Source organism: Ursus arctos, unplaced genomic scaffold (genome assembly GCF_023065955.2).
Source record: "Ursus arctos isolate Adak ecotype North America unplaced genomic scaffold, UrsArc2.0 scaffold_14, whole genome shotgun sequence".
NCBI classification, from domain to species: Eukaryota; Metazoa; Chordata; class Mammalia; order Carnivora; family Ursidae; genus Ursus; species Ursus arctos.
This window is the reverse complement of record NW_026622808.1, coordinates 29632181-29920538: the sequence shown is the minus strand read 5'-3', so window position 1 is coordinate 29920538 and position 288358 is coordinate 29632181. Positions and strand designations below refer to the sequence as shown.

Sequence of the window (288358 nt, the reverse complement as noted above, 5' to 3'; positions counted from 1 at the left end):
CAAATCAAAAGTACGATGACACACCACTCCGTGCCCAGAAAGACGGCTATAATCAAAAAACAAAACGAATCCTGAAAATAACAAGTGCTGACAAGGATGTGGAGAAAGTGGAGCCCTGGCGCACTGCAGCAGGAACGTAAAATGTAGCCACTGTGAACAACAGTAGTGGTTCCTTCTAAAAAGTTAAACCTAGAATCACCATATGATCCAGCAAGTCAACTTCTAGGTATAGCCCTAAGAGAACTGAAAGCAGGGACTCAAATGGATACCTGCACAGCAGTGTTCAGAGCAGCATTATTCACAATAACTAAAATGTAGACAACCCCAGGTCCATCGACAGATAAACGGATAAATAAAATCTGGTACGTACAATGTGATGTCATTCAGTCTTCAAAATGAATGAAATTTTGATACATGCTGTACTGTGGACGGGCCTTAAAAACATTAAGTTTGGTGAAATAAGCAAGACCCAAGAGAATCAGTAATATACGATCCCCTCATGTGGGGAACCTAGAATAGTAACATTTATATAGATAGAAAGTAGCATGGTTACCAGGGGCTGAGGGGAGAAGGATAAGAGGAAGTTACGTTTAGTGGACACCGAGTTTCTGTTTGGTATGATGAAAAGTTCCAGAAATGGTCAAGGGTGACAGTCGCCTGACACTGTAAAGTACATTAATGCCACTGAACTGCACACTGCAAAACAGTTACAACGGTAAATGTTGTATTTTTCCAAATGTTAAGCTTTTTGTTTTGTTCCCCCCAAGAAACATGTAAGAAACATACCAGATTGATTATTACTTGTTTTCCATAAATAATTACTTGTGAATCAAAATGCCTTTGGAAACCATCCATCTAGAAAGAGAAAAGAGTTATACACTTTACCAAATTACACTATATTCACAGAACTTTTTAAAGTATCCCCTTAAGTGTCCTGTTTGTATATTCAAGAGAATGACACTAGGACTGGGACCAGATCTTCGGATGTTCTAAATACCCTGCAGTAAGCAGCAATTACAAGCCATTCTATTCTGAGCAGCAGTACCAGACTTTAACTCTGAGCACGACCTCAAACAGAACACACCGAAGACTCCAGAACAGCACGAAGCTGCAAATCTTCCACGATCTCTAAAATCTGAATTTGCCACGCTGTCCCATCATCCGCACGTCTTCCACATTTCCAACATGCCAGCTCTACAGCCTCTGGGCCAGAGGTGCACTGGGTGCCAGAACCAAAGAGAACGGCTGCAGAGATGCTGGGTTCTGACTCGTGAGGAATAACGACGTGCTCCACATGCAAACTCGAAGGCCACTAAGCTGCTATTTTTAGTCAATGAGAAAAGCACAGAAGATACTCACATGATTTGCTACTTTGTTGATTAGTGGTCGTGGTTTGTACTTGAGGTTTGGTCTTTGAGACCAGAAAACAGGTATTGATCCTCGAGTCTGAAAGAAAAGAGAGAAATATGAAAAGAAACATACACATGAATTTGTTTTTCTCAGCTTATTTACTGTCGTGTGTGTGTGTGTCACTGACTACAAAGGAAAAAACATAAATACAACCTACCAACTATGAAAGGAGTCTGAGTGCGCCCACTCCTAAAGCTCCTATTCTGTGGGGATACATTTGGAAAGGACTTCTTCTCCTGATTTTATATACATGTTTACAAGTAGTAAACATGCTGTGTTTCCCCTAAACTCCAAAATAAACCAATTTATCTACAAGCCATTAATAAGTTATGTCTGTTATATAATCCGACATGATGATGAAACCAGAAGACTGCTTTATTCGTTCTCAAATGTGTATGGTTATGAACTTATAAATATGTTGAGTCACCACGGCTCTGAGCAGCGAGTGACCCACAACAAGGAGGCAACAAGAGACAGATTGTCCCCCAGAGAAGTGCAAGGCGGGGTAAAGCCTTCACAAGCTGGCTTCTGTCCCATCATCACTGCCTTGAAGAAGTCGAGAGGGTGAAGCGGAGCAGTGGTTCCACCTCTGTAACCCTTGGACCTCCTCGCCTCCCCTCTCCTTAGGGACTTAATTAATTCAAGGGCAGGAAATGTGGGCAGGTGAGTGCCAGGTTCATGCAGTAGCTTTGCTCTGAGGGAACTTTTCCCACATCGTAGACAACGGTATTCCTTTAAAAAACAGGGGAGCGGAGGGAAATTTCAACAACGGGGCAGAAACTTATGATGGAAGCAGAGGAGGCGAGCTGGCCGGCCACCTCACAGACACGTCCACTTGCCTGCACAAATGAGGCCCTGCTCCCGTTGTAGTGCACGATTTGTTCTGTTTCTACAAAGTTAGCGGCATGGCCTTCAGAATCAATTCCTAAATCGAAAAAAAGTCAAAGTTAACTAGATTTATTACATGAGAAACACAGCAGAAACTCACTAATTCAGTTTAACTTGGAAAGAATTAAGTCAGTTCAAATTAGTGGAAAAGTACTTGTAAAAATAAATTTCAGACAAACGCATGGTACACCATCCGAGAGCTAAGAGAAGCTCACTCATTCCAACAGGCTGAAGGTGGGGTATTAAGGACCTGTTATTAATAAACAGATGAAGTTGGTTGCTGTTTAATATATCAATTGTTTATACATACACGATTCCTCTAAAACAGTGCTTCTCAAACTTGAAAAATATTTTCAAGAAAAATCAAATTCTCAAGGAGTATGCCCATTGATGCCCAGTTTGGAAAATACTATTTTGAAAGTTAAAACCATTAAACACAATAGTAAACAAAAATGTGCATCATCATGTGAACAGTATTTTGTTGTAATAAGGCAAACGGTCCAACAGATGTTTATAATGATTCCAAATATCAAAATAAAAGCATAAAAACTGTATGATCCGAGAATTCTTGTAACTCTATGAACACACCCACAAAGCCCAATTTGAAAAGCACTACTCTAAAGCGTTTAGTCTTCATGTTGGTTAGTTCTTTCAATTATTTGAAGAATCCTCTACAATCCTGTTCACATAATCTACTTTTACTACGAAAAGCTTGCAGAGGCAACTTTCAAGCTAGTCCCTGACTCAAATTACCAAATTATCATTAAGAAATCAACAGATTTTTTAACCACCTCAAATATTTCTTAACATCCTTTCTAGCTGATCTATTTCTCAAACATGACATTTGGAGGTGAAGCAGGGGGTTTTGTTAGTACTGACAGGGACAAAATTACTGAGTCAAATCAGCAACGAAGTGCTTTCTCAAAACCTTCTAAAATTACTTGTCAGAAGCATTCTATACTTGGGTTCTTTCCGTAATTCTCATTAAGGAATATTTTTAGAAGTTAAAGTGAGACTGGTGTGCACGGGCGGGGGTGCAGGGAGGGAGGGAAGGAGAGAAGGGGGGTGGGGGCCAGGTGGGGAGGCAGACCTTTATGAAATGATTTCTAAGATATATGAAATTTAAAAAACAGAAAAAACCAAGCTGCAAGAAAATATGCTCAGGACACAACCACTGTCACAAAAGGGGGAGGAGAACAAACAACTGTAACAGCATAAAGAAATGATCTGGAAGGATCAGAAGCTAACAACTGAGTAACATGCAGATGATGGGCCCAAAGCTAAGAAATATTTTTTTATTGCACATCTGTTTATATTTATTGATACCCGAACCATGTGAATGCATTACCTATTAAAAAATTTTAATTAAAAATATGTCTCCATCCAAGAAAACCTAGTTATGAAGGAGTCGCTAATTCCAATTCTGATTCTGTGATCTTGGCTAGGTCACTCACTAAATGCCTTTCTTCTGCTATATCACCTGTAATAAGGGAATAACCTTTACAACTTCGTGGCCTAAAAGTTCTACAATTTATCTAATGGCCCGTAGGATTTTATTCTGCTACGCCCTTCCAGCTTACAAAAAAGAAGGAAAGGAGAAAAGAAAGGGAGGGAGGGAAAGAAAGAGGAAAGAAAAGAAAAGAAAAAAGAAAAGAAAAAAAGAAAATAGGAAAAGTTAGAGAAACTCCTTTTCATAATACAAGCAATTTTTAATGCAGATTTTAAAAGCTTGGTTTAAGTAAATTAGCATGTTGCTAGTACAAATCCTAAGGAATAAATGCTCCAAATGTAAATCCTTAAAGTTGAAGGCATAAAGTCAAATGTCTAGCTTTCTGCAAGCAAAGAAACCAAAAGCAATGAAAGACAAGACTTTCTGATATGAGTTCAGGCTACTGAAGACACACTGAGCTCGGATGGTTTTCAGACATCCAGCAAACAACACGAACAATCCCTCTGAAGGCAGCAAGCAGCCTACAGGGTCTCATTACCATCTGCCACATGACTACAGTAGCTGCAGTAAGCACAGGAAACCTACCTAATTATTACAGTGAAGCAGGAGATAAATATTTAGTGAGGCTATCAAATGATAAAGAGAACAAATACAATACAAAAGGTTACATTCACGTCACCATATGACAAAACATTAGTGATAGATAAAACCCAGTACTGAATCACGCTGACAAAATTAATCTTACCTCTTACATAATAGCGCACACCGGCTCTGAAACAACTCCTCCTCGAGATGAGAATCCAATCGAAGTATTTTCCATTAATAGAACACGAGTGCATAGTAATAACTTAGCTATGTTAAGAAAAATATAACATTTATAGAAATCCTAGGTATGATTTTCAGATTACATTTGAACCTATTTACCCTAGCAAGAATGACTCCATCTTTAAGAGAAAAATGAACCAAAAATATACAATCTCTTTGGGTTCTTCATGAATGTTCACAAGCTTTTAGTACTGTAATATTCAACTGTGAAGTTTGGTCAGGTCAGTAATCCTATAATGACATACAGACAGTATGTTTAAGTGATTCATTATGTTGTTTCTATTTTTAAAATATGATTTCCTTTCCCTGCTATCCTTAACCACTTTCTAGAAGTAAAATATTACCTATATCATCAAAAAACCCTGCTTAGAATGAAAAAGAAAAATGTAATGTAGTTTTGCCTTCAAATAAGAAATGGAAAAGGGGGGGTACTAGGCTACTGCAATTTAAAAAAACAAAAACAGGGGCGCCTGGGTGGCACAGCGGTTAAGCGTCTGCCTTCGGCTCAGGGCGTGATCCCGGCGTTATGGGATCGAGCCCCACATCAGGCTCCTCCACTGGGAGCCTCCTTCTTCCTCTCCCACTCCCCTGCTGTGTTCCCTCTCTCGCTGGCTGTCTCTATCTCTGTCAAATAAATAAATAAAATCTTTTAAAAAAAAAATAAAAAAAATAATAAAAAAAATAAAAAAACAAAACATACGTATAATGACAACTACAAATCCGCGGTAACAGTTGGTAAGCATATGAAGATTTACAGATCAAACTAAGGGTTATCCAGAAACAAATTCTGACTCTACTTTTTCCTTGAAACAGGAAAAGTGAAACTTGAATATGAAAAAAAAAAGTATCTCCCCCCAAAACTTTTCTTAATCTAAAACTATCTCCCTAACGACTGGTAACGGTATGCACTCTCCGCCTGCTCACTACCACTCAGCAACGCAAAGAGCTCTGTCCCTGGGAACCCCAGGGCGCGGGCCTCTCCACCTCATCGCCAGGATGAAGGGTTGCAGAAGCCTCTGGAGATGGCGAATCTGTTACATTAAAACAATGTTATTAGGAAACATAACAAATAGAAAAGAATACACAATGTATCTAAATATTTACAAAAAGACCCATGTCTGGGAGCTACTGCTTATCCATTAAGATCCAGAATTTCCGACTGGGGAGAGAGAGATGGCTTCATGCTCTTTGTACATTACAAAGGCGATGCCGTTTACTAAACAGTATACTCAGAATTGGTTAAAATGGCCAATTGGTTAAAATGGCCAATTTCAGTTAAATATTGTCTAATCCTAACAAAAATCATAAATCTGCTCACACATCACCCCCACGCGCACCCCCAGCACTTTGAAGCACCCAGAGCGGTCGTCCCCCCACATCTAGCTTCCCTGCTGCCCTCCACGTGCAGACCGCTAGCCACGCAGTTCACCACTCCCTTGCTGGTCTTTTCTAGTTCTGCCACTGAGCAATCTGTTGGTTAGACTGAAGAGTGTACCTTTTTCACCTACAAGGAAATATACTGTGTCTGTCTTTTGGCTTGCTCTCTTTGTTCAGCAGTATGTGCCTGGGGTTCCCTCGCTGCTGGGGCTGGATTCTATTCCACCGCACGGATACTGGCTACACTGGTCTGTCCAGCCGACTGTCCAGCTTGTTTCCAGTTTTTGCTAGCAGAAAAGTGCCACAAACAAACATTTTGGGGAAGTGGCTCTAAGCAGCGAGGACTGTTGGGTCAAGGAGTATACTCATCATCTGATTTTATTAGGAAATGCCAACCTCCTAAGAATTACTTTGACTTTTCATCTTGGCTGCTTGATATTGTAACAGAAAGGTTTCTTTCACTGTCTCGACGGCCTTATCTTTCTTCCTTCCTCATTTGTTTGGGTTTGTCCTATGCTTATCTTTTATATATAACATATTTTTCTTAACACAACTTGAATCATCCAGTATAGAGCATAACAGCACGATAAATTAAGTATCTCTGAACCTCTCATCCAACTTTAGTACAGTATCAAAACCCTGAATCTAATTATGTCACTTCCCTGTCCCGTCCAAGTGTCTTCTTGTCCAGAAGCAACAACTATTCTCAGGAAACCACACTCCTGCCTTTTTAATTTCACCACAGGCAACCACGACTTAAAAACATGTGGCCTGCTTATGTTTGAGTTTTATAAACAGCACCACATTCTTGACAAACATCAGCCCTTGTTTATTTCCACCAGTAAGTTCCTAAGATGCACGCTTGGCCTGCACGAGCCAGTAGGCCACTCCTTCTCAGGGCTGTGTGCCACCTGTGAGGACCACACCATGAGAGCCCTGACTCTTCTCTGATGGACCTCGTGGTGTCGGTTCCATCCAACGGTGGTGCTATGAACACTCTTGCAAACACCCGCTGGTATAAACATATTGGGCATGCACAGGGGAAGTTCTGGTAAATTCACAAGAGAATGCCAAATCATTTTCAAAATGATGGTACTGAGGGACACTAGCAATGTGAATTTCTAATGATTCATCCTTCTCTTTGACCTGGGATCATCACACTTAACAATGACTCATCCTGAACTCCCAATTCACTTTTCTCTAAAACCCACAGCACTAGAGAAAGAATCCAAAACAGTATTTATTCATTCGCCCATTACCTATTTTGGGCGAGGGCACAAAGATGAGTAAGATATGAGCCTGCCCTTAGAGAACTACGTATAGCACAGAAGACGAGTGACTGCTTTATGAATCATTTCCTCGGATTACAAGAGAAATACATACACACTTTAAAAAATCCAGAAAGCATGGAAGGAACAAGAAGAAAATAAAAATCATACAGCAGCCCATCACTGTCACTTTTATCATGTGAACCGATGTACTTCCGGTCTATCAATGAGTTACGCCCAGGACCACGTGCTCCCACTTGGATGCCTGTACCGCGCTTCTCAGCCTCCAACACTCCTCCCTCATCCCACTCACCCAGCTGACATGGTTTCCTGGTCCTCTGTGGACGTAAAAGCCATCCCCGTGTGCTCTGCCACAGCTATCAACTGGCGTCCGCACATCCGGGTGTCTGCTTCCCTTCCCGGCGGCGGAGGACCTGGGCACTAGACTCCACCTGTCACACACTCCAGGACATCACTCCAGCATGGATTGTGCTCTCCCCTTCTGTGAAACCTCATCAGTCATATGCCCCATTTGGGGAGGAGAGTCAGGGGAGCGCATGCATAACCTCCCTCGCGAATGTTCACATTTCACCACCCAGCAGCGTGTCAGCTGACTACCCCGGGGCCTGCAAGCAGGCTCTTCATGTGCTGGCGGGACGCCACACTCACTTGGGTGGTTCCCCGCTTCCTCCCTGCCTTTTGCTGGTTCACCTGCATTTCTCCCATCCTTTCAGTTCACTCGCGCTGGTTCCCCCACTCTGTTCTCACTGAGGCCTACAATCTGTGGCTCCAGCCTCTGTTCACCATCTAGAACTCCCTTCAGACCACCTTCTTTCTCCAGGCCTTTTCTCGTCTCTAGATGCATTCCCTCCTTTGATGAGCTCATCGGCCTCGTGGCTCTAAATGCCATCTGTGCCCAGACGACTCTCAAGTTTATGTCTGCAACATGACCTTCCCTTGTAAACTCCCGCCCCATTACTCCATCTTTTTCGTGACATCTCGACTTGGAAGCTAGAGAAATCTCAAGCTTAGCGTGTCCCAGTGGAACTCTGGATACTGTGGCCTCACTCCCACCTCCAGACTCATCCGTGCGTCGATGGATGGCTTCCTTCCGCTTACTCTGCCCAAAAACCTTAGATTCGTACTTAAACCCCCTTCTTTCATACCCCATGTGCAATTTCTCACAAAGTTCTGTAAGCTCTACCTTCAAGACGCATCTGGAACCTGACCATTTCCGCCACCATCACTGCTGCCATCCTGGCCTCTCGCACCTGAACTGCTGCGATGGCCTCTAATTGGTCCTTGCATCGTCCCATGCTCGCCTCTGGCGTGTTCTCCACACCGCTGTCAGAGTGAGCCTGTCTCATCATGCCCATCCTCCACTCGAATCCCAAGTTTCTCATCACAGTTACGGTACAGAGCCTATAAGGCCCTGCAGAACCCAGACCGGCCCCTTCCCCGAGGTGGCTCCCGCCTCTCCCATCCGCACACGAAGCCCGGGCAGGCTCCTGCCTCGAGGCCTCTGTTCCTGCTCACCTCTCTGTACATACATCAAACACTGAAACTCTGTTAACCGGAGGCTTACTTAAAGCTTTAGATTTAAAGCTAAATGAATGGATAAGCTGTTTCTAAAACCGCCTAAAAAAAGTGTTCTCATCTGCTATCATTGCTATTACTGTTCGTTCACAATCTCATTTTGGGAACAGACACACACACTCAAGCACACACAGCTGGCCCAAACCCCGTAAAGCACTACCTAAATTCACTGCTTATTTTAGTCTTAGGAGAACTTGGAAATATTCCAGGGTGGGGAGGGAGAGACAGAATAAACCAGAGCTTTTATCCCCATCGTTTCTTGTTTTTATTCTCCCACAGCCGTGAAAAATGTTTCCTCTGTACTTTTTTGCTTTTAACAAGAATAATTTAAAGAAATCATATTAACATAATGAACAAACAGATCACAGACTGTTTCTGTAACAAGCTTCTTGGGGGTACTTGATACAAAGACTGCCTCGGTTTCTGCACGGAGAGCATAGTGCTGGTTACAGGCGCTCACCGGCTACCTGTCCTTTATCGGCCGGCTCACTCTGCTTCCCTGTTTTCATTGTGATGCCTACGGTAAGTTTTTAAAATGAACTTACAATTAGACGGTGACTATTTATTCTGCATCTGTATAGACTTTTCCCCCCTTAAGCATTCCTCTTTGTGTACCATCTATTCCCATTTTTTTGTGGTTATTTCAAATGACAAATACGATTTTTAATTATAATTCTCCTCTCTACATTGCTTTTCGCCCTAGTTCCTGAATCTAACTATTTTAAGGGGAAGGGGAAGTTTTCATTTCACTAGTCAGGTTCAAACTACTCTTTGTTTAATGGTACAAAGTCTAACAAAGACAAAACACAGCCTGATGTTCCTTCTTTAAACCACCAGCCCCAGAACTCTTGAACAGAGAGAATAATTCAGTCTCAAGAATTCATTTAGGAAAAAAAAAAAAAAGGGAGGAGGTCATTTATAACAAGTATTCTAAGATTTTATATTAATGGGTTTGATTTTGTTATCAAGAACAATTTCTATTAATTCTAAAACACTCTCCTCATACGATCGAGACTGTCCCTACATCTGCCTCATACTCATACCGGACTAAAGACTGGCAGACAACGGGATTGTGATACTGTGAAAGGATACAGCCGTGTAATACAGGAAGCGCAAACCGATGGACCTGAAACGAAGACAGACAGGACGCTGAGGAATACATATGCTCTTCAAATAAAAAGGAGAGCGCATAAAACATGCTTGTACTATATAAAAATGTTTGTGTGTTATGGAAGTAACATACAAATACTACAAGGTATCAGGCTTGTGGGTAACTTATTTTTTTAAAATGTCTCTCACAGCCCCTTGTCTTTCCAATTAAGACCCAAGTTAAGCAATTTGGGCTGAAACGTTCGGGTTTTGGAACACTAATAAGGCTGCGAGAAGCTGCCGACCATCTGCCTCCCTCCCTGTCAGTCTCTGCCTACAGCAACCTCACTGCTCCAGGGAAAGGAGACACCCCTGCGAACTGCGTGCAGCTCAAACCACTCTTCCAAAAGCAGCGGAGCAAACGACGAGGAATAAAAACACTAGGCCAATCTACGTACCTAGATCCGAGACACTACGCTTCCCGGCTGGGCCTCCCTGTTCACCCCTCATTTGTACAAACTAAGGACAGAGAAGCCGACATCCGTGCGTGTCTCTCTTGGGTGACTAAAGACAAATAGAGAACTCTGCATTTGCCCGGGGACCTCCTGGGGCCCCTCATTTCTCCACTACTGACCCACCAAGACCCCCTTCTCTCCTACTCACAGAAAGCAATGTATTTTTATGTAAGTATTTCTTCTTTTTTAAGGCTTCCATGCGAGAGCACAGTAAAATAACTGGGCTTCTTCAAATCAGAACAACGTGAGGGGGCAGACCTATCACAGCTTATAAGTTATAAACTGAGTTAAATGAGAAGTAATCACCAAAATCCCTGGTGATTAGGCAGCCATTTTATATATGTATTCAATTCAAACTTGGACTGCAACAAATAAGGTTTTATTTAGTGTCCATTACCTCTGGCTGGGCAGAAAGTTCTCTTAGAAGATGACCATTCCATACAAACCGCTGATCTGCCTGAGAGAGAAGATTTAAAATTAATCAGGTATCTCCCACCAACCTGAGTTTCCACAAAACAAAAACTCGCAACAATCAATGTCTCCACCTGGTGGCTACACGCAGGTCTTCCCCTCAAATCCGACCCTCCTCCAGGTGTCCCATCCCACCGCTCAGGCCACGGCTGCAGGCCCAGGCAGAAACCTCGGAGTCCTCTGGGGTCTGTCTTTCCATTATCTGTAGTCAACTGCCAAATCCTAAATCTCCTTCCAAATCCGCCCCCTCTCCTACATCCCTGCTCCCACCGCCACGACCAGCACTCGACTCCAGCCTAAGTACTAAGGCAGCTTTTCCTGCCTCAAGTCTTGGCCTTGCCCCTCCAGCCCACCCCTCCACACGCTGCCAGCGGGAGCTCTCCAGCGTGACCTGTCTCCTGTCCGCTGGGAATTCTTCACTGGCTCGCTGCCGCCGGAAACACCTCTGCGTGGCCTAACCCGTGCTGGCATCCGGCAGCCCCTACAGTAGCTGCCTGATGGCATCTCTGGCCGCTCTGACTTTCAAACTACAGCTACAGGAGAAGTGCCCTCAACAACACGGGAGATGAACCGACTCTCTCCGTTCTCTTTACAGTAAACACACCGACTGCCACTCCCCATTCTTGGCCCCAGCTGAGAGTCCCGGAGCGGCCACAACCAGCCTTGAGGCACACCTCCAGCTCAGGTGTGGGCTCCCCATCGCCCGGAGCCAGCTGCACGGGTTGGTGGGCATTAGGTAACCAAACTCAATGTCCTACACGTCAAGGAGACAGGACTGAAAAACAAACTACTTTTTTTTTTTAATAAAGCTGAACGATAACAGAATTTAAAGCGATTAAAGGTAAGCTGCTAGAACAACACTGCTGTTGGATCTGGAGGAGGAGAGGCAGTTCTAGAAGGTTAGAGAAACACAGTCAAAATCGACAGGATTCTGCCAACAGATCGCTCTGTGGGTGTCCAAACCTTTACAGACTCAAACTGGAAAGTGACGTGGATGTATTTAGGCAGGAATAAAGGTACCCAAAACAAAGAAAAGCTTATAGTTAGTCCTCTATCAAATCATCAACCAGTCAGTGTAGAATTTTATGTTTTAAGTCAGATAAAATGTCTAAGATATGTATAGTTCATTGGTCACCTTCACGATTTCCTATGTTACCTGACTCCTGATTAGCTGACAAATTCCCTTCCCAACGTGTGAGATCGCTGGCTCAGTTTCGCATTACACTGCCACCCTCTCTGCCCAGAACCCTCACTCTCCCACTGTCCCCTGGCCAAGACGGCCTATTCAGAATAGCATCCAGTCTCCACTCAAAAGCCCCTTCCTCTGTAAAGTCATCCCCAGCTCCCCCAGACCGAGTGAGACCCAAGTTTCCCTCGGGATCCCACCCCATTTTGGTACATAGCCCCCTGACAGCAACTGTCCCCTATTTTGTGACTGCCCAGACTTCTGCTTCCCCAGGAGACTGCAGGCTCCCACAAGGGGCCATTCTTTGCAGTCTGTGTCCCCGCTGGCTAGTACAGCGCCTGGTACACAGCAGGCATCTGAGAGACACCTGATAAACAAATGGGAGAATGCAGCATAGCAACTGCTTTTAAAAGCAACTGTCTCTGTAGTTAAAAGCCAAATTGCTTGATTGCTTAGCTTACATCTAAATTTACGTCCAAGCCTACATATAATTTTACTAGATTAGAGCATAAAATCTTAAAACAGCCAGTCAACTAAAATATTGATTTAGGTTGAACCATATGAAATTATCCTTTTTACTGGTCAAAAATGGTCAATTACTGGCATTTCATAGGGTCTTGCCTAACAAGTAACAGACAGCAACCTTTAAAACTCTGTCTGCCCCCTAAATACATCTAAGGTTTGTTACTGAAATATCCAGGCAGCAATTATCCAGGTTCCTGAACAGCAGGAATTTTAGGATGATATCATCTGAGTCCTAGTTTTAAAGATACACTCATATGGGGGGAAGGTAAAATAACAAAAAAAACCCACCTTAAACAAATCAGTATTTGTCAAGTTCTTACATCAGTAAGTTCTTACTTTTCCAGTTGCAGAAACTATAACACCAGTGCAGAAAGAATACCGCCTGCTGGCACATACATTCATTTTATAAGGATAATTATGTTGTTAATGTTAATAACTGTCATACAACAGAACACCGAGAGCCAGGAAACTACCAGCATGTCTGTTCAGACTGGATTTCCGAATTCTCACACCACTGGTTCTCAATCCTGTCTGGGTCACACGTACACATTCTGGGATCCTGAACTCGCAATTGTGACGGAACTGAGATCATGGTGTGGTGTCAACCCCACACGTGTGTCTGACGTAGCCAGGACTGCTAAAAATCCATAAGTATTTTTATGGATGACACAGAGATAAGGCCCTTAAAAAAAAAAAAAGAGTAAAAATCACTGAAGATGAAGCTTACCCTTTCCAAGAGACTCATTTCTTGGAATTCTGGACTAGTGTTGGACAGCCGCTGCAAAGTATGGGTCAAATCATATGTCGTTGAGAAGTAAAATCCATCCACATTCAGGACATGGTTTATCATCGCTAGGAAAGTTTTATTATCTTGTAACTGTAAACAGAGGGGACGAAAACATCAGTCTGTTTCCTACTTGAAACGGAATCTGTCCAGATCTGTAAGTCGGCTGGCCCTGTTAAATACCACTGGCATAGGACTGACGGAGAGGAGATGCTCACCATTTCCCCAGGACCTAGGCCAGCTCCTGACCCATGGAGGAGGTTCAATCCACAGTGTGGGGTATTGTTACATTAACTGATGGGGCAGAACTCCTGCCCTTTGGTATCCCTCAGTTTTTGCTCTAATGGGCAGAAGTTATTTTAACAAAACATCACCACGTTAGGTGATGACCTCCCACATACCAGACCTTTTAGAGACTCTCTTTCATCCTCACAACAAACCCTGCAGTTTAGTGTAATTGCTCTCATTTGACAAGTGAAAAACATAAAGTCACGAGAGGCCCAATAACACAGCGAGTAAATAACAAGGGAATAATACCATCCTCATTCCTATGAAACTTTACTGGGCTGGATGGGGATTAAATTCTTCTTTTACAATGCAAGATTAAAAAGAAAAGCCCAGTAAAATAATACTTATCTTTATTTTCTGATAATAATTTTAGCTGGCCTTCCCAAGGAATACTGGGACATTTATTTTTATCCTTGCTTTAAGAAACAATGGATAATGTTTGGTAATGCTTAGTGATTATCAAATGATTAACATGTTAATCCATCTATTATAAATCCAAATTTTTAATTTGGGCTCAGATATATATAGATATATAAATAGATAGATATAGACATATCTATCTATATATATTTTTTAAGGACAAAAGGTACAAAGCAAAGCATATGCAGTGGGCAATGTTAAAATTAGTTGCATGGCCTGACAACCAAGTATAGTAATCAAGAAAAAACTGTTCAAGTAAATTTTACTGGGCTAGTAAATAAATACAACCATTTTTATTGCCTTAAATACCATGTCTTATAGTGGTGAATATATTGATCTATGGAGTATCTTTTCTACACCCTGGCCAAATGTCATATACCATTCTTTTCTTTTTTCCTTTTTTTAAAAGATATATTTATTTATTTAAGAGAGAAAGAGAGAGAGAGCACGAGCAAACTCCCTGCTGAGTGTGAGCCCAAGGCGGGGCTCGATCCCAGGACCCTGAGACTGTGACCTGAACCAAAGCCAAGAGTCAGATGCTCAACTGAGCCACCTGGGTGCCCCTAATTGTCCTATCATCCTTAGGCCTTATCCTTGGCACTCTCAAGGTCGTGGAATACCCCAGAGAGCTCCTTTCCTGTGAAGTCTGTCGCTGACATTACTTCCTCTGGGACATCTTCAACCTTCTCATCACAACCACTGCGTCATGAACGTCGAGAAGTTCACCTTCACAAAGAGCCCTGGCTGCGCACCCAAAGCCCCGTGAAGGGCGAGGGCCGGCAATCCCAGGGTCAGCCAGCACGCCTCTACCCCACTCCTGTACGATCCGCATTTCCCTTCTAGAGCTGCTGCTTTTGTTCCTTTGTGCTTCCAGCTCGCTGCACTAAGGCCTGACTTCATGTACCACGGTAACTGAGATTTAAACCACATTCCCTAATACCTGAAGCAGGGTAACTAAAAGCCGTGCGTACAGCAATCGTGCTAAAGGGGGGCTGCTGGGACATAAACATACAGGCTGCTGTTCACACATGGTAAACTCAAAGAAAGCTTCTTCTCCGGACAAAGAGGGAATGAACGGATTCCGTGGAACTTCAAACATATTTCGTATTTGACTTCTTTAGAAAAAGGATATGAAGTTAATTCTGGTTGTCGGACACAGGGGCTTTTTCTGTTTGTCCTTTTCTCTGCATACGAAATTTCAATACTTAAGAACTTGAGTCAGTTTTTATAAAAACAAACCAAGAACAATAAACTATATAAAGGACTTTTAGAAAGCATGTTTTCTGGTATACAGGTGTGCAGAGGAACCCTGCTCGCTGGGCTGTTGAAAGCATTAGGCTTAAAAGAAATCCGTCCAACGTTCTTTGTCCCACTGCCCCCACCGCGGCCCCCACGGGACTACATCAGCTTCTGCGATGAGTAAATGATTCCAGTTCTTACCTGAATATCAGTTAAGTGCAACATCGTTTTCTTATAAGAAAGGATGTCAAAATCTGTTGCTTTCCAGATTACGTGATTGAAAAATTCTCCTATTTTTGTCTTTTTGGTAATAACGAGCAGATAATTACCTGCAAAAAACAAAGCCACACACAACATAAATATAAAAGAGGCAACTCTACGGCCAACAGCAGCACTCCGTTATTGTTTAAGCCCCACAGGCCAGCAGCGTGAGACCGCACGTGCCGTACGGATAAAAGGCCCAGGACTTTTTTTTAAAGGAAATCTTAGGATTTATGAATAGAAAGAACAGCACATTATTTAGAAAAGTTCCTACTGAAAGGTCAAACCTTTTCTTAAAAAAAAAAAAAGCAAAAGCAGTGATCTTAGCAGATGAAGAGTAAAGCCCAGAAAACGCTTCTTTCTCTCTCCTGCCATCCCCAAGGCACACAGGCCTCTGCTAATGCATTTCCCAGCGTGTAGCTTAAACACCATGTGTCATGAGATCTGACCACTGCGGGAGAGGTAATGTCCCGTCTACACCATCCCTAGGGCCTCCATGTCCTGGTAAATGGTAGAGAAATGTGCTGGGGCAATATAACTGGTCACTGCAACGTCACAAAGATGAACAGTCCAAAATTAAGAAGGCATCACAGCACCATGAATAACACCCCAACCGTGATCCTGACCGCCGCCTCCTCCCAAATAAAACAGGGTAAGCCTTTAGCACTAAATTAATTCTTCAGCTCCACTCAAGGCTCTCCCCACAAGTGCCCTTCCTGGAAGTTGTCCTGTGTACCCCTCTCTCCCAGAACTTGTCACACCGCACTACAGTGATTTACTACTTAAATGCATCTCTCACTAGACTGTCAACTGCAGGAAAAAATGGGGGGGGGGGGGCTGGCATCTTCTCTAACTCAGCATCTAACATGCTGCCTGATGACACAGGAATGTTTTTTAAGTTTAGTGAAATGAAATTTAGATAAACAAAATCACTTTCCTAACAACTCAGAAGCAGGTAACATTCTCTAACACGCACTAGGTCACATTCAACCTCAATACGGGGCTGACGGTACAGAGTGCTCTGGTCCATCAGTGCATTAAAATGTTCATTTAAATACTCTTCGAATGTATGAAGAAATGTCTAGTTGACTAGGGATTTCAACTCCAGTTGAAATGAAAGCAAGAACAAAACTTTATTCAACAGAACTTCAGGCTGATCGATTTAACCGCTTGTCATTTGGAGTATGTCACTTCTAGAAATTTAGTGACAAATATCTAACCTACAGATTTACTGCCTCAAGCACGACAGGAAGTATGCCTTCATCTTATACTGTGCCAATTTAATTAACTTCTTTGCCCATCTTCTTTTTTAGGAATTTATTTATTTGTCAGAGAGAGCGAGCCCACAAGCAGGGGGAGCGGCAGGCAGAGGGAGAAGCAGGCTCCCTGCTAAGCAAGGAGCCTGATGCGGGGCTCGATCCCAGGACCCAGGGACCATGACCTGAGCAGAAGGCAGACGTTTAACCGACTGACCACCCAGGCGTCCCATGCCCATCTTATTTTTCTTACCTGCCACCAGATGGATTGTGCCCAGTATACCAAATATTGGTCTTGTAACAGCTGAAGGAGGAATATCTTTCTTGACTTTAAAAGAAAAAAAAAAAAGAAAAAGAAAAATCACATAGAAAAAAGCTCACCAATATAAAAGCAGAGTTAGTTTGACTTCTGTAATTACTCCAAAATCAATATGCATGATTTGTTCTAAGAAAGCAATAGTCCTTCATTAGTGTTAGACCTGCATTTTGGCAAAATACAAAATAAAGATGTCCATGCGACATATCAAGACCTCTGCCTGTCTAGATAAGGTGCCCAAAGTAACGTGCTTCAGCATCCTCATCAAGTAAATCGTGGGATACTTCCATGGTCATTTTTCAACCAAATTTATTCAACCCCTTGCCAGAAGCTAAGTCCATGTCCATTTAAGAAAATTAGAAAGTTAATGGGGAGGAGGGCATAAATTTAATACCAACATGGAACTAATGGAATGCAAACAGAGACCTGCCCATCCACCTCTACAAATGTGGGAAGTAGAGGCAAGACCCAAGGGGCGAGGGAGAAAGGAAACGCAGGTGTGCAGGGAGGCACCACCATTAACCATGACTTTACCAAAAACACCCTTAATAATAAAAAAGTATCTTTGATTATAGGGTTCATTTCATAATTGTTAAACTTTAAGTCAACGTGTTTCACAAAACACATCTGTAGAACTCTAGGGATAATGCCCCAAAGTGGGGAAGGTAGGAGTCCCCATCAAATGAGCTGATTTTGCTACAGACATCGACATCACCTCTCTTCCCTCGCATGGGCCCGAGGAGGCCCCCAGGGGAACAAAGCTGCTCCACGGTTTCACTCACAGCTCCCAGATTTATGCGGCTCTACAAGTCTTCTTTCACAGTTTAATTACCATCCTAGAACTCATTTTGAAACAAGTCCTGTTTCTTAAAGGCAGTCCTGTTATTCTGAATAAAGTAATTTCGAATAAGGTCTGAAATTCACTTCTGTTTCTCTCAGTGATTCAATCTGCTCAGCAATGCTGTGCCCCAACTAACGAACATGACGAATGGAAAGGCAGTGCGAGGAAAAGCTTAGAGAAAATCCTGAAGACACTGAGATCATCTGATAAACTTATATGTACTATTTATTGATGGAGCTCTAAGTTACATTAATTAGAGTATAATAACAATAAAACTGATAATTCCTAAGAACACATTAATTTTTCATGGAAGGAAAAAAAAATCCCTCTTTCCCTGGCAATGGTCTGCATTTCCAATGGCAAAAAAAAAAAAAAAAAAAACCTAGCAGAGCAACTGTGAGTGAGTCAGCCTCTTATCACCACTGCCTTTGGGTCAAAGTATCTCTTCATGTGTCTACTAATGACTACTTGGTATCCTTTTTACATCCAAACTATTGGTGACCTTAGCACTGTCACCTCTAATGGGTCTGCAATCTCTACTTACAAATAAATGTCACTGAAATTTCAAAAATAATTGAAAACACACCCATGCTAAAGCTTTTACAAGACACTAGGTTGTACCAACACGGTCTAAAGAAGTAGTGTTACTAGACTTCAGAAGTGCCCTAACATTGGTTAAAACCAATTGGCTATTTTGAGAGAGCAGCCACCAACCAACAGAAACAGGAAATGCCAAATTATCAAACTAAAACAGACCTCTAATTCCATTTGGGCAAAGGAAAACTATATACGGTACTTGCCAGAATAACCAGATAACTAAGAAAATAGAAATGTATAGCCATCCCCTTCTTATACTTTACTATCCTATTCAAAATATTTTCATATTTCGCTTTATCTATTCAAAGGATATTTACATTTACTGAATTTCTACTCTGTGGTTACTCAAACACGATACTTAAAAATACAGAGAACTCTGTCTAGAGGTGAATATTTAAACACATGAAATATGAAATTCTAAATGTGATATCATGTGGTACATTAATTTATCACTAAAATTATTTCACATTTAATGAGAAATCAGTGTTCCATATGATTGGGGAAAAAAATTGTTTTTCACACCCCAGCGAAGCAAAACCAAAATATAACTGGAGAGACAGACAAGATATTGATAGACAAAGCTTAGGAACATTATTTGCCTACAACACAAGTTTTAGTCAGTGATACGTATGTGTGTGTGTGTGTGTGTGTGTGTATACATGTAATTTTCATTTATTAAATTATCCTCAGAGTCATGAATATTTTCAAAAACAAAAGCAGCCATTAAAATTCCATACACTTAATGCTCAAACAACTCTCTCATCCTCAAATACCTTAAGTCTTACAGCTAGAAAGGAACTGACCTCAACAAAACCAATCCTGTTAAAGTACAGATAAAGGAAGAAATAAAGAAATAACTATGTTTTTAAGTCCTGACAAATAGCAAAAATTTCAAGATCATTCCTCCTTTTCAGAAAAAAGGAGGAAGCATAAAATGAACGCATAAGAATCAAATGAGGTGGCAGGAATTCAAATTTTGTAGGACGATACTCAGCCGCACACGGTTATACCCCCGATCCGTTTATTTTAATTACGGCAACTGCGGGAGAGTCTCTCGTGGCCGCTTCTCCGCCCGCCCCCCGCTGAGAAATACCTGACAGGGTAACTTCTGTGGACACGCGGTCGATGACAAGCACGTCATCCGCTCCATCATCGCAAGCTTCCACATAAAATTTTTCAGGTGTGACGTGCCTAAGAAGAAATGAAAAACTATAAATAACCAAGCAGATGAAACGCAGGTTTCTAAAAAAAGAAAGAAAGAAAGAAAAACCTATTTATTGTACCAGCCTCAGCAGTGCTTAAATCTGACATCAAATTGATTTCCCAACTACTATGAATAGATGTTTTTGCTGTCCTGACGCCTTCACGGCAACTGTTTTCACTATTTTATGCTCACAAGGTTTGCTGTTAAAACCAGTGTGACTTACACAAGAAAATCATAATAAATTAACTAATTACGTTCGACGAGGTGCAGAATGTAGCAAGCCCACTAGTCAGGAACCCCGCCTATAGGACCAGGCTACCTGTGCTGCGGGAACTTATTAGGCAAGTTACCCATCCTCTCTGTTCTTCAGTTCCCTTATTCGTAAAATAGGGGACAGATCAGACATGAAACAGCACTGTCCTGAGGATAAAATGAGCTCATCTTTGATAGGCACTCAGAATAACATCTGAGTAAGCAAGATATACTAGCTAAAAATACTAAAAAATACATTTTAAATCAAACGCTTTCAGGAAATTGTTTAAAATAAACTACTTTAGGGGCGCCTGGGTGGCTCAGTTGTTAAGCCTCTGCCCTCAGCTCAGGGCATGATCCCAGAATCCTGGGATCGAGCCCTGCATCGGGCTCCTCTGCTGGGAGCCTGCTTCTTCCTCTCCCACTCCCCCTGCTTGTGTTCCCTCTCTTGCTGGCTGTCAAACAAATAAATAAAATGTTTTAAAAAAATAAAATAAAATACACTATTTTAACATTTGGGCATTTTTGTTTATGTTGTTAGAATGCCATAGAAAAAATGAGGATAAAAAAAACCTTCTCATTCTGCAAAATAAGAAATAAAGGGGGTAAAATCAGGGTTGGAGCTGCTTCCAGCTAGAGACAGTATGAATAAAGGTCCTGTGCACATTCTTGTACAAGTCTCGGGCGGACATACCCCTTCATTTCTCCTGGGTGACTACCTGGAGGTGGAATGGCCGGATCGCATGGGAGTTGAACGTTTAACTTGTACAGAGCGGGGAGAGGGCGGGGTTGCTGGCACAAGGAAACTTTCCAGGGTGACGGAAGCGTTCAATATCTTGAGACTGGTGATGGTTTTGTGGGTATAAAAATACGTCAAGATGTGTAAAACTACTACACTTGAAATATGTGGCGTTTACTGTCTGCCCAAATATACCTCCAATAAAGCTATTTTTTTTTTAAAGTGAGAGGTCCTGAAACCAACTAATAAAGCAAATTTGCAGACAACCTACTCATTAGGGTAGTTATCTCTAGTCTTAGATCATGAAAACAAAACAAAACCAAACCAACATGTCAGTCCTTGTCTGCAGATGTTGTGTGCAAGCATAAATTGCTAAGAGTGAGTCAATAAATTTACTGGAAGCTAACCATGTGTGAAGCATTACACAAGCATTAGGGACTGGGACGTAGGGGAGAGATGAAAAATAACAAAGAGGAAAAAAATTTCAATAAAAAACAGACCTCAAAAACAAGACTTCTTTATAAACTATAAAAGCTTTCAAAGAAAAGTGCTATCTCCAAAGCGGAAGCCATTCTGCGCAGACGCAGCCCAGATGCCCCAGGGCATTCTTCTAGGCTTGAACAGGCTCAGCACCTGAAAGAGTACCCGTGGCTGGTGCTCTATCAGAACATCCTGTCCCACCTCTGATGTCTGAAGAAACTCCAGGAGTTCTTTTCAAAAGGTTCAAATGAATAACAAAGAATCTCTCCTCTGTTCTCTTGCTTCTAAAATCATGATTACAGCATTGCTAAGGAGCAGTCCATTACCCACGGGGCTTCAGTGTTAAGTCAACTCCCAAAGACTTGTTCTAGGCCCAGTAGCGCCAAAGAAACCACTCAGAATCACGGTCAATCAACAAACACATGGAGGCCTTGCTTAGATGGAAAATTACAACTGATGGTTAGGGTTTGAAGCCGACGGCCAAGAAAGAATTCTTGAGATGTCTTTGGTGCAAAAAGGTGGTTTTATTAAAGCACGGAGACAGGACCCCTGGGCAGAAAGAGGGGCACTGGGGTTGTGAGGAGTGGCCCATGATACACTTTCAAGTTGGGAGGGGGTTAGGGAGAGTGTAAGTCTCCCAGGTATTTTGGCAACAGGTTCCAGGATCCCAAGGGGGCTAGCTATTGCTGGGAAAGGTATGAGACCTCAGGCATGAGACCCTTCAGATGTGTATTGGTGGGTCATATGCTTGGAGGATGATTGCCAACATGTATCTTGGGGGGGGAAGGGTAGAGATAAAGGGCCACATTCAGGCAAGAGGCTTGGAACCTGAGCAAGGCAAAGGGGCTCACATCGACCACCAAGCTGAAAGCAGAGGCAATGCAACAGGTTTATTAAACGACCCACCGTGAAATAGCCATCGGGCCTTACTAACCAGCGAGCTACTTACAACCAGGCAGTGATGTCCCCATGGTCCCTCACTCCACCCTCACCCCTGCCTTGTGGCAAACAGCCTCTCCTCTGCTGTCCTGTCCGCAGCTTCCCTGAGGTGTATTCAGTAAACTTCTATCTCTTTTGTTCCGCCTTGTGTGAATTCTTCCACTGTCCCCCACTGCCAGCCCCCACCTGATGGGTATACCCCACAATCTCAGCCCTTTATTAAGCCTGGGGATGAAAATGCTTAACCCTAACTACTTCACAGACAACGGGTATTAAATGAGCATTTATGAAGGACTTTTGCAAAGAATAACAGGTCTGCCTCATAGGTGTGGTAACTCTTTCTCATTGACAAAAACATTCTTTAACAGAGAAGAAGGGAGAAAAGTTGCAAATTTTCAAGACAGGACGAGAAAAGTTATTTAATTTAATTCATGCTTTAAAGAAATAATACAATGGAAGGTTCTGATATCTTTGCCACATGGACCACCTCTGAACAATGTGGTGTTGATAGGAAGATACTGGAATCAAACTATATATATCTTCTAAATATATATCCCCAAAGATCAAGACCACATAAAACAGAGCTCTGATTTATCAAAACAAATATTCCAGAATAATACAGAATGTGAATAAAAATTATGAATGAATGTCTTTCTTGATTTATTTGTAAATATGACTCTGTAACAAGAAAAAAATTTTTGGTACAAAAGACAATGTTAGTTTTAAGAAACCAGGATGAAATACTGGTCATACCTTGCTACTTCTTCCAGCACTCATTTTTACTTTGCATAGTTAAAAGTTTGAACAATTAGGGGCACCTGAGTGGCTCAGGCGGTTAAGCGTCTGCCTTCGGTTCAGGTCATGATCCCAGGGTTCTGGGACTGAGCCCCGCATCGGGCTCCCTGCTCAGCTCAGTGTCTGCTTCTCCCTCTCTCTGCTCACGCTGTCTCTCTCTAATAAACAAATATTTTTTTAAATATTTAAAAATAAGAGTTTGAACAATTAAACCACAGAGAGAATATGCTAGAAATTAAAGTGTATCATAGAAGTAACTGTGGTAGACCGCATTCTAAAGATGTCTCCCCAAGACTCCCATCTCCTGATTACTCATTCAACCCAGGCACTGCCCTGCGGATGGAATTAAGGTTACGAATGAACTGACCTTAAAACAGGAATAGTTTGGGTAGTCGGGCTGGGCCCAATGGAATCACAGGAGCCCATAAAAGCAGAAAGAGGAAAGAAGAGCCAGTCAGAGGTACAGCAGAAGGGGAATGAGAAATTTCAGGCATAAGACGGATTTGATAAGCTGCTGACGGCTCCTGAGATGTTGGGGCCACATGCAAGGACAGGAGAGAGGTTTCTAGAATCTAAGAGTGGCCCCATGGCTGACAGCCAGCAAGGAAACAGGGACCTCAGTCCCACAACCACAGGAACTGTATTTGGCCAACACCCTGAATGAGCTTGTAAGAGGACTCTTCCCCCAGCCTCCCGTGGAGAAGGCAGCCCTGCTGATACCCTGATTTCAGCCCACTGAGACCCGTGTTGGACTTCTGACCTGCAGAAGCGCTACGATAATACAGCTGTCTTGTTCTAAGCCCCTCAGTTTATGGTCATCTGGTACAGAAGCAACAGAAAACTACCTGTGATCAAATCCCCTGAGAATGAACTACCTTCACACTAATCCCTCGCCAAAACCCAATCCACAGTTACAGTATCTTCCCGACACTAAGCGATGAGATGCTTCCCTCAATGGAATTTTTTGATACCTGGTGTTTGGGGCTCTAAGTGATAAAACTTTTTTAAACCACTTTTAATGGAAAAGTCTGTAATTTAAATGTTATTAAACCAATGCCTCTCCTCATTAATCTCGATATAAGGAACCATGTTTTCTTGACTGACTAGGGTCTATCCTGAACACACCAGTCTCTGTGCCATCCCATGAAAAGATGATGGTGTCTTCAAATTCTAGTAATAGAGCATGCTGGAGAGGTTATAGCTTTTTAAACTCTTACAGTGCTGGTTTGAAGCTCAGCCCCATGAGTCCCGGAACAAACCAACGAACTTCTGGGCTCAGCTCTCTCCATGAGAGATGGGTGGGAGAACACATGCGACATGTCCAGCATCAAGAAGAGACTCTGAGAAATGGCGGCATTATTACTTTACTGAATGACCTCAGACCACTGTGGGTTCTATTTTTTAACTCCTGTGCTGTTTTCAGTCTCTTGAGTCTCTCCTACTCAAGTGTTTCAGTTTTACATCTCAAACAAGGCCTGAGGAGGGCGACACAATTGTGACCACCGTGTGAAGTCCCTGGGTGTTACTGTATCTATGTTCTTATCTTGCTCAGGGGCCTATGCTCCTCTCCGTCCATAGCTGTATTTGGGGGGACAGAGTTGGCACAATTCTCCACATGAATGGTGTTCACTTCTTTAATAACCCATGTTACTTTTCATACCAAAAGATGACTAATCAACATACAATCTCAGAAATCAAATTCCTCCACTTTTTAATACAATGCACAAAACACAGAGCTTGCAGCTCAACAAAGAGCCGACAGAAAAAAGCACACTGTTTTCCCTCAGTGGCTCACCCTCTTACACTTTATCGCTTTTTTTTTTTTTTGAAGATTTTATTTATTTGAGAGAGAGCGAGCGAGCACATAAGCACGGGGAGGGGCAGAGGGAGAGGGAGAGGGAGAGGGAGAAGCAGACTCCCTGCCGACCAGGGAGCCCCACATGGGGCTTGATCCTAGGACCCTGGGACCTGAACCAAAAGGAGACACCCAACCGACTGAGCCTCCCAGGAGCCCCAACTACCTTTATCTATACAAATGCATTTAAGCTTCTCACTTGCAAAACTTCTATAATGAAAATAAATTATGTGAATGAAATCAATCAACTGAAAAGTCACACTTGCTTCCATACACAAGTTGTGGTGTGTATCCTAACAGATAGCTTTCAGGTACTGATAAAGTATTCATTGTAAAATCCAGTGTTTATAAGAGTAGAAAAGTCTGATATTAATATTTACATATATATAACTTTATATAAAGTTATATAAGACGTGCACATATATATCCTTTCGAAAATATATATGGAACGGGGGTGCCTGGCTGGCTCAGTTGGTAGAGCATGCAACTCTTGATCTCAGGGTCATGAGTTTGAGCCCCATATTGGGTATAGAGATTACTTTAAAAAATAAAAGGTTAGGGGCACCTGGGTGGCTCAGTCATTTAAGCTTCTGACTCTTGATTTCAGCTCAGGTCATGATCTCTCAAGGTTGTGAGATCGAACCCCACGTCAGGCTAGGCGCTGAGCATGGACCCTGCTTAAGATTCTCCCTCCCTTTCTCTCTCCCTCTTCCACTGCCCCTAACCGCCTCTCTACCCCTACCTACTCTCTCTCTAAACATAAAATAAAATAAACAAAAGTTTTAAAATACCTATGAAATAAAAAGTATCCTTATTATAAGCAATTAAAGTTTTTCCCTATTTGGCATTTAAACTTAAAACTGATGTGGAAAGGTGTGGGAACACTGATAAAATACATACATCTTGGATTAAGACTTTTAATCATATACAAAAAAAGTAGAGAGCTATAAAACTAAGCCTTTACTAATTGTCACATTCCTGAGATCACAAAACTAGTGACTTCACTAAGTCCTTAGAGTCTTGAAAATTATGAAGTTAGAAACTGAAATTTCTTTTATAAGAAGATGAAAAATACCATCTATAACACTTCTAGTATAGACAGACACATTTGACATGAGAAGATCAACAAATTAAAATTTTAACTGAAGTAGAATGAAATGAATTTCCAAGAGTGAACACCATCCATTAAAAAAAGCCCTGATACTCTTTCGGAACATGGAATCTGGGGTACCGGTACCAACAGGTGGGTGCAGCGCATGGGGCAGCCACTGGCCATTCTAATGCAGGCTTAGACGAGGGACAGTACTTGGAAATGGGCTAACTCACTAAGTCACCACAGAGACTCATCGCCAGTAGGGTGAGAGGGTAGGGTGAGAGCCAACAAAGCAAGCAGATTCCAGCAGCAGAATGCTGAAAAGCCTCCAGAACCAGAAGGAAAAGGTAATAAGGACTGGGGTACAAGTGAGGTGGCTCACAGTCTGTGTAAGCTGCTCAGATCCCCACCCAAACCTACGCAGGCACCTGTCCTACTGACCCTGGGATTTAATGCTTAGAACAGTTCAACAGAAGATGCTCTCTGGCCTCCAGACATCAGGCACAGCTGAGGACCGGGGTGAGAGAGCCAAGTGAAGCCGGGAGACAAAGGTCTACTTAGAGACTGGAAAACTCATTCAACCCTCTTCCTCTGCCAGATTCCCAGAATGCTGGCAGCCCAGCTCACATATCCCTCTCCCTGAGCCTCACAGGAGTTTCAAATAGTGTCTCTGAAGAAACTTGTTGTCCTGAAAGCGACTGCTGACCTTTAGCACCCCTCCCCAACACGAAAGAGTTGAGTTCCTGTGCAATCACTCTACAGCGAAGGCCACCAACTGGTAAGTCCTGACCCACAAGCAGACCCTCCAATCAATTTTTAGTGCCTCCTTCTTCAACATGAAATGACAAGCAAGGATCACCAGATACTAGGAAAGGTTCCATCACATAAAAAAGAGTCCAAAACAAACAGAAAAATAACTCTGGATAAACAAACTATGCCGAGAACGGACTACAACCTCAAAACACATTTATAATTGATGGCCTCAGAGACAAGACATTGCATTCACGAAATAAGAACAAGAAAAGCACACTCAGAAAGCAAGAATATATTCTCGGACTGAGAGCAGAAATAGTTACTTGGCCATTCAACAGGAATAACCCTCCATAAGAACAGAATAAAAAGATAAGAGCTGTAAAACAGGAAAGCACAGGAAGGAAGTGGGGGGAGTAGGGGAAAGGGGGAAGGAGCAGGGGAGGGAGGGGGAAAGAGAGAGGAGACTGATCCAGGATATTCAACATAAATTTAGCAGGAATTCCAAAAGAGCACAAAAGAAAAAAGGAAAGAAACAGTTCAAAGAAACAGTGAAAAAAAAGAACAAGAACAGAAAACACACACACACACACACACACACACACAGAGGCGCATCAAGCATTAAACTTCAAAACACCATACAAAGACAATCCTAAAGTTTCCAGAAAAAAATAAAAATAAGAGAGAAAGAAGCCTTGAAATGTCCAACAGTCACACTACTGGATTGCCCAGCAACAACACACTGCACGATTCAACAGCAGGTCTTTAAAATTCTACGGATAATAATTTCTAACTGAGAATTCTATACTTAACCACACTATCAAACAAGTGTGAGGACAGAATGAAAACACCTTCAGATGTACGACATCTCAAAAGATACCTTTCTTAGAAAGAAGGAAAAGTCTGTTTCACCAAAATGGAATAAATCAAGAGGTAGACTGAGAATCCAAAACAGAACAGAGGTGAAAGAAATTTTCCTGACGAAGATATTGTCCGGGGCCCCAGCTATGCGACAGGCCTAAAGAAAACCCAGTACGGATTAAAGCAGGGGGTACGGGGCTCCCAGAAGTAAATCTCAGAGAAGAAAATAAATTCATAGTTACCCAACATGTTTGAGAGGAATTTTCCTGCTATCACAGAGACTGAAGATTCATTTAGCAACAGGCACATTTTTTTTTAAGTCATGCAAATAAAAAGAAACAAGGCACTTTTCAGTTCCAGGAAAAGCAAAACATTTTATGAGGAAATATACACTGATTCACTTGAACCATATCTACGTGAGCACAGCCACGTGAACACTGACTATCTTACTATAAATATAATGAGAGGAGAAGGGAGGAAAAGAGGGAGATGTATAAAAACCAAATTCTCATCCTCAGAAGTAGGAAGTCATCAGATAACTAAAACAAAAAAATTCAGGAAACAGCAGTACAAGCATGCTGTTCAGAAATGTGGAGTTAACGGGGCATCTGGCTGGCTCAGTGGTTGGGAGCCTATGACTCTAGATCTCAGGTTGTAAGTTCAAGCCCCACGCCGGGTACAGAGATGACTTAAAAAATAAAATCTTTAAAACAAAAAGAAAGGAAAAAAAGAAAGAAATGTGGAGTAAAATACCAGAAGAAGTTGCTTAAAAAGTTGAAAGTCGATGTCCCTAGACAGTGGGAATCAGGAGTGCAGAACCGTACTCTCTTTTATTATAAGCTCTGTGTACTGCTGACTTTTAAACCATATACGGGTATTATATTAAAATAAAAATAAGTTTTAAAAATGTGCTAAGGGGCGCCTGGGTGGTTCAGTCAGTTAAGCGTCTTCTTTCAGCTCAGGTCAAGATTTCAGGGTCCAGGGATCGGCCTGGCTCAGTGGGGAGTCTACTTCTCTTTCCCCCTAACCCCGTGCTCTCTCACTCACTCTCTCTAATAAACAAACAAAAACTTTTATAAATAAATAATGTGTTAAAATAACAGAAACAAAAATAAGCGTAATCGTGGAATCGGAGTTCTAGCCCAACAAAGGCTCTAGGACAGGTGTTGGATCTTGCCTCTCAGAGAGATGCTGCTAGAATCAGAGTTGCCGGTGCTGCCACCAGCCCATTCTGATAACACTATTGAAAACAGCTTAAGAACCGGAGCAGTGAAGACACAAGAGTGACTGCCAGCTAATCAACATTTCTAAGAAGAGTCTTGCTAAGCGATGACTCAGAATCCCACTAAGGATCACAGCAGGTGTCATCTCAACTCAGAGACAGCTACACATCCCTTTGCTGTCTTCCTCTCCCCACCACTCTTTAATCGCCCGTAATACTGACCTGAAGTATATACACTTTATCCAGTAAATTGTATTCTGTAAGTTTTACGCTCCCCAGGTTTCCTTTCAAAAGCTAGTGAAATTAACGTCAGCTCTCTAGCACTTACCATCAGAAACACTAGAGTAAACCACCCAGCGGTGTAACTGTTGCTGGGGTGCATGGTCTTACTGTTACTTTTGTTTGGGGAGCTTCACCAAATAGCCTACCAGGTCTCTGTAGACAAGGACTCTGCTTATCCATTCTCCTTGGTCTTTCTCACCCAAGAAGACAGAGGAAGCTCAGTCACTATTCTTAGAAAATATAACATAGTCAGCAAATATCTACATTAAGTTGGGTTTTTCTATGGCCCTTAACTAATGTTTTCTTTGGCTCAGAGACAGAGTAAAAAGGATTTAAAAACTGTTTTCCTTTCTCCTAGCTAATGAAAGATCTTGGTGGGTCAAATGTTAACTGGATTGGAAGGTATGGTGTAACTAAACAGAGGACAAGGAGGGAACAGCAGTGGTTCTCTGATTAGAAAGCCTACAGAGTGTCACTGGTGCCAATTTCCGCCTGGAGCTTTTCAAAATTAACCAGTCAACAGGCTGTACTGAATTCTCAACATAAGAAATACATGGAAACCAAGACAGAAGCCTCAACGATAATCAAAAATCGGGGAGAAAATCCTTTCTCTATAGCCAATGAATGGCCCTTAATTGCTATAAAGTCTCTCATTTTATTAAACTCTCTCACATTACTTTCTTTATGAAATAGATTTTAGAGGTTAAGACAAGGAGATTCCATCCAAGAAGATTATCTGGTCATTAACTATGCTGTTGATATCAATCTCTGAAGTTCAAAGTAATACTGGACAGTAAAAAGAGCTCTGGTCCTGTGTAAGCTATCTGGAGAGGCTGTCTGAATCCAACAGGCATGAACCATGAACTCCAACGGACAAGACTACTGCCCCATTTCTCTCAACCCTGGATTCTGCTTTCTGTTAAGAGGACACATATTCTGGAATAGCAGAATACTTAAATAACAATTACTTCCTACTCTGACTGCTTTCATTTGGTTGACTATTTCGCTTTTACAGACTGCTGACCAAGTATGAGATAAAAAAGAAAATTCAGAGGACTAGGAGTTAAACTCAATGCAGGAAATTCTATTACACTTAATAGAAATGCATTTAATCTTATAGCCACCTGGGATTCACTAGCTCTTAAGAGTGCTTTTTAAAAAGTACCCTTGTCAAATTTTAAGAAAAGCAATATATTTAATTACATCATAAACATAAAATATTCTTTTTCGGGCTTGGCAATATGATTTTCTAGCGTCTAAAAACATCCCTTTTTTCCCTCATGTAACATTTACATCTCTAGGCAACAACTAACCTCTTCAAAATCCTGTCCCATCCCAAGAGCAAATTTAACCCACTCCAAAAATATTACTATTTGCTGACCTCACACCCATTACAAGGGCTATTATGAAAAACAAACAGAGAATAATGAGTGTTGGTGAGGATGTAGAGAAACTGGAACGCTGGGCACTGTTGGTGGGGTTACAAAATGGTGTAGCCGCTGCAAGAAAACAGCGTGGTGGTTCCTCAATAAAATTAAAAATAGAATGACCGTATGATCCAGAAATTCCACCTCCGGGTACGTGGTCAAAAGAATTGAAAGTGAGGTCTCAAAGAGAGATTTATGCATCCATGCTCACGGTAGTATCATTCACAACAGCCAAAAAGGTGGAAGTGACCTAAGCGCCCATCGACGGGTGAACGGGTGAGCAAAATGCAGTATATACATAAAATGGAGCATTATTCAGCCTTAAAAAGGAAATTCTGACATATACTATAACATGCATGAATTCTGAGTACATTATGCTAAGTGGAAATAAGCCAGTCCCAAAGGGACAAATACTGGATGATTCAACTTCTATGACGTACTTAGAGAAGTCAAATTCACAGAGATAGAAAGTACAATGGTGGCTGCTGGGGACTAGGGGGAGGAGGAATAGAGTTTTTGCTAGAGTCACAAAACTCTAGCAAAAACATATATCCTCAAAAATCTTACATAAGAATTAAATCGAAGTCTTAATAATCAAACCTCTCCTATCTCTGGTTCAAAACATACAGGAATAACATTTTACTAGACCTGGCTAGCAAAAAGTAAAAACCCCGACAGTAAAGGCTCCTCTGAGCCCCCTACGCCTATACCCAGAAGGTGCTCCCACCACCCCTCATCCATCCACCCTCTGAGTCCCAGGGGTTCCCGCCTCATGGAGCCATTGCTAGGGTACATTTCTTACAGCCCACGTTCATCCCGGACAACCCTGGAGCGCAACCCAATCCCAAACAGTTGATGTTTTCAGGAAGCTAATGCGCTTTAACTCCATCTTCTTCCTCAAAACCCTGAGGTCCCACCTACTTCCTATTCTCTGCACATCCTAAAACCCATTACCTCCAAAACTCAGACTCTTTCGCAGCACCAAGTCTGACTGCCACCTCATCTGAAGCTCTAATGCACAGCAAAACCTTCCAGGGTCCCCAAGCGCTCCAAAGAATGCTGTCCTACCATCCCAGCATGCTTTGGTTCTCACTCAGGCTGTAGAGTGCTAAGAACCACAGGGACTCCTAGTTAAACATGGAGATTCCCAGGCCCCACCTTGAGAGATTTTTCACTCACTAGGCCTCATGTGAGGCTCTGGAATATGCATTTAAGACAAGCGCAGCAAACGATCTGATGCAGCCCGGCACTAACCTAGACTCTCCAGCCAGCAAACACCTTGGATATAAACACTGCGTGTGCGTGCCCGCATTTATACCCTTCCCTTCCCTCCGTGAGTGAATAAGCTGACTGCTGCTTGTACTGGACAGACCACGTAGGTCTTCATCCCCGCGTGACTCAGTTTACATCTGGTCAGGGCTGCATCACAGCTGTCCCACTGACCTCACAGCTATGGCCACCTTTTACAAAGACAAGGGACTTCCTAACAGAGGGAACAATGCTTCTTTGGAGGCAAGCTGCAGCCTAATTCACTTTCTAACGGATTTCCTGTCTTACACCTATTTCAGTGGACCTTTTAAAGGCAGGGGTCCTTTAAATGTTTCCAACAATGATTTCTGTTGTAACTGTTTCATGATTTCAAATTTATCATTGTCTGACATTATCGACGCTTTACACAACTAACTTAAAAAGGAAAAAGGAGTCACAAAATAGATTATTTAGAACTGTCTGGATGTTTTAAAAGCATTTTAAATTCTGAACATCTCAATACTGTTTTCCATATTAAAAATCCATATGGACATGTCAACTATTTTCAAATGTAAGTGACTCACTCCTATACCAGGCACATCCAAGGACTAAGGTGAAAGCAATCTGATAAGAAAAAAAGGCAATTTGAATAATGCAGTGTAATGGAAAGATCTCTGGACTCTGGGCCTGCTGTGTTCCAAGGCCAGTCCTGCCATGGCTTGGCTGTGTGACCTGACTGTGGGGCCAAGGGCAATTATTTCCATCTTCAACAATGATGGAGGACATACATCAACCTATGACTTCACTGAGGCATTGGAAAGACAATCATATACACAGAGTGACCTAAGCTGCTGCTACTTCAAAAGAATACATTCCAAAGTAGCCCTGAGTGTTTCATTTCGAAATGCTGGGGTATCTCTACACTGGAAAGTTCATTTACTTAGGTGATTCACTGAGGATCTCTCTGCACAAGGCTTTATGCGAGGTACTGAGGAGGAGTAGAGAAGAAATCAGCGCTAAGGTGTTTTGAATATGTTCGACATATTTGCAATCTAGTAAGAGAACCAAAGCATATGCACTATAATGATTTCATCATTTCTAGGTGGCAAAGTCAGTTCAAACAGTGCTATGGAGGGACGCCTGGGCGGCTCAGCGGCTTAAGCGTCCGACTCTTGATCTCAGCTCAGCTCTCGATCTCAAGGTTCTGAGTTCAAGTACCACACTGGGCTCCCCGCGAAGCCCACTTAAAAAGGGAGGGGGGACACCCAGGTGGTGCAGTCAGTTAGCGTCTGACTCTTGGTTTCAGCTCAGGTCCTGATTTCACAGTCAGGAGACTGAGCCCCACATCGGGCTCTATGCTCAGCACAGACTGCTGAAGTTTCTCTCTCCATCTGCTCTGACCCTCCCCTGCACTCCCCTGCATATGCGCATGTGCCGCTTTCTCGTAATCTCTCAAATAAATAACATTGGGGAAAAAAAGGCAAACAGTGCTATTGATTGATCTTTCTACTTTCAGTCTTCTTGTCTATGAGGTAATAAATACACTGCACATCAATTCTAAGAGAAAGAATGTGCAAGCCAGACAGACGTCTGGTGTCCAGTTCCTGTGACAGTAGACTCTTCTGGGAGCTCAGTGAAGGGAAAGATGTGGGGAAAAGTCTTCTCAGAGAAAGTGAGTCTCTGTAAATTACACTGGGTATCTCATTTACACTCTCTTTCAATCGTTATAATAATCCTGTGAAGTAGGACCGTTTTCATTTGATTCAGAGATTAAGTATCATGGCCGTGACACAAAGCAAGTAACAAGGTCAGGATCTGAATCCAAGGCTCTTCTGATCAAAAACGTCTGCATCTCTCAGCTCTACCATGGGTCCATGACTGTGATTAGCATGTAAAGACGGGAGAGAAGAAGGCATTTTGGTAGAAGGATCAAAATAAAAGAAGCCCAAGCTTGAGGCTAAAAGAGGGTGGCCCAGTCGGTGAAAAGAGGAAAAAATGCACTGAGCAGTTAGGCGAAATAAGGTTAAGGGTTAGCTTAGGAAGAGGCTGGAATCCAGATGACTAAGAAACGTGGGCTCAGTCCTATCAGCAAGATAGAACCAGAGACTGTTAGCAGGAGAGCAGCTGATAAAATCTTGGCAATAATGAGGAAGGTGAACTTCACAGCAGGACAGAAACGGACTGCACATGGGTGACACAAGGTAGAACATATTATGATTTAACATCCCAAGCACTTCAATATTGTGACAAACTCAGTAGTAGCAGCAGTTTTGTAATAAATGATCAAACTATCTCTTGTATGCCTCTCTCTTAAAACATCTCTAGGCACGTTTTAAAAAATGGCTGTTTTGTCCTACTAATTCTTACATGGGTCAGAAACTACTGCCATGTCCAAATGCATCTAAAAAAGAACACCCCTTAGGTCAGAGGCCACTTCAAGAACCTTGAACAGCACGCCTCAGAGCAGGAACAGCCAAAGAGAGATTACAACTCACAAAATTCTTGGTAAGTAAAACAACATTATAGAAAAGTCAGATCTTCAATACACACTGGGACTCAAAACTTCTCTCGGTGGAATGAAGTTAAGGGCTGCAAATCTGAGACTGACTTTCACATGACCCCAGATTTACTTTCTCAAATTCATAGTCTCCACTTCTACAAAAATCAATAGAAAACCATCATCCCCACCACTTAAGGGCCAAATTTCTTTTCTCTTGTATGGATACAGAGCTTTTTTTCTTTTCTTTTCTTTTTTCTTTTCTTTTCTTCTTTTAAGGTTTGGACTGATGAATTTAGTGAGTCCTTAGCAACATAAAAGAAATCATCAGAATTCTCAAGTTCTCCATCCCATTCAATCTTTGCCACAGGAAAATTCAACTGCATTCCATAACCTAACACTGAGCTGCATCGAGCCAAGGCTCCATATTGCTTAAACACATTTGAGACCTGGTGTAGGATCATATTAAACCCTTCAGTGACTATCAGATAGTCAACAATAACCTAATTAGCCAGCAGAGCACACGTGACACTGGCCCAGCCAGTACCCTCGTCAAAGACATTTTGCAGGATTCATTCACCAACAAGGTGATCACCTTGCAGAGGGGAACAGGGAGAGAAAAAGGAAAGCTGGCAAGGGTGGAGGGAATGTGGAGGGAAGTGCGCAGCTGGGGCTACAGAAAAGTGGCAAAGGAGTGGGCTAAGGAAAAAATAATAATCTTTTCTGCAACACATTTCATTTCAAGTAGATGACCTCACTCCCAATTTTGCACCCGAACTTTAAATTGAACCTTCCAGAAAGTTAAGTGAGTTTGAGGTTCCAGAGAGCACAGGAAGTGCCCAAACCACATTTTGATGTCCTCATATCCCTACAAAGGAAATATGATACCTCTGCCTAAATCCCAAGGTATATTATAGCTCATTTAGGGATAGGTAAGCTTCCCCAAAAATTACATTTGCTTCTGAGGCCAAGGACATCCTCAGACTAGGGCAACTGGCCTTTCAGTCTAGAGGTAAAGTATCAAACCCAAAGTAGAACAAAGTTATTCAGAGACAAGAAAACCAAGGGGCTGATGGTAATTTTAAAAGAAACACACGTTTTTATTTATTCAGGACAAGCCAAAAAAGCCTACAAATACTTAATTTACAACCCTAACAACCAGAGCCTATTTCTCAAAGTCTCAAGAACTTGGCTTTAAGGAAAAGTCAATCTGCAGTGCCAAAATTCTCGAGAATGGCCTCTGGCTGTCAACAGGAACTTAACCTGTTTTGTGCTTGAGCTGTATAATACTTAAAACCAAGTAAATCCTTGAGAATCTCAAGAGTATTGACTGTTCTTCTTTTCTGCATCCTAAAGGCTGGTCAGGCAGGCTTTGGTGCCCAGATAAGGTATGTCGATTTGTGTGTGGACTCTAATGTGTTGTTATGGGTTCATTTCACAAGAAAAAAAAAACCCCACAACAACAAACTTCTCTTTTCCTCTGCTAAGCAATAAAGATAAATTTAGCCGCCACCTCTCAAACAAAGTGGGTGGGGAGGAGCGCGCCCCAAGCTTGCCACATCGCAACGCCGACCCCTTCTCGCTGGAAGCCGGTCTGCAGCTTCGCTCTCCCGCCGTGGGCGCCGAGGCCGGGCAGGGCGAAGAAAGGCCGGCGACGCTGTCATTCCCGGGCTCCCGGGCCTGTGGCGACTCCGGCGGGGCCTTCGGGTGGCCGCAACCGACAAGCTCCCGGACGGGCCGCGGCGGGAGAGGAGGGCGGGGACTGCCAGGGGCTCCCACACCCGGCCCGCAGCCCTGGGATCAGGAGCCCTGCCCGAGACCGGCTGCCCGCACCTGCCGCCCCGCCCGCCGCCCCTCAGACCCCTTCGCTCAACGGCCTCCGGCCCGCGGGACTCACAGCTTCAGCCGCTCGTAGGTCGTCGCCGCCATCGTGCACCACTAGCTCCTTCTTCCTCTTTCCGCCCGCCCCGCCCCGCGCCGCCACCTCGGCCACCGCGGTACCGTTCACCCAGCTCCGCGGCCGCAGCGCCCGGGTCGTCCCACCCCTCTCTCCACCCCACCCGACCCCAAGCGGACGGAAGGCGTCCGGGGACAACCTTAGCGCGCGCGCTAGAGAGCGCGAAAGAAGCGGTCCGGCGCGCGGATTGGAGCGCGCCGAAGAGCGCCGTGACGTAGACTCTGCGGATTGGCGGAGAGCGTTTGCTTGAGAACGGTGGAGCGTGGGAGCCGTGGGCGGGAGCCGCGGCGCGGGGCGGAAACGCGACACTAATGTAGGGAAACCTGTTGAAGCTGCGTAATGGGTGATCTGTATCACTGAGAAAACCCGGCTAGCACGGGGCCAGTGGCGCAATGGATAACGCGTCTGACTACGGATCAGAAGATTCTAGGTTCGACTCCTGGCTGGCTCGGGGTGTACTTTTTGCCCCATCTGGTTTGATGTTACAGGGTCTCCCTGGGAAGGACTCTGGCTAGAGTGTGAAGGTTAAATATCTTGAATTTTACCGACACTTTGCCCGAAATGTCATCTTTTCAGCTGTGTTTGGCACCCGGAGTTGTGTGAGGTGTAAATTGAGGTGTAAATTGCAGAGCTCCTTCTTGATGATGCAGGAGTCCCTGTAAATGGGGTACATATAGGAAGACACCCCTAAAAAGGTGGCCGTTTGGAGTGGGGGGGCGCTCTGTGGCCGGAGGTTGGCCACCTGATGACACCGAAGCGCCTTCCAGGCAGAGGTTCTGACCTCCTTCCCTGGGGCAGGGAGCCCCGTAGGGACGTGAAAAGCGGCGCAGCACATTTCCCGAGAGGGCGTGGGCTCCCCCGCATCAGAGACAGAGCACGGCAGTGCGTACAGACCCCTTAGTCTTGTCCTCGGAGGGCTCCGCGTGCAAAGGCCACCTGGCCCTCAGGTTTCCCCGCGATGCCCTAAAACACGCGTGTTTTTGCGGTGAGATCAACCCCAGGTTTTCTGGCCTATTAGATAATGCCTGGCTCGAAGACCTCAGAAGTCACGAAACCTCTGCGGAGGAAAGCGGACTCGAACCCGTGGACTGCCAAGACATGCGACATCGATTAATCTTTCCCATATGACATTCTTTTTCCTCCTTTTTATAGAAAATTTGTGAAATGCAGAAAACTATTTGGAATAAAAATAATGTGAGTTCCCATCCCAAGATCATTGCTATTAATAAAATTTTTTCCCTTTCAGAGATTTTTGCTTCCACGCTTTTTAATATGGATATACCTGCACGCGTATCTTTCCAAATCTGGGGTTGTACTAGAAATGTCTTTGTGTTCCCGTTTTGTTCCCTTACCTTTCTGTCTGAGATTTAAGGTCATTAAATACACTTTGAAGCTACCCCATCCAAGAACTAGATAATTTTAAGCATTACCCTCTTGTTGGGAATTTGGGTTGTTGTCAGCTTAACACTTTTAAAGATAATGCTGTGCTGGATTATTTCTGATGTGTCTTATAAATTTCTAGATGTGGAATGATCAGGTGGACGTCTTTTAAGGCCCATTTCATGGACATTTTTGAGACTTGGAACATATTTACAAATTGCCCTCCAAAAAAATAAAACCAACACACTTCCATTAACAGCATCTGTTTTCTTGTTTGCTAACCAACAGAGTATTATAGGTTGCATTATGATTTCTTTGCAGTTCTCGTAATAGAAAAACAGAACTTCTTTTTACCTATATTACTTGATGTATCTATTCTCTTGATGTATGCGTGTATGTATTCAGTTTTTTCTTAGATCTGTTAGGTTTTTTAATATATAAAGAATATTAATTCTTTGGCTATCAAACACAATGCAGTCTTCTTCCAGTTTATCAATTACCTTTTCCTTATAATATTTTTGAAAATGTAATTTTCACTACTATATATTCCAATTTACCAATATTTTACTTTATGGTATCTTCTATGGCATATGTGGTCTATTCAAAAATTTTTTGTGTGTTTGTATTGTTTTTCCCATTGAAGCTGTTTGTAATTCATTTTTTTGGTCTTCCCAATGGAAAGATCAATTAAGTCTTAAAGTCTATTACTCTTCTTGAGCAATTAAGAGCTCTAAACTCTTTGCTTGGACTGATTCAATCAATCCCACAATAATCCTATAAAGCAAGTTCAGTTATCCCCATTTTTACATGTGCAGGAGCTAACTTTGCTTAAGGTTATTGAGCAATTAGGTGGCAGAGCCTGAGTTAGAACTTGAGTCTGGGCTCTTGATCCCAAAGCTATCCTGGCCTTGAGCTTACTGTGTGCCAGAGGGTGACCACATGAGTGGACTCAGGGTCATTCCGTATCTGGCATGAATGACGATCATATGTGCACCTCAGCCTTCAATCAGAAGATCTCATCTCTAGGGGCGCCTGGGTGGCTCAGTCATTAAGCGTCTGCCTTCTGCTCAGGGCGTGATCCCTGTGTTCTGGGATCGAGGCCCGCATCAGGCTCCTCCGCTGGGAGCCTGCTTCTTCGTCTCCCACTTCCCCCTGCTTGTGTTCCCTCTCTCGCTGGCCGTCTCTCTCTCTGTCTCTCTCTCTCTCTCAAATAAATGAATAAAATCCTTTAAAAACAAAAAGAAGAAGAAGAAGAAGATCTCATCTCTAGTCCTGATGATCATTCCACATCTAGATCATTCCACTCACCAGCTGTGGGCTCTTGGACATTTCCTCTCCTTTAATAAAATGGGGATATAAGTTGCAGGCTTTCTCTTAAGGCTTTAAGAAAAGAATGCTTCTAGCCAAACAGTCACCGCCCTGCAGAGAACTCCTGCCGGGACTCTAAACATGTCACCATGTAGAAGTTCTATTCACAGCAGAATAAAGAGACAGAAAGGCTGAACTTTCTTTGCCAGTTGTGTAATACAAGCCAAGGCCTTTATGAACACTCGTGAGAATGGAAAATGGAAACTAATCCAGGCAGAAACAGACATTCTTCTGGGGCTTTTAAATGCCTAACAAGCCAAAATCCGATCTAAGGAGAACAATGTTCAGGATAAGAAATCAGGCAAGGATACATAATATGAATGGACACCTTTAGCCAAGTCTTTCCTACAGTTAAATTATGTTACCTATGTAAATACAAATATAAATTTTTACAAAATCCGCCAAGGGGCTTCCCATGGAAGCGATCCTAGCTGCAGACGAGGTTTGTTGACATGATACAAATGATCTCTGCTGCCGGCTTTTACGTCCATGCTTCTATAACGGAGTATGGCTCCCAAATGTAGCTCTTACATACTTTTGCTCCATTATGCCTGTTGTGGGGTCTGCCTTCCTGCCAAGTCTCCAAATTGGGTGCATTTCCTCACTTCCCCTCTGTCACCAGCCTGCTGTGGGCCAGATCCCATGAGCAACTCAGGGCCACAGCCACCTGTCTTGGGGGCTTGGGTCAGTTGGAGGGACGTGTATAACTAAGTGGCAGGAGTGCCTTAGGTAACCAGGGCTTCTCCTACAAGTGTTACATCTGCCGCTGTCACATACCTGGAACCTTCTGGACCAGACCACTGGCTTATGTTTCGCCCGCATAGTATGGTCTATTCTGATTTGTTTTGACACCCAGAATCCGAGGTCCAAATCACTTTCATATATGAAGCAGTTCTGTTTTCAAACCAGAGAAAATGTGAACCCCACTTTCAGCGATGCTTGAAGAAAATGCATCTAATAACCCCAGGATATTCTTTCATTCCACCTAAAAAGTTTGTTGGACCCTGTAATAAGCCGAGCAGTACTCCCCCACCGAGATGTCCCTGGCCTAATCCCCAGAAGCTGTGACTAGTAACCCACAAAGTAAAAGAGATTTTGCAGATGTGATTGGTTAAGGGGTCTTGAGACGAGACGGGGATTATCCTAGACCACATGGGCACGCCCAGTATAATCACAGGGGTCCTTACAAGAAAGAAGCAGGAGGAGAGGGAGAGAGGAGGTGTGATAACAGACTTCAGTGATGGTGCCACAAGCCAAGGAGTGTGGGGGGCCTCTCAAAGCTGAAAAAGGGCAAGGGACAGATTCTCCCCTTGCGCCTCCAGAAGGAACTGGGCTCTGCTGACACCTTGATTAGAGCTCTAGAAGACCATTTCTCCAGAACCATCGGATGTGTGTGGTTTCAAGCCACTAAATTTGGTTCTTTGTCCAGGAAGCAATAAGAACCAAGGGGCACCTGGGTGGCTCAGTCGGTTAAGCGTCTGCCTTCGGCTTGGGTCATGATCCCAGGGTCCTGGGATCAAGCCCTGCATCAGGCTCCCTGCTCTTCAGAGAGCCTGCTTCTCCCTCTCCCTGCCCCCAGCTTGTGCTCTCTCAAATAAATAAAATAAAAAGAAACAGTACAGACTCCAGCAGAGAGCAGTGACAGGCCCCTCCTCCCCCTCACAATGAGTGTCTCAGGATAAGTGGCTCTAACGAAGGAATCCACTGAAAGTTACTGCCCTGGCAGCCAGAGCAGTGTGACAGCTCCCTCTGGGTGAGACTGTCCGGGCTGGGATCTTGGCTTGGTTTACTGGGCACTCAGTGTTCAGAGAGTTACTTCACCTTCCTGTGACTCCGTTGCCTTGTCCATAAACTAAAAGATTATAAAGAATGTGGTCCTCAGAATAGTACCTAGCACATGGTGAGTACACAATAAACCAGCCACTGCTGTCACTGCTTTAATCACAGAACTTAAGACCAAACCAGATGTCCCCCCTGCTTCAGCCCCAAATGGCCCAAAGGCCTGAGCTGGCTAGCATCTGTTCCTGACTGTGCCATCTCGTCCCAGGACCAGGTTCAGGGATGTGGCGTGATCGCCTGAAATTGGCCAAGATGGGAAGATTTACATCACAGAAACCAGCAAACACTGCAAATCAGGGCCTCGTCCCCACCTTCCACCCCAAAGCTGGGGCACCAGCACACCTCGGCCCAGGCCACCCTTTCCCCTATGGTTTCATCCCTTGTGGATCAGGGTCATAAGAAAACTGATCTGTGAAAACAGTGTGTGCTCTCTCATCACTTAAAAAGAGGTTTTATTTTCCAGAAACGGCACCACCCCTGCCAGTATCTTCATGCTCCGCTTTCCCGGGTCCCTGGCGGCCACAAGAACTAACCTGGCCTGAAGTGGCCCATGGACTGAGCAGTGAAAGGCGAGTCCCTGGACGCCCTCTCCCACCCCATGGACTCCAAGCACACACTCAGCCCCTCCCTCTGCAAGCCCTCACCTCTGGGATACTTTGATCAGAAACTCTTTAGAAAAAAGACAACATACACAAAAGGAGACGGAACGACCCCCCCACCCCCTGCAGCAGGACCTCATGTCTCAATATTAAGGACCCAGGGCAAGGAACTTTCGAACCTTGGAAGATGATTCTCCAAGGGTCGCTCACGTTCCTGCACACCCATGAGCCAGACGGCCTTAGTTCCAGACTCTTTTCTGGGGTGCTGGTGTAGTGAACAGTCTTGGGTGGCAGACACAGTGTGTCTCTCTGGAGCAAGTCAGGCAGGCTCACCCGTCATCGTAAGACTGAGGTTCCCTAAGCTCAGGTGTCCTCTTGTAATGCGGGCACAATGTGACCCTCTTCATGGGGCCCTAGGACGACGACTCAGGGAGTCAGTGTAAATGCTGATAAAATACTGATAAAATGCTCCTAGCGGGGGCTGCATTCACCTGTCCTTTGTCTCTGACCTAGGAGTCTGGTAACTTCCACCATGATCCATGAAACCATGGCATGCTGGTTATTAGCTGGCAAGGAGGGTAAAATCTGGGACCTTGTGTAATTTTGACACCCACGTGTTCCCTGAAGAACCCAGAGCTCTAAGAGAAGACCGACTCCAGTTAGCAAAAAGCACTGTCTGCTTACTTCCACACACATGAAAGAAAACCCAAGAAGCATCATCGTGTTGGGAGAGCACTTTAATCGTCTACAAATCGATGCAGTTTATTGGCAATGATATTTTGAATAATTTTATAGCAACAGTACAATTCTGAATAATTTTGTAGTAACAATATTTGGAAGAATTTTACAGTAACAGTACAATTCTGAATAATTTTTATAGGAAAAGAAGAGCTACAGAGGAAAATAATTTCCCTGCACGGTGAAATTTTCGCACACTATATGCAAATTTCCCACATCTGTCCAGTTCCGGCTCAGAACGATAGATAATGTATTTTACTCATTGTATTCTATTCCTTTTAAGTCTGACTTCAAATAACCTGGAAATGAGAACTGATTCCTGACACGGAGGAGACTACAAAGAACTTGGGTTTCCTGGCAGACAGCGTTGGAACAAGTGCGTTCCGCAACAAGGCTGCTGTGCGGTCAAGTCCCACACACGTACGTGGTTGGCAGCCCCACCTCAGTGGACTGGGCCGAAAGAGGTTCTCACTCGAGCATTGACCATGGGGAAGTGGGAAGTCCTGCTGCCACGTATGGGCAGTGACCCAGGCAGAACGTAATGCCTTCCATGGTGAGAGGTGAACACGTACTCTTCCCCCAGCGGCACGTGGGAGAACATCAGAGAGAAGAGCAGCCCAAACCAGACCCCCCTGGCAGCTTCTGAATGGCCCTCGCTGGGGTGGGGGGGGGGAGGCGGAGAAAAAGACTATGGCCCAAATGCGGCCGGGGAGAAGGCTGGAGGCTGGCCTTGGGGGTCTGTCATAAGACCTTATTTCTTGTTTATCTAAAGTCCAAGAGCTATCTAGGGAACTCAGGAAGGGCTCTCTGCTCTACCTTTTAAAATAAACAAATTCCTCCTACTGGGTCCTTGTGCCTCCTTTCTAGGTGCCTATAAATACAATCCTGTGACAATTCTGTTTGGCTAACAGCTTACAGAATGTCTAAGATACCACGCAGGTGAACATCTCCTGGTGGCTTTAGTGCCAGAACCTGAGAAACAGAGCGGGCGCAAGATTTCTGCAACTCGCTGCTCCGATTTCTCGGGCTTCTGGAAAGTCTCTTATTGTTCTTTCCTCAACAGTAGAAAACACCATATTTGCAGATATCTGAATCACCTCCATCAAGGCCACTTAAAACATTTCATTTAAAACATGAATCACAGATTTTTTTTCAACTAATTAGTCACCCAATTTGCAAACAAGTCCCTGCTTCTGACAGTTGCTCTCAGGCAATTTTCTGCACTTTTGCTGGACTTGCAAGTGGAGCAAAGGCGTGTCAGCAAGGACAGAAACGCTCCTAGGTTGGCAAGGCCAAGTTAAGACGTATCAGCTGGCTTCGCGTGCCCCCCAGCCTTGCCAGAGCCGAGCTGGGGAATCTGGGAAGAGAGGGGTTCAGCCCCAGGGTTCACTCCCCTGGCCCCATGCATCCACGGGCGTCTGGAGGCTCGGCCCGGGCCACATGGAATCGATGGAAGCCCACAGCCTGGGCTGAAGCGACATCTGGCTGTCTAACAGAATGAATTTAACAAAAACAGGAGTGTCTTAGGGCAGCTGGTAGAAATGAAGCCCCCTGAAAAGTCTGCGAGTCCCACATGCCTTGGGCTCCGGCGCCCGCCCTCCGTGGCCCCTGCTGCCCTGGGGGTGAGGTGAGGAGGCGGAGAGCAGACCCCAGCGGGATACTCCCAGACCGGCTGGCGGCAGTGAGCCGGCCCCTGCCCTCCCGCGGGCCTCCCCATGGGCTGAGAGGGCAAATGCCAGCCAGCCTTCTTTTTAATTTTTTTTAACACCATCTTTGCATTGAACTAGCAGGGATACGGACGTCTGGTCTCAGGAGTGTGTCACACACAGGGCTTCCTGAGTGCACAGGTGGCCTTGAACCCTTGCCGGTGCGTGGCCCTCCCCCACCCCCCAGGGGAACCGGCCTGATGAACGGCATCAGGGCAGTAACACCCATGTTCGAGCCGACCCACTGCCAGCCGACCTTTAGTTAAGATGACAATGTCCCGAGCCGCTGGCGTCTGGCCCGTGTGGAGGCCGAGACTCCGCACACACCACGAGGCATGTGAGGTCAGGGAGAGGGCCGAATGCCTCCTTATCTGCAGTCTGGTGAAGCTCTTATCTGTGAGGTATTCTGTGTGTGTGGGAGACTGAGAGTGGGGGGAGACGATCAAAAACAAGAAGAAAAACGAGACAAGAGCAGTGTACCTTATACGGGTCTCCTCACACCCGTGCCAAGAACTAGGTGAGGGAGGGACGTGCTCGGTGAACACAGTCATCAGTCCTGGGCCACCCCCTCCCGTGCTGCTTAGAGGTCTCGCACAGACACCAACTCTCCCCGTGGAGAAGGGGAGCTCTCGGCAGGTGGGCAGGGCGGCCCGAACCCCGTGGTTAGAGAAGCGAAAACAGGCCCAGAGATGTCCCCATGTGCAATCCTGAGACTTGCCTTTGTGGGAGCGACTCCAGAGTCACAGACTCTCGAGAGCTCCAGAGAGAAACAGTGCAAACAGGTGGGCAAAGGGGGCCGGGTGCCTGCACCAAGCCCTTGTCCCAAAGCACACTTTGCTAGAATGGGGCAAATCTCCATTGGGCTCCCCGCTGCCTTGAAGGGAGCGAAGATTTGCAGAACCACATAAAGCGCAGCCAGTGTACCAGGAGGGAAGCCCGCCTGGCTCACTCATTTCAAAACTTGGCTCTGGTTTAGCAACGAAATTCTTCCTACGATACAGAGCCCATGCGAGAGCTTCCCTCTTGCCATAATGCAATGAAAACGTGCAGCCCTTCGACAGAAGAACTGAGTCTCTGGGCTGGAAGGAAGTCTTAAATAACGCTGTGTGTGTGTGTGTGTGTGTGTGTGTGTGTGTGTGTGCACGTGCACGTCTGGGCGCAGTCTCAGATCACGTTGTGTACGTGTATGTGTGTGGTGCGGTAGTGTCTGGGTGTGGGTTTGTCCCCAGGGGACACGAGAGGGCTGAACGTATAGGCAGCGAGGTCTCTCTTCAGAGGATATTGTGACACACGCTCCGTGTAACCCTTTCCCTCTGCAGCCTGAACTGCTCCCAGAGGGGCTAGAGGGTGCCTTCGGTTGCACGGATGCAATCTCCTGTCACATGCCACGCGCGGCTGGAGTGTCTTCCTGAGTAATGTGACGAGGGCGCGGCGGTGCAGAAAGGCACTTGGAAAATACACATGCCAGACGGGTAGGGCTCAGCTCCCCGGTTCAAGGAAAGGCACCCCAGGCGTACAGGCAGAAACTTGCCTGCCTAACCCCTCTCCCCCCACCCCGACTCCCCCCCCACCCCGGGGGCCACTGGAAGTAACGGGCAGATGTCTCGTCTGCTACCCTGGCTTCTCATCTCCCACGGGAGGTGAGGCTCCGGCTAGAAGCGGTGCTGGTGAAGAGCGGTGGACGAGGGGCTTTGCTCCAGTCTCTTGACGTGGCAGGAGTGACAGAACAGGTGGTCCTCCAGGGGGTAGCAGCGGTGACCGTCTTCGTCATTGAGCTCCAGACCGCAGTCCTGGGGGGAGGCAAAAACGTCCAGGGGTAGCAGAACAGAACAGAAAGGGGTGCAAGACTGACCCAAAAGCTGACGTCCCGGGGAGCAGCAGAGGGGGCTGTGGGCACAGCGAATGCCAGCGCAGAACTGGGCAGTCCTGCCGAGTGAAAGTGTGACGGGCCCCCAACGCGCACTTGAAACGGGGCTGGTCAGAACGGAAATGGGACGTGGATACATACGGGGTACTCCAAGACTTAGGGCAAAAAAATGAATGTAAGACAGCTCATGAGAAATCCCTCATACTGGGTATACGTTGAAATAACACTGGAGGGGCGCCTGGGTGGCTCAGTCGGTGAAGCGTCTGCCTTTGGCTCAGGTCATCATCCCAGGGCCCTGGGATCGAGCCCCACGTCGGGCTCCCTATTCAGCAGGGAGTCTGCTTTTTTCTCTCCCTCTGCCTCCTCCCTTCTGCTCATGCTCTGTCTCTCTCTCTCTCTCAAATAAATAAAATAAAATAAAAATCTTAAAGAAAGAAAGAACACTGGATATACAGGTTGAATAAAATATTATACGAATGAATCCCCCCTGTTTCTTTTTACTTTTTTAATGTGGCTACTAGAAGACAAAATGACACCATGACTTGGACCTGTGGCTCGGGTTTCTACGGGACAGCACTGCCCTGATTGCAGAGAGAGGGCTGTGGTGAACAAATGGCCCCGTCCCCTTCCTCCAGTGCCTGGGGTACCACTGGCAAGGACCCCCACCTAGTTCTTCAGTGCTGGCAGTGAGGTCAAGCCTCCCACCCTCACCCCTACCCCTCTCCCACTCACCCTACCCACAGTGTCACAAAATCAATCTACTCTCCTTCCACGAGTGAATCCACTTAATTCTGGCTGAAACCCCACGGGCACTTAAACTGTGGGCACCTTCAAAAGGGCCAGGGAGGGGTGACCCCGGGGCCTGTCTGACAGTCACGGGGTGCCCGGGGCTCCTTTGGCCTGGGCGCGACCCAAAGTAAGGAGGGGGGCAGAGGGGCCCCCACCCATCTTCACCCCACCCAGCGGCATGCCTGTTTCCAAGGAGGGACAGGTTTCTTCGTGATTTCTAGGGCTCAGCTCAGAAAGGGGCTCCTGGCAGACAGAACGACCTACAAGCTGGAGGGGAGGGTGTCTGTTCTCCAGATCACACAGCTGTCTGACAATGTGGCCCGTGAAACCCCTGGTCCCCACGAGCCTCCCACCCTATAGTCTCAGGGAGGCAGCTGCCATGGTGTCAGGACTTGGCAGTTAACCAACGTGGAGGGAACAGAAACAATCTTACATCCCAAACATGTGCATGTCCTCCGACCTCCCCCACAAGGCCCTTGACCACACTTGCTGACCATCTCAGGCCCCAGTCAACCCCGGGGATGCTCGTGTCTTATACTCTCAGGCGTCCGGGTGGGGAGGGGCCTACCTCGCAGTGGTAGCACTCTACGTGGTAGTCTCTGTCCATGGACACAACACGGATGGTCTCATCTGAGCCCTGGAAGGAATGAAAGGAAGAACGAGAGGCCAGTTGGGGGACCCATCAGGCTCCGCATGCTGGGGAGGGGGGTTCTGGGGTAGCAGGTAGATGGCCTCAGAAAAGCTTAAATCTGTCGTGACATCCCACAGCGGTTGGAAAAAGGACACCTTTAACTGATGAGAGAGGAAGTAGGAGTGACAGCCGTCCTTCTGGAATGTCAGAGTCAACACTGAAAAGAACCACCTATGCGCAGAGTGATTTTGTAAAAAATGAATGAAAGGCAAGCTTTCTGCTCATCTTCTAATCTGGGAGTCACTATCAAGTCAGGGAGTCTGACCCGATTATAGGGACAAATAGGGCACACGAAGGGCACTGGGCTGGGGAAGCCAGCCAAGAAGAAAGGGGCTTCTCAGTGAGGACACTATTAAAGTCAGAGGTGAGATTTTAGAAGGATTTTTTTCAAAGGCGTAAGGACAGGACACAGACCTTGTAGATGACCCCAGGGAGATATTCATGTCATGGAAGATGCCAGAAACAGGTCTGAAAAAGCATCTTACCTCAGGTGGAAGGATGGGAAGCCCACAGGCTGCACACTTGGGGGCCAGCACCCTGCCGGGAGAAGCAAAGAGGCAGTAGAATGCATATTGTGCTGTTTCTGGGAGGCAGGTCCTGGAGCCCACACCGAGCCTTCCTCACGGCCGGCCTCCTGCCTGCTGCTCTTCAAGCGAACCCCCCGCCCCAGCCCTCAAATCAAGACAGCCTGGCTCAGGGCACCCGGGTGGCTCAGTCGGTGAAGCGTCTGCCTTCAGCTCAGGTCGTGATCCTGGGTCCTGGGATCCAGCCCCGCATCAGGCTCCCTGCTCAGCGGGGAGTCTGCTTCTCCCTCTCCCTCTCCCCACCCCGCTTGTGCTCTCTCTCAAATAAATAAATAAATAAATAAAATATTTATTAAAAAAGAAAAAGAGAAATACGGTCCGCCTCATTCTCTGGGAGGTGTTTTAATAGCACTTCAAGATTATTCCCCAGAGGTCACAAGCCCAGCCGGACAGTCTCACGTTACTAGGGGTAGAGACTAACCTGTTTGCTCCCCTCACAGCGCCCAGCACAGGCCCAAGCAGACCGAGGGTGGTGGCGAGCAGCCCTGAGTTGTTGCCTTGGGAACTTAGGTCAAGCTGGAGCCGCTGGGCTCGGCAGAGGCCTCCCAAGGCCTGGCCGGGAATCTGATTATAGGGATCTGGGTTCTAATTTTTCAGGAAACACGATCCTGTTCCCAGTTCCTGTCGGCACTGGCGTCCGCTGACCTCCCGAGGCCCCTGCTCCCCACTTAAAACCACGAAGCCTTTGCCGGACTGTGGACTTGGGGTTCAAGGAGAGCCCACGGGGGTCCCTCCTTCACTGGGCGAGATGAAGGTGGCTCGCGCCTGTGGCCCCCGTGCGCCCCGTCCCCCCTTACTTGTGGTAATCTCGGACGCAGTAGATCTTGTTCTCGGAGTCCACGGTGAAGGGCACCCCGTCCAAACACTCGTTACAGATGACACAGCGGAAGCAGCCGGGGTGGTAGGACTTCCCGAGCGCCTGCAGGATCTGGGGGGCAGAAGGGAAGAGGCCGGGGCTCAGCGGGGATGACGGGGGATGGGCTGGACAACACACCAAGCCGAGGGACCCTACGCGTGACCACACCGCATGGCGCACGCTCACCCGAGTTCCACTTGGACCGCGGTCAAGAGAAGACAGGCCGGGAAAGGCAAATCTAGGTAACTGTATCAATAGGAGGGAGCCAAACAGGATCTTCTCCTGGACATAACCCTCCAGGGGAAATCTAGAAGGCTCTTTTGCAGTTCTTTGCAGGAAATGATGTGAAGCAGGCGGGGACTACACCAGGCTCTGTCCCAGATTTAGGAAGTGGCCGGTCCATGGCAGGATTCAAGTTAATTCCACATGGAAATGTCAGAGCTCAGAAACCCTCTTCGGTTCTGCCTCGAGGTGCCCTCCCCCTAAGCAGTTTCTCTCCACAGCGTGATAATCCAGAAGCTGTGACTCAACCGCTGATTATTTCAGATCCAAGCTAAAGGAAAGCTTCTCTGTTGCTGTTGTTGTTTTTAAGATTTATTTATTTGAGAGAGAGAGAGGGAGAGAGAGCGCGCATGCAGCCGCACACCCGTGCACAGGGGGAGAGGGAGAGAATCCTCAAGCAGACTCCCTGCTGAACATGGAGCCCGATGCGGGGCTCGATCTCAGGACCCCGAGATCATGACCTGAGCAGAAATCAGGAGTCAGACGTTTAACCACCTGAGCCACCCTGGCAACCCTGTTGCTGTTTTTAAACACTAAGTAGAGAAAGTCCCACAAACCTCCTTCCTCTTAGTGTCATTTGATCTGGTTGTGACACCAGAGAGGGAACAGGCCTTCCTGGAACGAGGACAGAGCCCGGACACGCAGGGTAGGAGAGAGAAGACATGCAAAAAAAGTCCTTGGTGACGTCAGCGAGTGACCAAGTTACCTCCCTGTGGAACTGCCTACCTCCAACCCCCTTGTTAGGGGACATCCAACCGTTTTCCTATTAAGTCAGTGCATCTCAAGGGTGTGGTCCCTGGACCCGCAGCATCAGCATCACCTGGGAGCTTGCTAAAAAATGTACATTCCCAGGGCCTGTCCCGGATCTCTAGAATCGGAAGCGCTAGGGTCAAGCCCAGCAGTTGGTGTTTTCAAAAAATGATTCCAGTACATGCTAGAATCGAAGAACCACTGTCTGCGTTTGTGCCGGTGTGTGTGACAGCTGCAGGAAGGGTGCGGCCTGCCAGTGCCCCAGGCTTGCTTCTCCCCGTGGTCAAGGCCACACGTCACAGCTGCAGCCACGGAGGCAAGCTGGCGGCTTCATGTGCTCTCCCAGCTTCCTCCAAAGGCTCAGCTCCGCAGCTCCTCGTTCCCTCTGGTGCGTCACTAACCTTCGAGGGCCCTCTAACCTTCGAAGCCCCTCTCCATTTGCAGGAAGCTGCCAAAAGAGGACAAACAACCAGCTGGGCTTCCAAAGTCCACTTGGCAATGGGGGCCTCAGAATGCATTTTGCTCCCCAGCTAACGCTGTCTTGGCAGAAGAGGGTTCTGTCTTTAAAAGTGGGTGTCACCAGCAGGCAGACACTTGCTACAAGTTTTCAAGTCCTGGAGAAAGACCTGCAAGGACCCAGGTTCGACTTTGCATTATCCTCGTGGGGTAGAGATGGTCTCCAAAGCTTCATTCCTTCCCTTCCTGCACGCAAGGCTGGTCCTCGCTTCAAGAAGTGGAGGACAGTCGCCCCCTCGCTGCCCCGCTGGGTATTGAGAGTGGCCTTGTGATGTTCTGTGATCAACAGAAGGAGGAAGGAATGATGTGGGGAGATTTCGGAGTCAAGGACTTCAGAAAGCCTGGCAGCTTCCCTTCATCTTTGCTGTAGGAAGTCCAAGCGAGGCAACTGAATGAGCCCAGTGGCCACAGGTAGAAAGGCCGGGAGGGGAGAGGCCATGTTGGGCACTCGACTGGGACACCCGCTGAATACCGCTGCATAAGTGACCCCAGCCAATGCCACGTGGAGCAGAAGAATCATCCCGCTGAGCCCTGACTGACAGAGTTCCATGAATCACGATAAAGAAGTCACTGCTGTTTTAAACTACTGCATCTTGGGGGTGGTGTATCAGGCAGCAACAGTGACTGAAATACCCTGAGGCCCAAAGGCTTAGGATACCTGGAAATAAATAATAGCCTATAATCATGTTCATACATATGGACACCACCGACCTCATACGTGGTGGGTTTGTCAGAAGGCCTCCAAAATCGAGGACCGATTCCGCCAAAGAAACGGATCCCTGTGAAGTCTGGCCAGCGTCTGCGGAAGGTAGGGGTGAGGGTGTGTGGCTCCTGCCTGCCTCCCCTGGGGGAGTGGGAGAAGGGTCCTGCTCCCAGGGAGGCCTTGGCTACTAATGAGGACTCGGCCGTCCCAGGGCTGAGCTCCGCGGTGGTGTGTCGGAGCCCAGACGACAGCAGGTTCTCCTGTGGGACAGGGCGGGCTCCGGTTCGCTGCTGGTTTATACGTGTTAGCAAGAAACCAGCAGAAATGAGTGTTTATGTCCAGCGACATGCCGAAGATATTCAAGGCAGCTTTGCTCCTGGATAGCCTCAAACTGGAAACCGCCCAAATCCCCATCAGCAGAGCGACAGATACACAAACTGCTCCGTCCATACAGTGGGATTCCACCCAGCAATGAAAATAAATGAACGACGGACACGGGCAACAACACGGATGAACTTCAGGAACATTTTCTAGGGGCTCCTGGGTGGCTCAGATGGTTAAGCGTCCGACTCTTGATTTTGGCTCAGGTCATGATCTCAGGGTCGTGAGATCGAGCCCCGCATTGGGTTCCACACTGGGCATGGAGCCTGCTTAAGATTTTCTCTCTTCCTCTCCCGCTGCCCCTGCCCACCCCACCCCCGCCCCCCGGCCAAAAAACAACAAAGGGGCTTCTGGGTGGCTCAGTCGGTGAAGCGTCTGCCTTTGGCTCAAGTCATGATTTCAGGGTCCTGGGATCAAGCCTCGTATTGGGCTCCCTTCTCAGTGGGGAGCCTGCTTCTCCCTCTCCCTCTGCCACTCCCCCTGCTTGTGCTCTCTCTCTCTCTCTCTGGCAAATAAATATTAAACAACATTGACAAAAAACATTTTCTAAGTGAGAAAAGGCAGACCCAAAGGACTCTGGACTGTATAATTCCATTTATATGAAGTTCCAGGACCAGGAAAATGAATCTGGGGCAACAGAGCTCAGAACAGAGGGTACCTTTGGAGGAGGGGTTCTGGACTGGGAGGAAGACAAGGAGGAAGTGTCTGGGGTGTGGGATGTGGGAAACACCCACACTTTGACCTGGGTGGGGCTATATGGGTATGTGCATCTGCAAAACCTCATTCACCTGCACACTGGCGATGGACACCCTTTACTCTGGGAGATGTTCCTCAATAAAAAAAGGTAAAAGAAAAAAAAAAAAAGCAATGATCAGCAATTCTGTTCCCCAGAATGGAGTTAATGGGTCACCTTAGAGAGGGATTTACCTCTTTCCAACTAAAAGAACACTGTATAATAATTTCCTTTGACCAGTTTATTAAAGAAATTCTTTTTTTTTAAGATTTTATTTATTTATCTGATAGAGCGCAAGCAAGAGGAGCAGCAGGCAGAGGGAGAGGGAGAAGCAGGCTCCGTACTGAGCAGGGAGCCTGACGCGGGGCTCGATCCCAGGGTCCTCGGATCATGACCTGAGCTGAAGGCAGACGCCCAACCGACTGAGCCACCCAGGCGCCCCTATTAAAGAAATAATTCTTAAGGCCTGAGCTCCAGTGTGAACAGTTTGATCCCCGAGACAGACTAAGTATTCTGCATTTGTTACCCTCACAACCTTACCCTTTAAGGAGGCCAGGAAAGAAAAACTGTCCCCACTGAAGAGATAAAGGTACGGAGGCCCAAGACAAGCTCAGAGAGCCAGTGGCTGAGTGAGCCACAGAATGTATAAAACTTGCTTCTTGTTCTGCTGTCTCAGAACTAATAACCGGCCCCCAAAACTCATCTTAGGAAGAGATGGAGGCAGGCAGAACATGGGGCACGAACAACTGTGTTTATCCAACTTTCTGTACCCAACTCCAAGGGGGATGAAGTTCGGCATCTGGCATCTCACCTGGGACACCACAAGGACCACAGAAAATCAGAGGGAGGCCGACGTGACCCAAACAGCCCAGAGAAAAGAGCATCATCAGAAACACAACACTGTGTGGACTACATGATTAAGGACGCTAATCCCAGTAAAAGCCAACAACATGGCTTCTTGTAGAGCAAGCAGCGGCCTTACACAGGTCTTCTCTTAATAAAACCAGATGCAAACACAAATCAAGGTGGGAAACACAGTTTTCAACTGTTAGTTTCCATTTCTGTGAATGCTTCCCCCCTCCCACCATGCCATCATCTTGTTCTGCTGACCCTACTCACCATGTCCATGATCAGATGTCCACAAAGAAAACACCTGTCAGCAGATTGCTGGAACCCAGAGTACTGCAGAGGAGAAAGAAAAGAAAGTTAAAGCCAGGTAGGGCAGATGACCCAGCAGCCACTTGCCCACCAGTCACGAGGGTGACAGGAACTTCTCAGAAAGATGTTCCACTCTATACAGGAATCTGTCGTGTCCCAGAGGACAACACAGTCGTGTGATGAATCATGGAATATCTTCTGCCACAAAGCCGTTACCTGTACCAATACCACTCACTCTAGCAACAGCTGCGTCTGGGTACCCACAACACGTCAGGCTCTGTGTAAGAGGCTGTGCGCAGAAAGACTTTAATCTCTAAGCCAGTGGTTCTCAAAGAGGAGCTCCCTGACATCACCTGGGAACTTGTAAGAAATACAAATTCTTGGGCTCCACCCAAGACCTACTGAATTAGAAACTCTGGGAGGGGACCTGGAAATACGTGTGTCTTCACAAGCCCCTCAGAGTCTGATGCAGGCTCTAATCCTTAAAATCTTAAAAAAAAAAAGGGAATTGTTTTATTTATTTATTTATTTATTTATTGAAAGAAAGAGCACGACTGGAGGAGAGGGGCAGAGGGAGAAGGAGAAACAGACACCTCTCTGAGCAGAGAGCCCGACACGGGGCTCAATCCCAGGACCCTGGGATCATGACCTGAGCCAAAGGCAGATGCTTAACAGACTGAGCCACCTAGGTGTCCCTCTAATCCTTAAAACAATTCTTAAAACAAGGTACGTATCATACCATTTCTCAGATGAAAACGGGAAGCTCAGAGAGGTTAAAATGACCTTCACAAGGTCACACAGCCTATAAGGCGTAAGGACAGGATTCAAATTCAAGTCTGATTCTGCTTAAAAAGCCAATGGCTTTAGTTTCAAAGAAACTTGGTAAATATTCTCTATCTTACCTTACCACACACACACACACACACACACACACACACACACAGCTGGAGTCTTGAAAGATATGAAGGACGCTTTTCAGAAAAGCACACACAGGAAAGATACCGCATGCTGGAAGATACTAGAAGTTTAGATACTACAAACACACATGGAGGGGGATGTGATGGAAAGGAAGGTGGGAAAACAGAAAAAGGGAACTTTCTGCAACCCCAAGGGTGACAGTTCATTTTCAGGGTGAGCCAGCCAAACTCCCACCGCCTGCGAAGAACCAAGCTGGGGCACGGGCCCGGACCTGGCCAATCAGAGCCCCGCATTCCTCCAGCACCAGTGATTTTGCCCACAGGTGGCCATGTGACCCGACAGAGCCAATGAGACTAGAGGAGCAGGACAGGCGCTGTGCCTCATGGGCACTGAAAGCAAGAGGACACAAACCCCAGAGCGCCCCCGCCCTGTGGCCATCAGTCAGTGCCTGCGGCAGAGGCAGGGCCCCAAACTGAAGACAAGACGACCCTGAGGCCACTGCTGAATGCATTTCCTTTTCGCTTCTGCCAGTTTGGGTCTGCTTGCCTGTTACTGGCAAGCCCGGGTCACAGGGCATCAACCCTAAGCCATCTCCAGGTTCCCTCCTGCCCCGGGGCGACACAGGCTCAGGTCATCTGCCATTTACGGTGCCACTCCATGCTTGGCACTGGGTTAGCGTCTGACGGGGTCAAGGCCAAGAAGCATGTTCTCTCCTCCCTAGGAGCTTACAGTCAGGTGAGGGAGAAAGGCTTGTGGATGGCCACCCTGCCCTGCGCTCCCTGCTCGGCCAGGGAAGCCCAGGTGTGGCCACGGTGCAGAGGAGGGGCGCTCGCTGTCGGGGACAGGAACAAGGCCGTCAGTTATCCGGGCAAAGAAAGGGTGAAGACACTCCAGGCAGGGGAACTGGCCCAAGCTGAGGCACAAAGGCTTGAGGCCGTGCAGGGCTGTAAGCAAGGAGCAGAGCGGCAGAAGCACAAGGCAGGCCCTGACCACAGCTTCTGCACATGCTTTGAACCCTGGAGACGTGGCGCCTGGGTGGGCTGGGTTGACACACAGGGAGTGTGGCTGAGCTACACTGCCACGGAGAGCTAAGCAGGCCCGGGGAGGCCATGGTGGCGCAAGGATCAATGCTTAGCCACGTTCTGGGAGAAGTGGGGAGGAAGCGGAGGGGTCGAGGGTGAACCCAGGACCCAAGGCAACATGAGGCTTCTGCTTCAGACAAGCGGACTATGAAGGACTGGAGAACAGCCCGGGGCACCGTCCAACGGCCAGTGAGATGTCAGCAGCTGGCCTGAGAGCTCAGTCTGGGAGTCACTGGCATGCGGATGGACTTTGGAGGCATGACGGAGGCTGGATGCCCGCAGAGAGCAGCCAGGATTCGAAGGAACGAAGGCCGGAACCCCAGTCCGGAGGTTTAAGAGAGGGGTGGGGTAGGCAGAATGCAGCAGAACACAAGAGGACAGGCCAAGGGGCCCTCGAGTCCCTTCCAAGCACAAAGCTCTGCGGTTTGTCATTTGCTTCGGGAACAAGGGCCACCCGGTGTCTCTACAGAAGGAAAGCCAGGACCCCCTTCTCCGGCCGCACTCAGCTCCCCGCCGGCACTGGGGATCACGGAGAGAAACCCCACTCTTCTGCCTGGCCCGGGTCTCCCCCCAGGACCCCTGACTCTGGTCAGGACTGCGGGCCGGGGAGGTTTGGGTCACAAACTCACCAAGAAGTCTTCCTCGCAAAACACTTTGCCGTTGACAAAATAAAAGGCTTTTCCTCTCAGCTTCCGGCCTAAGGAAAAAACACAAAGGCAGGGTGAAAAGATGATGTATGCAGTGAAAAAGGAGGAAAGAAAGGCAAAGTGTGTTTAAACAGGAACAAACATGCAAAAAATGCCAACGGTCAGGAACAGGCGTGTGACGTCAGAAAGCTGCTGGTGGGGGCGCCTGGGTGGCACAGCGGTTAAGCGTCTGCCTTCGGCTCAGGGAGTGATCCTGGCGTTATGGGATCGAGCCCCACATCAGGCTCCTCCGCTATGAGCCTGCTTCTTCCTCTCCCACTCCCCCTGCTTGTGTTCCCTCTCTCGCTGGCTGTCTCTCTCTCTGTCGAATAAATAAATAAAATCTTAATAAAAAAATAAAAAAGAAAGCTGCTGGTGGCCCCTGGTGATGGACAGGCGGAGGCCGGAAGGCCGGGCCCCTGGTGGCTGCTGTGTGGCCGGGGACAGCAGCGCTGCCTTGGGAATCATCCTACGCCCCCTTCTCCCACTTCCTCTCCGCTGAGGGAGAAGCCAGCGAGACGTCTGGGGAGGGGACGGCAGAGGCACCCTCAGTGGGGGCACAACATTCTGTTGTGAAGCGGTTTCCCACAGGTGTTTGGGATGTTACCTCACACGTGTTCTCCAGGGGACACGGGTGACAGCCTATCAGGAAAGTCCTATAAATTGGTCAACTTTATTTTCCTTATTTTCGTGTCTCTTTTCATCTCCACTGCAGAAACTACACACTGTTGGGCGGATAATGATTTTTCTTGTTTTCTCCTGATCTAAACGGGGTGCAGAAGGGTAGGAAAAATTCAAAGCACCCCAGCTCGTAGGTGTAACTTTCGTTTCCATAAAGCTAGGACACTGACAAGAATAGCATACTTTGTCAATGCCCTTGATCCCTTATGAAAAAATATAGAGGGTCGCATGTTCAAGGTTAAGCAGGAGTATCTCTGTGGGAGACCCTGGGTTCATGATTCCACAGCGTTCCCAGATCAGAGAACACTTCCAGCACCAGGCACAACACATATGCAACAGACCACGGGAGTTTCCAAAACAGAATGAATTCTGAACTCTAGTGGAATCGTGCCCCTTGGAGCCGGGGTCCACAACATGAAACCACATTCACCAATGTCACAAACACTAACGGTGCTCGAGACAGAGAAACCCCCCTGATAAACACCAAGTACCCTCGCCCGGGACCCCCCCAGAGCAAGCAAAGAGCACAAGTCGACAAGAGAAAAAAAGCCAGGTGACATAGACCTATTGGAGCTTAGAGAGGGCCTGGAAAGCATTGATGCGGAGGAAAAGCCACAAAAAAAGGAAAGGAGTTTAACTACAAAAGCAAGAAGCTTCCAGATGGATGAAAGACCTCAGTGTGAAAAACAAAAGTTATCGTAAGACATTTCGAGCACCTGTCTTTGACTTGGACGTGGCAAAGGATTTCTCGGTGAGATATAAAAGGCACACCTTATAAAGGAAAGGCTGATGAATAGGACATCAAAAATCCAAACTTCTGTTCAACATAAAACAACAAAGTTCAAAAGACAAATCTGTTGAGGGGCGCCTGGGTGGCACAGCGGTTAAGCGTCTTTTCGGCTCAGGGCGTGATCCCGGCGTTATGGGATCGAGCCCCACATCAGGCTCCTCTGCTATGAGCCTGCTTCTTCCTCTCCCACTCCCCCTGCTTGTGTTCCCTCTCTCGCTGGCTGTCTCTCTCTCTGTCAAATAAATAAATAAAATCTTTTTTTAAAAAAAAAAAAGACAAATCTGTTGAAAAGCCAAACTGCTCTGAGAAGGGAGGCAGAAGGAGGGGGTCAGGGGCCGGAGGACTGGAGGCCGTGTGGAGAGAACAAGGAGAAAGAAGAGGCAGAAGCATGGAAAGACGAAGGCTCTGGGGCTGACCATTCGCGGTCCTGCCTCTGTACCCCCCTCCCCAGGAAGGCCCCGCCCTTCTCCTGGCTAGCCCAGACCCTTCTTGGTGTCCTGCTTGTTGCTGTGAGACCCACTGCTGTCTTCCTGTCTCCCCAACCCTCTGATCGGTTCCTACAGAACTTTTTAATACTCTGAATACATGCTTCACTCCTTGAGGATTTAACCTAACTTCAGCTCGGCCTCATAGGAGGAGGGCTTGTCAGGGGTCTAACTGAAGGCAGTAAGTTCTGAGTTGAAGAAATAAAAGGAAAGGCAGGCCAGAGATCAGAAACTGGCTACAATATGTATAACGAGGCACGAGTATCTAAAACATAAAGAACACCAACCACCCATCCGACAAAGATAACCCAATGGCAAAAGCGAGCAAAGGATAAGAAGTGAAAATGCAAAAAGAGGAAATCTGTTAAACTCTAGGCAGTAACCATTTTAAAAGATGTTCAATCCTACCAGCAATCAGGATGCGCAAATTAAAACCACAAGGAGGTGCTATCTCATTCCCGGGTGGGCTAAAATCACTAAGCCTGAAAGTACTGTGTCTTGGTGAAGATGTGGGACAAGAGGAAGCCTCTCCTGCTGCTGGTGGGAGTGTCGATGGGCATGAGCACCCTGGGAAGAATCTGGCAAGAGCCCAGAGAGCTGAACCACATACTCCTAGGGATGCCCTTTCAAAAGATCTTCCAATGTGCAGAAGGAGAAGCACGTAAGCTGTTCACTGTGGCACCGCAAAGAAAACCTAGATACCCAGCTGCCTCTTCAACGCTCACCATTGTAGAAAAATGGATAAATACACTGAGGAAGAATTTGCGGTCCTAGTCAATGGATGCAATACTACACAGCAGTCAAAATGCACGAACTAGATTCGTATATATCATCATGAACTGAACCGAACACACTGCTGTGCAAACAAGGAAAATTACGCAATGATCTCTATGTCACATGATAGTATCTATATACGTTAAAGCATGAACAAACACATATGCACACACAAACTAGTACTGTATGTTGTTTACGATAGTAGCATATGTGATAACAGAAGAAAAACTGGGACGGGAAGGATCCATACGCTCAATTCATGACAGCAGCTGTCCTGGGAAGGGGAATATGGGAAGGGGAACCAGGACGATTCCACTTTATCTGTAATACTCTACTTCTTTTATCAGAAACAAGCTAAAAGGACAACAGACAAAAATGTCCATGCATTCTGGGTGGTAGGTAAACAAAAGTTATTTCCTACTGTACTTTGCTGTAGTTTGAAACTATACATAAACACACACACACACACACACACACACACACACACACCCCTTCTTTAGGTGAGATACTATAAACCAAAGGCAAATGACAAACCAGAGAAAACATCTGCACTTGAGGACAAAAAACAACTTAACCTACCGTAATATGCAAATAGCTCAATTAACAGTCCATTTAGAAAAATAGGCAAAGCGGGGTGCCTGGGGGACTCAGTCAGTTAAGTGCCTCCAGCTCAGGTCCTGGGATTGAGCCCCGCATCGAGCTCCATGTCATATCCATAGTATGGGTAGTCTGCTTGTCCCTCTCCTTTTGTCCCCCCCTCCCCTCGTGCTCACTGTCTCTTTCAAATAAATAAATAAAATCTTTAAAAAAAAAAAAGGCAAAGAATGGGGAAAAGATGAATAAGTATGAATGAGCAACAAATATAAAAGAAAAAATTCAACTTCTCTCATGATTAAAAAAAATTGCAAATTACAATAACATACCCTGCTCTGTCAGACTGGCAGAGGTTAAAAATACCACTGAGCATTGGTAATGACACTGAAAACGCTCTTCACTCTGTGAGGGATAGCAGAAGTTGGAACAAGCTTATAAGAGAAAATTTGGCATCAAATATCAATGGGATTTAGAAAGTTCAGATTATTTTGACTCAGAAATTCTACTGCAGGAATTTATTCTAAGGAAATAATCAGAGTTGGACTGTTTCAAGGCTCTTCATCTCAACATTATTTAAAACAGCTTAGGGGAGCCTGGGTGGCTCAGTTGGTTAAGTGTCAGACTCTTGAATTCGGCCCAGGTCATGATCTCAGGGTCATGAGATTTAGCCCTGCGTCAGGCTCCACATTCACCGGGGAGTCTGGTTGAGGTTCTCTGTCTCCCTCTCTCTCTGCCCCTCCCTCTGCTTGTGCGTGCACACTTTCCTCCTAAATAAAATCTTCAAAAAACATTTAGAAGATGAAAAAATAAAATAGCTTTAAAAATGAGCATTAAGCAAATATCTAATTCCTGTTAAATAGCATTATATAGCTATATATGTACATATATATATATAAAACACTTACACTATTATGCAGCCATAACAAAAGATTATCTTCAACAACAGACTTGACAACACGGAGAGATATTTAAAATACCTTAAAAGGTGGTATAAAAGCATGTCTGTGTGTGTGTACAGACATGGAAACACATGCTCACACACCTATATGACCACAAAATTATGTGTATGTTCATACACACCAGATGTACACCAAATGTTAATAGTCATCATCTCTGAGTATAGAAAATGGGTGATTTTCAGTTTTTTTCCTGCAATGAGTATATATTATTTTCATAGCCTGAAACAAATTAGACTAGGGTGAGGGAGTGTGGAAAGAGCCATGGGGCATATGCTAGAAGTCTACAATGCAGGTCTGTAGCTCTTCTCTCCTGTCCTTCCCTCAAAGTTAGTTACACTCACTTCTGGAAGGTTCTAGAACCCTCGAAAGCATGTCCTGACTCTGCAAAACTAGGGTAACAAGAAAGAGTGCTTATAACTAAATGATTTCAGGGTTCACTAACAGAACCCCCCTTTACAGCCATGGAAGTTCATTTATAATTATTTCACTTACTTGGAACTTGCCCCTCTACAAAAATATTCCAGAGACTCAAAGTTTTACAAAGGAAAATGAGAACTAACTACAGTATCCTCTCTCCACTTTTTGTCCCCATCAGGCACCTGGGTGAGAGTCTCCAGGCCCTCCCCGGGCAGCCAAGGCGACAGGAAGGACACAAATAGCCCACCACGAAGGAAAACGACGCCCACACTGTCTGACCGCAAGGAAAACCTAAGCCCAGCCTGGGAGTGGGGCTGGCTTGTTTTGCTGCGTTCCAGGAGGAAAGGAGGCGAGGCTGCAGGTCCCGCAGTGGCCACTGGCGAGAGCGAGGGGGCCATCTGGAAACAGCACAGGACTTCCTAGACAGAGATGAGGTTTCTGTTCCAATGCAGAGAACATCGAGCTCTGGTTCCAGGAATGGGGTCCGGGAAGTTCCAAGGAATCTAAGCTGGGAATTAACTTTGTTTTAATAGAGGGCATATTACCTCTGTTCCAGAAATCATAGAGGGCGATTATTAAACATGCCGGAGCGCCGAGCGCTCTAGTGTTCTAAAGAACACAAATCAAACAAGAGCTTTTTCACTTATAACATCAACGAAGATTTTTTTAAAGGATCACAGTCATTTATGACCGCCATCCTGGCATATTTCTGTAAGCTACTGATGAGAGTGTAAAATGAGAAACTCTCCCTGGAGAGGAAACTTTAAAAATGTTTATCTCTGGGGGCGCCTGGGTGGTGCAGTCGTTAAGCGCCTGCCTTCGGCTTAGGGCGTGATCCCGGGGTCCTGGGATCGAGCCCCACATCAGGCTCCTCTGCTGGGAAGCCTGCTTCTTCCCCTCCCACTCCCCCTGCTTGTGTTCCCTCTCTCACTGGCTGTCTCTCTCTCTGTCAAATAAATAAATAAAATCTTTAAAAAATAAAAAAAAATGTTTATCTCTGACTGGGTGCAGCTCTCTGGGACTTAGCTTAAGGAAAGAATCGGAAATGTGAATACATATAGGTCCACATTGGAAGCCTCAGGAGAAATGATCACGGAAAACAGAGTACATCTAAAGGACCAAATATTATGTGGCCGTTTAAAAGACCGTTCAAATAAGTGTCTTAGTGAGACTGGCGAATGCTTATACTATAGACAGTGACTCAAAATACATTAGCAAATGAAAAATGCGAGCTGGACAACTGTGCAATTCCATCTCAGTTACTTACACACACACACACACACACACACTGATACACAAAGGAGAGAAAACCCTGGAATGCTGCATGCCGAACCTGACAGTGCTTGGCACTGGTAGATGGTATTACTGGGACACTGCATTGCCAACAGGGCTATTTCACCGTATCTAGTACTGTGTAGCCCTGGTAGGTTGTATTAAAGGGAATGCCTCTTACTACGTGATGCATTTCGATATGTAACATTTTTTTCCTACCATTAGGGACACTTGTAGACGGTATTAGAATTTCACTCTCTGCTTTCATACACGTATATTAAATTTTTCTAGAATTATAGATTTAATCATTTGAAAAACAATGCTTTTGTTCTTTGAAAGATTTTTAGTCATTTACTTATTCTGAGAGAGAGGGTGCGCCTGAGGGCGGGGAGGGGCCGAGCAGGAGGGAGAGGGAGGAAGGGAAAGAATCTCAAGAAGACTCCGCACTGAGCCTGGAGCTGCATGCAGGGCTCTACCTGGGGCTCGAGCCCACGACCCTGGAGACCAAGATCTGAATGGAAACCAAGAGTCAGAGGCTCAACCGACTGAGCCATTCAGGTGCCCCTCGTTTGTTCTTTTTTTAAATAGGCTCCACGCCCAACATGGGGCTTGAACTCCCGACCCTGAGATTAAGAGTTGCATGCTCTACCCACTGAGCCAGCCAAGAGCCACCAATACTTTAAATTTTAAAAGAAAACCCTTATGTAATAATATGAAAATAATAAAGCAAGATCTAAAAACTCTGTATTTCAACTATGTAAAGAAGAAATTCAAAGGAAACAAAATGACTGGGAAAAAGAAATCTGCCCAAGAGTGACAGTGCCCCTGGTGGACATATCTGGTATCTGCATGATTGTGGAGAGGGGGACCTTGTCGGCTAATCGTGTGCTCCTTGATTCTTTCCTACACTTCCCCAAACTTTTACTAATGAGCAGGTAGGACGTTAATCGTCCCCTAAAAAACTGCCCAGCTGGCTAGACAAATCCTGTTAGTCCCCAGAGCTGAGACATCCCATGTCCAGACCCCAGAGGCCAAAGGAAGGGCTTAAAGGCTGCATCTGCTTTTCCTTTATTCCAAAATAATAATAATAATAATAATAATAATAATAATAATATATTATATATAATATCATATTATAACATATCATATATAATATATGATATATATCATTATATATATGATATATCATATATTATATGATGTAAATTATATATTGTATATATTATATATAATAATATTATGATATTATATTATTATTATTATTATTATTATTAAGGACTCCCCCATAGGGAAAGGGTGGGGCCGTAAGTGTGCTCTGAAGGACTAAACTCCACTTTTTTACCTCAGTTTTAAAAGACCATCTAAGTTGAGAAACTAGATGCCACACCAAATTAGTTTGTATTTTATCAGTAGGAGAAAAAAACTAAACCCTAACATCAGTTGATTGCCTTCCAGATCTCGGTACTGTGCTTACGACTTTCATATATTAACAAGCCTAAAAATGCTTAGTGTTGTCACACGTTACGGCACCATCAGGCCTCCTTTCTGGCTTTGTCCCACCCCACGCCTTTTACAGGCAAGTCCACGGATCACTCCCTGTCACTCACTGGAGGTTTTTGGTTTCAGCAGTTGTGGAAACGGTTCACCCAAGAATGAGGCAGAACTAAACCGCATCACATGACAAATATCACGGAGCAGTGCACAGACGTGGGAATTAACGATCCTTGGGAATTGCTGGAAAGGACACCCCAGGATTGCTCCCACTTTCTGGGTTTCCTTTTCTCTTCATAAAACCATGACACCGATGGGATGAATGTCACCTCCATTTCGCACATTCAGAGGCTCGGAGTAGTAAGTGGGCAGGGCGGGAACCCGGGTTTGTGTGACCCTGAAGCACATGCCTGTCCCACTGCGCCACGAGACCGCCCACACGATTAAATGCCTGGGAGTGCACGCCTACACGTGGAATCCACTTACTCTCTTCCTCCCAGAGAACGGAGAAAGGAGTTTTCATTTTTTTAACGTTTATTTATTCAAGCAATCTCGACACCCAATGTGGGACTCGAACTCACAACCCTGAGATCAAGAGCTGCACACTCTACAGACTGAACCAGCCAGGGACCCTGAGTCTTCTCGTCTTCGAAAGCAGGAAGGCAGAGGGCAAGTATTCTTGAGATGGAATCACTCCAGTTCTGGCCAATGACACAGACCCCAACTAACCCAGAAATTCCTAGAATCCCGGCCACCGTCCATGCAGGTGCAGGATCCAGAAACCGGAACAGTCCTCACGGACACATACGCTAGAGCAGCCAACCACCACTAGGTGGCACCAAACCATAGCCCAGACCAGGACAGGTTGGAGCCACACAAGCCACTGAGCAGGTCAGGCTGGCTGATGGAGGCGGCTGGCTCGGGTCATATCACTCGCTAACCCTGCAACAAGGTGACCTCGCACCTAAGGCACTTTAATGCCCACCTACCGCGTTATGCAAAACCTAAATCCGTCCGGCCCAACTGCCCATGGTGGCTAGAAGAGTTGGGATTTGAACCCAGCTCTCTGGCACGAAGTCAGCACTCTTCCCCCCACGCTATACCCTCTTTGTCCCCCCCAAGGAGTAGCTTTCAGACTAGGGGTGGGGGGATGGATTTCCTGGCCCTCCCCATCAAACCTCCTCCCCACTCTGCAGAACCACCTGGTGGGTTTGTTAAAGTCCAGGCTGCTGGGCCCCATCCCCGAGACTCTGATCACTAGTAGGTCTGGGGGGGGCCTGAGACCCTGCCCTTTCCAGGCAATGCTCAAGGGGCTGGTCCAGGGACCACGCTAAGATAGGCGATGCGTCAGGCCAGTCTCTGAACCAGCATTTCCACTTGCCCAGACTGGTCTTGGTCAAACAACAGTGCAAAGATCCAGACCATCCCTGAGCAATGAGCAACCAAAAGAAGGGTGAGGGGGAAGAGAGGGCAGTGCCCGATCCTTATAATTCAGTCTCAGGATCCTCCTGCTTCCGGCAGAGGAATTCCTCACACCAGGAAACACCCAGCGATGTGCACACCGAAAGTATGTCAAAGACACAGTTTTCCCCGAGCTTGAGGGTAGTCAAAGGTGCTTCTTATTTTCCAATTGCAGCAACAGCTTACAAAATATTGACTAATAAATGCACAGACTCATCAAAAGGCCACTTCCCAGTGATAGTGAACGGATATTTTATATTTGCCTTTGGGGGCCCTTTCAAGTTGAAAAGAAAATTCTGGATGAAGCCAGTGTAGCTCGATGAAGGAAAAGTGTGGCCACAGTCACAGATGTCACCAAGAGAGGTCAGCCGCGTACCCTGACAAATGAAACTAAGTATGCCATGCTCGCCATTCTCCCTTCCCTCCAGAAATAGGAACGACTTGTCTATTCTGGAAAAGTAATTGGCCCGAGCTGTAAGACTTCATCACAAATTTCAGTGTCCAAAAGACCTCCCTGAAAAGTAAAGAGGGAAGGTTTTCCTGGCCACAAGAAGAGTTCCTGAAAAAGGAAGTAAAAATGAGCAACTGTTTATAGATTTTGGTCCACAGGTTACCAGCCATTTGTGACAAGTCGTATGTAAATCTAAGTTAATAAAAATTTTTAAAAACCTGGGGCACCTGGGTGGCTCCGTGGGTTAAGCGACTGCCTTTGGCTCAGGTCATGATCCCAGGGTCCTGGGACTGAGCCCTCGCATTGGGCTCCGTAGTCAGCAGGGAGCCTGCTTCTCCCCCTCCCACTCCCCCTGGTTGGGCTCGTTCTCACTCTGTCAAATAAATAAATAAAATCTTAAAAAAATTTAAAACACGGTTACAATTCAGTTCAAGTACTTGAAAAGAACATTTCAAGTATCCCGTGGCCACTTGGGACCAAGGCAGCTAGGCACCGTTTGCTTTATCGCCCAGAATTCTACCTGATCCCCTTCTTCAAACAGCTTCTTGCAGAAGAGGCAAACTCTTAAAGTGAAACTAATACAAATCAACAGAAACACCAACCAAATTGGTTCGGTGCAAATGAAACCATCAACCTGGATTTCCTAGGCTGGTGTAGCCTCAGTGGGCGGAGGAACGAGGCAGAAGGTGAAAGTAGAAAAGCAACAGTCAGGTCCTGGGCTTTGCTGCTTCCCAGAAAGGAGAGGTTGGCCGGTCACCTGACCCTGTGGGTTCCTTGGTAGAGGGTGTTGTGGAGAGGCCAAAACTGGGGGTCCCAGCGGGGAGCCCACTGTGGTGCTGTCTCATAGTAAGTGTTAGCGTAAGTCACTGTTGCCAGGATCCTGTCAATGACCTTTAGTTTCCGCAGCGTTAACCTACGTGAGCTAAAAATCTCTTCCGCCCCCACCTCCCTCTGCCCAAACCCTCCAGGTCACTCCTTCCTTCTCAGTTTACCGGCGGTAAGGGGCTGGGTTTTTGTTTTTGTTTTTCATTTCCATCGTTCAGAATTATTTTCTTGGAAAATACAATAATGTGGAAAAATGAAACATAAAATCCAAGCTGCGATCTACTCTGTCAAATTGTTGGGAACGTTCCTCAACGGTCTCAATTTCCTTTCTCCTGACTGACCAGCCCCGTCGGGGACCACACCGCCAGTAGCCCCACTCCACACTCCAGGTCTCTTCTCACTGGCCGCTCCTAAGTCTTTTTTTTTTTTTTTAAGATTTTATTTATTTATTTGACAGAGAGAGAGACAGCCAGCAAGAGAGGGGACACAAGCAGGGGGAGTGGGAGAGGAAGAAGCAGGCTCCCAGTGGAGCAGGGAGCCCGATGCGGGACTCGATCCCAGCACCCTGGGATCATGACCTGAGCCGAAGGCAGACGCTTAACGACTGAGCCACCCAGGTGCCGCCCCAAGTCTTTTTATTTACTTACAGTTTTACAAAAACATTCTCTTTTTGTTTTCCATTCCTACTACTCCCGATCATTATCACCTGGACAGAGAAGAGAACGCTGCACAGAGAAAAGATCCTGGAGACCCGCAGAGGGTCTCGTCTGAGCATTCAGCAGGGCTCGGATCAGCACGTGCCCGAGAAGAGACTCATGAAGCCCAGGAGAAAAAGGCATCCACGAGGGCTGAAAAGAGCGCCTATCTCCAGCAGCCAGAGTGGGAAAACTCATAGTCTGTGGGGTACTGAATAAAATGCTCATAAAGATTTTACCCTGGAGTGAAGAATAATCGACCCTAGACTGAGTGCTGCTCTGAAAAGACCATTGTCTCCAAGTAACCTACCTGCAATGTGGGACAAAGCTCCAGAAGGTTTAAAGGAATACAAAAATATCCACGACTCAACGAGGTGAAATCACAATGTCTGGCATCTAATCAAAGATTACCAGGCTTGGGGGCGCCTGGTTGGCACAGCGGTTAAGCGTCTGCCTTCGGCTCAGGGCGTGATCCCGGCATTCTGGGATCGAGCCCCACATCAGGCTCTTCTGCTATGAGCCTGCTTCTTCCTCTCCCGCTCCCCCTGCTTGTGTTCCCTCTCTTGCTGGCTGTCTCTCTCTCTGTGTCAAATAAATAAATAAAATCCTTATAAAAAAAAAAAAAGATTACCAGGCTTGCAAAAAGGGGGCAAAAGGGGACCCATAATGATGAAAATAGTCAATCCATGGAAATCAAGCCAGATGTGACATAAATCTTAGCATCAGTGGAAAAAGAGATACAAGTTACTGATACTGTAGTCCATATGTCCCAAAAAGTGAAAGGAAGATCTTTAAAAATGCCGAGATTAGATGGCTAGAGACCAAAACTAGAGGATCAGAGATGAAAAATACATTGGATGGGATTAAGAGACTGTACATTGCAGAGGAAAGATTAGTGGATGTAAAGGCATAATAATAAAAATTGGTCACTCAAAAGCCAAAATGAAACAGAGAGGAAAAGAATTTGAAGCATAAGGAGAACATAAGGGAGTTGTGAGATAACTTCAGTTAGTTAAGATTTAATTTAAGGGGCGCCTGGGTGGCTCAGTTGGTTAAGCGTCTGCCTTTGGCTCAGGTCATGATCTTAGGGTCCTGGGATCGAGCCCCACATCAGGCTCCCTGCTCAGCAGAGAGCCTGCTTCTCCCTCTCCCTTTGACCCTCGCCCCCACTCGTGCTCTCTCTCAAATAAATACATAAAATCTTTTTAAAAAAGGATTTAAGGGGTAATTTGTTAAATGGAACAAAGAGGCAAGAATGGGGGTTAGTAACAAAGCCCCTGAGGAAGGGGGGGGAGGATGCAGCAAAAAAAAATGTGAAGAAATAGTGGCCAGAAATGTTCTGAATGTGACAAAGACTACGAACCCACACATCCAAAAATCTGAACAAACCCTAAGCACAGGAAACATAAAAAGGACTTCAAGGATATCATAATCAAATTTCTCAAAATCAATGAGAGAAAACTTAAAAGCAATCCAAGAAAAAGGAACACATACCTACAGAGAAACAGAGATAAAGAGGGCGTTAGATTTCTGATGGAAAACAATGGAACTACGTCTTTAAAGAAGTGAAAGAAAAAACTATCCATCTAGAATTCTCTAGCTCCACAAAAATATCTTTTTTTTTTTTAAGATTTATTTATTTATTTGCGAGAGAGAGAGAGAGAGAGCGAGCATGCGGGGTGGGGTGAAGTGGGGAGGGGCAGAGGGAGAAGAAGGGAGAATCTCAAACAGACTCTGCACTGAGCACGGAGCCCGATGTGGGGCTCAGTCCCAGGACCCGTGAGATCATGACCTGAGCCAAAACCAAGGGTCGGGAGCTTAATCGATCGCGCCACCCAGGCACCCCCACAAAAATATCCTTTAAACCCAAGAGTGAAATAAAGATGAATTCAGACACACAAAAGCTGAAAGGATTCATCACCAGCAGATCTGCACTATAAAAAAAAAGTTGAGGAAGGCCTTTAAGCAGAAGGAAAATGGTACCAGATGAAAATCTGGATCTAAACAAAGAAATGAAGAGGACCAAAAATAGCAACTGCATGGATAAATGAGATTTTTTTCTTATTAGTTAAATCTCTTTAAAAGATAATTGACTAGAGCAGTGGAGAAAAATTGAGAGACCAGAAACAAATCCTAACGTTTAGGGTCCATTAATTTTCAACACATTTGCCGAGACAATCCAATGGAGAAAGAACAGTCTTTCCCACAAATGGTGCTGGGAAAACTTCATATCCGTGTGCAAAAGAAAGAAGTTGGACCCCTATCTCAAACTATATAAAAATCCACTCAAAATGGATCAAAGACCTCAACTGAAGAGCTAAGACTACAGGGATGCCTGGGTGGCTCAGTCGTTAGGTATCTCACTTCAGCTCAGGTCATGATCCTAGGGTCCTGGGATCGAGTCCCGCATCAGGTTCCTTGCTCAGTGGGGAACCTGCTTCTCCCTCTGCCTGCTGCTCCCCCTGCTTGTGCTCTCTCTCTCTCCTCTCTCTCTCTGTCAAATAAATAAATAAAATTAAAAAAAAAAGAGCTAAGACTATAACATTCAGAAAAAAGTATGGGCATGAGTCTTTGTGACCTTGGGTTGCCAATGTTTTCTTAACAAAGCACCAAAACCACAAGAAATAAAAAAAAAATAGATAAATTAAACCGCATCAAAATTTAATAATAGTAACATCAGAAAAGTGAAATGACCGTCCATCAGAGAAAAAATTTTTGCAAATCATATATCAGAGACTCATACGTAAAACATATAAAAAATCTATTAAAACTCAATAACAAAAAGATTTTAAAAACCCAATAAAAATGGGTAAAGGATCTGAATACACATTTCTCCAACTAAGACGTGCAAATAAGCCCATGAAAAGTCGTTCAACATCATTAGTCATCAGGGAAATGCAAACCAAAACCACATTGAGATTCAACTTCACACCCATTAGGATGGTCAGAATCAAAAGGTCAGATAATCACGAGTGTTGGCAAGGATGTGGGATCCTGACAGCCTCACACACTGCTGGTAGGAATGTAAAACGCTGCAGCCACTTTGCAAAACAGTTTCTCAAAAAGTTAAACATAGAGCTACCATGTAACCCAGCAATTCTACCCTTAGATATACACACAAAGAGATGAAAACATGGGTCCGCACAAAAACATATCCAGTTGACCCTTGAACGACATGGGGGTTAGGGGTGCTGACCTCCCCATGCAGTCAGAAATCCACATAACTTTTGACTCCCCCAAAACTTAACTACTGGCAGCCTACTGTTGACCTTCTGAAAGTCTTACCGATAACGTAAACAGTCGATGAACACGTATTTTGTATGTTATATGTATTATGTACTGTATTCTAACAACAAAGTAAGCAACAGGAAAGAGTATTACGAAAACCCTAAGGAAGACACATTTACAACACCGTGCTGTAAAAAATCCACATATAAGTAGCCCTTGTAGTTCAAACCCGCATTGCTCAGGGATAGACCGTACAAGAATGTTCATAGCAGCATTATTTATAATAGCCCCAAATCAGAAATAAGTGTCTATCAACCAACAGATGGATAGATAAAATGTGGTATATCCAGACAATGGAATATTATTCAGCCATAAAAAAAGGTCGAAGTTCTTTTTTCATCCACTGCAACATGGATGAACCTGGAGTGCCTTACGCTAAGTGAAAGGAGCCAGTTGGAATAGACCACATATTATAGGATTCCATTTCTACGAAACCCCCAGGATAGGCGAATCTATGGGAGTAGAAGGTAGATTAGTGGTTGCTTAGGGCTGGGGGAAGAGGGACAGAATGGGGAGTGATGGCTAAAGAGTACATATGGGAAATTCCCAGCACTACCCACAAAGTTTTGAAGGGAGGCAGGGTAAGGCAAGATCAGTTGAACACTCTCCCGGTTCTCCCAAAACTGACCCTCTAGGGGGAGACACAGACCCCCGCAACCGGCTTCAATCTAACCATTAACTTCAAACACCACAAGATGGGTAAGCGAACAAGGAATACGTGAGACCAGAGAGCAGAGGAGCCGCCAGAGAGACCTCGAGGGAGAACAGCACCTCAGAGTGGGGTATTCGTCTGGGTGGACATGAAGCATGAGCGGGACACGCACGGGAAGGGGCAGGTGGTGTCCGTAGGGCCAGGGAGCTCTGGGGGATGGCGGGTGGAGGAGACGGCGGCAGGACAGGAGACAGGCAAGGAGCTGGAACTGGTTTAAGGAATGTTTGCAATGCTAAGTGAAGGACTGGGACCGGATGTTACAGCAAGAGGCGGCCTCTGAGGCCTCTGAGCCGGGGTGCAGTCCCCCCAAAGGTGTGCTCACAGGCCGGCCGTGTGGATGGCGGCTGGCGGGACAGCGACCAGGACCCAAGATGGTTGGGAGGCGTCAGCAGTGATCCTCGGAAGGAACAGAGAGGGTCTTCCCAGCACGGGGCATCCCGGGACCCAGCCCCAGTGGCCACTGCGGGGGCGGCTGCTGGTGTGGACGGGCACAGCTGTCCCCACAGCCCTGGTCACGGGGAAGCCTGCGCTCTCTGCCCCGGCGCTGGACTGGCCGGATTCCCGGCCAGAGGTGCGTCTAGTCCTTGAAAACCCGGCCACGGGATCGCCGCCCGGCCTCAGTGCTTTCTCAGAGCAGAGTCTGGGAGCCCACGCGATCAGGGTCCGCTTCCCCTTTCAACTCAACTGGCAGGAAGGCTGTGCTCACGTGGAGTCATCCAAGGATCTCACGCAGCATCTGCTTCTGAGGACGGTGGAGGCACGAGGAAGAAGGTGTAGGATGCGCTTCCGAAGGGAACGAGCAGGGCAGCCCGGTGAGCACACAACGACAGGGACAGAGGCACAGAGACACCTCTTGGTCTCGTTTTGGCATTGGGTCACAGGGAATTTCCTTCTCCCGGATGTGTTCTTTTTACAGTGTGACTATTGCCTTTGTGACGTATAAAGTGCGACGACAGTCAACTTCACTGAGCATTTCTTATTAATAAGCGAACTTTGGTGTACGAACTAGAGGCTTTCCCTGCAGCGTGCGAGCCACCAGCCACGTGTGGCCATCGGCTGCCACACCGGGCGCTTCAAGCCTGGCGTTGAGGAAACAGGGAGCTGGAGGCCCAAGGAAGGCGGGGGGGTGGGGGGGAGGCAAACCTCAGGGGCTGCATCAGATCCCCTGGGACACTCATTGCGCATGTGCACGCAGGTCTCTGAGCCACAGATTTCAGGAGTCGGGGTCCGTGCAGGGGCAGCCAGGGGGCTGCGTGCGTCACAGGGGGCTCCTCGCAACTGTGACTGATCGACGGTAAAGGGTGAGAACCACCAGCGTGGTGGCAAAAACACACGCGGTGGGGCCACCCGGACCCCGGGCCCCCACGCGCCAGCTGTCACCTGCTCTGAAACTCCACTTCCTCTTCTATGAATGAGTGTGGTGGGTTGGGAGGCAAATGAGAGGCCTCGAGGAGACCGAGCAAATACTCCACAAACAGTGGCTCCTGTTCCAGCCTGTGTCAGGGGCATAGAAGCACCACGGGTTCCATGATGGAAACCATGGATGCGAAAGAAATCATCAGTGAGGGGACACGAGGGAGAGAGAAGTAGGGAGGAAAGGAAAAGTAGTGCAGGAGGAGGACGAAAGGGCCCGTATGAGCCAGGGTTCTGCAGAGAAACAGACTGGGAGGGTGTGTGTGTGCATGTGCAAAAATGTGTGCGTGTTGCGCGTGTGTGTGCATGAGTGCACACGTGTGTGTGCATGACTGTGTGTGTGTGCAGACGGGAATAGATTTATCAGAAGGAATCAGCTCGTGTGATTACGGAAGCTGACAAGTGCCAGGATCGGCAGAAGGCAAGCTGGAGGCCCAGGAAGAGCCGATGGTGTCGTTTCGGTCCAAGGTGGGGAGAAAATCGATGTCCCTGCTCAAGGCAGTCATGCAGGGGGAAAGTCCCTTACTGGTGGGAGGGTCAGCTTTTTTGTTCTATTCGGGCCTTCAACTGATTGGACAAGGACCACCCACGTTAGGGAGAAAAATCTGCTTTACTCGGTCTACCAATTGTTACTCTCATCCGGAAACATCCTCACAGACACAATCAGAACAATGTCTGACCAATGCAGGGGCCCCTCTGGCCCAGTCAAGCCGACACACTAATTCCGCTACCACAGGGCCAGAGCTGGGGACAGAGATTGAAGAGAACATCTGAGAGACAGAACACTTAAGAGAGAAAAGAAGAGATACTCTTAGCACGAGAGCCAAAGAGACCCAAGTAGCATCTGTGATGCCAGGGTGAAGTTCAGACCTTCATAAGAGATGTTACTCCCTAGACCTGGGATTCCGGCTTGGAGATGGGGCACGTGGTACAGTGTCTTCATGCTGATTACAGTGCAGTGCCCCCTACATCCCAGAGCGCCCTCTGTCCTCAGCGTGGGGTGACAGGGGACACATTGGGTATCACCAGGTTACACCGGGGTCTGGGATTCCTGAAGGAATGCAGATTTCCACCCCAAACCATGCATGTGTACTATCGGGCACCTGGACTGTCGATGTGGGAAGCAGGTACAGGCCACACTGGAGTTGCCCTCGACCGTACAGCACTCCAATATCCCAGACCCTGCCAATGTCCCAGGCACGAAGGATCTAATGCCATCCCATGGTCCCGACAGTCTCGGCCTCTGACCGGACCAATAGAGTCTGAGCTGGGAAACCCAGTCCGGCCCCAGTGTGGGTGCCCCCAGCAGAACTGGGTCTGCCAGCGACGAACACAAGAGACCCTCTGACCCCACGCCAGGTCAAGGTCACCCCCCCTGCCCTCTCCCGACCGACACGGCCCTTGGCCCTGGCTCGCCTGTTTCTGTTGCTTCCTGTTCTCTTCCTTGCCCAGTGGCTTCCTTTACGACGTGCCCACTCTTCCTTTCTCACATTCTCGATCCCCGGCTTTTTCCTTAGACCCAGCTGACTCATTCAGCTTACCCATAACTGCTGAAAGTGACAAGAAACATCGGCATGACTCAACGGCTCAGAAATGCAGGCATCGAAGCCTGTAATCCCCGTCTGTCTGTGGTGTGGGTGCATCCCGCTACGGACGGGGTCCTCTCTCCCCTCCTCTCAGTCCCCGGCTGCTCTCCTGCACTCGCGACCAGAAAGTCTCCGAAAACCCAGCCTTTGCCATCACACAGCGCCGGGCCTAGATGCCAGGGGCAGAGCCAGCTTTGGCACGCATGCCCTCCGAGCGCAGATAATCTAACACGGGGGCGGGAGCAAACTACACTCCCAGACCTCTGTCTGTTCCTCTGCAAAAGGAAGCTGATGATAATGCCGAGCTCATGGACCGTCCCCAGATCTAGCGAGCTCCCGTGGGGGGGACAGCCGACAGGAAGCTCGGGAGCGCACCTACAAACTACTCATAAGTACTGTGACGACTGGTGTAAGGATGCAGGGTGGCCGTGAGTTAAAGGAAGACCTCCCCAGTGCCAGCACCGCTATTTCAGAGTCTGTGAGCATTTTCAAACGTTGGGGGACAAAGTGGTATACAAAGTCAAAAAAACAAAAAAACACAAAAAAACACAAAAAGGTAAACACGATCTCAGGGGCAGTAGTTAGACTTCGTAAGAAAAACAAAATAGCAGGGTGCCCGGGTGGCTCAGTGGGTTAAGCGTCTGCCTTCAGCTCAGGTCATGATCTCGGGGTCCTGGGTTCGAGTCCCGCATCAGGCTCCCTGCTCAGTGGGGAGCCTGCTTCTCCCTCTCTCTCTGCCCCTTCCTCCTGTTCATGCACTCTCTCGCACTCTCTCGCAAATGAATCAATAAAATCTTAAAAAAAAATAATAGCTGACAAGAACTCCCCCCTCCCCCACTTCAGAACCTATTGGATGACGGGCTGTCAGTCACCAACCATCAGCTTATTCAAGCACTTCTGTTCCACAGTGCTAGGCTTAATTCTGGTCATTTCCTTTCCCTGAAGTAATGAAATGGTACTTTTTCAGAGTTCTAGACGCAGGCTTTTCGGTAATTCAGATAGACTTTCACCTGCCGGGGTCTAAAGGGGTGAGATTTCACTATGAAATCCATTCATGATCTTTCACTGCCACCAGTGTGTGGTTTTGGGAAGGTGGGATGGGCAACAGCATATATTCCTCATCTTACGGTGTGTTTTCCCGGAGGCATGACAGGCACGTCACAGCACACCCCCCCCCCCCGCCCCCCCCCCCGCCCCGGAAGTCAAAGCACCGGCTACAACACTGAAAGTCACCTGCTCTGGCCATGACTGGCACATCCCAGCACTGTCCCCTGAGTGGACCCCTCCGGCCCTCTGTGGCCTCTCTCTGAGCTCAGGCCCGTATTAGCACAATTTCCATCGGCCCAGACCTGCCTGTGCCCCATCCCCCACCCAAGCCCTGGCCCTTGTGTTCTGTGGGCTTCGGGGCAGGAGGGCACGTGGACTCGCCTATCTGATCCATCATTTCCAGCTCATACAGACCAAAAAAATCACAGCCACCATGAACACGGACAAGGCAAATAGGTTTCACCTGGACTCCGGGATGGAAGTTGCTGGGTCTTTGCAAAATGAACAAAATCTGACGTTTTGGACTCCAAACCACTGAAAGCAAGGACATGGGGCCTTGCCTTCCCTCTCCCTCACGGTCTGTTCTGGAAGGTGCTGAGGAAGAACCCCCCCTTGACCCACATGTCCAGACCCACACCTCTTCTTCCTCCTCCTTCCACCTCTCTCAGCCACAGGTGGGCGCCAGCGTCTCCTTAAGGCCACGTGGCACACGGTGGCGTCAGACACGGAGTGTGGCCGCTGGCCAAGGCCGAGCCTGCCCTCTGCACTGACCCTCCTTCTGCTCCACGCGGTGCCAACGGCTTCCTGAGGGCCCCAGTTGAGGGCACTGCCCCTCGGGGTGGGCAGGAGCAGCAGGCGGAGAAGGGAGACCCCCCCACCCCAGCACACATCTCCATGGCAACCACACACATTGGCCGCGGGAGGAGCAGTGAAGAAAGGAGGGACTTTAACCACACGAACGCCCCCCGCCGCACCCCACGTGCGCACTTCTGGGAGGAACACCAAGGAGACAATTCAGCAGAGGGAAAAAGGACGCAGGCACAAAGACGTTCGGGCAGGGAGGTGGGCTCTGTGTAACAACCGGCAAACCCCACGTGAGCCATGTGCCACAAAACCGTGGCACAAGGCAGCCGATCCCTCTGTGCCTGCTGAGACCGTGATTCTGGGAGGCTGCAGAGGTGTGGATGAGTTCGTGGCAGGTTTCATCAGAAAGGACGTAACATCATTTATACACGATGATCCCAGCTCTAAAAACTGTGTGTACATTTGGACAAAACCTGGAAGGGAGCACGTAGGAGTAAAAACGCCTGTGCTAGAAATCACATAGTAGGGGGCTCCTGGGTAGCACAGTTGTTAAGCGTCTGCCTTCGGCTCAGGGCGTGATCCCAGCGTTCCGAGATCGAGTCCCACATGGGGCTCCTCTGCTGGGAGCCTGCTTCTTCCTCTCCCACTCCCCTGCTGTGTTCCCTCTCTTGCTGGCTGTCTCTCTGTCACATAAATAAATAAAATCTTTAAAAAAAAAAAAAAGAAAGAAATCACATAGTAGGTCTCTGCCCCTAAGCATCTCTCTGTGGTCTGTCCTGTTGCTTCCTGTCAGGGAGCAGGGAAACACACAAGGCCGTGTCGGGGAGCCCTCCGCAGCGCCCTAAGGACCTGGCACTGTCCACTGAGGCATGGGTTTGTCTGAGGAGCGGAATACCTCGCAGGCCTCCCAGGACACAGGGGGTGGGAGGCTGCAGGGAGCCGCCCAAAGAGCATCTCCGCCCCCCACCCCGGCCCCCGCAGCTCCCCTGGGAGCTGTCCCAGGCCAGACAGTCTCTCATCGGATGACAGTGGGCTCTGCCTCCCCCCAGCACAGCACTGCGCCTCGGACTAGCCGCTGGCACCCCATGACTCCCACCGCAGCCTTCTGGACCTTTTTGTTTCAGTGTCCTCCTCTCGGTGTGTAAGACGAGGACCCAGGGCAGCTGGGAGCCCCTGCGGCATGTCCTTGACAGGACCCCAACGTTGTCTTTCCGCAAAGCATCAGTAACATCCGGGGAGTGGGTGCATAGGTACAGAAATCTGTTTCTACAGTGGCGTAAGCTAGATCACTTTCATAACGAAATGGGAAAACAGAAAACACACACACCTATACGCTCCCTCACAGACACTCTCACCGACCAGAAAAACGGGGCTATGCAAAGCTAATTAGATCCAGGATTCTGGATTCTGGCCCCATTGCTAGGTCTTTCATCTTAAGAAATTCTGTTTCCCTCTCTGGGCCCCCATGTTTTTTCTTCTACCAACAAAGGAGGGAACGGGCCCAGCCCCAGCTGTGCCGTCTCCACGGCGCCAGTGTTCACGGAGACACACTTGAGGACCTGCGGGCCTGGGACGGGGAGGGCCCAGGTGTCTCCTTCTGCTGGAGGAAGAAGTCAACGGAACGAAGGCGGATCACTTCTTGTGCCCAGCAGAAGCTGCTCAGACACCTGGCGCATCTCCAACTGCGCCCCACAACTGCGGGGGAAGCTGTGTGTTTACCCACAACAGGAGTGGTGCAGGCCCCTCGGGGAACAGGAATGTGCAGCACGCACTTTCAGCCGGAGTCTCTGTCCCCATTCCTACAGCAGCTCTGTTCTAGGGTCTGGCCTGCTGGCACTGAAGTCCCAGGGGGTGTGGCTCACGGTCTACGTGACAGCACCGGGGCAGGCCGAATTCGAGACAAAGCCGTTTCTTCCTGCTAGGAGAACAGGGAAGGCTTCCTGGAAGAGGCAGCCTTTGAGCTGGGCCCTAATGGCTGGACAGAACTGAAATGTATGAAGTGAGTGGGGAGAGCAGATTCTAGGGGGCAGTGTAATCGGAGATAAGGAGCAGAAAAGAGAGCTCAGTTTGTGACAAATGACAGGAAGCATTTACGACAGAAACCAGAACACAAGGGCCTTAGAAGCTAGACCAAGAAAATCCCCAACCAGCTGTGTTTTCCTTAAGTGTCTGTGTTTGTCATCATTTGAAGATAAATTCAACCCATTATGGAACTGATAGTTTAGTCATGCACAGACGGACTCAGTACCCCCCCACCCCGAAAAACTTTCTTAGTTCAAGTGGCAATTGCTTGAGATGAAAACCAGCTTCTCCTTAGTATTTTCTTTTTCCCTGGAAAACAGCAAATATTGAGAAACAGCTGCAGGAGCCAAAACGGAAAGATAATTTTCTAGAAAGAGGAAGGATCGCCACTCTTGTACAGTGAAGACTCAGGCAAGACGGTTGAAGATTTCACGTCACTCATCAAGCTAAGGTGGGAACCAGTAAGACGTTACGACTGGGACAGTGCACAGAACCACAGCTCTGCAGCCGTCGGAAGTGCTGAGATAAACCTGCTTTTAGCTGAAGCAGAAGCCGTCTCCCCAGGGCCACGGTCAGGGCATCTCCAGCAGGCAGGGTCCGCACTATTAGGGACAAGCATTGTGTGTGTAGACGGTCATCAGGATGCCATGAACTACACGGACGGCATGGCTCAAAGACAAGGAGAAGCCAGGGACCCAGAGAAACCCATCCCCAGACAACGCCAACATGCGCCCAAAACGTCAACTCTCAGGCATGTGTTTATGGGAACTCGCGGTGAGGACTGAAGGAGAAGGTTGTGAACCCAGGCTAGGAGGCAGCTGCGTGCCCACCTCGTTACCTTTACCCTGGGAACCGGGAGGCTCCCAGCTGTGCCACAAAACAGCTGAGAGCAAATCGCTCCCCCTCCTTTCTCCAGAGGCGTCTACAATGAAGAGCTGGCACTGATCCGGGTGCTTAGGCCTGACCACATCCCAGAGTCCCCTGAGGAGATATGAACAGTACTCTTGCCCACTCTAGAAATTCCACCCCTAGAGCTTCCGATTCTGCTGCTCGGGGCATCGCTGGCTCTTAAAATCTCCGAGGGGATTCCAATGAACGGCCAGGACTGAGAACCACGGGGCCAGATAAGAAGACGCCTTTGTGGGGCGCCTGGGTGGCACAGCGGTTAAGCATCTGCCTTCAGCTCAGGGCGTGATCCCGGCGTTATGGGATCGAGCCCCACATCAGGCTCTTCTGCTGGGAGCCTGCTTCTTCCTCTCCCACTCCCCCTGCTTGTGTTCCCTCTCTCGCTGGCTGTCTCTATCTCTGTCGAATGAATAAATAAAATCTTTAAAAAAAAAAAAAAAAAAAAAAAAAGAAGACGCCTTTGTGCCTGACACTCTGGCTCTGCTGTAACGTTTCCCTTGAACTGAGAGCCGCGCGCCTCAATCTAGAACTGGAGAACAGCGGCGGGACGCCCTCTAAACAAAGCTCCTCGACATTAATCTTTGCTGGAGATCGTAAGACAAGCTCCGTTCCTGCCTGGGTCCCACTCAGCACGCATCCTGCTACGTGTCCGAATCTTCCACCATGGTGGCCATCAATCCAACACGCAGTTTGCAGGGCTGAGCGCAGGCTCCTTATTTGCTGCTTTAGTCCCTGTGCGTGTACGGGGTAGAGATGCCTGCCGCTGTGCGTGCTCACGCCTCCCTGGTGTGCACACACGGGCATTCAGGCACACACTCGCCTTCATACGCACGGCGCGGCTTCCAAACCAGAGTGGGGTCAGAGTTGTCACAGGGCCCCGCCTCGCACTGGAGTAACTGATGGACGTGGGGCTGGCGGGTCCCGCGGTGGGGGAGGTAACTGACCACGGGGCCGATGATGGTGAATCCCCACGCTTCCCCCCTACGACCCTCCTCCTGAGCCCTCTGATAGGCATTACAAACCTGATGTTATTACTGCTTGCTTTGAACCCACTCAACTCATCACCAAGGTCGGCCCCAGGCAATCGCTGGGACTCTGGTCCGTCTCCTTTCTCTGAAGGGCCCCGTGCTGGGGCTCTAAAGGACACGGACCTGCCCTGCTGGGGGACTGTGGAAGGCCTGAGTCATGTGTCTCCGGGAAGGATGCCCTTCCCCGTCCTCCCTTTCTCGGTCCCCACGTTCCAAGTCCCCGCGACCCTCCACACACACTTACTGCAGGCCGCGCAGGTGAAGCAAGCGTCGTGGTAGAGGTTCCCCATGGCCTGGCAGGCCTGGCCGGCCCCAAACACGCCTTTGCTGCACTTCACGCAGGCTCCTGAAAGGCAAGAACACGTCAGTGAGTCAGGGGGGAGACGGCGTAAACCGAGTCATAAAAAGGCCAATGAACGAAGTGAGAGGCCTATCCCTCCCCGTAACCAGCCCATCACCAAATCCCGTGGATAACTCCTTTGAGATCTCTCTCTCTCTCTCTCTCTCTCTCTCCATCAGCTTCTCAACCGCAGGAAACAGTCACCGGGCTGCCCTTCAGCTCCCCCCGCCCGCCCCGCTGTCCCTCACACTGGCATGATATTCAGAAAATCTCCGCCTTGTCAGCCTGCTTCTCAGCCCAAAGCTTTCAAAGGCTCCCACTGCGTATCAGACGACGTCCGAAACACTGCACCGTGATTCTAATACGCCAAGCCCGCAGGGCGGGCAATTTCAACATTATTTCCTTCAGTTCTCCATGGGAACCAATTGGATCGACTATCCTCGCTTTTTGCAAAAGTTATCAGGCCCCCAGCCCCAGGTCTGTCAGACCACAAAGCCAGTGCTCTTCTCTGCCCCTCCCCTCCAAACAAGCCCCCGGGGACCCCTGTGCTTAGCCTTTGCTCACAGGTTCCCCGGCCGGGCACCCTACACCCTCCCTTTGTCCGTTCAAGTCCCCAGGCCTCCCTCCCGCTCCACTCTCCAGCTCTGAAGATACCATGATGAAACAGACGCCCATACAACTCACTTTCCACATGGCGTGAGTTAGCCTGGTAACTTCTCTGAGCATCAGTTCTCAATTCAGAAAAAGAGGTTCGTTCCACCTGCCCTGCGTGTTCCCAGGAGCGGCTGTAAAGCGTGCCCTGCAAACCACCAAGTTTAGCCTCCGCTACAAACGGCCGATCGGAGGGCTTGCTCTTGAATAGAACGCCACGGTCTACTGGCTATGTGACTAGAGCAGATCGTCGGACTCCCTGCTGTCCGGCGTTTCATCTGGGAGATGGGATGATGGCAGCCCCTCGCAGGGTTACGGGGACAGAGCCCGCCCGGAGTGCTCAGTACAGCACCCTTCACTCGGTGAGCATCCCCATGAGCGGACATACACATTACACGGATGCAATGATGCCGTTGCACTGGGCGAGAAGGTGCTTCCGCATCGGACGGGCTCCCTAGGAAGCTCCAGCCCTCCCAGGATCGGACCCTGTAAGCCGGGAGACCCTCTATCTAGACCGACCCAGAATCTCCGTGGCAGTAAACCAGGCTCTGGGCCAGCCCACAGAAAGAAGGCCTTGGGGCCTCCCTTCCAAAGAACTCCTTCATTAGTCTCAAATGAAAAACATCACAGTTATATAAATGATGCATGAGATTTAAAAAAAATTCAGGGAGTAAATACACCAAAATAGAAAGAGTGGTTTCTTGAGGTTATAAAATTATGGTTGGTGTTGCTTCTTTGCATTTTCTCTATTAAAAAAAAAATTCTTCCAAGACCAGGCGTTACTTTATAGCTGAAAAAAGTCTGGTGTCAAAAAAGTGTCTGAATATGTTTAAATATGTAATGTTAAGATTTTTGAACACACACACACACACAGCTCCCCCAGTGTCCAGCAGGTAACCAGGTTCTTGGTCCGCAGGCGCTCAGGGACCCTCTTCTACCTCGGGTTCCCTGGCATCAGGCTGCTCTCAGGCTGCGAATCCCCAGCCTTCTGCCTGCAGGGTCGGAAGCCCTGTGTTTCAGAGTTCTATCGATTCCAGGTGATGACGGACTGCATCACCGTCAAAGAGGTCCAAGCTAACACCCGGTTCGTGAAATGCACCCACACCAACCGCACCAGGCTCGCAGAGAGCGCACTGAGCCAAGGGCCCCCAATTCACTTTGCCAACACTCCCTGGGGAAGCAGGGGAGCCCGTCTGTAGGAAGAGCAGAGTGTCAGCCAGGAAACCTAGCTGTCGTGGGAAATCGTTTATGGAAAGTTCTAGAGAACACAAGTAGTAGTTATTTGCAGTTCTTCTATTTTGGCATTTTGTTATGAAGTGTTCAAACACGCAGAGAGGTCGAAAGAATCATATAGGAGAAACGCCCATGTGCCCCCCACCCCCATTGTACAATCGTGAACCTTCTGCTTCAATGAATCCAACAACCCATCTTCGTTTTGAGGCATTTTTAAAGCAAGGCGCAGGCAGCATGATCCCTAAGCACGGCGGCCTCTGAATCATTAAGAGTTCATTATTTGCTTACAATTATTTTTTTATTTTTTAAAGATTTTATTTATTCATTGAGAGAGACAGAAATAGTGAGAGAGAGCACGAGTGGGGAGGAGAGGGAGAAGCACGCCCACCACCGAGCAGGGAGCCCCACACGCGGCTCCATCCCAGGACCCTGGGACCAAGACCTGAGCCAGAGGCAGGCACTTTTTTTTTTTTATATTTTAAAGATTTTATTTATTTGACAGAGAGAAAGACAGCCAGTGAGAGAGGGAACACAAGCAGGGCAAGTGGGAGAGGGAGAAGCAGGCTCCCAGCGGAGGAGCCCGATGCAGGGCTCGATCCCAGGACTCTGGGATCACGCCCTGAGCTGAAGGCAGACGCTTAACGACTGAGCCACCCAGGCTTCCCTACAATTATTTTTTCAAGATAAAATCCACAAACAGTGAAATGAACAACCGATAAGTCCACCACCCGAAGAGTTTTGACAGATGACCTACGTCATGCAAACCCCGAGCAAGATACAGAGTATTTCCAGCACCTTAGCAAATTCCCCAGTGCCCCTCCTTCCCATCTTCAGCACCTGTGAGAATGAAGAAAAATGCTCTCTCCAAAAACATCAACTCTCGGGCCCTGGCAAGGTATTAATTATACTATTCTGAGATGCACTTCCAGACCACCCATCCCAAGCCCCCTGATTGACCCGACTCTAGATCCCTACGACAAGCAACAAAGGCTGGTTTCTTTAGGCAGCAACTAAAGGACAAAGGAGACCATCCCCAGCCTGGATGGGATGTGAACTCAGGTCCCGAGCAGGGAACGCGGAACCACGCCCAAGGCCACATCACCGCTTCCCTGTTGATCATGGTGGCCTCTTGGCTTAACCTACAGTAGCAATGTTAGCGGCAGAGAGCAGAGGAGCCGGGAGACTCCGCGGTGGGGGCAGCCCTTCCACCTGTCCACAGGGCAGGTGTGGGAAGAGGGCCAGCCTCCCAGACGGGGCACCTAAGAGGAAAGGCGAGATACATCTCTTGAGTCTGTGGGATGCTGCCGACTCATGATGAAGACATGGACTCCTCTTGTTTGGGTCTGGGGAATAAAGTCAGACCCCTCTCCTGCTTCTGCTCGGAGAGCCCATGGCAGGACAAGAGCGTCACCAAGCGGACAAGGACAAGTGCACGGGCCTCTGGGGCTCCCTGCGACTTTATCGCTGCATGCCAGGCCTTCCTCGCCCCCTGCGGCCGGCACAGCAATGCTGTCCTCTGGTTTCCTCTCCACCTGGGGGCTCTGACCTACTGACTTCTGCCTCCGCCTGCCCTGACTCTGACTGCTGCAGCCACGTCCTCCAGGCTGCTGACCTCCTTTCCCGCCACTCCGACCGTGCAACTCAGGCACAAAGCGAGGAAGGAAGCCGCTTGTGCTCTAAGCCGTCGGTCACGGAGCGAGGAAGAGCCCGTGAGAAGCCAAGTAGGTGGGAAAGTATTTCATCCTTGGGCCTCGTGGTGCATGGATAGAAAAGTACTTCACGGGCAGGAAACAGGTCTAGGCTTCCTCTGGCAGGAAAAAAGGGGAAAAAGGACATTTCATATTCTAGGGCATGATGTCCCTACCCGGCCCCGCACTGGGAGTTTCCATCCAGCGAAGGAGCTGCTGCCACCCCTGTCTCAGGCCCGAGTTCTAGAAAGGCGCTGTAATTCACCGAAGGGCACACGGCTGGTAGGTCTGAGAGATGGAATTCGAGCCCAGGTTCTAACTCAAAGGTCCCGTTATCCCTGTCGGGTTGGCAGCCATGGCGGTTCCTGCCACACTCAGAGGGGGGCCTTCCTCACGTTCAACACACCCCCTGCTTGGGGATTCGGACCCAAGCCCAGCCCTGCCCCAGAGCTCCCACTGACCGCCCCGGCCCACCTCCCATTCTGCCCTATCCCCACCTGGGACCCCAACCGCGGGGCCTCCCCCACACAGACCCTCACTCAGCCCCCCCTATCCTCCTGGAGGGACACCCACCCTACAGACGCTTCTCGGTCCCTCACTCAGAACCAGGCTCCGTCTAGATGCTGGCCGTGGGATGGTGAGCAAGGCGACTGCCCTCGGGGAACGGTCACCCAAGGACATGGGAAACCAGAATCTGCCACCACCGAGAGGAGAGCTGACCGATCTCACCTGCGGTCCTGCACTGTGAGCTCACGGAGTGCCCAGGGCTTATGAAAGAGTAGGAAACATAGACATGGGTCTCTGTCCCCAGTTCCTTCTAATATTTGGTCTTTGACCCCAGTTCCTGACACAGGGCTCCTAAACCCTTGGAATTTCCTGGTGACAGGAGCGTCCCAGATGGGGGCTGGTCACTAGGAAGACCAAGCCATGATTCGAAGTTTGGAACTTTCTCCCCACCCCCATTCCTTCAGAGAGGACAGAATGGCTGGAAAAGAAGTTAACGATCCATCATGCCTACAGGAAGCTGCCATAAAAGTCCCCCAACACGGGGTTCAGGGAGCTCCTGGGCTGGCACACGCACCCACGTGCCAGGAGGGTGGCGTCCCCGCGACTCCAAAGGCCAGAAGCTCCTGCACTCGGGACCCTCCCAGACCTCGCCCTACGCAGCCCTTCATCCAGCTTTAGCACGTGGTTTAGTATAAAATAAACTGATAGACGTGCGTCCCTGAGTTCCGTGAGTGGTCCTCGCGAATGATCGAGCCCGAGGAGGGCACCGTGGGGACTCTGACTTATAGGCGGTCGGTCAGAAGTGCAGCTGAGCACCTGCACTCGTGATGGCAGCGGACGGGAGGGCCCTTGCAAGGTCTGCGGGGGCTGGGCCACCTGCAGGTGCAGACTGGCAGAACTGAATGGGCTCTGGGGACAGCCCGCTGGGGTCAGAGAGGTGGTGCGTGTGGGAAAGCCCCCACGTCGGGTGTCGGCGCGCTGGGAGTGTGAGCAGGAGCCAGTACAGAGAAGAGACGGACCTGAGTCCTCGCGAGGCAGGACTCGGCAAGGAGAAAAGGCTACTCGAGCCCTCTGTTTCACGTGGCCCCTTAGCTATAGGATTTTAGAGAAATGTCCAGCAGGGGAAAAGAAGACGTCATCACATGTCACCCTAATCATCTGAGCTCGTAAACCAGGAAGAACGTAAGGGAAAGAAGGAATTACATGTTTAGAAGAGAAGGCTATGCGTTTCTTCCCGCTGCAGCCAGACCCTGGAATCCAACCTCCAAGCCGTAGCCAGCGTGATCTCTCAGAAATAGCTTTAAGGAGCTGAAAGTTACATACGTGCACGTCACATATTGAAAGTGTACGATGTGATAAGCTCCAATGGCTGTAGGCACCTGTGAAGTCATTGCCACAATCAGGACACTGAACACACCCACCACCCCCAAAGATCCCCCACCCCTGCATGCCTTTTGCACGCCCACCTCCTCCCATCCCCCCCGGCAACCACTGATCTGCTTTCTGGGATCGCAGATGAGTCTGTATTTTCCGGAGGCCACATACACATGTACTCTCTTTTGTCTTGCTTCTTTGTCTCAGCACAATTATTTTCAGGACTTCCATGTTGTTCCACATACAAAGCGTTCATTCCTTTTCACGGCCGAGTAGCGTCCCGCGTAGGGGTATTATCACAACTCGGTTATCTGGGGCCGGATGCGTGTCCGAGATGTTTCCAGTGTGGGGCCATGAACAATACAGCTGCTTATGGACAAGTGTGTGCACAGAAATGTGCTTCCTTTCTTCTTGGGGAAAGGCCTAGGGGTTGAATGGCTGGGTCTTAAAACCAGCGGACGTTTAACTTTTTAAGAATTTGCCAGACTGTTTTCCAGAGCACTTCTAACATCGTACAGCCCACCAGAAGTTTCTCAGACCTCTCATGTCTCCACATCCTTGCCAACACTTGGAATGGCAGTCTGTTTAATATTATCCATGCTATTGGGTCCACAGTGGTATCTCCTTGTGATTTTCATTTTCTTTTTTCTAGTGACGAACGATGCTGTGTCCGAGCAAGCATGTGTCGATTTACCGTCTGTATCCTCTCTAGTGAAAGGTCTGTTCCAATCTTTTGCCCGTTTTCTTCTTTTTGCTGAGCTATGAGAATTACTCTTATTTTTTTGAAGATTATTTATTTTAAAGGGGGGAGGGGCAGAGGGAGAGGAAGAGAGAGCATCTCAAGCAGACCCCACACTGAGCACAAAGCCCGACGCGGGGTTCGATCCCATGACCCCGAGATCACGACCTGAGCTGAAATCAAGAATCAATGCTCAGCCGACTGCGCCACCCAGGCGCCCCGAGAATTACTTTTCTAATAGGGATACAAGTCCTTTATCAGATACATGCTTTGTAAAGATTTTCCTAGTCCTATTAACTCCGGCTCGTTCATCTCCCAGACCGTCAGCTGCGTCTGAACACACAGAGTCCCCCGGGCTCTGCCTCAACTTCTCCCTCCCTGTGTCACAGCCTGGACGCTCTCTCAAGGCAGCACGCAGCAGCGAACCACAGGGCTCACCTCATTTGCTTCATGTCTCTCAAGAATCACCATCTTTTGTTGCCTGCTGTCCAGTGTCTTGAAAACCTTTGGTTCGTACACTTGGTCTGGTTTTTGTTTATTGGTGGTTTTTCTGGTTGTCTCAGGAGGGAGGTTAATCCAGGCCTGTGACTCTATCTTTAGAATATGGGACACAATTTATATGTGCTTCTTCCTTTAATAACAGTCCCAAAGAACATCATTATCATTTTACAGGCAAAGAAACAGACGTTCAAAGATTAAACAGAATGCCCAACGTCGGGCTGATGGGACACCAGGTCCTCTCCAGTCTACATGCTGCATTTATTTATTTTTCTGAAGATTTTATTTATTTATTTGACAGAGAGAGAGCGAGAGGGAGAGAGAGAACAAGCAGGGGGAGTGGGAGAGGGAGAAGCAGACTCCCTGCTGAGGAGGAAACCCAACGTGGGGCTCGATCCCAGGACTCTGGGATCATGACCTGAGCCAAAGGCAGACCCTTAACCCTCTGAGCCACCCAGGCGCCCCCCCCCCAACACACTGCATTTACAAGAGGGACTAAGAGAGTAAAGAGAAAAGAAAAGGTCCAAGGGCTAAAAACTTCATGTTTTCACATTTTGGGGCACCAGCAAATCCACAAATAAAGCTCACTGAGGGGAGCAGAGCCCTTTCTTTCTTGGCTACAGCTCTACGGTGGAGACTAAACCCACCCCTCCCTGACCAGAGATGCAGCCTGGGGTCCTGGGAGTGAAGAGACCCCAGCGGCAAGTGTGCCTGTGCCCAGGGCCTCTGCTTCCTGGCATTCCTGCAGGAGCTCGGGGACCAGGATTGGGTGTTTGAAAGATCATTAATAATCAATAGATCGGGTGGAGATTTTTTTTTTTAACATGACATTTATCATTTTGGTTGATTTCTTTCTGGCACTTTTGTTCACAGAAATTATTTGTTAGAACCGTTTTAGGGTCGCATTAAAATTGAGCAGAAAGTACAGAGATTTCCCGTATATTCCTGCCCCCCCCATGCACTGCCTCCCCCCACTATCAGCATCCCCCACCAGAGGGCTGCATTTGTTCCAACTGCTCCACCTACAGTGACACATCAGCATCACCCAGAGCCCGTAATTTACATGAGCTGTTGGCCATCCACTGGGTCTGGACAAATGTATGATGACACGTCTCCATCAGTACAGTGTCACACATAACAGTTTCACTGCCCTAAAAATCCTCTCTGCTCTCCCTGTTCACCCCGTCCTCCCCCACCCCTGGCAACCGCTAATCTTCCTGTCCCCATAGTTTGGCCTTTTCCAGAAGGTCATGGAAGCGGAATCGGCATCTCTTGCTTGGTAACATGCATTTAAGGTTCCTCCATGACTTTTCAGGGCTTGATCGCGCATTTCTTTGTAGCCCCGCTGAATACTCTTCCACGGTCTGTACGGACCACTGTTTATCTATCCATTCACCTCCGGAAGGACATCTTGGGTGCTTTCAAGCTTGGGCAATTATGCATAAAGCTGCTATAAATATCCACGTAGTAGACGTCGGTGTAGACGTGTCTTCAGTTCATCTGGATAAACGCCGTGCAGCAACACTGCTGGGATGTATGCTAGGAGTGTGTCCAGTTTTGTAAACAAAACAAAACAAAATAAAACAACAACAAACAACAAAACTGTCCCACTGCCTTCCAAAGTGGCCACCTGGGATTCTTTTAAAAATCATAATATTCCCACAGGAAAGGGCAAGGACTAGGGACAGTTTCCTGTTTTAAATGATGTACGACAGGGGGCCGAGAGCCACCGAGGATTATCCAAGTGCTTTGTCCACCTGTCTTTCGTGGCTTGTGGCCCAGGTAGGGCTACCCGGTTAGGTCTCCTCTTATCTAACAAAAAAATCAGCTTGCTGCGGGCGGAGAGGGGGCTTGCTGCGCCGGTGGCCCCGCAGACAGAAGAAACGCCGAGGAGGTACCGGCCAGCCCTGGATGCACCCAAAAGGCAGACTCGGGGGAGGGGAGGGCGACACGGGTTCAGGAAAAGGTAAGAAAGCCGGAGGCATGTGCACAGCGGGGATGAAGAATGTGACAGCAAGGAGCCAGCTGGGCTGGAAACAGGGAAACTCCCAAGGGGCCCCCTGGGACACGGGAGGCGACAGGAAGAGCAGTTCTGAAGCAAGAGGTGTGTGTGGTGCTGGAGAGGGAGGACAGGGGAACACAGACAGACAGACGGCCGTCTGGCACCTAAGGCAGCAGGCCGGATTCACAAGGGCCACAGCGTTTGCAGGAGGGGCCAGGTTTCCTGCTGGGAGGGGCTCCAAGACAGTCGAGGACCCCTGAGGCTCACGCCTCCTGGAGCGGCTTCCAGGCAGAACGTCCAGGAAGACAGAGTCCCTACCTTAACCCTTGATAGGCCTCCCCCCAGGTTGACCTGCTGTCATCTGGGAGGCCTGGGCGGGGGGGGGCAGACACGGCCTTGGGCACTGGTCCAGAGCTTTCCATACAGTCTTCCAGGTGCTAAGAAGAAAGACTGGGTACCAAGGAGGAACACCACTAACCGTGATGCATGGTCATGTCCTGAAGAAGCCTAAAGCAGTAAGGCGGGCCTTACCAAAGGAGCTTTTCAATCCCCCGGAAGTGAACAAAAGTGTTACTATCCCGGAAGGCGACATGTGATGACTACTGCTCTCACCATGGCACTGCCTTGGCTCCATGTTAAGGGCCCCGGTGACAGACAGCTCAGCCCCCCTCCGTGCACAACAGTGGTTTGCAAAGCGCTTAAAGCGGGAGAAATTCTTCTCAAAAAAAAAAAAATCAGTGGAACCTGAAATCCTGGGTGGGGACAGGGCCGGCTCTCACCCCCTCCCCCACTGCAGTTCCAGGAAAACATTCGAGAACCAATAACACAGCATAACTGACCGAATGCAGACACCACCCAGGCTGGGCAGCGCGTTCCACATGAAATAAGTTACCCCAAATTGGGATTACACGGTCTCCCGTGCACCCAAAGCCAAAAAATGACTCTGGGTGAGGGCCACAGCCCCTTCCCAATGACAAACAGGGAGGCCAGGAAAGCAGCCTCACCGTGAGGTTTGGCAACAGGGTTCCTGCCTCCTTCCCTCCTTCCCGCAGCCGGCTGGGCAGCGGACCCTGCAGCCCTCCTTCAGCTGAACGCACTGCCAACCTGGGTGACGACCAAGGGGGACCTTACGTTGGTACGATAAGGTTTGAAATAAGGCTCCTTCAGGCTAGCCCGTGGGGCCCTGCCACCGCGCCCCCCGCTCCTGCCTGGGCCTCGCCCCGTCGCGGTGACTGCTCCTCTGTCAGCGAGGGAGGGGGGTGCTGGGGGCCCACAGTGGCCACACTAGGCCATCCCCTGTCCTCTGCCCCGATGTCTCATATCATGCGGGATCGCACAGCCAGGACCCACCTGCTGTGCTGAGAGGGACTGAGGCCGGGGTCCAGGCATCCAGTCCAGGCTTGGGGGTTGGCAGGGAGGGGGTAGGACTCCCTGGGCCACACGTGAACCAGTTATACTGGACACAGCTGAACAAGGCTTTTCCTCGGCCTGTGGACTTGGGTGGCTCTGGGAGTCAACAGGTTCTGGAAAAGGGGCCAAGCAGCGTTTGGGGGCAGCACTGGACCAATGAATGGCAAGAGTCTTCCTCCTGGCCCCACGGAAGCTCACAACCTCCCCCCCACCCGGAGGCAGTGGGTGCTGGGCCCCTGACCCCCATGCCGATGGCCATTCTCCACCACGACGTCCAGAGACTCTGGTTCCAGTCTGGGGGAGCGGCCAGTGCACCTCAGATGGTTCTAAGGGGGGGGGGGGCAGCCAAGGTCGAGCACCGTGGACGTAGGTAACACAACCAACGTCCTCCTGCCTGGCACCCCGGGGCCTTCCCTGCCTCTGCCCTCTCTCCCATGCACCTGAAGTTCCAGGGTCAAGGCGGAGAAACTCTCCCCAAGCCACAAAGGAAGTATTTAAGGCTAATCTGGACTACGGGGTGTTTGCGCCAGCCTGCTTTCTTCACTCTGAACGCCGCTCAAAACCAACAATGGCTTTGCTTCATCGGGTGGGGAAGGAAGCTTCCATCACAATTTCCTAATCCCTGCAGGCTAGAGCTTGCCTCGCCTCGCCTCGCCCAGGGTTCGAGCCGGCCCCAGGGCACTCCCATTGTCAGGCCTCAATCCTTCCCTGCCCTCCACTCCCCACAGGAACACAAAGTTCAAGGTGCCCCCCAAGCAGGCCCTGTACCCGCAGCCCAGCTCCGACAGCTGCTGGGGCACCCTGCCCTGCGCCTCTAGGCTCACCCTCCTCCGCCCTTCCCCCACTGCTGGCCTCCACCCCCCACTGCCTGCACCTTTCCCAGATCTGATCAGCCCAGGAAACAGTGCTCCCCCTTGCCAGGAGCCAAATGTAACATGGGATGCCACGTGTCACTGGCCCACCAGCAAAGACAGGAAACAATGACAGCGTCACTGAGTGTAAGCCTAAACGTGGACAAGCCTTCCGGATGGCAGTGTGCCATCATGTAGCAAAAGCCTTAAAAAAAACCTTCACACCGTCTGACCCAGTCATTTAATGGGATTTTTCCTAAGCAAAAAAAAATCAAAGATGCGGCCCAAAATGGGTGTGCACTGAGGCGCTGAGTAAATTAGCAGCTGCCTAGGACTGGGGGAAGGGAACAGGGAGCGTCTGCCAATGGGGGAGCCCTCGCTCTTGGGGGGTGATAAAGGTGTTCTAACATCAGGGGCGCCCGGGTGGCTCAGTGGGTGAAGCGTCTGCCTTTGGCTCAGGCCCCGACCTCAGGGTCCTGGGATCGAGCCCCGCAATCGGGCTCCCTGCTCAGCAGCAAATCTGCTTCTCCCTCAGCCTCTGTACTCTCTCTTGCTCTCTCAAATGAATAAATAAAATCTTTAAATAAATTAATTAATGAAATAAAATCAGACACGGGGGATGGCTATGGCTGCAGAGCTCTGACGCTACCAAAACCCGCCAAATTGTATACTTTGAAAGGGTGGGCTATGGTGTGTGAATTATATCTCAACAGAGCTGGCATAAAAAAGAACGCTCACGAAAATATTAAAACACTGAAGTCCGCAAAACAGAAAGCAAGATAGACACCCACACGCAGAGGGAAAGCTAAATAAATACTATACAGCTTCAAAAAAATCATATGCTGGGGCGCCTGGGTGGCTCACTCGTTAAGCGACTGCCTTCGGCTCAGGGCGTGATCCCAGCGTTCTGGGATCGAGCCCCACATCAGGCTCCTCTGCTAGGAGCCTGCTTCTTCCTCTCCCACTCCCCCTGCTTGTGTTCCCGCTCTTGCTGGCTGTCTCTCTGTGTCAAATAAATAAATAAAATCTTAAAAAAAGAAAAAAATCATACGCTCGAGCCGCAATGTCCCATAGATGTCTGCAGGGATGGAAATGTTCTGCCCTGTGCCGTCCAGTATGAGAGCTCGAGCCGCTGCCGAGCACTGGCGGAGTGACCAGCACGCAGAAGGAACTGAATGTGCCATTTCACTTCATTGTAATTCGTTTAAATTTAATTTTAGATAGTCCCATGTATGGGACAACACAGTTCTACAGAATTCTCTTAAGACATGAAAAATGCTGCGAATAGAATGTTAAATGAAAAAAGGAAAAGGAGGGGCGCCTGGGTGGCGCAGTCGTTAAGCGTCTGCCTTGGGCTCAGGGCGTGATCCCAGAGTTCTGGGATCGAGCCCCATGTCAGGCTCTTCCGCTGGAAGCCTGCTTCTTCCTCTCCCACTCCCCCTGCTTGTGTTCCCTCTCTCGCTGGCTGTCTCTGTCAAATAAATAAAATCTTTTAAAAAAAAAAAAAAAAGAAAAAAGGAAAAGAAGACGGCTACGAAGTATGTGACACACTTCTCTGTTCTTCTTTTAAAAATATATTTATACGTGAAGATACGCTGAGAAGGAGGACTTTATGGGTGATTTTTATTTTATCTCTTAAACTTTCCTGCATTTTTCCAAATATTCTACGACGAAGGGGCATTACCTGCATATTCAGAAAGAGTGGTAGGTTGTTTGGGTTTTTTTTTAAGATTTAAAGAATATTTAAAATTTAATGTATATTCACCACATCGTGCGCCGGCTCCGAAATTCTCGGTCTCTGAGGCCTCCAGGAGAAGTTCAAAGTCCTCGGAGCACCCCGTGGTCTCAGCACCAGCAGCACCCTACGCGCGAGCTGCTGACCCCACACGCACCCAGCCGCCTCCAGGCTCATGCACTATTTGGGGTCTTCTTGTGTGATTTCAGACATATAAAAAAGCTATAAAAGTAGTACAAAGACTTCCTATTTACCCTTTAACCAGATCTCCCAAATGTTAACGTCTTATATGATTACAGTACGATTACCAAAATTCAGAAACTTAACACTGGTCTTACACATAGATGTGTGGGTACGTACATATATGGATATACGTATACACACTAATCTACGGACTTTATTCAAATTCTACGAATTTTACCAAGCGTCCCACTAATGTCCTTTTATCTGGACCGGGATCCCATCCCACACCCCAACCGTGGACAACAGAGCAGGCTGAGCTCAGGACACACAGTGTTCAGAAGGGATGTTGAGGCACAGAGGGGTTCTGACCTGAGTGATTCCAGAGCAGCGAGACGCCCCCACCTCGGACCACAGCCCAAAGCCACAGCCACCGCTAACCATGTGGAACCAGAAAGGAACCAGAAAGAAAATCCTTTTTTTTTTTTTAAGGAAACAATAAAATCCTGAACTTTTCTCAAACTCGAACAAGGCTGATTTTAGAGATGCTTTAAACATGCTTTCACGAAGGAGGGGACAAAGGGCGTGACGGAGAAGGAAAAGAAGACCAGGCTGATGGAACCTTCCAGCTCGGGGAGGGGGGATGCCTGTGTTCTCCGGTTTCTAAACGGAGTCCGCGCTCCCTCTCTTCTGCCCACCGCCCCAGGGAGTCAGGAGCAGGAGACTCTGGGCTGGGGAGAGCCTCCCCTTTCCTTTCCGAGCCAGCTCCGAGGGTCACCACCACCCGCAGTCTCCCCCTTGGAACAAACACAGAGTCTGGAAGCGCGCTCTGCTCAGTTCTGCGGCGAACCCGGTGAGCGGCCTTGGACAAGGGACTTCGTCGCTCTGCGCCCTACTTTCTCCATCTCCGAACCAGGAAGGAATCATGGGCTTTCTGCAAGCTGCCAGAAGCATGAGATGGTGTTGGAACAGCACTCCCTCTATAACCGGCCCTAAGCCTCACATGCGGTCAATGTGCCCCAAGTGACCAGGTGGGAGTTCCGTCACAAAGCAGGGGCTTTTCCCATCAGTGGGCTGCTTGCCCGAGAGGCTAACACAGGGCAAATCATGAATCCCTCTTTCTGAGAAAAGACAAAAGCACTGCTTTTGAAGACTGTCTCATTTTGAACCTATGGAGTAGGCCGGCCTTCTGCAGTGTAGACACAGACATGATATCCCTGTGAGTGAGGAGTGGGAAGAAGGGCATGGAAGGTTCCTTCTGGGCCCAGGAGTGACAGGACCTGGTTTGGTTTTCACGGGACTGACCAGGCGACTGACTGGGTCAGATCGGAAGGAAGCCTGCTTGCTGGCCAGACAGAAGACAGACGTGCTCACCACCAGGAGCGACCTACACTCTGGCTGCCCCGGAGAGGGAGCTCCTGCCCACCCTCCCACCGCTGGTTCCCCCGAGGAATGAAGAGGGGTTTGTCAGGAGGGTCTGGAGGAGAGCTTCCTGGGGCCCCCAGCTCTCTGTTCTGATTCTATAAGGACCGCCTAAAATCAGGCTCTGATCAAGCTGGTGGGATGACACGAAGCCTCCCGGCGAGGACCAGAAACCAGATGGAAGCAGCATTTCCAACAAACAACCGAAGGGGAAAGGGCTGCACTGGCTGGCTTCTGAGCTCCGGTTCTGTGCCATCCCGAGAACAGTACAGTTCTCGCCAAAGACTTGATTCTCCCACAAAGTTCACATTCGTTCACTCAGATGCTTAAAAATGATCTAGGGCGCCTGGGTGGCTCAGTCGGTTTAGCGTCTGCCTTCGGCTCAGGTCATGATTCTGGGGTCCTGGGATCGAGTCCTGCATTGGGCTCCCTGCTTGGCAGGGAGCCTGCTTCTCCCTTTCCCTCTCCCGGCTCGTTTTCTCTCTCTCTCTCAAATAAATAAATAAATAATAATCTTTTAAAAAATGAAATATCTATGTGCAAGAACAAAACCCTATCTTAACAGTGACTATCCCTAGTCGGAATGATGGGCCCCTTTTATCATTATTTTGTTCGTTCAGCGTTTCTGACTTTCCCACAGTTAGTTGCACTGAAGTTTTTAGAAATGGCAAAAACCACAGAAGTGTTTTGTGCTCGTGAAAGCCGGTGGGGGGAAAAAATCAAACCCTTGTGAGAGTACAGTGACTCCCAAAAAAAGGGATGAAAATCGCCTGTGAAGACACTATTTCTACAGAAGAAACTGGAAGGGTGTCAGCCAAGTGACAGCAGCGCAGAGAGGAGCTGGTTTAGAAAGTCACCCGCGGAGCAGAGCCCAGAGAAACCGGTGACACGGCTGGTCAAGAACCACGCGAGGGCTCTCTCACAGGGCCTGGGGGTGTTACAGGGCACAGCCCCTTCGGAAAGCTTATTGGCCCCTGCCCAAATGCTAAACACACTCCTACCATGTGACCCAGCAATTCCACTCCTGGGTATTTACCCGGGAGAAGTGGGGAAAGCATATCTCCACACAAGTCACCACAGCGGACTTACTATGCAGCCCCCGAGTGAAAGAACCCACACATTCCTCCGCAGGGAAATGGGAAAACAAACTACACACTCACGGAATGGAACACTACGTGGCAATAAAAAAAGGACAAACCTGTAACACACACAACAGAAATGAATGTCACGGACAATCTCCGAATGAACTACGCCAGACAAAGGAGTACGACCATCGATTCTCGATATTCACGGTACAAGTTCCACGAAGTCACCGCAAATACGGAATTAGCGAATAGTGAACGTTGCTGCCAGAGGAAATACAGGGTTAGGTTCCCGCCAGCCTCTGGGCACAACATTTTCATCAGCTGATCGATACATAACCTTGCTTTATCTGTGCTTCTGTTGAAAAACACCTTGTGTAATACATACTGGTGATTTCACTAACGTTGAACTCTGGGCCCACACCCCAAGACTCACGCCTGAAGGAAGCTTATCTCATGCAGGTTAGATCAGCATGTCCCCAGACGGCACATCGCAGCCTCCTCGAGCTCAGGAATACCAGGCAGCACATGAGCACTGCACTTGGGGAGCACTTCAAACATAGAACTCACCAACAAAGAGCACAAGAAGGCAAAAACCATGGCACTAGAGAGACCACACGATGACGCCCGTTCACAGGATGAGGGCCAAAACAAGCAGGCAGAGCCTCGCCCCCCTCACCCTCAGCTGGGATTGTGTGTGGGGCCGCACCTCTGCCCATGTCCCCAGATGATCACCAGAGTGCCACGAGTGGATCTGGGGGTTACAAAAAAAATTTTGGCGAGTAGGCAAACTCGCAAATACAGAATCCGTGAATAATGAGGATCGGCTACCTGTGAATGCGTATGAATCCGCGTATATTATGTTTTAGGACAGGTAAAACTAATAAACGAAGAAAACATCAGAATAGTGGTTGCCTGGGGGTGGACACTGACTGGAAGGGGCACGAGGGAACTTCCTGGGGTTGGAACTCTTCTAGATCTTGACAGGAGCACAGGTCACATGGGTGCGAGCATTTGTTAAAACCCATCCAACGACACACTTCGGGGTATGTAAATGCAACCTTTTAAAAAACATGGCCACAGATTCCTTGACACACCTTCCATCCAGAGGTGGGGGGGGGGGAGTCCACCACCCCTCCCCCTGAACGGGGGAGGGCTCGTGACTGCTTTGACCAATGGAGAACAGCAGAAGTGACACTAAGCCACTTCCACGGCTGGGTCAGAAAAGGCCACACAGCAGAAGGGCCCTGGGCCTGCCCCCGAATATCCAGTGCAGAGATTGAAACCCCACAAACAAAGTGCACAGCTGGGCTGAGGCCCTGCTGGTTTACCCAGCATGGGTTCCTTTCTTCCTGCTGCCCGCCCCCCTCGCTTCCTTTGCTCTCTGGCTGTAAACTCGGGCAGGGCTGCCGCTCCCCACACCCACACACCCACCGCAGGCACGGGGGCCATGAGCAGAGGAGGGATGACGGCTCTAAAAGTGACCTGACCTCCGAGGCCAGCCACCAAAGGGCCTCTGTCTAAGCCCCACCACCAGAGAGGAAGGCGTCAGCCATGCCAGGACAGGCTGCAGACAATCAGGCCTTTGGAGGCTGCCTGGAAGGCCACCCAACTTAGCCACTCTCCCCACACCCAGGCAAGGCCTCCAGAGCCCAGCCAGGGGTGCAGGGTGTGGGCCCTTGTCGGCCGGGGCCCAGCGGAGCCCAATCCCAAAGGGGCCTCTCCCTCCTCTCTTGCAGGAAACACTGTCTTTCATTTCTCTAAGGACAGCAAGGGGACGGGCAGTCCCCTGGATGCTCCGTCTGTCATCGCTAGACTCAGTGTGTGTGTTACGAAGGTCCCGGAAAACTGGCTCAGCTACAACGACCACCTGCTCAGACCCCAGAGTACCTTCTTCCTCCATCAGAAAAGACCCACTTCAAGGGCTGTGAGAGCCGTCTTGCCCCCATTTGCAGTGGGCTATGGCCACAGTGGACTCGTTTGGCGGGGGGGGCGGGTGGCAATTGGACATATTATAATCTTTTTATTTATGCATTTGTGGCTCTGGACAAACACACTGGGCGTGGCTTTCAGAGGGTACAAGGTAAAGACGCTTTGATATTTGGGGGCAAACAATAATTCCAAGTGTCCGTACAGCACGCAGTCAGCACAGGCCATACTCTAAGTGCTTCAGGAAATGCGGCCCCGACCGACAGAAAAACAGCGCAGGCCACCTGCGAGTTTACATTTTCAAGCGGCCACACTTACAAAGTAAAAATGGGTGAAACTGGGGCGCCTGGGTGGCTCAGTCAGTTGAGCGTCTGCCTTCGGCTCAGGTCATGATCCCAGGGTCCTGGGATGGAGCCATGCATCGGGCTCCCTGCTCAGTGGGGAGCCTGCTTCTCCCTCTGCCTGCTGCTCCCCCTGCTTGTGCTCTCTTTCTATCAAATAAATAAATAAAATCTTAAAAAAAAATGGGTGAAACTAATTTTAAAGATATATTTCACTTAGCCCAATATATCAAAGTATTCTTGGTTAAACACAGATTCAACGTAAAAATATTAATGAGCTATTTTACATTCTTTTCCCACACCAAGTCTTCGAATCCGCAGACTGTGTTTCACACTTGGAGCACATCTCATTTGGACCAGCCACGTGTTCAAGCGCTTGGCCGTGGCCGTGGCTCGTGGCCCCCAAAGTGAACAGTACAGATCTAGGCTAACTAATTTAGCCTTCGCAAAGGCCACGTCCACATTTCACTGATGGGGAAACTGAGGCACAAGGCTGTCGAGGCATCTGCCCAGGGCACATCCAGAGCCCACACAGCTCCTCAGGTTCTGACTTTAGCATAACATGAACATCTTCTTGGCTAGGGACACGCATGTCGGCCAGCACGTCTCCCTGCTTCTGTCCAAACCTCCCCAGGACTTTGGTCCCCCGAGCTCTGCAAAGCCTCCACCCAGACAAACCCCGGCATCCCAACCTCCTCCAGGCCCTCCAGCCTCCAGAAGGCTACCTGAAGCACCTTCCACCCAGGTGGGAGAGCTCATCCGAGTCCCTCGTGGTCAGGGTGAGGTTATGCCGGCTAGCCTGGTGCTCCCGTCTGCCTAGCATCCTCTAGCATGTGCATGTAGGGGGGTTGTGGACTGGCTCCAAAGTGTGTGCCCACCCCAATGGTAACATCCCCACTCAACGCCCCGGCACTCGGGAGGGAGTTGGGCACCGTCCCCGTCCCTCCGCTGCCCAGGGGGTTCACTCACTCATTCGACGAGTGCTGCGTGCTGGGCACTGCCCTGGGCCCTAGGATACAGTGGTGAACAGAACAGACACCCCATTCTCGTGGAGCCCACATTCCAGCAGAGGAAGGAAGCCTCCCGAATCCTAATTCCATCTCCTGTATACAGTAGGCGTTCCATAATGACTGCCGAGGGAGTATGTGATCTGGACTTGGAACTGGATGTGGTGATGGACAGAGGTGGGGGAAGGGTCTGGGGTAGGGCGGGGGTGAGGGGCAGGTGGGGGCAGGTGACCCACGCAGGAGTCACACCCACAATCCCAGCTTCAGGACTCCAGAGCTCCACGTGGCCAAGCAAGACAGGAACCATCCAGAGATCCACCCAGGTTACGTGCCGTCGGACTGAAATGCCCTTCTGGTCATGATGGGGCCAAGCCTCAAGTCTGCCCCAAGGAACAGGACGTCTCCACGGTTAGAGACGCTGGAGGTTCAGCTGTCTGGCCCACCTGCCACTAGTCATGTCACCCAAGTCCTGGCCCAAGCAGCTCAGCCCTCCGCTCCGCTGGGCTGTCCGGGCGTCACAGCCGCCACCGTGCACGGGGGACAGAGAAACGACGTCTGTGGCATCCACAGCTTCTCAGCCCACCATCGCTGAGCAAACAGGGGCCCTGTAACTGGGACATTTCACCTTTCTCTGCAGACCAGGCCCTGCGTTTTGTATTTTGAAACTTACCACTGAACTCAGTATTTGGTTTTGTTTCCTCATTTTCCTCATTTAAGTGCCACTTTTTATATAGCTTAAGGGCTTTTGTTTTCCCCAAAAACGCAGTTTTGGTTTCGAGAGTGAGACTGAGGGTGTCAAGCATTATTAGTGGGAGACGGGCATTTCAGAGTCGCCCTGGTTGGGGACAGTGATCCCACGGACGGACCCGGCCGGCCAACTCAAAGAGGCGTCTGCCATCACCAACCACTCGCCTGCCGCCCAGGCTGTGTCCACGGACACACTCGTTTTGCATGCTTGCCCCATCCCGGCTTCTCCCCTTTGCACCCGCGTCTCTGCCAACAGCCCTGACCCCATCCCTGGCTCCGGGGGCTCGCGGCCCCGGGGAAGTAACAGAATTATAACGAGCTCAGGACATCCAGTCGCCACGAGGTGAGGAATCCAAGGGCAAAAAAGCGAAGCAAGATGCCCAGGCTGGCACAGCCCCCAGGTGGCCCGGCAGGCCTGCCTCCTGCTCTCCTGCCGTCAGCATGTTTAGGGTGGTGGGACCTCTGTCAGCAAACGCCCCGGGGGCCCAGCACGGCCAGCTGCCAGCTGGGCTGCCCCCACTCCAGTCCATCTTTCTAAATTCAGTACCTCCCAGCCTCATCAGGAAGCAATGCAAACCACCGTGGGGGAGAGAGGAACAGGACAGGCGACATTTCAGCAGATGCAAAAGCTCCACCCAGATGCCCTGGGCGAGCCCTGACCATCATGTGAGCAAATGCGGCCACAGCTCGGTTCCGCCTGCTGGAAGAGAGGCTCCGGAGAACGGGGAGGCTGCTATGACGGTCACAGGGGCTTCGGTCAGCAAAAGGCAAGCGTGCTACTATGTCAGCACGCCGAAATGACCGTCCCGTGCTGTCCGGCCCAGAGCCTGCTGTGATGTGTGTTCACCCCCAGACTCAGGGCCTGCATTGTAAGGGGGTGCCCTGTCCATTCGTCCTCAAGTTACCTAGGTCTCTGCGCTTCCCAGGATCAGCTGAAGGGCAGATACACACTGAACTCAAGGCCCCTCCTCTCCAGAGAGGGCATCAGAGCAGGCTTCCAGAACTTTCTATATACTGCAAGTACACGTGTGGGGGAGAAAAGATAGAGGTCCCTGATATGCTCCCAACAGACTTCCAGTAACCGGGAGTAACCAGTCCTTGCTCTCCTGGGACACGCAGAGTTGAGTCACAGACCGAGAAAGATGAGGAAGGAACTTGGCCAAGTCTAAACTCATGGCTCTCAAAACTTAAAAATAGCCTGGCCACGGACCCTAAAGTATTCCCTTTGAAACACTCAGGCAGAAAGTCTCCAGCCTTCCAACGTGACCCTGACATTCCGTGTCCAGCTGGTTTCCCTGGGAGGGGACAAATGAAAAACAAAACCTGGAGCAGATATAAATATTTCCTGGCAAGGACTACCCTGCCATTGATGCGCCCTGGGAATTGTGGAGGCCTGTTTTGTTGTCGGGTAAGGTTTCTGTTCACTTCGCCAGATGGACTCGAAGCGTCGTTTCATCCCATGCTCGGTTCTAAGCACCCCTGCACAGTCCTGGGGTTGACGCGGATCCTCAGGCCGAGGCAGCCCGACACACCCCTACCCCTGCCCGCAACACTTGAGGGTTTCCCAAGCTCTCTGAGAGCACGGCCTGCTGGTCCTCACCCACACCCCTCAGAGAAACACAAGAAGTTAGAGGCCCCAAAGGCTGTGGGCAGTCAAGGTCCCCGCGTGGCCTCTGGGTGTCCTTCAGAACCTCGTGGTTCCATCTCGGGCCTGCGGGGAGGGGCTGGTGCGGGGCACGGGCTCCTGGCCTGGAAAGGAACCTGAGTGCCGAGCGGGATCGGGCTCCTCCGGCCAGCTCGGGAGCCCCTCTGTGCCCTGCCTCCCTCACTGCTCCACCACAGAAGGGGCAGACCTCAGCCCTGACCAACGCAGGGCCACATTGCCCTGGAAAGTTCCTTTGTCAGAAAGCCATTGTGCTCCCAGGAGCTGACAGGCAGCGCGGCAGCGTGGTCAAGATCTCGGGCTCAGCCAGCCTCCTCGATAAATGTATTCAGCAGGTTACTTAACCTCTGTGTACCTCAGTTGGCCTGCCTATAGAACGGGGCTAGCGACACAGGCTGATTGGAAGGACGGAACAAGCCAGTGCCTGTGCAATGATTAGAAAAGCGGCTAGCACAGAGCGACACATCTTAGCATCACTGTCTCAGCCCATAACCCCAGCCAACAAATCCCTCCCCCGTTCACACCCCCAACTGAAGCCCCTCCGTTCCTCCCATAAACATCCTCTGAGCACCTGCTACGGGGGCCCCTGATGGAGCCAGGCCCTGAGGCCACTGTCCAGCGTCCACTGACCCAGCACCACCAAGGCCATCGTAGGAGTCCACCGAGGAAGCCTGGGGCTCGCCAGGGAAAACAAGGTCGGCACACCCCACAGCCAGTGCTACTCGCTGTCCCCTGAACTGAGGACCCCACGTTTTATTAAAAGGAGAGCCTCGGATGGGGCGCCTGGGTGGCACAGCGGTTAAGCATCTGCCCTCGGCTCAGGGCGTGATCCCAGCGTTATGGGATCGAGCCCCACATCAGGCTCCTCCGCTGGGAGCCTGCTTCTTCCTCTCCCACTCCCCCTGCTTGTGTTCCCTCTCTCGCTGGCGGTCTCTATCTCTGTCGAAAAAATAAAATCTTTAAAAAAAAAAAAAAAAAAGGAGAGCCTTGGAAAGGCCCCCGGGGTGGGTGACCAGCATTAACACCAGGGGCTCCTTGTGTCTGATGCTTTCCTAGAGATCTCTCCTTTCCTAAGCCGACTTTCCTCAGACACACCCTGCAGAGCCCAGTGAGTGACCTCGGGCTGAGTAAATGCTTCTACATGGGGCCAGAGCGCCAAAAACAGCAACGCCTGACACATCCTGAGTCATAGCGGGCTCCGGCCGCGGCTCTGCACTGGAAACTTTCTGCACAAAATCTTCACACGGATTATTCAAAGGGTGGCAGGCACGTCAGTGAGTCATGGCTCTTGGTTCAATTGTATGTATTTTCCAGATACCTAATGTAAAAATGATGACCATTTGCAACAGACAGCGTAACCGTAACTAAAATACAGCATCGTGCTTCGCTTCCGCAGGGGTCTGGGAGGGGGAGGGGAGGCTGGGCCGTCCAGCCCCCACCTTTCCAGGCTCCCACCGCTGCTGACAGTGATGCCACCCCGTCCCCGGGTTACTCAGTCAGCTGAAAGCCAAGGCATCCGATGGGACCCAGAGCCACAGACACAGTGCTCTGGGTCAGGACGAGCCCTCAGAGATCAGCGTGGCTCCGCACGGAGGAAGGGCGGGTTGCCCACTGTCATGCCTAGGCCTACTAGAAGGACCAGGCTCAGAATACCCGGTTTCCCCACTCCCCGAATCAGGCCTTTTCTTCCACAGTTCCACATCCTGTGTGGGAGTCGGAAGTCAAAAGATGTAAAGAAGGGCCGCCTGGGGTGACTCAGTCGGTTAAGCATCCAACTCTTGGTTTCAGCTTAGGTCACGATCTCAGGGATGTGGGATCGAGCCCCACGTAGGGCTCCGCACTCAGTGCAGAGTCGGCTTGAGATTCTCTCTCCCTTTCCCTCTGTCCCTCCCACTCATGTTCCCTCTCTTGCTCTTTCTCTCTCTTGCTCTCTCTAAAATAAATACATAAATCTTTTTTTAAAACAAGATGTAAAGAAATACAACTTTGTTTTGAAACCTCTGGCAAGAACTGCCACATCAGAAGGTCAGCTTCATAGCTTCATGCTGTGGATTATTAATGGAAAAAACAAGACATTCTTTCCTGGTCACAGAGGAATAGAGCAGAAACACACCGTCCCAAGGAGGGAGGACGGCAGAGAGACGGCGGGACGGGACCTGGCCAGCGCCGTGGGAACCCGACGTCGGGGCTCCAGCTCGAGACCCCCCTTCCCGGTGTGGGGTCGCAGGGGCAGGCACCTCTGTGCCGGCCAGAAGGACGCTGGCTGGGGAAGGGCAAGGACAAGGACCCTGTGCAGGAGGGAGGAATTCCAGGAGCTCAGGGCCCCGCAGTGAGGCTGGTGTGTTGGAGTTCGTGAGCTCAGCGCGGTGGGGAAGGCCCGCCCGTGGCTTGGAGGCCACGGCAAGGGAAGCGCGTGGTCACTGCCAGTCACGTTCTGTGCCTCCATCTGGTTACATGGGTGTGTTCCCTTCGAGAGCCTACGAAATGCTACACTATCCATCAATAGAAAGCTAAACACGATATGCCTTCCTGATTTGGAGAAGGAGATTACCTGGTCTACGGAAAACAACGCGCACAGGCTACCCGATTTCGAAAGGACTGGGTGTCCATCCTGGGGCGCGCTCTGCGGGGCTAGACAGGCAGAACCGGAGCCTCAAGTGGCATTTACAAGAGTTCCCCGGAGAGTCTGAAATTTACTTCCATGGCAACGAAAGCCGGGCTTCAGTTAGGTCCACACTGTGGCCCAGGGTCTCCGAAAGGAATCTGGGTATAAGCTCCCAGGGAACCACGCTCGGTCCTGCCAGCTACGCAGAGCCAGATGGTGAACGAGCTTCCAGCACCTTCTCTTCTACTTCAGCACCTGGTTTGGCTTTACTGAAATGCCTGATATTTGAGGGGATTATGGGGGTCTTTGGGGTACATGTAGGCCTCTGTCCTGGAATTCTGGGGGGGGTGGCTACCCAATATGGGATTGTCCCATGTTATTTCCTTTTGCCAGGAAAAGTGCTCTGGAAACACCCTCCATTTTTCATTCGGACTAGACGCAGGCCCCACATTTCAAGCGTCTGCTGCTCAGAGTGGGATAGGGAGTGCGTCAATGGGCACTAAGACAATCCGTGGGCTGCTCCAGCTTTGCGAGACTGTGCGCTGGGAAGGAGCAGACAGGACATTCACACGGTCCGCGTCTGGACGGTGTACTTAACCTCGTGCACCGCTGGTCCAATGAAATCAAGTGTGACCGGCTCCCTGGCCCCTGGCGGGGGTGGGGCCATTCCGGGAGTAGTCACACCTGTTTACAGGCTCCCAGGCAAAGGCGGGTCAGCCGCTGCATGAGGAAGGTCCACGAGAAACAGGAAAACTAAGGACAGAGCCAGCCTCTTCTCTCTCAGGCCAGGGTGGGGAGGAGCCCGTCCTTCCATTCGCGGGGTGAGGGAGATCCGCGCCACCAACCTCTTCTGGCCTCTCCGCCCCCTGGTGCCTGACCGAGTCTGGCAGAGCCTCCTCTACTCCAGGGCGGAGCGTGGTGCTCTCCCGGTGGCCTTAGCAGTGACGGATCCCCAGACCCACAGCCCAGAGGGAAGGCACCGGTCCTCCAGGCTCAGCACCCACCGACGCCCCCACAGCAGCTGGGTGCAGAGTGAATCTGGTGAATCTGGAGGGACAAAGAGAGCCACAGGCCACCAGGTCCCCCCCCATGAGAGCGGTCAGAGCCCACCTGGTATGTGTCACCACTCAGCCTGTGTGGTCTTGAGCAAGTCATGGGCCTCAGTTTCTCCACCGGGAACAGAGACTACTGGTGTGTGATTGCGAAGGGTAACGCAGAGCACGTCCCCAAAGCCTACAGCGTCACAGGCCCTACACAGACGGTCACTAGGATCAGAATCATGGAGCCCAAAGGTCACCGTCCAAGGGGGGCCGTGGTGGCCACTTTGAGGTGGTGGCCTCGCCCATCAGCCCCTCGGCTGCACAGGACCGCCTCCCCCGAGGTCAGGCCCTTCCCAGGGCGGCCCACACCTGATGACCGATCTAGGGGGCAGCGTAAAGGTCCAGGTAGCTCACCCCAACTCGGGACGTTTCTGAAGGGTTTCTCCAGCTCGGCGCTCCCTGCAGGGTGGGCCCAGGCCTGTCAGGCCCGCGCTGCGGCTGGAGCCCTCCTCTGCCCGCTCCTCCTAAGGGCTCCCCCTCGGAAGCCCCCCGAACGCCCAACGGTCTGAGTCAGCTTCCCGGGAAACCCAGGCCGTGACAGGTGGCTTCTTTGTATCCTTTTTCCTTGGGAAGGGAGGAGGGAACCCGTGTGAGGAAGATAGTGGATGCCGCGGAGGAAAAGGCCAGGAAAGAGCCAACAAAAGGCACGTGACCTCTTCCCTTCCTCTGCAGCGTACACGGTGGTGTTAGAGCAGAAGAAGCCCGCACAGGGCAAAGCAACGGCACTCAGCAAGCGGCTTCCAGAATCTGTCCTTGCCTCTGTCCTCATGGACGGAAAGACACAAAGAGGCCACAGAAGAAGAGTGGAAGAGAAAGAGAGGGAGAAGCAGCCCCTGGGACCACAACGTACCGACCCCACAAAGACGGCCAAGGAAAGTACCAGAAGCGTCCTTGGAGACGAGCGGCTCAGTTACTGGAAACTGGGGTGTCTTCGGACCTAAGGGTCCTCAAAGGCAAGAGCAGGGATTCAGGAGCTCTTCCCACAGTGTCAAAACCCCCAGGGACGCCTCTGCCCGCCCCAGAAAGGGGCCTAAGTAACCAACGCAAACATCTCCTTGGCTTGGCTTCTGGCTGGACCTATCTCAGCTCTGACGGTCTGGGTTACGTTACCCTGCCTCTCGCGGCCAAGGGCCCTGTAGCGATAGATACTCTCCTGTTTGGAAGTAAAATTTCATCATAATTCACGACATGCAGGTCTTTCAAAGGACACCAGATCTAGGGAAGGGAAGGCGTCCGTGTGGGGAGTCCCTCAGCGGGGCCGGATGCCTCGCACCACAGATGGAGGGGGGCAGGCCTAGAGGACAGGAGGGTTGGTTCAAGGTCCCCCAGCAGGCCGAGGCCAAGAACTGACCCGCCAGAGGCTCTGATGAGAGACTTCCTCCTCGGGCCACGGGAGAGCGCATAGTAGCTCGGCTGCCAAACAGGTGCGGGGCAGGCCCTCTTCTGTGCGGTGGGCAGCGCGGGCCCCCGCACGACTGTGCAGACAGCAACCAGAAAGGGCACAAGGTCCAGCCCCACAATCCCACCCCTGGGGGTTCATCCCACAGCTGGGCTGGCACCCTGCGGATGGGCCCTCCTCAAGGTCCATCGTGACAGCTGCTTCCGTGCCCCGGGCACGTCCACACAGTGGTCACACTGAGTCAACTTAACACACATGGACACGCAACAGCCACCCAGACACCCCGCCCCGTGGCAAAGGCAAAGAGCAGGTGGACGGCACGGAGCAGGGGGACTGACGCACGCACGCGTATTCATTACACCCGGGGCGCTCGACCAGGAGCCCAGGTGGGAAGGACACTCACTGTTCACTGTGCGGTTTTGCGTGTCTTTCGAGTTTTCTATACACAAATGTCATGTTTAGGCAAAAAATACGAGTCCATTTACACGAACTATCCAGAATAGATAAATCCACAGAGACAGAGCACATACAGGTAGTTTCCAGAGGCTGGGAGGGAAGGGAGAATGGGGAGCAGCTGCTTGTTAGGGTACAGGGTTTCCTTTCGGGGTGATAATGTTCTGAAACTATTAGAGTTGGTGTTTGTAAAACACTGTACTAAATGCCACTGAACGGTTTACTTAAAAATGGCTAATTTTGTGCTGTGTGATGGTCACCTCAATTAAAAACAAAAAACAAAGCCATAAAAATAAATAAACACAGACACAAAACAGTTTTCCGCATCTGTGCTTCGGAGGCAGCTGGGCAATGCTGGTTAGCGGCAATGCGCGTAGCGTCTGAACGGTGGGGCTCAACGCGGCAGCTACGCCCAGCCCCACCACCTGGGAGGCCTCCGCCAAGTGATCTGACTTCCCCAGGCTTTGTCGTCCTAGTCGGTGAAACAGCTCTAATGACAGAACCCGCTTCCCAGAGTTGTTGCAACTAGTAAATTAAACGGTAATAGGTAAGTGCCCAGCGTGGGACCTGGCGCAGACCGGCCCCAGGGCCTTTGCCCCTGCTGTCTGCCCACCCAGAACGCCCTCCCTCAGGACAGATCCTGCCTCCTTCAGGCCCTTCCTCAAATGCCACCTTCCTGATGGGGTGTTCCCTGGTCCCCTGACTTAAAACCGGAAACCTCCCTGCCAACACGTGCCCGGGGGGCTCCATCCCCTCCTCGACCTGTATCCTCCCCAGAACTTGATTATTTATTTGGTCCATCTCCTGTCTCCTTCCCCTGCACTGTCTGTCCTGCTCACTGGGTACACCGAGGCCTTGAACAGGGCACAGCCCAAGGCAGGTGCTCGAGAATGCCTGGTGTCAGAGAACGCCTCTGCCCCGATCCAGTGATGTAAGCCTGCCTGCCTGACAAAATAAAACTGCTGTTTTGTCATTTCATGAGCTCAGAATTAAAAATTAAGCACCAGTTTGCAGTTTAAAGTCACAGTACTTCCAGCTAAATGTTATTCCCCAGGAGGGGAATCTGCAAAGGGAAAGAGGGAGCAGTAAGATGGTGCTATGTGCTCGGAAAGATAAACCCACGAAGGCACCCCATACTCCCAGTGCCCTTTGTCCCATGAGGCTCCAGGAGGATCTGGACCACCGTGCGCCCAGGACCCCGTCCCTCCAAGCACCTCAAGCCAGAGCCTGTCATTCACAGAGACCTGACGGCAGGAAGGCCTTCCCCAACCAGGCCCTGCTCCGGGGGCCCAGCAGGCTCCCTCCCGGGACACAGCTTCCCGAGGCTCTCAGGCCTCAGAGGGGGAAATCGTGACCCCAATTCTCCCGAGCTCAAAAATGGGGAGGGGGGGACAAAAACCCTCAGACTCTTCTAAAAACAGGCCTTCTCAGTTCTCCTAAGAGACCACGACACCGTGACTCCACCGAACAAGAGAGCTGCTTTCTCTCGGCCTCCAAACCCTGTGCAGAGCGAAAGAAAAAGCTGAAGCCAGCAGTCACCCAGAGTTCGAGGTCTGAAAAAGAGACTAAAACAAAATCCCAAAACTGTGAGTAAAAGCAGCAAGGAAGCCTCTTCCATCCCGCCGGGCGCCGGGGCTGTGGGTGTCACCTGGCTGCGGGCTGGAACCGAGGGTGGGGGCTGAGTTCAGTTCCGAGACACCTAGCCCACAGGTCTCAAATTTCCACGAGAGGCAACACTGCCTGCCCCCACCACGGACTGCCGCCTCCCCCCTCCCACCCGAGTTTCTGATACAGGTCTGGGGGAGGGGACCCGACACCATCGGCTTTCTAACCAGTTCCCAGGCCAAGGGATGCTGCTGGTCCCGAGACTACACTTTGAGAACCACTATTGCTCGAGAGCAAAGCCTTCCACGTCAGTCTTGCAACTGCACACAGGACCTGCACGCACACACACACACACACACACACACACACACACACGGCCAGAGAGCGCGCCCCTGCCCAACCACGGGTCCTCAAATAGCCAGACCAGCCTGGCCCAGCCACCGGCGGGGTGGAACGCACAGGGGTACCTGGACCCCAGAAGCTGCTCCCATTCAAGTCCTGCAAGAGGCTCTGGGGCACACCCAGAACCCCTGAAACCCCAAGTCACAGCATTTCCCTTTTTCGAGAACAGCCACGAGCCGTCCCGCCCCGCTTCCCCCATGCACGTGGGTAATCCCCAGCTGCAAGATCCGCTTTTCTGCTCAGGGATGCTTTCAAGTTTCTGAATCAGAAGACGCAGCAGCCGAAAGATGAAACCACACATTAAAAAAAAAAAAAAAAAGGGCGTGGCCCTCAAGGGGAGCTACAAGCATCCCCGATGGGGAGCACCTCCCCCAAACAGGGACCTTGTCACCCACGGTGGGCAACACCAGCAATCTTTCACTCACCAAAGTAATCGGCTTTCGGGTGCGCATCCATTTCACGCTCCAGACGTTGGGTGAGGGCTTCTAACTTCAATTCGGCGGCTGAGGGCCCAAGCTCAGGGCCTGGGATGAGGGTCTGGCAGGGCAGCCTCACCCTGGGGGGGCTGGGGCTCTCCAGGAGCCCAGGCCCCAGGCTGCCATCCGACGACCAGCCGGGGGGGCCTTCTTTACAAGAGGACTCAGGCGGGGTGGACATCGCTGGGTGGACGGGGCTGGTGGGGCCGAGCTTGGGACCAACGCCAGGGTCTGTGCAGACGGGCTTGGGACCCAGGCCAGGGGCTGCGCCCGCCTGCAAACTGTCCGTGCTGGTTGGTAAGGATGATAAAGCAGGGCTAGAAAGGTATGATTTGGGTCCGTCTTGGAACCAGGCTTGAGGGTCCGCCATGGGTTTGGACATCGTGCCTGAAACCTCACTCCCCACCCCCGAGTTTGTTCTTGGAAGAGCTCCTTGGCTGGGGCAGCTCTGGGCCAAGGGTGCTAAGAAAGAGGGGGTCCTGGGCTGAGTGCGCCCCAAGAGGGCCCCGTTCTCCGGGCCTGGGGAAGAAAGGCCAGGGCTCACCCGCTGGGAGGAGGCAGTCGTCCAAAGCCCAACTGGCTTCTCATCACCGCGCCCACCAACACCACCATCCTGGCTGCTCTCAAATGACTTGCTAGAGCTTGGGGAGAGCTGAGGCTGGTACAGGGGATGGTCCCGGGAGGGCCTGGGCAGTGGCGCATCAGTCCCTGCGGTGCCAGGCCACCCACTCCCTGCACCCGGCCTGACGCTGGGGGACACTTCTGGTTCATCGGCCCACTTTGGACTTGCCAAGGAGAGGTTGTCATAATAGTCTCCGTGGGTGAGGCAGGAAGGATCCTCACAAGGGCCCAGCTGGCGGAAGGCAGACATCTCCCAGCTTGCCAGGCTCTCCTTGGAGCCACAGTCCTGGCTGCCATGGCTTGCACTGCGGGCATACGGCCTGGCCCTCTGCTCCTGGGGTGGGTACAAGGGCTGCCCGGGGGCGATGGAGGTGGCCGTCCCAGGACCCACTGTCGAGGCAGCGAGAGGGGGCTTGGCAGCACCATCCATGGTCAGCTTGCTGCCCACGCCAGCTTCCCGGCGGGCCCCACCATTGACCGGGCCTCGGCCCCCCCTGGCCAGGGTCTCCTCCTGCAAGAGCTGTTGCTGCTGCTGGAGGTGGATTTTGGCCATTTTGGTGGCAAACACCCTGCGTGTTTCCTCAAACTCGGGGTTGTTGCCTGCCCCCTTGTCCACTCGGAACAGTCCATCCTTGGAGGCCTCGTACATGTTCAGGTCCTCAATGAATTTACTGGCCTCCAGGCCCAGGTCGCCGTACTTATCCATGTCGCAAACGGGTGGCAGAGCCTAGCGCAGATGTCCGGGGTGGGGGGGTGGGGGGGTTGTTGGTTGCTGAAGACAGGCAGGGGCTCAAGTCCAGCCCAGGACAGGTAAAGCCTTCCACCTGCGCGGCGTGAGAGTCATGACCCCGGGCCTCAGAGTCCGGCAGAAGTTGAGGCCTCAAGGCCAGCTGGACCAAGTTTGCTTCCAATTCCCTTTCCCCTCCGAGGTGTCCACGTGGGGGCAGCTGGTGGCGCTTCACCGTCCCAGCCTGCTGCGCGTTCTTTCCTCTTTTTCAAATCGTAAAAGGAAAAAGAAATGGAAAAAACCAATCTCCGTAAGCAATCAAACTCGGAAACCGACGACGCCGAGAGCAGCCGCTGGACGGGGTCGGGGTGCAGCCGGCTCGGCGGAGAAGGCGGAGGCCGCCGGAGCGGCCACAGCAGAGGCGCAGCGGCCGGAGGCGCAGGCACGTCCCGGGCGCCGACTGCTCGCGGCTCCGGGGCCGGCGCGGAGAAGGGCGCGGAGAGGGGCGCACGGGCCGGCCGGGCCGGGCAGGAAGTCCGCGGCAGCCGCGGCGGGCGGCCTATTGTCCGATGGCGGCGGCGGCCGGGCGCGCGCGGGCCGGAGGGCGGCGGGACGCGGAAGTGAGCGCGCCGGACGCAGTCCCCGCCGCTCGGTGGCCGGCCGGGCACGTCCCGGGCCGCGAGGAGGCGGAGGCGGGGGAGGCGGCCGAGGGGCGGGGTCGGCGGCGGGCGGGCGCCCCGGGGCGGGCCTGCGCCTCGCCGCGTGGCCCCAACGCCCGCACTCCTGGCCGGGCTGGGGGACGCGGGGCCTGTGTCAGAGCCGGCGAGTGGGCATCGCGCGGGGGCTGGTCCTGCCACCGCGGCCCCCGGCGATCCGGGCCCCGCTCCCGTGCTCCGATCCGGCCTCGCCTCTGGCCGCGTTGGCCGGGGGAGGGGCGGGGGGGCTCCGCGCGGAGACCGCCCGGGGCCCACTACGTGCCGCTTGGAGTTTGCGGGAGTCTCGAGGGCCCGCCCTCGTCGCCCCTCCGTGCCTCAGTTTCCCGGGGGGGCAGTCAACCCGGTGTGCCGCCCGAGGCCGCCTCCGCCCGGGCCGTGCCAGCCTCCCGGCTTGCCCGAGGTGCGCGATGGGAGGCCCGGGATATCACCCGAGGCTGGCCCGAAGCTCTCTTTAACAGGTGGGCAGACCAAGGCACAGAAGCGGTAGTGTCCGAGATGCCAGCGTGGGAGTCCAGGTCCTCTGAAAGGGAGATAAAGAAAAAAGTCACGTTGTTCCCCGGAGCGCGCGCTTTCAAAGTGCTCAGTGCAGCAGTAAAAACACGCGCCCTGGTGACTCCTTATTCCTATGGGGATTTCTGACCCCCAGGTCCGCGCGACCGCGGGGGCGCGGGGCCTGACTCCAGGGCGCCCCCGCATGGCCCGGCGCTCCCTGCACCACCTCCGAGGTGACCCTGGAGAGGTGTCATGTCGCACACCGCAGCCAGAGTGATCCTTCCCGGCTTAAACCCTCAGTGCTTTCCCGGGGCTTAGATTGAAATCAGCCCCCTACCAGAGCCTTCCCCAGCCTGATCGTGCTGCTGCAGGAGCTTCCCGGTGCCGGCCCAGAGCCTGACCGTGAACTTCCGTGGCTCATCCTTCCCATTCTGCAGAAATCACCTCCTCCTAGAGGCCTTCTTTTTAGGCACCCTCTTTATTTTCCGATCAGTCCTGATCACTGTTTGTGATTCTTTCTCTGTTTACCAGTGTGTTTGGTGGGCGGTTGCACCTGGTGGTTGAAAAAGTGAATCGGTGACTCTGTCTGCCAGGACTGTGGCAAGCAACAAGTAAGATAACATTCCAAAAAAAAGTGCTTTGTGTATAATCACCACGAAGCTTGTTGCAAAGGGAGAAATTCACGACTCCCCTCTCCATCCAGCCTACTAAACGAGGCTCTTCATTTTAACACGATTCCCGAGTGCTCTGTTTGCACAATGGTGTGAGAAGCACCGCAGTAGAGACCAATACAGAATGAGGTATTTTTACCTTTACAAAGTCTTTTAATATTTTTATCTCCAAAAGTAATACCTGTTTATGATAACGACTTGGAACAAGATATGTAAACTTTTAAGAAGCTGTCCACAATCCCCCTGTTCAGAGACCATCATCATTTAACAGTTCTTATGTATTCAGTAATACTCATTTATTCATAACTGGGCTACCTCACGAAGTGAGTGACAGGCTTACGAACTTTCTAGAACAGTGGTTCTCAGAGTATGGTCCCGGAGCCGGCAGCATCAGCATCACCTGGAGCTGATCTACACCTGTGGTTCCCGAACTTGAAAGCGTGCATCCGAATTCCTTAGGGAGCCTGTTAAACACTGGTTGCTGGGATCTACCACCGGTTTCCGATTCAGTGGGTCTAGGGTGAGGTCTGAGAATTTGCATCTCTAACTTGACAACCACTGATCTAGAGTCCCAAGTCCCGTGCTTCCTCTCGGTGCACAGACAGGTGAGGGCATCTATCAGAGTAGAAAGCTGTGGCCCACTTTCCCTGACGCCCAAGTGTTAGGGATGTCACTGACAAAGTGCTGGGAGCACGTGGCTGGGAGCATGTGGTCTGGGTGAAGACCAACAAGCCCAGAGCCAGCTTCCTGGGTGTTCGGTTCTAAGAGCTGGAACCCTGGTAGTAAGAGCCACAAACACCTGCCAGGGTCCCTTGTAAACCAGTTTTCTCTTTTCATGCTAACTGGGCAGCAGTGCCCAGGCCCATAATCCTTGGGCCCTCCCTGCTCCCCACCCCGACCCTCATTTTGCCTTGCCTGGAGGGCTCAGAAGCCATGAGTTTTACACCCCATCCCCAGTGCAGTTCTGGAAGCTACTGCACTCTCTCCACACACTAAACACAGACACCTGAACCCACCATCTGCATATTTCCCTACCGGACTGGCTTGTCCCCTCTCGGTCCGTGGAGTACCTTACACCTTTACAAAGCGGCTTGTAAAGATGGCTTCCCATGAGCCTCAAACCACGTAATATACTCCTGGGAAGGGGAACTCAGACATGGCCGGCCGCCCACTGCAGATTTTACCGCTGCTGTTTACTATTTTAAAGACAGACACGTTTTCCAATTCTGTGCCCAACATTTAGAATCCCAGCCGTGATTATCTAATGTAGGCCAGTGTCGTCTGTTCTCTGTGTGCTTGGAAACATCTGTTGATTAGAATGTCAAAATATGTGTCAGTCCTTGCGCATCAGCTGCTTAAAAAGCAAAAAACGGACGAGCTCGATATTTGTATCAATGAGTAGGCAGAGCATGGATGGTTTTGTTTTCACGTTTACTGATAATGTTTTGTGTTGTTGGCTGAGAAATGTTCCACATTCTATGTTACCAGGAAAGCCATTCCAAGGCGGTGATCAGTCCCCATGGCCCTGCCTGGGGAACCGAAGCCATTGTCCACACGCAGCTTTCCTTTAGTGTCAAAGCTTATTTTCATGAGCACACGGATGTAAAAAGTACCCGCCCTCAGGGTGCCGGGGTGGCTCCGTCAGGGAAGTGTCCCACTCTTGATTTCAGCTCAGGTCACAATCGCAAGGTGGTGGGATGGAGCCCCGTGTCGGGCTCTGTGCTGGGCAAGGAACCTACTTAAGATTCTCGCTCTCCCCCTGCCCCTTCCCCAACCCCTCTCTCCCTCTTAAAAAAAGAAGAAGAAGAAGAAGAAGAAGAAGAAGAAGAAGAAGAAGAAGGAGGGGAGGAGGAAGAGAAGGAGGAAGAGGAGGAGGAGGAGGAGGAGGAGGAGGGAGAAGAAGAAGAAGAGGAGGAGGAAGTGCCTGTCCATGAGCACACTTGTGAGATGTGGAATTTTCCCCCTGACCTGCCCAGAATCTCAGTAACACCCATCAGATCACGCAGCTCCCCAGCCCCAGACCGTCCAGCAGCACCCCAAACTACCCTGAGAGCAAGATCCTCCCCATGACCCTACGTGATCCGGCCTCTTGCCACCTGTGCCCACCTCCTAATTTCCCTCTATCCCCCCTGCTTCCTCCACTCCAGCCACACTGACTTCCTCACCGTCCCTGGCTCGTAGGCTCACCTTGCTTTCATTCACTCACTGAACAAACTTCTCTGAGCCCCTAGGATGCCCTGGACCCTTTCCCCAGGTGCTGCGGATACAGAACAAAATAGCCAGACGTGCCTGTCCTGTCTGAACTTACATCCCAGTGGGGCAGGGGGAACAATAAACAAAGCAGATACATGCCTCGTGGAGGACATGAGAAAGTGAGGAGAGAGGCGGTGAAAGATGAAACCAGGAAGAGGATGAGGAAGGGACGCCATTTTGAATACACTGGTCAGGGACGGTCTCACTGAGCACAGACTTGAAGGAGAGCAAATGGAAGGAGCCATGTTGGAGACAGACATCTAAACAGCTCTTCTCAGGAGTTTTGTTGGGTAAAGTAGACTAGAGGGGGAAATGCCAACAACAGAGGTTTCTTCAGTTTTTTTTTTTTTTAATGTGAGAAATGGTACACGTTTCTATGTCGATGGGAATGGCCGACTGAGCTAGGTGGGAGTTGGGGGAGGAGAATTGCTCTCGGAGGAGAGAGAGAAGGGAACGTTTGGAGTGACATGCCCGAGTGGCAGAGAGGACCAGGCCCCAGTGCATATTTCCTCCATGATAATAGAAAGGATGTGGGCAAAAATCAGGTAGGTAGGTACCTAAGGGGTTGGAATCTTGGAGTGGTATGTAGCTCTCCCCCTTACTTTAGCTTTTTCAGTGAAAGAGGCAGTAAGGAGAGTTAGCTGAGAGGGAGGCCAGGGGAATTGCTGTGGGTAACCAGCCATCTAGGGCAGTGGGAGAGTGAGTGGCCTGGAGAAACACGGAAACTTCCCCTTCGCTCCCTGAGACCCGGGGCATGGATTTCAATGAGGCCAGCCAGCACGGTGACATGTTTCTTTCTAGCCAAGGTTCAGTTGCACAGACGTGGGCGTGAGGTAGGTGGAGAGCCGGATCTAACCAGGACGGGCTCCTGCCAAGTGAGTGCAATGTAAGTAGCGTGAGCAAGACAGTTGCCATTTCTCCTGCCTACACCCTGTTCCCCTCCTCTGATGTCCCATAACCCTGTGACTCCCTGGCTTACAACCCTCAGACTTATAACCCTCAGGCCAGCCCTCAGTGGTCTCTTCTCCAGAAAGTCCTTCTTGACTCCCTGTCTCCAGCCCCATCCGTACGGGACACAGCAGTGAAAGCCTGTCTTCTCACGGGGATGCAAACCTTGCCAGGCTAGGGATCATTGGTCATTCTGCTCGCTGCTACATCCCAGGAGCCTAGAACGATGCTGGGCACGTGGTAGGGCCCCCCAAAATGCTTGGGAATACATCAGAAAAGGGAGTACAGGCATTATCATCTACAGGTGGACAAAATTCACTGGACTTAACCGTGACGCCGATTTGGAGAGAAAGGAGGCGGCTATCTCATTACCCCGGTAGCTTTGTATGTCCCCGCAAACCTTCTGTAGAGCTTGGCGATTACCCTGTACAAATATTTGATCTACATCCGGGATCCTCCATCTTGCTGGTCAAGAGTGTGACGATAAATAAATACGTGTGTGTGTGTATTTGGATGTATAAAGGATATTTGACTTACGAATGTGTTTGCCTGCAGACCTATTTTGTACGTAGGCGAGGTGTGGACGGAAGGGCTTTCGCAAACCCCTAACCCAAGCGACTGCGGAAAGTCAGCGGCGCCCAGCGGGCCTGCGGGTTACCAAGGGGCCCCCGTCTCTAGACAGAGCCCTGCTTATGCTGCAGATAACTGAAAGGGCCTTTCTGTCGCTTTCGCTTGGCTACAGGGAACGTCCCTGCGCACAATGTTGCGTGTGTCCTAAAGCCGGAGGGCTGCTTCAGGGAGAGCTCTGAAAAGGATCTTTATGTTTCGGCCAAACAGATGGACGAAGCATTAAGAACCCAGGTTCCTCTGGGCTCTTTCCATCCCCTGATGCCCAGAGCTGGCCAGGAGACCTTGGCCCCCGCAAATCTCTTTCCGGAACTCGGGCCGCCCTGGCCTCGGGTTTCACTGTGGAATTGCCCCGTGCGTGGAGAGAAACAGACGTGGTGAAGGCCTTTTCCTGGGCCTTTGTGTTGTGACCGTCTGCCCTGGAAAGCTGCCCAGGCCAGACCCAGATATTCGGACCATGACCTGGCTGCGTGTGGCGGCTGGAGCCCACTCTCCGCCGGTCTCAGGCCCCCATCCTGGTCCTTGCACCACACGGGGAAGGCCCAGCTGCAGGCACGTGCCTGGCCACAGGGCCCCACGTGGCTCCCACACACCCACAGGGGAAGCCCCCCCCCCCACCGGCCCTGGCCCAACCCCGCCCAGCACCGTCTGCTCTGAGCAACGCCAAAGATGTTCCACAGGACGCCGGGACCCGGGGTGCTCCTTTACGAACCAGCTCCAAGGTCTGCTTCTGCTTCGTGACTTTTTAACAAGTGATACATGCCCACAGTCTCAAATGCAAGAGGTGTCAATGAGCACCAAGCGAACAGTCCGTGTCCTCCCCCGCCACGGAGCCCCAGCCCACCAGTCCCCCCCCCCCCGCCACCCCGAGACAGCCACCATCATATGACCAAAGTACACAGGCATGACGTCCATGTCTTCCCGTATTCCTTTTCTGTGACACAGAAGGTACCACGGCACTGCCCCTTGCCTTGTTCTTTGTTTTATAATTTGACCTTTTCTTTTTCTTTCTTTCTTTTTCTTTCTTTCTTTCTTTCTTAAGATTTTATGTATTTATTTGACAGAGAGAGACACAGTGAGAGAGGGAACATAAGCAGGGGGAGCTGCAGAGGGAGAGAGAGAAGCAGGCTCCAGCTGAGCAGGGAGCCTGATGCGGGGCTCGATCCCAGGACCGTGGGATCATGACCTGAGCTGAAGGCAGACGCTTAATGACTGAGCCCCCCAGGCGCCCCTGCCCCTTGCCTTGTGCCCTGGACAAGACTCTCGAAAATCTTTTCACATCACTTTATACGCAGTTGCCTTGCTCTTCGTGCGGGCTGATGCTTCTCTCTCTGGCTGACTCATGGACTTCTTAACCCGTCCCCGATTTACAGACCTCCAGGCTCTTTCCAGGCTCCCACCAGCCCACACACAGCAGCAACGACTGACTCACACACGCCGTGTCACACCTGCGCTGGCCTGTCTGCGGGATAAGCCCATGCGGCAGGTGTATCCCCGAAAACTCCACCGTGCTGTGGAAGAGACGGGTTGCCTGGGTCTCTTCGCTAACCCCGAGGAAGTCTGCACCTCCCAGGCACCACTCTCTACATCCACGGATGTGACGGTGTTGAATCCCCTCACCGGCTCAGCAGAGAGGTCTTGGGATCCTCTCCTCTGTATTGAAGAGGAAACCGAGGCACAGAGGAACTAAGCTAAGATCCGGGATGGGCACCAGGCAGCCCAGCCGTGTGCCACACCACCTATCACGACACGATCGCCGGAGTGCTCCCTCGGCTACCGAAGGCCCTGCAGCTGCTTCCAAGGTGTGCGTTATCAGCGGATGCCTGCCTCCCAAGTCCGCAGGGGAACCACGTCTTCTGTTCCCAGCACCGCCGTGTGCCCGGGGCGGGGGGAGGCTGTGTGCTCCCTGAGGGCGGGGATCGGGTCTGCCGGCTCTGCCTGGGGTCCCGCACGCTGCTCAATGAACGGTTGCTGGATGGCTGGATATGGTCCTGGTTAACGGTGATGCTGATCGCAGCGGCGTTCACGGGGCTCCAAGAGCGCGTACAAATTACCTCTTCTAACTTTCACAACAGCTCAGAGATAAATCCCCTTATTATTTCCACTTTACAGATGGAGAAACAGAGGCTCACAAGGGCACACACCATTCCGAGAGAGGAATGAGCCAGAAAATGAGGCTGAGGTGAGCGGCCAGGGAGGCAGGAAGAGAAGAGAAGAAAGAGCATCTGGGAAATTGAGAGAGGAAGGTGGAAACGTGTCCACGCGCCGTGCCGCACGGAGCTCACTGGCGGGGCCAGCTTCTGTGCCGAGCGGCACGACTTCCCCCGGGGCTCGCGGCCTGGGCCTGCACCTGTTTTATGTGGGTAATAAGAAGTGGGTAATTCCAGAAGGGCAGAGGACGCGGGGAGGTCCGTGCTACCTTCGTAAGGCAACATCGAAAAGGGAAACGTGCTCGTGCTGTTTTCATTGATCGGCGTGGTTAAGGCACGTCTCAGCAGGAGGGCTGCCCGGGGAGGAGCCTAGAAGCCACCAGAGGAGCCGGACTCGAGGGTCTGGGTGTGAAGCAGCCCCCCCACCTGCGATCTGGGGGATCTGGGAGACGTGACCGCCGCTTGGAGAATGTGAGCCCTGGAGACAGGAGGGAAGAATGCCCTGTTTATTTTCACCTGCCTCATTTCACGCCGGCTGACGTCTTCGTGCCCACTCTGTCCCCTCCGTTTAGCCTCAGCCAAGCATGCGGCCCTACGGCCAAGGCCGTGCCTCATGCTCGGTCAGTTCGGCACAACCAGGCTAGGGGGGGCTCAAAAGGGGAAATACTGGGAACTGTAAAATGCTCACAATTCTCAAAGTCTGTTTTTAAAAAAGAAAACACCCCAAAACATGAAAAAGATTTGCTCCGTGCCCTCTGAGAGCTGTGGACGGACCATAAGGCATAGCGGGTGTCCGCAGGGCACTCACCACATCTGAGGGCTGGTCAGAGCCACTATTTTTTTTTTCTTGTCAAAATAAATGGGCCTTTTGTGTTGAAAAAGATTTCATGGTTTGATTGCCTCTGAGGACGGCCAAGCCTCACTGACGTGAAAGCACCTCACTGAGACTCCCACTGCCATGGGCTGGCCGGCCTGGGTGACCTTCACTCCAGGGTGGGGACGGCTGCCTCCCTCCCGCCCCTGCTCTAGGGGGGAACCCCGGCCCTCCCTCCAGGCCCCAGGATAGAGGCCAAGCTGACAACAGAGCTGGGAGAGCACTGGGCCCCTTGGGCCTCTGGCAGGCCCTCCCCACTCCTACTGTGGGGGGCACGATCGCCTGATGCCCCGGAGGCCGCACTCTGGACACAGGTGCACGGAGGCTAGCCCTCCCAGGCTGCCCCCAGGCCCGTTCCTGCGAGCTTCCCCCCATCCCACAGGTGTCTTTGACCTGAGGACTCCTTCGGACAGCACTCTCAAGCTTCCTTTCCTTCTCTCCCTCATAGGGGTCAGTCTGGGGCTTCTCTCGCCCTCCTCCTTCTCCCTCCCTGTTCTCTCACACGGATGTTTTCCCCCAGTAAGTCTCTTGCACGTCCCATCTTGGTATTGGCTCCTCCCAGGATCCAAATGAACACACCTGGGGCTTCTAGAAGTTGATGGGAGCGCAGCAAAGAGCCCCAGGGCTCACTACCTAGAAGGCGAGATCGGTCTGAAAGAGTCTCATGCCAATGCCTGGCTGTGATTGCGGGTGATCACTCTGCCCCTCTGAGGACACACGGACTCCGTCACGAGAGGGGCACCCTGCACCCCAGGCCTTCCTGGCGCCTGCTGCAGAGTGAGCACGAGCCTCAGCCCGTGTCGATCCCATCCACTTGAGTAACTGTGTCTCTGCCACGGGCGCCTCGGCGGGCCGGTGATTCCACGTTCAAGGGGGAGGTGACATGCTGTGTCACGTTGAGAAACAGAGGCACTGGGGCAGTGGGCAGCGCCTCCTCTCCTTGGTCAGGGGATGTGACACTGCTGACCTTAACCAGGGGCTCTGGGTGTCATGAGGTCAGAAGGCAGGGAAGGGGAGAGGAAGGAGGGCACAGCGGTGGGGGGGAGGCAGCAGGGTCATTTTACCATTTACCCGGAAATCGGTGCTGCCTTTTCCTAAATGGGTCGTAAAGTCCCACTGCCACTGCCCTCGGCAGGGCTGGTCTACCAGATGTCTCCTCAAGGAGACGCATGCGCACCCAAGAAGCAGCCCACAGGCAGGAGGTCAGAGAAAGCAGCCGGGAGAGAACAGCGGGAAGCCCATGCTGGGTTGAACAGTGTTCCCCCAAAAGTCATGCCCTCCCTGGACCCTTGCAACGTGACCGTGTTTGGAAACAGGGGTGTTTGCAAATGTAACTAGTTAAGGAGGTCATGTGGGACGAGGGCGGGTCCTAGGTCCACTACGTTCCTTGTCTTGACTCGAAGAGACACAGAGACACAGGAGGAGAAGGCCCTGTGACAAGGGGCACAGCTTTATGTGACGCAGCCGCAAAGCTAAGCATAGCAAAGGACACTGGAGGCCCCAGAAGCGGGAGGAAGGCAAGGAAGGACTCCCCCTAGAGCCTTCGGAGGGACCAGGACCCTGCCCATGTCCTTCCTTTTGGACTTCTGGTCTCCAGAATGGGGGGAGAACAGATTTCTGTTGTTTAAACCACTCAGGGTGTGGCACTCTGTTGTGGAATTTTCCCAGCCCCATAGTGGCCCGTGGCAGCCCTTGGCTCCCCTTCAACCAGACCCCTAGTGCAGATTCAGAACCCCCCAGTGAGGCAGAGCTGGAAAATGCATTACCTCATGTCATTCATTCATTCAATGCATAGTTATTGAGTACCTGCTCAGCGCCGGCCCTGTGCTCAGTGCTGCGGATGCTGTGGGAGACCAAGGAGATGGGCCGGCTGCCCCGCGCAGGGTCCAGGCTAGCGGGAGACAGGTGCACACGGAGCAGTCGCACACGTGGATGGGGAATTCCCAGTGGTGGAAAGTGCTGGAAAAGGGGAGAACAAGTTCCCGGGAGAGCAGTAGGGCAGGAGGGACAATGCTTGGCTGAGGAGTGGGGTAGTCGGCGAGTAACTCTGTGAGGAGAGTGGTGTGAGGGCAGGGCAGGGCTCCCTGGGCCAGGGTCTGAAAGAGGGGGTGGCCGCTCAGGCTCAGGCAGGACAGGAGGAGCTGGGAGCAGGAGATGGCCCCTCAGGGCTGGTCAGGGTTCCGTATACAGTCTCAATTCAGTAAGAAACACTCCCGTTAAACCTTCATCCCAGGTGGTTATTCTCACAAATGGATTTCTCAAAAAATTTATTATAAAGTAATTTCTACACCCAATGTGGGGCTCGAACTTACAGCCCTGAGATCAAGAGTCACCCACTCCAGTGCCTGGGTGGCTCAGTCGGTGAAGCGTCTGCCTTCGGCTCAGGTCATGATCCCGGGGTCCTGGGATCGAGCCCCGAGTCGGGCTCTCTGTGTCTCTCTCTCAAATAAAAACAAAAAAATTAATTAATTAATTTTAAAAAAAGAGTCACATGTTCCACTGACTGAGCCAGCCAGGTGTCCCTCTCACAGATGGATTTTAAGGTGGGGAGGCGGAAGGGCCTGGAAGAGGCCATGATGAGACGCTGTCATCTCCTGGGAAACAGTGGGTCACTGGCTGGAAATGCGCCCTCTCACCCCCCCTTTCAAATGTGTATGTACAGACCTCACACTAAGCCTATATTGAAAAACAGGCTCACATCTGGATTCCAAATTGAGAGGAAAATGAAGGAAAGCAGAGGTGGGGGGTGGCCCTTCTGCATTTCACAGCTCATCCCAACCTAAGAAGTCAGCCGTCGGGCGGGGCGAGGCGGCTCCGTAATTGTGGAGGCCCACACACCCTGAATGGCCTTACTTGGGGGGGGGGGGCAGTTTTTAAAGAAAAACATTCTGTGGGTCTCGTCTTTCTCTCAGGGCTGCCCTGGATCCCGGAGGCCCTGCTGCTCTTGTGTCTGTGGGTGTCTCTTCTCTGTCCAGACAGTGGGAACCCGGAAGGAAGATGGGGGGGGCAAGAAGGGGCACGTGTGGTGAGGGGAGGGCAAGGGCAGGAAGAGTCAAAGCCCAGGTCATCCCAGCACAGACCCGTGAGTCTCATGAACCCCAAGCAGGGTATATACAAAGAAAACCACATCGAGGCACGTCCAACTCAAACGGCTGAAACACAGAGTTAAAGAGACAGTCTTAAAAGTGGACAAAGGAAAAAGGACATCTTCAATAGCACAACAAATTCACGGTCATCAGAAACAGACAGTCAGAAGGAATGGAATGGCATCTAAAATGTTGAAAGAAAAGCGTGTCCACCAAGAAGTCTCTAGTGAAAGTACAGGGAAAACCTGTGGGGGGAGGGGAAGAGGGAGAAGCAGACTCCCTGTGGAGCAGGAAGCCCGACTTGGGACTCGATTCCCAGACCCTGGGCTCATGATCTGAGCTGAAGGCAGATGCTTAACCGACTGAGCCACCCAGGCGCCCTAAAAAAATGTCTTTAAAGACTGCTGGCTGTTTAAAAGCAAAAATAATAAGCAATTTACGTGGGCTTTATAGCATATAGAGAAAAAGTATTTGGTAGGAGCTCCAAGAACAGGAAGAAACAGCTCAATTTGTATGCTGTGAAGTTTACAGTATAAACTCCAGGAAGACTATTATCAGTTACATTTGCACGCTGCAATGTCTCAACAACCATTGAAAGACTACAAAGAAATGTAATAAATATATTATCTATTTGATACTCATGACAACTGGGTAGACCATTCTGGGCAGACCATTACCATCCAATTTAAGAAAGATAAAGAAACTCAGGCTTGGAGAGGCTAAAGCTTTGCCCAAGGTTGTCAGATAGGAAATAGGTACCCCAGAACTCAACCCAAGTTTTTGGACCCTCCAAGCCTCTTCCATCATTCCAAGAGTCAAGAAACTTTGTCTGTACGGGGCCAGATGATAAATATTTCAGGATCTGGGAGCCACAGAGTTTCTGTCACAGCTTCTCAACTCTGTGCAAAAGCAGCCACAGACAAATATATACACAATTCGGCATGGCAGTGTCCAATAAAACTTTATTTATAAAAACAGGTGGTGGGCCAGATTTGGCCAGTGGGCCACAGCTGGCCAATCTCTGCATTATTGCACCACTCAGTGGTTTTTAGTTCCGGCCCACAAAGGATCACCCTGACCCACCACCAGGGTCCGGAACCACGGACATTGCCAACGGGTTGTATTTGAGCCCATGTGGCTGTCCCCACCCTTCTCCCCTTCCTGGCTCCCTTGGGCTCTGGCCGCAACATGATGGTAAATAGAACACTCAGTTCCTTTTCACTCCTGCCTCAGGGGAAATATCCAAGTAAAGGCCAGCGACTTCTGGGCCCTGATTACTGCATCACATTGTGCTCCCTCCACTTTCCTTCTTTTCTAGGCTTCAAATGAATGACTAGTGCTTCCCCCCGCAGCTCCCACTCCCTTCTCACAGCTGTCTCCACATGGCCTTTTTTTGAAGCTCCCTCCGCAGCAGGCTCCCGGCCCTTGGGGTCAACCCGGTTCTTGACAATCAAGACTTCACACACACACCAGATTTGTGAGAGGCTGTTGGCTCCGGGAGTGCCCCATGACGAACCCTCCACCCCAAGCGTGTGGCAGCCCAGGCAAGAGGGGCCAGGAGCGAAGCCTTAGCCTTAGCCGAGAGGCTGCAGGAAATCATCCAATTTATGCTTTTGTTCCCTGCCAAGAAATCTGCAGACTGTCATTTAGGGCTGCGCCCGGAGTTTTCAGTTTACGAAATATCCCCGGACTATTTTCAGCAGTCTTCCCTCCCAGGACGCTCATCTCACCTACCAGCGGGCATCGCTGGCTCAGTTTTGTAATTAAGGAAATAAAAGTTTTGGTGGTCCTTGACAACTTGCGCAAGGTCATGGAGTCCACTTGGGGCCAGAATCAGAATTCAAAGTTGTCCTGCGCCACCAAGCCTCACCCAAAAGTCCGTAACCACTTCTTGACCCTTGGAATCACATCAAGACTTTGGACCCCTGTCAATGTCAGTCTTTCGGCTCATTCTGACCAGATGCTTAGGACTTCTAAGCTAAGAGGCACTGCAGGAAAGATTTTGCTTAGGGGCTGAGGGGTAAAGCCACTGATCACCTCTAGAACATATTTATATGAACGAGAAAAACTGCCTGCTCTGGGCAGTCGTAGTCCTATGGGCGTATGGCTTGGCCACTTAACCCCTGACTAGCTACCTTTGTGCAGTGTACAACCTACACAACCGTACCTGTAACCTTACAGAAGAAGCAGCCTGGGCATTTTGAACTCTTTCCACTCTCCTGGAAAAAAAATAGGCGGGCACCTCTGTGGCTGGTCTATGGGAGCATGCCACCACTCAAATGCACGGATCGTTAGGACATTCCCAAAACACCCCACAGAAGCCTCGCCATGGGCCATTCAGGGGGTGAGACACGCTCTCGAAACCCACTTTAGCGATCATACCCCAATGGAATGGACCTGTTCCCAGGGGCGTGGGGAGGGGCGAGGAGGAGGGAGCTAGTGTGTGCTAAGCACTTACTGTGCACCGGAGCTCACTGGTCACCTCCCCCCGCCTGGTGGTCGCCCCGTGGAAGGCGGGAAATCAGGAGGAGGGAGATGCTGCCCAGGGCCAGGCTGGGTGGGTCACGACTGGCTTCTTTGTTTTTAGTATTTGGCGTTACACTCTTTCAAAAAGTAAACATGTGAGGAAACCGATTCAGAAAAGGCACACGTACTGAGTGCACACCATTAATTCTCCTAAATTCTGCAATCGGCACCCAGATCGTGAAACAGAACTCAACAGCACCCACCTCCGGACACTTACCTGACACCTCCAAGCCTCAGTCTGCTCATCTGTAAAGTGGGGTCCTGCTCGTTACACCCCCAACAGTGTGAGGACTAAACGGGATAAAGTGTGTGATTGTGAGATTATTGGCCAGTTCTAAGCCCTTTTACCTGCCTTAGACTCCTCCCAACAAGGTCAAGGCCGGAACTGTTGTTATCCGAGTCCCACAGGTGAGGAAATGAGCTTCAGGAAGGGCAGGTCACCTGCCAAGCTCTCAGGATCCGGAGCTGGGCCTCCAGCCAGAGGCCTCTGCCTCACCCGCCAGCACGTTGTCCGGTTCGCTGGCTGGCACAAACTTACCGGAAGATACACCGCGGCCAATTACTATTACCCGCCTTTCTGAACATTTAGGGGGCTTCCACCCCAGGTGGGCGCTGTCGGAGGAGGGAAGCCCCCGTGATTTGATGCCTCGGGTGATGGTGGCCCACCTGAGCACCAGGGAGGATGGGCGACCTTCGTGTGTCATGGTCCACTGTGCCCCCCCCCCCCGGCACTTCCTTGACTGACGGCCATGACTTGGGGCCCTTGTCATGACTAAACTGCCCTCCCCGCGGCCCCCTCATCACGGGGCTGTGAGGCTCGTCCTCGATCAGGCAAAATCAAGGAGCAGGCGCCCTCCCCCAGGGCAGGCCCCTGGCAGTGTGGTGTGTGTGGTGAATGTACGTGTGTGTAAGTGGTGTGTGGGTTGTGTGTGGGGGGGACATATGTTTATGTGTGTATAGTACGTGTATGGATATATGGTATGCATGTGTGTGGTGTGTGGTATGTGGGGGTGTATGTGGGACGTGGGTATATGTGTATATGGGGTGTGTGTGTGTGTGGGACGTGGGTATATGTGTATATGGGGTGTGTGTGTGTGTGTGTATGTGGGACGTGTGTTTACGTGTATATGGTCTGTGCGTGTGTGTGTGGGACGTGGGTATATGTGTATATGGGGTGTGTGTGTGGGGGGGGACGTGGGTATATGTGTATATGGGGGTGTGTGTGTGTGTGTGTGTGGAACGTGGGTATATGTGTATATGGGGTGTGTGTGTGTGTGTGGAACGTGGGTATATGTGTATATGGGGGGGGTGTGTGTGTGTGTGGGACGTGGGTATATGTGTATATGGGGTGTGTGTGTGGGGGGACGTGGGTATATGTGTATATGGGGTGTGTGTGGGGGGGGGACGTGGGTATATGTGTATATGGGGGGTGTGTGTGTGTGTGTGGAACGTGGGTATATGTGTATATGGGGTGTGTGTGTGTGTGTGGGACGTGGGTATATGTGTATATGGGGTGTGTGTGTGGGGGGGACGTGGGTATATGTGTATATGGGGTGTGTGTGGGGGGGGGGACGTGGGTATATGTGTATATGGTGTGTGTGTGTGGGACGTGGGTATATGTGTATATGGGGTGTGTGTGTGTGGGGGGGACGTGGGTATATGTGTATATGGGGTGTGTGTGGGGGGGGGACGTGGGTATATGTGTATATGGGGTGTGTGTGTGGGGGGGACGTGGGTATATGTGTATATGGGGTGTGTGTGGGGGGGGGGACGTGGGTATATGTGTATATGGGGGGTGTGTGTGTGTGTGTGGAACGTGGGTATATGTGTATATGGGGGGTGTGTGTGTGTGTGGGACGTGGGTATATGTGTATATGGGGTGTGTGTGTGTGTATGTGGGACGTGTGTTTACGTGTATATGGTCTGTGTGTGTGTGTGCGTATATGCGGGTGTGTGTGTGTATGTGTGTGGTGTGTTTATGCGTGTGTGTGGAGGCGGGGCGGGGCTGGGGTGTGTATCTCCAGCACCAGACACACTCGCACGCTCAGGGACTGCCACATTCCCAGGCTGAACAAACGCCGTGACCCTTCCGACACAGGAATGTGAAGAATTTCCCAGGTTCACCGCGGGGCATCTGAGGAGCCTGCCTTGCTCTACCTGTCCAAATGTCCCACATCCTCCAAACCAACAGAACCTTCCAGATGGCCCCCACACACCGACGCGTGAGTCTCAGGGGGGAACTTGGGGACCAAGCAGCCAAGCTCTGCGGTGGAAGCCGGCCGTGCGTAGGACGACCCACTGGGTCCGCGATTTCACGCCCTTCTGCGGAGCGAGGCCCGGGCAGGGGCAGAGCGAACATCGGCAGGGCAGGGGAGGAACGGGTCTGTGACGGCAAGCACACAGCGAGCAGCTTCCCTCTGAGGGCAAACCGTTGTCGCTCCAGAGAGGTCTGGAAGCCCAGGGCTTAGTGGATACGGAAGATCAGGAAGACGCACACTGAGGAGCAAGAGTCTGGAGGCGAAGACTGCTCGGGTGGCAGGAGCTAGCCGCCCACCACATACTTGGGTGTCCCCCCCCCCCCCCATGCAGGGTGGCGGCCAGGAAGCGGCTGCAGCCGGGACCACGCTTCCCCACTCCCCGGAGGCCAGGAGAGTGGACGGAAGAGACGCATGCCCCTTCCAGACCTGGCACATGAAGACCTCCCTGGGAAACGCCACCCCTCTCTCCCCTTCCCTGCAGATGTCAAAGTCCTGGGGGGTCAATGTCCGGGGCGCCCTTGGAAGCCAGGAGTTGAAGGTGATGGAGGCTGCATCAACCCGGGTCCCTGCAAGAAGCTGGGGCAGGACGGAACAGGGCTCCTCCCCTGCCCCTCCTCCCCAGGATTAGATTACGGGACCGATAAACGCGGTTTGTTGCGAGACCGCGGAGGTGTAGCGGTGTCGATGTTACCGCCGAGCTGAAGGTGAAGGGCAGGCCAGCAAGGGCACGAGCAGGCAGGCCAGGTGTCCGCGCACGATGCAGGTGGTGCAGGTAATACTGGGGTAGCTGGTAACGAAGAGCTCTAGTTCCTTCCCCCAGGCGGGACCGGAGAGGTCTACGGTGTTCGCTAGGGTGCTTGCTGAGAACTCCGCTTGTTCACTGAGGATGAGGATGGTAATGGCCATCTCTGTGCGGGCTGCCGAAACAAGGCCCCACGGACTGGGGGGCTTATAAGCAACAGAAATTTATTCCTCACGGGTCTGGAAACAGAAGTCGGAGATCGGGGTGCCATTATGGCCAAGGGCTCTGGTGAACGCTCCCTTCCCCGGGTTGTAGACTGCTGACTTCTCCTTGTGTGTCCCCCAACAACGCCCCCCCGCCACCAGCCGCTGGAGGGATGGGAGGCCAGTGGCGAGTTCTCTGAGACTCCTCCGAGGGCTCTGATGCCACTCATGGGGGCCCTACCCTCATGACCCCACCCGACCCATCACCTCCCAGAGGCCCCACCTCCTAGCACCATTACTTGGTGGGGGGGTAGGCTTTCAACATACAAATTTGGGGGGGGCGCCTGGGTGGCACAGCGGTTAAGCGTCTGCCTTCGGCTCAGGGCGTGATCCCGGCGTTATGGGATCGAGCCCCACATCAGGCTCCTCTGCTAGGAGCCTGCTTCTTCCTCTCCCACTCCCCTTGCTTGTGTTCCCTCTCTTGCTGGCCGTCTCTATCTCTGTCAAATAAATAAATAAAATCTTTAAAAAAAAAACAAATTTGGGGGGACATAACTTCCATTTATAATAGTAGCCAAACTATTAATAGAAAACGAAGACGTGGGGCGCCTGGGTGGCTCAGTAGGTTAAGCGTCCGCCTTCGGCTCAGGTCATAATCTCAAGGTCCTGGGATCGAGCCCTGAGTCGGGCTCCCTGCTGGGGGGCGAGGGGAGTCTGCTTCTCCCTCTTCTTCTCCCCTACCCCTCCACTCGTGCTTGCTTGCTCTCTCTCTCAAATAAAAATAAATTCTTTATTATAAAATAAAGAAAACCAAGACGTTAACTGACACCTAAGAAGTTAATTGATAACTAATACTGGAAATATTTGGTGACACTTGGCTCAGGCTCCCGCTTCTCAGCCACTTCCTTCAGCCTGTTTCTGCACAGTGGCTGCTCACTGACAGCGAGGCCCCTCTGGCCCACCCGGGCTCTGTTTCCAGTGGAAGGGGGGAGCCTGCCTTTTCCTGATGAGTGACACGCCAGATGCAGTGAATGACATCACTCTTTGGGTGGCCCTGCCTCCCCGATCGACCCCGCAGTGTGCAGTACACCCTCTCCACGCTCTCCGTCACCTCCCCGTCCGAGGAAGGGGGATCCCTCTCCAGGGCATGGTTCTCTCCTGGTCCTGCAGACAGCCCATGGGAGTGCCGCTGCTGTGGTGTGGCGGGGGGGCATGGGTGGTTCTCCTCTGGAAGGAGCCCGGGCCGGCCAAGCTCAGTAATCCCAGATGAGGTCCTTCTGCTGTGCGTGGAAAGGATGACCCGGGGACGGTGGTGATCTCAGCTGCCTGAGGCCTGCCCAGGCCGGGTGTCCCCAACCTCCTTCCATGGGATTTTCCTAGCAGTGTGTGGGGTTGAGCCAAGTGGACTCCCTGACTTCTAGGTCCCAACGATGGGGCCCAAGGGAGGCTCCGTCTGTCTGCCGGAGGTGATGGCCCCTTGGAGGGGTCCGTCCCAGGCTCAGAGAGAACCAGACCTCTTGGTGGGCACTGGCTAAGTTGGGTGCCTCGGGACACTGGGGACGTGCTCACCTGGCTGTGCACTCACAGTGGGCCGACCTTCCCGGCCACGGATCAGGAAGTGTGGGCTGGGTAGTTTCTAGAGGACCCTGGGGACCATTGGAGAGAAAACCAGAACTGTCTTGGAAAGTTCGGGAGGTGCATGGGCTGGTTTGCGTGAAGGCCTTCGGGAAGCGGTGCAGTGAGCAGGGTCAGAATCCGGCTCTGCTGTCTGCTCGTGTGTACGATGCGCAAGCCCCCCCCCCCCCCCCCCCCCCGGTTGAAGCACTTAGAACGGGGTCTGCCATATAATCGGTTGGCAATAAACAGTAAATGGTATCACTGCTGATACTGGGGGATCCCAGACCGTGGCTCCTACATACTGGGCGTCTGGGACAGGCAACGCTCTTGCAGAGGCCCACCAAGAACAGGAATTCAAGTTCAGGCCTTGAGGCTGTGGGAGGTGAGTCATCCGTGTTGGGTCCCGGTCCAGCTGGGTGACTTCAGCGGGCCTGGCCACCACCTCCCCCGCAGGGCCTCACGATCCCTCCCCAACACGGGCGGGCCCAGAGATACGATGCAAGCCTGGAGGGGCCCCACCCCTGGATCTGGGGCCTGGGCCTCCAGGACCTGCCTTGCCCTGGGTGTTCCAGGCTCCCCCGCCCACCCACCCACCCACCCTCGGGGGATGCCCCCCTCGCTCACTGTTGGTCATCCCAGATTCCAATCTCCAAACTCAAGAGCCTTTGGCTGCCCACCCCTGGAGTGTCGGACAGGGACCCAGCCCATGAAGCAGATGTTTTCTGCTCCCTCGTCTCCCACGGAAGAAGGGGAGAGCAAACTCTTCTCATTTTGCCTACCCTGGGCCTTCCCTTGACCTCTAGGGTGCGGTGGGCCTCGTCCATTGGGATGATGTTGCTGCCGGGAGCACAGGCTTGCCCTCCAAAGCAGGGGAGAGGTGCTGCGAGTGGAATGGGCACAGATCGGAGTCGAGATGCTTCATCACTTACCGCCGTGGTCCCAAGCAAGTGTCAGCCCGTTCGAGCCCCGGTTTTGCCATCAGCAGAAGGGGGATGGAGGGTAAGGCCCCCTGGTGGGTCTCTTCCACCGCCCCGAGGCCAGCGGCAACGCCCTGCGCCGCACGGCCTATTGGCAGGAGGCGGGCCAGGGGTGGCTGGACTTGTCCAGACTCTGTCCCGCATTCCACATCTCTTGTGAGTCTGGCTGCTGTTCCAGAGCCTTTCCTCACCTGCAGGCGTGCTCCCTCCCAGGCTCCGACTGTCGCCTTTTCTCCCCAAAGGTGCTCCACCAGGATCAGTCCCCTTCACGGGCCCGTGGCTGAGGGCTCCGCTGTGCCCCTTCTCCGGAGACTCTCCCTGGGCCGAGGGGAGTCCCTTCATCCCCAGATGCCCAAGAAGTTATCACCCCCACCCCCCAGAAGAGACCCACAGCCAACGATGCACAGATTAAAAAAATTCACAAAATCCCAGCCCCTCCTGCAAGGAGGGACACGTAGGCAGGGCCACACGCATGCCAGAGCTCCTGTTCAGAATTCTCTGGATAGAAACAGCAAGGACGAGCTGCACTTCCTCCCAAGACATGCCACTTCTTGCGTCCCAGGTCGGCAGGTGCGTGCCGCGGAGGAAGCAGGAGCCGGGGACTGATCCTGGCTCTAGCGGTTCCTAGTGCTATGACTTACGGAGTTCACTGTACGTTTCCAGGCTTCTTTCCTTCTTTATAGGAAGTGAGTCATAATTCCCACTTTGTTGCTTCGATGTGGTAATGCCAGGGCAGCGGCAAAGCCCCTGCAGTGGCGTGTGGTGCACAAAATGACCCTGTAAGCGGGGCTGCCCCTTCCCTTCTCTCCCAGGAGGAGGAAGGCCGAGCGGGGCAGCTGGTGGGGAGGCCGCTGGTGCAGGAACCACGCCCTCTTTGGCCTGTGGTCCGTGGTGGCCAACCCCGGCCCAGCAGGAGTGCTGTGGCATGTCCGTGGGCACTAGTGGCCTTATAACCCCTCCTCTGCGGCTCAGTTCAGGGGCCAAACCACCTGTCAAAGAAAACTTCTGATGCCCCACTTTTGGTTTGGAGGCCATCTTGTCTGAGCACCGGCCTGCCAAGAGGCCCCTGGGCCACGAAAGGCCTGCGAGGGTCTCTGGTGGACTTTTCCACGTGGCCCCCAACCTCCCCCAGCTCATACCACTGGGCCATCGCTCCCAGCAGCCTCAGGCCACCAATCAGGAAACCCCAAGCCAAGGCAGGTAACACCATAAGAACGATGGCTGCTCCACTCAGTCAAGAGGCCCCCCCAGCACATCACAGGCTCTCCTTCCAGTAACTGCTGTGGAGGAACCTTCTACTCTGGGCGCCACAGGCAGGCCACCCCACCCGAACCAGACCTGATCTAAGGGCTACAGCTAGGCTCACATGTATGGTTTCCAGCTCTTGGCTTTTTGTCCCTTGCTGCATTCTTTCCCATGTCCCAATTCCGTGGGTTCTGGGGCAAAAGTGGATGGCCAGCGTGGGGCCGGAAGGAGGTCGGGAGCTTCCCGGACCCTTGTCAGACTGTGGCCTGGGCGACCACTTGAGGAAAAGAGGGTCTCCAGCACCCAGGAAAGATCGCTGTCACCCAGATGAAGCTTCCAAGAAACTAACCAGCAGGTATGGAATCATGGAAGCAGGTAACACAAAGGTTTCAGGACATGAAGTGAAAATACCAAATAATAGGGCTGACTGGACCCAACGGGATTAAAATTCCTCCAAGTTTACTGCTTAAATCTTTTACCTCAGCAGGCTGGGATGCATATTTTTCTAAATGTTCTCTTCTTTCTGACCAAAGATAATGCCATGCTAGACCCTTAGCCTATTTTTACTCAGGCAAGATTACTCAGAAGGAGCTATTCTCTTTTACTGAGAACTTATTATGTGCCGTGAGCTTTACACACATTCTCTCACTTTATCCTCACGCCCTAAGGCATGGTTTTTACTTCTGTTTTCTCAAGAAAACAAAGGTTCAGAGACATTCCAAGGCTTGCCTAGGTCACTGAGGTTTCAAGGGACATAGTCACGTGGTCGCGTATCATAGAACCTGGGTCTGGCTGACTCCGGAGCTCACGCTCTTGGCTGCCATATTGGTTTATCCGCCCAGGACAGGAGAGTTCCATGAGGGGATGTTACCTCCTGTTCCTCTGTCCTCGGGCTGCAGATCCTGAGGCTGAGAGAAGCTCGGGAGGGTCGCACACCTGCCCACACTGAGTGGCTGCAAACACCAGCTTCCTGGGGCTGCTTTTTGCTTCTTTAGATTCCACTGTATACAACAAAGAGACTATATTTTCCCAGTTGGGGCATGTCCCACCTGGCCACTGGCTACTGTGGGAGAAAAAAAAAAAAAAAGAAAAATCAAGGGGGACAGGCCTTTAGCTCATTTGAATCTTCCTAACATTGTCCATTTTAATATCTTCCCCCCATTACTGAAATACCACATGGCCAATGCAAGTTGGAATACATAAAAAAAGGTAAACAGAAGGAAAAAATTACTCGTAGGACTCTCAACCAATGATTTGTGAGCAAATTTCCTTCTCTCTCTGTGAGGGTTGGAATTTTTAAAAATTACGGTCAGGATCACACTATGTAAATACACTGATTTATTCATGAGAAAAAGGTCATATTCCTTTTTTTTTTTTTTTTTTTTTTAATAAACCATCTTTGGCGGGCTGCTTCATCTTGCATGGACTGGCTGCACCCTGTTTTCCTTAACCAGCTCCCCAGGGGTGTGCAGTTAGGTTGGGATAAAGCACATCTAAGCCTTTGCTCAGCTCATTCACTGTTTTAGGGTCTCAGAGATCAATTTCATTTTCCTTGGCAGACAGTAGGCGCCTACTGTAGGGGCGTCTGCCTGCCGTGGGGCTTCCCAGGTGTCTCTTTTCCTATGGGTAAACTCTCTTCACTCCTCACCCTGCCATCGCCCGTGAACCCAGGTGTTCCACGGATCTGGCAATAACCTTTGCCTCCAGCCCTCTGGAACCCACACCGCGCTCTCGGACCGGCACCCACCACCTGTACCAGCATGGGGGCCAGCGCCGTGACTTCCTGGCTTTACCGGAGGACAGGCCAGGCCAGCCTCTGCTCAGAATGCCGATGTTCAGCCAATGTCTCAATTTCCTGACTGTGGCACTTAGGGCAAAGATGGGCAATTACAGGGGGGCAGGCAAACATGGCAGGGTGGCATCAGGGGATTCAGAGGCCAGAAGATGTGGGTTTGGATCTCGGTTCTACTTTCCTGCTGTGGAAACGGAGCATATCGTTGAACCTCAGAGCCTGGGTTTCTTTGTATTTCCGAGGCTAATTCCTTCCCTGTAGGGTTATTGTGGGAGTTACAGGACATAATGCAAGCGAACTTGCTGAGTCCGGTTTTCGACCTAATCAAGGCAGTTAAAAAAGGACTGAGATCATTCCCCACCCCACCTCCCTACCCCCGGGGATTAGCGTTCTGTTCCATTGTTCTTTATACCCAGCATCTCGAGTAGTACGAGCTCTTGTTTTCAAAAGCCTTATTCTCTTGCAGAGAAAGTTCTCCAAAGCCATGGCCGGTTAGTCTAGTAGCCTTGAGGTTTTAATGGCCCATTGCTCTGGCCAGATTATGTGCAGATAAAGGGCTCCCTGCCCTTGTCCTGTTGATGGGTTCAAGACCACTCAGCTTACTTTGGAAGAAACAGGACAATCAAGCAAGAACACTCGTGGCTCTCTCCCCACATCAAATATCCGCATCTACTTGCTTATATTGACTCCACACGTGCTGGTACACGGAATGGGGCTGTGTCCACCCAAGTGGGTTCCGGGAGCATGTTAAGCACCTGCTGGAGACTTCTGGCCCCTGCCTCCCATTCTGGGCCTGGTCTTTCCCCGGTCTCCTCCTTCATGCTTGGGTCCCACACCAGACTCATTCCAGGGAAGCGGAAGACAGAGGAAGGACTAGTTCGACGTTTTATGGTTCAAATCCATCGATCAACCCAGTGGTTCTCAAACTTCGCTGCCCGTTAGACTCCCCCATGCAGCTTTTAAGGTTCCCTGAGGCCCAAACACACCTGTGGTCACTTACATCAGAATTTCGGGGCACAGGGACCAGGCATGGTATCAAAGCTGAGCCACATTTGAGAACCGGTAACTTAACCGCTGTGGCTAGCGAGCCTGAACCAGGGTTGGCTACCACGTTCCGTAAGTCCCCCCACGCACCTCACTTTATGACTTTCCGTGTGGATTCAGGCACACGGCCGATGCTTCTGATGAGGATGGAACACCTTGATCTGGTCCTGATTAACTCCCAGAACAGGAACTATGGCGGCTATTCCGAGATCGCACATCTGTCCCAACGTCATACGTGACACACATTTTATTACGTTAAAAAAAGGCATCTCTTAGCCGCTCAACTGTAGCCACAGCTGAGGCTGCTTTAGAAAAACGGCATCAGAAAACAAATACAGCTTTTCAGTAGCACAGAACGGCTGGGTTCTCCTCCACTTCCCCAGTAAGTATCATCAGTGGCTCAGGCTGGTTCTGGTAAGAGCACCTAACTGCTGACTTCACAGAACCCCGGATTGCCCTAAGGCACCGACAACGGGGGTCCGCTTCCGGCCCCCTCCCGGCAGCCAGGCGGCGGGGGGCCCGAACCCGGAGGCAGCGGCCGGTGGCACCAGCCCCCTCAGCCCCGGTGAGCTCGCTCATGCTAACGCCCGGCCCTGGGGGCCACCCCGACATCTGGGGCCCACATGGGCAGACTCCCAGCGGGGCTGCGGTACGCCCTGGGATGGGTTCCAGCTGAGCCAGCCTGGTTCTGCTTCACTACCAGCACATGTGACACCCGGAGGGAGTGGTCAGGAAGTGGTGCTCTGCCCACAAGCCCGTGTGTCGGCATCAGAGAGGGCCCGGCAGTGGGGACGCCTGCGGAGGAACCAGCCACATACTGGATATTTGGTCATAAACCCTCATGGCTCCTCCGTCAGCCTGAAAGCAAGGAGACCCTCTGCCACGATGCCCAGGCTGTCACCCGTCCAACACTGGCTGTCCATGCTTCTCTGTGCGCCATGTGTGGGTCCTCGGTTTACCCTCATGCTCCTGGGCTGTGCAATTTCTAGGAGTCAGGGCTCCCAGGCTGCTCAAGAGGGACCACGTTCATTCTCACTTGCTTCTCTTCTCGCCTTCCTGCAGACACCCAGGGGACACCCAGCAGTTCCTCTGGTGGCTTCACACGCGACAGCTGGCTTCCTCCACCTGCGGCGGCTGCCCGAGCCCTCCGCCTCCGCTCCTCCTCGTCCTCCTCTGCCCACACCCACCCTCACCCCTGCACCAGGCCCTACCACCCAGGCTCATGCCCCAGCCCGTCCAGCAGAGCACGAAGGTAAACATTCAAGACGTTGGTCGCTTCCCCGCCCCGGGCCAGCACACTCGTCCTTCCTCGGGGGCCACCCCTGCGGTCAGTCCTGCACCAGGAAGTTGATGAGGGCCGTTCTGGGGGACAGGAAAGCCTTCTTGATGCTTCGCCCCTGCAGGAGCCTGACACCCAGCTCGCTCTGGAGGACGAGCTCATGGACTTTGTCCTGGTCCCCCGCGACTCCCTGGGGCACGGGGATCTTGCCGCAGGCTTTGTTGTTGATCTGAGGAGAAAAGCGAGACGAACGATGAGGAGCATCCTGAGGATGACAAGGGGCCCCAAACCAATGCCCACGGGAAGCGGGAAGATGTGGCACCGGCTTCCCCAGACGACAGAGAGCAGCGAGGACAGGATTAATGCCTGAAAACACAGGCTGGGGGAGAGAGGATAGGGGCGCCCCGTCCCAGGTGTGCTGGAAGTTAGGTCAGAACCCTCAGCAGCTTCCGGGGGGAGAGGGACGGTTGTCACTGGGGATGAGTCTAGGTTCTGCTCACAGCGAGTGTCACCGAGGATTTTACCCAGGTCTTGGGGGAGGGGGGTTCCGGCTCCTGGGGAAGGCAGGCAGCCTCCCTGCTGGGGGCCTGATACCAGAGCGGGGTGCCCAAGTATAGAGACTAGGAAACTGGACTCAGCTTTGCCGAGAATGGGCCCATCCAGTTCCAGACGTCAGTGCCTATTCACTGAGGACCGTTCAGAAAGGACACACTTCACAGCAAATATGAAGTGATATCGGCAAGGAGGAAGGTGCTGTCACAGCCCACATGGCTTCTGAACAGCTGTGCTTCAAATCCTCGATCCCACCTCTCCTGTGAGAACGCTTTCACTAACGTTCCTGGTTTTTTTACTGGGAAAATACAGTCACCATATTGTGAAAAGTTACCAGGAATAATTTCTCAGATTTCAACCAAAGCCTATCAGGGGTCCCTCATCACCCATTTCATTTTTTCAGATGTATGTAGAACTTAGGGGCATTTTTCTTGGTTGCATCAACATACATCACTGGGTGGGAGCCAAAGATGATAACACATCATGTCCTGAAATATTCTAGAATACGGTTCTTCTAAAAAAGTGTGAGTCTCCTGGATGCAGGGTTTGGTGTCCTAAAGCTGTGGGACTAGGGCTGTTGTTCAAAGGACTGCCCCCCCCCATCTTGTTTCTAAGCCATTAGAAGCCACCATCTTTCACGACCACATGCTTGCTTTGACCAAGACCTCAGAAAAGACCTCCATCCTGTCACACCAAAGCCGCGCCCTTTGTGAAGTCCCGGGGGCCCCAAACACGGCGTTCTCAGAAACTGCTTGTTCCTGAGTCACGGCCCCAGCTCTGGCTCTCAGTTCTCACCCAGGGAAGAGTGGCCCAGGGCAAGGGCTCCCCCAGCCACTTGCCGCGATGGGGCGTCGGGGGAGAGAGCACGCACTCTTGTGCAGACTCCCGGGCCTGGACTTCAGTTTTCTCTTCTTTAAGGATGGAATCGCCTGCATTGTTGAGGGAGATAACCTGTCGGAAGGGACCAGCTCACTAGGCCTTACACCCCCTTACCCCTCGGCCTTTGTCGGGTCTCCCAGCCACCAGGGAAGGAGCCAGTGTGGGATGTCCTCTTCAACACATGGCCTCGGCACCATGACCCTACCTCTAGACCCAGTGCTTCTGTGGAGCCTGGGGACCGGGAGCCTGACTGGCCCTCAGTGGTCCCTGCGAGGCCTGTCCAGGGAGCTGAGTCATTCCTGACCCCAACTGGGGGGGGGGGGCTCGTGACCTCTGGATGTGGCCAGGGAGCCCAGCGGGCCTTCCCACGGGGTCCCAGGCACCGTCTTGTGGCTCCCGGGGACTCCCCTGAGTTGCCTTACCCAGGGCGGTCCTTTCAGAGGGAGTGGGTCTCCATCACGCTCCACTCCCGGCATGAGGGACCAGTAAAATGGACACCAGGAGCCAAAGTGGGATTCCACACTGGACTTGGCCTTCAGGGGCCTACAGGGGAAGAAGCTCTTTCAAATCACGTCAAATAGTGGCCATCTGACTTGAGAAAAGTCTTCCAGTCCCCATTTGGGGGCCCTGCAAGCTTCCATCTCTGCCGCCTCCCCTCATTACTTGAAGCCTCGGTCCAGGGCCTCGGCATTGTTCTCCCGGACTTCTCCAACTGCTGCCTGACAGGCCCCTGGCCATGAGCACTGCCCCCACCCCAGCCATGGCCACCCAGCGACACAAGGGCAGCCCTATGATAGCGACGAACGATGAAAGCTGCGCTAAGTTCTCGCTCCTCCGTGCCAGGTGCTGAGCTATGCAATCCCCCGAGCCAACCTGCATCTCCTCCCACAACCCCGTGAGGGCCATGCATGACCACTCTGTGCCCATTTTACAGACGGGGAAGCCGAGGCACACGAGGTGAAGCCACTTCACCCAGCAAGTGGTGGAGACGGGATGACTCCTGGATCCTCCCCTTCCCCTGATCAGATGCCCTGCCAGCCCCCAACCCTCTCAGAGTGGAGCCTGGCCTTCTCCCCAGAAGCGCCATACCTGTGCCTATGCTCTAGTCCCTCCACGGCTCGCAGTCCCAACGTCACCGAGGGCCTTCCCTGCCTTTGCTTCGGCCCATCAGGCATCCTCTTCACCAGGGAAACACTGCTCCTCTTTTGAGCCCAGGCCCCACAGCCCCTTGCGGCAATGCCCCGACTGCCAGAAGCAGCGATGTCCACACCAGCAGCTAGCGGCACCTGCCATCTCCCCCGGGGATTAGGTCCCCTTCTGCCGCTGCTCCCTCACCTACAGAATGGACTTGGTCACACAGCTGCCTCGTCTGTGACAGGGGTAAACCAGGGCCCGCTCCCAGGGCTGCTGTGCGGGGTACATGAGTCAGTATCTGGAAAGTTCTTAGGGCAGTGCCTGGCCGTCAGTCGGCACTCACTGCTTGTTAGTGGGTTTTGTCATCAGTGCACCCAGAAGCAGGCTAGGCACCTGCTGGCATCGTCCAATCAAATTCTTTCCACAACGGGCAAAGCCAGGCACCATGTCTGCCTCCTTTCGTCGAAACAGAGGCCTGCAGAAGTATTTTGTGGAACGGAGACTTTCACGCAGGACAGTCTCACTCCCCAGCTCTACGCCTTAACCTGGCTACAGAAACTCCCTGTGTGTGTGGCAGTCGTGGGTCCCTTAGATGGTCCCTCCTGGGCGCCGAGCGGCAAGGAGCTAATCCCCGGTGTTGGGCCCTACCCTGCATACCAAGCGCACAGAGGACAGGGGCACGGTGGGCCCGAACCATGCTGAATGACACGTACTGTCACCGCAGCTGCTATTTCTCGCCGGGGCACCAACCTGCGATCACACGGACACAGAACTCGGGCCTCCAAAGAAGTTCCGCCACGTGGCACGGTGCCCTGAGCCAGGGGGTCTCCAGTTGGGTGAACCCACAGGGAGGCCTACTCACATCTTAAACTTTGGGTTTTCATTTCCACGATAATCTAAAACTATTTTACCAAAGACTAGAACTCAATGTCTTTTCTGCGGTGATTAAAGTGGAATGGAATTTTACAGACTCAAACTTCAGTTTCTCAAGCTGGCACTCCTCACACAGAGGATGAGTTCTCAGGGGCACACGAGTTTATGTCTTAGAAACGTGACTTCAGGTAAAGAAACTTCTCTGTGCCACAGGGCTATTTTTGGTTTTGAGGCTTTTGGGAAGAAGCCCACCAGGGCAGGCCCACGTCCTTCCCTCCGTGGGGGAAGCAAAGTGGGATTGCAGGGGAACGAGGTGCCAGGGGAGGTAGTGTGGAGACAAAGCGGCTGGGAAGGGGCCAGTTCTCCTGCTTGGAGCCGTCTTTCCAAACACCGACCCACCGGCTGGGCCCAGGATTTGCATAGACGCAGAAGAACAGGGGCCTGGCCAACTGGGCCCCTGTGAGGCTGGGCTCTCTCTCAGCTCCTGGGTGGTGTGTTCGTGGCCCTTTTCACCATTTGCAGTGATTTTATTTATTTTTCTGTCCTTTTCCTTTTCCCGATCTCTGCCACTCGGCTTTCGGCTCCATCAGGGCAGGGACCCTGACTGACCTGTTCGATTTTGTACCCCCAGAGCCTAGCCCTGTGCCTGACCCACGGCAGGTAACTTGACCATTACTGACCAATAAGCAAATAAACATGGGCAAGGCGACCAACTTCTCCGAGCCCGATTTCTCAACTGAAATCAGTAAGAATGGAAATGCCTACCTTACGGAATGGTAAGAGTTTAATGAAATCTTGGATGTGAATGACCTGGCCCCACGTGCGAACCAGAGACACGCTAAGAGGGGCCCCTGTTCCTCTTTCCCTCTACAGCCACATCAGCATTAAACAGTCCTTATAATGGGTTCCAGAGTGCACACATTAAATATGTTAAAATTCCATAAAGGATGAACTATTCAAGTTATTTGCTCTATAAAAGGTTGAAATAAAAAACAACTTTTATGTATTTACAATGATGTAATTTACCCAAAAAAGAAAAGAAGAAAGAAAGAAAGAAAAGACAAGAAAGAAAGAAAAGACAAGAAAGAAAGAAAGAAAGAAAGAAAGAAAGAAAGAAAGAAAGAAAGAGAAAGAAAGGTTACGTAGCCTTTCTGAAACAGTGTTCTCGGCAAGGTGCTCCTGCTTGGCCAACCTGCTCACCGTCACCCCCCTCCCTAAGCGAAGCAGGAGTGGCCAAGGAGACGGGAACACCGCGGAGGGCAAGGCGATCAGAACCTATAACACAGGACAGGGTTCTGCCGCCCACCGTCTAATCCCCCGAGGGCCTTGGGAGCTTTATGCTCACGAGCTCGTGATGTGTGTTGACCTCAAAGCTCAAGTGTACGAAGGTAGTAAGACAGGCAGGGCGGTGAGGCCGAGTCAGGCCCGACGACCCGCCCCGGTCAGTTCACCTCCCGCTCTGGGGCCGCGGGACACACTCACCAGCACGGCCATCTGCACCACGTCGGGCTGCTGGAGGAACTGCGGGTCCACGGCCGGCCACGGCTGAAGCAGCACGCTGGCGTCCCAGGCGTAGTGGGCACACAGCTTCCCGGGCACCTGTGCCAGGCCTGCAACGTCAAGGCACAGAGGGTCACGGGGCACTCGCGAGGCTCATGGGAGCAGGGTATACAGCTTCTGTCCCAACACAGCCTGGCTTGGAGCTGCCTGAGGCCACACCTCGGCTTTACACAGCCTACCGGGGGCCCCCTACTTACTTTGGCCTGGCTTATCGTCCCGGGCTTATAGGTAGCCTCCCCCCTCTTAAATAATACCCAGAGCTGTAAAGATGGATGGACATGTTGTTCTAAGGTGTGTGTTTAGAGGGGCGCCTGGGGGGCTCAGTCAGTTAAGCTCCGCCTTCGGCTCAGGTGATGATCTTGGGGTCCTGGGATCGAGTCCCGCGTTGGGGCGGGGAGCCTGCTTCTCCCGCTCACTCTCCCTCTGTGCTTTGCCACTTTCTCTCTCTCTCTCTCTCAAAAAAATAAATCTTTAAAAAAAAATAAAGTGTGCATTTGGAAAAACAAGGCTGCTGATTTTCCTTGGTCTCTGCACTTCTGTTGATGAAGGAACGCCTTTGTGCTCCTGAGAGCAGATCCCAAAATAATGAGCCGTGCTCACTTCCTTTCTGGCCTGTGAATACTTGCGGTCTGCGAGGGCCTCCTACCCGGTCCTTTCACTCATGATCGCTGGAGCCAACATGCCGAGAACAGCAGGGTGCTCCTTCTCCGCCTTCACAGAGGGATCTCAGCCTTCACACTACACTTCTTCTGGAGAGGGGCTCCTGCCAATGACTGAATTGGAAAGAACTGGCCTTGGCTCAGGATGGGTCAGACGCGAGGAAGGAAAGCCCCGCACGTCCTGCATCCTAGATCGCTTCACGCTGCAGCCCCCAAGCAGAGGCGGCCGTGCTCAGCACCCACAGGGCCGTACGGGGACTTCAGCCAAGGCAGGGCTACTCGCGGGAAAAGCTTTGACCGCAAAGCCCCTGCCGATCTCATGAGTACAAGAGATGCCCCCGAACGCGCATGAAACACACACATCACAAAATGGAGCCCGGGGCGCTCCCAGCGTGGCCATGTCCCCCCTGCTCATCGTCCCGGAGGAGGGCCCTGGGCAGGGGCTTGGCAGTGAACGTGGCAGCATGCCCATGCTGGGGCACAGCTGTGGCCGCTGCACGGCCCCGCTATGAATGGCTTTTCCAGAGGTGGCGGGGTGGGGGGTGGCCCTTGCACACCTCACTATTAGCCCTGAGCCCAGGAGATGCATTTGAGGGACAGGCCCATCCCTCAGGGGTGGTCTGAGGCCAACTGTGGGGCAGAGGGAGCCAATCCCTCCAAAGCCAGTGCCTGGAGCACTGGCCTGGGACTGACAATGTTTTACTTTCCTTGAGGGCAAAAGTAATGCATGCTCTTTGCAGAAAATTTGTAAAAGGTCAAACGAGAGAGAAGAAAATCATGTTGACCTGCATAATAGCATTTTTTAAACTTCTGATTTTTTTTAAAAGATTTTATTTATTTTGAGAGAAAGAGAGTGAGCAGAGGGAGGGGCAGAGGCAGAGAATCTCAAGCGGATTCCACGCAGGGCTCGATCCCACAACCTTGAGATCACGACCTGAGCTGAAATCAAGAGTCAGACGCTTAACCGACTGAGCCACCCAGGTGCCCCTCAACTTCTGATTTTGAGGAATCGTCATGTATTTCATGACTGGTATATAAACCAACCCCACCAAACCAAACCACTACCAAGATCAGGCTGTGTATGCGGTTTTGTATTCCTTTCGTTTCATTACTTTAAAATAATAATTAATTTCACGGAAAAGGATGATATGCAATAGTATATATCGCATGATCCTAGTTTTATTAAATATTTCCACGAACAGATAAAAGGTCAGAGAGAATAAAGCTAAGAGCAGCAGCGATTCTATCTGGGAGCTGGAAGCATGGGTGATTTTATTTTCACGCTTTATGGATTCTCTACAAAAAGCATTGATCACTTGGGTAATTTGAAAGGATATTTCGAAATCAAGCTTGCCCACACTGTGAGATGGGTTCGAGATTTTTCTTCTGGTTTCTTCTTAAGGTTACAGCTTGTTCCTCGTTTCATTTTTTTTTTTTTTTGAAGATTTTATTTATTTATTTGACAGAGACAGAGACAGCCAGCGAGAGAGGGAACACAAGCAGGGGGAGTGGGAGAGGAAGAAGCAGGCTCATAGCGGAGGAGCCTGATGTGGGGCTCGATCCCATAACGCTGGGATCATGCCCTGAGCCGAAGGCAGACGCCCAACCGCTATGCCACCCAGGCGCCCCCCCCCCCCCCCGTTTCACTTTTGAATCCAGCTCTACTTCATTTTGTGTGTAAAGTGAAGGAGCATCGGGGCACCTGGGGGGCTCCGTCGGTGAAGCGTCTGCACTTGGCTCAGGTCGTGATCCCAGGGTCCTGGGATGGAGCCCGCATCAGGCTCCCTGCTCAGCGGGGAGCCTGCTTCTCCCCCTCCTCCTTCCTCTCCCCCTGCTCGCTCTCTCTCCAATAAATAAATAAAATCTTAAAGTGCAGAGGAGCATTACATGGTTAATTTTCCAAACCTAATTCGGAGCATAAACCTCTTCCCTATCCGTTTGTGAGGTTTCTTTTATATTGTACCAGGGACGGTTTCAGGACAACCCAAAGCTACCACGTGAAGCTACTCCATGTGGCCGTCTGCAATGCGCGGGAGCACAGGCCGGGACATGGACGGACACACCGCTTCCTTGGGAGAGTCTTGCTGCCGAACACACGGGGCAGCCTCACTCGGATGTGTGCTCCGTGACACAGCTGATCTGCGTTCTAAGCTCAGGCCGTTTATATCATTGGTGGACTGTGACAGCCAGTTCCCAGACCGGCCTCCGGTCCGTGGCCCACTCTGAGGAGCAGCAACCCCCTCTGCTCTGTCGACGTCTGTCTTGATTCCGGGATGAGGCTCCCAGACGTACGTGCTGAACGTCCAAGTCCCGCTCTCTGGTGCTCTCGCTGAAAGCCTGGGCTGCTAGCCGGTCTGAGGGGAGGGAAGGCCCAACAGAGTCTGAGGATCAAGTGGTGTCAAAGACGTACGTATTCCTGGGCCCCGCTGGCCCCTGTGCCCTGGGCTTCCAGCACTTACCAATGAACCTCCTCCATCGCTAACAGATGGGCTGCCTGGCAGGAGCCGAAAGGGCTTCCTGCCCGTTCCTCAGAAGGGGTGCTATGGAGGCCCGTGTCTAAACACAGACAGAGGTCACAGAAGGGAGATAACCATTTCTTTCTTTGAGGAGGCTGGCCCCGTGTGGCTCACCCTGTGACCCAGCTGCAGTGGGAAGGATTCCAGAATGTCCGCATGGCGGTCGAACAGGATGCCTGGGAGATGAAAGGGCCTTGGACACAAATGTTCTGGGCAGAAGATGTTGCAAATTCCACTTAGACAAAAAAAAAAAAAATGAGGAAGGCCGGCCTTCCTGGAGCAGCCAGGATGCTTATTTATAGCAGGCTGGGTCCCCGCCAGAGTTTCCATATAGATGGGAGTGGGGCCGGCCTGCTCTGTGGGGCGGAACAGAAACTCACGGCTGTGGATTCTCCGCAGTGCTTCTGCCTCCTGCTCTTTAGGGAAGTAGAAACATCTAACGTTTGCATAGCAAATATGATGCTTTCTTTATGTGACACATGCCAGTCCAGAGCTGGCCTTTGGGCAGCACCTGGAGAAAAGTCTGAACACGGGCTGGGATGCGTCAAGGCCCTGGCACGCAAGGCCACCGCGCTGGGCCGGCTGTCGCCCGTGGCCCACCCCCTTCCTGCCCCTCCTCTGGGAGAGCTGTTGTCGCTGACCTTCCTTCGAAATGACTGACACAACTGACGCAAGCGCCTCTCATACTCTGAGAGCTGGCGAGGTCACCACAGCGCCACGGCGCCCGGCAACGGGCGCTGGGGCGGGCACGGCGTCTGGGGACGGCAGCCGCTCTTGCTGGCCACCGTCAGACCTGCTTCCACCCCCCACCTCTGCGCTCACACACACACCAGGGTGGACGTGCGGACGCCACGGCCTCTGGGGCCCACTGAGCCTCATCCAGCCCCGGCGATTCCAAGGACATGGACAGGACAGGATGCCACTTCCTTTTAGCCTTCACCCACGGAAGGAATTCCACTGGTGTTGTTTTGAGATAACACCACGGACGCGGCACACATTCGTACGTAAAATGCCATCAGAACGTCGGTGAGAACTTATTCTCCTTACAGTGATCACGCATACACCCCTATGTGATCTGTAGGTCTGTAGCTGTGCTGAAATTAAGGCATACGGCACATATGTGTAGCAAAACGCTAAGCTACACTATTCTGCAGCCGTTTTACAAAGAAAAATGGATTTGTGGCACAGCCTGATGCTTCCCAGTTTTATGAGTCAATTCCGAATGCCTAAGGTGGGGGGCACGGGGTGCCCCTGGCTGTGACCTCACAATTACGGTGCTGATGGGAGACCTGGAGCCTGCACGAGGTATGGCCTGAGGCAGGAATCCAGACAGAAAGAAAAAACTGCTGCGCAGCCGTAAGCGTGTCAGAAAAACAGAAACAGAGATCTTACCTCCACATTGTAAAGAACTTGTATTTTGGACAAGAGGCTAAACTCAAAGCAGCACAAAAAGCAGCAGCAGAAGGACAAGCACCCAAATGCCCACGAGCAGAAGACGGCTCGATGACTCGTGGCACACTCATGGGGTGGCACACTCCGTGGCTGGTGAGAAAGCAAGGGTCCGCCGGAAGTACGGACGCATGACGGCTCTCAAACACACACAGAGAGAAAGCTGTTTGTGCAGCACGCCAACATCTGCCTACGAACAGGTGCACATTTCACGTACCGCGTGCGTGGGGTCTAGTGTCACACTGAACAGCAAACGGGGAGCAGGGGGTCTCAGAGCAACAGAGGGACGGGGCAAGGGCGCGACGGGACTGAGGACACACCCTTCTTCGACAGTTTCATGTTTTACAGTATGTGTTAGAGACAAAACTTTTCTTTCTTTTTTTAAAAGATTTTATTTATTTGTTTGACAGAGACAGCACAAGCAGGGGGAGCTGCAGAGGGAGAGGGAGAAGCAGGCTCCCGTTGAGCAGGGAGCCCGATGCGGGGCTCGATCCCAGGACCCTGAGATCATGACCTGAGCCGAAGGCAGATGCTTCACCGACGGAGCCACCCAGGCGCCCCGAGATGTAGTTTTTCAATTAAAAATCAAGGTTTTGCTTGGCTTGAAGAAGCCCCGAGAGCTACACTGGAGGGGGAGTTCCTTTCTGCAGTTGGCTCTGGGCCTTTTCTCCCGAAGTGGGGCTTACACAGGAGCAAGGGGGACCTGGAGGGCAGGCCGATCCTGGGACTGCATCCTGGGCCACTTCGTGCTGCTCTGCTGTGCCGGGCGCACACCTCAGACACCAGCAGGACAAGTGGCTGCATCTGGTCAGCTGTGTGTGTGTGTGTGTGTGCGTGTGTTAAAACTTTCTTCAACTCACAACAAACTCCTTCTTCCCTTCCTTCCTCTCTCATGGTCTCCTATGTTCCAGAGCCAGAATCTCAGCACTCAGGACGGGTAGGTTAGAAAGACATTTGAAAACAAAATGTACTTTGAAATAACGAAACATTCAGAGGAGATTGTAAAGAAATGTGACGCCTCGGGGTGCCTGGGTGGCTCAGTCGGTGAGGCATCTGCCTTGGGCTCAGGTCATGATCCTGGGGTCCTGGGATTGAGTCCCACATTGGGCTCCTTGCTCAGCGGGGAGCCTGCTTCTCCCTCTTCTTTTGCCCATCCCCCTGCTTGTGCCTCTCTCTTGCTCTCTTGCTTTGTCAAATAAATAAATAAAATCTTTAAAAAATTTAAAAAAAAAAGAAAAGAAAAGAAAAGAAAAGAAAAGGAAATGTGACCCCTCCTCCTGCCTCCCCCCGTGGTCACGTGTAAAGCAGGACACTGAGAAGGGCACAGTCCACAGAGCTTACCCAGATCTCCTCATTTACGAGCATCTATGAACACCACCACGAGCGTGCAGCTTCACATAACTCGCGCCACAGTCAAGACCCAGAGCTGCTCGGCCACCACGAGACGCCTCGTGGTCCCTCTGTATGGCCACCAGCCCCTCTGCCCAGTCCCTAAGCCCTGGCAACCACTAATGTGTTTTCTATCCCTGTAATTTGGTTACTTCGAGAACGTTATATAAATGGAATCACAGAGTATACAACCTTCGGAGACGGACTTTTTTTTCACTCAGCACAATCCCCCTCGGATCCATCCACGCTGTTGTCTAGTAGAAAGGTCATTTTTGATGATGATGAAATTATGCCTCCACCAGAGTACCTCCGAGAAGCTCCCTGCCGGTGATTTTCTGCTCTTTTACTGTCCACCCACAAAGCAAACCTTGCGTCCTTTGTCTGGAAACAGTATCAGGGACTCCACATACACAAAATTTCCCTAAGCAAGCAGCTACCACCCTCAGCCGGGAGCACGACACTCTATCGGGGTTCACACAAGGTAACCGTGTGAATGCAGATGTGGTGTCTTGAGCGCCCCAGATCCAAAACGTCAGGAAGGAAAAAAGATCTCCTCATCCTGCTACAGTTTGCCAACTGCCAAGACGTTGGTTCTGTTTCTTACTGAAGGTCTCCGCCGACACGTTAAGGGATGGGTAGGGGACTCTTGGAGCCTCTCTGAAATGTTTCCTTTCTATCCATGGCAGTGATGGCCATTTTGCCCACAGGACCCCTAATCGCCCCTAGAAGACAGATCCCAATTCTGTGAAAACCTGCTTCCCTAGGGAACTCTAGAAAAATGGCAATATGTGAACATTCCTCCCTCACCATCTTCCCTTTACAGCCCTTCTGAGTTATCTGTCGAAGATGCGGGAATGAAACTAGAAGCCACGTGAAAGCGAAGTTTTCTAGAACAAATGAAATGTGTGTAGAAACTGTCCAAAGCCTTGGATCGAGAAGGACCAACACTGCGGGATGACAATAATGACGCTCCTCACGATACAGTGCTTCTGTCCGCGAAGGTCTCCCCACCCCTTGAGACACTGGCCCTCTTCGGCTCTGGGAGAGGCAGGAAGGAGTCACGTCTCCATTCTCTCCCGAGGGCACCTGCCCACACTGTGACTTTGTGACCAGAGTGCCACGCCAGGTGCGTGGGACTCCTCACTCGACTCTGTCATGGACCCTGCGGCTCATTCAGAGGGTGTCACACGTACACATGTGGAGAGCCAGGAGACAAAGGCTTCCCCCACTGCTTCCTCGAATTAAAAAAAAAAATTAGCTGCTATGAATTTGTAAAGCTTGAGGGCAGACCTTCACTAGACCGCCCTCCCCAGTTCTCCCACAAATGCCCAGAACACAGCCTGGCACCTAATACGCGCTCAAAAAAACTAAGTAAAACTTAGTAAAACTAAGATTCAATCTCTACCGATTCACTATGCTACGGCTCACAAAAGCTGCGTGCGGCGTGTAGGAAAAATCACGGCGCAAGGTTTGGAATGGGCTAGTTTCTATCACGATGCTTTAGCGTGTGTCCTGTGGGGAGCCTGTCATACACGTGAAGGACAGACTGGCGGGGCCATGCCATGGTGTGTACTTGTACCCTAAGGCCCGCCAGGGAGGGACAGGGTCCTGGGGAGAGGAGATCCTCTCTGCCCACCCACAACACAACTGAAGGGGGACGCAAGGTGGTGGGGGGTGTTCCTGCAAATCCCACTGACATCAGTCCTGCGTGGGAGAAAGGAAATGAGGGCGGAAGGCAGATAATGCGGGACAAAAAAGGAAGATAAAAGGAAGTGACGCGTATATTCCGGGATAAGAGTACGTTTATTACAAATTAGATTGGTTTGTTTTAGCGCCCAGGGAGACGAGGAGAGGATGAACAACAGCAAGCCACTGAAAAGACTTAACGCGGTTGCCCACGCTAAATGAAGGAGTCATGTTTCCTTCCCACGGACAGAACAGAAGGCTGGGTGATAGAAGACGGCATTAGCGTGGCAGGGCCTGATACCAACCCTCTTTAGGGCACCCTGTCTCTTCAACGAAGAATGGGTAAATGTCTCATCCTCCCGTGTCTGTTCTAAAGCACCACAAAAGACCAAGAAACCCGATGCAATTCACTCGGCGGCATGAGCGACACCCTCCTTTCCAAGCCTGACCACGCACACTGAGAAAAACAGGTCTTCCTTAGGAAAATAATGGCCAAATTCTAAATAAAACACTAGCAGATAGAATTTGACAGTATATGGGGCGCCTGGGTGGCACAGTCGTTAAGCGTCTGCCTTCGGCTCAGGGCGTGATCCCAGCGTTGTGGGATCGAGTCCCACATCAGGCTCCTCCGCTAGGAGCCTGCTTCTTCCTCTCCCACTCCCCCTGCTTGTGTTCCCTCTCACGCTGGCTGTCTCTATCTCTGTCAAATAAATAAATAAAATCTTTAAAAAAAAAAAAAAAAAGAATTTGACAGTATACTCAAAGTCCGCTACACCATGGTCAAGATGAATCTGTGCCGGGAGAGACATTAGGCGGTCAATTAACTGGGCAAGAGTGATACCAACAGGGCAAAGGGGGAAGTTAAAAGCAGATGATACAAACACCTCGACAACTGAAGAATGGATGTTAAATAAAATATAGCTCCCATTCCTAATATGAGTTCTGGAAAACAAGGACAGAGCTGCCTCCTTAACATTATAGGGAATATCTGGGTGCCTGGGAGGCTCAGTCACTTAAGGATCTGATTCTTGATTTCAGCTCAGGGCATGATCTCAGGGTCGTGAGATCAAGCCCTGCATCAGGTTCTATGCTCAGTGGGGAGTCTGCTTGAGATTCTCTCTCCCTCTCCCTCTGTCCTTCTCCTACCCTGCTCACGCTCTCTAAAAAATTCTTAAAAAAACAAAACAGAAACATTATAGGGAATATCTATCCTAAACCAAGAGCCAACATCAAACCCAACAGGGACGTATTAGTTCCCCTTCAATCCGGAAGTGAGACAGCACAGCCTGGACCAGCCCCTCGAACATTCCATAGGGTTTTCTGAGAAGTTTAATACACGGGACATACATAGACGCCAAACCATAGCCGTTAGAAAGGAAACACTTATCCTTAGGTACTGATCACAGAATCCTAGCGCATCTAAGAGGATTTTACCTCTTACCCAAAGTAGGAGAGATTTGTAGGGAATCTGGGTAAGAGAATAAGTATACAAATAAACTATAAAAAAAAAATACTTGGGAATAATCTTAAGAAATGCATAGGACTTCCATGAAGAAAACGACAAAACTTGACTCAGCATAAGGGAAGTCTTGAAGAGAGAGAGAGAGAGATGGGGTGTCTGGATGGGTCAGTTGGTGGAGTGTGCAACTCTTGGTCTCGGGGTTGTGAGTTCCAGCCCCACACTGGATGTAGACATTACTTAAAAATAAAATCTTTTTTTAAAAAAAGTATTTATTTATTTATTTTAGAGGGTGGGGACAGGAGCACAAGCAGGAGTGGCAGAGGGAGGGGGAGAGAGAATCTCAAGCAGACTCCGTGCTGAATGAGGAGCCTGACACGGGGCTCAATCTCATGACCCTGAGATCACGACCTGGGCTGAAATCAAGTCCGATGCTTAACCAACTGCACTACCCAGGCACCCCCAAAACAAAACCTTAAAAACAAAAAGGGAGAGACAGACCCCAAGGAGGTCTGGAAGGGGTAAAGATGTAAGGCCTTCCCAAAGTAATTCTAGGTTTACCCACATTTCCATCAAAATCTCAAGAATTTTAATAATAAAATTACACCAGAGTTCTACTGAGGAGAATAAGCAGGTGAGAAGCACCCACATAGTTATGAAAAAAAAAAAAAAAGAAGGGAGGCAGCCCTCCAGATGTTAAAACTATGTTGACAAATCCGATAATTAAATCAGCAAAACACAACACACACTTCAAAAAACAGACCCTGGAGTGGAAACAGGGATAACTTTTCAGGAAAATCGTTGGGCAACATGGATCGAGAGTCTTAAAATCATTCCTATCTTTTCCACTTCCAGGGCATCATCTGAAGTGGAAACTCGGATCTCTGCCCAGAACTGTCCCTGGCGGATTACGGAAGCAAATGCTAGACACGTCACTGGAACAGTTACCGAACTCGTGCCTGGGGGCAGTTGATGTAGTGATTAAAAACTGTACAAGTTAAAAAAAAAATCAAAACGTTTACACGTGTATCTTGTTTTTAAACTGGAAACACTCACGGATGAATTTTTTTTTTTTGCAAACCCTTAAGAAACTAATGGGAGCCCCACGTAAAGCAAAGATGGCCAAACTGTTGCTCTGCATTCTGACCGTCTTGACTTGGTCCCGACAGGCCACACTGGGCTTCTGACACTGAGGCCAAGGCCGGGGGGCCTGAGCTCCTCTGAGACGTAACCACTTGCTCTGGCCCATAAGGTGCGTGGCCGTTCATCCTCACAGCAGCGGAGGCGTGAGCGTATGGCTCAGGATTTCAGAGAGAGGGAGTGGGCCCAGGTTGGGTTATTCCGGCACGTGGGGTGGGATTATCACCAAGGGATTCCAAAGTCCTTGCAAGACCCCTGGAATCATGATGGATGCTCGTTTGTGCATATTTACCAACGAGCCAGAGAATTTTTGGAAGTGGACTTGGGGATGGGCATCACAAGCCTTCATAGCTCGTATCTCTTCTGAGCAAGCATTACGCATTCAGGTATGTGCTCTGAGGAGTTCGTGTGTGAACAAAAAATTGGCTATTCGACTTTTTTTTAAGATTTTATTTATTTATTTGACACAGAGAGAGAGACAGCCAGCGAGAGAGGGAACACAAGCAGGGGGAGTGGGAGAGGAAGAAGCAGGCTCCCAGCGGAGGAGCCTGATGTGGGGCTCGATCCCATAACGCCGGGATCACGCCCTGAGCCGAAGGCAGACGCTCAACCGCTGTGCCACCCGGGCGCCCCTCAACTTTTAAAACAACGATGTAGCGTTAGAAATAGTCTACGTGTCCAAAAAGAGGAAATGGGAAGACACGATAAACCTCACGCCAACTGAAAAAGTAGTTCCACGTTAAAATTAACAAAATAGAGAGATGACAAGAAGGAAAAGAAAGAATTAACTACTGAAGACAGCTTAGGGTAAGGGAAGTTCAAATTATTTCTTAAAAGGAGAGGATGTAGGTACTTCTAGTGATGGCCTTTTAGAACGACCAAAGGGCCCTGAAAATGCTCTCACGAGGCTGCCCTCTGAGAGAAAAAGCACATGAAGTCTTGCCTTAGGCTTTCCTCTGACAGCCAGGTCTTAACAGTGGAGGGACACAGCCCCCCGCCTGCCTGGGCAGCAGAATCACCCAGAAGCTGGTTAAAAACTCTCCAGTTGCGGGCGCCTGGGTGGCTCAGTCGGTGAAGCGGCTGCCTTCAGCTCAGGTCACGATCCCCGGGTCCTGGGATCGAGCTCCACATCGGGCTCCCTGCTCAGCAGGGACCTTGCTTTTCCCTCTCCCTCTGCCCCTTCCCCCTGCTCAGGCTCACGCTCTCTTTCAAATAAATAAAATCTTAAAAAAAAAAAAAAAAAAAAGGACAAAAACACGCTCTAGTCACTCCCCCAGCTCCAGAACTGGGACCTCCAAGGGGCAGGTGGGGTGGAAGCTTCCACATTTAGCCCACGTGAGCCTCAGGCAGTGGGACTCGCTTCGGTGCCCAGTTTAGAAGAGACCGAATCCCAGTTTAAGTGAGTTTTAGATCTGCAACGTGATGCCAGGCGCCCTTTTCTCCATCTGTAAAGTAGGACTAAACCTGAGTGTCCACCTTGGAAAGAGAATGTGGGGTCATGGCACACGGAGAGCAGGAGGCTGGGTTAGGAGAAAGAACGGCCTGCAGTGCTGTCCATATTCCCAGCGGTGCGGGCACGGCGCGCCAAAGCGGAGAAGGGTCTTCCCCTTCGGCAGGGGTGACCACACAGAAGTACCACCGTCCCGACTACGGACAGGGAGGTCCCCGGTACAGATGCCAAACGCCGGACCCCACGCCTGAGGACATCTGAGCCCCACGTCATGCTCGAGCCCCAGCAGGCTCGGGTGCATGCTGGTTAGCGGTCACGGGTCCGACGAGGATGCCCCCACCTACCTGCCCAGAGCTCCGAGGTGATGTGAGGGGCCATCGGGGCTGCCATCACCATCAGGGCACACAGCGCGTCCTCAAACTCGGGGCTGTGGAGAACCACTCTCTGTGAAGCTTGCTGAGGAACCGAAAAGAACAGTGGAAGAATACTGAGACGATCGAAGGGCGAGGAAGGCCACTCATGTCTCTGGAGTCCAGAGACACACGCAGCCAGGCAGAAACCCTCCTTCCCATCCACGGTTGCTCTGGACACAGACCTCGCCCCGTTTAACCACAGTATGAAAAGCACCGCAGCAGCAGTCACGACACGCACACCGCCCTTCACGGACCACGTGCCCTGCCCTCGGTCTGAGGCCGACTCACGTGGTCCCCCAAGTGCCCTCGGACGCTGGAGTTCTTACCCCACCCGACGGATGGAGCCGCTAAGGGCCATGAAAGGGGAGTCATGTGCCCCCAGAGACGTGGTTGACCAAGTGACGTGGCCCCCACGAGAATCCAGCTTTGTCTTAAACCAGAGTTAAATTCCTGGCCGCTCTGCGAGGTTTCCCGTGAGCTGCGGGCCCAGTGAGACATGCAGAGACTTGCTCACAGGCTTTGCAATGTGGAGCGCCCAGTGCAGGGGTCCTCCTGCCCCCTCGGGGACCTCAGGGGTCCTCCTTCTATTACACAGCTGTGCAGGTTACAGTAAACACCCAGTTTCTTCCTGCGGTGCAGCTAGTCTCATAATGCAGCCACACCCATTTAATTTATGGGGTACCTACTTGTGGCTAGACTTTGGGGATAAATGTCCAGAAGAGCACGGTTTCTGCTCTCAGGGAGTTGACAGCCAAGGGGGGAGAAAAGTGACAAATGAGTTGAGGGTGTCACAGGATTCCACGGGGTGCGGGTGGGGAGGGAGGGTGGTCAGCAAAGCAGGGAGTGAGCTGGCGAGTGTAGACCAAGGACAGCCCGGCGGGAGGTGGGCTGTGGGAAGAACAACGGAACCGAGTTTCCCAGAGGCTGGTGGTTCTCAGGGCAGGCACCCTGGGGAAGTCATGATAAAAACCAGCCTAATGTGATGGTGGCATTCAGTCTGTTTTTAACACTCAGACAAAAATAATTTTGGCTTAATTTTATGGTATATTTGTTAAAATTAAAAGTAGGAAGCCCACACAAGTTATTTTGCTAGGTCAAGAGAGGCCAAAATTATTATCCATTTTTTAAAAAGCATGCAAAACTTTGCAAAACTGCCTAAGAGATTTGAATATAACTCCACGGGAGAGGATACGGAGAGAATCTACCAGAAGGGCTGCAGACAGAACTAGCTATCGGGGAGAAGAAATTTTATTTTCAATTTCATTTTTCTACAACATTTGCCATTTTTTTTTTTTCCCGATTAAAAAAACACACACATGGGGCACCTGGGTGGCTCAGTCAGTTAAGCATCTGCCTTCAACTCAGGTCATGATCCCAGGGTCCTGGATCAAGCCCTGCCTTGGGCTTCCCGCTCAGCGGAGTCTGCTTCTCCCTCTGCCTCTGCCTGTCCCTCCCCCTGCTTGTGCACTCTCTCTCTCTCTCTAACAAATAAATAAAATCTTAAAAAAGAAAAAAAAAAAAAAACACCCACACACACTCAGCAAAGAAAATCTGGGAAACATAAAATCACTCACAATTGTACCACCCAGAAAAAAAAAACTGATATATTTTATTCCAGTCTCCAAAAATGCAACAATATGTGACTATACACATCAGTCCACATACCCTTTTGCTCGACTGGAATTTTTATCCTGTGAGCACTTCGGTATTGTGCGTTTATCTGACGTTATGTCATGAACGGTTTCCGATACTGAGGATTCCTAGAAGACACGATGTGAAGGCTGGTGGCACATTTCCTCCCTATTGATATGACAGAAGTCATTTCACGATCCCCACTGGGGACAGCTGGAGTTCTGTGTCTCTGTGATTGTAAGTCACCTGCTGATGGCTGGCCCTGAGTCAAAGTACCTAAACAATCACAGGGCTACCGACTTCAAAGCCAAAGTTCTTCCTGGCTCCCTGGTTACATCAACCAGGGCCACTGCTGGGGTGTGACACTGTCTGTCTTTGCCATAGGATGGACTTTATGTCAAAAAGCCTCTACAAATCTGATAGGTTACAAAAAATAGCATCATGCTTTTAATTCGTGTTTCACGATAATTAGTAAGGCAAATACTTTTTCCTGCCAAGTTTACAGATTATTTCCATCCCATTTTCTGTGGGTGATTTTCTTTTCACATCCTTTGACCACTTTTAGGCGAGGCATTTCCATATTCATATGTAAAGAGCTCTTCACATATCAAGGATGTTAAGCCTCGTATCGGACTTATTTGTTATAAAATATTTTCCCCGGTTTTTACCTGCTCTGTAACATGGCATGTTTTAATAGACTAAAAATGGCAAGTTTTATGTAGTCAAACCTGTAAATTTCTTCCACTGTTCTTGAAGTTTGGGGAGAGCTTCATTATAAAAGGTGGTAATAGCTTTAATGTACTTGTTGTTGTTGTCTGTTGACCAAACAGCTAACCTCTTGCCTAAACTCCATTTGTTGACACATCTTTCCCCTGGCAAGAAAAATTCTAGTCACATGTAGCAAGAAGAGGAGTCTATGCGAAAAGGCTGACTTTGGTTTTTCGTGAGCACGAGTCCGATCTGTCCAGGTTAGAGGAGTGTAACGTGGTAGCAATGCCAAGGGGGTATCAGATCAATCAGGAAAGCAGGCAGAGGAAGCAGGAAGAAAAGAGCAGAGCCGGAAGAGAAGGGGGCTTGAGTCTGGTGCTGGTTTGTCACTAATCAACCAGACATGCCATCGAACCTCCCTGGGTGTCTATGGCCACATCTGCAACATATGGGGGTGGGGGAGGGGAGGGAGGGGGTGGGGTTTGGACCAGACAATCTTTAAGAACCTTCCAGCTATAAAACTAGGTTGTGACTATGGAAAAAATGCTTCTTTAAGGTAACAGAGCCACACCAAGGAGGTGACACCACAGTCCTGCTCTCTGTCCACGACCCAGGACCCTGCAGGCCACCTCACAATGTGGCCGGAAGCCACCCACCCTCCTCGGCTACTGGCAAAGGAGGACAGGAGGGCCACTTACCAGGAGGGCACTGCTGAGTCCCATCAGCTGAGAAATCACAGCATTCAGTGAGAAGTCCTCTGTGAAATGGGAGGTCACCTATTGATAAAGGTTGAATTATTCTCTTTCTTCCAAAGCCCTTTAAGCTTTCCACAAAAAAAAAAAAAAAAAAAAAAAAAAACAACGCAATGCAACAACAAAGCATATGAATTATCCAAAAAAAAAAAAAAAAGTGAATTAAATGAATGTAATCAAAGATATTTATACATGCATTCACTATCTCGAATAATCACGGTAACATTTCATTTGCACAAAGATTTTCAAAATCAGGGTCAACGGTGTTTCCACTATTCAACGCTTCCTGCTTCCCCGCATCTGGGACAGTGTTGGTTCTCCCAGTGGGGACACCAAACGCTGCTCACTGCCCGGACAGGAGGCAGGACCCGTGGACGAGCAAACATCAAAACAAGCCAACAGGAGATGGGGCGCAGGATGTCGCTTCTCTGTGGCTCCGTGACTTATTCACAACGAAGGCTATTTGTATGTGGGATAAGGTGAGTTTTGCATTTTCAAGTATGGTATCGACAAAATACAAAAGACAAATATGACTTGTCAGCGTCTTCCTGTTTGTGTGCTTTTCAAATTCGACCATGGCCAAGAATACAGAAAAACAACACATCGAAAGAAGTCAAGAGTTTCCAGCTTGTTGAAATACCCCAATTCTATGATCTGACAGAAGAGAAGAATGTGCCAAGTGCAGAGAGGAAGCACGTGGCATGAAAACAATCATTCAGGCATCACTCACATCACAGAATTCAACTTCGTGAGCTCGGTGTTTCTACACTAGAGAACAGGGGATGGGAATGTTCCCTGAAGACATGTCACTGAACGAGGCCCTGCTGGCTGGACCCAGGGCCTCATGAAAACTCTGTTTCTTCGATGTCATCAGTTACCAGAATCCAGAAAAGTGACCTTGGCTGACTTTATAAGTTTAAATCAGCAATTCTAAAAAATAAAAATTAAATTAAAAAATTCAGCCTAAGGAGTATGGGGGGTTCTGGTACCCACTAAAAATGGCTTTCGATCTCCTAAATGCCTTCTTTCAAAGACCTATGATATTTTTTTCACAAGGTGCTTAAAAAGGCAAATGTCGGGGCGCCTGGGTGGCACAGCAGTTAAGCGTCTGCCTTCGGCTCAGGGCGTGATCCCGGCATTGTGGGATCGAGCCCCACATCAGGCTCCTCTGCTATGAGCCTGCTTCTTCCTCTCCCACTCCCCCTGCTTGTGTTCCCTCTCTCACTGGCTGTCTCTATCTCTGTCAAATGAATAAATAAATAAAATCTTAAAAAAAAAAAAAGGCAAATGTTATGGTACAATGTCAGACTTCTAGAGAAGAAATTTATCGGGATTTGTTATCAATGACGAATCTTTTAAAATGAGTTGGGGGCACCTGGCTGGCTCAGCCGGTGGAGCTTGCGACTCTTGATCTCAGGGGCATGAGTTCGAGCCCCACGTTGGGTGTGGAGATTACTTAAAAATAAAATCTTTAAAAAAAGAAAAAAAATGATTGAGACAATAAAACCTGCTCTATGAAAGTAACACAAACACATCATTTATTTGCAAAAGTTAACCCACAATAACCCACACAGATACTGCGTAACATCGTAACTGGGTGGGGAAGTCCTCGCTATGTTGGGTATCCAGAACTTGGATTCTAGGCTCTGGACTTCATCTCTTTCCCATCTGTAAAGTGAGGAGACCAAAGAGCAGTCTCTTCATGCCCCTTTCAACTCGCCACTTCTGTTTCCGTTCATCTCCTATGTGGACTGTCGGCAGTGTGGTCCTGCATTTGGCTCTCTGCCTGTGTGTGAAGTGTGGAGCTGTGGGAAGGGAGTGGCCTCCCGAGATCTGGGAGGGACCCGTGGTGGACACAGTTGGAGGAAGCCCTTTCCTGAAAGCATGTCTTTCCATTAGAGCATGTGGACTGTTGCCCCAGCTCGGTGAGATACTCGACACGGTGAGAGCAACCCGTCAAGACCAAGGGGGCAGTCATAGCGAGGAAGGAAGAAGGCCCACAGTGGGGTGGCCCCCAGGCAGGGTGGCCCACCCGGACCAGCATGCTCTGTCACAGAATTAACCAGAATCCCCAGAAAGCTCCTGACCTCAGAGATGACCGAGTTCTTGTACTCCCAGAGCTTTCTGCTCTCGGCTCTCTCGTTGTCACTCAGCACCTGGGGCTGGGGAGCCATCCCAGAAGCCCTGGCCTCGATAAAGCGGGTCACCAGGGCCCACAGCCGCTGTTGCCACCGCAGCACCCCGGGGAGGGCGTCAGCTGGGTTTCATGTCAGGAGACGAGACAGAGAAAGAGAGACACGTGAACGACTGATGGGGTTCTCCCCAAGCCCCGAGAGGCACGTGTGTGTTGAGACATGCGTCACTGTGCCCCGATGGGAGCTATGGGGGCCACCCTGGCTTCCAGCGTCCAGGAGCTCAGCGCAGCACGGACTCCGTCTCATCCCAGAGCCCCGGGTATTCGGAGCACGGGACCGCAGGGCTGCTCAGAGTGCCGCCCACCAACCACCCCGGCCCACAATGAGCTCAGAAGCCTGGGGAGGAAGGGCCTCCGTGCCCGGCTGCCCTGAGGAAGAAAGCCTGCTGCCGCAAAGGCATCCCTCAAAGACCCCTATGCCCACTCGTGGGCCCTCTGTACGTCCCCAGGGATTCCAACGCAGCCGGTTCTGGGACCGGCCCCTGGGACATACTTATCACGGGCAAGGGCACGCTGCGTGAGCGGTGATCCCAGGCATCTGGCTGCTCCTGCCCAAAGCGACCCCGGGGGTACACGGCAGGGAGGAAAACCGAACGACCACGGGACCGTGTATTCTAGGGCAGCCAGCTACCCAACAAGGTTTCACATCACGCCTTTTCAGATCTAACCAACTCTGCAGAGACCAATCTCCCGAGGGGGCTCCAGAGGCTGCTGTGGGTGATGGAGGGGGTCACAGGGAACATCAGGAGAAGGCCCCAGGCAGGGTTTTCTGGGCAGGGAAGGGGTGACGACCCTGCCCTCGAACAAACCTCTCAGGGCAGATCAAGAGGGGACTGGCCTCTGTGGACCACAGAGGGGCCCCAGGGTGACAGGGATGGCAGTCTGGCTCCCCGGGGAATGTTCTCAGGCGGGTCTTTGTAGAACCGGCATCAGCACACCACACGCTTGCCAAAGGCAGGTGCCTGGGGCCCCCCGGACGCTGCGTCAGCAGGTCTGGGGTGAGGACTGGGAATCCACCACGGTCCCCAGCTCCCCCCTTCCATCTGGGAACCCCAGGCTGAGAATGGCATAGGACATTGGACAAACCGCTACTCCCTTCATGGACCTGATTCCTAGAACCCTTACTACTGTCTTCAGCCCGGACGTTTCCCTCCCCGAACCCCTCCGGCGTCCGAGGCAGATCACAGAGGCGGCGGGCCGGGGAGAGGAAGGGGCCTTACTCTTCACGTCCCACAGGATGTCCTTCTCAGGGGGGGCGGCGAAAAGGATGTAGAGCCGGATGGTGTCGATGCCGTACTGCTCGACGACCTCCTCGGGGTCCACCCCGTTGTGTTTGGACTTGCTCATCTTCTCCCACGTCACCTCCAACTTCTCCTTCGTCTCCGCATGAACGGGAACAGCACCTGTGCACAGAAGTAACACACGGGGACGGACGGTGTGGCTCGGGGCCGGTTCTCTAAAAGCTCGTTCAATAAGCAAGAGCAATTCAGAGTGTCCATGTGAAGGACCCACGAATTTGCTCAACACGCCTTTCTCTGCTGTATACCACAGGAAATGGTTTCGTTTTGAAACGAGTGAGGCCCGCCCCCCACCACAAATCTTCCCTTCGGGCATATACGGCCCGTGCCAGCTTGCCTCCACCACAAAGTAGGACAAAGCTATTCCCTGTTTTATAAAGTAAATGCCATTTATACAAAAGAGAGAGTAAGAACGGTGTGACAAAGCTTTGCACATTTTGCTGTTTTCTTAATGGATTCGCGGTCTCCTCTGGAAGCCGGCAGCTGACCAGTCAGGGTCTCAGAGCAGCAAAGCCCCCTGAGAGGTCACTCCAGTCACCACAACGTGGTCACAATGGCCTGTTCTTTGGAAGTGGCTCCTCCCCACCTCCACACCACCGGTCCCGAGGGTGCTGACAGAGAAGGCCTTCCATGGCTTGGTTGGGATGAGGTGACCTTGTGGCCGAGCCCCAGTGGCTGGGACAAGGAAGGACATCTGGCAAGGCGAAGGTCCTTCTCAGGCCCCAGAACTAAGAGACAGAAGCTCTTGCTGCAATGTCGCCGGGCACTGGAACCATAAAGTCCTAAGGAGATGGGGCCAGACACGGCATCGTGGCTCCCCAAGGTCACCTTGTAACCAGAAGTTAGGGGAGAGCAGAAGCCAAGCCTGGCAGAGGAAGGAGAACAGGGCAGAAGAACAGAGGGGAGGAGGAAGAGGAACCAGAGGCTACTGAAGGAGAGGGAGAAAGTTCTAGGACTGGCATCTGTGTGGCGCCCGGTGGCTGTGGGTGTGCTGTGAGGCCTGGCCCAAGCGCCGGCAGCCGGCTTGGGGTGACATCTCTATAGCCAGTGGTCAATGTGCCTTTGGGTGCATTCTCTTCCTTCCAGCCACACAGTCCCGGACTCCAGCGGCAACCAAGCTCCCAAGGGACTGGTGTGTGTACCTAAGAGCTAATTCCATACTTCAGCAGAAGCACACCCATGAAGGAGATGGAAGTCTGCCCTTGCTGATCCAAGTATTCTCTCCCAAGGGGCATTTCTGCGTGGGAAGGGAAAAGATGTTCACAACACGTCTGGCCCCATGACATCGGAGCAAAGGGAGACTGAAGTTGCTTTATCTAGGCTGGGGCTCAGAGAACCATTGTTCTGTTTATCCTGCATATCTCCTTCGGGCTGTAGCTACTCTTTCTAGCACTGTTGTGCAAATTAGGAAAAAGTCAACTACCTGGGCAGAGCAGTTGAGAAGTTAGGAAAAGGTGTCCCTCTCTTGGCACCTGAGGTGCATGGTTTGGCAAGTGGCTGGACTTCAGGCCCTGCTCACCCCCCTTGGCTGGGTGCTTTTGTGCAGTGCACATGCTGCACAGCTGTACATGGCAGCCCTGCCCTTAACACAGAGAGCACTTCACAAACAACTGAATTTATATGTCCTTTGGATTTGGCTCCTTTCCCCTCTGGTCCGTGTTGGTGAAACACTGCCAATTTCTGCTTTTCCAGCTTCTTTTTCTCCCTTGCACCATTCCAAACCCTGATTTATTACTGCATTAATTAGGTAATTCCACTGATGTCTTCCACCTAAATCTTTTCTCTAGTGTTTGGCTTGGGAGGCTGCCTACCATTAGGGGGTTGTTGGGTTTACATGATTTCCTCCGTTGTGCCCTGGGTTTTCCAAACTGAATGGCCAGAATTCTGGGCGTTTCTCACCGGTGCCCCTATGTACCCCCCCACTCCCATTTTCTACTGATATCATCAGTTGGCTGGGAGCACATGACATCGTCATGGTGCCACCTCAAGATGTGGTGGGAGGAACTACGCCTGAGGAAAAGTGCAGGGGAAGTCAGGGGAGTGCCAGACGGGGCTGCTCCGGGGTGCTGCAGGGGTTCGGTATTGGGGTGGCCCTGAGGTGCTGACATGCATCTCGAGACCGCCTAGGGAGAAGTGCTGGGAGTACCCCAGCCTTAGAAGAGTGTCTCTTGGGTCTGGGGGCTCTGTTCCTGAGATACGCTGTGAAACATGAGCGACGACATGAGGGGATGCCCGGGTTGACTCTGGGTCACACATAAACAAAACCCCCCGCCAGAAGTGAACGGACACAGGATGGGGCTGGGGCCGAGGGGCGGGCAGCCATCCCGGCCCCCAGCCCGCAGCAGGCCGAGGCCCAGAGACCCTGGATTTTCCACCTGGCTGAGGCCCCGGGCGAACACCTGCTTTGTCAACGGCTCTCAGGCCTGGCCTCAGCTCTTCTCTGCGAGTACCTGGATGGGACCGGATGGGCCCTTCTTACCTGTGAGATCTACTTCCTCTCTCCGTAGATACTGTCCCGATGGCAGGCGGAACGTCTGCCCCTTGATAAGGCCTTGGGTCAGCAGCTTATGGAAGGGCTCTCTGAGGAGAGATAACGGGAAAAAAAATCAATGGGTGGGGATTTGAAGCATCCAGAAGACAGCAATACAAACTTTCTCAGCCCATGGACAGAGACAGCTGCCCTTCATGAAAGCAGGTGGGCTGGTCAACGCCACTTGGAAACCCACCTGACAAACGGCTCTTTATGAAGCAGCAATGAGAACAGCAAGCCCAACCAGCTGCCTTCCACTTGGCGAAGCGGCCAGAGTGTGAGCCTTCAGATTCGGAAGGGCCTGGATTTGGACCTGTTTCCTACTCAGTGCATTCTAGGAGCCAAGGCAAGTCCCTTACCTGTTCTTAGCACCCATTTGCTTATCTGTCAAGTAGAGGCACTAAAAGTCTGTCCAAGGGCTGTCGGGAAGATTCAAGTAAACGCCTGCCTGAAAATACCCGTCAACATTAAAGAACCATACAAATGTCAGCAACGTGCTGAGTCCGGTGTCAGGAAGGGCTCAAGGGGAGGCAGAGAGGTCGAAGTTGGGGCTCTGTTCAAGCAGGCTGCCTTTCCCCTCCACCTGGTGACCAGGGCCTGCTCACATTCTTTAAAAAATGTGTAAGTCACACAAATTCATCATGCATCTACCCTTCCTGTTCAAATTCGTTACCCTCATCTTTTTAGGCCTGTCCCTACCCTGAGGAGACAGTTGTTATTAATTGTACGGTAAATATACCTGGAAAAGTCTGGAGACTTTTTTTGAATGTCTTTCCCATACAGATGTGTATATGCAGTTTCGTATAATTTTCTTGGACTTAAACAGATCATTACGTACATACTACTTCGTGGTAGTTCACGTGACCACAGGAAGGATTTTCCACGACAGTCCATACAGGTCTATCTCAGCTTTAAACTGCTCTCTAACAGGTCTACGGTACGGACGGATTATAATTTGGTTATAGGGCCTGGTTTTCGTCAGTTTGGATGAATAGCGAGATATAAACGTCCTCTCTGAAGGGGGCAGGTAGAGGTTGACCCCTCTGCTGGAAGGGCTTGATTTCTGCCGTGAGAGGTTATATTCCGAAGAATCCACCCGATTCGGGTGTGAAGCACGTGAGCGAGCCCCATTCCAAACTCGCAGAAAGATTTGGGGAGATGGGAGCTCATCATGGATGCGTGTTTTGCATTCCTAACGGCAGCAGGCGGGGACGTGCGGTGGGAGCCACGTTCTCCGCGAGCATTGCCGGCAGCACGGGGCACCTTTCAACAGACAAGCCCTTGGTGCTTCAAGTTCACTTACGCGAGGCGGCTCCTCTGCAGGGGCTCAAGAGACCGAGAACCTCAGAGGCGTGGCGGGCTACCAGTGTCACCGTCGTCGCGGAGGGAGGCGCTGGCTTGATTAATCTGATTAATTTGGACCCTTGTTTCTTGCGCGAGGCCATCTGATGTAGATGAACCGTGATGCCAAGTTGGGCCCCCGATGTGTACCTGTGTGGCCCTCATCAAATGGCCGTGTGGACAGATGCAGTTAAGGGGAAACTCTCTAGCGGATTCAGGGGGTGGCGTGGAGCAAAGAGAGGGACGGGGAAAGAGAGGAGGGTCAGCCAGGAAGAAGGGATTCCTAGCCTTCGTATTTTAAAATCTTACAAGGGCGTGTGTGCATACGTGCGTGCACGTGTGACTTTGGTGGTGGTGGTGAGGTATTTTCCAAGGTGGAAAAGACTCAGTATATTTAACAGTCAAGTGGAAATGCAATACACGTTTTTGAGACCTTGTCCACATTACTCAATGTTATTCTTCAACGTCACAGGGGCCACCCGCCATGCTACCACGTTGATTTGGAAGAAACCCCACACGTGCGTGTGCGAAGTCACCAACACCCTTGTTCAGGTTCTAAAATCCATCCTAACAATAAACTCTTCTGAGTCGTAAAACTGCCTTCCTCCCACCTCCCCCAGGTCGTTCCACCGGCAGAGCCACGTTCAGCCGCCTGACGCCCTCTGCTGCCACAGTTCCTGTGCCCCCAAGATTCCTAGAAAATGTGAGATTTTTACATCGAAAACCACGAAAGGTTACTTGACAAACACGCTTGGATCGTATGCTGTGTTTGGATACGGCAGTGCCTTGAAGGGGGTGCGATGGTGTCTGCAGTCCCCCCTCTTCAGGAATACCCGCACCCACACCACGAGGAACGCATGTCCTCGGGCCACACACACGCTTCATCCACAGCAGGTGGATGCCCAAGGACCCCAGGTCTGCATCTTCCTCGGGAAGCTCAAAGAACTGTACCCACACACACCGAGCGTATGATTTTCTCCACCACTTGCCGTGTGAACCTTCCCGGGGTCTCTCTGACACTTAAACACACTTGCTCCTCACGGAGGTCACGCACACACCCTTGGTTGTTCCCAGCATGTGCCAGGCTCCCCAGGAAACCTGGACTCCCCCTTCACCACAGAATCAGGCATTCCCTTTTCTGGGTGGCCTCCTCGGTCCCCAGCATACACCTCCACGCCGTCCCTTGTGTCCTGTGGCGTCCGTCACACACTGCCGTGACGAGTGTGACTGGGCTGTGCTATGATTACAACATAAAGACCAGGCATGCCCTGCCCTACACCCACCACGGCAAGGACTATTCTCTTGTTCTTCCCTCTGTCCCCAGCACCTGGCGCTGTGCACAACAGACAGCAGGCTGAAATAATGTCCAAACACGGAGGGATGATTGAGTGCATAAATACGCATAAATAGTGGACAGTGAGACGGAGGGAGGACGACGCTGGGGGTTTGCCCTTGCTGGCTCCTGAAGCCATCTTTCCCTTCCCAGCAGTGTAAGGTGGCACTTGGATTTCAGCCCCTATACATATACTAGAGTACGTATATGGCCACAGTTTTTAAACAAAATAAGAAGATCATATGGCCGCTTTTTACTGGGCGGATGAAGGAACAGACTGGACACGAACACAGTCAAAAGCACCAAGCAAGCTGAGCCGGTATTCTAGAAGGACGGGGTGCCCCCCAAACCCGGTGGCGCCTTCGCTAAGCATCCGTGCACTCGACGGGGTGGTCTGTGTGCGCACTCAGGCTGCACAAGGTCATCTTTTAGACTGGCATCTTCCTCAGACAATCTTACAGCAGCATGACAGGAAAAAAAAAAAGACAACAAACCAGACCGCCACCTTCTCCCTGCTGCGCCCAATGCCAGTGGGATGAACTTTACAGTTTACGAGATTTTTCCTTTCCTCTCTCACTCTAAGTGCATGGCTCTGGCCACTCTTAGGAGAAATAAAAAACCGGGATGGATGGGGTGCCTGCGTGGCTCAGTCATTGGGGGTCTGCCTTTGGCTCAGGGCGTGATCCCAGAGTCCTGGGATCGAGCCCCGCATCGGGCTCCCTGCTCAGCGGGAAGCCTGCTTCTTCCTCTCCCACTCCCCCTGCTTGTGTTCCCTCTCTTGCTGGCTGTCTCTCTCTCTGCCAAATAAATAAATGAGGGGATAATCTGGATCCCAAAGATAAAGATGAGTAGTCTGACGAAAATCCGTGGCTTTCAGCCCCAGACGCAGCTGGGGAAGAAACCAGGAATTCTGTTCTAGGTCCTGCCGGTTCTCGAGTGGCTCGATGCTGCCACCTTCTGGGAACAAACAGCGCTGCACCTGCTGGCGTCTGCCCCCAACTCCAGCCCTTCTGCCTGAGGCTGCTGTCCTCAGGCCTGATCACCTACAATTCTTCTTCTTCTTCTTTTTTTTTTTTTTTAAAAAGGAAACTGTGAGATGAAGTGCATCACACATACTGAAAAGTCTACGAGTCCCGGGGTAAAGCTGGATGACTTTTCACAACATAAGCACCCCCACTGATGACCCACGTGTGACCAGCCTCCCACCGTGGGCTGGTGGCACCAAGTGCCACCTTACACCAGCCCGGCTACTGACGCCATCGATGAGCTCTGCCTGGTTCAAAACCATTTCTAATCCTTTCCCAGCAAGGGATCCCAGTGGCCTGTGCACACTGGAGGCTGGCCCCAGAACTCTCCTTGTTGGTGTGTCCAGGGTGGTCCAGTACCTGCACTCGGCAGATAGTAAATCGTATTGTGTAATCAGGTGAGTCGCCTCCTGTCTTCCTCCTGGGAGCCCCTTCTCCGTGCCTAGTTCAAGTGGATGCTCAACAGTCATTCACTGGTTTGCCCTAAATCAACTCTGTGTCCCCGAGGGAAGAAATAAACCTGCCAGCAGCAGAGGTGGGGACACCATGCAGGGGGACGAGAGATGAAGGAAGAAAGTGGATGAAGGGCGGGCTGTAGACGTCTGGGTTCTGGTTGCGGCCGTGACCTTTTTGCAGGGAGAGGCGCAGTGAGATTTCAGACTCTGTCCATTCAAGCTCGCAGGAAGCTTGCAGGAAGGAGCAAGGGCACGAGCGTGGGAGAGGGCCCCAAGAGGGTTCCCACTGGATTTCACGGTGGGAGGGGCGCGTCCCAGCCCCCGAGTCTCGCTCATTCTCCAGTGGTTCCCCCGCCCCCCCCGCCCCATCCCCCACTCTTGCAGTGCTCCAGGGAATGATCCACAGGACTCTGGTTTTCATTCTCGAGGCTGAAGCTGGTCACAGGCACCCACAAGCAGTTTATCTCGGCGCGAGGAGTCACACTTGTTAATCCAATCCACACGCAGGTAAGCAGCAACCGGCTACTGAGCGCTCTGCCGCTAGAAGGCTTACGGTAAAATGGGCAGCCCGAGACATGCTCAGAAATAACCATCCACACCACAGGGAGGAGGCACTGGTGTGACAGGGAGGTGCAAGGTGTGGGGGAATGAGGGCCAAGGGGATGTCAAGGGCCCTGCTGAACTTGGAACCCGGTCCTGCTGGAGCAGAGATCACATCACTGCCAAGCTCATTACTAAGATTCACAACCAGTGTAACATACTCCCTACTTGTCCATTCATCCGCTGGACAAACGGTACTGGGAATAGACGTGTAAAAGCAACTGAGTGATCCAGTCATCACTGTGACCATGTTAGCAGAGGGTTCTAGAAGGAAGTGAAAAATCTAAAGCCAACACCAAACCCCTTCTGCCTGGAAGCATAAGAGGTCGGGGGCCTTATGCCGGGCCTCTGCCTGGAGCGGCCGAGCTGGTTTCCCTGGGCTCTTGGCTCTGGCTCAGCTCTCCCACTAATATCACCCCTAGAGGTAGGGGCCTGTCTGCTCTCACCTGGCCGCAGGAGGATGGGAAGTGATGCCCTCTTCAGTACTTCCTTGACAGTGGGCACTGCCCTGAGTCAGAAATTACAACCATCGATACCCGCTGGTCACTGGAAGCCACCTCGGTCCCACCAAGGACGGAAGAAAACAAAGGGGGAGGGCAGGAGGGAGGGTAGGGTGAGCAGGGTCAGTTACTGGGATAAACAAGGAATTTCGGAACACAGAATGAAAGGCTGTTTTAAGCACCCTGAGGACACATCACCGCATACAAGGAACGTGGCTAAAAGCTCAGAGTCGTCAGAGCGCTAACTGGTCACTGCAGATGACATTTTACCTGCTCATGAGCCCCTAGAGGGCCCGCTGCCCACGATCCTGACCTGCTACGTGGCTCCCATGTGGATCTGGACAGAAGAGAACAGAAAGCCCTGGATTTCTGAAAATAGTCTCTAATGTGGCCTTTTCAAGACCGAGTTTGCGAACTTCCTCTTCTTCCTCGCCCTGTGCTGGCAGCGGGTGGGGGCGGGGTGTATCAGGCTGACATCATCGGCCAGTTTCTAAGTACTGAGCCACGGCTCATTCGTAAGACACCACCGTTTCTATTTCTCAGCAGCCAGCCAGCAGCATGGGAGGAGCCCCGATTAATATGGTGAGAACCAAGTAGAGCGTCTCTTTGCTTCCTTTCACCCCCCGAAGCTCATTTCTGGTGTGATTAGAAAAACAGGACGGGAGCCCATGGAGCCGTCCACGGTCAGCAGGGCTCTTTGTCCACAGCAAACCGCAGGGAGAATGTCAGCTCAAGTCACAAGACGCCATGTGTACCGCGGTCTCTCACGAGGGGAGAGAAAAGGCTTCCTGATCCCAGTGCAGGGGAGACGAATCCACCCCTCACTGCAGGGTGTCCCTGGAGCTTCCAGCCCGGGGCTGATGGCCAGCCAAAGCTGCTGCCTTCCCATCGCCCAGAAGCAGACTGGGAGGCTCCGTGTAGTTCCCTGCTTCTGAACACAGACTGTACAAGCCTGGGTTTTTTCTATTACAAAGTTACAAAATCATTGTATAAAAAGTCTGGGAAAATCAGAAGTGCATGACAATAGTAAAACCACCAATAAGCTTATCATCCAGAGAAAACTAGTGTGAACGTGTCGGCATAATTTTTTCTAGCCTTCTCTCTTGCTTTGGGTTATGCATATATAAGTACATTTAAAGGCAGAGAGAGAACCCCAATCGCATCTATGATTTTGTATCTTGCTTTTTTTTTTCCAGTTCTAAGCACTTCAGATGCCTTTCCTCATGTTATTAAACAGTCCATATAATATAATTTTAAAGAGTTGTGCAAGAGTCCTACATAGAGACGGGCTAGATTTTATTTGCCCTTTCTCAGACTTTTGAGGCATTGAGGTTGTATCCAAACTTTTAGCTACCTGAACAGTTTGGTGTGTAAGTTTGCATTTCTGGTTATTTCCTTAGGCTGGATTTCTAGAAGCACAATTAGCGTGTCCAAAAGTGTGGATATTTTAAAGGCTCTCACTCCATATTGTCAAACTGCTTTTCCTAACGGCTATTCCAAACTGCCTTCCTGTAGCATATGAGACGCTCTTCGTCCCAGGCTCTTTGCTATATGCAAAGTGGCACCTCGCTGCTGTTTCATTTGTATTTCTTTGACTACCGGTAAGGGCAACATTGTAGAGTACGCTTCTCGGTCATTCCTATATCTTCTTTTGCAGATTTCCTGCTGACATTAATTCTGGCTTGATCGTTAACCTGGTACTTCTGACACACAACAGCACCGTGCTGTCCCATGCGGGGCACACCCACCCCCAAGAGCAGCTTCTTGCAGCTGGTCAAGAGACCTATGAAAAGCTCAGAGTCCAGACTTAAGGGTGCAAGTGTGAAAGAGGCCCAGGACTCATTTAGAAAGCAGGGAAGAGTATTAGATCCGCATAAACCTCTGTGGTTTATACTTGATGAAATTTACCAGGATTAGAGTGAATCCAGTGCTCAGAGGCGATGGAATTGCTGACCTAGGAGGCCCCCGAAAGCCAAAGGGGTTACCCGTCCAGACCCCCCACATGAGCGTGGGACAGAGGCCTCGGGCTCCCAGGCTAGAGCTACTGCTTTTACTCAATTTTTTAAAGATTTTACTTATTTATTTGAGAGAGAGCGAGAGAGCACATCTGAGAGCACACACATGAGCAGGGGGGAGGAGTCAGAGGGAGAGGGAGAAGCTGACTTCTCACTGAGCAGGGAGCCTGACTCAGGACCCAACTCCAGGACCCTGGGATCATGACCTGAGCTGAATGCAGATGCCCAAGCGACTGAGCCACCCAGGCATCCCGCATCTCACTGTCTTGTAAAGAATCTTTAAAATGCACACAAAATACTGCATGGATGTATTTCAATTCACATCATCTAGCCGCCCCGTAAAGCTGATGGTAAAGCAAGTTCCGGGTGTAGCTGGAAGCTCAGCAAGCTAGAGATTCGGCTGAACAGATACAAAGTCATACCCCAAACCGTACTCTACAATGACATCAGAATGCTGCAAACATTTTTCCTCCTCCACTATAGTTTTGAAACCACTGGAGAGGAGTCCTGAAAGTAGCCAGGGCTTGTCTTCTACGTTAAAATAGCTCTCCAATGAATCATTTATTGTTTCGTCCACTGCCCCTACAAATAACTGAGTAGAAGCTAGAGAAATGTGCCCTGGGGCCAGAAATCATTTACGGTCTTTGTTAGACCTAGAAGGAAACATTTCTCGTGTTATCTTTTCTCTCTATCCCAAGGGGAACACTTCCTTTGAAAAACTGAAACTTTTCTTTCCTTTTTTTTTTTTTTAAGTAGGCTCCATGCCCAACATGGGGCTTGAACTCATGACCCCAAGATCAAGAGTTGCACGCTTCACCAACTGAGCCAGCTGGCGCCCCGAAAACCATACACTTTTATATGTTTATATCAAGGAGTTAAACTGAATTTATTTAAACAAATATTCACTGAGAATGTACAATGTCCAGGATACTGTCACGGCAATAGGACACAATTCCCATCCTCAGGGGTAATTTTTATCTGGTGAGGTAAAGAAGTTTCCACAGAGAAGAAATGCAAAGCAGAACGGTAAATTCTTTAACCCAAGGCACAAACATTTCGACTGCAGATTAATGCTGTTAATGTGTTCACTGTTCTTCTGATGCAGGTCAGTTTATTTTTAACACGAAGGGTTCTGGGACTAATGAGAAGAAAATGATTTTAAGCATTTAATTTGTAAACTGAATGCAGTCTCTGTACAGTAGACCCTTAATGTGTGTGTGCCTGCAGAGAGAGAGGGAGCAGGTCTGAGCGTGGGGTGAAGGGAGGGGGCGTCTGGGTGGCTCAGTTGGTTAAGTGTCTGCCTTTGGCTTAGCTCACGATCTCAGGGTCCTGGGATCGAGTCCTGTGTCAGGTTCCCTGCTCAACGGGGAGTCTGCTTCTCCCTCTCCCTCTGCTCCCCCCTTGCTTGTGCGTTGTCTCTCTCTCGCTCGCTCTCTTTCTCAAATAAATTAATAAAATCTTTAAAAAAATATTTTTGTGGAATGTCACAGGATGAATCTGAAATTCATATGGAAGGACAGAGGTCCAATCACAGCCAAGATACTCCTAAAGAAAAAGAACAGAGGAAGGACGACCCTTACCAAACCGTAAGACTTGTAAAACTAAAATAACAAAGCCGGGAAATAACTATCAGAGCAAAAAGCAAACAGACCAACAGACAGAATAAAGCTCCTATAAACAGGCCTTTTGCATATATACGAAAACCTGACTGTGATAGGAGAGAGCACTAAAGATCCAGGAGGAAATGCACGGACTGGCCCATTAATGGTACGGACACACTAAAGGCAACAGCCATAAAGGAAAAGATTATTAAAACTTATTGTGTTAAGAGTTTCTGCACATCAAAAGACACCATAAAAGTAAGAGAAACTAAGAACTGGGAAAAATGTTTGCCATACATATAGCTGGAAAAGGAGGAGCAACCAGAATATTTTAAAAATTCCTACAATCAAGGGGCACCTGGGTAGCTCAGTCAGTGAAGCATCCGACTCTCGATCTCAGCTCAGGTCTTGATCTCAAGATCGTGAGTTCAAGCCCCACGCTGGGCTCCATGTTGAGCGTGAAGCCTACTTAAAAAAAAAAAAATTCCTACAATCACTCTAAGCAACCCAGAAAAGAAGGGTGAAGGACACAAATAGGGATTTAATGGAAGAGAAAGCACAGAGGTCCCTAAACATATTAAAAACATGCTAAACATCATTAAGTGAGCAGTGTCTTTCAATTCAAACATAAGCCACCAACTGACCCATGACATAAGCAGCGCGGACGTGATGAAGACGTGTGGGGATGGGAACCCCCATCTCTGCTGGTATGAGTGTAGGTGTTTTTGTTTGTTTTGCTTTTTTTTTGGTATGAGAACGCTCATACAGTTTGGTTCATCACTGCACAAAACACTCCAACAACCATTAATGGCACTGTGGACACAGAAATCGAGTTCCGCACTAGACATTCCACTCCACGTGACGGAATGCCCTACAGCGGTGAAATGGGAACAGGACATAATGCTACGCACCAATATGGATGAATCCCCAAAAATGCTGAGTGGGGAAGCAAGAGAGAGTATGCGAAATATGATGCCACTTACGTAAAGTTCAAACGCAAGAAAACCAAACAATACATCCTGTTTAAAAATATAGAGAGGTGATACATTTATACAGAAAATTAATAGTTCAGGATTGTAGGACAGGGGTTGGCTGGGGGAGGGGCGGCGGGTAGGGAGATGGTCTGACTGGATAGGGGACTGGGTATTCTAAGGAACCTGTAATACTCTTTCTTAAACTGAGAAGGGGGTACAGAGATGTTCACTTTATTCTTTAAATTGTATGAGACATTAAATATACCACATAAATATATATACACGTATATATATAATATATACAAATATATATGCAAATATATGTATATATTTATATTATATATTATATTAATATATTAAATATTAATATATAATAGAATGTATTGAATATATTATATATGCAAACATATATTTGCATATATATTTATGTATGTATATATTTACATGGTGTATTTCATGGGGAAAAAGCGTGCACAGACACCTTTCTGATCATAATGGTGAACAGGTTACAGGACAACAGGAAGAACATGTATCAATGGATTTACAGTGTGATTCCCCAGCTTTAATCCATTACCTATTTCAGCAGAATGATCTATCAAGGCAGGATTCAATCAAGCTTAGACAAAGAGCTTGCATCGCGCGGCCAGAGGATACACACGACCTCAAACGAGAAGCCGTAAAAAGCCCTACAATGTGATGATGAACTGCTTCTCTCGGCCTCAGAAGTCAAAATCTCCATTAATTAACTCAGCTAAACAGACAAGAGCTGAAAGCTCTGACAAGAGCCAGACTCTACGAGGGCCCGCCATCATCACACGCCGGAACTACGATTAAGTAACAGACACGCGCTTCAAACGGCTCAGGCCGACAGTGACCGCGAAAGGACGCCTGAGAAACGGAAGTCTTCCACTGCACGTGTTTCCCTTGCTCCGGAGGAACGGACACCTGCCTGCAGCTGTCGTTCACGGAACTGAATTCTTCTGCTGAGCGGTATTAAGCGCTCACCTGTGTTTGACCATTTTTTGATCGTGGCAGAAATGACTGAAGAATCTCGCGTAGAACAAATGCATGACGGCGTGTTCCTTCCCTCCGATGTACAAATCCACAGGCATCCAGTAATCTGCCAAGGCTGCGTTAAAAGGGCTGCAAGACAGAGAAATGGTCATTTTTTTTACAAACCCGCTTTGCCACAAGAGCACAAATTAGATAGACCTACTACAACTCGCATATGCCCCGAGACAAATGTAGCCCGAGAAAAACAGTGATTTTTCTTTTTAAAATATAATAAGAGAAATGCTGACATAATAAAACAGAAAAAAAAGTCAGGACGGTGTGAAATTATGAAATTTGTAAAAGCTGTTTCAGAAGCCATTACTGACATTTTAACAAATGCCATTTTCATGTCAAATGAGGACAAAAGGAAAACACACAGCAGCGTTAAAAAAGGTATTTCTGTGCAAAAGGTATTTCCGTAAGATGTGTATCTGAGTACCTGGATTTCTATTTTAATTTTTATTATGATTAGGCAAATAGGGATTTGTGAGTTCTCACCAATAGGGGGCAATGTGGCTTTTACAAAGGAGATGAACACGCAGCCACTAAATATTCATTTTAAAACAAAATTCCAGCTTATTTTTAACAGCAGCCTTAAAATGTGGATAGTCAGCAAGAGCCCTGTATACAGTCTGCTGCGCGCAAGGAGCGTATCAGGGTAACGCACACAAAAATCCCCGACGTCTGCCTCTCACCTCACAGATACTGTCAGCGACAGAAATCCTACGACAAAGGCTTCCTCAGACTGCCTGGTCCTAAAGGATGCTGCGGAGTAAAGGAAACACCGCTGCCCTCCAGTCTCTGGCTGGGACTCTTCAGAGGGGAGTCTGAGTGTGCAGAAGTGTGTGTGTGTGTGTGTGTGTGTGTGTGTGTGTGTGTGTGTGCACGTACGTGTTGTGGGGAGGGGAGCAGAGCCGGTTGAGCTCCTTCAATCTCAGGAGAATGTGCTTCCTCGAGATCGTCCAATGAAGTAAACCTCTGCCTTTGGAGGATTTGTATTCCATGGTTTCAAAGACTCGGAAATTCTCTTCCCTACATCTCAAGGCACTTCTTTTTCCCAGCCTGGACTGGGCTCAGGCGGCCAGCAAGCAGGGAGGCCTGGCCCACCGCCCTGCATTTGCATCGTAATGGAGCTTGCTTTTCTCCAGTCACTAGGCCGGAATTCTGGTAGAATTAAAACAATGGTTTTTTTCCCTTGGTGAACAAGGGTTCCTCAGAAAAATCCAACTTCGAATCCAAGGGACGGAAAAGAAAGGGAGGTCAAGGGGGGGCGGTGCTCATCCTGAAAGCAAGTGCGGGCTGCATTTCCACGTGGAAGTGGCTGTTGCTCGGATCCACAGTTTACCTGAGAACCAAACAAGGAGAACTCGAGCTGGTGCCGAAACCAGCAGCTGCCTTTTATGAGGCAAAATATGTGCTAAGTGGTACTCCCAGATGGGAGGCTGTGAAGCCCTCAGACGTCTCTCTCCCGGTCCAGGGTCCATCCGTGATGGAGAGCCGCCATCATCTGTGAGAAGAGCTTCCTTTGAAGCATTCTGACAGGTAGGTCCTGATTGCCTTCTGAGCAGCTCATGCTGAACGAAGGCACTGACAGCCCCTTCTAGAAGGAACCGTCAGAGGACGGGACATGAACGACAGAAATCACAGGGCTGCAGGGCAGGAGTCTGGCAGGGGGGAGGGCAGGAGCGCTCATCTCACTGGAAATGTATTAGTTTACAACCACTGAAGAGAAAAGGGGGGCATTTTTATACGTGGACTTCAGGGTTTGAGGGCAATGGTTCTCCTATGGACGAGAGCAAACGAGCAAGGTCTTTGAAGCACATGGTGGCCGTTTTCCTGAGCTCTGTGATTGCTTTCTTGTGCTCATTCTCTTTACCCCTCTCCCTACGGCCCTCTTCCCCTTATTCACATGTTTACCTTTGTCTAAGAAACCTGCCCATGGCTGAAAACTCAGATTGTGCTGAGAGCTCTGTTGTTTCAACACTGGTCCCCCGCCCCCACCTTCATGAGCACCCCCCCCACCTCCCCCCACCTTCGCCACTCAGAATTCTGTAGCTGTTTCTTTGGGCAACTATACTCTTTATTGATTTATCAATTTTAGAAATTACTGTGTGTATGTGACAAGAGGATGCTTCCTAGCTCCCTCACGCTCCCTACTTCCTTCCCTCCCATCATTTTTGTCTGTTAAGTAAACCGCATTACGACTTTATAACCCCATAAATGCAGTTCACCACAGGGCCACGAAGGGGATTACGACAACAGCATTTTCTTCCTTCTTCGGTTTTTTATTTTCCTCGTACTTGGGATTTGCCTGGCTGTGAAGCATCTAATTTGATAATCTGACACACTCCCTTAGGAAGGCCGTTTCAAGGGGCACGGCTGACCAGCTGTTTCCAGCTGCGGTGCCCTTGGGAACCCCTCAGTGTCCCTGCCAGCCCCTACTCTCCCAGAGGAAGGGGACCCGAGCAGAGGCACCTTTGTCATACCTGGGAATCTCTGCTGGACAAGCGGTGCTCGGGGCTTCCCGTCGGCCCAGCTGAGACTTCCTCAGAGCTGCACTGTGGTCTGAGACTCTTCTGATCCAACCCTCCTTCCTTCCCCCCTACTCGCTTCTCAGATGTGGGACCTGCACGGTGGTCTAAGGGCTCTTCCCACCAACGCCTGCTCCCTCCCCCCATCCTTTCGGGTGCTGCCCCCGGGAAATCGCTCACATACAGAATTCTGTCTGAGTGTCTGCTTCTCGAAGAACCCACACTGACAGACGCTCGAAGGACGCAGCAAGGCCTTACCTCTGAGTATTCTGTGGGTCGGTGTATCTGAAGTAGTACCAAGCAGAATCGACAAAGGTATCCATCGTGTCTGTCTCTCTCTTGGCGGCTCCCCTGCACCTACGGAATAAAGGAAGTTCATCAACTGGATTCTTCGGTTTTAATGCAGTGCTCCACCGGCTTTTGAGAAAGCGATGGCAATTCAGTATCCGTTTAGAATGTCACAAGAACCATGCCTCATCATGGGTTCAGAGAACGCTCTCCTTTTGTGTTGTTAGTACAGGATATTTTAAGGAAATTTACAAACAAAAATTTAAATCCTCAAAAATTAAAAGCCTTATTCTCCACTGGGCTGAATTTTACCTGGTAGAAAAATCTAACAACCTAAGTGGATAAGCCAGGAGTGTCTCCCTTACATGTTAACTTCTATTTTAGGCATGTCAAGATGCCTTCAGCCAACGCCTGCTTTGTGATACCTAAGAAGCAATTCAATTTACGAAGAGAAGCTGAAAACCAAATGGAGACGTCGTGCTAAAGGATGAACCTGGGTTTTCTCTATCTCTGCAAGGGCTGGGGGTGCAGAAATCGAAACCCATTAGGGTGACCTTGGGAAGAGACGTCACCTTGGGGGCCGTGGTGTGCTGGGGCCAACCCATAGCGGCTTTTGAGAATCAACGGTTGGCACCTCTTCCCAACGCAGTGACAAGTGATGTCAAGTTCGCAGCCTGAAAGTAGCCCTTGGTGGAAGTATGTATACTACAGAAATCGACAAACACCACCAATCGGGCTCCCCTCCAACGTACCCACCGCGGAAGGACACGATACAGAAGGGTGAAGATAGCCCCACTGTTCCAGAAAGCAAACGAAGCGAGATGCCTGATGTGTGAAGAGCTGAAAAGAAAAAGGGATTCTCATGTTCAGGACGGGGATGCCTTGGGGAGGACTAAGGTTCCGGAAGGGCCCAAGTGCTGAACCAGTTCCGAAGCACGTGTCCAGTGTGATGGGCCTGTGGGACGGCACGAACTGGGTGCAAAAAACCCCACAACTTCTAGGAACCCAAGAGAGGGTGCTGTTAGTCAAGCCTAGCCTAGGAGCGGCCCACCCCCCCTGAGGACTCCTCAAGGCCTGGAGCAGCACTGCATGCAAAGAGCCAGCGACTATCAGCTACTGACAGCTGACGCTGATGGGGCCCTTTGGGGCAATGAGAACAAGCTGGAGAAGACGGTTCTGCCTCCAGGTTCTCCCTCTTGAGCCTTGGAAGAGGGACCAACCGCCTTTCTAAATGCTGCCCTTCTGGCAGTCTCGGTCCTTGGGGGTTCTGGGAGATTTTGAGGAGGGACACAAGGAGCCCCAAGAGAAACGGATGAATCTTCTGCTAATTTTGCATGCAAGGGCAAGAGTCTGCTTTTAATTTAAAAATAAAAGAAGGCCTGCATTTATATCTTGCATCTGGGAAGCAGTTCATACTGGCTTTACAAATCGTACTGAAGGAAAGAGCCACCCCCTGCCACCTCCCACTTATTAAATAGAAGTGGCCGAGCAGAGACACAGGAGCCCCAGATCCTTGGGGCCCTGGGACTCACAGGGGCCTCCCTCTGGGAGCAGTGGTGGTCCCTGGGATTGGGGGCAGATGTTGATGGGAGAGAGCCCGAGGGAATCCTGTTTCCTACCACCCAGGGCTGCTACAAGACACTGATCTCCACAGTGCATCTCTAAATTAAAGGCAGATCTTTTTATGGGGAGAGCAATCAGCCAGAACACAGACACTATTTCGGGAAATAATTACAAGATAAAGGTTACTTCTTCCTCACCATCGGGGCAAGGTGCACAAGTCAGGATGAAAATGCAGGGCCCAATGATCAAAGGAGTCACGTCTGCCTGCAAATTGCCATGCTGATTTTCTTTGTAATGGTCACGTGGGACTTGAGGACAACCAACTCGTCTTATTGCTGCCACTAAAGGCTGGTTACGTGGCACAGGCTACTTGGTAAGTGGAAGGGACAGGTGATGGTGACAGGGACAACAGTATGATCATCCTTAGCTCCAACGGTACGAACAGTAAGAGTGGGAGCGAATAGTAAGAGTGGGTGCAGGCGCCGAGCCAAACGCTTCCCCAGCATTCTCTCCTTTAATCCCCAGGAACTCTGGGATTTTGAGGTAGATACTATGTGTGTCCCCATTTTGCAGATGAGTAACTAAAATTCAGAGAGGTTAAGAAATCCACCCAAGGTCTGAGAGCTCAGGAACAAGAAATCCACATCTGTTGGGCTCTGCAACCCTGCCTGGCCATGCTGGTTCCGTGACTGTCAGTCCTGGACACTCATTAGAGTCAGCCAGGGAGCCTTGACCAACACCACGGCCTGGGCTCTGCCCTCCAGGAATCCGCAGCCAGGGTCGGAAGCCTTATCCCCACCAGACGGTCCCTGGGGAGTTGATCTGGTGTGCTGAAGGCCACCAACGTCTCTGGCAGGGAAGCCCTTGTGTCACTCCTTGTTAATAAAGAGGGCATGCTATTTTCTCCTGGAGCCCACGATTCTACCCTGCAAAGGCCAGAGTTCCCTCTGTTCCCGCCCAGAAGCCCCATCTCAAATCTTTAAAACCACCTGGGTGAGAACCTGGGAGGATTACGGTAACACTTCCATTTACTGGACGGTTTGTTAGGCGACACTGTGCAGGATTGCGGGTGTTAATTCTGGTCTTCTGAGCAGCCCTTTGAGGGGGTTATTTTAGTTTCCGATAAGAAAATCGAAGCTCAGAGAAGTTATGTGACTTTCCCAAGGTCACACAGCCAGGGCCACGATTCGAATCCATTATTGTCTGACTCCCCAGCTTGGCCAAGCAACCACTAGGGTTACCTGATTACCAACCTCGTGACTCAGCTCTGTACCAGCAGAGGACCAAATTATTTTAACATCCTCGTTGTGATCGACAAGGCAGAGACAAATGGCTTCTCCACAGAAGGAAGCAGGAAGACGCTGGAGCTGGGCTTCGTTATTTATTTGTTTAATCAGCTGGTATGGTATCCCAAAAATCATTTGAGATACACCAGTGAACTAACAGTAAAATACAATCCTACTTCCAAAACGAGAAGACGTTCCTGTGTCTTAAAGAATGAAACCCCTGCACACACACCTGCCCCCGGAGCTACCATTCTGCAGCGTGTGTAAAAATCTCCACTGTTATCAGTGACTAGTAGGAAAACAAAGGCGGAAAACATTTTTCTCTCATCTCCAAGAAGCTCTCTGGAATATGAAATGGAAGAAAGTGGTCTTTTACAAAGTCACGATGAAAACATGTAGCTTTCCATCGGATGGCAGGTGTTTCTGGTAAAGATGTGAGTGGACAGAATGACCCAGGGTGTTCTTTCCAGTCTGGTGGGAGCGCTGGAAAAAGGGAGCAGAGAGCCTGAAACTCCAGTGGGGTGCTGGGGCCACAGACGACGCCACGGCTGGGGATGCAGTTCCTTACCTAGGACAGGCACAGTTCACCCACTCCGAAGCCGCGGCCAGCGGGGAGCCTCCCCTGCCGGTGAAAGATGTGATGCGGGGCAAGGTCACGGGCAAATCCTGCAGTGGCACGGGCACGGGGCCGCAGGCCGGGCAGTGGACCACGGGGATGGGCGTGCCCCAATACCGCTGTCGCGAGATCAGCCAGTCCTTCAGTTTGTTGCTTGTCACGTCTCCACCTACCCCCTTCCTCCGGGCTTGCTGAGTCAAGGCTAGAAACGCATCCTGCCGGCTCATGCCTGTGAACTGCGAGGGAAAGGAGAGAGATCCTAGGCTTCCTTCCACAAGGACAAGCTGTCACCCGCCACCGCAGCACCTCCCCCTCCCCAAGACTGCTGTTTTTATGTGTAGTCTGTGCAGAGCCGTGTGGTGACTTCATGAACCCCAGGTGCCTTCACCTCTGTGGCCCCCTCCTCCTTAGGATAGCTTGGTTTTTTTTAAATAAAGATTTTTATTTATTTGAGAGAAAGAGAGAACGAGCGGGGGGGGGGGCAGTGGGAGAGAGAGAGAGAAGCAGATTTCCTACTGAGCAGGGAGCCCGAGGCAGGGCCCAATCCCAGGACCCCAGGACCATGGCCTGAGCCGAAGGCAGACCAACGCTTAATGACTGAGCCACCCAGGCGCCCCATCCTTAGGAAGTATTAAAATTATGTTTTATAACTATACTGAAAGAAGAACATTATTTTGACCCTAAAAATTCACTTTTTTCCCCTCTGATTTCAGAAGAAATTAACATCTCTTCGGGGACCCCCTAAAAGTACCATGAGCCCGAGGAACTGTGTCCGCCGTGTCTCACGGGCAAACCAGTCCTGGTTCTGCAGCTCTCCTTATCACCTGAGCCCCGAGACAGCACAGGGTCTGCCAGCACTGAGCTGCCAGCAAAGAGCTGCATGGTTTGTACTTCTAATGACGAGTCCCCTGTTGGGGGAAAAAAAATAATCCAGAAAAGAAAATTCAATATCCTAATGTAGAAGTAATTCAGGCAAGCAGGGCAATGAACTGGGGCCACAGCTGGAGGGACCCGAACCACTCCTTTTACATTTAAATGCTCCCATTTTATAGAGAGCAGAGCACAACGCTGGAAGTAGGAAAAAGCAATTCTCTCTTCGCCCAACGCTTTTCAGAGAACCAAGCTAATGATGAGAATGGAGCCAGCATGGAACGCCAGTGGGGGATTGTGGGTACCCTGGAACTGGTTCACTGCGGACGGACTGCATCCCTACTACGTGCCAGGCTTCGGCGAGGCGTTGGGGGCACAAAGATAAAGATGCTCTGCCCCTTGCCCCCTGTCCACAAGGAGCTGACGGTCACAAGACATAAAGACCTAAGTACAGTGATGTTTACCCAAAGCAGCCCCCTCCCTGGGGTCTGCAGTGTCTTCTGACGTACACACAGAGCTTGCTACCAAGGAAGCACGCACCCCCTGGGAGGCATCTTCGATGCTCCGCACTCCCGCCTTCGCGTAATTACGGGGCACGTGGTCGCAAGCTCTCTAGAAAGACTGCCTTCTCCCTGGATCACTGTGTCCACATTCCAGAAGCTCACAGATGACAGGAGCCCCTTACCACCTGTTCTCCTTCCATCCACTGGAAGAAGTCCTTACCCTGGACATTCAGTCGAGAGCCAGGGGAGGATTGAACAGACCACCTGAAGCCCTCTGAGGAAGCCCGGGAGCACAATTAACGTCAGTCCTATACGAAGGAGAGGGCAGCTCTCTGGGCACTTCAGAAGCCGACTTCTGGCCACGAGTGTCCCCTTTCTTGCACTGCAGAGAGAGATCGAGGGCTCCCTAACAGGCGCCTTGGCAGCTCCCCCTCCAGCGAGGCTCCAACACAGTCTAAAGGAGGGTTTAGGGTTCAACAACTCAGAGCATCTTACTACCCTTTACGTCGTGAGGGCACAAACGTGAGGTCAGGAAACGCTGTCACTCAGGGAAGGAAAAAAACCTGGCCATCCTCTTTTATTTTTTATATCGATCTATATACATATCTGTAACATATCCTCTAGCCACGTGATCCCAAACCTGAAAATCCTGGATCCTCAGGTCTAATTGAATCAGGATCACCCAGGCTGGGGCCGGTGAGGCCTATGTTCCTGGTCCAGGGACCAGACTTTGAGTAGCAAGGTTGTGGGCCAGCGATTCTCAACATGTGGCTCCTCGATCAGCAGCAGCACCTGAACACTTGTCAGAAATGCATGTTCCTGGGTTCTACCTGGGGCTGCCGAATGAGAATCCCCAGTGGGGGGCGAGGCACTGTGTGTGTGTGTGTGTGTGAACAAGGCACCGGTCGATTCTGGGGTGTGCTTAGGTTTGAGAAGCACCGTCTCTGCTGTTTCCCATTCACCCCTCACCCTACCCCTTCCATCATACTTCCTGGCCTGGGTCAAGAGCAACGCTGAGGTCAAGTCCTGCCTCTCCTGCCATCCACCACCTGGCAAGAGAGAACCTGGCCCAAATAAACATGATTCAAGTTTAGTGTTCATTTCTATACATGAGTTCAAACTGAGGTGGAAACAAGTCCGTCATCTGGGGAGAACAGAAATCTCTAGGAAGAACAGCCAATTCCAGTCACCCTCCCAAGGAACTCGTTTTCCTGGAAGAGGGAATTTTTTTTTTTTTCAGGCAGAAGATTCCCAAAATAAAGTGACTGTGATAACCATACTATTCTAGGAATGGGCTTGACTTAGAGTTGATCAATTTCTAGATCTTGAAAAGGAATATTGTTCTGTTTTCATAGATTACAAAACAAGGCTGCAAGATCGTGAGGCTTGGGGATGAGCGAAATGGCAGGTTGTAATCTGGACCTGAAGGAAAATGTCTCATCAAAGCCGGGTCAAGGTCATGATCTGAGAAGCTGTTAGGCCCGTGGCACGGGGAACCAACCTCGGCAGAGCTGCTCATCCTCTCTGTGCCATCCGGCAACGTTTCAATGACTTCGGAGTAGGGGAGGCCCAGGGTTTGGGCTAAGGTGGTGTCCTCTGGGCTGGTGCTCGGAATGCCTATTCAGAGGGGAAGAAACACAGAACACCTTCTTTGCAAATACCCAAGTCACAAAATAACTGACAGCCCTGACACTCGGCTTTAGCTTCCTAAGGGACACGCTCTTTTAGCTACAGAAGTTGTAAAAATGCAGCGCATTCCTTGGGAAAATGGAGAACAGTCTTGGAGAGACCCCCCGCCCCCGCCCCTCATACAACCGGTTTACTTTACCACGTCGGCATGATTTCCTTTAAGTCTTTATCCTGTGCTTCATTTCTTTTTTTAAAAAAGAATCATGATTCTAAAATATACGATTTGGGGTGCTTTTTGTCACTGAAACCGTGAATCGCCAGCATCTGGACAAGCCTCTTGTCTGAATTCCCTCAGAGACCAAGGACAGCGGCGTTCTCTTGAGAAGCAGGGCTGACTGCTCCAGCATTTCCTGGCACCCTAGAAAAATCCACGCGGTCCCGAAGTGGAAAGCTGGCAACTATGGTTCTTCACGCTATGGTTTGTTCCCAAAGGCAATGGTACATGCATTCCGAATAGAAATTTATTCTTCAGCCCACACGTGCCCTTGAGACGGGTGTTGAGCGTTAAGTAAATCGCTCATCCAGAAGGCCAAGGTCGACTGTCTTGGCTTCAATTATTCGTCAAAACAAGCTTGTTGGCGGCTGGGTCTGCAGGGCAGACTTTCTCAATCTCGGCACGACTGGCACCCTGGACTTCATTGTGAGGCTGGCCTGAGCATTGCCAAGATGCTGGGCTGCGCCCCTGGTCTCTGCCAGTAGCGCTCCCCGGAAGTGACGGAAAAATGGCTGAAAAATTGCCAAATGCCCCCTGGTGGCAAAATTGCCCCTGGTGGAGGACCCCTGCTGCAGGGTCAGCTGTCAAGACTGCTGACGTCCCTGCAGACACAACACGTCACGTGACCACCGAGCAGGAAGACTAAGGACAACTCACAAAGTGCTTAAGTCAGATTTCCGCGAACAACCTCTTTGGAACACTGCCCTAGGAGGGTGATTTCATGTTTGGGAGACATGTTCTAAAGCTCCTTGGCAAGATGGAAAGCTCCATGGTATAATGGAAAGTTCTGTGGCGTTCCAGCTGAGATTACTGACCAAAAAAAAAAAAAAAAAAGTATCTAACAAGGCAAATAAATGTTCGGAGTGGACTTGAAGGATATGGAAGGGTGAGGACAAATGGCAAGCAGTATTACTGGAAAGTGCCCATGGTCAAGAAGGGAAGAGTCATTCACTGCGTCCCCACAGCGTATGGTTTGGAGTAACCAGGAGAAATGTTTGAACGGAGACACTGTGGTCAGAAAATTTATTTGGCCACATAAAGAACACTGTGGACCACAGTGTGGGTTACGTGGGGCTCAGCAGGATGTGAACTCTCTGTAACGTGCGGGTGGGATGGCAAAAACTCTGCTTTATCTCTTTTTTATTTCTTTTGCTTGTTCTTGGAAGTCAAGAGGCAGTAAACTTAGAAAATGTTAATAATGTAACTGTGGGAAGTCAAGACCACAGGGAAAATGATTTCCATGCACATCCCAAAAAAATCAGATTTTTTTCCTTTCAGAATTTTCAATATTATGCCAGTAATTTGACTCGAAATACACCCCCCCCAAAAGCAAAAAGCCACATCAATAACAGCTTCCTGTATTGCTCTCTTGGCTGGCTGTACTAATGAGTCTAACTAGTATAAAATACAGAAAAATAACAGAAGGAATTATTTCGGGGCACCTGGGTGGTTGGTGAAGCGTCTGCCTTCGGCTCAGGTCATGATCCCAGGGTCCTGGGATCGAGTCCCGTATCAGGCTCCCTGCTCAGTGGGGAGCCTGCTTCTCCCTCTGTCTGTTGCTTCCCCTGCTTATGTTTTTTTCTCTCTCTCTCTCTGTCTAATAAATAAATAAAATCTTTTTTTTTAAAAAAAAGTAGGAATTATTTCCCTGAAGCAACACCCTTTCTAGGTTTAAATGGTCAGAAGGGAATGACCTGAATGGCTTAATATTCATCTTCTGTTTGGATGTTTCTTCAAATCACTTTGTCAAAAACTCATCTGGGTATCGGGAGGGAAAACACGATTTTGGTAAGAAATGCTGTTTCTTCTGGGTGCCAGGAAATCAAGAGTGCGGAAGGAACTTTCTCTGCAGGCTTTCGGCATTTTGAGACTGGTTGGGATCTGCAGTGGGAAGCTGGGGAAGAGGGGTGCTCGGGTCTATCCGAAGGGCGGATCTTGGATGGGCTGTCGTTAGTTCTCGTCCTCGGTTCGCCCCTGGTCTCTGCCAGGTGACAACACCTCAGAACTCCCAGGATGAGCAAGGCTGCAGAGGACATCCAATGCGCAACTCTAAATGTGCCTTCCACTTGACTTCTGTGTCACGGTCCTTTCCCTAGAGGCCTCGAGTTCAGCCCGGGGCGCCTGGCGGCTCAGCCGTTAAGCGTCTGCCTTCGGCTCAGGTCATGATCCCAGGGTCCTAGGATGGAGCCCTGCATCGGGCTCCCTGCTCAGCGGGGAGTCTGCTTCTCCCTCTCACACTCCCCTTGCTTATGTTCCCTCTCTCACTGTCTCTCTCTCTGTCAAATAAATAAATAAAATCTTTAAAAAACAAAAAAACCCAAAAAACCCCAGCCCAGTCCATCACTTGTGCTCAGAATCCCCATCTCTGCAGTTCTGTTGGTCCTACGAGCTCGGAAATCAGATTTCATCCAAGTTGTACTGTTCCCCGTATCATACATACGAGTCTCACCAACTAGCTCTACTGGCCCGATTCGTGGGCCACTTTTTATTATTCTCAAGAGCAACTAGCAAGCTGTGGTATACTGGGTATGTTTTCAAAATGTACCTCTTAAACAGGGAATGGCTCAACGAAGGGGCCTATCATGTTCCCAAAGAGGCAGAACAGACTGTGGACTCAGCAGTGAGCCCTTGTGGTTGACAGCAACAGGCTGGTATTTTGATCTGAAGCCTGCTGAGTATATTATCCTGATTATGTTTTAACAGCTACTTACCTATTTTGGAATCCAGAGAGCCCTCCAAGTCAGCTTTGGCCAAGATAACGACAGGGACCTCCTGCTGGGTAAGCATGTTCACAGCCGTCACGGGCGTGAGGCAATCTGAAAATGAGAGCGAGTGACAGCTGGGGTACTAACACCATCTGAGTCTCAGAGGAGACAAGTGAGAAAAATAAGCACGAGAACTTCTGTGTTTTGTGCTAATTGTTAAAGAATCTGTTCTTTGAAGGCATTAATGGATAATTCACACCAGTAGAAAATCAAAAGATTAAGCAAATACGCAAAAATGGTCATCTATGCTCAGAACCAAAGAAGTGAAATGGCATTTTTACTTTACAGATGGTAAAGATGGTCCCGCCACCCCCTTTTCCTTTTGAAAAATACCTCAAATGTACAGAAGAATAAGCAACACAAAAATCTATGATGACTAAGGAGATGTCTGGGATTCCAAATCCCAACACCTGAAGATGGAAATGGATAGGAGAGTAGAGAATAACTAAGCAGAGAGCAGGAGAGTTCTGGACACACAAAGATGGGACAGTTCTTCCCACCTACCCTTTTTTAGGAGATAGTGGAGGATGTGTTCCAGCAAAACAAAGGGGTAAATAAAGAAAGAGACAGAAATGGGATCTAGAAAACAGAGAACCTAACAAAAGAAAGAGGGTCAGGACAGTCTCAGAACAAAGATGGAGGGAAGCCATAGGACAGCAGATGGGCAGCAGAGGCCTGGAGAGTGACCAGGCCAGGCCTGTGTAGGACAGAGGGCCCAGGAAGCATCGTCAGGGGAAAAAGGAGGATAAATACATTATCCAACAGGTTGGAATATGTAGAAAACTGTATTGAGAGGAGTTTTAAAGAGCCTCTGGGAAGGTGTGGGAAGACTTGGTAATTCAAAGAACATAGAGCAACTTGAAAAAAAAAAAAAAGGACATCATTAACTTCAGGCAAAACAGAAAGTATATTACCAAAAGGAAAATGTAATCATAGTACACTTGGCTCAGTTGTGAACAATATTTATGTGGTCATAATAAAATACTTAATTGACTATCTACAGGAATGGAAGCATGAGGACCCAAACACAGTTCCAAAGGAAGAAGGGATGAAAGGGGTAAACAATTAGTGAGTTCACTTAAGCTTACTGCAACATAAGCAACTGACAATAGTTATAATTTGTGAACTCTTACTATTTATATTTGCCATATTTTATGACTTCATATAATTATCCAAAATACGTTTTACAAACCCCAAAGTTAAAATATGCCCAGGAAGTAAGATGTATTCTTTTCAAAGAGGAAAAGATAGGCTCTGTAGGCATCTAAGCCAGCTCTTCTCTTCTTTCACCTGGCAGGGGTCAGGAAGTACAAGACAGGTTACAGTGTGGACAGCATGACATGTAACCCAAATAGGTCTCCGGGGCAGAGGTTCAGGAGTACCCATGGTACCAAGACTGGGAAGCACCTGCTGCCCTGAGCTGCCTAACGGCTGACACTATCCAAATGGAGACCCATACTTCTGATTCCGTACTGCCCCTTCTCAAAGATGACGTGTACGTGTGCAAAGTCTGCAATTATGATAAAATGTGAGGAGGAGGATGGAAGATGAGGGGAGGTGGTGCACGAGTAAAAGTTGCAGGGTAATGTCGAGAACTGAGAGGGAACAGGGTAGGCATATTATCCAGACACATGGAGGTCTGGACCATAGAAACAACTGTGGAACAGACAGACAGTCTACCCCAGACCTGCCTCGCCTTCTGATTCAGCAACAGAACGCTTAGCTGGACACGCGTCTGCATAGCTCACAACAGTACCACTTAGCCTCCCTTGCACTAGGTATGGCCTTGGGGTACGTGCAGAAGCAACTTCTAGGGCATGCCCTCAGAGGGAAGGAGCATGACCTTTTTTCCCTGCTTCTGACTTACTGCAACACAGACAAAGTGTAGAACATCTCAGAACACACAGGTAAGGGCACAGTGGGGAGGCAGAAAGAGCCTTGGCCATGAATGACTCACAGAGCAGACTTGTCATACTTGCTTTGAGATTCATGTGGGCAAGAAATAAACTGTCTTTTTAAGTCACTGTGTTTTCAGGACTCTGTTGCAGCCACCAAACTTATACCCTAAGTAACACATACCTAAAATGATTCAAAGTGGCTGGGTAAGGAAGCTCCTGCTATTTCTAATACTCTTTGACCTTTCATGTGATATACACATATCACTTGGATCTTACAAAACACAAGTTAATTTTTAAAAAGAGAAACGGAAATTAAAGTAATCTTGAAGTACTATCATTTTACACCTGAAAAGTTAGCAAAAACTTTTAGAGGGGTACCACCAATGTTTGCGAAGTTGCACTGAAATTTGTGTATCACTGGATACGGCACTCTAAACTGATTATAGCCCTTTCAGAAGCCGATAAAAGCAACCTGTAACAAGAACTAGAAAAATGTTCATAACCTGTGACCAAGTAAATCCCATTCTGGGGAATGTCTCCTAAGGAAGTAATTCTAACGAGGAAAAGAGCTACGTGGAAATAAATGTTGATAGCAGTTTGTCCATAACAGCCCCGAACATGAAAAGGCCAAACATTCAATATGATAGGGAAGACTGAGGATATTTGGTACCTTGAGTTTATGGAATATTATGTACGGATTAAAAAAAAAATTATGAATCCTGCCTAAAAACAAAGAAAAAAAATCCACTTTCTGAAATCATATTACATGAAGACCAAAACATAAAGACAGAAGCTGTCTGATCTTTAAGATTCATTTCTGTGGGAACATGAATTAAAAAGTAAGATGACCACATGCTGGGGCACCTGGGGGGCTCAGTCGGTTGAGCATCCAACTCTTGGTTTCATCTCAAGTCATGGTCTTGGGGTCATGGGTTCGAGCCCTACACTGGGCTCTATGCTCAGCAAGGAGTCTGCTTAAGATTCTTTCCCTCTCCCTCTCCCTCCTCCCCGCCCCTCCCCCTGCTCACATGTGCTCTCTCTAAAAAAAATAATTTTTTAAAAAGGTAATATGACCACATGCAAAAGAATGAAGGTGGACCCCTACCTTTGCTGTATATAAAAATTAATTAAAAAATGGACTAAGGACCTAGATGTAAGATAGAAAATGAAAAGACAACCCACAGAGCTGGAGAACATTTCTGTAAATCATGTACCTGATAAGGGACTTGTGTCTAGAAAATGTAAAGAACTATTAAAAATCAACAACAGAAAGACAACTCAATTCAAAAATGGGCAGAGGGTCTGAACAGACATATCTCCAAAGAAGATACACGCATGGCCCATAAGCACGTGCAAAAATGCTCAGCATTACCAGCCACTGGGTAAATGCAAATCAAACCCACAATGAGACACCACGCCCCCCCCCCCCCATGATCATCATCAGAAAGACAGACAATAACAAGGGCTGGCGAAGACAGAGAGAAATCGGAGCCCTTGTACACTGCTGATGTGAATGTGAAACGGTGCAGCTGCTGCGGGAAACTCCGATACTTCCTCGACCAGTTCAACACAGAGCTACCCTATGACCCAGCAAGTCCACTCCTAGATACATACGCTGGGAAAGGACAGCATATGTCCACACCGACATCTGCACGTATGTTCACAGCAGCACCACTCACAGTAGCTGGAAAGTAGCTGGAATGTCCACAAACTGATGAATGGATGAATAAAACGCGGACTATTATTCTGGAATAAAAGGGAATAAAGTGCTGAAAGAGGCTACACATGGATGAGCCTTGAAAACATTATACAAAGTGGAAGAAGCCAGTGACAAAAGGAAAAAGACTGCATGATTCCATTTAGATGAATGTCCAGAATCGGCAAATCTACAGACAGAGCAGACTAGTGGCTGTCTAGCACTGGGGAAACAGTGGGGACAGGGTATGGGATCTCTTTGGGGGTGACAAAAATGTTCTAAAACTGTGCATAATTCTGCAGATAGACTAACAACCCCTGAATTACCCCCTTAAAATTAGGGGTGAATTTCCTGGTATATGAATTATATTTATATTATAAAGTCATTCTAAGAAAAATCTGAAAAAAAAAATGTAGAGTACTACATGAAACAAGTGGGTTGGATTTAGGCTTTGGGTTTTTTGTGGGGTTTTTTTTTTTCCACCTCCAAGTTCTAGTAGGACAGTTTTCCATTAGAAAAAAAATCCATCTACGAATTTAAATATCAGCAGATCAGTAATGAATACACAGCAGCATGTTGCATGCCTGCTCACGTGGCCAAAATCCGTGTCTCAGAAAGGACAAGACTAAGATTGGAAGTTCTTGACCACACCGAGAGCTCTCTGTATTTCTGCTCAGTCAGGTCCTGGCAGCGGGAGGCAGGACGCAAGGAGGCCGTGGAGAAATCTGACGTGACCGAGGCATTTCCTACTGTTACGCCAATATGTTAGCACAGAGGAAACACTCTGGGCCCCACGGTGCCCTCCGCCCTCAGGGCCCCATAGCAGAGCAGGCAGGTCTCTCGTGCCCTCTGGAAAAACCAAACAGATAGCTTTCATTGAGTCATCAGCAAAGCCGCTTTCGGGGCAGGAGTACTCTGTGCCAACAGGGTTGTGTGGTCAAGGAAGTGTGGAAAGTACCACGTGACCTGCTCTCGGAGACAGTCGCCATGAGCAACAGCGAGGCAAAGGTTCTGAGAAGTCCAGGAGCAAAGAAACCTGTTCGTCTTCGTTTCTCCTGGGTTATGTGAGCGCAAAAGCTCTTCCCTGCACAGAACATCTGTTAGCATGTGCTCGAAGGATGGTAGAGGGAACGGTGTGATTAAAGAACAGACTGTAACCTACAGGATCCCATCCCCACACACATACGAAGCAGAAAGGGGGGCAGGACAAGAGCAAGTGATTATTTAATGTTCTGGGGCTCCTGGGGAGATGGGGCTCTTGCTCTCTGATGTGGCAATAACGATGGGGTTCTGAGGTGCCCTTTCGGGAGACCTCACTTACACTTTTGGCAAAAAATGCCTTGTGGAGACCACAGGTGACTCAGAGTTGAAATGTGTGGTTCCAAAGCCTCAGGGTTTGAATATTATTTTAATATCAGAAATGTAAGAAAAGACGCCAAGAAAAAGAACAGCTTCTAGAACTCTGATGATATTTCCCTATTGATGCTTTTTATGGTTTCTAGCTCCCATCAAGTCGGAGCTTACATAACACGACTTAAGTCAGAGGCGGTCAGCTGAGAGAAGGAGGCAATGTGAAGGATAGAAATAAGCTCAGTTTGAAGAACTCTATGGGGAAGCACCTGACTTTTTGCTCCCTTAAAGGAATCTATGCCAAATTACATGATGCTGAGCACAACACAGCACTTGTCGTCAACAACATCAGCAACCTAGTTGGCCCAGCCAGAAATCAGGGTGGTGTCCCCGGAGCCTCTGCCCTTGCTGCCTTCCAGAAACTTCTGAGAGCTGCTCCAGCCCCTCCATTCTGACAACCGCTGTTCTCCTGTCTTCGCCGTCTCTTAACTCATGGTTTGCTGGTCCTCCTGCCTGCCCTCTGCCAAGCATGACCCCCCTCCCATCCGCCTGTGTCATCCTCTTCCTCCTCTGGGCCCCTCAAGGCTCCTTCTGTACCCACAGGGCCCCCACAATTGCCCTGCCCACTCGGCTAGGAAAGCCAAACTCACAAAGGTGAAGTGACCTTCCTTAAGTCACAGGAAGGCCCTGGGACCAGAACCTTGGCCATCTTGTGTCCACACAGGAGCTGACAAGCAGAAATCAACTTCGAGGCTGCAGGAACCCATGTTTGAGAATTTAAACCTGCAAGTGATACGGTCCATCCCAACCTTGCGCTGCCCTGATGTTCAGTGGTCACTAGTCACCCACAAAATCTGACCCTGGAGGAAAAAAATCAAGCCGCCTGATTGGAGCCAGTCGGCAATGGTAAATGACAACCTCGATACCACGCTCGGGTTTAAAATGTAACCTCCAAGGCCAAAGAAGGCATACATCCATATTCATATGGTGATTTTAATTCAGTTTTAAGAAAAACTGCATTACCAAGGCACCCTATTGGCCTTACGTAACTCATGCCACATGTCAAAATCCAGAGACTTCACGTGCAAATTAATCTTGAGACTTTGAATAAGTTGACATCTGCAAAAAGACTATTTCTACTCTGAAAATTAGAATTGGAAAATATAGAGCCAAGTGTAATGTTCCATTTGGAATTATTTCAGAGATTATTAAAAAGAGGCGAGAACGAAACTGGCGAGCCCTTCAGCGCCAAAATGAAACGACGGGACAAGTCAGAGGTGCCGATGCCCCAGACGATCATGAAAACATCGCTCTTCGCATCTGCTAAAATCATGTCATTTCTTACATATCAAAATGTTTGGCATTTAAAAAGTGCCTTTCACGTCAGGAACCCCATCTCTCACCATGTACGATCCCAGGAAGCCCCTGTTAATATCCCCTCTTTTTAATTTGTGTCCCCAGATTAACTGTAAGAAAACAAAATCTAAGGGCTTGGATGTTTACATTTTTTAGTTTTTCGATTTTAGATACTCTTCAACCATCACAGCCCACGAGGAATTTCAAAATGCTCATGAGAGTAAAAACTATGAGTTTTCTCTTTCAACCAAACGGTTGAAAAGAATCCAGGTTTTCTTTTGAGCGGGTGGGAAAATAAAACAGACAGCTACACTGGACACCACGCCGAAATGTTAACACCAGTCTTTCTTCTGTTTCAATACATAACAACAGGAAAGGACAGCAAGTGCTAACTGTGGACCAGAGTGAGTCACACACGCGTCTGGCTCTCCTCCGTCACGGCTTCCACCGGAAGGCAGGACCGGGTCGGGTCCTCTGCGCATCCCCGAGCGCTCAGCACACAGGAGGCTCTTCCTAAGTGCTCACTGATCTGAACCTGGCTTCGGTGCTGGAAGTCAGCAATTAAAAGTCTTCAGCAGAGGTAAGTTGGGATGACATTGTCTATCTTTCCAGCCTGATATCAGGAAACCTTTCATTCTGGTTATTTTAAGAATAGCAATTAAAAAAAAAAAAAAAAAACCACCTTTACATCACCACGCACACCATTTTTGTTAGTCAAATAATTCAAACAGACCCCGCTAATTCAGACTGTGTTCTCTGGGTTGAAATTTATAGTCTGTGAAAAGAGAATAAGGATGAGATTTTTACAGAAATAGTTACATTTCTCCAGAGACCTTCTTCTTCTTCTTTTTTTTTGGTTGAAGATTGATTTATTTATTTGAGAGAGAGAGAGAGAGCGTGCGCGCAAGTGCACGAGCAGGAGGGGCAGAGGGAGAGGGAAAGTCTCAAGCAGACTGTGCTGAGTGCGGAGCCCAACATGGGGGTCAATCTCACGACCCTGAGCGGAACCCAAGAGGCAGACATTTGACCGACTGTGCCACCCAGACACCCCATCCAGAGACCTACTTCTGATTGATGGGGGACTTCCTTTTGCCTGCCCAGGGTCCATACTGCCTTCCTCTGGTAAGAGCCTCTGAGTGTTTCGGGGAGCGGCCCCTCCTCACTGGTTCTAGTCTTGGTGGTCTAACAAGGAAGGAGTCCCACCTTCCCTTGCCCAAGAAAAAGGCCACGGGCCTCAGTTATACCATCCAGACACCTCTCCCTACAACAGGAATCTTAGACCAAGTGCCCCCAGCACTGAGGACAAGGTGACAGCAGATTCTCTCCGTCAGTGGCACTCAAGAGACTGTCTGTTAGTTCCTGCTGCCAAAACCCCACGGCTGCCTGATCCAAGTCCTCTTCCAGACTGTTTCCTGCTAGTCAGCAAGCTTTCCACAGCCTCCAGGAGGTTCCCTTTGTCCTCTGGGTTGGCCAGGGATGCATTCTGTTGCTTGCAACCACAGAACGCTGACTAACGCACAGGCACTCCCCAAATCCTCGCTGACCAGTAACCCCTGCTGTGCCCATTCCAGGTCGGCTTGATCCACCGATCGAGGGCCTGTGCCGAGCAGCGCCCTGTTCAGCCGCTCAGATGACTGGGGATTCTTTAAAATAATAGGATGAAGCTGTCGAAAATGCTTCCTCTGAGACTCACTGGCCTCCTCCTGGTCGCCATCATCAGGATAGTCTTATCTGACGATGGAATTCTAAATTAAGCAGAAGATGCTATTCCTGTCAGCAAGAGCTTTAAGTCTAGATTGCATTTAAAGAGAAAGAGCTGAGCTTTAGGGTCAGAAACTCAAGAAGCCGACAAACTAGTCACTCAACGCGAAACCGGGGTCGCAACATTTTCAAAGAGCTCGTTTATCCTGTTTGAAAATTAAAAAACTAACAAGTCAGGCTCAGGCGAAGAACAAATCACACAGGATGACATATGGGAAAGGACCGTGACCCCGGGAAGCGCTCGCTGTCCAACCACAACGCGTAATCCCTGTGTTAGCCCGAACTCGCCAGCTCACCTTTGCCAGGAATGAGCGCCTTCCAGAAGGTTTCCTTCAGAGAGCTGTGCCCGTGTAAGAGTCTGTGGCTGGGAGAGATGGCCACGTGGGAGGTGCCGTAAATGGCCTCGGGGGTGGCCGTGTAGGAGGTCAGCTTTTCTCCTGTGACTTGACCATCCACCTGGCAGGTAAAAGCAGAGCCATTTCATTCCTCAGGGCTCCTTCAGGACTGTTGTGGTCCCGGACCACATCCCCTCCTCCCTCCCCTCCTCAAGCCCAAACACCAGGGACAGTTTCTGGCTGCAGCCCCAAGGATGTGGGGCCCTGAGATCGCCCCTAGCAGGGACAGAGACGGGCAAGAGAGAAGGGGATCACCATTCCTCTTTGAGAAGCCTGGTGTCCACCACCAGGCATACTTGGCAGCCCCGTATCGAAGACTGTCAAAGCATGCTCAGAAAGACACCTCTCCCATTTTCCTGGCTCCTTTGTTCACGAATCAAAAATAACTATCAACGTTATTTTGTTTCTGTCCTGACAAAGGAGCTATACTTTCCTCCAGGATTTAAGGTATAGTTAAAAAAAAAGAAGAGAAGAAAGGCATATGCTTTTCTAACCAGAAAAACCACCACTGAGGCTAAAACCATTCTGAAGAGGAAAGAGAGGACACCTGAGGTCACGACTGAGTGTGTTCCTAGGGCTGGTTACATGCCTTTCAAAGAAGAGGCATACATTAGGCATCAACTGAATGATAATTATATGACAGACACCGAGGGAACAGATGCTCCTTCCTTCACACATTCATTCAGCTGTGTTCACAGCGGGCCAATGACATGCAAGTCGACACTGTGGCCGGAGTATGAGTCAGGGGTCCCCTGTGGAGCCAGATTTAGAGCCCCAGAGGCCCAAACACATGGTCCTGCACCTGCCGGACTGAGAATTCCCTCCCCTGAGACATCTCATTTTCAGGTGGGTCCAGGAACGGAGACAGAAACATTTTCATAACAAAATGTTGGGGAAGGGAGAGAACATGGAAGCCATTCCATGTACAGCAGCTGAATGGCTCAGAGACCCACCGCCTTCACCCTGGCTGAGAAGCAAAGGCCTTTCGACACGGGGACCCGACCTAGTCTAGTGCACAGGACCCCGAAAGAGATGGTCCAGGGAGTCTGAACCAAAGTCGCAGCTGGACTGAATTTCAGAAATCACACCACCTTCTCAGGAAAGTGGTGACAGAATTTGGTCATTTCAGGATTTGGTTTTCAAAGGTTTCAAAGTCCCCGCTCCTTCATGGAGGGCTTCCCGTGTCTGCAGTTGGAGGGAGGGGGATCACTTTTGTGAGGAGACGGCAGAGGGAAGCGCAAGCTCTGTGACAAGTAGCGGGTGCTCAGCAGACACCAGCATGGCTATCAGTAGGAAGAGTCTAGAAAAGTAGGTCAACTCGGTCTCTTGGCTGCTGTCCCCTCCTTCTAAAGGTCTGACCTAAGGTGAGGGATGAGTTTGGACCTAAGTGCACAAAAGTCTGGAGTAGGAAGGACACATCAGAATTAAAAAAAACAACAACAAAAATAACCCAGAACCCACCCTGGTGAGAAACGGCAAAACAACAACTATCAAGTCTGTAGGGACAAAGAGAAAAGTTTGGGGGGCACCTTCCAGAGTAGGTGGGCCTTCGGCAGTGACCTCTGAGCAGTGTTTCCACGCAGGTAGGCTCTTCTGAACCCTGGGTAAGCCCGCAGCCCTCACCAGCTTCGGGTGTGCCCCGTTTTGAGATGGTATCAGCCTTCGCTCATTGGTTTTTAACCTGCTTTGTGACACGAACCCCTCTGAGCTCTGGGCCCGCTGCTCAGGAAAATGCCCACACAACCTTCCGCACATCATCTCAGGGAGTTCACGGGCCCATAGAAAACCGGAGCATCAACTGTTTCCTCAATAGAGATCTGTTACTGATCACAGCCCGAAATGATCATTTTTTGTATACAACGGGTTAAAGATATGTTATTAAAATCAAGTTTGCCTGTTTCTATGCACTTTAAAAATGTGGCCACTGCAACATTGGAGATGACGCTACTGGTTTGCTCGGTGAGTTCTGAAACCACAGAAGGGGGAGCTGTGAGCTTTAATCCACGGAGAGGCTATGCTCGATCACCTTCAATGCGAAGTCCAGATGGCAGCCCACACAGTCCCCGATCCAGTGGGCCTGCATGCCTTTTACTCCATACCACTTCGGAAGGTCCGCCAGCGCGTCCTGCATGGCCTGCAGGAACAACAAGAGAAGAGGGGTGGAATGGCAAAGCTGACTTAAGGGGCGGCACAGGATGGGGGGGGGGTGCTAAGTCAAAAAAAGCAGGACATTAAAGGAGGCTCCGGATTCAGCCCTCTCCTTGTCCACGTGCCAGTCTGAGGAGCCCAGCGAGGGGTGGAAACAGATGCACTCACCATGACTCAATTTAGCAAGATGGGTTTGACCGATTTCTCTATTCTGAGCGGGCCAACGTTTCGCGGAAAGGAGAAAATTAATGAGGAAAGACCTTAATTAACATCTTTGATGGATGCGGTGAGGACATTCTCTCCCACAGTCTGGGAACTAAACAAAAGAAGTTCAAGTTTCTGAATTTTGAAACTCTAAGATAAGCAACTCAAGGGGATGGGCACATTACAACTCAGCTGTATCAAAAATAGAACACTATAAATGACATCTTTGCATTTAAAAAAATCAAAATCAGCATAAGGGAAACCATCGCTCTGATTTGTGTAAACATTTGCTATCAGAAGTGCATATATATTCTCACTGGTTTTTTGTGTGTATGTGTGTGTCTACTTTTGGTCCTAAATTCCTATAACGGGGAGGCTTTTCTATATAAATTACTGTCTATGGTCTCGAGTCCATGCCATCCTTCAGCATTTGGTGATAAGACACATTCCTTCAACAGATGGACTTAAAACTAAATCACAGGGGCGTCTGGGTGGCACAGTCTGTTAAGCCTCGGACTCTTGATTTCGGCTCAGGTCATGATCTCAGGGTGCTGAGATCGAGCCCTGCGTCAGGCTCCACGCTCAGCGGGGAGTCTGCTTGTGATTTTTTCTCTCTCCCTTTCCTTCTGCCCCTGCCCCCAGCTCACACACATTCTCTCTCTCTTTGGTTAAACCTTAACCAAAAAAAAGAGTAAATCACATATCTGTAATGTGAAGAGTCCAATTTTAAACTCCTGATTGTATTATGATGAGGACAGGCTTCATAATGATGCTTGTCTAGTGTTTTGTAATCCATAAAGTGCTTTTACACACATCTCTTCTCACACACTCTGGTAAGGCAGCTCACTTTCAAGCCAGTGAACTTACACTGAGAGACTATAGCTCTGTGATGCGAGGCTGCCGGAGCGGACGAGTCACGACTAGAACCCACACTTACTAACAGCATTCCTTCCCCTCCAGCACAGAGATTCACACTCAGTTGTTGTGATAAACAACACAGAGCCTTTTCGATACCCGTCATCTGTCTATCCATCCAGTCTCATCTACCTAAGAGTCTGGAAGCTTCAAGATCCAGAAATTTCTTCTGCGGCAGAAACTGTGGATAATGGACCCCATCAAGCTGACCAGCAGTGTGTTCATTTTTTTTTTTTAAGATTTTATTTATTTATTTGACAGAGAGCGAGTGAGAGAGGGAACACAAGCAGAGGGAGAGGGAGAAGCAGGCTCCCCGCTGAGCAGGGAGCCCTATGCGGGGCTCGATCCCAGGACCCTGGGATCATGACCTGAGCCGAAGGCAGATGCTTAACTGACTGAGCCACGCAGGCGTCCCCATTCATTTCTTTATTTCACCACGAGGTATTAGCCACCCACCCGGCCACACCAGGGCCTCATCTGGGCACTGGGGGCGCGGGCATATGCAGAGCAGGGTATGCCAGAGTCCCTCCCATGAAGTCTAAACAATGAACACATGTAGTCTGCTGCTCTTAGTCGGGTAACTGATCAAAATTCAATGCCAGATGCAATTAGTATCACAGAAAATGAGACATGGGTCCTGGAGGTGACGCAAGGGAAAAGAAAAACAGTGGGAAGGCAGGGAAGAAAAGGAGCAGAGTGAGAAATAGGGAGCGATACAAAAGACTGGGTGGATGAACCCCAGGGAAGGAGAAGGAAAGTCACGGGAGTCGGTGGGTAGGGAAAGCGAGGCTCCAGAAAAGAAAGACAGGAAGAATAGAGGGAATTTGGAAGCAGAGAGATAATGGGGAAATGGCGCAGGTGAGGGCATGAAAGCTAGGGAGCCCCTACCATGCGTGGGGCTATGGGGTGTCTGACCCCAGTAAGATGCAAGGAACAGCACTGCATGGAACGCGGCTTACCGGCTGCTCAGTGACACCGCGAGCCTTCCTGCCGCAGGGCTGTCAGTCTCAAGTGACGAGTGAAGGAAAGAGGGAACAGAGCTACACTAACATGAAAACGGAAAGCAGACAAAATGGAAGAGGGAGAGCATTGGAAAGCCTCGCAAGTTCAAGCTGTCCTCTGAACACAACCACACACCAGGACTAGGCAGGCCCCCTTCCTTTCTGCCACCAACAAACCCAGTGATGGGGCACTCGGCACAATCCTCAAGGCAGAGACACAACCACCCAGGGTGTTCGTAGGTCGCTTCCAACACGTGATTCTAGGCTTCTCCCATTTCTGGACTGTTACTTATGAAAGATAAAAAATGCTTTTTTAAAAGATTTTATTTATTTATTTGACACAGAGAGAGACACCACAAGCGGGGGGGCAGCAGAGGGAGAGGGAGAAGCAGGCTCCCAGCAGAGCAGGGAGCCCGATGCGGGGCTCGATCCCAGGACCCTGGGATTATGACCTGAGCCAAAGGCAGACACTTAACTGACTGAGCCACCCAGGGTGCCCCCAGATTTATTTTTATGTGACTTCTGGGGTGTCTAAAAATCACTCATGGTGACGGCTGAAGACAGTATAAGATCTTGACTCATCAAAGAAAAGTTCAACTATAGGCCATGTGTAGTTTTACATATATTTAGCTGGATTGGATTTCTTTGGAAACGGCCTCACCGCATGTACCCAGGGTACAGAAGAACACTCAGCGAGCTAGAATACTGATCTGATCCAGACAGCCTGCTTCCTGACTCTTCCAGATAAACAACAGCTTCTCCACCTTCCCCTTTCCTGGCTGACACAAACAGAACGTGAAATGCTGGAGCTCCGTACGCATGCGATGGTTTGAGAATATTCGCTCAAAAACAAGTATTACAAACATGGGAGATTTTCTGCTACTGACAGCACAGACTTGAAAAGCTGCACAACTAATTTTAGTATAACCCAGAGCGCAAGGTGAGACCTGGGATTCGATCTTGGATCCACTGTCCTGAAGACGCGTGAGAGAGGAAACCGAGGGAGTTGGTGAGAACTGCATCTAAAAATAAGGCTTTCCTAGAAGTCGGTTCTTTCAAAGTTGCCAGCGGCGTTGGAACTTCGGACAGGACACGGGCATGTGGTATCTCCATTATGAATGAATCACATACCAAAGTTCCCACGGACCCGTCCACTTCAATTACAAAATGGTCACCAAGCTCCTTCCGCGACAGAAGACATTGTTTGGTGTGATAAAAGGCGCCAGGAGCTCCAGAGGACAGGAGCATGTCCCACTGCCCCACCAACGTCCAATCAGCAAACCCCAGGAAACTCTATGGGCCCCACAGCCCGGCTACTTCAACAGGTAAAGTGTAAGAAAAAGAAAAGGGAGGAAGAGGAAAACCTGCAGATTAAGACACTTAGAAGGCATCATCAAACAAAGAAAGGGAGAGGTAAGAATAAACCCGAGTCTAGGGAGGCACGTGTGGGTGACAGCTACAGAGAAAGGTAAGGCAGAGCCTATTCCCACAGCACAGTGGCTCCCTGGGAAGCCGTGTCTTATGGGAAAGAGGGAGGGCTCCGGGGTGTTGGCAAAATTCAGCATCTTGACCTCCAAGGATGGCTGCTTTAAAAGAAATCGGTAAGCTACGTATTTGTTTTACACGGTTATCTGCATTTCATTTTACAGTAAAAATGTCACCACAAAACAGACTCACTCAGTCTGGGACGGCAGAGCTCTCAGCTCTCGATCCCAGTGTGGCTCCCGGAGAGCAGGGCACGGGGCAAGGCTGGCCTGCGGGCTCCAGGCGGCAGCTTCGGCTCTCTGGTCTTTCTTTAGAACCCACGCAGGGCTTGGCCCAGAGCCCAGACACGTGCCTTGTGTTGGACAAATGCTCATTAAATTGCCATTTAACTCCCTCTGCTCCGGGGCGAGAGTGGGAGAGCAGAAGCAGTGGAACTGGACCCCCAGCCCCCACGTAGGGACGGAATGATCTCCGTGGAACCCTGCCTACGTCCTGGGCACTTTTACGTGTGTGGTACACTGAAGACAAGGCACGTGTCACGCTCACGACAGCACAACCCAGCACCAGTCCACCTCGCAGACGAGAATACGAGTCTCAGCAATTTCCCCTGGTGCACCCCACAAGGACGGGGCGGGGGTGTGCACTGGGAAAGCAGCGCTCAAAGCCCGTCCCCTCCTATACCTGCTACCCCATGACCACCCTGCCATCCAAGTGCTTACGTTCAGCTCTCCCATGTCTGGGTTTCAGACGGTGTCGACTCCCCCTTCTCGAACTTGGAACAGACGCTTACGACAGCTCTGCCTGCGTCTATTATCTCATTTATTTTTAAATTTTATGGCTGGAAAGAGGCCTCTCGTCATGGAGTCATGGGGCTGAGGCTCAGTACAATTCCCCCGCTCTGTACAGATGAGGACAGAGGCCCCGGGAGGTTCAGCAATCTGCCCGCCATCACTTAGCTAACTGGAGCCCGGCCCAAAACTCCGGTCCTGAGTACACGACCCAGGCCTCATTTTACTAGGACGCACTTTCCTCGAGTTTTCTCCCCAATGGCACAGTGAACCTGAACTGCGTTGGCTGCCCAGCACCTGCAGGCTCTTCTTTCCTGGGGGCCATCCTCTACGGGTGAGTGGCAGGGCCCCACCACCCACGATGGAAGCTTTCCCGGGCCCACTCTCTTCCTCTGTGGAAGCGAAACAGCGTAACCAATCACAGCAGGGGCTCAGGACAGTCTTGGAACACTGCCGGGGAGAGGGGGGGACCCCGAGGCACTCGGGCAACTGGTTTAAATGCCACAGCAGACCTGAGAGGCCGAAGATCCTGGGACTGACAGCAGTGATGGCTTAACCAGATCTTTCCTGGGCAAGATCTTAGCCGTGTCCTTGTGCTCCCTGAATCTGGCCGAAGTCTGGGTCTCTGGCCTTCCACCAACTGTGAGCAACCCGATCCTCTTCTGATCCATTTGTTTGTGGCTGAAGTTGTTTGCAACCATGTTTCCTCACTAAGACTAATGGATTTAAAAAGTTTCAACATCCTGAAGAATATTAGCTGATACCGTACTCCCTTGATATCACTGCCACAAAAGTATAAAATCTTGAATAGATTAATTACATATTAATATCACAACAAGACTATATTAATAAACCAGTAATCAATCTTCTGATTAAGCTGCATGTTATAGAAAGCTTTTCAATTTATGGAACAATTTAGGGGTTCTTAAATGCCCCCAGGCACGTAACTAGTGCATTATAAACTCTGAAAACGACCCCCGGCATTTCCTCTCCAATAATCAGTAAGTTCCATTTAACTTCCAAGCAAACCCACATGTGGTCTCACGGGATCTGACGTCTTTCCATCAGATAAAACCCACATTACATGATTCGAAGATTAGCTCCACAGCCCACATTAGCCTTTCCTGCCACAGAAAATTCAGAGTTGACTGAATTTTGTCCAACGCTGACTGCGCCTGACACCCCACCCTTCCCCTGCATTACCGAGCCACCATGTAAGTACACAAGACTTCTTACAGTGTTTTTCTTCTAGACTGAATTGTCAAGGCTGAAACACTTCTGGTTGGAGGTGCTTTGCTTAAAATATTCAGATCTCAGGGAGGACAAAAGATTTGAATAGAATGAAATGTGAATGTTTTGATATGCTAATTACCAGGGGGAGGAGGAAGGACACCTGCTTAAAACCTCAACAAAATCTATGACTATTTTTAAAAACCAGAAGAACTTTTAAAAAACAAACCAAATGAAATCAACATCTTGAGAGCAACCCAGCAAGCCCTGTTTCATCCCCACAGACACAGGATGCATCACTGACTTTTGATGAACAGGGGTTTAGACAGCACAGCCCCACAGCCCCCAAGGACCTCTCCTTCATCCTGCGCTGCTGCCCCCCCATCTCCGCCAGACCAGGAGCAATGTGGGGGTATTTATGGGTATTTATGGACATATTTATGATGCTGCAGTTGTTCAATCTAAAGTACGCTATGGGGGCCCCTGTGTGGCTCAGTCGTTAAGCATTTGCCTTCGGCTCAGGTCACGATCCCAGGGTCCTGGGATCGAGCCCCGCATCGGGCTCCCTGCTCCACCGGGAGCCGGCTTCTCCCTCTCCCACTCCCCCTGCTTGTGTTCCCTCTCTCACTGGCTGTCTCTCTCTCTGTCAAATAAATAAAATCTTTAAAAAATTTTTTTTAAAAAAAGTAGGCTATGTTTATCTCCTTTTTTGGGTGTTTCGGTTGAGATCATAAATCCTTCCTCCTCTTGGGGGCAATCACGGTAATAGTCGATGGAATTCATCTCGTCTCCTGTCCTTACATTTGGCAAACACTTGGCAGTGCCTCCTTTTCCCACCCTGGCCAACTCAATGCGAGGAAATCTTACCGGTTCACGGAATCCCCAAACCTGGGGAAAGAGCAAGTTTTGAGACTCTTTTTAAAAAGTGCAGTGAAATCACTTTTCCAAGGGCATCGGAGGGAACCCGATATGTAAGCGCTAAAAGCTAAAAGCTAAACCGTCCTCTGGTCCCTCTCCATCAATCCCAAGGCTTCGGCGCGGTTTGGCAGCCATGAGTTTATTCAACTCCCCTCACTTAATAAATGAAAAAAAACTGGCTCACTCAACCAAGGCCACGGCAGACCCCAAATAATGAATTACCCAGATCTCCTTTATTGTTCTGCGCCCCCTCCCCCATGCTGTTTTCAGGTATCTTGACGTAAATTAAACAAAAGACAACTCCTTCCACCTGCAAAACCTAGAAATTAACCATATGGATGGGCTTCTCAGTCCATTTTTATAAATAATGACTGTACTAATACCTCGAGGCAAATGGTACTGTTGCCCTGTGGTTATTACTCAGCACACACAGAAGTACTGTGGTTTGCAAAGGGCGCTTATAATCATTTTCAGCAGGGTAGGGCTGAAAATACAGCCATTGTCGCTCCACAGGTGCACCGTCTGAACGCAGATGCTTGAAGAAGTCGAAACAGGACTGTACATTAGTGGGTCTCAAACTCTAGGAGCCAGAGTTTAAGAACGTGAACCAACAAGAGATGGGCTGACGCGCGCATCCAATTAAAAAAAAAAAAAAAAAAAAAAAAGCTTCGGGGATCCCAAACATCGTCGGGAATGAGAAAGACGAAGATGAAATAACACTAAAAAGCTTGGGATAAAAAGAGAATTAAATATAACATGGCTAATTGGACTCTTTCTTCAAAGAAGCAAAAATAATGCCAGGAATAAATCCATACCTCCCAAGAGAGGACAGTACGTGGGCTAAAGCATTAAGAACAAGGCGCGGCACGACCACAAGTAAGAATTCCAGAGGAAGCGGTTTTAAAAACATGATACACTTTAGAAGACCTTGGTTAAAAAAAAAAAAAAAAAAGTTTAGGCAAACTGAGAAATGAAGTGGACATATTAGCTACTAAGGGAGAGAGTCCAGAAACCAGAGCCCGGAGAGCTGGACACCGAATGGAGGCAGAATGGAAGAGAAAGATTTAATGACAAGACTTTAAAAAGTGCCCATTTTAATTAAGTCTTGTCATTAAATCTTTCTCTTCCATTCTGCCTCCATTCGGAATCAGTGTGATCTGAGTAGCAATTCTGTTTGAATTATAAATTCGTATGCACTTTTTTCAAAACTTAATCGTGTTGCCGAGATGTCCTTATTTTTGTGTTTGAGATTGTTTCAGCGCAATCACACCGAAGACACAGTGTGTATTTGAGGTGTAATAAAGGAAAATAAATGCTGAAGGCAGTAAGATGATTTTAGAAACTCTAGATGTCCCCTCTAGAATATTCTAGAGGGATCAACTCCCCCACAGCCTCGTCTCCCTCTCCTGCGTGGACTGTGGCATGAAGTTGCACACAAGGATTTCTGCATTAAAGAGCTCACATGGCATGATGTTTACCGTGCTCGCTTCCCTCTGATAGCTGTGTTTTCACCTCTCTTCTGAAAGGTGATGTGTATTTCTAGCAAAATCCATTTGCTGTGGCATCTCAAGGCAAAACATTTATTTGCAAATACAGTCGTGTTATGCAAGAGTCTCAATTCCAGCAAAGGTGTTGTTAACCCCGAAGGGAGATAATCGGTCTAAGCAAGGCACCCTACTGATGATACGGGACTCACCAACAAGGTGCGTGCTCCTGGGACTGCGGGGGTCAGAGGAGAGGAGGTGCCAAGCAGCCCACACGAAAGAACATCGAGTGTGCATCTCAGAGCCGAGGCAAAGAGAGGGACACGCCAAGTGCTATTAAATAACTTCCAAGTAGCTGGACAGAAGGAAGTGCTTTCTGGGTGCAACCACCAGGGACAGACGTAGGGAAGGAAACCAGGAAGCACGGTGGCAGCCATTTTGGCGAATCTCCTCTTATCCCCATTAATTCTGGCCACACCTAGCAGCCTTTTTCCCCACTTCAGACCCAAGCAAACCCCTTCTCTGGCAGAACAGTTCTAATTCCACTAACTTCCAAGAGGGGGTGAGCACAGGTTCTGAAATGTCCCCACCCCACCCCTAAGAATGCAGATGACAGAGGACAGACTCTCCCAACGGCAGTCATCTGTCTGGATGAGGCTGCTTCGTATTCCCAGAGGCCACTCAGGTCGCCTCACTGCCCCTGGGTAGACAGGACACAAGCGGGGCTGTCCTGTACCCACAGGACAGGGATCAAGCAGCGGAACAGCCGCACCCCATACTCAGCCCGATCTGCGACTCTACGCTACCCTTGCCTGGAAAGGTGGTTTTGTTCCGGGAAAGCAGAGTCGTGGGAGCAAGACTGAAAGCTTTTATTGGTCTAATAAGGGGGAAAAAAATGGGGACAGTGATCCCAGGGGACATTCCGCTCAATTACCTTCACGTTGGAAGCCTGCCCATAAATTGAAAAGTTGCAGAAACATAAGACCATCCCTTCCAAGGCACTCAGGTGTACAGAAGATATGTAAATAAATGCTGACATAACCCTGCTATCAGGTGTTTTGTTCTATGATTACCAAAATGATAATAGTCATTCTGGAAAATATGAAGAAGCACGAAGAACAACAACAGTTTCCCATAATCAATGTAAACACCCAGGGAGGTCACTATTAATATTTTATTCCACATCATACTTATACCCCATCGTCTACTGATTGAAAGATGCACATTTTCTTTCTTTCTTTCTTTTTTTTAAGATTTTTATTTATTTATTTGAGAGAGAGAGAGAGAAAGAGGGAATGAGCACAAGCTGGGGGAGGGGCACAGGCAGACGGAGACAAAGAATCTCAGGTTCGATCCCCAGACCCTGAGATCATGACGTGAGCCGAAATCAAGAGTCGAACGTTTAACCAACTGAGCCACCCAGATGCCCCAAAGATGCAGTTTCCCCACAAATGCTGAAACTGGCCCCACAAATGTCTTACAATCAATGGTGCCTTTGACACCATTTTTCTTTCTTACGGAGCATAAGATGTAATGCCAATCACGTGTTACAGCTGATAAAACGTACTAGGGTGGTGGGTACTCATGCGATCGTCACATAGTTCAGACCATGCCACTAGTATACTCTTTTTAAACTACTGGAGTTTGCATTTTGCCAGAGGTCACAACTTATGACAGCTCTAGAAAGGATTAAATCTTTATTTCGAGCAAATCTGACACTCAGAATTAGGCACTCTGGAATAGTAAACAAAACAGAGAAATGGAAAGATAGTATGGAAAATTGTCTCTTTCTCTGAAAGGGACACTGATTTTGAAAACAAAACACTATCACATGATGATGGCTATGACTGTTAATGCCTGCTTCCCTCCTAGCAAGGCAGCCACGGGATCAGTGTCCCTGTTCCCCAAGCAGCTGGGCTCAGAAGGTCCAGGGTAAGAGACAGGACCTTGGACGGGAGATAGGACACAAAAAGATACCGTTTCAGCTTGGAGGCCAGCAAGCCAATTCCATCAAGAACAAACCAGGAAACCTCCATCCACTGTACTTGCCATTACCTGGCCATCTGTGCCCTGGCCCTGGCCCTATTATAGCTCCTACCGGGCTAATGTTTGGCCTTCTTGCAACACCTGCCCTCCGACTGCACCGCGTGCCCCAAAATGCCTGGTTGCTTGGGAACCCGTGTTCAAGAGCTGGTAGAAAGAGAGCACGCAGACCTGGCTGGGTCTCAGGAGACCCAAGCTGGGTCCTGGCTTTCTTGGGCTTGGGGGCCTCAGTCATAAAATGAGGAATGGTCTGTCATTTTCAAGGACACCTCGAGCTGGCCATGAGCGCCCCTGGGGAGCAGGAGGAAGGCAGGATGTGCTCTGCTTAAGAGAAACCAATGCCTGATCCCTTTGTCTTTAGGTATCATATTGATTTTGTAATTACCAAATCATGAGGGTTTTCTGGTTTGCATTTGTTTTTCAGATCAGGGCAGGGATTTAAAAAGCACGGGAGACCGTGGGCTAAATGTGGGGGAGCCTGTGCACCGTTTGCTCAAGTTTCTTTTAGCTTTAAAATCCAAATGTCGGGGCGCCTGGGCGGCTCAGTGATTTGAGCCTCCAACTATGGTTCAGGTCATGATCTCAGGGACGTGGGACTGAGCCCCATGTCGGGCTCCGTGCTCAGCAGGGAGTCTGCTTGGGATTCTCTCTCCCTCTCCCCCTGCCCCTTCCCCTCCACATGCACTGTCTCTCTCTCTCTCTCAAATAAATAAATAAAATCTTTAAAATCCAAATGTCTCCCAGAGCTAAAGGGGTTCACTGGTGACACTCACCAGCCCTCCCCGGCAATGCCCAGGGACCCCCCACAAATAAATCTCTTTACTCCCATGGGGTCCAGGCGGATACTTCGAAAAGGAAGGAGGTCCTTACACCCCAAAAGGACCTGGCCAGGAGCTCAGAAAGCCCACTCAGGGTTTAAGAGCAAGACGTCATGTTCAGTTCTGCCATCATTTTTTCCTAATCAGATTTACAATTTATTTCATTGTCAATATAACCTAAGAAGCATATTACAGTTGACCGTGAACATCACGGGTTTGGTCCATACAGTGCAGCACCGTAAATGTATTTTCTCTTCCCTATGATTATCTTTGCCTCCTAACATTTTCTTTTCTCCAGCTAGCTTTATTGTTAAGACTATAGTATATAACACATACAACCCAGAAAATAGTGTTCATCGACTGTTTCTGTTACCAGTTAGGCCTCTGGTCAACAGTAGGCTATGAGCAGTTAAGTTTCTGGGGACACAAAAGTTATCTGTGAATTTTTAACTGCATGGGGAGAGGAGGGGGGTCAGCACCCCTAAATCCCCGGTTGTTCAAGGGTCAACGGTATTAACTTATTTTTCTCATTTTCCCTTTGCAGTCATTCCTTCTCTCTTAGCAACAAAACCCCGAAAACAACACAGAAATGGAAACTTCTCGTTTGTCAAGCATGTGTGCTGACCAGGAGCCCATGTGTCCCCTTCAGCGGTGCTTTGGGGAGGCTGTGCGGGCACGGCTGTTCTCAGTTCCCAGACGGGAGGGACACGGGTGGGCACAGGGCGCCAGGGCAAAGGGAAACGAAAGCTCACAGGGAACAGGGCTAATGGAGAGCACATAGATGTGGCCAGACACGGGCAGGGGGCCTATCCGAGGCGGAAGGAAGGCACCGTGTTTAGGGAGAGGAAATCTAATTGCTGGGGTCATCTCGGTACCATCCAGAAACACTGTGGGTTTCGGAATCCCAGAGCCGGGGCCCATGCCCTGCACCAACTCACGTGCACCCTTCTGGGCAGAGTTCCCTCCAAGGGCTGTGCAGAGTTACCCCCCACCCCCACCCGTGTCACACACACACACACACACCCCCCCCGCTGTGGCCACGAGCCACTCCAGGCAGCGGGAGGCTTGCCTGGGGACCGCTGGGGAGATGTCAGCCTCCAGGCACGTGCCTTCTTTTCGCCTCTCTTCCCCCACCCCCTGGGCCCTGCCCACTACCATCCAGAAGGATTTCCCAGGGGCTAGGGGGTGGCCCTCCCTGTAAGAAGGCCAACCATCACCCCAAGGAGTACGGAGGGGACAGCACAGAAGGTGGGGGGACTGCATTCACCGTACAGCTTAGGAAAGATCCAGGAGAGGCGGGGAATACAGAGAAGAGAAAGAAGTCAGAGAGATTATGTAAGAAGGAGCAGATTTAACAGCTAATTAGTTTTGTGAGACAGGGTGTCAAAAGCAGATCGTGGGGACGAGCGCAGAGTCTGCGCTTTCCAAAAGGAGAGACAGCCGGGGCACGGGGGAGAATTCCAGTAGGAAGCTTGTGCTCAGGGTACCCCCGAGTGCTGCTCTCGGAGCTCCGGGGTCCGGCGCCTGCATGCACTCAGCCACTCCTACCACTCAGGAGCTGAGAACGTATTTTTTGTAAGCGAGGAGGCATAAGGCCACAAGAGGGGCACGGTGGCGATGGTGTCATAATAGCTTTAAAGCCACTGGGCTTTGAAGAGCAAAGCCTCACGGTAGATAAACCCGAGCACTGCATTAAATGCGCCCCTGGCCAGTGTGCTCGCTGCTTTTTATCCCAACGGCCTTGCAGGGAAGCGGACAGCTCATCAAGTGCGTCTCACTGGTTCCTCTTGGTTCCCAGCAACGCTGCTTCCTCAGCCCACCTCTCACGTGGGCCCACACCCACCCCGCGAAGGCCCAGGCTGCACACACAGGAGCAGCCCCCTGTGCTAAGGGTCTTTCTCGGGGGCAGGGAGCAGGGGAGGGCCCGGTTGTCAAACCTCACTGACCAGTCCCTTCGCAAAGCCTCCCGAGCAGCACAGGGATGACTGGGTTGGTGTCAGGGAGAAACATTTCCCAGCATCATCAGCGAGCCAGCCTCTGTTCGGGGGCTGCCGGAGGCTGCGAGGGTAGGAGCAGAAAGCCGGGCACCAGGCCCGATTTCCAGAAGACAGCCAAACGCTTTCACAAGCAGCTCAAGGCCTCAGGACTGGAACCGGGGTGCCCGAGGGTCCTCATTCCAGAGGGCAGGGGAGCCTTAGGCACCCAGGGGCATGTGCTGGAGACTGGGGCTTTGCACCCTGCCTCCTCGGGGGCTGTCCTTCTGCTCCAGCCTCTAGAGCTCCTATCGTAAAGCCCATTCCCCTTCCCTCACCTCCTCGCCTCTCCCACCTCGTGTTTTCACTCTTTGCGGGCTCCAACACGACCAGTGTGTTCTGGGAAAGATACCTCCACTTCACCCGCAAGCTCCCAGGTGAAACTGGGGGGAGAGGAGAGGCACAAGGGGGCAGGGAAATGGGGGCTCTTCCCTCCCATCTTCCCTGATTTCATGAGGGCTCATCGTTGCCTGGCTGCTTCTTGCCAGCAGAAATTCTACGTGGAAATACTTGTGAGACATGAAGTTTCCGGCACGTCTGGAAGGCAATGAAACGTTCCCTGACAGACATTCTGCGCTTTGCAGCCTTCCTGGAGCACAGGGCAGACCTGGGGCTCCTTCTCACCGCCCCCCTGCATTCGCCTGCATCGTCACAGTGATCCCACTGGGCTATGCCCCCCCAGTCTGAGACTGTCCCCCGCACCAGCCTCCACGTTCCCTGCTAGCACCTGGCCCAGGTCTGGCCAGGTGCTCGGTAACATCTGGGGAAAGAATGAATGAATTCACACTCCCTGAGAAGTGGTACAGACTGCCAGTTATGAGCTCAAGCACCCGGATGTGAAGCCCAGGGCTATTACTTATTACCAGTGGGAGCCTCGGTTTCCTTGTCAGTAAAATGGGGCTAACAGGCACGCCGTAGGGTTAAGTAAGATGGTGTCTGTAAAAGCCAGAGCACTGATCAGCTCAGGGGAAAGCAGGCAGGAAATGGGAGGGGGAGACGGACTTTCTGGATATTCTAGCAGCTACGGGGTAATTCCTGAAACCTTGGACAACATACCCACCAATCTGGTGTGGCGGCTGACTCGGCACCATCAGGGCATGATTATGCCCATCTCAACGCCAGAGAGGGGCCTACGTACAGTGCCCCGGGGTCTGAGGGCCTGAGGGAGGCAGCTGCAGAAATCGAAACCACAGATCTATTAGAAAAGTTCACATGGGAAGCCGGCTCTCTATTTGTGTCGCCTTCCCACTGTCGCCCCGCTGGCAGGAACTGAGGCGTTCGCTCCACCAGGCCCTGAATGTCTTTTGCTTTCCGTGCAGAGGTTTGCACTCCCCGCTCTTCCCCCTGCTCTCCCCTCGCCATGCTGCCCACAAGATACCTCCCACACTAATTCATGGGCTTCAGATACTCCTACTGCAAGTTTTCTCCACATTTCACACAGCGAAGTCCTGGCGAGACTGGGTGGGGATAAGGGGAGCAAAATCTAATAACATCACAGAACAGCCTAAATAAAGCATTTTTGCATTTCAGGCCTCCCTGTAATTTTCACGTTGGGCATCGTCTTTCTTCATCCAGAAGGTAAGTGACGGAAAGGAGGGCCCCTCCACAGCCACGCTCCCCTGCAGACCACCAGCTGTAGATCACAGAGGCAGCCCCCAGTGCAGCCAAACCAGAAGCAGACCCAAGGCTCTAAAGATGACTGTGGGAGGCACAGCTCACCTGGCCATCCTAGCACCCACTGTCCCCCCTCTTCCCTCAAACAGCTTAACAGCTTGACTGCAGAAGCTAAAAAGCCCATGCCTGCTTTCCTAGTCTCCCTCGAAGCTGGGGAGTAGCCACATGATACAACTGGGGCCAAGAAAATACAGTGGAATTTTGCTGGGGGTTTGTGGGAAAGTTCTTGCTTTATGGGAAAAAGAAACAGTTGCTCGCACTGCCCCTTCTGCTTCTTCCTGTCTTGAATGGAAATGTGATGTCTGGAGCTGCAGCAGCCCTCCTGCAACCATGAGGTGATAGGCAGGAAGGAAGGGCTGAGATAACCACCGAGATGCCAACTCAGAGTCTGATCCTGGTTCAATCCCAGCAACTTGGGCCTTCTTATGTGGGAAAAGTCAACTCCCCCTTGTTTAAGCCACCATTAACTCGGGTGTTCAGCGACTTGCAGCCAAAAGCATCGCTAACTGATTCTTCTCCCTGGAGCAGGACCTCCTCCCTGATTCAACATTATTTCTATCATACCAGGTTTTAAGGTGGATGCCTTATCTCGTTTGATCTTTGAAGTTTCAAACCCATTTATCCAAGCACCTATTATTTGCACATCTCTACTCAACAGTCTCAGGGCCACTGCATACTCCAAAGGGTCAAGACTATGTCTTCCAGGACTCCCTACGGCAGTCAGTAGCTTAATCATCCACTTAGTGTCCAAATCAGGGTCCTTCTTAATAACGTCACCTCCTACACACTCTCATCCAATAGATTCCCGAGTGTGACAAATGTCACCATCTGAGTATTTTCCTAACCTGCCAATCTCTCCCCACTACTCCCACCTAGTCTAAGCTCTGCAATGCCTGGACTACTCTAAGAGCCTCTCAAATGCTCTCGCTGTATCCACACTTGCTCTTTCCACAGACAATTTATAAAAACACAAATCTGACCGCGTCATTCCCTTTCTTGGAGTCCTTCCATGCTTTCCCATGGCCCCCATGATAAAGTCCAAATTCCTTAAGACCTAAAAGGCCTTGCCTGATCAGGTCCCTCACTCCGCCCTGCACCCCCCCCTCCCTCCAGCTGGACCAGCCCTACTCAATCTCTCCTCTTGACTCTGTTTCATTTATACAGTCATTCTCAAAATCATCACGTACATTCCTATTTTGGGGCCACCACACATGATATTCCCGATAGGAAGGAGCCCTCCTCCAACTTTATGGCCTTATTTGACCCTTACTCATCCCTCTGCAGCCCAAACAGTGATTTTCTATTTCAGATATTGTACTTTTCTGTTCTAGATTTCCAGTTCTTTTTTTTTTTTTTAAATAGTTACCATTTCTCTTCTGAGATTCACCATCTGTTCACTCATCATGACCATCTTTTCCTTTAAGTCCCAGACCATTCATATAGCAGATGTCTCTGGCTTTATCTCCTAATTCTAACATCTGGGTCATCTCAGGATCTATTTCTACTGGGCTGCCCCCCTCCCTTTTTTTCTCAGGATTACAGGCCACAATTTCCTGATTTCTCGCAAGTCTAGTGCTTTCTTATTATATGTGGGGCGTGCAAATAAAAACCTGCCATGTAGAGAGTTGGATTATGTTGTCTCCCTTTAAAGGTGCTGCGTTTTGTTCTGAAAGTTTCTTTCGAAAGCATCTATTCTTTTTTTTTATTAAGTGGAGTCTATTCTGATTTTGTCTTTGGTCCTAGGGTGACATCCATACTTCTAACATATGGCCTTTTGGGGGTCTCAACTGCATACTTCTGGCTGGGCCATAACTGCCAAGATCCCTGAGCACGGTGCAGTCCTCTGGTGCCTGATCTCCTCTCAGTCTCTTTCCGATCTTCTGTCCAGCCTTCTGGAGTCTTGCTTTTGTGCGTGGGCAGCCCTCAGCTGAGGACCTGCAGCGAACGTAGATTTCTGCTTGCCCCTACCACTCCCACACCACTCCCTCTCCTCTTGATTTTCAGGACAAACCAAGTGCTGACCTCCAAAGACAGCTTTTTCAATAAATCTGCACAGGAGTTCAGCAAGAACCAGGTGAATCACCATGGTAACAATTTCTGCTGAACAGCTGAAAATTCACAGCTGACAATTTAAAGAATAATGTCCCTCCATTAGGTTATAACATTTCCAACTGGAGGCAGAGGTCAAAAAAGAAAGAGCTAATGAGATAGCCTTTCCTACAATGCCTATTAGAGTCATCTGGAGGTGACCTGGTTTCCCTCCCCATAATGCAGTGGACCCCAACTGTCAGCAGATAGGGGCTCCCACTGCCTGGGATGTTACAGAAACGATGTCTGCAGCTTTGTTTTTCTTAATCTCTCGATATTACCGTGTGCTTCAAAGGAGCAAGGCACTGTGTTAACAAGTTCTAATGGGTAGTTTTCCAACTCCATATGCTCTTCTCTGCTACATTCTGAAGAAATTATCATGGGAAAACTGCCTCATTGAAGACCTGTCTTTTGAGTGAGATAACTGGAGGTCATACATCCATATGGTGCTGGGATTGCGAGCTGGTATAGTGCGGTTCTAATTCAGCCAAGTTTTGTAGTGATCAGCGATTATATAACTTTGTGCTTTCTTGGCATATAAGAAGTACAGTGTTGGACTGGACCCAAAGTGCATTTCAGCCCACTACCGTCTCTCTGACAGAGCACCCCAGGGGCTACTACAGCTGGGTATAACACTATCCTTACGGTGACTAGCATGGGGAAAGAACTACCATGGCATGTAGTCACTAGCTTTTCAAGATGTCTTTACCTTTTCAGATCCTGTTTATGTCCAGTCGTAAACAAAAAACTATGGAGATCATCAAATTGCCATGGGAAGTGTCCCTGATTGGCTCCAGTCATTTCTCTCTCGAGTTTCAGGGAGTGATCTCTCAATTCCATATCCTGAATCTTGGTAAGCTCGAAGGGTATTTTGCAGAGTGGTTCTGGCATAGCCAGAATGGGTTCTTCTGCTCAGGCTATTGGTGATTTAATAAGCAAGCCCCCTCTTTCAATGGCTGGCTTTGCCTTCAATCCCCGAACACAGAAAGAACCAGAAGGCACCCTAAAAACCACCTGGTGCCACCCTCTCCTTTTACTGATGAGAAAACTGAGCCTCCTGACTCCTGCCGGTTTACAATATTTTTTTTTTTTAAAGATTTTATTTATTTATTTGACAGAGATAGAGACAGCCAGCGAGAGAGGGAACACAAGCAGGGGGAGTGGGAGAGGAAGAAGCAGGCTCACAGCAGAGGAGCCTGATGTGGGGCTCGAACCCATAACGCCGGGATCATGCCCTGAGCCGAAGGCAGACGCTTAACCGCTGTGCCACCCAGGCGCCCCCGGTTTACAATATTAATCAGGGACACAACAAGAGTTAAAATCAAAGATTTGGCTCCTGGTTTAGTTCCTTTTCACTCTGGTCTTCCTTCATGGAGACCAACCATCTCGCCACTCCTTGTATCTTATTTTTTAGAAGATTTCATTTGAGATAGAGAGAGAGAAAGAGAGAAAGAGCATGAGCCCAGGGTGGGGGGCAGAGGGAGAAGCAGACTCACGCTGAGCAGGGAGCCCAACGTGGGGCTCGATCCCAGGACCCTGGGATCATGACCTGAGCTGAAGGCAGACGCTTAACGACTGAGCCACCCAGGTGCCCTGCTTCACTCCTTTTAGATGGTCTTCTCTGGACCCTCTGCAATGTCCTACTATCCTTCTGGAGTTTCTACTAGTACTATACAGATAAAGATACTTTTTTCCTTTCTAGCTTTATTGCTGATATGATCGCAAATGAAGTTGAACATTTTTGGGCCTCTATGGCAGCACAATGATTGAGTGTGTTGAAAGGTCAGCAAACAATGGCCGACAACGACCCCAGGTGCCATTCTCGACTTACCTCTGAAACTCCCAAACCCATCTCCCTCGCAATGAGCGACCCTGAGGCTCCTGTGCTTCCAGTCTACACACCTACGGCTCCAAGAGCCCTTCCTAGAGTTCATTCCCAACAGTGAGGCTCTCCAATTCCCAGAAGACCTTGGCGTAGCCTCCCAATACAGACAGCATTGCTGGTGGGGGGACACCGGGCAGATACTCACCTTTGCAAAAGCAGTTGTCTTAATAAACCACTGTCGGAGGTACTTCCGTTCCACCTTTGCTCCAGAACGCCACGAACAGCCCTGTTCATCCACCTGTTCGTTGGCAAGCACTGTTTGATCCACTGGGTCCCAGTTCACCAAGGCCTGTTATCATTCACAGAACAAAATGATGCAGTGTGGTGAGCACATGGGTCAGCTCAAGGGGCCTGGCCCGTAAGCAGGTCTGCAAGGGCAGTATCTCTGCTCTGAGACTTGAGGGCGTCTCCCTGGGAGGACTGCTGGGCAAGGAAACCACGAGCGCATTGTAAAAAAGAACAGAGCGCACGAACTACCTCTGTGCTTTCCTCTTAGAGCAGGCTTGGGAGGGAGCCTGTGAGCGTGTCGCTAATCAGGTCTGGTTTCTTCTTGTGTGACAGGATGAACCTGCAGGACTGGGGATTTTAGTAAACAGAGGGGGGAAAAAGGTACCTGGACCTTAGCAGAACCAGGTTATCTTAGGGGAAACAAATATATTTATCTGAATATAAACAGGTAACATTTACTGAGTGATTACCATGCATCAGATGCTGTGCTAGGGGCCAAACTAAGGTTGGCTCTTGTAAGCCTTCGCAACCACATTAAGAAGTAAGAATATTCTTCTCCTTCCCCTCCCCCTCTCCCTCCCCGTCCTCCTCCTCTTCTTCTTCTCCTCCTCTTCCTCCTCCTTCTTTTTCCTATTATTATTATTGCTATTATTATTACCTGTAGCAAGAATTACTACCAAACTTCACTCATTGGGCCAGAGACCCTTGTGGTGCTAGCAAAAGACTTGTGTCTCGTGAGGCACACTACCTACACCCGTGAGTTCACCGGCCAGCAGGTGAAGGTAAGAATATCCCTACCCCAATATTACCAAGGAAGAAGTTGAGGAATAAAGAGATTAGATAACTTGTCTAAGGTCACACAGTCAGTAAGTGAGAGAAAGGGCAGGAACTCGGGTCTCTCGAAACTATAAAAATTTCCGCAACTTTTAAAAACTCCCGTTTTTGCTTTGTTTTTAAAGAGTTATTTATTTATTTGAGAGAGAGGGTGCGTGTGAGTGTGCGTGGGGAGGTGGGGAGGCAGAGGATTCTGCAGAGGCAGAATCCCGAGCAGACTCCCCGTGGAGCGTGGAGCCTGACGCGGGGCTCGATCCCACCACCCCAAGACCATGACCTGAGCCAAAACCAAGAGTTGGACACTTAACCGACTGAGCTACCCAGGCGCCCCTAAAAACTTCTGTTTAAATTAAGGTAGAACATACAGAGAGCAATGTGGATCAATCCAATGGTACAACTTAACGAATTTTTATCATTGCTCACTATCAAGATACAGAACATTCCCGGCATCCCAGAAGATTCTGTTCTGCCTTCTCCCAAATAAGTATCTGCCCCTGAAAGGTAACAATATTCTGAGATCTATCTATCCCCATAGATGGGTCCGACTGACTGAACCTGCAGTCTTAACCATTATGAAGCCTCTCTCCAGAATTCTAATTCATTTCTGTCGTCATTTAAAAGAAATACCTCTTCTGTCGATGTTTGTTCCTTTATGACGTTTAGCTAAAACTTAGGACAAAGAAGGCAATGAATACAAGTGAATACAGTGAATCCAAAGAACGAGATGTGTCCAGGCATTGAAATATCTTGACTTGATACACGTTATTTTTTTTTAAATGTTTTAAATAAGGGATGCCTGGGTGGCTTGGTCGGTTGAGTGGCCGAATCTTGATTTCAGCTCAGGTCCTGATCTCATGGTCATGGGATGGAGCCCCAGGTCAGGCTCTGTGCTCAGCAGGGAGTCTGCTTGAGGATTCTCTCTCTCCCTCTCCCTCTGCCCTCCCCCCCACTCATGCACATGCGCCCTCTCTCTCTTTCTCAAATAAATAATCTTAAAAGAAATTTTTTAAATAAATAAACTTTTACTAAGCAATTCTAAGAAGAAATTATGCTAAGCATTGTCCATTTGCCCCTCAAATCCTCTTTCCACCCTGGTCTGCACCGTAGGAAGCTGACCTCTGCGCCTGCACTCCCCTGGACACTCGCCCTACACCTACACTCAAGCAGTCAGAGGCACTCTGGCATCTTCCCAACTGGGGTGCGTCTGGCGGTTGGTCCCAAAGGCAACGCAGCCTCTGTCACACAGGCCTCTGCTACTGCTCTCCCAGTTCCAATAACGCCCCCTTCAGCCTGGGCTGGCAAAGATCTCCCTCTGCGGCCAGCGCCAGGTGCTTGACCACTCCTTGTGGGTTGTCCTAAACCCTGCACAAAATCAGTCCTTTCATCACATTTTCTTCAATAACCGCTTTCAGGTGTGCTCTTTACTTCCTGCCGAGACAGGACTGATCTAGAGATACATCTAAAAATTAGGAGTGGAGGACAGACTAACCCATCTATGGGCTGTGCTTTTACAACTAAAACATAGTGCATTCACCGCAAAATGGAAGACTGCGAAGCACAGAGGCAGAGGGGGAAAGGTATGCACCGAATGAGCTTTTCCCTCTCCCTCCACCGTCCTCGAAAACCTCGAATCCATAAATAGAGACAAAATATAAGACAAAAATATTTCAGATCTAAAAACTCGAGGTCTATAAACTAAGCATGGTTTACTTATCTATTATCATTGCCTGTATTAGGGGTTATGACACAGTCATAAAGCTCAGTGAGCCAGGTTCACAAGGGTGATGGTGGGTGTCCCATCATTTCTGCCCCCCCCTTCCCTTCTTGGCCTGTAGGTTCTCAGGGGTGTGGGCGACTATGGGCTCCGCTGGGGATTCTCAGGGTTTTTCCATCTTGAATTCTCATTTATCAATTCTCCTCTCTGTTACAGGGGGGCTTCAAATAAAAGGTAAGGGGCACCTGGGTGGCTCAGCTGGTTGAGCATTAAGTTTGGTTTCAGCTCAGGTCATGATCTCAGGATGGGGATCCGCACTCAGTGGGGAGTCTGCTTGAGAATTCTCTCTCTCCCTCTTCCCCTGCCCCTCCTCCACTCACATTTTTCTTCTCTCTCCCTCAAATAAATAAATTAATCTTTAAAAAAATAAAAGATAAAATGAAAGGACCAAGTATTATTTAGGAACATGACAGGTCTTTCAAGAGCCCCCATCCCCCCCAAAAACGATGCACGACTAAAACTGTATAAAACAGAGAAGAAAGCAAGAAAGCCTACCTCTGAGGATATGGGAGAAGCAAACAGCACTGCAGATTGCAAAAACAAATAGGACTTTATTTTCTTATCAACATTTTCCACACAGCCCGGCATCTCTCAGGCTCTAGGTCACAAAATACAACGAGGGAGATGTGTTCCGAAGAGGTTTATACATTATAATAAGACTCTCGCATTGAATGAAAAGACCAATAAAAGCAAAACACAACACCAATTTTGCCCCCGTGAAAGTCCTGAGGGGAGAGGAACAGCACCATAGGAAACAGCATCTCAAATCAAAGACGTATCAGCTGGGAGAACCCACTGGCGTTTTTTCCCAGGACCACGATCCGGCCCATCCTCAGACTGGCAGGGTTCAAGTGCAGTCTCTCCACAGCTTGCTAACCCAGGGGGTGAGCCAAACGCAGGGCCACCAGGGTCCTGGGCGTATAACATGTGCAGCCTCGTAAAGCCCCCAGGACCTGCTTCCCAAATCCCTTTTCTCAGGTCTCCATTCCTACAAAAGTCTCTATCATACAGCTTCCCTTGAAACCAGGGTCTTCTCTCATCCAGCATTCCTGGATTTTCACGTCTTGAACACTGACTCTGATGGACACCTAGATTTCTACTCAAGCACAGTCTTGCTACATTTAATATCGTTTCGGGACAAGGTCCCTGACTACAGTCCTTTCCTTTCCTGGTTGACCTCTGTTTGCTATCACCCACTAAAGCCACCTCTGTGCTCCCTCAGCATTAACTAGCCTTATTTGTAAAACACAGCCTGTACCCGTATTTCGAAATCAACCTTAAATCAATAAATGATTAAATCAACCCATGATATCATGAAAACCCCTGCAAACACACTGAACTCTGGGAGATTTTGCCCACTGCTTCCCTCACTTAAGTTACCTGGGAACATCACAGAAGGAGCCATTCCAAGTAAGAGCAATTTCTCCAGTTGACCACGGAAGAGTTAAATACCAGGATTCATATTTTTGTTTGTTTGAGTGATTTGTGGGAAGCTTTCAGAAAGCCCCTTAGAAATGCACCCCGTGACACAATCAAACCTCAATGAGCCAGGTTCACAAGAGTGATGGTGGGTGTCCCATCATTTCTGCCCCCCCCTTCCCTTCTTGGCCTGTAGGTTCTCAGGGGTGTGGGCGACTACGGGCTCCGTTGGGGATTCTCAGGGTGTTTTCATCTCGAATTCTCATTTATCGATTCTCCCCTCTGTGACACAGCAGCTGTGTGGCGTCTACTGCCCCAGGGAGCCTCCTGTTCCAATCCTCCTGCTTCATCTCATCCTCCCCCTCCACTTGGATCCTCCTTCCCCTTCCTTCCCTGGGCCTCGCCCTTTACCTAGGACGCCAGTCCCTTCTCAATCACACCTCCCGCTAGCATGCTTTCGTCTCCTGGCCAATACCTCACTCCTCAGGCCTTTGGCTACTCTCCATCGTCTTCCTTGCTGCTTTCTCCTCGGGCTCTGCTTTCCCACTACCAAAAACCTTTCCTGAGTACGATGTGAGGCAGCTGTGGGTTCCAGAAGGATGCTTTAGGATATTGATTTTTTCAAGGTCCATTAGCTTTTTTTCCTGACAAAACCACACCTTATTAAGGAACACCACATAGATCTTATTAAAAAATCAAACTCTCAATATCCATCTTGCTCCATTCCATTCAGAATGGGCCTGGGTTTGGACTGAGTGGAGAGAGGAGCGTTTCCAAGGCGACCGGTTATTTACTGCCACTACGTTCCAACGCCACCAGGGGGCAGAGCGGGAGAGGCTGCCCGCCTGCGCACAACGTGTGGTCCTGTAGGCTCCCCAGAACGCAAGGTCTCGCTGCAAACCTAGCTCGCTCAGGTGAGTGCATTAGCTCCGTGCCCCGCTGCCTCTGAAATCATGCAGGAGCCCAAGGACAAAAATCACAGATCAGCTGGCATCCACAACTCCCTACAACGTTCAAGCATCACAGCACCCGCTCTACTAACTGTCTCTACCACATCATTTTTTTTTTAAACCAGAGAGGTGAAATTAAGGTTCTGCCAAGTGGAGGTCTTCACATTCATAGTTTTGGCTGAAAATATTTTTGTTTCGCGAGAGCAAGAAGAGATTCCGTTTGCAAAGGAAATGAGCCTTTTGATGGATGGCACTCATTAAGGACAAAAGACTTCAACACTCCAGCTATGTTTGGTAATGCTCTGCTAAAATGCTCTCGCCAAATAGAAGTTCATTTAGACTGCTTATACCAGAGCTGAATTTAAGGGTTAAGGCTATCTCCGATTTCAAAAAAAGTTATGACAATGCTGTTAGAGGCAAGGCATTAATAGGCGGGTTATTTTTGGCTTAGTATGTTTCACAGGGAATGCTACCGTGCAGTCTTTCTAGAGTCAATTAACTTTCTGGTGTTAATTTCAAAAGTTTGTATTTTGAAATAAGCCCTCTGAACGGAATACCAACTGACACCAATTCGTTTTATGTTTTAAAGCCAATTTGGAAATAGCTAGCCAATAAAAGGAGACCTACATGGAATATAATACCTTGGATTAGGGCTAAGGTTGATCTTCAGACAACATACCGAATGTGCATTTTTTGCACTCTATTTATGATTTTTCCTTAAGATCGTGGCTGGGTGGACTCAAAAAAATTAATACACCAAAAACCTTTCAGGCAACAACTAACAACAAAAACACAACCTTTCTTAATGAAATCCAGAAAATAAGCTACCTTATTCTTCCCTAATACCTGGCCGTGGATGGGCTGCCTTAGAATTAGCCAGGAAGCTTTAGGAACTTTTTCCTATTTTTCCAATTTAAACGAACCATGATTCCAGGTAATTCTACAGGCATGCTCAGGCAGGCATTTACCGAGCACCAACTGTGTGCTAGACATCCCGTGTTCTTCCCAAGCACCGGCTTGGTTAATCTTCAGGGAATCCGGGAGAAGAGGCTTATGGCAGGCAGAACAATCACAAAGATGTGATGTCCATGTCCTGATCCCCGAAATTGGTGAATATGTTACCTACACGGCGAAAGGGTCTTGGACGATATGATCGAATGAAGGATCTCGAGATGGAGAGATTAGCCTGGATTAACCAGGCAGGCCCAAAGTCATGGCAAAGACTCTTCTAAGAGAAAGGGGGAGGGAGGCAGAAGAGTCAATCAGAAGGAGATGGGAGGACGGAAGCCCAGAGCAGAGAGCTTGCAAGATGCTATGCTCTGGCTTTGAAGATTGGGGATGGGGAGGCAAGTGGGGTCAAAAGTCAAGGAATGCAGGCAGCTTCCAGAAGCTGGAAAAGGCAAGCAACCAGATTCTCCTCTAGAGTCTCCAGAAGGAAGGCGGCCCTGCCGACATCTTGATTTTTATCTCAGTGAGACCCATTTCATGGACTTCTGACCTCCAGAACTGTAAGACAATCCATTTGTGTTTTAAGACGACCCCGTTTGTGGTAATCTGTTACAGCAGCAACAATAGGAAATTAATACAAGTTGTTTAAGAGAGAAGCTGTCAGTGGGGACACTGGACTAGATTCCCCAGGGGCATGCGTCGCGACAGGGGTGAGGGTGTAGGGGGAACGAGGAGAAGAGAGACATCTGGAGCCAGCAGGATGGCCGTGTCCACGTAATGAGACCCTCTCCCAGAACTCCATCTTTAAAAAAGTTATTTAGCTCCTAAGACGCTGCCTGTGATTGGCTTTGGAACGAACCCAACAGTGACGAGGTTCAGTTTCCTATTTGGGTTTGACGTGCTGTAAAACGGAGGTACCATGAATACACCCCGAGCGCAGAGACAGAGGCCAAGTGTCCGATGTATAGGAATATTACGATAAATATTCAATATCTTCAAAAACTCAACTGAAATAGAAAATAAAGTGACAAAGAATAAAATCCTAGGAAGGAATATTACACAGCACATGTAAGGGCTCCATGCAAGAAATGTTGACCCTATTAAGTCAATGTACCCCATCATTTCAACATCCCATGCATGTAAAATAAACAGTAACCACACCCCTGAGGCGAGGGAACATTGGCTAATCCAATACAACTGTTTACACTCTTCCAACAACTGTTTACTCTGGTTTACCCACAGGGCACCCTCTGCTTTGCTGGGGCTTTCTCTGGCTTACTCGGATCTGAGTCATCCTTGCTGTCACCTGGGAAGCATAATGTAGCTCATGCTATCTCCTCTCCCCTCTGCCTTGGACCCATGGGTGATGCCAGTGTGCAGGTCCCTTTGGGATGTAATGGCTGGAGCAAGGGAGGCTCTTCTGGAAATGTGCCTGTCAGGCTGCCAGGTCAGCACGGAATCTGGAGTGGAGGTGGGACTCTAGGATGCTTTCCTACTGATTCTCCTTCTACCCTTTTACTTCTGACTATTGAGTAATGCTCTTAAGAAAAATTATCCACATCTCAGAAACAGACCAAAGGGACTAGGAGGTGTCCTTTCCATGTAGGCTGGGGCCGTCTAACGGGCCCACATCCCCCAGGATGATCTGATTTTCGAGAGGTGGGTGCCTCTGTTTGACTTCCTGTTTACTATGGTTTGAGTTATTTCACAATCCTGCCCGGGTGCGACGGGAGAGGGTAACTTGTAGAAAACTTATTCCAATGCAAAGGGTTTCTGTCTGAGAGTAATGCCAACGGGCTCCCACGCAGTGCCAACGCAAATGATGTGTCTGACAGCAAAGACAGCTCCCAAAGTTAGGTTTACTGCCTTGTAGGCCATGAAGTGGCTTGGATTCTATTAGCGGATTCACTTCAGTATTCCTTTGACTCGATAAATCTCTGTTCCTTGAAATCTCGATTTGAACCATTCTTAACATACGACTGGTTTCCTCACTAATTAATGAGTTGGATAACATCTCTGATGCCTGTTCATTTTGTATTTGTGTGGAAACCAGGTGTGTAACTTGGGGAAACCATGCTTTCACAATACAAAAAGATCTGCCGTGGGCAAGAACTTGGGACAGGTATTCTCGTCTCTCACCATTCCCCACCTGAGGGGGCTCCGGGCCCAGAAACAGCTACGGCGTTTTAAGAAATTAAACTGACCCAGGAGAGTCTACAGGGGTGGAACAGCAGTCATGATCCAGTTCCACAAACTTCTCCATCAATTCACCCCAAAGGCTAATGGGGACTCAAGTCTTCCTCCGAAAAAATAAAATCAGCTCAACAACAATGTATTTTAAATCATCGACATTTTAATATTCTTGATTTAAAGACGGGAGCAGGGGGTAAGGGTTATTTACGTTGGACAGTGGTTCTCAAAGTGTGACCTCTGGGGGTCCCGGAGGCCCTTTCAAGACCCTGGGGTCTGCAGGTGAAAACTCTTCATTATAATAATAAGACCCTGTTTGCCTTTTTCCTTGTGTTCACATCTGCACTGAGGGTGCATAAGTGATGGTGGGTGAGACGGTCGGCCCTCAGCATGAAGCCAGGCGGTGGCACCGGACTCCACGAGGGGTCCCTGGATCCTTTACCACCGTGCACTCCCAGTAGAAAGGGGGAAAAAAAGTCAGTTTCACCACTAACGTGCTTGACGAAGCAGTAAAATGTATCCGTGCTCTTAAATCTTAACTCTTGAGCACACATCCTCGTCGTATTTTCTGTGATGAAATGGGATGTAGGCCTAAGTGCTCCCACACAGCACAGTGGGACAGTTGTCTCGAGAACAAGCACGCACGCGACTGTTGGAGGGGCAAGCAGGATCAGCCAGTTTTTTTTTTCGTGTAACTATGTTTTTATGTGAAAGAGGGACTGATGATAAACTATGGTGATTGAGACTTAGGAATCTGGCAAACACGTTCGCAAAAATAAACAAAGTGAGCCCATTGCTCCAAGGGAAACGACGGATGGTTTCGGTTGCCAATGATAAAATTTGAACTTTGAAGGGAAAAAAAAATCAGAATTGTAGAGAACTTGCATCCGCCCACCATGAACTTCACAGCTTCCCACCACTTAAAAACTCTTCTGAGGGTATTCTGAGATGAAATATGGCAACATTTGGAAGATCTGCGTAACTCACTAGACCCGGGTTTTCCAAGGGACCGGTGCACGATGTTACAAGATGATGCACGGGGAAAAAAAAAAAAAAAAAATCCATTCAAAGTGCAAGACAGGCCAATGCATTTTAATGTAGCAGAGTATAGACGTTCATTGACGTTTCAGATTTCACACTGCAGCTAACTCTGAAGAAACCACCACTTGCTGAGTTTTGGTGTCGTATCAAAAAAAGAACTTCATAAATAGTCCGGAATGGTTATCAAAATATGCCCCCACTATGAGCAGCTTCTGTCCGTTGGCTCTTCTGGTATTTACCATTGTAACTTTAGTAAAATCACACTTTGATTTTGGCGTATTACCTTCAGACAGTTTTACTGAAGCTCTGCCATGAAATATGAGATATTCAGCATGATCACGCAGCCTTCCTTCCAGCCCCGACCCCTCTTCTAGTGTCTGCGGTCTTTATTACCTTGAGCTTTAATAACTCCCTTTCTAACTACTAAAAGACGAAACGAAACAGACGTACAGCTCTAGTTCTTCACCACGCCTCCTTGTTATGAAAGATAAAGGGATCACCTCCCGCTTGCTTCTACTTTTCTTCCCCAATTTCACCTCCTGATTTTGGTCAGCCATACGATTTTCATGTTGTCAAGGTTGACGACATTTTGGTTTTATTCTGAAATTCAAACTGAGCCTTCTGCATTTGTCTCCATACTGATTCTAAACTTTTTTTTAAAGATTTTGTTTATTTGTGAGACAGAGAGAATGAGCAGGGGGAGGGGAGGGATACAGGGAGAAGCAGACTCCCCACGGAGCAGAGAGCCCCACGTGGGGCTCGATTCCAGGACCCCGAGATCATGACCTGAACCAAAGGCAGACGCTTAACCGACTGAGCCACCCAGGCGCCCCTATGAGAGCTGTTCCTTAAATAGCACCCCAAATCTTCCCCAGGCCACACAAGAGAGCTGCAACCACCCACGTAGCAGATGAGAAACCATAATTCCTAGAGTGAAGTTACCCAGGCTGAGTGAGGTAGCTGAGCTGGGACTGGAGAAACTTCCTCTCTTCCTATGCTCCCTCCTTGACGTCAGGATAGGCACTAGACACCTAGTGGTGGAATTCAAGACAGACAGAAGCCCCAGGCCTGGCTCTAATAAAACTGAGATTTACAAAAATTTTACAGTGCAGCTAACTTTAACTTACCTCCTTTTGATAGGCCAGCCCAGCTTCGTAGAGCTTAATAAAGAGGTACTGAGTCCATTTGTAGTAATCTGGTAAACAGGTAGTTATTTCCTGCCAGAGAAGGGGAAAAAAAAATCACTCATAGGCCATTGTAAACATTCCCCCTCACCCCACCACGAACGTACGCACTGGCCTTGCGATTCACTTTTAAAAAGCAATCATACCGCAAAAATATTTACCAACCTATATATCTTCTGCCAACTCGTAAAGTGAGGGAAGAAGCAATTCGTTCTGGAAAGAAAGCTATTACTGAAATGCCACCCCTACCTTTCCCGGGGTCAGTTTAATGATAAGAAACTCATCGTCTCCTGCACACCTCTCCCTGGGGCCATGCAAGTAACAGGTGAATGATACTGTATGAAATTGGGCATTACCATTTTTGTCTGCATGTATTTTGGGGATCCTGACGCTAATTCCCAAACGTAATTCATTTTGAAAGCAACCACAAAATTCAAGAGGAATAGTTGCCTGCTTCAGTCGGGTGTCATTTGAAAACAAATCTTGTGTTTCTACGTATGACTGGGCACTGGAAGCTTTTTTAGACTTATTTATATTCCATTTATTCCATTAGGTGAATCAGGCTGTTGCCTGGTCAGGAAGACCCATTAAAACCATTATTAAAAATTAAACTTACTGAGAAATCACCTGGCTTGTATTTCCATGCCTAAATCTAAGGTTCCAAGAATTTGTCCTGAAAACACATTTACTATAGAATCTTTAAAAACAAGTTACTGATCAACCAATCTCTAAGTTGATAAAGCCAAGTAAGCATAAAACCTCTACGCTGTCACACTGTTTCTTTTCGAGTGGTCCTTAACTTCAAATAAATAGCTAACATAGAAATGAACGTAGGGCAGAGACCATTCTAAATGGTTCCATCTGGAATGGACTATTGATATAAGGCGTACTTCTATCAAAAGTGCAAACAACTCAGTCATTCTTCAGATGAATGAATGAAGACACAGTTGAAAACCCAGGAGGGGAGGGCAGGCAAGTGGGCCAGGAACTGGGCAAGGTGTCACACTGGGGCCCCAATGGGCTATTTTTCTTACATAAGATTCCTGGGTCCTTTTATGTGCTATTTTGTAAAAACAGCAGCGTAAACCCTGAGAAAACAAGGAATTCAACTCTGATCACTGGCTTCCCTCCTCCTGTTGCAAGGCAGGTAGTGAATAACCCGCCAGTCTAACAGCTTGGCTGGTCCCCGGCGGGCCGGCCCCACACAATGCCAGAGCTGGGGCCCCAGGTCTGCAGGAATGTCACACACCCAGCACTCTGCCAACTCAAGAATGGGCCCAGCACACAATGGGCGGGCTTATTCCCCCAAACCTCCAAATTCACCTTCTGAGATTTCCTTATCTTTTCTCTACCAGCTCCCTGCCCACCCCCAGCCCTTGCAGGCACAGCACAGAACTCATTTTCCCCAGTCTTCCAAACAGGCCACTTAAGAACTCTCATTTTCTAACAAAACCCAGGGCGGGAAGCTATGCTCTGTATGTTTGTTTTGCTCGGGTTGAGGCACCCCCAAATCTAAATGGATATAAGAATGCTTGCAGGTTGTTATATGTTAATTAATTGAATTTAAAAAATAAGTAAAAAAAAAAAAAAAAAGAATGTTTGCGTGTTGAATCAAATTGGTATCCCCACATAGGTTTCACAAATGAAATTCAAATCACGTCAGTCCCCAAGATGAACTGGGGCAGTGGGGGGTGGTGGGGTGAGGGGGACTGGGTAAAAATATTCCCAGACCTTGTTATGGTAAATGTCTTTTAAAATTCTCATCCATTAGAAGTTAAAGGAAATACGTGAAGCAAATGTGACCAAAATCATGACAACATTACATGGAGGGGAGGGGAGTTCTCTTTTCTCTATTTTTCTATATATTTAAGTTTTCCTAAGGGGATATCAAAATACTTCCAATGCATACATATATGTACATACGTGTACATGTTTTAGCCCTTGAATCTGCCTCCGTATTGAGAAAAAAATTAAACAGCAATAGAACAGCATTATTATCTCCACCTTGGTTTATGGTTTTGAAAACCACTTTAACCTAAAATAGAAAAAAAGATGATAGGGGCGCCTGGGTGGCTCAGTCGTTAAGCGTCTGCCTTCAGCTCAGGGCGTGATCCCGGCGTTCCGGGATCGAGCCCCACATCAGGCTCCTCCGCTAGGAGCCTGCTTCTTCCTCTCCCACTCCCCCTGCTTGTGTTCCCTCTCTCGCTGGCTGTCTCTATCTCTGTCAAATAAATAAATAAAATCTTTAAAAAAAAAAGAAAAGAAAAAGAAAAAAAGATGATAGATCCAGTCAGGAAAAAAAGAAAAAGGAAAAGGTTGTCATCCAACCAGGCATTAGCCTACTTTCAGTCAGCCGCATAATGCAGAGTGCCTTCTCCTCGGAAGCGGAAGCAAGGGGAAGGGAGGTGAGGGACGGGGGACTATGGGCCCCCTTCTCGCACCCTGGCCTCAAACTTGGCTCTGACCTGTTTTATTTATATTAGGTTTCTGCACATATTGTTTGAAGAAAAAGTAATGTCAGCTGCTAAAAGAGTACAGCTGGAAAACCACGGCTCCGAGGACCATAATCCCCTCCAGACAGTTTGATTTCAGTGTATGTTCCCTCACCTGCCCCCAGGGCTGCAAGCACCGGAGGCCCGCCCAGAGGAGGTGGGCGATGCCCTGAAGACGGGACCTGCCGTCCTGCCTGCCTGTTCCCATGCCCAGCCGGTACCCTCAGTACCGTGCACTCCACCCGTGAAGTGATGTCACTGCAGACACTCGCCAGGCTCCCCAGGGGCCAGTCCCAGAAGAACCACGACCGTGGTCCAAGATAGACCCTGCTCGGAAATGCACTCCCTGAAAAAGTTATAGAACCCTTCTGGAACCTCTCTGGATTTGCTAACTTTGAAAAACTCCCCAAAACCAAAATAGCTATTTCTGATCTTCTAATGCCTCATCTCGGTACAAATCATCCAAGACATCTTTCTGGAATTAAACTGCTGAGAAGCTTTAACTTTTGTCAAGTGACTAGAAATTCCATGTCAGGGGAACTATTTACTCAAAACCCAGCCCTGTGGACAAAGGTCTTGGGCAAGGGGGGGAGGGCTCACAAAGATGTTAATGGCCCTTCTTCCTTTCTTTCCCTAAGAAAAGGATTCTCAAGGCAGAACCGCCTCTCTCGGGAGACATCTCTGTCACTACTGTAGTGGAAGTGCTACCCTACAGTGCACAAGACAGATCCTAGAATAAAAAATTATCCAGCCCCAAATGTCACTAGTAGCAAGGGGAGAAACCCTGCTGGAAGGGTTTTGATCTTTTTTTTTTTTTTTTTAAGATTTATTTATATATTTATTTGACAGCCAGAGAGACAGCCAGAGAGAGAGGGAACACAAGCAGGGGGAGTGGGAGAGAAGCAGGCTTCCCGCTGAGCAAGGAGCCTGATGTGGGGCTTGATCCCAGGACCCTGGGATCACGACCTGAGCTGAAGGCAGACGCTTAACAACTGAGCCAGCCACCCAGGTGCCCCTTGATCTTTTTATTTTTTTTTTAAGGATTTTTATTTATTCGTCAGAGAGAGAGAGAGATCGAGAGAGAGAGCACAAGCAGAGGGAGAGTCAGGCAGAGAGAGAAGCAGGCTCCCCGCGGAGCAGGGAGCCCGATGCGGGACTCAATCTCAGGACCCTGGGATCATGACTTGAGCCGAAAGCAGATACTTAACCAACCAAGCCACCCGGTTTTGATCTTTTTAGTTTTTGAGTCTGTGACCACAGGCAGATAAAGGGAGAGTGAACAGAACAACTCCCTGGCGGGCATTCCATAAAAAGCCACATAGGCAGAAACACAAGTTAACTTAGAATTCCTGCTCCAGCTGGTGTGATGGCATCTCTCCCAAGGACGTCTTGCAGCCTTACACAGAAATGCTATGGGACACAAACTCCTTGCCCTTCTACCAACTCCAAGACCACCTGGAGGAGAGGCCTGTCAAGTCCGGGGGCGGAGGCAGCTGTAATTCCGGAACTCTGTTCTGCATGCGAAGTGCTACTGGGAAGTGAGCGATCGATTTTACTACCTAAATTTTCAATCGTGTCATATGTCTGCAAGTCATTGCCTGACTTGGCGAATCTCACGTAATGCCATCACGTAGTGACTTTCCGGTCTTGAAGTCGGAGAGGCACACGGTTTTCCTTGATGCCACATCAGGCTACTCCCCTCCCGGGAGAGAGTTGTTGAAAAATGAGAGTTTAAATAGTGTCTGTTAGAATCCGCCCCCCCCCCCCACCCAGGCCCAGCCCTGACGGTGACCCCAAGGGGGAGCCCTGGGTCCGTGGCTCCGTTGGCCACGGCTGTCCACGAGCTGTGGGGTAGCGCCAACCTGGTAAGACCTCTCCACGCGAGCCCCAGAGAAGTCAGGCGAAGGATGTGCACTGTCTTCCAAATCCCTCTTCATTCCCCTGCCTTCCAAATAAGCCAACGCCCACGTCGCTGTAGATTTGTTTTTAAAACAAAACCAAGCAATTCGAAGTGATAGCTCCAAAAGCAACGCAATTCAGCCGCACGCCACACAGGTTTGTATAAAGGTGGCGACCGTTATATCCCCCTGAACTCCTGAACGCACAGCCTGGCTGTCAAGAGGCTAGATTTATGAATCTGGGATCTCAACGAGCACAATTCCTCTGCGCTGCAATTCTGCATTCTACAACGCCGGGTTTTCAGCATTCAAAATATTTTGCACATTCACAGCCAAACACGGAGCCCAACGCGGAAGGTGAGCTCCCTCAGAACACAAGTGGGGCTCAACACGTCATCCTTTGAGGCCCGCCGTCCATACCTCACTGACCACACAAGTGAATACCCGAGCCGGGCTTGCCAGGGGTTCCCGCAGCACACCGAGCCGGCCGTGACCGAGCCTAAGAAGGTTGAGGCAACTTTGCTGTCTCTGATATGAAACAGCACTTGGTCTGTGAAGGAAGAATCGGGGTGGTCAGTCACCTTCTGGGTACCTCACTGAGGCCTGTGCAGGTTCACAGCCCTCACTCCGTGAAGACTCTGGAGAGAGCAATATCTATGGGAAAGACATTCTACTGTGGGGCCAACTGACTTGGGTTCAAGTCCTAACGCCATCGTTACTTTGTGGCCCTACCCAAGTGTCTCCATCTAGAAAACTGGGGTAACGAAGCCCATCTGAGTGGGTGTTCTAAGGACACACTCGGTAATGGAACCAGAGCACGCACTGGCCACCCAGGAGGGGTCGCCGGGCTATTTCCCTTGGCTTGGTCCACGGTGTATCACGGAGCAGTGAGGCCGGCTTCCTTGTCACACACTCAGACGCAGGGGCCACCGGGACAAGGAGAAAGGGAGGACAAAGGACCTAACTCATGGTCACTTAGCATTACTATCCCTTCCCAAATACTGACCTTCTCACTACAAAGAGATGGTGTTCACGAGGGAAAGGCCAAACATGATCCAGATGGAGACCGCCACACAAGGCTGTTCCGTCCGTCACCGCTGGTGCAAGCCCCCCGCCCCGACACACACACACACACACACACACACACACACACACACACACACCCAGGTGGGGAGAGCCAGGCAAGTCAGAGCCTCTCTGCTCTGGCAGGATTTGGTTGGGTCTTTGTTCCTCGGTTCCCTGGCATCTCTGACAGAGACGGGTCCCAGATCACAGAACAGCGAACACCACTCAAAGCCATCATGCATTTAATTTGCCTTACAGCCTCACCACGTTCAGGTTCACTCTCAAGATTAAACACAATAAAACAAAAACCCGAGGCCACGTGTTTATTAAGTCAGCCCTTCAACAGCCCGGTACACTGGGACATAAACACGGTAAGAAAGAGGAGCAATCGCCCCACGCGTCCGTTTCCAGTGGAAAGACATCTGCCACCTCTCCCCAATCCCTGTGAGCCTCCTGCCTTCAAAACAATGAGGCCTGGAAACAGAGGAGAGAGGTGTCCGCGTCCCTTTTTAAAAAACTGAGCTTCTATACCGTGCATTTGTGTCAACTGTTCCTTAACTGCATCGCATCCAAAGGAAATGTATGGTAATGACCTTGTCTTTTATTCCATTTCAGGTTCTCCAATCCTAGAGGGAAGGGGCTCTGAAAACACAGCATAGCTCAAAGGACAGAGAAGCTAACCTCAGGACTCATATTGTGCAGCTGAAGACAAAAAAAAAAAACAAAACCCCAGGCTGCATCAGATGTTCCTCACTGGGGCTGGTTCAGGGTTCCAGTCCACAGCTCCGTGCACCTGCTGCTTTGGAAGGAGGAAGAGGGAGAAAATCTGCCGGAACGGGACATGAACGGCCACCCCCACACTAAGTCCTCTCAACTTAGCACTGGCTCTCAAACTTGGTGGCACCTTGGAACGGAGCTGCGGAAGTTCCTGGTGCCTGGGTCTCACCCCACCCCCAGAAATGTCACGAGCAGCCAGGGTTGAGAACCACTGCCAAGAGCTTCCCCCCAAATACATCTCCCTCCCAAATACTGCATCAGCGCAAGATCCGGTCCTACCCTTGTGTCTTCACAGAGCTCAGTCGGGCTTTGACAGGAGCGAGAGCACAACTGAGTCGATATGCGATTTTTTTTAAAGATTTTATTAATTTATCTGACAGAGAGAGAGAGAGACACCCACTGAGAGAGGGAACACAAGCAGGGGGAGTAAGAGAGGAAGAAGCAGGCTCCTAGCAGAGAAGCCTGATGTGGGGCTTGATCCCAGGACCCTGGAATCATGCCCTGAGCCGAAGGCAGATGCTTAACTACTGAGCCACCCAGGCGCCCCCGATATGCGATTTCTAACCAGGTCCCCGGCGCCCTGTGCTGAGAGGGCTTTCTCTACCAGGCTGCCTGGATTCCTGTCCTGCCCAGCACAGACTCGCTCCCTTCTCACAGTGAGTCCTCGCCCTCGCTGTCTTCCCAAGACAAACACACTCAGGAAATAATAACAAATAACCACTTGAAAACCCACCTCTCTAACAACACACACAGCAACCTGATTGGGTAACTCCCTAAGCTTGTGGGTCGGCTGCTTAAAACAATCCAGACTTTCTGACAGCTCGTTTCTCTGCCCAGAGGAGAAATGCTTTTTGGAGGGGAGGCTGCGGAAAACCCACGAGGGTGGCCTGGCCCTCCCCTGAGGCTTCAGGGGAAGAGGATGAGGAGGAAGATGTCAAAATCCTCAGACGGATGCCCCTAAAGGGGACCTTGGGCAGGAGGGGGGGCAGAGAGAGTGGAGGCAGGTGGAGCAGCACAGCCCTGGCCGGGGGTCTCCCTTAGCAGGTGATGGGACACGTCTGTACACGGCTCTGTGCTCCCACACTGCTCTTCCCTCCTCCTCTCATCCCACTCCCCACGGCAGCTCTGTGGAGGCAGGTACTGTGCACGCTGCTTTACACACGAGGAACCTGCACTTGGCCGGGGTTGGGGGAGGGGGCGGCGCCCAAGGCTGCCCAGCTCAACGGGGTGGGGGGCGGGGAGGGCGGGGCAGAAGGGACCCTGGAATCCAGGTCTCTCGACTCGGAGGGACACCAGGGAGTGAAATGGCACCTTGAGAAGTACACCCTGGCCTGCCTGGCTGCGCCTGGACTGACTCAAACACGCGCTCCCAGGAGGTCTGGGTAAATCAAGCAGAAGGAAGGAGCCGGAGCAGCCTCCAGAAAGGAATACTGGGGTGAATATGCTTTTAGCAAAAACAACAGCAGCAGCCATAATGGTAACGAGCATTTCCCAGGCACTGACCAAGTGCTGGACTCGGTTTTGGCTGTTTAGAAGCATCTCGTTTAGTTATTATGATCCCGGGAGTCAGCTACTCTAGTTATCAAATATGGGCTTGAACTCCCTGTTTAAAACTGCATCCCCCCATCCTCCTGCCTGCCCTTACCCTGTTCAGCCTTTTTTTCTTTCCATAGCACTCATGACCTTCTAATGTACTTTGCTATTTACTTATTTATTATGTGTTTTGTCTACCTGTCTCCCCCCCACACCCGCCTCCCCATTCCTAGCGCACTGGTTTCAAGGTTCCTCCGTGAAAGAAAGGGTTTTGTCTTTGTGCCTCCCACTGGTAAATTCCGAGTGCCTAGAACACGACCTGGTACAATGGATGTTTAGTAAGTGGCTGCTGAATGAACAAATGATCATTTTACAGATCAGAGAACTGAGCCTCGGAGTAACTTGTTGAAGGTCGCGTGGTTAGGAGGAGGCACAATTAGGATTCAAACGTGGGTCCGAGTGACTCAGGATCTGCACCTCTGCAAGTGATTTCCTCCTCTCCAAGTCACCTCGACTTTTATAAGACGTGCATGCCGGGTGTTTCCAAGACGGAGAGCTGCGTGAACCAAACACACACCACGTACACTTACACTTGAGTGATGAAGGTTTGCACAGGTGTCTTTCTGTTTGAGTATAATGTGCACTAAAGCTAGAACGAATGAAATGGCTCAAATACTATACACTTTACTTATGTCAACACAGTATAATGTTTAACGACATATTTGATACAAAACTGACTATATTTTATGGTTTCAATTATATAATGAAAAAATAAAAAGAGTATCAGGAAAAAAAAAAGGCAACAGGTACATACACACTGGGTTGCCTCAAGATGACACTGAGCATGGGTGATTTTCCTAAAATTATAAATGGTTTTTCCAACCTTCCCTGATTTCATAGTGACCACCTATTACTTGGAATCAGCCTACAGTGTGACGGCTCTTGACGACACCGCCGCCTTGGCGACAGCCTTACGAGGGACCCTGTGCCGGGGCACCCAGCTGAGCCAGGCCTGGATTCCTACCGCACAGAAACCGTGAAGTAACAAAGGCTGCCTCCGTGAAGTTTGGGGACAGTTTATCATGCAAGAGATAACCACTACATTTATAAAAAGGGGTCACTAATGGGACCGAATCCTGGGATGGGTGCAAGGACTGATGAGAAAATGTAGGTAATACACTTGGCAAACGTTCAGCATGAAGACGAGGAGGTGGAGTCCCAAGGGTACCCCAGACTCCCCCACAGCGTGGCAGACAACTGGTCTACTGCCCAGGCCATGGGGGAATGACGCCCAATGCTCCACGCTCCCACTGACTCAGTCCGGAATGCCAAGTACATGTCCCTCCTCTTAGGACCTAAGACAGACTTTTTCCCCTATGATTTAAGTCCCCAAGTTTTGTTCACGTTCCCAGACAGGCTGTCAGCTCCTGAGAGCAGTGGAAGGCCATGGATGGCAGGAGCATGGGGTTGGCAGGCTGAAGACCAGGGTCTGAGCACTGGACTCTGTCCACGGGTCTGCTATGGACTCGCTGGGGACCCTGGACAAATGGCGCACGGCCCTGGGCCTCCCTTTCCTCATCTGGCAACTGTGGTGAGGATCCAGGTTATCTGAAGAGGGTCAGCTTGTCTTTCCAACACCGTCTGCCTCAGTATGGGCGCACAGCAGGTACCCAATAAATCTTCATTACAGCAACAAATATACCAAACTCCAGGGAGTCAAATGTCACCATATTTAAAAAAAAAAAAAAAGAAAGAAAGCCGTGAGACAGAGCCCTTCCTATTTTTTTAAACACAACAGGCTTTCGGGGCGCCTGGGTGGCTCAGCCAGGTGGGCATCTGCCTTTGGCTCAGGTCATGATGCCAGGCTCCTGGGATCAAGCCCCACATAGCATGCGGCTCCTTGCTCAGCAGGGGTCTGCTTCTCCCTCTCCCTTTGCCCTCCCCCTGCTCATGCTCTCGCACTCGCTTACTCTGTCTCTCAAACAAATAAATAAAATCTTACTAAAACACAGACACACACACACAACAGGCTTTCTTAAAAAGTGGTATGTTTTTTCTTAGAACCACAATCTAGCTTCTTCGTACTAAATTTTGCCAAATATGGGTTCACAAGAGAAATACTGCCCCAATTCATACCACACTAAGAACTCTAAGACATCTGTACACAGAACCTCCAAACGTCCAAAGGCAAAAAAAGAACCAGGTTGACCTCCATTAGCAACTTCTACACCAAAACAAATGATCATTGTTTGATCAATGTTCTAATTACCAGAAACAAAGGCTAATTCCCCGCCCCCCCCCCCAAATCCATTGAGATCAGTTTCTCAGCTCCCCGGTATAAGGCTGGTTCTGAATTCTGTTTTTTCCCCATTTGATCCACCAATGAGAAAACATTCACTGAGGGTCTACTACCCAGTCCTTGTTCTAAGGGACTCACTAATTGGCTAGAGCGATAGAAAATGATGGTACGAGAGAGCAGAAAGGATGGATTTTCCACCCAAGTCAAGCTTCTGTTTGTTCGTTCACTCACTCACTGACTCGTTCCACAGACACTGACTGGGTACCAGCTACGTATCAGCACTGGGCTGGTGGCACAGAGAGGACGTCCCCTCCATCACTAAGAAGATTAAGGCCACCTATAGGGCGTCATCTCATGGTCTGTCCTCCTTTCTCTGAAGTTTCTGTGAATAATCATCCCCACCCCTGTCCTACTCATTCACATTTGACTGAGGGGGAAAGAGAGGTATTCCGACCATCCACCCTAACTCCCGGGGCAGCTGGGCCCCACACCTGTCCCTGCCACCCGGTTCTGCTGCATTTCACCTCGTGTGCACCTTTCCCTTCAACAGGGAAAGGCCAGGGGTCAAGTCTAGGCCTGGCTAGGGCTCCCCATCCTACACCGCATGGCCACCACTTCCTCCTCCCCAGGTTATTATTCCCAAAGACTCCCACCGCCCAGGACTGCTCGGCCTCTCTGGCCACTCCCTTGCGTCCCCCTTCCTTCAACCATCTGCTGAATTCCACCTTTGCCAGGTTTCCGCCTCTGGCCTGCTTTCCCTTCCCTGTGCTCCTCCTTTGTGCAGAGTTGAGGGAACAGGTGTTAATATCAGGGCAATTAATTAATCATGAACCTAACATTTGTCTAAGAGCTCATTTTTATGTAATTATGTTCTTTCATCTCGGGTCTAACTTTAGACTGAAAGTGAGCATTTCATGAAAATTGAAAATGACAAATGCTAGGCACTGTGCTTTTCTACAGCACGCATTTTATTCTTGAAGGTCCTGCTTTTCAAATCTAAGGCGACGGCTCAACTCTCACGTAATTTGAAAGGCTCATGTTCTATGCGCTCTTGAGGCCAATTTAGAGAATGAGTATTAATGGATGGGAAATCGTGGTCTTTGCCGTTTTCAAGGCAGCTCACACTGTTTTTCTGCACTGAAATCAGCTTGATCGGTGAGCTCCTCTTCTTGCTATTTTCTTGACCCTTCTTTTCTGGGGCACCGTCATTTTTATGGGAACTGGAAAGCCATCTCCTGCTACGAACGACACAAGACTCTGACAACTATCAATAATCAGACGAGAAGCAACAATTTGCTTAATTTCTTGGTAATTGTTCTTCGCCAGCTGACAAGGATTTCATCACGGCCGTCCAACAATACAGACAGCTTTTCCAACCAGACAGTTGGGAACAGAAAACCCTCCATTAAACGACAGATGAGACTAATGGGTTTGAACTGCAATTTGTTACCCGTCTACTTGGGCAGATGCCAGGATTTCAACTCTCCGAGCCAAACCAGCTCTCCTGCAATTGTTCCATTTTTCTGGAACAAAAGAACATTAAGTTTATCTGCAACGTTTTTGAAAATTTCAGGATTCGCGGGAGTCATCTGAAAGGTATTCTGAGACATGAGTTCTCCTGGCCTCCTGAATAGCATGAAGGCTATTTGTTAGACACGGGAATGGATCCAGAGGAAGAGGAAATATCAATTCATCAATTCCGTGGATGCAAAACAGTGACAGCAGTGTGCAAAATGAGCTGTTCTGCTGCCTGCAAGCTCCATGAGCAATGAGTAGTAGAAACCTGTCACAGCCTGAAACCTGTCACATGTGACACAGACCGAGAAATAAAACGCTAAACTTAGAAAAAAGTATAGAAAATTATTTTGAGTATCTTTTAGTCCAATGATTTTTAAGGGAAGGGCGAGGGGCTAGGAAGCACAGATCAGAATCTCACAGGAGGTGGGGGGATTTTTAAAACTATGCATGCCATCTTCTTCTGGGATGATGGCACAGATGTACTTTTCCCTATTCTTTCCACGAGGTACAACTAAAAACCCTGATCATTCCATACATAAAACAAACCTAAGACTCTGAAAAATGAAAAAGAGAAGGCCGAGCGATTGAAGACCTTAGCACCTGAGGAATGACACAGTGGTGAGTTCCATGGATTTTCCTGATGCCCTGTAAGTCCCAGGATTGGCACCTAAGTCAGTAACCCAGAAATGTCAAGGAGTACAGACAAAAATCTTTTTAAAAATTAAAAATTAAAAGAAAGAAAGAAAAAAAGAAAAGCCTGCTCTCTTGGGCCAGACTACCAGGGAAGGGACAGCCTAGCAAGAAAGAAAATTTAGACAACCCCTCTACTCTGGCCAGTATCACAGAAAAAATGGCAGCCCACCCCCACCAGCAAAGGCTTAGTGGCGAGCCTACACTTACAACCTTGGGAGGCTACAGCAAGGCAACCCAAACTGCGCACCAGGGTGGTGTCAGAGGAAGTCAGTGGAAAGCCAGGACTTATACCCTCACTGGGCATTAATGAACATTCCTCTTTGGTGGTGACAGTGGAGGCCACAGAGGGTATCTGGACTTCCACCCCAACCAGCAGTAATGAAATGCCCCTCCCTCTCCCTGATGGGATAGTGTCAGAGGAGTCAGGAAGTCTGTCCCTGCTCTGTGGTTAACAGGGCCACCCCTCCACAGTGTCAGTGGCATCCACATGGGGACAGTAACAATGTCCCCTTTCCCAATCAGGGCAATATCAGCACGGGCCTAGTGGGGAATCTCTGCTCCTACCTCTGCCCAGCTGTAACAAGGAAGTCCTCCATCCCCAGGATGTCAGTGATGGCCACCCGGAGATCCCAGACTTCTACATCTACATAGAAATACAGAGGCAGTGCCCCCTTTTACCCACTGGAGCAATACCAGGGAATCGCTGCTAATATATAAAGGTTTTTTTTTTTTAAGATTTTATTTATTTATTTATTTGTAAGAGAGAGAGACAGCCAGAGAGAGAGGGAACACAAGCAGGGGGAGTGGGAGAGGAAGAAGCAGGCTCCCAGCAAAGCAGGGAGCCCGATGTGGGGTTCGATCGCAGGACCCCGGGATCACGCCCTGGGCCAAAGGCAGACACTTAATGCCCGAGCCACCCAGGCGCCCAATATATAGGGTTTAAATAAGATCCAGAGTCTTAAAAGAGTTCTCCAAATGTCCATATTTCAATAAAAAATCATTAATCATACCAAGAACCAGGAAGATTTCAAACTGAGTCAGAAAAGACAACTGACATAGGCCAACACCATAATGACCAGACTGTCACCATAATGACTAGACTGCCAAAATTATCTGACAAGGATTTTAAAGCAGCCATTATAAGAAAGCTTCAATGGGAAATTATAAACATACTTGAAACAAATGAAAAAACAGAAAGTCTCTACAAAGAAAGAGAAGTTGTAAGAAGAACCAAATGGAAATTTTAGAACTAGAATATAAAATAACTGTAATAAAAAGTTCAAAGGATAGGCTCACCAGCAGAATGGAGGGGGACAGAGGAAAGAATCAGTGAACTTGAAGATAGTACAATAGAATTTATCTAATCTGAACAAAAGAGAGAAAACAGACTGGAGAAAAATGAAGAGCCTCAAAAAAAAAAAAAAAAAACAGAGCCTCAGGGACATGTGGGATGATAACAAAAGATCTAACATTCAAGTCACTGGAGTTTCATAAATAGAGAAGAAAGAGAATGGAACTGAAAAAGTATTTTAGGAAATATTGGTCAAAATTTTCTCAAATTTGGAAAAACATAAACTTCCATATTCAAGAAACTGAAACTACAAACAAGATAAATCCAAAGAAATCCACTCCAAAACAAATCATAATCAAATGTCTAAGTACTAAAGATGAAGAAGAAAACCTTGAAAGCAAACAGACAGAAACAATGTTTAGCTAAAGAGAAAATTCAGATTTCTCATCTGAAACCATGGAGGCCAAAAAGAAATGTCACATTTTTCAAGTACTTAAAGAACTGTCAACCCCAAATTAGATATCCAGTGAAATTATCCTTCAAGAATGAAGGGGAAATCAAGACACTCTCAGATTAAGAAAAATCAAGAGAATTTGTCATGAGCAAAACTACCCTTAAAGGATGGCTAAACGAAGTTCTTTATTTAGAAAGAAAATGATAAAAAGGGAATCCTTTTTTTTTTTTTAAGTAGGCTCCATGCCCACTGTGGAGCCCAATGTGGGGCTTGAACTTATGACCCTGAGATCAAGACCTGAGCTGGGGATCAAGAGTCAGATGCCCAACAGACGGAGCCACCCAGGTGCCCCAAAAAAGGGAATCTTGAAACATCAGGATTGAAAAAAAAAACAACAAATAAGCAAAAATATGGGTAAATACAGTAGACTTTCTTTCTCTTGAGTTTTCTGAATATATTACAAATGGAGAAGAGTAAAGGAATGTAAAGTAAGGTTTCTACATTTCATTCAAACTGGTAAAATGACTATACCAATGGACTGTGATACGTTATATATGTAATGTAATACCCAAACAACAACTACAGAAGCTAAAGATAACCAAACAAACAAAAAAGTATAGATAAATCTAAATGGAACTCTAAAAAACACTCAAGTAATTCAAAGAAAGGCAGAAAAAGAAAACAGAGAAACAAAAAATAAAAGAAACCAGAAAATAAATTAAAATGTCAAAATTCAGCCACAACATATCAATAATTACATTAAATGTAAATGGTGTAAATATACCAATTAAAAGACAGAGTTTGGCAGAACTGATTTTAAAAAATGAACCAACTATATTCTGTTTTAAAAAAAAATTCCCTTCAAATATAATGATATAAGTAGGTTGAAAGTAAAAGGATTAAAAAAGATATGCCATGTAAAAATTAATTAAAAGAAAGGAAGAAAGGCTTTATTAAGACAAAGCAGACTAAGAAAAGTGGCTATATTATCAGTATATTTCATTTATATTTCATGAACTTCGAAGTAAAATGTCATGAAGTAGAATTCAGAGCAAAGGAAATTACCAATGACAGAGAGGAACATCACATAATGATAAAAGGATAAATCACCAAGAAGACAGAGCAATCCTAAATGTTGCTAAATGTGTGTATACACCGAACAGCAGAACTGCAAAATATGTGAAGCAACTGAGAGGAGAATGGAAAAATCCACAATGACAGCTGAAGACTTCAATACCTCCCTCAGAATGAATGACAGAACTAGACAGGAGTTAGAATTCAACATCACCCAACAGAACCTAATTGACATTTACAGAACACTCTACCCCAAAACAGCCAAATCCACATTATTCTCAAAACAGATGCCAAGACAGATCATATTCTGGGCTGTGAAACAAACCTCAAGAATTGAAATCTGTGATATAATAAGAAATATATTTGTATAACATTTCTGTCCCATTATTGGCACAAGGCTCCAAAAATCCTTAAGAATTTCCTGGTAAGGAGGTTGTTTTGTTTTGTTTTGTTTTTGTTTTTGGTCATTCAAAAGGACCCCTTTTGAGTATACCTGAGGTGACTTAGGGTGGGGCCCCTAGATAGAGGACTAGGACTGTCAGCCACACCTGCCAACCTCTGGAAAGGAAGAGTCAGGGGTAGGAAGAACTGGAAATTAAGCTCCATAAAAACTCTTGAACCACGGGATTTGATGAGCTTCTGGGATGATAAATGGGCCAGAAGAGTGGCCCATTCCAGTTCCATCAGGACAGAAGCTCCTGTGGTTGGGCTGTTACTGCACCTCACACTAGCAGAATTCAGCAGTGAAGCCATCCAGTCCAGGGCTTCTCTCTCTCTCTCTCTCTCCTTTTTTTTTAAGATTATCTATCTATTTACTTATTTATTTATTTGAGAGAGAGAGAAAAAGAGGACAAGCAGGGGGAGCGGCAAGCAGAGGGAGAAGCAGGCTCCCCATTGAGCTGGAAGCCTGATGCCAGACTCAATCCCAGGACCCTGAGATCATGACCAGAGCCCAAGGCGGACGCTCAACCCACTGAGCCACCCAGGCACCCCAGGGCTTTTCTGTGTTGGAAGATTCTTGATGACTGCTTCAATCTCCTTCAGAGTCATAGGTCTATTCAGATTTCCTATTTCTTTGTGATTCCGTTTTGGCAGGTTTTGTTTCTAGGAATTTATCCATTTCATCCACATTTATCCTATTTTAGTAATCGGAGTCTTTTTCTTTCTTAGCAATTCTAGCTAAAGGTTTGCCCATTTTGCTGATCTTTTTGAAGGCCCAACTGTTGGTTTTGTTGGTTTTCTCTGCTGTCTTTCTAGTCTCTAGCTCACTGATCTCTGCTCTAATCTTTATTATTTCCCTCTTTGTGCTAGCTTTGGATTTAGTTTGTTCTCCCTTTTCTAGTTCCTTAAGTTGTAAAGTTAGGCTGTTGACATGACATCTTCCTTGTGTTTTGATGTCAGCACGTATGGTTATACATGTTCTCCTTACTGTTGCTTTTGCTGCACCCCAGAAGTACTGGTATGTTGTGTTTCCTTGTTCATTTGTCTCAAAGTATTTTCTAATGTCCCTGTGATTTCTTTGAGTCACTGGTTGTTTAAGAATGTGTTGTTTAATTTCCCCTTCAGCCCACTGCGGTCAGAGAAAATACCTTGTATGATACCTGTCTTTTAAAATCTACTGAGACTTAACTCTGTGGGTATCCTAAGGTATCAGGATGCGGTCAGTAGAATATCCATTCCCTAATCCCTTGAACATGTGAACATGTTGGTTTAGTAGCTAGAAGAATTTTGCAGATGTAGTTAAAACAGGGAGATTACCCTACATTATGCAGGGGAGCCCAATGTAATCAATCACACAGGCTGGTAAGGGCAGAGACCTTTCTTTGGCCGGAGTCAGAGGGACACAGCAAAAGGGGGACTTCAGAGGGATTGGAAGCATGAGAGGGACCCAACCACTGCTGCTGGAGAAGCCACGTGGAGGGCACAGGAGGAGTGCAGGGAGCCTCAAAGCAGCAAACACTGGTCCCCGGCTGATTGACAGCAAAGACCTGATCCTACAACCACCAAGGAACTGAACTCGGGCAACACCCCAAATGCAGTAGGAAGCAGATTCCTTCTCAACGTCCAGCAAGGAAGGCAGCTCTGCTGACACCGTGATGCTGGCCTTGTAAGATCCCAAGCAGAGGACCCTGTGAAGCCCACCCAAATTTCTGGCTTACTAAAACTGTGAGATAATAAGTTTGTGTTGTTTTAAGATGCTAAGCTTGTGGTAATTTTTATGGTAGCAATAGAAAACTAATACGGGGGACGTGTCTAGGATAAAAGTAACTATGAAAGACATCCTTGCAACAACCAGGAAATTCACATATGGATTGCATATAAGATAATATCATGGAATTACTGGTTTTTTTTTTTTTTAAGTTGTCAAATGGTATTGTGGTTATGTAGGAGGACCTCTTAAGTCTTCAGACAGGAATAACCGAAGTACTTAGAAGCAAAGCACCACCGTGTCTACAAGTTATGAAGCAAATATGGCAAGCAATATTCAACGATTGTTGAATCCAGGTGAAGGCAAATGAATGTTCAAAGACATTTTATAAATCGTTGGAGAAAAAAAATGTCAACTTAAAGAAGCTAGACACAAAAGAACACAAACTAGGGGCTCCTGGCTGGCTCCGTCAGAAGAGCATGGACTCTTGATCTTGGGGTCATGAGTTCAAGCCCCATGTTGGGTATAGAGATTACTGTTAAAAAAAAAAAAAACACATACTATGTGAGTCCATTTATGTAACTGTTTAAAAAACATCTGTCGGTGGTAAACTATATTGCAAACAAGGCAGTGGTGATCACCAGATGTCAAAACAGTGGTTACTTGTAGTGGGGAGAGACAAAGTTGTGAACGGAAAAGGCCACACAGAGAGGGATTTTAGGTGTTGGTGAAGTTTTATTTTGTAACCTAGGCAGTCGCTATACAAACATGTTTTACACTTTAGCCTATATATGTGTAATACCTCACAATTTAAGAAGTTATAAAAATGGGGCGCCGGGGTGGCTCAGTCGGTTAAGTGTCTGCCTTTGGCTCAGGTCATGATTTCAGAGTTCTGAGACTGAACTCTGCATGGGTCGGGGGGGGGGGGTCCCCTGCTCATTGGAGAGTCTGCTTCTCCCTCTGCCCCTCGACCTGCTTGTGCTCTAACTAAATAAAATCTTTAAGAAAAAAAAGAAGTTAAAAAAATAATTCTTGTATTCACAAAAACACTGCCAGCTTTTTCAGAATTGGCTTTTATTATTCCGTTATGCTCTACCTTATGCCAGAAATAATTGAGGGTAGGCTTGTCTTTTGATTCCTACCTAATAAGGTCTGGGAGCGCGAGCATTCCTAAGATCCTTTTCTCTGAATAGAAAAACAAAATCACAGTCCTACTGCATAAGAAACTCTGGGAGTGGGGCCCAGAAACCTGTGCTTTAACAAGGTCTCTTGGTGATTCTGATGCTTACAAAGGAAGTTAAGAACCGCTGGTGTAAGTACACATATAAATAATCCTCGTTATTTTCATGGAGTAACAGCTTCATCTGCAAGATCTCCTAGATATTGCTTCCCAGCACGCCTGAAGTCCATTGTCCCCACACAACTACAGGAACCCATGCTATCAAAGGTTGTACCGGGCTAATATGCAAGACGGACCTGGAGGCCTGATGGAGCAGTGGAGAGAAGGGTTTTGTACTCTTATTTTCTAAGACATTGAAAGAGTGATCTAAGAGTTCTCTCTTCAATAACCATAACAAACATTCCCTCGGAGAGAAGCTGAGGCTCAGAGGGGCAACAGATGATGCCCACCACGTGTGAAAGGTAAGACCCATCACCAAAACCCAGGCCTCTGGGAGGAGTGGGTAATTCCACTGCCATCAGCCAGAGTGCATCCTGAACAAGGATGGCCTGCCGGGGCTCATAACCACCAGTGGGGGAGGACTTTGGATAAAACTATCTTGCTGGGGCACCTGGGTGGCTCAGTCGTTAAGTGTCTGCCTTTGGCTCGGGTCATGATCCCAGGGTCCCAGGATCGAGCCCTGCATTGGGTTCCCTCTTCAGTGAGAAGCCGGCTTCCTCCCTCTCCCACTCCCCCTGCTTGTGTTCCCTCTCTCGCTGTCTCTCTCTTTGCCAAATAAATAAATAAAATCTTAAAAAACAAAAAAAACACAACTATCTTGCTTGAATAGCCAAATCCACAGAGGGGCCCGGGAGACTTCCTTCTTCAGTTAGGGCTGAAGAGTCCAAGAATGCTACGCTGGTTGAAGCCATGAACATGGACATGTGACTGTTGGACCGGCACAGCACTGCACGAGGTCAGAGGCACCTGTGCTCTGCATTCATGATGACACGTGGTTCCCAACCTGCAGACGACCCCAGCCCCGAACACTAGCCCTTGTGCACCAGCACCAACCTCCCTGTGAGCAGGTAAGCAATGAAGGACGAGCTGCCAAGTCACGTCACCTACAACAAAGATATCCCCCTTTCCCTCCTGGGGGAGAGGAAAACCTCCAGAAAAAGGCTAATTTTCTGCCTCTGCCAGACAAACTACTTCACCTCTGTAAGGACGTAAAAGAAGACTTGGAGAGTCACTTTGAGTGCCTGTTACACGTTGTCAAGGCAACCACGGCTCCCAGCTCTCGCCACGGGAATCTTCCCAACCATGTGTTCAGGCCCTTGCTTGCCCCCCAGTTCTTTTTGTTTTAAGCTCTTCTTTAAAATTCTTCTAAAATAAAAACCGTTAAAAATATATCTTTCTACTCTCTCCGAGCCCTCCTTATTTCCTGGAGTTTAATCCTTCCTATTAGATATCCAGTTCTCTTTGTAAACAAAATGCCAAGGTTAAGGGCCTTGAAGAAAACATAATTTTCACTTTGCAATCACACAAATCATGCTGCCTTTGGAAGTAAGCTCATGCAGGTATGGTCCAAAGAGCTTGTGTGTTTTGCACAAAAAGAGGGTGATAACAACACAGGGAGGGGAAGAAAGGGCCAAAGAAAGACCAGCGGGGGTGCAGGCTGACAAATGCTGGCGGCAGGAGAGATATTTACAAGACAACCAGCGCAATCTACAAGAGGACTGGTGCTCCGTGATGTTAGGGGACCGTCCTTCACTGCTTCTGCTGTGACGACGGGAGTGAAGGGGGAAAGGAGGGAAGGAAGGGGGAAAGAGCGAGCCTTCATCTCCTAGCGACACATACTGAATTCTTGACAGATAAAGTTATCTGACCTCCTGCGTGTTGCAAAGTAATTCGGGGCAAAAGGTACGCATGAAGTCAGACTGGTCACAAAACAGCAACTGTTGAAGCTGGGCGACAAGTGCTTGGAGGTTCTCTATACCAGCCTCATTTTTTTGAGTGTAAACTGGACTTTTTCCAACATAAAAAGAACAACCAAAAACACAGAGAGGGAGAGGAGAGAAAGAAAAGAGGGGGGAGAGCTGGAAAGGAAAGCAGGTGAGTCAAGGAAAGGGGTGAGAGCGAATAAGGAATGGAAAGAGGACAATGAAAGGGAAGAGAGAGGGAGAGACGTGCACGTGGTGGAGATGCCATGGGCACCCCAGCCGCCCCCCTACTTCATGTAGGCTGTGCAGCACTGCCGGGTAAAACCTGGAAAAGCTCAAAGGCACCCAAAGCCTAGCCTGGTAAAAACTGTGATAGAGTGTAGTCGCGACGTGCCTCCTATATCGGCTCCATGGTAGCCACACCCCAAGCCTTTCTCAGCCCGCGAAGCCTGCCTTCGAGAAGCTGGGGAAGCACATTTGTGTTCGTTTCAATGGATGACTGTCTTAGGGGCAGTAATTCCGGAGTCTGCCTGACCCCACTGGGACTGATGGGCAAAGCTGTCAGTCTTTATTACTGGGCACCAACAAGCACAGAAGACAAGAAGGAAATGAGACAAAGGGATTAAAATTCCAGTGAAAATGAGTGTAAACAGAAACTCCTAAGATCTCCACGATCAAGAAACTCAAGCGAGGGGCACCTGGGTGGCTCAGTCTGTTAAGCGTCTGCCTTCAGCTCAGGTCATGATCCCAGGGTCCTGGGATTGAGCCCCGCATCGGGCTCCCTGCTCAGCAGGAAGCCTGCTTCTCCCTCTCCTACTCCCCCTGCTTGTGTTCCCTCTCTCGCTGTGTCTCTCTCTGTCAAATAAATAAAATCTTTAAAAAGAAAGAAAGAGAAACTCAAGCGAGAGTCAGCTCTTGATTGCTCCAGTACAAGAGAGCAGGGAAAAGTAATCCAAACACCGTTTATGCCACGACCTGGAATATGTTTCCGTTTTGTCTGGTATGAGTGTGTCTGGGGATTGCTCAGCAAGCGCCATCAACAAATACAGAGCCCTCCTCTGGCTGATGCCGCAGGCGTTCCTTTGAATCCCATCTGGTTTGAACTTTTTTTTTCCTTCTTAGCCTTGTCTGAGTTTGACGGCAACTCCTAGGGACTGCTCCCACAATTATCCAGATGATTCCAGATAAGAATCGGGCCCTAGAGTCGACTTCAGTCTAGATGCACGGCCAAGGCCGGCTCTCCCTAGAACCAGCTCAGGCCCCAGGGCACTAGCGAGGAGGCAGAGCGCCAAGTCAGAGACACGCCCGCCTCAATGGGCCACACCAAACAACTTAAAAGCTAACTCTGCCATTTGTCACAAGAACTCACGGGGCCGTCCCCTAGGACCAGTCGGCGACCACCGAGGCCATCACCTGAGCCCATGAGAGTAGAAGGCAGCCCACATCTTCGCTGCAGGAAGCCTGCCAAGTCTTCCACAGACTAAGTGCTCCACAGACAAGCACGTCCCTGTCTCTCACTGCACCGTCTGGAATTCATTTCCTTTCTTCTTCCCTTAGTAGATGTTCAGCCATCCGAATGCGGCTTTCCGCTTCTGACTTTCCTTCTTCTCGAGATGATACCAGCTGTTTCGGGAATAACATCTGAAAAAGTGAAACCCGGCGCGACGCTAGTGGCAACGTTTGATTCTCATTCTGGCTCACCAGACACGCCTGGACTCCAGAAATGTATACTTTCTTTTTTTTTTTTTAATCCCAAGAATTAAGCCTCTTACGTAAGAATGATGAGAACATGAGAGCTGGGCATTCTACCGGGAGTCCCACTCTGGGAAAGGCAGGAACAACGAGACCCGACCCGGGTTTTAAAGTTGGCTTTCTCCATCTGGGGGAGGAAGACAGCATTTCTGAGCTATCTTATCTTTAAAATATTCTGTTAATTGTCAGTTATCCATCTGCTAAATTATCCAGCTTTTATAAGACTTTGGGAACGTCACTTGCAAAGGGCACAGGTTTGCCTCGTCAATTAAATAAACTATTGCCCTACTTCCAGACTTTGCTGCTCCATATGACTGAACAGATTGTAACGTTTAATCAAAAAGCAATGGTGTGGGGCGCCTGGGTGGCTCAGTCGGTTAAGCAACTGCCTTCGGCTCAGGTCATGATCTCAGGATCCTGGGATTGAGCCCCGCATCAGGCTCTCTGCTCCGCCTCCCCCTGCTCCTTCTCTCTCTCTCACTCACTCTCTCTCTCAAATAAATAAATGAAATCTTTTTTAAAAAAATGACCAATGGGGGCGCCTGGGTGGCACAGTGGTTAAGTGTCTGCCTTCGGCTCAGGGCGTGATCCCGGCATTATGGGATCGAGCCCCACATCAGGCTCCTCCACTATGAGCCTGCTTCTTCCTCTCCCACTCCCCCTACTTGTGTTCCCTCTCTCGCTGGCTGTCTCTATCTCTGTCAAATAAATAAATAAAATCTTAAAAAAAAAATGACCAATGAATATAAAGACGGGGGACATGGGGACTACATCAGTACGGGAAACAACAGAAGGTGCCCCCGACGCGCGAGAAACGTCAAAGAATTTTGGCAGATGGAACCCAATTGAAGAAAAATACCATAAGCCAAACAGCGCCCCCACCAATCTTTAAGAATAGACTGGGTTCTTGAGAAGCAGAGTTCTGCCACCTCTTACTTGAAGGGGCAAAGTCCTGAGGGGACAGCAGGCCACGGGGGCAAATAGAAAGTCCACAAAGTGGACCCCTCTGGCTTTGGTGGCTCAGCAGTACTTCAAACAGTCAGGGTCAGGGGTATCTGTGATGCCACAACTCATCCCTGGGTAAAGATCAGACCGAAGGGAAAGACGCACCAGGAGCAGTGGATTCCCCAAACCCAGAAAGGAATCAATGACGCAGAGACTACGAAGGAGCTTCCCTTCCCCTCCCCTCAGGCTGCTGGATCTCTAACTTTATATATTAGTCCACGTCACTCAGCAAATACAGGAGAAAATCCACAAGGTGTCTATGAAGAGATTCTGAAACAAACAAGGACAACACGGCATTCCTATTTGTAAAAAAGACACCGCACAGGAAGCAAAAATAATTTTTCAAGACCATCTCCTTATAGCCTCAAAGTTTCTGAACACACACGGTCTGTGAAGATGAGATAAGATGGTGAAAGAAGAAAAAAAGAAAGAAGAGGCTTGAGAAAGAAACTGGGAACTGAATGAGATAAGAAAAAATACGACGAAATCTAAAAATACAATAGCAATATGAGTATCTGCATTGGAAACCACACAAAGAGGCGCTGATTCAATAGAAACTGGACCAGTGATGAGGAAAGCAAATAGAAGTTCTCCCAAAAGGCAGAGAAGAACAAAAGGACCAAGGTCATGAGGGAGACAGATAAGCAAAGGAGGACGGTGAGCGGAGCACACGCACCGACAGCTGAGGTTCTGGGGAGCTGGAGGGATGGACTGCCACGGGGAAGGACCCACAACTGCAGATTGAAAGGGGTCACTCAGCACCCAAAATTCAAGTGGAAGGACTAAACTGGGATACGCTCTGATGCAAACTTGGAATGGCAGGGGCAGAGACGGAAAGAACCCAACAAGCATCAAACTGGGGTATAAAGATTACTGCATGTATGAAGGGACCGAACGGACTGTCTGGGCTGGTCTCAGACTTAAAGGCCGGCAGGTCAGAGGCTGGTAGTTACATAAATTCCACACGGGATTAAGCCGCACAGAACGATAACTACTGTACACACCCCAGTGACTGCGTGTAAAACTGGCGAAATCTGAATGAAGTTCCTAACACTCGTTAATAGTTTCATGCCAGTGTCAATTTCCTGGTTTTGATATTATATTATATTGTAGTTCTATCCAATATTCTCATGGGGGGGAAGCTGGGTGAAGGGTACTTAGGATCTCTCTGCACTACTTGGCAACTTCCTGTAAGTCTATAATTATTAAAAAAAAAAAAAAGATAGTAGGTCAAGCATCGGGGTCCACTACAGAAATCCGAAAGAAAAAAGAATTCCATACCCCAGTAAACTGCTGTTCACACATGAAAGAAAAGGATAGTCATTTCTGTTAGGAAGACAACATATGATGCCAGAAAAAGCAAGAGTCAAAATAAAATGTTCGCAAATCCAGAGTTTTTAAATGGGCAGACGTGCTCTAAAAAGGTCTACAGACCAGCACTAAAATTAGCCAAGGATAATTGATTTGATTTGAATAATTGTTATGGATGTAATTTTAAAACTAGCAGCAAATATCAAACATAATGTTTAAGAAATAATACATGATCAGAAAACGTATAATATAAAGAATAAATTAGGCCTAGAAACTCCTATCGGAGCACCTGGGTGGCTCATCGGGTAAGCATCTGACTCTTGGTTTCGGTTCAGGTCACGATCTCAGGGTCACGAGATCAAGCCCCATGTCGGGCTCTGGGCTCAGCACAGAGTCTGCTTGAGATTCTTTCTTTCCCTCTCCCTCTGCCCCTCCCCCCACTTATGCTCGCTCGCTCACTTGCTCTTTCTCTATCGCTCAAATAAAATCTAAAAAAAAAGAAAAAAGAAAAGAATAAACACTCCTTAACTGTGTGGGCAAAAGACATGATTAGATCATACACACACACACACACACACACACACACACACACCCAAATTCAAACATCCATTAAACACATGGGGGAAAAAACCTCCCTATCATGAACAATGAAATACAAACAAAAACATCTCTGTAATAATTTAAGAGTATAAATTTGTATGGTCTTCAAACCTTCAAATACCACAAGCCAAATTATACCTTTAAGTTTCCTTTAAGTACCTATCTCAGCCTTAAACTTGTTCATGGCTTGAGAGTTCACATTAACGAAATAATAAAAAATGATATATCAAGACTTCTGCTCCATGGGGCGCGTGGGTGGCACAGCGGTTAAGCGTCTGCCTTTGGCTCAGGGCGTGATCCCGGCGTTCTGGGATCGAGCCCCACATCAGGCTCCTCTGCTGGGAGCCTGCTTCTTCCTCTCCCAATCCCCCTGCTTGTGTTCCCTCTCTCGCTGGCTGTCTCTATCTCTGTTGAATAAATAAATAAAATCTTTTAAAAAAAAAAAAAAAGACTTCTGCTCCAAGAGCGGGGGATGAACACAGCAAACCGGTCACTGAATTAGCCAAGCCTTGCTGGGACCAGCAATAAAATGATAACAATAAAAGCATCTTCATCTTAGAGCTTACTAGGGACCCAAAGAGATAAGTATGGGTGCCTGGCCCATGGTAAGTGCTCAGTAACCATTAGACAGTGAGAGCAGTGGGGGTGTTATTTATCGACAACATTGCACAACAGGTTCAAAATCCCTTATCTGAAATGTTTGCAGTCAAATGTGCCTCAGAATTAAGAACTTTTTGGATATCAAAAAATAATAGCGTATTTACCCAACAAGGTCTGGGACAGTACCTAGTAATCAGTTATATTACTACTTCTACAGGAAAATATACAAATATTCATTCTAAGTGAGATAAATATCAGTTCAGGTTAGATTTTGCAGTCAAATAAGTTAAAAAAATTATTCAGTTTTTAGAGCTTTCTGGACTTCGGATTTGCACAGAAGGGATGAGAACCCGTATTTATAACAGAGAAACATTAAAATTTATCTAAGTGTATGATAATAAGGGATAAGTTACGTAAGTTATAATATAGTCATTAGATGGAAAACTATACCGCTCTAAAAAGTCATTTTTTCAAAGAATATTTAATAAAATGGGAAAATGTTCACGAATAGTAGGTAAAAAAAAAAAAGCAAGATAAAAATACGCATTATGAATTCAACTTTGCGAAAGTAAATTACATAGATGTTTATAATTCCAGAAGAAAAGACACAAGGAACCATACCAGGATGCTAAATTAGCCAGGCTGACTCCTGTTCTTCTTTAGATGTTTCTGTATTTTCTAATCTTCCACAATAATCGGGAAAATAATCCGCTAATATTTTGAACCATTTCATGGCTGATGTCCCTATGCAGACCTAGAGGGTTAACAAGTCCATCTCTGCCCTCAAGGAATCTAGAATCTCATCTCTGGAGAGCCCCGGGCAGTTGTCTCTGCACCAGACTGCGTTTTGTTAGCGATCCCCACCCCACCCCCCGCTGGCCCCTCAGGACAATGGGACCGGGCCACCGAGACTTTGTCTCACCTCCACCAAATGCAACACTGGTGCCCTTACAAGTCAAGTCAATGGCAAAAACGGCATCAGTGGTATAACGAGAACTTGATTCAGCTCGTGACCTTATTTAAAGCTACCAAAAAAAAAAAAAAAAAGGACTGTTCAAATGTGTTTGCTTTTTTTTCACTGTACTCATTAAATCTCAATTATTTAAGAAATTGCTGAAGGAGGGGAGCCTGGTGGCTCAGATGGTTAAGCGTCTGCCTTCAGCTCGGGTCATGATCCTGGGATCATGGTCCTGGGATCGAGCCCCACATCGGGCTCCCTGCTTGGCGGGGAGTCTGCTTCTCCCTCTCCCTCTCCCCTCTGCAATTTCCCCTGCTTATGCGCTCTGTCTCTGTCTGTCAAATTAAAAAAAAAAAAAAAAATTTCTTAAAAAAAAAAGAAATTCCCGAAGAAGCAGGAAAAGATCGTATTTGGGTTTGTTCCAGGTGCTTCTCATGAGGAAGAGAGTGTGACCTTGACCTTGACAGATTCAGCAATGAAAACCTTCATCATGTTGTGGAGCATATGGATGCTAAGAGGGGTTGTGACATTGGAGGGTCCCCTGTGAAGAGACAGGCAGGAATCCCTCTTACCAAACAGGCCATTAATGTCTAAGGGGGTGGGCCTTTGGCCAGAGCACTCAAGGGCTCAGTTCCCAGTTTCCTGAGGGGGTTCCTAACACCCAGGTGGTCTTCATGAAGTCCTCCCACACCTGGAACTCTCCACTGGTTTAATACACAGATCAAAAGCATTTTACACCAAAATGCTATTTGTGACACAAGCATTATGGGCTGTTAGGAGACTCAGTGTTGAACTTAGAACAAAGGTAAATAAAAGGTCAGTCAACTTAACACCTAACCACCCCAAAAAACCAGATGGGCTGATAGTTAATTACATTTATATAGACTCCGATGGTCTTTTTAGAATAGTGCAGAGAGGAGGAGAAATCCGTGTGCAAAGCTACTGACACACATAAATTCTAGTCGGCTGTGGAGTTAAATAAGAAGTTAACTCTCCTAGCTTAATCCCACAGAAAATTACTCGTTTGCAGGCAGACTGTCCTCCGGGAGTACTTTTTCATTTGCGGAGTGCTAATCCCTCCCTCCCTCCCTTCCCTTCTCCCAACCCAGAGAGGAGAAACATAAAGTGTGCAGCCAGGACCCTCGTAAAAACGAAACGCTTCCAGGAGAAAGGGCTGGCTTACCCTGTCCCAGCTGAAACACAGGCCCAGTCGATCCAGCTGCCTCCTCATGTGCTCAATGTTACTGTGAAACAGAGGGAAGAGAGTTTGGTTTTCGGAGGGGGGAAAGCCACAGACAAACCACACTCTGAGACTGTGAAGGGAAACTGCAGAAGTCTAGATTATTCAAGAGGGCTTCCAATGTTGCTTTGCCCTGGCAAAAAAATATTAATTACCGAGAATCAATGAAAATATCAGCGCTATTAGAATTAGAAGACACCTATTCTCCAGATTCATAGAGAATCTACTAGAAACCACAATGGTCTTTGGCCCTGGGGACTGGCCCTTCCTCTGGCCATCACAGGCAATCCCTTTGGTATGTGCACTCCCGGCCCACCCAAACGTCTGTATCCTGCACTAATTTAAGCCAAGCATTTGTAAGTTTAAGTTCGACTGAAGGGAAAAACCCTAATGGGCAAATTGTGGAAATCCAAAAGAAACCTGCTTTCGTGCTTATCAGTCAAAACCTAAAATCTAAAACTGTCCAATAACTGGGATGGGGAGAAAAGCAAATGAATCAACTTTAATATAATATGAAATAAGGTGATACATCATTTTTTTCTCCCCCCAAGGTGATCTCCGCTTAGCCAACAATACCTTATTTTAGGACAGGCTTTGTGCTAGACATTTTGCAGAAAAGTGCTTGCTATGGACAATGTTTGTGTCCCCTCAGAGTTTGTATGTTGAAACCTGATCTCCAAGGTGATGGAGGTCATGAGGGGGAAGGCCTCTTGAATGGGAGCAGTGCCTTTATGAAAGAGACGCCAGAGATCTTCTTTGCCCCTTCTGCCATGTGGGAACACAGAGAGAAGATGGCCACCTGTGAACCAGGAAGGGGGGATCCTCTCCAGAAACCAAATCTGCAGGTGCCTTGGTCTTGGACTTCCCAGCCCCTAGAACTATGGGAAAGAAATATCTATTGTTTATAAGACACCCAGACTATGGCATTTTTGTTACAGCGGCCAATGAAGATGGCGCTTAATCTTTACCCATTCAGATGCGGTAGGAACGATGACTATCCCTCTTGTACAGACAAATAAACTGAAGCACAGAGACATTAAGTAACTTTCTCAAGGTGATTAGCAAGCAAGAAGGAAAAGCAGAATTCACACCGAGGTGCCTGACTCAGGGACCATCTTCTTAACTGCTATTTTCTCGGGGGGGGGGGGGGGGGGGCGGGGGTTGGCAAACTTCTTCTGTAAAGGGCCGGATGGTAAATGTTTTCAGCTTTGTGAGCCAAAGGTCTATCACAACAACTCAACTCTGCCCCTGTATCATGAAGGCAGCCATAGACAATATGTAAACAAATGGATATGTCTGTGTTCCAATAAAACTTTATTTACAAAATCAGGCACGGCCGTATCTGGCCCACGGGCCCTAATTTGTCAACCCTTGATCTGGTTACATCAATTCTGTGCCATATTTGATCTACTTTATTCGACTATCTTTTCTTCCTTTTTTCATTACTCTCATTTAATCTAGAATTAACCATAAATGAAAAAGTGGGAACTAGGGGTTAGGAGAAAAAAAGAGAAGTGGATGGTACAGTGGATGTTTTTACAAAGTAGCCTCGGGCAAGATAAAGCAAAGGGAGGTCAAAGACAATGGGGACAGGCCCTGGAACTGCCCTTCTAGATTTCTTGCGGTGCAGAGTGGGGAAAGGCCCCAGATCTTTGTGAAAAAGGCTGACAGAGAGCCCAGAACATTCCGCTGGGTTCTGGTATGAGGGATGGGCACTGCTGGCCATGTACATGGAAGCCTGAGGCACAGGTGGACTTGGGAATGTGTCCCCCTTGGAGAAAGCTATCCCCAAAATATACTGGCCATATATTTCTATATTGAACGTCTAAGTTCCCCTTGCTCTGGAATGGTGAAGGCAAAAACTAACAGAATTCTCAGAGAAAATTACAATGTAGAATTCGGATACAGCTCACACTGTGGTCAAGCAGATGAGAAGCATTATAGAAATTTAACAAATGCAACTCTCTCCTCCTTTTTCCTCCCAAATGCAAATACTCAAGGGAAGAATCACTTTGTAAGAACAAACCATCAAAATGAACACACGAATGAATACCCAGAACCTTCTTTGGGACTTCCCAGTTAAGAATACAACACGCTACAAGACAAACGCCAATATATACAATCCTGTTCATCGCCTGGCTGACTGCGATGTTGTGTTTGCTTCGCTATCCATTTCTCATGCACGGATTAAAACCTTTTTTTAAGGTTTCTGTACAGAAGTATTTGAAGACGCCTGTAAATACATACCTTTGCGTCCAACTTTCTGGATGTAGATTCCTCTCAATCGCTGCATTTTCAGCAGGCAGTCCAAAGGCATCCCATCCCATAGGGTTGATGACCTAGCATCCAGAAAAGAAACACCAGTCATGGCGGACTGCTCATACCGCTATCCGTATTGTCTTTCGGGCCACAACAGGTATTCTCTCCTACTAACATGTTGTAGCCCTTTCTGGGTGATTCCAGGCTATGCTTCTGAAAGCAAGCTGGCTACGATGACACATGCAGAGGAGAGCATTTAGAAGGTTATACACCAAGGTGCCCAGAGCCGTTATCTCTGAGTAGACTCTTCTTTACGACTACTCTTTACTTTCTTCTTTTTGTCTGTATTGTCTATAATGAAACCAAACTGTTTTTCTAAAATTATAAAATTTTTTAAATTTCAAAAATACATATATGTGAAAATGTATAGGCATTTAAAATGCTCACCTCGTATTACTATCTTCAAATGGAGGAACTGTGCCATCCAATATGGTAGCCATGGCCACATGTGGTTATATAAATTTAAACTTAAATTAATTCAGATTAAAAATTCATCGGTCCCTCCGTCGCACTAGCCACCTTTCAAGAGCACAACAGCCACTTTGAATCACTCCCTGTAAGATGTTCCTATTCTCTGAAGAATAGGGAAGCCTAAAATCTTAGAGCTCAAAAAGGCTTTTGAGATCCATCCTCCAGCCCTAACCCCCTTTAATTTCACAGCCGAAGCAACGGCGGCCCAGCAAGAGTGAGCAGCCTAGCTGGGTCACACCAGCAGCCATCACCTTCAGCCAGGGTTGGCCAGGAAGGCGTTCATTTCCGCAAAGGGACAACAGCCACAGCTGGCAGCTTCTGTCCACCTGCCTTAAGTGCTGTGACCCGGAACCATGGCTTGAAACACGTACTGTGGCACCAAGGTACAGCCTTGTTTGTAATCATACGGACAACCTGAGCTTGTGTTCACACACACCACCTTGGGATAACGGCGAATACTCAGAGGTATTTACCAGTACCACCTCATCACCCATGCATACCAAAACAGGCCATTTTCCGTTAAAGAAATAGGTCTTGCTTTCTTTTATTAAAAAATTCTTCCCTCTGATACATGAAGTAACACATATTCACTATAAATAATTGGGTACAGAGAGAAAAAGATTCAGAAGAAAGCAAAACTCACTTGTAATTCTACCAGACAGCCATAACCAGTTAAATTTGGTAAATTTATATCCAATTTTTAGATATAGGAATCATATTATTTACATATATATAATTATATATATATAAAAGATAGGGATAATATTACTTTTATATACTTACATATACTTATTTTTATATATACTTTTATATATACTTATTACTTTTATACACTTATCTATAAATATATAAACGATGGGGATCATATTTATATTTAGAGAGATAAATATATATATTTATAAATATATATTTTAATATATGTAAATATATTATATTTTTATTAAATATATTTATAAATATATATATTATCTCTTATTTCTTTCCCACTGTGCAGCTGGGGTTTTCTTTCATCTTTCCGTCTGGCCCAAGGACTCTCCCACGTGCTCATGAGTATCGCCCACGGCCATCCTGCCTCAGGTCCACAGGCAGCTATGATTCCAAATGTCCCAAACTGGACTTGTCCCCCATCCCGGTCTCCAGATGTGTTCTCCCCTTCGTCCCACTTACCAGGTGGCAGGAGAACAGGCCTGCCTCCCCCAGTGCTTGGAGCCACTTGCCTCAGAGTCACCCTTCTGTTGGACACATTATTCGCTTTAATGGGTTTGAAGAGTCTGATGGAATATTCCATCTGAAGCCAAAGGCCAAGCACCCGCAATCAGAGCCGCTCAAACCCACTGTGGCAAGTGAGTGGGAAACGCCAACAAAGGCTCGCTCTTCAGGAGGCTGTGTGGTCTGAGGGGAAAAGGCCCAAACCCAAGGCTGACACTTACTAGCAGTGGGACCCGAGGCACGTCACTGACTCAGACTCTCAACTCTCACTTGCGACTAAAAGCAGCCACCTTGCATTGTCGAGGACCACGTGCCATGTCGTGGCGCACCCTGCATGGCGTCCGGTCCGGGCACCCGAGACACAGGGGTGCCGGCTACATGGCAGCGGCCGTCATCTGCTACCCCCGGTCTGCAGCACCCACAACATGGCACATCACTGGTTCCCTCGGCAACACTTCAGCCGTGTCGCTGGCCAGAGGTATCGCGGTGGCCATCTGACACCAGGTAGGGAGACACCGTGACCTCACACCCGTCCTGAACGTGGGTTACTCACGACAACTGTCGGCAGCACGTTGGTGCCACACATCGGAAGTTCTTAACCAAACCGAACGGACCATGAGGTTCAAAGGGCCGGTCATGTACTTGGCCTTCTTTCCCATAAAAGGGGCCCAGCAGTTCCTTCCTGCATAAGTCATGACTGACAGCAGGTGCTCCGCCTGAAGGGAGCCCCACTCTTCCTGCCGCAGCTGGCCAAAGCGGGGGTAGTCCGTGAGAAGGCAGCCAGCTGGGTCCCGGGAGGGAAGAGCCCTACCTCGCACTGCCCTGGACGAGGACACACCGCCTCGGACATCTGGCCACGTCAGAGGTGGTGGGGAGTCTGACCCACTCAGATCTGCTTTCTAGAAGGGTTACAGAGCTGGTGAACAAAAGGCACCGTGGCGTGCTCCAGCTGCTACTGCCCCGGGGAGACGGCTTTGCCATGTCCTACTGGGAGGGCCTGCATTTCCAGCCCAAGATGACATGACTCCCAAGCTGTCCCTCGTTCAGCCCTGCATCCGCACCCCTCCTGAATCTGCTGGAAGAGGGTAGATGTCTTTTACTGGATGTTTCTCAAAGTACAAACATAATATGAGCTTACTTTAACAAGTGAAACAACATAATTTGTGATACATGAAAGCAAAGCCGACCCTCTCCCCCTGGTCCCGACCCCCATTCTCAGCGCTCCGACTTAACTGATAACACCAGCCTCGGTAGCCCTCCACGTCCTGCTTCTCACTCAAGCACAGACACGCAAACATAGGTACACATACGGAGGAGAGCTGGCTGGTTTATTTTTATGGAAACAGAACCTGTGATACTCTATGTCATGACCTATGTTTTTTTTTCATTTAACACATCAGGGACATCTGTACAAAACATGTACGTGTGTGTGTGTGTGTGTGTGCACATTTGCACATGTGTATGGCTTTGTAGAACATATCCTCCCAGCCCCCGGGTATATCTGTTCTTTGTAGCGTGAGGAACCCGACTAGACACAACCCAATCCAGCTGATCTTTCAGACCCAAGGTCTCTCTGCCTCTTGCTAAATGGGGCAGACCCAAAACGCGTCACCCTTCCGGACCGCGTCCCTCGCCTTCTGGGACCTGCTCCTCCTCCAACTTCACACAGCCCTGCTGTGGGACTGCCAATCACAAAACCCACCCCCACCCCCCACCCCCGGTTACACGGGCCTGAACGCCTCTCTGGGCTTGTCTGTTGCCTGTCGGGGGTGGAGGTGGGATGCCACAAAGATCAGGGAAGCGACAGCACACTCTCTTCACTTCTTTCTCCTGGGCCCACAGGAACAAGGACGTGAGACCGACCAGGGCTCCAGGCGACCCCCGCCTTCCGCCGGGTGGAGGTGTCTGAGAACACAGAGCTGACATGGGGACCGAGACTGGGGGTACTGACATGCTGCCAGGACCTGGCCCCAGTGTCCACGGGCTTGTTTCCTGCAGCACCACCTTTCATTCTGTGAGCTACACTGGGGTCTATAAACACGAACGACCCCCTCCCCCCTTGGCTTAAGCTGGGCTGGGCTGGGCTGCAGTTCCTGATGGCCAAGAATCCTGAGTAAAACAAACAGCTTTTAGGATACAGCTTTCTCTTCAGCATCACTTAAGCCATGGATGAAAAACATCCCCTTGTATTAAACTATTAAGCTTCACAGTTTTTTTTCTCTATTTTCCTTTAATTTGCAAAAGCTATAAATAAATAAATAAATAAATAAATAAATAAATAAATAAATAAATAAAATCCCACTTCGGGGATTTGTGCTGGATTACTAGAAAGTTCTGCGGTACTTCCATGGACTACACGGGAGTGTAATTTCCAGCTGTGCCTGAATTCTCCTAGGGCTGCTTCACTGGCAGAAAAAATGTAACTGTTGTGTAACTGCTCCAGGAGAAGGGGGAAAAACTTAATTACCACTTGGTTTCTTTGTGGGAGCTGCCAGAATGGCACCGGTTCAACGTTCCTGCCTATTAACATTCTGTTAGACGCCGTCCGTATTTTTAAATAAAGTCAATACAGAGACCGTCACGAAAACCAGTCTGGATTTACGTAATATTTTTCTATTTTTGTTTTCAGATGAAATCCACATGAAAGGATATTCTGAGCCCACATGTTACCCAAGCTGTCTATGAAAAATCAAGTTAGAAAATTGTAAAGCTTCTTAATATTCCATTCTTATCAAAAATCGACAAAAAAGCAAATGCCTGCCCTGGAATACAGACTGTGGGAAGGCCTTTTGGCATCTTGAAGGCAGAACGGCTCTCTCCACCAAGGGAGGGATCACTGGAATAAACGTTCCCGTGAGCCAAGTTTCTACGGAACAGGAAAGGGGTCCTATCACTCCTAGACCCTGGGTTTCCAGAGACCCAGGGACCAAGTGCAGAACTCACTGTAGTGCTAGGAGAGGATTCACGACTGTCAAGGGGGAACCAAGTGAAGACCTGTAACAGGATCATGAAATACCAAGGCTTGTCAATTTCTCCGGTTCTCTCTGCTGGTCAAACTTTTACAGCCCATTTATGTAAAAGATACCATGTCAAGTGCTTCCTTTGCCAGACTCCTTCGCCTCTTGGTCTCTTACACATAGCCCACATTGAATACCTTCGATCTAGGTCCAGGATGCCTGCTTTCTTGCCTGCGATTCCCTGTGGCCAAGACCGTCCAAAACATTCACTGGAAGGAACTCCAAACTCTTTTTTCGTTCTCAAATTCCTACTCCCTTCTTTCTATCACTGTAACTCGGTTTAACCTTTAATGCTAGGGCCCCCGAGCCCTCTCGATTCCCTAGGAGTTAACTCCTCTTGGACATGAGTGCTTTCTGCAGAAAGGAATCCAGAAAAAGTGCTAGTAGCTCTAACTTGGAAATCTATAACATAAACTTCCAGTGTGTGAAAAACCGTAATTTCCAGCTGTTCTTCTAACAAACACTCTACGTATTTACGACTGAGTGAGAAGCTAAGGTGGACAGCAAAACCACCCCCAAATCCGGAAGAGCGGGATACCACCGCCGCCCCTAGACCAAAGGAATCAAGTGGGAAGCAGAGGTAACACAGCTCCAAGGCCGAGATCAAGTATAAAAACTGAAACACGAGGGTCTGCCCAGATAGAACTGGATTCCTGAAGATGACACTGACCAGGGCAGAGAGAGAGAAATTCTCTGGCTTCTCCTTTTCTCCTGCACTCCAGTCGTGCCAGAATTTCTTTTGTCCAAAACCAGCTGGAGGCCAGCTACCACCAGGGCTTGGGAAACGTGGTCTACGGGGGTCAGTCCTTCTGCTGTACAAGGCAAACAGTGGGTGGAGCTGACAGCCAACTGGCCAGGGGCCAGCCCGGGAACACCAGCAAGACTGCAAACCTACCACCATCGGAGATATCAAAGGGGAGTCAGGGCCAGCTATGGACGAGGGGCAAACACAGGGTTCAGAGACCTGGCAAGTCAGACCAGAGCTGGGCAGAAGGCGAGGCCTGGGAGCTGGGGCGAGTCCAGCCTCTGGTGGGGACAGAGTCACGTGCCCATGGCTCACCCTGACAGGGCCTTCTGCCGCCCCCTGAGCTGAGCCGTGGGCGTCTCAGGGTTGGCAGGCAGGATGGATGGCAAGCAGACGAGAAGAAAGGGATACAGGAGAGAGCACAGTTACAAATGACAACATGCAGACAAGGCTCGGAAGGGATACACACTGATACGTGCCAGGGATCACTGCCCAGAAGGGCCTAGTCAGGGAGGGGGTGATCAGAGGGGACTGCAGCCTTATCTATGTTGTGTTGTATTTTTTCTTTTTAAAGGGGGGAATATGGAATGTTATGTACAATCTTAAAATACATTTTTAAGAAGGAAAAAAAGAACAGGCAAAGATACCGTTCTCCTTCCAACACAGGACATAAGATCAAGCAGAGGTAAGAAAACTCTTCCGGTAGAAGGGAAGGAAGCTGGGGCAGCTGGTCGTCTGCCTTCCTGATGGCAAGAGAAACAGCACAATTGTTGCTACAAAAGGGCCAACCTATTCCCTAGGAATGACCAGCTTTCTCTCCTTTCATCATAAAACAAAACTTTAGAGTTGAAACCAATGCAGCTTCTAAAGGAGAGCAACCATGGTTACTGCCTCTCAAAAAACTGCTATTTTCAGAGAGAGGGATGGTTTCTCTGGAGTAGATTCAACGCTTTATTTCCGAGAAATGAGAAACACAACATTTAATTTTGTTTAGCAAGTGTAATAACCCACCGTTATTACAGACCGGGGATCAAAATCAAGAGAATACTTCAGAGTAAAGAACCCAAACGACAGTAGCTAGGACCAAAACAGAAGACCTCCCCTGGGAAGGTGCAGAGACGTGACACACAGATAAATCAGCCGGTTTCTGATCAAGACACTGGACCAGCAATTCATCCTTCCCTTCAAATGACATCGGAGAGGATAAGCCCTGGAAATCCACTCTCTACTTTCAGAAGGTGCCTAGGGTCAAAAATTTGAAAACTAAATGCCATGCTATGCACCCTCTGGGCACTTCAAACACACTTGTTGACTGGCGGGCCGACTGAAACTTGATGAAACATGTATTATCATCCACTTGCTAAGAACTCCCTTTGCTTCCTGATATTTAGGGATAATCATGTTATGATCACGCAGCAGCCACAGAGCCTCAATTTACTCCTCCTCCGCAGTGAAGAGCAAAAAGGCCCAAGCAGAAAACCCGACTTGGGCAGTGTGCAGAGGCTTCTAGCCTGAGACAAATGAGTCCGAGCCCAACCCTGAGTGGGACCGGGCACCTTGATGTTGTCATCACCCTGCTTCTGGCTGGGAGGGTGCCAGGGAGACCAGCCGGGGTGGGAGATGGGTCATGTTATTTTCCAATCCCCTGTGCAGACAACATACAAAGACATGACAAAAGCACCATATGTGCTAGGCTTTAAATAGGTCATTAGACGTTGTATGAGTTCAAGAAGAAGCCAATTGGCAGCACAGCCCTTTTTGATTCTTGAAAGAGAATAATTGATCTCTGGCTTCAAGAGGCCCCTGCTTAAACATCCAAACATCAGGACTAACTTATTACTGCTACTATTAATTGCGAGATACCAAAGGGAAACTGCATTACCATTTTTCTCATTGATCACTTCACAGGAACCTCGCCACAACCTGTGAGGTCAGTCGGGCAGGTATCACCACTGTCATTGACTAAAGCCCCTATTTCCTGATCATCACCCCCAAACCGCCTGCCTCTCCACTTATAAAGTCCACATCTAATCTGTGCTGTGTCCGTGGCCTGGTCAGCTCTTTGTGAAATTAGCCTTCCCCAAGAGAGCTGTAATGGTCATGGCTTTCAGGCCTGTCTCCATGAACGAGTGAGAGCGCGAAGGGCCACAATGATCCACCTGCACTCTTGTCTAATTTCTCTCCTTCGGACGACTTATTTGCAGCTCTAAGAGGAATCCAAAGTAAAAGCAGCCCTGAACTTACCGAATCATCATTCTCATCCGTTCTCAAACCCAAATTACAATCTGTGGTCTGGCTGGGCTCACAAAATGCAAGGACGAACCACAGACTGGGAGAAGACATTTGCATTGCATTTAGCCAACAGAGAATCAGTAATCCAAACTGTATAAAGAATTCCACAGAGCAATACGAAAAAGACAAGCAACCCAAGAGGAACTTGGCAAATAATGTGAGCAAGGCAAACAGAAAAGAAGAAAAGTAAATAAGCAACAAACATATGAAAATATCTCAGCTTCACTAGGATAGTACTCAGGAAAATGCAAATTACAAACACAAGTAGATGCGATTTCCCATATGACAAACTGGCACAGACTAAAAAGTCTAACGTTCCTAAGTGCTGTCGAGGATGTAGGGCAGTTACAAACGTCATTCATTGCTGGTGGGAGTAATAATTGGCCTTGACAGTTTGAAAAGCAATTCAGAAAGATGTAGTAACGCTGAGCTATGTACACTCTATGACCCAGCAATGCCACCTCTCCCACAGGCTAACCAGTCAGGTACAGCGACGTTCACTGGAGCAAAAATTTGAAACAACCTAAAACTCTATCCATGCAAAAATGGATAATTAATTACTGTCATAATTATAAAGTACTTATAATGGTTGAAATAACTCTAGAGACATAATCAGGATAATCCTTGATACAAAATACCAAGTGAAAAATTAGGTATCTGATATAAAATTAAAAACACAATACTACATATAAGTGTGTATGTATCCCTAAGTAATAGAAGTGTTCCATAATTTTTTAAAGTATCCTGTTTAAACTAAAGTGGACAGACAAAAAAAAGAGAAGGCAGTCCAGAACAGAACTGGAGGTAAGGTAGAGAAATTCCTTGAAAAACACAACTTAAAAGTGACACAGAAGAAAACAGAAGCTCTAAACAGACCTATAGCATTAAGGAGATAGAATCGGTCATTTTAAAACTTCCCTCAAACAAAATGGCGGGCCCAGATACCAACACTGGTGAATGGTATTAAACAATAAGGAAGAAATAATACCAATAATACACAGTGCTTTCAGAAAATAGGAAGGGAAAACCTTCTAGTTTGTTTTACGAGACCAGCATCACCCTAACTGCAAAACCAGACAAATAAGTTAAAGAAAAGAACATTTCAGAGCAGTATCTCCCATGCGTGTAGGGGCTTAACCAATTATATACAGCAATTCATGCATTAAGAAAAATACATTATGGGGGGCGCCTGGGTGGCACAGCGGTTAAGCATCTGCCTTCGGCTCAGGGCGTGATCCCAGCGTTCTGGGATCGAGCCCCACATCAGGCTCCTCCGCTATGAGCCTGCTTCTTCCTCTCCCACTCCCCCTGCTTGTGTTCCCTCTCTCGCTGGCTGTCTCTATCTCTGTCGAATAAATAAATAAAATCTTTAAAAAAAAAAAAAAGAAAGAAAGAAAAATACATTATGACCAAATGAAATTTGCCCCAGGAACACAAGGTTGGTTTAAAAAAATTTTTAAATCAATCAACAAAATATATCACATTAACAGAATAAAAGAGAAAAACTTTATTCCATCTCAATAGATGCAGAAAAGGCATGTCACGAAAATCAACACCCATTCATGATAAAAACTCTCAGCAAAGTAGGAATAAAGGGGAACTTTCTCAACCTGATAGAGTATGCAAAGATGGAGTGGGGCAGGGAAAGTTTGTGGAGTAAACTGGGAAGGAGAAGCCAAAATGCAGAAGTGCCTGGAGAGTGAGGTCTCACTGAGAGCAGAGTGTTTCAAGGAGGAGGAAATGGTCTACATATTTCACGTTGCTGAAGCTGAGAAAGATGAGGACAGGGCCACATCCACGGAGGTCACTGGTAGCCTTGAAGGGAGCAGAACTACCGCACAACTCACTCCACCTTTTACTTCCCATACTGTTCATGTAACTCAGAATTATTTCACGTATCTCCACTCAAGAACAAAGCAAACCAGTCAAGAAATTAACAAGTTCTAGAAAAAGCCAAAGCTTGCTGAATTCTTCTTAGGCCTACTGACTGATTTTGGACCTAAGACTCCAATATTTCCATTTAATATTATAGAAATCCCAGTGTTCAGAATAAAGCTGATACTCAAGAATGAATGAATGAATGAATGAATGAATGGATACACACGTCAGACCCTGCTGTTACTCCAGATTAGATATTCCTTCCTTCTTAGAGTGAGGACCATTGAACTTGACCTGAATCCAACCCCACTCTATCTCTGGGACCAGTGCCAACACTGGGAATGGATTTGAAAACAACGGCAAGCTCAACAGGCTTTATGTTATCGACAATTACATTGAGATTCCTGTTTCTCTTTTGCTGTATCGCGTAAAAAATAGCTGGACAAGTTTTCACCAAATTTGGAGTTACAGATGGGAGAAATTGACTTACATATGGCTTATGAAAATTAATAAATTAATTTCAGCAGAACCTGGAGGATACCCCAAAATGACAGCTCATCATCTTAAAAAGAACAACTGAAACTTAGAAACAAAGAGAACCCTAGGTGCCTGTTGACCGCACAGACTCAGCCACTGTAAACCAAATAACAAAGAGTGCTTTTAGGCACCCATCAAGTCATAGGATAGGTCATAGAAATTGCAGGCAATGTTTTACAGTCGAGCTGCTTCTGAGGAGGTGACTCTATAAGCTCCAGGCTGAAGAGAGCGGGGTTCGGTTATTAAATGATAGTGACTGACTTCCCAGAGTAAATCAAATCAATATAAATAATAATTGGAGCCATCACTTATTAAGGGTTTATCGTCCCAGACGCACGTACTATCTCATTTAACCTGCACAGCAATCCCATAAGGCAAGAATTACTGTTGGCCCTGTTTTAAAGATGAGGAGAGGGGCGCCTGGGTGGCTCAGTCGTTAAGCGTCTGCCTTTGGCTCAGGGCGTGATCCCGGAGTTCTAGGATCGAGCCCCGCATCAGACTCCTCCGCTGGGAGCCTGATAAATAAATAAAGATGAGGAGAGTGGGGATTCAGAGCCACGAAATGACTTGTGCAGGGTGTCCCTGCTGGGTCCAGCCTGACCTTGGGCTTTAGTTACTACAGAAGTCTCCTTTTTTTTTTTTTTTTTGAGATTTTATTTCTTTATTTAACAGAGAGAGAGAGACGGCCAGCAAGAGAGGGAAGACAAGCAGGGGTTGTGGGAGAGGAAGAAGCAGGCTCCCAGTGGAGCAAGGAGCCCGATGCGGGGCTCGATCCCAGGACCCCAGGATCACGCCCTGAGCCGAAGGCAGACGCTTAACGACTGAGCCACCCAGGCGCCCTCCGTTTTGTCTCTTGGGCCTGGAACTCCGCCTTGAGCTTCCTCTGGAACATCTCGTCCCATCCAGGGGAATCAGAATCCCACCTACACCCCCTCAACCACCTGCACCCTCTCATAAATGTACAATTTTGCTATAAAAGCTTCATCTTCAGCAATTTGCCTGCACTCACTAATTGTCCAAAATAAGTTGGCGTAAGTAAAAACCCGTAAGAGAAATCTAGCCGAAGAATCACAGTAGGACAAAGAATTATACTTTAGGCAAAGAGCCAATTCACTCTGCACCATCTCTTTCTAATAAACACCTCAGCAATGATGGAAAGCAGCGTCTGGGGAAAATAACATCCGACATAAACCAGGAAGACAAATACCTTTGACTATTAAAGTAGAACACCATCTCTGCGTTTGGTAGTATAAAGTTATTAACTCTTCAAGTGACAAGGAGCCATTATCATTTGCCTTCCTTTTTAGGAATACTTCTTGCCAATGTCAGCTCAGCATAAATTTTCAAACCAATTGTGAAAACAGATGCACGTACGTCTCTACAAGAAAATCTTCACAAAGAACTAGGAGGTGGCAGATGTCATCTGTATAGGCCCCAGCAGGTTAATAACAACAGGAACAGCTGGTGGGAGTGCCAGGGACTGCGTTAACGATTGCCTCTCTGGAGGAAAAAGCCCAAAGTTGTAGCATTTGCTGATGTCCGTGGTGTAAATACTCCTGCCATGGCTGGATTTCAAGCTCCTGGGGTGACTGATAAACACAGAGTTGGACAGATGTGCACAGTGGGCTCTCAGGAGCTGTTGTGAACAGGCCCCAGCCAGCCGCTGGTGAGCGCTAATATCTACTGGTTACATACCACGTGCCAGGTATATGCTACACGCTTCACAGCCGTCCTCCTTGATCCTTGTAACAGGCCAGTGGGCAGGTGCTGCTTTATCCCCATTTTACAGAAGAGGGAAAACTAGGCCTTAGAGAGGTTAAGTAACTAGTCAAAGGTCACATAGCTAGTACGTGTTAAGAGCTGGCATTCGAGTCCCGGCCATCGTGTTCAGTGGTCCGTGTTCTCAATCCCGCCTCTCTGTAAGTGTTTAGAGACAGTACTGTGATCATTCCCACCCCATTTTACAGATGATACACTGCTAAAGAGTACAGAGTAAGCTTTGGGGTAACTGGCAATGGCGTGAAGGGGACTGACCCACAACGGCCAAGGAAGGGCCTTTCTCTTCCTGTTTTGGTAAATTTCACCTCAGCCATCAAGACCCATGTCAGACGCTCTCTCTTAGTGGAGCCTTTTCCAAACGCCCCAGAATTGTTACTCTGCAGATATTTCTTTCCTGTTGAAAATGTTAATTTTTCCATCATAAAATAATCCATCCTCACAAAAGGATACAGAAAATATCAAACAGAAAGAGAAAAATCTCTTGTGGCCCCACCTCCTCCTCACGGCATTTGATCCCTATCTGTTCTATTGGACTCATTCCCCTACACGATGACTACCTATTATGTGTTTTATCCCCACCAGACTGTGAACTCGTCCTGGGAAGATGGCCCGTGTTACCAACATCTGCAGCTACAGTTGACGCCACCCCCACCCCACCTCCATCCCTAGCACAACATCGAACACACGGCGCCCCCCCCCCCACCTTCCATTAATCCAGACGCTTTATTAGGTCTTCTAACTCATAAAAAGAAACACTGGGCTTTTCGTGTTTATCGTCAAAGCTGTCCTAATTTTAACTAAAATCGGTTCTCTTCATTTGTCTTGACCAGGTTAATGACATTCTTGCTGCCCTAGGTGGGGCGGAAAGGGAGGGGGCTGTTCCAGCAGCCATCTTTCCTTACCTGCATCCCTCGCATCTTCTGGAACCGTGCAATGGTGTCGCTGATGGTGTACACACGCACGTGGCCCATGTGCAACTTGCCGGAAGGATAAGGGAACATGGACAGTATGTAAAACTTGGGCTTTGATTTCTGGGAAAGAATTGACAAAGAATGACAATGAGCATTTCTTGAGCATTTACTGGGACCCTACACGCACATAAAATATTGGCGCTGTACTCGAGGTAATAGTTTAACATTTTCTGAAGTTCCCTTTAAAAAAAAAAACAAAAGGCACCTAGGTGGCTCAGTTGGTTAAGCAACTGCCTTTGGCTCAGGTCACGATCCCGGGGTCCTAGGATCGAGTCCCGTGTCAGGCTCCCTGCTCAGCGAGGAGTCTGCTTCTCCCTCTGACCCTCCCCTTTCTCGTGCTCTCTCACTCACTCTCTCTCTCAAATAAATAAATAAAATCTTTAAAAAAAAAAAAAGCGGCTCCCATAATGTAAACCGATAAAAATGTCAAAAACCAAAATTCAAAGTCCTCGTTGAAGCTGAAGAATGTCCAAAAGAATGCCAAACAACCTCAAAGTGCTAATTACCCACATATATATTTTTAATCTTTTTTTCCCCCTCTTTTAAAAGCTTCTCTTTTAAGACAGTTTCTATCTAGGTCTTAAAGAACTCGATGTTTTTCCAAATGAAGCTCTAACGAATATATCCGTATAATTCAAGGACACGATAGTTGAACCACACAGACGTGACATCTCTAAATCCCCTGTAGCTGTGTTCGGACTTGGATTTAGCAGGAAGAGCAGGACCCCGAGGCACCAGCCTGGGTCCTGGGTTTCTCGGCTGTATTGTGAGCTTATCTTTCAACAGACAAAGCTGAAATGGGAGAATAATGAGAAAATCACAGCCAAAGAGGCGAGAAGGTTGTCGTTTCCCACGGGCGATCTACAGACAGCCTCACACTAGGGTTAGAGAACCTTCCAGCTGCCAAAAACGCAGCTGCATGACAAGACACAGAAAAACAGTACCTGCAGCCAAACGGAATGAACCCAGGGCAGGGAGTCCTTCCTGGACGGCTGACTTTGGGTCCGTGCACCGCCCAAGGAGATAAGGCTCCAAAGGAATCGTGGTAGTCATTTAATTGACTCCTAATTAGGGGTCTGTGGTTCAAGGGCAAGGGCTATGTTTTAATCATCTCCCTCTCCCCGCTCCCCCTGCCCCACATCACTTCATCCCACCCCTACCTCCAGCAGAAGTTTAATACCCGGGCCCACGGAGCACTTATGACCAAAGGGCATTTTTTCCCCAGCTACACAAATCCTGTCCAGGTGACAGAGGCATTCCCCAGCCTTAAATCCTCTCATGCAGGGCTCTCTGAAGAAAGGCAGAAGAGGTAACTGCTGTTGTTTGGTCTCTGAGGGTCGGGACCTTCTGATATTACCCCTCTCATGTATTTCCACCTTCTGTTCTTCTCTCTCTGCCCTTACTCCCTTCCTGCAGCCTTGCTAGAGTTCTTTCACGTTTTGCTTCTCCAAAAGTAATGAAAACAAAAGCGAAACAGAATATTCGTGACCATTCCTTTGTGTATGCAGGGGCGGGGGGGGGGGGTGACATATTTTTTGCTAAGTATTTGCATGACTGATCATCGACACGGCCAACTATAATCAGGGGAGCGGAAGACACCAGAAGCCAGATTCTTTCCAAATCTCATCTGACCCCTTGCTTTATTAAACTTCCTTCAGCAAAGAAGTTAAGCGAACCTTTCACGGGGCCACTAGCATGTGGCAAAATCAACCAGAATTTTCTCTGTACTGCCTAACCTCTAGAAATTACCAGCAGGTGGTTAAGTCGAGCTGACTAAAGGAAGAAAAGGGAAAAGGGAATACACAGGAGTCTGGATAATACACAAACCGGAAAAGCACGTGATGCTCCAGTGAGAACGGCAACTGATTTACATAAATGGATGGAAAGCAGCACGCAGATCACGCACTAACTGGAAAGTGCAGACCCACAACCCTTAGGAAAACCTCAGCAGACGGACAGGCCCTGAGGTGTGGAGTCCGTGGGGACTCACGACTTGCTGTCTTTAAGAAGGACAATGACAGATAATCGTCTCAACTTGTGAACTAGTCCCTCAAAGGAGGCGCAAGACCTTACTCTGTCACTCAACGCGGAATCAGAAGCAAGCAAACTGTCCACTCCGTTTGAACCTTACTCCTTCTTGCAATGAATGAGGTCTATTGCCTTTTCTTGGGGCATTTTTAGGGACGTGGGAAAAGAGCTATTACAGAGCTCTTGAGGATCTGAAAAAAAAAAAATCAATAAAATCCCTGATATAAACCATTTCTTGTTTTTTTCTTTTTTTTTTTTTAAGATTTTATTTATTTATTGACAGAGAGAGACAGCCAGCGAGAGAGGGAACACAAGCAGGGGGAGTGGGAGAGGAAGAAGCAGGCTCCCAGCGGAGCAGGGAACCCGATGCGGGGCTCGATCCCAGGACCCTGGGATCACACCCTGGGCCGAAGGCAGACGCTTAACGACTGAGCCACCCAGGCGCCCCACATTTCTCGTTTTTCATTTTAAGTTTTTACATTAAGCCCATTTTTCTTTTATTATAATTGCCTTGTTTTCGTTGTAGTGACATATCTATTTTTTTTAATATTATGTTTATTTAACAATTGCTCTTACCCCAAACATCTTCCACATACAACTTCTTCATGACTATCTCTTTTTGGGAGGTCTGTCCAACAGAGATTTAACGTATAGCACAACTGAGTGATTCATTACATACTAACTAAGCCAAACTCCAAAATGGAGCTTACAGAAGATATGCAGAAAAGCACCGCTGGCAAAAGTCTTTAATATTCATGACTATTTTTGTTTATTGCAGAAAAGGTATTCGGCTTGCTTCGTGTCCCTGCCTTTTGCATTTCTGTGTGAATGAAGTCATTTTCCTCCGTGATAATGAAATGAGTTCCGTCCTCTGGGGATGGCAAGAAGGAATTATGGGAGTTTATGGTAAAACTGAGCAGGAATCTGACTGAAGGGGAAATTTTCATAATTATATAAAACTATAAGAATGTAAGCCTTTAAAAGAAATTAAGACGGTAAGTGATGGGAAGAGGATGGTTTTTATAAGTGGGACCTGTTATTTTTGCCAGCTTCTGACGTCAGGAGAAAGGTTAACTTTTGCCTCTTTACAGATCACGTTCCAAAGCAATCGCAGAGCCTGGAAGGGGCAGACAGAAGGAGCCCGGGGCCCTAGTTCTGCCCCCCAGCCTTGCCACTAGCTGCAAGACCTTGGGCAAATTCCTCTGCCTTTCTGGGCTCAGAATCTAAATCAAAGAAAGGTGAGGCAACAGAAGGTCCCAGGTACATATCCCAATAAATTACCAAATCTCCCTCTGAGCCTGTTTTCTTACCCCCAAAAAATCCCCAGGGTTATTTCAGGATTAAATGAAGTAATAGATGGAAAGATACTCAAATGCTCATTCAGTGGAACTTCTTTTAATAATGATGATTATGGTGATCACGGCAAGACATTCAACTCCTGGAAACCCATCTGGGTGGACTTTAAATAGACCTAATACCGGAGTGAAGTCAATGATAAATGCTTCAAAATCCCGATATCCAGTTGTATTCTTAGTTCCTGACAAAGATACCACACATTCTGATCCTCTTGGATCTTTTATTAATGTAACATTTCCATTCGTAAAAATGTGTTGGGCCACGTTTTCTCATTCGATTCTCAAAACAATTCTGTGAGACGAACAGTTTAAAGAATCTGAGGACCGAAGAGGTTACGTGATATGGCGGCCATCACACTGAGGTCTTGAGGCCGAGCCCACGGTACCACCGTGGCTCCAGACCGGCCACGTGGCACCTTCTCTACCTCACCATGCCCCAGTACAGACCCTAAGAGGATGCCCCAGGGGACCACCCCCGATATCCCTGCAGCTGCTTCCCCAATTACTGATACACAGTTTATGTTGAACCATTTAATTTTTTTTTAAGATTTTATCTACTTATTTATTTATTGAGAGAGTGAGAGAGCGCACACATGTGCGCACACATGTGCACCCACATGAACGGGGGGGGGGCGTGTGGGCAGAGGGAGAGAGAGACTCCCAGGAAGACTCCACACTGAGCACAGAGCCCCACGCGAGTCTCGATCCCACGACCCTGAGATCATGGCCTGAGCCAAACCAAGAGCCAGAGGCCCAACTGACTGAGCCATCCAGGTGCCCCTTGATCCATTTAATTGTTAAAAAACAAAAAAAACCCATATACTTAAGAAGAATGAGATGCCACAAGAATCAGCAAAATACAACTTTAAAATGCGTGGAGGCCATGAAGTTATAATCTAAACCAAAAAGAAAAAAGAAGAAATGCTAATTTTATTCTCCTCATTCAGAATTAAACTGCTCCCTAGTTTGTTTCCAAAATACGTTCGGTTACCTGAGTCTGGTCAGGTTGACATGAAGGCCCTTCGCGTCCTGCTGAGGCAGAAGTCAGGCTTTCATTACACAGTCATGCACCCTATTCCAACCTTCCTTTTTATCATTCCACTTGTTATCCATCACACCTCTCTCAAGACCAGATTTTCTTTCTCACAAATTTCCCCAAAAACATCCTCTTCCTTTTAATACAAATAACTGCCGCCAGCATTATTCACAGTGATCGATCTCATGGAAGGAATGAGTCTGAACAGAGCGAGAATCGGGAGATGGGAAATGGCCAGTCCACGGAAAAGCAGTCTCGTGCAGTTATTATTTACTCAACTGCTTGCCTTTGGCCTCATCTCTTTAATTAAATGTCGAAGGTCTGTCTTATTTGGCAACTATTACAAAGGGATGGTAGAATTTAAGAGTAAACTATCTTATAGCACTTGGCTCTGATCAGATTCAACATTTCATGTCACAAACCACATCTCCCATTTGTTATTTTGACCCATATCAAGGGGTAAGGGCTACCACAACCAAGACTAATCCCCGACAGGCTGGATTCCCATAGGAGCCAGCCCCCAATATGGCGCCCCATGGAAACTGGGTACAACCAAATACTTAAGATCATTAGAAGTAGAGTGCTGAGCTGAAGCATCCAGAGCAGAAGTCAAGGGGTCACTAACTCACACAGCTGCCGCTGCCAGGTGGGATTCCAGACCCAGATCACACCAGGGGAGGGCTCGTACCTCCCAAACCACGATGCTGAGATGGCAGAACCAGGTTGGAGGCCAAGGCCTATGCCAGCGGGGAGGCAGCTGCTTCTTAGAATATGCAGATTCAAAGTTCCACAGGTGAGGGGTCCAGGTGTCCACTCCTGGACTTCCAATCTGACCCTGCTGGATCCCTGTGTGCTGCCCCACCATGTCATGGACCATGAAGGACACAACCCCCGCTATGGTTTCCTGTCCTGATGAGGCTCCCCAGTAAAAGCTGCTCCAGAATGCCCAGTGTGGCACCACACCGAAACCCTTCTAAGCACTATCCTTGTCTGATCTCATTTACCCCTCGCAAGCACCCAAGGAAGCAGGGGGCACTACTATTAGCACTGTCCGTAGCAGATAAGAAAACTGAAGCACAGAGTCAATCATTCAGTTCAAGGTCACACCCTGAATAACTTACTTGAACTTGGGCAAGCTGACCCTGGAGTCCAAGTCCTTAGCCCCTCTTCTCTACCCTCTCAAAACCCCTCAGAATACTCACATCGGCTTCTGAAATTTTGGAGGCCTGTTCTTTTATTCGGTGATGCCACCATTTCTCGACATCCTTTCTTGTCTGCAGTGTGTACTCTTTCGTCCACTCTCCCGTGGCACTGTAAATACTTCTGGCACATCCCGGAATCACTCGCCTTCCCCTGCTGATGATACCTGGCCCACCATCTAACTGGCTTTTCAGAAAAGAGACACAAAAGCCCAGTCTCCGCCAAGCAGAAGCCATGCTGCAGAAGTTGGGAAGATCCTGAAAAAAGAGGGCAGAAAGCACGCTTAGGAGCTGCCCAGAACCCTCTCGTGAGTTTGTCCTCCCGATCAGTCTGGGGTTCCCTGAACACTCGCATGCTTTCTTCTTATCCTTTTGATGACTTCCTTCCCTGAAAATGACACCAGGAAAACTTCAACTGAGCTAAACACAAACTCTTTAATGGAAACTATAAAGGCACTCAGTGTTCCCAAGTGCCAAAGACACAAAACTCCCACAGGAACAAATGGACACCACCAGCTGGGCCAGCCCCCTGCCACAGGCTCTCAGTCCCCCTTCCCCATAGACCCAGCCCACCGGCAGGCTACCCGTCACATCATCCAGGCTTCAGAGGAGCTCCAAGCACATGTTGGCCTGGCCCGAGGCTCTATTGTCAGAAGGCATATGAACACCTGCCTTCCCGGAGATCCGGAGACTTGGCGTGACTACTAGCATTTTTCATACATATTGTAAGTTCCATACACTCATAAGCTGAGCCAAGAAATAACTATTATTTATAAGACTGATTATTCATTTAATTCTTCATTCACCAAATATTTATGGAGTGCCAATGGGTCCACACACTGTTCGAGGCACTGGGGATACAGCAGTGAACAAAAAGCAAAGTCGCTTCTTTCGTGGCACTTACATACTAGTAAAGAAAAGCAGGTAAAGAATACAAACAAATAAATACACATGTATGACAGTGGTGAGTGCCACGATGCTTCTGGAATACAATCCACAGGATTGGGTCCACCAGGATATCCGGCTGCCATTCAACACTCAACTTGAATGTTTCACTGGTTTCCTCCAAAGGTGAATTCCAAAAAATGACCTCACGGAAGCAAGTTTCATATCTCATCATAGTCTAAAAGGTTGAGGTGACAGTTTGTCAAATATTTAAGATTTATGACGAAGGAGCCTAACCTTTCTGCCTTCTTACATAAGACCATGCGAGAAGCGCTATAGTGAAGAAACAGATGTAAAGCCAAGAGAGAAGTAAAGGAAGAAGCTGGCACTTGAAGCTGGGGTTCATTGTCTGATTCTCTCAAAAGTTTCTCTGTAGCTGGGGCGCCTGGGTGGCACAGCGGTTAAGCGTCTGCCTTCAGCTCAGGGCGTGATCCCGGCGTTACGGGATCGAGTCCCACATCAGGCTCTTCCGCTGTGAGCCTGCTTCTTCCTCTCCCACTCCCCCTGCTTGTGTTCCCTCTCTCACTGGCTGTCTCTCTCTGTCGAATAAATAAATAAAATCTTTAAAAAAAAAAAAAGTTTCTCCATAGCTACTTGTGTTTGGCCTGTTTTCACACAGGTACGGGGTCACGGAAGCTGCCCAGAGAGTTTCCTATAAGCTCACACAAGCGGGTTTCACATTCACAGAAAACGGCCCCACAGTGTTGGCATTTTACAAGATGGTCTGCCGAAGTTCTTGATATACCAAGTCTCACTGTCTCGCTGTATTTAACACCTCTTGCTTCCTTGGGGGTGGAAACAGAAAGACCAAAAAAAGAAAGAAAGAAAGAAACCCACAAAACCCAAAAAACAAAAACCTCCCTATCCACTGGGCTTGGCTATTCTAAAATATGTGGATGTGACTATAGATATTAGGGTGAACTATAGGAAAACGGTTGACTATCCACAAGCCCATAGGACCAACCTACTATATAGACACTTTGTACACTGGAGGCAATGACATTTATTTTTAAGGGTTGGGTTTCTCCATAATTAGAACTATCCGCAGGAGTCATGGAGTTTATGAGTTTATTCCCTTGCAAAGTCAGCATTTCCCTATCTTTACAAGCCAAAGACTGCTCAATTAGCAGAGGGCACAGATGCCTGACATTTCTCTTCAGGACCTCATTCCCTAAGAACACATAAGGAGACGGTTCTGGGCTATTCCCTCCCAACAGAAACAATAGGAAACAATGAAACTATAAAAATACAAATTAAGCTGAACCACAGTCTCACTAGTTTTTGCTTTCAAGGCTTGTGAGCTGTTGTGACAAATGAAATCCCAAAGAGTGCAGACAGATCACCAAATGAGCAATATGAAGGGAGGTCATTCTTTCACTGAAGATTCTAATCCTGTCTCTGTAACTTACTCCTATTTTACAATTTATATAAACCATAAACAACACATACAACACTCCCCGTCTACCCAACGAGAATAAGCTTTCTAATATGTTTACATAATACGTGGCTCACTGACAATCTCGCCTTTACGTAAACCAATGGTATAGACTAGAGAATCCTGAAACTGATCTGGGCATTTAAAGAACTTAAAGTTCATAAAGAAAAAAGCACAAGTAGATTAGAAAGTGAGAGATTATTTAATGAATGGGAAAATATTCAAATTAGAGCCCCACCTCAAACCATAAACCAGTGCAAATCCCATACAGATTAAAGAATTTTTTAAGTATCATAAAACAAGACAAAAATATGAATATTTAATATATTTTTGCAAGGTGCAAGATGTTCTGTCCTGAGCATAAAGCAATGGAAGCATTCACAAACTATTAATAAATCTGACTCTAAAGGTCTAAAATGCCTGGATATCAAAAACACTGTGAACAAAATGAGAAAGTAAGCAATAAACTGAGACAAAGTCTTTGCCAAAATGGCAATAACAAAAGGTTACCCTACTCTATAAAGAGTTTACATATGAAAAGAAAAACATTAAAACCCAATTTAAAAAATGGGCAAAGGAAAAACGGAAAGAGAAATACAAATGTCCAATAAATACATGAAAAAGATCAACTTTAGAATTAATCAAAGGATGCAAATTAAAACAACAATGAAATATGTTGCTTAACAGATTGGCAAAAGCCCGTTAAATGCAAAACGGGCATTTTTTTTACCCTGCTGCTGAGACCGTAAATGGATTCCACCTCTCTGGGAGCAATGTGGTAATAACGTGTCAAGACTCTTTAAGGAAAGTTCACACCCAAAGTCAGGGGATCCCCAAGACTCAGGGGGACACAGCATATGGTGTACTCAGGGCTATGATATTGAAAAAATACAGGAAATTTTCAACTTTTAATGTTTGTGGGCCCTGCTCCTGAGCTCCCGGGAAGCTATACTTCAACATTTACCAAGGTGAAAATGATTCGGCAAAACCTCAAAGTATGGGCTCTATTTCTGCCGGAGCACGCACTGTAGAACTGCTTCATTTATGAAATGACCAAAAAGAAGCATTTCAAACGTAAAGATTAAAAAAAAAAAAAAAAGGAGAAAACCTCCCTGGTTCCCATAAGATTAAAGTCATACAGCCTTGCATATACTAGAAGCTTAAGATAAGGTCTGCAACGTTCTGAAATGTCCTTTGTCTAAGGATTTGTAACTTTTTATGTAAAAAAGTGTACACAACCCGACACCAAATGTTCCTTCAGAGCACTCTTCTTTGTGAAGACTGTGTACCCCAGCAGCTGTCCTAACTTGGCCTTGAATAAAACCCGCTTTCTTTTAGAAATTCTAAAGGTTTGTTCAATTTGCCTCGACGATATACTACAGAACTTCCTGATGCTAAGCCCTGTTCCCTTCCTTTACTTTCCAGGCCCTGCTCTTGGCCACTCCACCACCAAAGCGCTGATGGGCACTGCCTCTTCCTGACAAAAGACACAGCCATTTTATTAGAGACCTCTGACCACTCCATCAACGTGAAAGGTGTGGCTCATGTCTTGTATTTAGAATCAACTTGGCCCTTTTCTGCCTTAGCTCTATCTCATCCAGTTCCTTGCCTAGATGCTTGGAATCTTATCTTGTCTTCCACATCTTTCCAAAGCATCAGTCCCCATTACTCCACTTCTCTTTAGGGTCAGTCCTGACCTCACCCTCACTTGGGGCTTAAGATTAAGTTTTCTGAGAATGATGGAGGCATCGAGATGTGGTCAGAATGGGACAGGCCCGAGAACTGGACCCGAAATGACAATCATATATGGGCAGAGAAACCTACAGGAAGAGTAGAAGACAGGCAAAGAAACAGAACACATGGAGGAAGCACATGGGGGCATTTGTGTGCGCCCAAAAGAAAATGCACAAGAATGGACCAGGGAAAGTGCACCTTAAAGAAAACAAATTTTGTAACAAAAAAATACACATCTTGGCTTTTACAAAGACTAATTCCCTGCGGGACCTAAGACAAATTATTTCCTGTCGGGAACCTCTTCTTCTTTCTAGGACGAGGAGGTAGACCCACAAGATCTCTGAGGGCTTTCGAGCCTTAATGCAGTGGCAAGGACCTCTGGGCCACAAAAATGCACCGGATGGCCTTTAACTGAGTTCAAACCTGCCAGTCCTGGGAAGCAAAGATCCAGGGATGAAATGGGGCAGGGGAGCAGGAACAGGGGAACTTAAGTACAAAACTACGTGTACGTATGCATTCTTCTGGGAATGGGAAAAGGTCCAGACCTATCATCAGGGTCCGTGGCTCCACGAGTCTAAAGACCCGGATCTCAGAGACTTCCCGGTCAGAAACTGCACGGCTCCGGGACCACCTTAACCCACACCGCACCTTCCCCTCCTGCCCCCAGCAAGCTGGAACCTCCCGATCCGGGGGCAGAGGTCTCCACTCGAGAAGTCTCTCGTCCCGCTGTGCCCCGGGCTGGGGGTTTACCTGCTCACAGGCTTTGGCCTGCGGCTCCTCACGCCTCTGTTTCCACTTTTAGGGGAACACGGCCCGGACAGTCACTATGGGCGCCGCCATGTTGGTAGAACAACAACTTTATCTGGTAGCGGCCGGCGCAGACACAGACAGGAGGGGGCGGAGCCGGGGGACGCGAAGCGCTGCTCGGGGCGGACTCCTGGCAGCCTGTGGGGCGGGGGCATCTGCGCGGCTCCGCCCCCCGTTCCCGGGTACCTCCTCCCGACCTGAAGTCCCGCCCTTCGACCCAGTCCTCTACCCTGTCTCTGGCGTCACCAAAACCAGAAACCTGGGGGTCAGATTATTCCAGGTGCTGCAGACGTGTGAGAGACATCAGTATAGTGGCCCCAGAATAAACTAGATGGCAGGTGGCGTAAAGAGCACTTGGGAGAGTCCTGGTGCCCGGATTCGAATCCCAGCTTAGCTACAACTGCCTGCCGGGCTTGCGTAGGTCTTTTGACCTCTTGATTTTTAATGATGGTTCAGGATCTTCTTCCATCATATTCCATAATTTTATAGCCCCGGGAAGGGAATTATCCAGCCATGATTGGGAGTAAAGTGTACTTTTCTCACCTGAAAGTAGGCTGAGAGTCAGGAAAGCAGGATTCCCGATGAACCACTTTCCTTGAGGAGTTTATGTATCCCCAACCCAACCTCTCTCTGGCCCCCCACTAGCATTTCTTGCTACACGTGAATAAATCAATGAATGAATTGTAAAGGACCAGTGGTGTTAAAGTGTGATTTTCAAAAAGGTAAAGCCCGTTTAAAGGAGATTTTGAAGAACTCATACATGTGGGCAATCAGGAATACTGAAATTAATTTGGTAATTGTACAAACCTAGTTGATATCCTACAGGACAGGAAAAAGTAATGTTTGAGAGCCATCTTTTTCTACAGTGCTGAAATCAATTGTGTCTTTATCAAACAAAATTCAGCCCATTACTATCCATATTCTACATTTTAACTTCTACTCTTGCAAAGCTGGACAACAGTAGACAAGCAAAGGTGCATATTCCTCTAGCACCAATAATCGCCAGACCAGCACTCCACCCAAGGGACACACAGGAATCTTTTCTGCCCATTCCCAAGTCTTTAACAAAGTTTCCCGACACTTTAAAATCTAAATACTTTGCTATTCAAAGGGTGATCTCCAGACTAGCGTCAGCCTCACCTGAGAACTCGCTAGGAATGTCAGATCTCAGGTGGCACCCAAATCTGCTGAATCAAACTCTGCATTTTAACAAGATCTCCGGGGGGATCTTTAGGCACATGGGAGTTTGAGACTCCCTATCTTAGAATGTGAGCGTTAGAAAGGATCTTGAGAGGGGCTCCTGGGTGGCTCAGTCGTTAAGTGTCTGCCTTTGGCTCAGGGTGTGATCCCACGGTCCTGGGATTGAGTCCTACATGGGCTCCTTGCTCAGCGGGGAGCCTGCTTCTTCCTCTCCCACTCCCCCTGCTTGTGTTCCCTCTCTCTCTGGCTGTCTCTCTCTGTCAAATAAATAAATATTTCTAAGAAGAAAGAAAGAAAAGGAAGGAAGGAAGGAAGGAAGGAAGGAAGGAAGGAAGGAAGGAAGAAAGAAAGAAAGAAAGAAAGAAAGAAAGAAAGAAAGAAAGAAAGAAAGAAAGAAAGAATCTCGAGAACACTCCAGACCAGCCAGCTCATTTTACAGGTGAATAAACGGGGGCCCTGCAGAACTGACTGTCTAGCTCAAGGTCATATTCAAGTTGGTAGAAGGTTTGCGATTCACCACTGGACCTCTAGCCTGCTAGAATAGTGCCCTTCCCAAATTGCAGAATGGAAGGTCATTAGGAGCTTGGACAGCTTCCAGTGCAATCCTCCCACTTCAAAGATTAGGACATTGAGGCCCAGAGATTGGATACATCTTGCCTAAAGTAATAAACAGCCAGTCGATGGCAAAGTCAGGATTCCAATCCAGGTCTTCGGCTCTCTCCACCCCTGATACTAGATGCTTAATTTAAACGGACACCATGGAAGCATTGACTCTCCCATCAACGTGCTACATTTCAAGTAATTTAGCCTTCAGGTATGTCCTGCTTTATCCATATATAACTAGAGCGCCCTTTCTTTAAGTTATCCAAATACTAAATTCTAAGTAGCCTCCACCCTTATTTTGGTTCAAAAATCTCTCTTTCCTCTTAAGAATTGAAGTTAGCATTGACATTTCTAGGAGATTATTTTAAATAGAATTTTTCTAAAAGTCATTTGCTTTACTGGAAAGTTGCTATTTTTACATCAAAGAAGACAGTAGCATGAAAGCAAATCCCTTTTGCTCTTAAAGAGCTTGCTGCAAAGATGCATTATTGAATGAGAGAGACAAGTTGCTGGGCCATGTAGAAAGTTACCCTGCTTTTTATTTTTTAAAAAAGGAAAGGAAACAAAAGAAATACATTTGTTAGTATATGAGTGGAAAGAAATCTGGAAAAATATGTTCCCTATTTCCTGTGATGATCTCTAGGGACAGGGTGGTCCTATGGGCCTTTCTTTTTTTTGGACAGGTTTCCTTCCTGTGTTCCTTTTGCTTTTTCTATTAGCTTGTATGGGAGGCTGAATAATGACCCCCAAAGAAATCTAGGTCCTAATCCCCGGACCCTGGGAATGTCACCTTATATGGCAAAAGAGACTTTACAGATGTGATTAAATTAGGAATCTTGAGATAAGAAAATTATCCTGGATTATCCTGGTGGGCCCTAGATGCCATCACATGAGTCCTTCTAAGAGAGACACAGAGGGAACTTTGAGACAGAAGAAGAGCCAACGTGATCCGAAGATGAAATACCACAAGCCAAGGAATGCAAGAAATACAGCTCTGGAAGATGAAAAAGACAAGAATATAGATTCTCCCCTATGATTCAGCAACTCCACTTCCAGGGAGACACCCCGAAGAGCTGAAGGCAGGGTCTTAAAGAGATACCTGCGCAGCCGTGGTCACAGAGGCATTATTCACAATAGCCAAAAGGTGGAAGCAACCCCAGTGTCCATTGAGTGATGAATGGATGGAGTGACATATGATAGACACCTACAATGGACTATGATTCAGCCTTGAAAAGGAAGCAAATTCTGACACTACAACAAGAATGGACCTCGAAGACACTGAATTTGCTTCATAGGCACAAAGTTTCAGTTTGGGAAGATGAAAAAGTCCCGGAGGGATGGATGGTGGTGAGTAGTTACATAACAACAGGAAGGTGTTTAATACCACTGAACTACACACTTAAAAATGGTTCAGACGGTACATTTTATGAATATTTCACTACAATTTAAAAAAAGGAAGAGAAGAGGACAGATCCTCTTCTAGAACCCCCACTGGGAGTGCTTCCCTGCTGACAACTGGATTTGGACCCAGTGCAGCTGATGTTCAGGCCACCAGGGTTGTGGTGCTATGTTCCCACGGCCATAGGAAGCATCGTGGTTCAGCTTCCATGACTTTGTATGCAGAAAAAAATCAAGATTTTTTTGTTACATAAGGAGATTAGTGCCCATCACCATGTGTTTGGTTTGAATCAGTGCGGCTTCACTTCTCTACCTTCTGTTTATTTCTTTACCTCTCCCACCTTGCTCTGCACTCTCTTTGTCTGATATAAAAGCTTTGCGTGTCAGCAACTTCCAGAAGAGTCTCCATTTCTTTGACCATTTCTTCCCCTCAGTGTAAAAACAAGACTATTCCTTTATCTTACCTCATGAAGTAAGGCGAATTGACTAGACATGACCTAGAAATGCACAAGTCATAAATAATTTCAACTTGACATTTATTTCCATGCTTTTGCGACCTTTCCAAAAATAAGTCACCGGGGCAGCCATGTAAATTCTTCCCTGAGCTGTCACATTTCAGACATTGATTCAGGTCTTCTGAGAATGGAGATGAAAGCAAACCCTAAGATTCTTGCTACACTATGGATTGTTGTTCTTTTTTCTCTTCTTTTTCTTTTTTTAAAAAAAGATTTTATTTATTTGACAGAGAGAGAGACAGAGAGAGAGGGAACACAAGCAGGGGCAGAGGGAGGGGGAGAAGCAGGCTTCCCACTGAGCAGGGAGCCTGATGCGGGCTCGATCCCAGGCCCCTGGGATCATGACCCAAGCCGAAGGCAGACGCCTAATGACTGAGCCACCCAGGTGCCCCTACGGATTGTCTTACAATAAAAAAATGCCCCAGCCCTGATAATCAAATCACTTAAGATATAGATGGGCTTATCATCTATGCTTCCCAGCACACCTGTACTTCCGTCTTTCCTGATCACAGCTCCTGGACTTCCTTCAAGGCAACCAGCCCTTTACCCCAATTCTGAGCCCTTCAGCCTTGTGGGCTTGACCCCTCATCCGCCAGGTCTGGCTGAATCCAATCTGTTCATTTCATCCCCTGACCACAGAGACAGTTCAGGCAGGCACTTGACTTAAGCCAGAAGCCTAAGCCTTCTGCTGGGAACATTAGAACCAGGATTCTCTTTCCTGGTTGCTAGTTGCTGTCTCAACCATTCCAGGATCACATTAGGAGAGCCTGCGAAGACTGGATGCAGGAGAAGGAGTGGGTCCTGGTGCCACAGAAGGATCTGCCAGATCAAGCCCTGCCTGAAGCTACAGCGGCTTTCAACTTCCCATGCACAGGAGCCAGGGAGGCCCCTTAGTTGTTCAAGCCAGTTCAACTGGGGTTTTCCATTTATCCCAACAGAAGGTATCCTGCTATACCCACCTACCCAACTGACAGAGATGCCGCCCTTCTCCCTCCCTCCACATGGAATCCATCTCCAGCTTTTGTTACCTATGCAGTCAAGTAGCTTTCCCCAGCCCCGTGCTCTCACCTGGCACCTAATACAACCCCCCCCCAAGTTGAGGCTCTCCTCCTCTCTCACTGCCCTGTTGCAATAGCCTCATTACCATATCCTAGTCATCTGTCTGCCACTGTGAATACCACAGTGGGTACTCGGTATATATCTTTTAAATGTAATCTTTTAAAATTGGCAAGTTCACAGATTCCATATTTGTGAATTCACCTGCTCTCTAAAATTGATGTGTAACCCCCAAATCAATACGCGTGGCGCTTTCATGGTCATTCACAGACATACATGGGGAGTGAAAAAGGGGAGTTCCCCTCTTCCCCATCCCATGCATGTACCCAGCTGAGGCTGAACAAGGGGACACTCTCCCTCCTCGTTTTGGCTCTTATGCTATAAACAGGGTCTTTTCCCCAGGATATTATACACCATGTTTTTTTATATTTTTGCACTTTTTTGCTAGTGAGTTCACGGTTGAAAATGGCTCTGAAGAAAAGTGCAGAAGTGCAGGCTCGTGTTCCTAACCACAAGAAAGCAGTGATGTGCCTTATGGAGAAAGTATGTGTGTTAGATGACCTTCATTCAGGCACGAGTTATCGATAATATATATTAAATAAGGTGTCTTTAAGCGGAAGCCCACATACAAGAAACGGATCAGCTGACAGAAACTTGATGACCAGAGGCTTTCAGGACCCTAACCATGTATTTTCCTTCGGTATTCACTAATGTAGTGCTCAGGCGACTTTATAGAACACAATTACCGTGAATAACATGAAACAACTCTGTGGAAAGCAAACAGGAGTGATCCAGACTTTCTGACATCACAGTCATCAAGAGCGCATGCTCCGGGCAGAGGCAGCCTGGCTCTGAAGCTCAGCTCTACCGCTTTCAAGATGAACGATTGTGGGCAAGTCCCTCGGCCTCCCTGAGCCTCCGTTGCTCCGTCTGCAAAATGAGGATTATTGTGCCTACCTATTAGGTTGCTAATAAGAATTTTTGAAAAGTGAAAATTTTAAGTGAAAAATTTTAAGTGACATTAGTACGTAAAGTGTTTTGCCAAGTTCCAGACAGAGTAAACACTCAAAAAATGGTACCTCCAGCTTTTGTCGTTTTTATTGAATTTAAAGAGCTGGTCTACACACACTGCTAAGCGGTTGGCAGATGCCAAGATTGTACTGGAAAGAAAGAGATCCCCTGTCTGGTACTGACCCCATTCAGGCCAGGAGGGAGTAGCACGGAACGTGCCTCGGTGATATTCCCACCAAAGTGCAAGCTCCTTGGGGACAGGAACTGAGTCTTGCACACACACTCAGTGACACGATGCCCAGTGAGTAAGCTCAGGAGGGAGGCAGATCCAGGGCAGGCTCACAGTTTAGTCACTTGGCAGCTGCGTGGACTTGGACAGATCATCCACCTTGCTTCTCTTAACTCCAACAGTAATGGTGTCTGCCTTGCAGAGATGGTGTCACTATTAAGTACAACAACCCACGTAAAACGCTTCCGATGGTGCCTGGCACATGGGCCTTTTGGTAAATGTTGGATTCCTGTCCCTGCAGAGGCCAGCGGGCTTTCTTGATTATATCTCAGTTCATTCACTAACCCCTCACATCCCACTCCTTGGCTATAATTTCCCTTATTATATTAGAGCTGAGCCTAATCCCCCTCCCGTCCTGCAAAACCCCATGGCAGTGGTCTCTACATCTATCATAAAAGTCCCCCTCACCATTTTAACTAGTGTCATGGATCATTCTTTCTTTAACAGTTCTTGCTGAGAGTCAAACCTAGCACTGATGGGCCAAAAGACTCACAATAACCTTTGCAGAACCAGTATCAGAGACCTCAGTAACTAGGAAGATAAGAGTAGACGCCTTTCTGAAAGCTGCCACAATGCAATCTTGACCTTGAAGGGTCTGGAGTAAAATCAGTATTTTCCAAGGTGCCGGATATTTCAAAGTACCCATTTTTGTCATCCTTTCCAGGGTACAAAGTCTGCTGAAAACGACCTCTTTTGTTGACTTTTTTAATTTGCTTTTTTTTCCCCCCAAAAAAGCCTTATAGTTCTGGAGTGTTTATGAGAAACCCCATTTGGAGTGACTCACACCACAATTATACTTGGACACAGAAACAGACCTTGGGATTAAGCTTTTAATCTGTTCATTACAGGAGAAAAAAAAATCTTTCCATTGCTGCAAATCTTCTTAGGCCTTGTGATTGCTTCTAGAAAAAGATAATCCTATTTGAAGAAATAATGAATGTATAAAGCAGTACAGATGGTCCCCGACATACGATGGGTCTACTTATGACTTTTTGACTTGACAATGGTGAGAAAGTGATATGCGTTGGGGAGAAACTGTACTTTGAATTTTGAATTTTGGTCTTTTCCCGGGCTAGTGCTACGTGGTCGGATCCTCCTCTTAACGGTGCTAGGCAGGACCCAGGAGCACAGCTCCCAGTCAGCCATGTAATCGCGAGGGTGAACAACCAATAAATACACTTACGACCATTCTGTTTTTCACTTTCAGGACAGTATTCAATGAATTACATGAAATATTCCACAGTATATCATCAAATAGTCTTGGTGTTGGAGGACTTTGCCCATTTGTAGGCTAATGTAAATGTTCTGAGCTGTTTAAATTAGGCCAGCCTAAGCTGTGATGTTCGGTCATTTAGGTGTATTACATGCATTTTCAACTTACAGTATGTTCAACATGTGATGGGTTTATCGAGACATAACCCCATAGTAAGTCTAGGAAGAGCTGTTTTGAGTTAAATTTGACCTGACTACATTCAGAATTTGTTCTTGCCGGTCTAGGAGTGGGCTACGGGTAACATGTCTTTATTTGCAAATTTGTGAAATCTATCTTTCCCATCTTTCACTGGTATCTGCAACTTGAATAAATAAATGTCAGTAAGATCTTAGAGTTCCTACATCTCTGCCATTAATTTGGCATTTTGTCATCATCTTTTGGCATCTCCGTATTCTTGTAAAGTAGCCCTTGAATTTATGTGCATGTGCCTTCTCCCAAGTAGACAATAAATTAAGTCAGTGATCATATTTCTCTGATCCTTGACTAGCAGTACAGTTTAATATACAGAGAATACAAGTTGTACATGACCCCCTAAGATCTAGCTCAGTGTTTTGCAGCCCAAGTTATACAACAGGCAAATAGAGACAGCATAGGCCTCAGTTTCCTACTCCGCCCAATTTGTGGGGTGTACAGATCATGTATGTAAAGAATTAACAAGTGCCAGGCACATGAAGGGAGCTTGGGAAGTGGTGGGCTGATAGTAATGGTAACAGTAATGTAACAGCCCCTCAATGTCCTGCAGTGGCTGGAAGGGCTTGCCGGCAGTGGCTTTGCAGTGGTTGATGACAAATAGACCCCAAGGAGAGAAGGTGGTGCCAAACATATCTATACTGTTCCTACTAGTCACCTTTCAGACCAGTCTGAATGTGTGTCTGATAAGCACCTGGAGTCCCTTCTTCCTAGTCTCCTCTCTCCTCCCTCCGCATTCCCTGTAGTCTTTTTTTACCTTTCATGACCCTCCCCCTGCTTACAGAGTTTCTAAATCTACTGGACAAATGACCCCTTCTCTTCCTAATATTGGCTGCCTTGTAGCAGAACTTCATGTTCTCCTGTTGAATGACCTCTCTCCTACCAGGGTGGAAGATAAGAAGAGTAAAGGGAGATGAGGGACTGAAAATCCTGGTCAGCCAAACGATAACAACAAAATCACCATGACCATAAGCATCAGCATCGGCATCACCCATCAGCATCACTCATCAGCATCATCATCAGCATCCACCATCACCGTCACTATCACCACAATCCATTACCATCAGCATCCCTCTCAGCAGCAGCAGCAGCATTGGTATCAGTATCACCACCACCATCATCACCCATCAACATCAGCATCACATCATCATCAACATCCATCAGCATCACCCATCAGCATCATCATCAGTATCAGCATCACCACCATCATCATCCATCAGCATTGGTATCAGTATCACCACCATCATCATCCATCAGCATCACCCATCACCATCAGCATCACCATCACCATCAGCATCACCATCACCACCACCACCACCACCACCATCATCATCATCCATCAGCATCACCATCACTGTCAGCAACAGCAGCATCCAAGTTCTCTACCTGGAGCCCAGGGTAAAAGGAGGGCAGGGGGAAAGAAAGAAAGAGAAGCTGAATTGAGTTCAAGTGCTTGACAAGAGAAAGAGAAGCAAGAGAAAAAAAGAGAAGGAATAGGAGAAGGAACAGGAGAGGCAGAAGAAGATCAGAAGGAGAAAGAGGAGGAGAAGACTGAGAAGGAGGATGAAGGGGAGAAAAATGTAGAAGAGGAAGAGGCAGTAGCCTTGGGATGGGGCAGGCAATGAGATATTGTCCCTGGCCCTCAGCCCAGGATAGGGAAAGACCATTCTCTTGTGCACAAAGGGCTGAAAAGAGAGGACGACCACTAAGATGCAGGTGCTCGCTGGACTGCTCTGTGGCTGTTGAAGTCTGGACTACCCTGGCCCCAGAAAGAGGAGGAGGATCTTAGGAGCCCTCAGTTACAGGACCCTTCTTACAGGCCTGGTACTGCACAGCAAGCTGGGTGGCAGAAAGCAAACTGTTTACCTCTCTAATCCCCAGGCTCTTCATCTGTAAAGGGGCCAGGCACGGTACCTACCTCAAAGACTTACGGTAAGGCTTAAATGAGAGAATGCATGTGAAGCAGTAGGCACGGCTCCTGGTGCAACAGCAGCCCTCAGCACTGTATGTGGGGACTCCCCCTCCCAGGAGCTCAAGGTAGGGCAGGCAAGGCCACCTGGCTAGTGGGTGTTGGTCCAGTAAACGTAGAGTCTGCTTAGTGCAAAGAGGTATGTATTCAATACTTTTCTCCTAGTTCAGCCCCCACATCATCTACGAGGTATGAGATAGGATTAGTTGAACCTCGGCTTCTCAAACATGTATGTGC

The 288358-nt window shown here is 49.0% G+C and overlaps 3 protein-coding genes and 1 non-coding gene across 7 annotated transcripts in view; 1 reads left to right on the top strand and 3 right to left on the bottom strand.

The window, feature by feature from the left end:
- Positions 1-36305, bottom strand: part of SACM1L (SAC1 like phosphatidylinositide phosphatase) — a 58691-nt gene extending 22386 nt beyond the window's left edge. Inside the window, exons 1-11 of one of the 3 annotated variants that reach the window (XM_026500642.4) lie at positions 36144-36305; positions 19696-19793; positions 17102-17176; positions 15533-15660; positions 13328-13477; positions 10816-10875; positions 9907-9940; positions 4494-4595; positions 2250-2335; positions 1360-1446; positions 787-855 (exon numbers count right to left, since the gene is read on the bottom strand). In XM_026500642.4, the coding sequence (XP_026356427.1) occupies positions 787-855; positions 1360-1446; positions 2250-2335; positions 4494-4595; positions 9907-9940; positions 10816-10875; positions 13328-13477; positions 15533-15660; positions 17102-17176; positions 19696-19793; positions 36144-36175 (921 nt within the window). In that variant the 5' untranslated portion in view covers positions 36176-36305. Of the gene's footprint in view, positions 1-786; positions 856-1359; positions 1447-2249; positions 2336-4493; positions 4596-9906; positions 9941-10815; positions 10876-13327; positions 13478-15532; positions 15661-17101; positions 17177-19695; positions 19794-27812; positions 27832-36143 lie in introns of those variants that run through there. The other 2 variants (XM_057311675.1, XM_026500643.3) reach the window with 2 other exon arrangements.
- A 276-nt stretch (positions 36306-36581) lies between these two features.
- Positions 36582-36654, top strand: TRNAR-ACG (transfer RNA arginine (anticodon ACG)). Its single transcript has one exon. It is a non-coding gene; the product is annotated as a tRNA-Arg (tRNA).
- A 5454-nt stretch (positions 36655-42108) lies between these two features.
- On the bottom strand, positions 42109-110954 carry LIMD1 (LIM domain containing 1). Its single transcript, XM_026500641.4, has 8 exons — positions 108919-110954; positions 79775-79876; positions 55773-55840; positions 53105-53167; positions 48562-48692; positions 47666-47717; positions 47058-47126; positions 42109-45623 (listed from the first exon to the last, which is right to left on the bottom strand). Exons 1-8 carry the CDS (start codon positions 110294-110296, stop codon positions 45486-45488), a joined length of 2001 nt encoding a protein of 666 aa, XP_026356426.2. The 5' UTR covers positions 110297-110954; the 3' UTR covers positions 42109-45485.
- A 23816-nt stretch (positions 110955-134770) lies between these two features.
- LARS2 (leucyl-tRNA synthetase 2, mitochondrial) lies at positions 134771-278696 on the bottom strand. 2 transcript variants are annotated; one of them, XM_026500640.4, is made up of 21 exons: positions 278562-278696; positions 273701-273955; positions 268011-268139; positions 255109-255200; positions 252805-252865; positions 224994-225083; positions 214628-214771; positions 195795-195902; positions 193670-193829; positions 185259-185363; positions 182146-182261; positions 179224-179507; positions 175777-175875; positions 172940-173077; positions 162040-162140; positions 159483-159665; positions 158156-158325; positions 156015-156092; positions 152908-153019; positions 140738-140865; positions 134771-136046 (listed from the first exon to the last, which is right to left on the bottom strand). In XM_026500640.4, exons 2-21 carry the CDS (start codon positions 273932-273934, stop codon positions 135867-135869), a joined length of 2712 nt encoding a protein of 903 aa, XP_026356425.2. In that variant the 5' UTR covers positions 273935-273955; positions 278562-278696; the 3' UTR covers positions 134771-135866. The 2 variants fall into 2 exon arrangements, with proteins under 2 accessions (XP_026356425.2, XP_044240731.2); XM_044384796.3 differs by lacking the exon at positions 214628-214771 and having other exon boundaries at positions 278562-278674.
- Between the last annotated feature and the right edge of the window lie 9662 nt (positions 278697-288358).

Coding starts and splice junctions, on each gene's coding strand:
- LIMD1 (XM_026500641.4), bottom strand. CDS start 110,296: ATGGATAAGTACGGCGACCTGGGCCTGGAGGCCAGTAAATTCATTGAG. Junction 79,877..108,918: donor CCCGAAAGCCGATTACTTTG/GTGAGTGAAAGA, acceptor CTTGCCTTTCAG/GAGCCTGCGTGAAGTGCAGC. Junction 53,168..55,772: donor TTTGCGAGGAAGACTTCTTG/GTGAGTTTGTGA, acceptor TCTCCTCTGCAG/TACTCTGGGTTCCAGCAATC.
- LARS2 (XM_026500640.4), bottom strand. CDS start 273,934: ATGGCTTCTGCTTGGCGGAGACTGGGCTTTTGTGTCTCTTTTCTGAAA. Junction 175,876..179,223: donor GTGAACTGTGCCTGTCCTAG/GTAAGGAACTGC, acceptor TTTATTCCGTAG/GTGCAGGGGAGCCGCCAAGA. Junction 158,326..159,482: donor CATCCTGTGGGACGTGAAGA/GTAAGGCCCCTT, acceptor CATGAAACCCAG/CTGACGCCCTCCCCGGGGTG.